Genomic DNA, 281857 nt, shown 5'->3' with positions numbered 1-281857 from the left:
ATGTAGTACTACTACTATTTTATATTCTCTCCGTCTCACATTACTTGAGTCATTTATTTTTTGGACTCGTTTTGAAAAAATGATAGAGAGTAAAGAAGTGAGAGAATAATGTAGATGAGAGTCTTCTCGTTCGTATTCTCTCTCTTACTTTACTCTCTCTCGACTTTTAACTATATAATTCGTTCGTATTCTCTCTCTTACTTTACTCTCTCTCCACTATTTACTATTATAATTTTTTAAAAAACGAATGCAAAAAAAGAAGTGTCTCAAGTAATATGGGACAAAGGGAATATCACTTCGACCAAGTTTCAATTATATTTACAGTTCATTTTCCCATTTGCAACTTGTCAATTATATGAAATTAAGTTGCAAAAATATGTTACATGATTTTAAGTAATCAATGCTCAAACCTCCAAATGTGCTTTTGCCACTAAATTATCTTTGTTGGAAAAAGAGCAAAGATATTTGTTGGTTTTTCCCAAACAGCGTCCGAGGACTGTTTTCAATGTTTTAATTTGGTAAAGGTTAGGTTAAATTGTTCTAGACATATATACTCGTGTTAGGAATTAAGTTAAACGAAATAATAATAATCACATTGTCATTATACATATGTCTAGAAGAATTAAGTTAAACGATATAAAAATAATCACATTGTCCAGATACATATGTACTTGTGTCTAGACCTCTGATGATATATATTTTTTTGTACAAAGTACTAAAATATTCAAACTATATTGTCCTAAGAATTTTTTTTATAGTTAACTTCTATTATTCTAATATCCAATCAATTTATACAGAATACATAAATTCAACTGAACACAAACTTTGGGACAAATCCATAAAACTTGATAACTCACTCCAAGGAAACAGGAGATTGACTACTTGAAAATTATTGTGGAATATTTCAAATAGGATACACAAATCTTAAACTTTCCAATGAAATAATCTCACAGAATCTTACTTTTCCCATGAAATAATATCACTTTGAACTTTAGAATATGTAGATGTCCTTTCTTTATTTAACAAATACTAATCTAGAAAGAATATCTCTTATGGATACGCAATCTTCAAATCAATCTATAGCTCCATCTTCTTTGGGATGCATTATTGACTTGTGATTAATTAGAGGTACTTAATTAATATATTTACAATTAGAGGTACTTAATTAAAATTATGTTTTGAAAATAACTTAAAATTTATTTAAATCTGTAATTTTCACATGATTTTTGGAATAATGTACTAGTAAAAATTTAGTGATTTGACAACTTATATTACTGGTGGTCACTCATCCACTTGCTAATTAAAATTGAGAAATTATATATGTGAAGGTATGCAATCTTGACCTGACTAACATAGTTAAGATAATTAAAATGTGTTGAACATTTTTGAATTTGAAATAACTGGCATGTTTTTGTAATTGATGCACTATATACATGTGGGACAGTTGTGGAAAATTTTCTAGTCATTGGATTGGAGAACTTGTCTTTTTATTTGTTGACTTAATTGGAATAAGTTAATTCAGGTCGATTTTAATGTATAGAATTATTTAGATTTATCATGGGATGATGTATTCATTCCTGATGGCTCAACCAGTCATCCTGGGTATTTATTTGAATCACCAATTCTGTAATACAATTAAATAAATTCAGTGGATTTAAAATCATGTCTTTAGTTTAGATTACTCTGCATTAGATTAATTTCGGATTTACTCACATATAAAAAAATGGAGGAATAAATGATGAATTTTGATTCGGACATAAGTTTTAAAAAGAATATAAACTTAGAATCAAGTCAATCGGATAAGCTTGTCAATAAATTCAAATTTTACAGTATCAAGTAGTCTAAAAGGTAGAAAAAATCAGTTCAATGTACGTGAACATAATTGAAACAATTGATTTACTTTTTTTCATCGGTTTTGTTTCGTTAGGAAATTTGAAAGAGTATATATCTTTTATGTTTGTTAAAATAATAAAATATTAGTAAATAGTAGTATTTTTTTTCTATCAAACTCTCAAATAATCAAAATATTTCTTCAAAACTATTTTGTTTATTGATAATCATGATTTTCACATCTATACAAAACATTCATGATTAATAAATTATACCCCTTTTAAAAATAATTGAAATTTTGCTCAAATTGTTTGTGCTCACAAAATTTACCTCTAAAACAAAAAAAATATTAAAAGTTTAAAACTTTGCTCAAATAAATTTCAAAAAATTCATTTTTAAACTATTTTATTCCTTATATAGTTGTTATATTCATACCTATACAACATATATTCACAATCTATGTAGTTATAATTATTTGTCGTACACCATATTGAAAATCTTGGATTCGTCTCATCCTCCTTCATACTGTAAATTAACATGTTGAAATTTAATAAAGAGAGTTAAATGACACATCATGTTATCTTCATCACATGTTTTTTCAATTTATAAAGAGATAAATGGCACATCATATCATATTCATCACATATTTTTTCAACTAACCATCCTCTTCTTAAGACAACTAAAAAAAATCAAACATATCTATATACAAAATTGGAAATTGAAGCCTTCAATTTCAAATTCAATGTTTGGTATCACAAAAATATTTAGATTTGTAATTAAATTACAAATTCACAATTTGAATTTCATATTCAAAGTAGATAATTGGAATCTCAAATTGTTATAAAATTAAATACATTCACCGCATATCCATAACTCACATACAATAAACACACACATACACACCGCTCACACTACACATACCACACTGCAGATACACACACACACACGAATATACACATTGGGCGTATACTGTGACGCCCCGAAATTTCGTTCCTTTCTTTCCAGATAAATCAGATTTATTAGCCTAATTAATTTTTCGTTTAGAGGACATGTGATCGTAGGATTTCCGTTGTAAGCCCGACTTTTGAAATTATAAGTGCTCGATCTTGGAGAATAAGGAATTATTCATGCAAAGGAAAAGAGAATAATTATTTAAGAAGAGGATTTACATATCAGATCAATGAAAAAGGACCACACAATATTATTGATAGGTGTGAGATTTTGCTTACACATTAGTTCATATTGAAATACAAAAGCGGAAGCTACAACTTAGAGCATCCACAACCGTGCTCTTGCCAACAAGCACGGTTGTGGGCCCGGCCCACTTTTTCTGTCTGCTCTTAGGCAAGAGCACAATACCCACAGTCGTGCTCTTCCGCAAGGACGAGCACATGGGTCCCACCATTCTATTATTCAATTTAAATAAAAACATTTTCACAAAATTAAAATACATTAAACATACCCGGAATAATATTACAAAATACATTAAAAATTAAAAATTACATAATTAAAATCCTAAAAAATAAAAATTACATAATTAAAATCCTAAAAATTAAAAATTACATAATTAAACTCATAAAAATAAAAATTACATAATTAAATTCGTAAAATTAAAAAAAACTCACTACTCGTTGCCGAATTTCGCCCACATGTGTTTGATTAGGTCTTCTTGTAGCTCAACGCGGGTTCGGGTATCGCGCATTGTGTGCCTTGTTTCGATCCTCTCACCCACCGTATGCACACCTCGGCGTGGGGGAGACCTCACGGTTGAGCTTTCGGCTTCATCCTCGTCGTAGAAGCTAGCCGCCCTCGGTCCTTCGTCGGTTATAATCATGTTGTGTAAGACAATACACGTGTACATGATGTCAGCGATATTATTCATGTACCACAGCCGAGCCGGGGCCTTCACAATATTGAATCGGGCTTGAAGGACCCAAAGGCTCTTTCGACGTCTTTCCGCGCGGACTCTTGACGCTGTGCAAAAAGAACCCGTCTCGGGTCTTGCGGGTTGCTGAGTGTCTTCACGAAAGTCGACCACCTTGGGTAGATACCATCGGCGAGATAGTAACCCATGTGGTATGTATTTCCATTGACGGTGAAGTTGATCGCCGGTGCTACACCATTCAACACATCATTGAAGAGAGGTGAAGAATATAGCACGTTCAAGTCGTCATTGGATCCGGCAACGCCGAAATATGAATGTCAAATCCATAGGTGGTAGTCGGCGACCGTTTCAAGGATAAGTGTTGGGCCGCCGCCTTTGTGGCTGCTTAAGTGTTGCCCCCTCCAAGCAGTCGGGCAATTCTTCCACCTCCAATACATGCAGTCAATGCTGCCAAGCATTCCGGGAAAGCCATGGACTGATTCGTGAAGACGAAGCAACCGTTGGCAATTATCGGTGGAGGGTGCCTGAAGAAATTCATCGTCGAAAGCTGTACGAACGCCCTCGCAAAAATTTTTAAGACAAAGGATTCCAGTAGACTCACCGACATGCAAATACTCGTCGAAGAGGTCGGCCATTTGCCCAGTAGCGAGTTGTCGGATGGCACACGTACACTTCTGCAACGCCGAGATACTTTGCCGACCGGCTGCATCTGGACCTGTTTGGAAGAATTCAACACGGGCGGACAATGTGCTGACAATACGCATAAACAAGCGCTTTGACATGTGAAAACGGTGCCTGAAGTAATCTTCCGGAAACAGCAGCGGGTCGGCAAAATAGTCGGCAACGAGCCTTTCGTGGGCTCCCTCCCGGTCACGATGGATGTAGCGGCGAGTTGATCTAGTTGGTTGAGGAGGAGGGGCGGGGGTATTCGCTGCGACATATGCTTCATAAGCGGCACGATGTTGTTCGTAGTATTCTTGTTCTTCGCGCTCCGCTTCCGCAATAAGATGGGTGAAATCCATTTGAGGTTTTGAGTGAGAGATGAAGGTGTAGATAAGTTGTATGAAAAATATGAATGAGAGATGAATGAGAGATGATTTGATGTGAAAAATGGATGATGAATGTGTGTATTTATAGATGATTTTGGGGGAAAAAATTTAAAAAAAATCAAAAAAATACAGAAAAATGGGAAAAACGGCCATTTTTTTGGGATTGAAAAAATATTTTTTTTATTTTTTGGTATTATTTTTTATTTTTAAAAAAGATAAAAAAATTTATTTTCCAACGGATAAGCCGTTGGCCAATCAGACGCTGCCACGTCGCCTGCTCGCTGGTACGGACGTGCTTGATGCATCGAGCAGCGCCGTGCCAGCGTCTCCGTGCCGTTGGCACGGACGGACGGACGCGGCGGTGCTCACCATTGCAGATGCTCTTAGCATTCAAAGATGTCGAACTAAAGTAGTTGGACACTAGCCAAATAGAGTAACTAAATCTAAGTGTGGGGAATAAAAATCCTCATCTTCCCTCATCCCCATCCTTCTCGATTTTCGGCCTCCACAAGCTCCAAAAGATGACAACCCATGTACCTACAAGTGAAACACCAAAATTGGATTAGAATGTTCTCACATAAAAATTTAGGGAATGGAAGCTTGACAAAAATAGCAATGAGAGAAATCAACATGTCATCATCCTGCCAAGTCCAAAGAATGGACAAAAGACCAAGATATTCCAATTTTCCCAACAAAGGAGTACATGCAAATAGTGATTAGAACATGAGCTCATAGTAAGCCCCAAAAGGGAAGAATCCTGCAGGAACTTTGCATACACACAGCTATGAGATCAGCCACATCAAGGCAAAAAGGGCAGCCATAGAAACAGCCATAAGTTACACCAAAAGGGACATAGATAGTCTACTTACAAAGATCAAAATGGAGCAAGCTGGCAGCCCCAAAATAGGAGGCTTTGTTTCCAAGTTTCAGTCACAAACACCCAAGAAATGTGGCTATATAAACCACCCAAAACCACTCCTCTTTCACACCTCTCAAGCACCCCAAAGTTCGAGTAATACCAAAGAGTATCAGGGAAGAGGCAGTGGCAGGAAGCAAGAGGTGGTAGCCAAGAAACCAAAGATTCACCAAGTGAGGTAATCCTCACAACACCATACCCTTTGCATCATATAGAACAACCACATGAACGATTCCAGAACTTAGAATTTTAGAAGCATGATCACTTAGAATAGCAACAATCGACAGTAAGTTCGAACACCTTCAAATGCTGCCCCAGAAACACAATCAGCTTGCATACACAACAAATAAAGAGAACAACATAGCCAAACCCCAACAATGCATAGATACTGCCATAACTCAATAACAATGAAACAACGGGGGGAAAGGGGGGAGAGGACTTAGCTTTAGGCCGAGAGGGAGTCAACGAGGCGAGCCGGGACGCAGAGGCGACGATGGAGACAACGGACGACGACCGCCTCGTGGTGTATCGACGGCATTTCTGCCCGGATCCACGCTGCTGGAGTCGCCGGCGACGCAGAAGGCGGTGCTGAGAGCTCGTCGAGCGAGAGATGGAAACCGACGAAGGAGAAAGGCGACGCCTTCTTGATGCGAAGCATTTTTCCATTTTTTTCTCATTCGTTCTACATACTTTTATACAAGTTATGACTCATTAAATTGTGGTTTTCATTGTAGTTCAAGTAATAGAGGCTGATATACACAGACATCTTATCAAATAGGCGGAGAGATAAAACTGCCACTTTGCAGTTTAAAGAGCAGTTTTTTAGAGCATTACGCGGGGGAACAAATATGAGGATGAAATTGGATAATTGAGAGAGCCACACACGTGGCAGTTTACAAAGTAGTAGATGGAAGTTTAATTTGAGTATTTAATGCCCAAATATTGAGCATTCTATGGAGACGCTTTTAGACGGGAAATTAGAGAGAAAAGAAGGAAGAAGAAGAGAAGAGGAATGGAGATCCAATCTTCATCATCTTGGAGACGGACTATCACCGGCGATCGGAGATTGCCATTAATCTTACGGTTTTTCTTCTTTAGCATGTGTGGCTAGTTTGTCTTCATTGCTCCTAACACTAGTGGGATGAATTGATTGTAGAGATTGTATATTTAATCATTCATTTTGGGTTTTATCTATGGTTCGGATTTTATATATGCTATGTTTTGATGCATCTAATGTTGTATATTTTTCGCCTCTTTCTAATGTCTCTTTAACTTGGAAATTGGATGATAACATAGATGAAAAACTTATGAATTTTACCTTGTTAAGAGAAAAATGCATAAGTGAATATTGATGTAAAAAAAGTCTTCAAAGTTGAATTAATACTTACTACACTTCCGTGGGAGTTTAGTTTGATGAGAAGATGTTATGTGTTAACTGTTCAGCTAACCATAATTTTTATCTACTTTGAGAAGTTAGTCTAGTATTTATTGCGCTTCCGCGGAAATAATAGTCTAATGAGTAAGTACTTGGCTATCTGTTCAACTAGCACTAGTACTATAATTCTTTAAGTATGTTCAGTACTTTTAGAGTGTAAAATTGATCTTCGTTCTCAATAGCTTATGAACTTGAATATAGAATCAATACAATAGTGATTCATCCGAATGTTGTTAGGAGCAATTGTTCTTTATCTCTTGAGTATCTCTATTTTCGTACTTTAGTTTTTAAATTGTTTATGAATCTTGTCAAACCTTGTTAAATAATCATACGTCTCCATGTGGTTCGACACTCTTTTACTACAACTACATCTGTACTCTTGCAGAAAGGATGTAATTTTAGAGCTATTTGATTTACTTGTGTGTTATTAGTTCATTGATATAAAAGCTCGAAAAATACACATCAAGTTTTTTCATTGGGAGGCAACCCAATGAGTTTTTAGTTTATAATTTTCCCTTAATAAATCGAGGGTTTTTTTACTTAATTCTTTCCTTCGATGTATTTTAATGAATTGAGTATTTTTTTTATGTTTTTTAATTTTTTTTTCGTGTAGGAGCAACATGGAGATATGACTCACATTGGAGCTTATAGGGAAGCACACCTGCAAAGGAATGTACACCCACCCTCCCACCCGAATGCACTATGGACATCATGCCAAGTTTGGGTGAGTTTTCTATCCCTTTACTTTTTATGTTCTTCTTTGCATGCACTGAGGACAATGAAGCATTCAAGTTTGGGGGGGGGTTGTTTGAGTTTGAATGATTTTTATGCATGATGCATGTTTCTTGGGTGTATTGTATGCTAAAGGTGTTTTGAATCAATGTAATTGACGGGTGCATGCTTTATCTTCGGCTTTCTGGTTGAGAAATCTTGCTTGATTTTTCTTGATCTTTGAAGCTTAGGATGGATGGAATTGGTGCATGAATTTATTTGAAAGAGTATTTTGTGATTACAACCGATTTCTTGAGTTGAGGAGAGTATGAAAGTCACATGTCTTGTGAAAATTATCTTGGATCGATTTGCTTTATCGAGTTGTGTTCTTGCATTCATTTGTGTTAATGATATGAGAAGATAAGGCACTAGGATGAACTCCATGGCCAAATGATCACATGCCTAGTCCACCAAATGATCCCATAGAAGTCACTTTGAGCTTAAATCCCTTTTGTTTGTGTAAACACTCAACCAATCACTTAGCTACTTAAATAAGCCTCATTTTAGCCTCATCAATAAATATTGCTACTATTTGGGTGTTAAATACAAGTTTGAGCTTTGTTGTTTGAGTTTTGAGTGTTGGGTGGTGTCTTGTAAAAGTGTAGACATTTTGAGACTTGATTTAATCTATAGGTGTTGAGAATGAAGTTCTTAGGGAAAAAAAAGACGACCTCCAAATTTGCAAAAGTAGAAGTCTTTTAAAAAAAAGAGAAAAATAGAAAAACAGAAAATGAAAATGAAAAAAAATAAAGTTTGATGAAATAAAGATAGAACTTCTATTTTTAAGATGTAATCTTGTCTAGAATGATCTCAAGTTGGGGGAGTGAAAGTTTGGTTGTAATTTGTAAGTCTTATTGTTTGATTCTTTGGAAGGAAGTTGTAGGAGGAAAGAATTTGGCACTCAAATGTGTAGCTTTTGAGCTCACTATCCATATTTATCCTACCTCATCCCTAGCCCCATTACAACCTTTAATTAAGACCTTGGATCTTATTGTTGATACATTGTGGATGTTTTGTAAATAGCTTGGTAGAGTTAAAGAAGTTTGATTTGAAATCCGCGAGTCTATGAGATTAGTAATGCTTGACGAGTCAATGACGACGGTTTGAGTTGTATGATCTTATGCTTGGACTTACTTTGACGTGCACCTTGACTTGAAGTTTTAGGTTGATGAGTGATTGTTCTTGAGAGTGGGAAATCTTGATTGGAAATGTTGGGGGTTTAGATTTTGTCATTCACGTCCCTTCTTGATTCTTTGTGATGAAAACTTTTGAAATAATTTTGTGAGTTAAACTTTGTTGAATAATTGTGCTTAAAGTTCATCTTGCTCGAGGGCGAGCAAGAACTCAAGTTTGGGGGTATTTGATGCGAAGCATTTTTCCATTTTTTCCCCTTCGTTCTACATACTTTTATACAAGTTGTGACTCATTAAATTGTGGTTTTCATTGTAGTTCAAGTAATAAGGGCTCATATACACAGACATCTTATCAAATATGTGGAGAGATAAAACTGCCTCTTTGCAGTTTAAAGAGCAGTTTTTGACAGCATTACGCGGGAGAACAAATATGAGGATGAAATTGGACAATTGAGAGAGCCACACACGTGGCAGTTTACAAAGTAGTAGAGGGAAGTTTAATTTGAGTATTTAATGCCCAAATATTGAACATTCTGTGGAGACGTTTTTAGACGGGAAATTAGAGAGAAAAGAAGGAAGAAGAAGAGAAGAGGAAGGGAGATCCAATCTTCATCATCTTGGAGACGGACTATCACCGGCGATCGGAGATTGCCATTAATCTTATGGTTTTTCTTCTTTAGCATGTGTGGTTAGTTTGTCTTCATTGCTCCTAACACTAGTATGATGAATTGATTGTAGAGATTGTATATTTAATCATCCGTTTTGGTTTTTGTCTATGGTTCGGATTTTATATATGCTATGTTTTGATGCATCTAATATAGTATATTTTTCACCTCTTTCTAATGTCTCTTTAACTTGGAAATTGGATGATAACATAGATGAAAAACTTATGCATTTTACCTTGTTCAGAGAAAAATGCATAAGTGAATATTGATGTAAAAAAGTCTTCAAAGTTGAATTAATACTTAGTACACTTCCGTGGGAGTTTAGTTTGATGATAAGATGTTATGTGTTAAGTGTTCAATTAACCATAATTTTTGTCGGCTTTGAGAAGTTAGTCTAGTATTTACTGCGCTTCCGCGGAAATAATAGTCTAATGAGTAAGTACTTGGCTATGTGTTCAACTAGCACTAGTACTATAATTCTTTAAGTATGTTCAGTACTTTTAGAGTGTAAAATTGATCTTCGTTCTCAATAGCTTATGAACTTGAATATAGAATCAATACAATAGTGATTCATCTGATTGTTGTTAGGAGCAATTGTTCTTTATCTCTTGAGTATCTCTATTTTCGTACTTTAGTTTTTAAATTGTTTATGAATCTTGTCAAACCTTGTTAAATAATCATACGCCTCCATGTGGTTCGACACTTTTTTACTACAACTACATTTGTACTCTTGCAGAAAGGTTGTAATTTCAGAGCTATTTGATTTTCTTGTGTGTTATTAGTTCATTAATATAAAAGCTTAAAAAATACACATCACTTCTCCCTAACCGGGACTTCACCAAATAGAGGAATAGGCGAAGAGAGAGAGACGCCGGCGATGATTCCGCCGGAAGGAAAGGAGACGAGGCACAGCTCCTCAGTTCCTAATTTAGGGATTTTAAAATTGGAGAAATTGGGAAACGATGTGTGAAAATTGAGAGAGGAGGCGGAACAGGCGAGCTCCAGCGACACGGAGCGGTGTCGATTTCACCGGAGGAGGCGTGAGAGTGAGGGAGAGATGCGCTGTTTTCCTTCCTCAATTAGGGATTTAGAGAGAAATAGGTATGTGAAGGGGAAAATCGGATTTATAGGGTACTTTACGTTTAAAATAACGTAAATGTACTCATTTTGTTATCTCTTCCATATATGGGAAAAACGCCACCCACATTGGCTTTTTTTATTAGTGAAGACGCCACCCGCATTGGCGTTTTACAATTTAGATCTGTATGTCGTCGTATTGTATTGAAATACATTATTGGTTAAAAGACGCCAAGCTGGTTGGCGTCTTTTGGTTAAATTTAATTGAAATTTAGATTTAATTGAATTCTGGTGAAATTGATATACCCAAATAAGAGGCGAATAATTTTTTTTATTGTTTTCAGTTTTTGATAACTTTCTTTTAACCATTCACAAATTTGTCTTCATTGAATTCACTTGACGAAAAGAACTTGGATTCAAATGAATTCTGACGAAATTTATCTTCATTGTTGTTGACGAAAAGAACTTGGATTCAAATGATTTCTGGTGAAATTTATATAAGCCAATTTGTTTTTTTCTCTCTTTTTTTAATCAATTGTCGACGACGCTTGGTCTAAAAATTTTATTTGCAGCAATATCAATGGCAATAGGCGAGAGTGGGAATAAGAAATTTGTTGTGGGTTTTACATCTATGCGATTTTGGGATCTCTGCAATTTTGAGATTTCTTTCAATTTTAGGAGAACTAAGAAATTGGAAGTATGTGGAATTTCAATTTAGAGAAAAAATTCATGGAGTGGGTAGATCTACAGAAGGAAAAAGAGAGAGAATTTGTTTTCAAGTTAGAGACGCCAGTCACATAGGCGTTTTACAGTTTGATATTTCGTCCATTTTTTCCACGACGGAGTGCACCGTCTGGACTGACTCGCCAGTCTGGTTGGCGTTTCTACAAAACACGCCAACTAGGTTGACGTTTTTAGGTAAAAGACGCCAGTCACGTCGGCGTCTTTAGGTATAAAGACGCCTATATCTGTGACGTTTTTAGGCATAACACACGCCACTCGTTGTAGCGTTTTTTTGATAACACGCCAACCCCGTTGGCGTTTTTTTCATTACCTATACTTACATAAAATACGCGAAAATACGGTTCTAAATTGTAAAACGCCAATGCGGGTGGCGTCTTCACTAATAAAAAATGCCAATGTGGGTGGAGTTTTTCCCATATATGAAAGAGATAACAAAATGAGTACATTTACGTTATTTTAAACATAAAATACCCAATAAACCCAATTTTCTCAATGTGAAGTGGGGAAGATATCTCGGTGGAGATGAGTATAATTGAAAATTTGGGCCAAGGAAGTTATTTTAGTTTGGGCCATTTCATGGTTGGGCTAAGTTCCATTTAATTAAATAAGTGTAGTGGGTTGCCTTATTTTTTTATTGCTGGGCCAAGTGAATTAAAAGGAAATTGGGCTAAGTTCCATTTAATTTATCAAGGGAAGTAGGCTGCCTCATTTAATAGTTGGGCCAAGTTAATTATGGGGCTGCACACGATTAAGTCTTGAGACTACCAATTAATGTAAGATGGGCCGAGAATGATTGTTTGATCGAGATGGGCCAGATGAACCGAGACGTGGGCAGCGAAATTTAATTAGGCCGAGATTTCATTGTTGGAGGAATTAATTTAAGAAATTAAGCTTGGATGCTTGATCATAAATTAATTAATTCCCGAATAGTTTACTAAGTTTCCGAAGATGGAAGAATGATGAAGTTGAGAACGCGAAGGGTCGACCGGTGTCGAACGCGAAGGGCCGACCGGCGTCGCCCCGCGACGCCATGGGCGGCCTTAAGAAAAATACAAAGAAAAGATTTAGAAAGGGATTTTCCTAGAATCCATATTTTATTAAATAAGTGCCCGAGTTTTGTTTTCGAGAAAATAGAATTACTCCGAACTTAGTAAAGTGAATAAATAAATTCTGCAAAGTAGTGAAGCCGAGGTAAGATTAAGAAAATCCTATCAGCCGAGACTAATATATAGGTGCTATCCAATATGATGCATGCATTCCTTCTAAGGAGAAATAGTTCAAGTACTCATTAGCGTGCTGCTCTATTTATTTTTAAAGGGAATTTTTCCTGAGGGCAGAGCGAGGCCAACACGAGTAATTAAATGGAGGAATAAGCATATTAGGTGGACTTTCTTTTAATATCCATCACATTAGTGTGGATATAAATCAAATACTTGTGAAATTATGAAATATCATCTTTTCTCAAAATGGAACTATGATTGTTTTCAAGTTGTTGTCATGCCATAAGTGTTTGTTTTGATGAATGGAATGATGGGTGACCATGGGAGGTGACCACCTCCCCGGCACTTGAATGGAATGGAATGGAATGATGTGTAACCGTGGGAGGTGACCACCTTCCCAACACTTGAATGGAATGGAATGAAATGATGGGTGACCGTGGGAGGTGACCACCTCCCCGGCACTTGAATGGAATGGAATGGAATGATGGGTGACGATGGGAGGTGACCACCTCTCCGACACTGGAATGTTTAGATATGGAATGATGAATGGTGAAAGAACTTAGTCTGCAGTTGAACTTTTAGCTCACAAAAGAATTTAGTAAGTTCGGGCCTTTTAAGAAAAACCATCGTGTGTTACGGGTGATGGCTTGACAACTATATAATGTATGTTTTGCTTTTCGCCACGTGTCCACTGAGTACTCTTGTACTCAACCCTGCATGTATTTATAAATGTGCAGGTTGAACGTCAAGAGGATGGAGTGATGATCGAAGTCGATGTTATTAAATAATCAAGTTGATCTTCCAACGATTAGTGTCTTCATACACGAAGTCGTTTAGTAAGGACTTATTCCGCTGTGTTTTTGTGAAGTGAGAATTGTAGAATCTCACCATCAAACTCTGATTTATTGATGAGATGTTTATCCTATTTCCAAGACCATGTAATTGAATACTTGGCTTCTATTTTTTTATATCAATCGACTTGACCTTTGTGAAATTTCTCAAGCTCTACCCTTTTCTTTCCCCGCTTCTTCAAATCCTTCTTATTAGTCGCGGTTTACCCGCTTTCGCTATCCTTAGCAAAATGCGGTCGTGACATATACATAGAGACTACAACATAATATAATATTCAAATAAGTATTTTTAACAAAAATAGAAGTTATGTTACAATATTTAAATAACACTACCTTTTATTGTGTCTCATACTTGATCTCTACTAGTATTCATATTCCAAAAACTCAAAATTACTAAAAAAAAGGTTGGGAGAATAAAATATTTAAATAAGCTTTAAGCTAGTAAAGCAATGAAATTGTTGTGTCTCATACTTGATCTCTTGATCTCTACTAGTATTCATATCCCAAAAACTCAAAATTACTAAAAAAAAGGTTGGGAGGATAAAATATTTAAATAAGCTTTAAGCTAGTAAAGCAATGAAATTGAGTTTGTGAAGAAGATAGTAAAATATATTTGTGCATACCTTCAATCTCATTACTTATTTTTTCAAGTGAGTAAGTTTTCATTTTTTGTTAACCTATTATCAGTTAATGTCGAATTAAGAGTTCAAATTCTATTGTCTAATGCAATTTAGATGATTTAAACAAAAGGTTGGGAGCTGAATAAACATAACAAAATAAGAAAAATGCCATATGATGAAGTCATAGGCTTATAATTAAAAACATAAAAAGAGTAAAAGGCCCAAATATTGAAGTCCACAAATCTAAAAACAAATGCACTGGAGTGCATTGTTTTCCTATCTAACTTCTCAAAAATGATGAGTTAGATGAAATATGGCTTATGTGAAATTTAATTTCAGGGAGGGGGGAGGCAGCGCATCGTAGGAGGTAATTGTGTGTTATCGATTTCGTGTCATTATCGTGTTGCATCAATATAAATTAGATCCCGCCGCTAATAAATTATTATTATGTGCAGTCATGTTCGAATTTGAATATAGCAGGTCATGTTCATGTTCCAATTGAAGATTTTATTAGCAAGTCATATCCATATTTGACATTAACGAGTTGGGTTGTTATTAGGTCGTCCTAATAATAATCCAATCCACTTGATTAGCCAGCTATTATTGTCGGGTTGTTAATTTCATTTTTAAAGTAAAACATATGCTCAATGACAGTTTTCATTTTTTTTACATTGAACTCCCTCCGTCCCAAGGAAGATGTCACACTTGGGGATTGACACGAGATTTTAGGAGGTGTTGTTTTGTGTGTTAAGTGGAAAGAGAAAATAATATATTTATATTAATGTGAGAGAGAACTTTTTTCAAAAAAGGAAATGTGACATCTTTTGTGGGACAAACTAAAAAGGAAAGTGTGACATCTATTATGGGACGGGGGAGTACTATATGTAGCATGTCGAGTTTGTGCTCCGATTGAAATTTTTCTTAACAAGTCAAGTTCAAGTTTGATATTAATGGATTGAGTTGTTATTAGGTAGAAATCATAATAATCAATCCACGTGATTAGTCAGCCCTAATTGGTTGTTAACTTCTGTTTTATACATGCTTGGTGAGCATTCACGATTTTTATTTTTTACATTGTACTACTATAAATGCAGTAGGTCGATTTTGTGTTCATATTGAATATTCTTCTAGCAAATCATGTTCATGTTTGGAATTCATTTGCTATTAGATCACCTGACAATAATCCATTCCACCTAATTAGCAACCCTAATTGCCAGGCTGCTAACTTAAATTGTATAATAAAATACAGTATATACTATGTGACATTTAGCATTCACAATTTTCGTTTTTTTTTCATTGTATTTTCACTGCACACAAGCCCACAAATTTGACTCTTTACAATATTACTCTAGGAACTTATTTTATCACACCCACTACAAAAAAGTGCCAGTCAAGAGATATAAATATTTTTATAAATATATTAAATTATCAATAAATAGTGAAATAGGCGTGCCCTTTGGCCTTTATCACGAGAAATGTGAGAAATAATGAAGGGTTAGAAAAAGAAAAATGCTTTAAAAATAACAATAATTAGGAGCCATACTCTTTCTCCTCCCTCACACCATTCATTTTGACCTAATACAACAACAAATTTATTGTAAATGTGATGGAGTGTGATAGCTCAAGACACTAACCAAGGCAGCTCTAATATGGAGCAGAAAATTCAATAAATGAAGAAGAGTTCGGCTGCAGGCAACACCTCGTTTCAGCAGCCGTTGGATGATAAGTAGTTAGAGACTTCTTTCTATTTTTATTCTACTCCACTAATGGAATTCCATTTTAATGAAGGAGATTAGATGTATTCTAAATGGGGGAGTGACGCATAAGAGTTATGCGTCGTTATTAATGAAACGCATAACCCTTATGCGTCTTTCGCTAATGACACAAAAGGTTTATGCGTCGTTTAAATACGCATAATGCTTATGTGTCTTACCCTAATGACGCATAACCCTTATGTGTCTTTCAGTCAGCTTTTAACATACATCGGGCAGAAGCAGCGCACAAAATACAATTTCATTTCCTTTCTCGGGTTTCCGGCGATTTCCAGCGTTATCTCCATAAGATCCGGTAATTTGTTCATCAATTTAGCTACATTCATCATCATTCATGTTTATTTTGCTTTCATTTGTTAGTTTTATCCAATTTATAAAATTAGGGCTTGTAGGAAAAATGTCCATAATTGTTGTTGTTTTAAATGTTTTTGATGCAGAAATCATGCAAGTATTTGTGAGATTGTATTGGGGTGGTAGAGTAGTTTAACTACCACATATGGGTATTGGTTATGAACCACCCCGTGCGATGAGCTCCATCATATTAAATTCATGTGTTTCCTATTCTGAATTGGTAGCAATGATCTGTGATGCGATGAGAATAGATATGAACCAACACACAATTGAATTATTATAGAGACAATGTATAGTCTTTGCTTCCGGTATGAGTTATACATGTTCTGTGATTTGCAATGATGAAAGTGTGATGTTTATGTTCAACAATGCTCAAAATTCAAGTGGGTGTATTGAATTATTTGTTGAGTATTCACATGTGAGGAGTTCATAAATCCCACCAGTCGTTGATTATGGTATTGGATCATCTGCGAGAGTTGAACAAATGAGCTTTGACTGTGGTATTGGATCATCTGCGAGGGTGGAGCATATGAGCTTTGATCGTAGTATGAATGAGCAGAGAGATGTTGTAGATGTTGCTGATGTTGGTGTTGGATTGAATGATGATCTTGATGCTCTGTTGATTCGACATCATGTGCGACAATGTGCCGATTTCAAGGTCTTCTCAATAATAGCTGATGTTCACGACAGATTTGGTGTGTTAATCAGTTATAAGAAGGCATGGTATGCAAATAGAAAGGCTATAGAGTTTGTACATGGTGGATGGGAGGAATCATTTAGGCAGTTGCCAAGCTACATGTTTGAACTCCAGTTACAGATTCTGGGCACAATTGTTGAGTGGAAGCACAACGAGGTGTTGAGTTAGAGGCGTACAATGGTGTTCAATTATGTTTTCTGGGCATTTGGGCTTGCAATACATGCGTTCCAGAAGGCTGCACCGGTGTTAACAGTGGACGGGACTCACCTCCGAGGAAGATTTAAAGGTAAATTGCTTGTTGCTTGTGGTTTTGATGCTAACAAGACATGCTTGCCTATTGCATATGCTGTGGTGGATGAAGAAACCAACGACAGTTGGTCGTGGTTTTGGGATCATGTCAGAACTCATGTGGTGAAATACGAGAGGGAGGTGTGCATTATATCAGATAGGCATAAAGGAATCTTGAATGCAATGGAGTCTGAAATCATGTCAAGGGCCCCGCAGATACACCACAAATTTTGTTTGCTCCATGTGAGGGCAAATGTGTTGAAGAAGCACAAGGGCCCCAATGTGAAGGCCATTATATGGAAGTTGGGGGTTAGTACTCAGGAACGTAAATTTGGCAAAAGACGTCGGGCACTATTTGATGTCAACAGTGGTGCGGTTCGAATGCTCAATAGGTTTACAAAAGAATGTTGGTCACTGTGCTATGATGGTGGACTTATGTGGGGGGTGGCCACAACAAACATGTCGGAGTGCTACAACAACGTGTTGAGGGGTGTGAGAGAGTTGCCTATTAGAGCGTTGGTTGATTTGACATTTTGGAGGATCGTACAATGGTGGGTGCAGAAGAAGACAACAATAGAACACACTGAAGGTGAGTTAACCCATGGGCGAGGGACAGACTTGCTAAGAATGACTCAAAGAGACGAAAACATTACATTACTGTCATTGACCGAGATACAGGGAAGTACCATGTCCGAACTCGAGGAAGAATAGAGAAAGGAGTGTCAAAGGGCAACAATGTTCAAATAGTCAAGTATTTGGATTCGAGTTGCAGTTGTGGTAAGTGGCAGATGTGGAGAATTCCGTGTTCGCATGTTTGTGCGGTTGCTAGAGACAGAGGTCATGTTATGATTGACCTCATAGATGATCGCTACTACCTAGATACATGGAAATCACAGTACTATGGTCAAGTTTCATTTGATGCACCAAGACACGAAGATTATTTGGTTGAACCTTCATGGAAATTGTGCATCACCCCTCAGCAGTTGATTCCTAGAACGCGTGGTCGAGTTAGAAGAAGGAGGATACTTAATCAAATGGATGTCCGCAAGGTAGATGAACCGAGAGCTCCCCGTCGTTGCAGAAATTGCGGTATAGAGGGGCATGACCGAAGAAATTGTTCAGCCGGTGCTGTTCAGTAAATACGTGGTATATATTTGCTATATTCCTGAATACTCCATCACATCAGTATGGTCCGCCGTACGAAGGGCCTCAGCAGCCATTTCTCGAATCTGCCGTAACCGAGAGTTTGTGTCATGTTCAGAGGTCAAATGACATATCCCCTGAAGGGTCTCAACCTAGATAACACAAATACAAAATCATTACAATCAATATATACAAACTTCAAACTAATACATTGTTATATACAAAAAACATAACATACCATTTTCTTCATAGACGAGGCTGACTCGTTCATCCCAACAGTTGACTGTGTCACAGGTTGAACTAGGTACGACACTGTGATCCTATTGTACCACGTCATATAGCCCGGATTAATGCGACCATCCATGGTCGACGTGGCATGGTCAAAAGTTGATTGGAACCTGTCGTGTCTCAAGTCCCATTCATCAATGAAGAACTTATGTACCTTTGCCCAATCAGCGCCCTTCCTTCCACGACGGTGACTTTTACTCAAATGTCCGGCTTTATGTAGCATCCTATCACAATACTGAGGAATACGCTGGTAGCGGTTAAATTGTCGGCAAACGCGTCTAGCCTCGTGTGCCTCGACAAATGACCAGCACACCAAATAAGTGTCGCACAAGAAGGATGCAGTCGAATCAATGCAGTAATCAGGCAGGATGCAATCTGCATACGGTGTCCATAGAAACTACAAAAACATAATATAAATAAATCACAATTAATTTCATACTATAGTAAATTCATTAACTAAGACAACAAAAATAAATTTCACTTGTCCGGGACGAATCAGTGATAATTGGTCACGATAATGAGCTACTGAATGTCTGGGAGCATTTCCAATTTCAGTAACTTCGTGCCACCTAAACATAATATTAATGTCAAAAGTTACCAAAATAATACATAATTAAGTGAGTTAATGTAAAAATAAAAATTACTTGGCTCCACACGGGGTATACGGCGTGTGCATAGGCGATATCAAGAAGGCTGGCCTCAATGTAGGCATTCTTTCCCACGCCCACAGCTGCAAAAGAACCATAGGTCCACCCACATCTCTTTTCTGTCTGCCTACAGAAGCCTCGCACAGATAATGATACAAAAATGCTAAAGCAGCACTACCCAACTGATATTAGCGACTTCTTCTGGATCGTCAAAGGCATTTAACCACATAAAGGGGACCTTGCACCCTGTGGTGTCCGGTATAATAAGCCCCCCTAACAAGATCAGAGCATGTATACGTGCTCTTTGGATGTATGCATACTCATGCAACCCATCACCCAAAGGTATCGTCGCTTGGTGGATCAGAGATGTCATCAACAAACCACCCTGCTTCGTTTCTGTTTCTGCGCCAGGTATCCATCCCAATAAATCTCGACACTTGCTGGGTCAATCTTCATATCCAATAGGGTAGTCACGGCCAGTGAAAACACGACCGTCTGCTCTTAAACCCCACAGGCTTTGCACATCCTGTAAGGTTACGGTAACTTCTCCAACTGGTAGGTGGAAACAATGTGTCTCAGGCCTCCAGCGCTCGATCAAGGCAGTTATAAGCTCATTGTCCGTCCTCATCGGCCTCCCACATTCAACCACGCCTGTGAACCCCCATACATCAAGCCAATACATCACATTTTCATGTATTGGCACTGCCCAAACCTTACTCTCCGTCCTACGAACTCTCAACACATTTGTTGTGTCATTTGCCAGCAATGAGGCTGAAATGTGTTCGTTTTGATGAAATAGTAATGATGGATCCTCAGGTCCATAACATAACTGTTGTTTGGAACTTGCAGATGCCATCTACTTCAAAACATTCACCCAAGATTCAATTTTTATCATAAAAACTCAACAATCTAACTAAATTGCAACTTCAATTGACAACGACAAGCTATATTCCAATTTGGAGACATAATCAAGATTCAAATTAGGCAACAAAAGGGGCGCAATTACAAAAACTTAATCAACTGCTTCTACCCATTTAATTATTTGCATATGAAATACACAAATTACCGAAAATCGACCAACAAATCCATCAATTTCATCATAAACCCTAATTTTGCTAAATTATATGCATATGAAATACACAAATTACGGAAAATAGACCAAAAATTCCATCAATTTCATCATAACCCATAATTTCATCATAAAAATCCATCAATTTCATCATAAACCCTAATTTTGCTAAATTACGGAAAACATGCACAAATTAAGCAATAAATGATGTATTTAGCCAAATTGAAGAACAATTACCGGAATATGGTTGCAAAATGGTGGAGATTCGCTGGAAATTGCTGGGATTCGTCGGAAATTGCTACGGTTTCATCGCTTGGTTCGCTTCGCTGCGTCTGCTCTGTTTGTTTCTGAGATGCTTCTGCCTTCTGCCTGTTTTTAAAACGCGACGGAAGACGCATAAGCGTTATGCGTCGCTAGCAAAAGACGCATAAGCGTTATGCGTCGCTATTGAAAGACGCATAAGTGTTTTGAGTCGCTATTGAAAGACGCACAATGCTTATGCGTCACTAAATAAAGACGCATAATGGTTATGCGTCCCTCTATTAACGACGCATAACGGTTATGCGTCACTCCCTGAGTCGGAATTCGTCTAAAGAGCTTCATTAAAATGGAATTCCATTAACATGCATTACCAAAAATAGAATTTTTCCGTAGTTAGATGGATCTTTTCTTGGCCGTTAGATTAGTGTAGACTTTAGTCTTTTGTTTAAAATAGCGGCTGATTAGTTTTTGGGACTTCAATTGTATTTTTACACTTTCTTTCTCAGCTTGAGTTCCAGTAGTGAATAAAGAGATTCGACTTCCATCTCATTCCATTCTTCGATTAATTGTTCTTCTTCTTTCAATCCTCAATTGCTAACAGTAACGCTTTGCAATAATAAAATAATATTGTTGAATTTATTTATGACTACCTTTTATTTTGTAGCATGGAAATATTTTTATCTTTAAATGTACCCCCACACCGTTGGGATTTTGTGGATATGAATAATTTTTTGACAAATTATTATTAACTTGACCGGAAAACTTGTTAAAAGTATCCCTAAAATTGACTAATTCCCTTTTAATGTTATATTTTTAAATAACCGATCACTTTTATTTAGGAATTTTTTTTCACTTATATACATACCTGTTTTATTTAGAAATTTTCTCATTATTTGATGATTTTAATTTAACATTGTATTTATTTTTAGGACGACAACAACAGAGCCAAATTCGACAATCACGTTAAGTTAAAACGGGTCGGCCAAAACCAAGCCGGTCAAATCCTGATACGGGTCGGGTCGGGTCGTTTCTCTCATCATTTTTTTAATTAAAAAATGGGATTTCTGTTGTTGAACATATTTATTTATGTTTATAAAAACAGAGCGTCATCCGCTGTTTATCGAAATCGAAACCCTCGCCTTGCTCACGGAATCAATTAGTTTTAGGAATTGTAGCGGAATTTATTGCTCGTGAATGATTCTCGGTGTTTATGCATTTAAATTTATCCGTATGTTTGAGTTTCAAAAGCAGAATCCCTAGATCTGTTGACGCCGCTGCACCTTCTTCGTCCTCCATTGGCGCCGTTGCATTCATTCACTCCAATTCTGTTCGGCTCCATCCCCATCAATCGCTGCCAACGCAAAGCAACACAAAATATAAGGTACTGATTTGCAATTTGCACAAATTTGAAATGTGAAACGCGCTCTACTGCAATGCAAACGCGTATTTGCGTTTAGACTTCGGTTGGATTGATCTTGTGGCTGCATTTCGCATTTGCAGTATCTATTTGGGATAGTCTCAGTTGCATGCAAGAGGAGACGAAGCTACCTCTGATGGCAGTTGGTGATCGCCAATTACTTTCAAGAGCTAGGAGGGTATCAAGCTGAGTGGAATTTGGTAAAAGTTTTTGAGAATGGCTCAGCAGTCGTCACGGCTTCATCGGCTGCTCACTTTGGTAGACAGTATCCTTATTTGACCTTTTCATTTGGGGATTGTAAAAATTCGTAATTCAATTGGCCGTATATCTTTGGTTGACTGTTCTTAGCTCACACTTTTGCCTCCATTAAGAATCTGGATACTCACCATTTTTTTTGGATTTTTAAATTTTCGTTGTTAAAGTATGACAAGGATCTATTTTCATTCATCAATAAACTAAAACACACCTTTTTTACCCGCTCTGTACGTGCTTCCATGTAGTTCCTTTTGTTCTTGTTAATTGGGGGTATTTTGAATGACGAATTCTCCTTAACAAATGCTAAGCGGGTTCAACCCAGGCTACAAGGTTTTCTGCAGCAAGGCAGATAGGGGAAATTGCCAAATCACATCCTCAGGACCTGAATGCTCTTTTGAGTAAGGTAGGGTCTTGTGACTTCATTTCTATGTTTTGCATTCTTGAGCTATGACGATATAGCAGATTTATTTGCATATCTCACAGAGACAGCATAATACATTAACCAGTGAGACTTTGTTGTATTCGGTAATTACATGTATTAATAATATTTAACTATTGTAGTTTTATTATGACATTTGAAGCTGGAAATTTATTTTCTCTATTTTTCTTAAGGTGTACATAAAGAAACAGTTATGGTCATTAATAGTAATTTCGATTAATTTATAACATAGGTTACAACATTATAAAAAGCTTTGAATAAAAAAAGAACCGGGAAGCGTCTTTAGTGTGAATATTGAAATGGCCTGTAGTCATTTTACTTGGGAAGAGCTTGTGATATTGAAGACTAAACTATGTCCAATTCATATTGATTTGTTATATTGAGTTGATAACTTGATACGAAGTGAGGGACTGAGGACTGTGGATTTTGGTATTTAGAAGCTACTACAAAGTTTAGGTCTACTTGGAGGTTCATATAAGCAGATGGGCGATGAGACTAAAGATAACAGAACATGTGGTGTATACCTTGTTGGTGCCTCAGTTACCAGTTTTTTAGTTGATGATTGCATCATATGTCGTGCAAGCATGTAATTTCCTAATGTGGTTGTAAATAGTATTTAGAGAGTGTTTAATACAACTCTTAAGACTCAAAATTATTGTATCATCTTTATGTTCATTTTGGAAAAATGATGCCTTCATTTTTTTGGTTTACTAGTTTCTTATTTATTCTTGTATTTCTGCTACCATGCAAATTTATTGCATGCTAACTATGGACATAACACTAGTCGAGTCAGTTAGAGGATGCAATAATGAGTCATTCACTGTTGTGGTTCTAGGGATCTTGGCTTGTGGTTTAAACCATTTTTCAATTATGCTAAAATATTTTCCTTGAATTATTGAGATGCTGGACCATGTAGTCTTGGTAAAAAATAAAAATCTCTTCTGCTGAGATGTATATGCATATTTATTTATTTATTTTTAATGTTTTCATTTGGTTCTTTCTGACTAGTCATAAGGGGTTTGTTAGGTAGAGCTTTTTATACTCCTGCTGGACAAAATTTTACGGTGAGATCCTTGTTCCTATGTCAGGTGCTTGAATCTTGTCGAATTCTTTTCTGAAACAGTTTGATGTTAGTGGCACTTACTAAGGAGTGAAAAGTCATACTCCCTCCATCCACCAAAAATGGTCCCATTGGTGGATGACACGAGTTTTAATGCATTATTAGTAAAGTATAAGAGAGAAAGAGATAAAGTGAGTAAAGTAGGATAGAAGAAGAGAAAATGTGGATAAAGTAGGAGACAAAAAATAAAAAGTACTCCCTCCCTCCCTCCCATAAAAATATGTGCACTTTCCATTTTCGTCTGTCCCATAAAAATATGTGCATTCCATTTTTGGAACGTTATATCAATTTAATAATGTAGGGTCCACTATCCAATAACACTACTTTAACTACCATTCTCCTCCTCTCTCTTACTTTACCAATTTTGTTTTAATTCACGGGCCATACCCATTGCCTATATTTTTATGGGACGGAGGGAGTAAGTAATAAGCTAAGAGTAACTTTCCATTTTTAGTATAGGACTAATTTTGGTGGACAGACAGAAATGGAAAGATGAGACTATTTGTTGTGGATGGAGGGAGTAGTTAATATTGGCAAGAGTTCTGCTGCATCAAATCTCTGGTCCAACAATTACTTTAATTTTGAATTTTTCTCTGATTTGATTTTATTTGATTTATATTATGTCTCTAGATGGATATATTGGCTTCTTGTTGTTTACCTGCGAGTACTGGTAATATTGTTTTTAACTTCTCAATTCAATGTGAGTGTGACCTGATCAATGAAAGTTACAGGTGTCACAATATCTACGTAGTAAAAAGTGGGATACCAGGGTTGCAGCTGCACATGCCATAGGGGCTATTGCAGAGAATGTGAAACATACATCTGTGACTGAACTTTCCAGCTCTGTTGATGCAAAAATGTTGGAAGCTGGGTTATCTGCCACCTTTGATGATGTGGTGGCTTTGCCCAACTGGCATTCTAGAGCTGGAGCTGGCACTTCTTTTGGAAGGTTTTTCTCTCTTTATGCTATTTATATTTTTTTCCTTACCTGTTGTTTCTAACTGCTTGCTTAGGATTTCTATGCTGGATGGATATATTACAGGTGGTGTCATCTCGCGATCGAGCCCAGATAATTGTTGCTTATTCTTTTCCTTGAAGTGACTGAAATCTTGCATTTTGCAGTTTTGATCTTAACAAAGTGTTGGAGTTTGGGGCTTTGGTGGCGTCTGGGGGCCAGGTACATTTCCTTGGGAGGTCGAAAGACAATAAATATGTCTTTGTCTTTATGTAGATGTTTAAGGGTGACATATTTTTTGGATAATGCCATATATAATGCCTGATTTCCGTTTCTGTCATGAATCAATTACAGTGCTTCTTCACCTTATGAAGATATCCTCTATGATACCTTTGTTACAAATGTCTTGTTGTATTTTTATGTGCTTCAGTGTTGTAATGATACTTTCCTTGCATGTTCTTTCATATGTTTATTTGAAGTGATTTAGCTAGTCTTCTAAATTGGATTTTTTTGGCTGATGGTCCCTACTTTGACAATTAGCTTTCATGGACGTTAATGCCTCATGCTAATTACAGGAATATGATATTGCAAGTGACAATTGCAAGAACCCAAAGGAACGACTGGCTCGGCAAAAACAAAATCTTAAGCGTCGGTTGGGTTAGTGCTACTACTTTGACTGTCATAATCTATGGAATGGATTTATCATAATAAAGTGCTCCAAGTGGAGCAGAAAGTCTTATTGTTGTTACATCCATACTGCACAAATATCTGCTAATCTGTTTCAACCGAAATCTATTACCCTGCTGTTTTGGTGAATTAGTGCGCTCATAACTCATATCACATGAAGTTTTAGAGTAGGGGTACCATTTTTAAATTTTATTTTAATTATGGGAGATTCTTTTGCCAGAAAAGCAACAGATTATAATCGTAGATTTTACCATCATTGTCTTTATCAGTCTACATATCTTATGCTGACGTAAAATATTGATCTGATTTTCTATACTGTGCATCTGTGACACTGGTTTATTGACTTGTTCTTGCAAAAATTCTCCTACTGTTGGCAAAACCTGGTTGTTCTTTTTACTCCCTCCGTCCCCGATTAATTGTCACTCTTTGACCGGGCACGGGTTTTAAGAAATGTAAAGAAAAGTTGGTTGAAAAAGTTAGTGGAATGTGGGACCCACTTTTTTATATTGGTTTTATAATAAAATGTGAGTGAAGTGAGTTAGTGGAATGTGGGACCTACTTACCATTTATGGTTAAAATGAAGTGTGACAATTATTGAGGGACAGACCGAAATGGAAAAGAGTGACAATTAATCGGGGACGGAGGGAGTATTTTTTTCCAGACACTAATGATTCAGTGCAAGAAGCATTGCAACAATTAAGTCCAATACTAACACTTTTTTACTCTGCAAGATTAGGGTATTTGTTCTTTGTTCTCCTATATCTGATAACTGAACTTGTATCTTGGACTATGTGATGTAAAATATTTCTCAGTCTCCCTTGATTTACTTGTTACCCGGGGTCCACTGCTCATGTATTAAGAAGATATTTCACTTTCTGTTGGCATGCTATGTGCATTCTGAACTGTATCAAATTGAGTTTCTTGAAGTACCACATATTTGTAACAAAATTTAATTTCCTAAAACAGCAGACTTCTCATATGCAGGTTTAGACGTCTGTGAGGAGTTCATGGATGTTAATGATGTCATAAGAGACGAGGACCTTATTGAGCAAAAAGTTGCGTACCCTGGGAATGGTACTGCGTTTCAGTATTTCTCCTCACAACACTCACATAACATCCAAAAATTTGTGACAACCATGGTGCCCACATCCAGATCCAGAAGGCCCAGTGCAAGGGAATTAAATCTCTTGAAACGGAAAGCCAAAATTAATTCAAAAGACCAGTCAAAAGGATGGTCGAAAGACGGGGATACAGAGGTGACACCTTCACATGATATGGTATCACCAAAGAGCATTCCTGTTGACACGTCAAGCTCATATAAGGTGATAAGGAAATTTCTATTGTTTTTTTCTTCCCCATTCTGTTGCATATGAAGAGGCTTTTTAGCAGTGCTTACAAGCTCTGTGGAACAACTTAAGGTGTTTAAGAGGACCTCAGCTTAGCTTAGCTCAAATTATAATCTTTTGTATCAATGTATCCTAATTATGATGATTTTTTGCAAAGTTTTCCCGCACAGAGGGGTATGGTTGGAAATTGTTTACTGATATAACTTATTAAAGTTTCCACGTAAGATATTTAAACCACATTTAGATGAATTCAGGATACATATCACAAGTTCCCAAATCCCAAGGACAGTAGGGTTCTTCTAGCAGTCTGAATTAGAACTAGGTTGATCCTCTAGCCAGAACATACATGGCCGGAAATTGCAACTTTTCCTTGTTTCAGCCTTTCAGGGGTTAAGCCTTTGTTTGCAAATCATTGAAGTTGTTGAACTAAGAAGTTAGATTTTTCCATGTCCCTTTTAATCAAGTAATGGTAAACAAAATTGTCAGACTAATACTTGGTAATAAGAATGATGCACTTCTATACTGTGCTGAGTGATCAAGAATTTATTAAGTGCTAAATTGATGACTTATTGATTAGGTCATATATTTCTACAACTATTTTTATGAACTTGGTGCAAAATTTGCGGTTTAGATTGCCATTTTGGTATGTTTTTAGGTGTTAGAAATTCTCATGATTAAAAGCACATTTGTACTGAACACCAGAAATTATGTGTCAATGATCTTCAAGTTTCTCAACGATTATGAACTTAGTACCATCCAAACATTTCTTCATTGTACAGTTGTACTGTGTGTTCTTCTGAATTTCGTTCTACCAAGTCGTTTCCTTTATATCTGGTCATTCCAATAGTTTCATTGTCCAGATAGTTTCTGAAATTAGTTTTAATGCAGCAACTTACAGATGTAATCTCTGATGAGGAGAGTTTTGAAATAGATGGAGATGGGGGTTGGCCTTTCCAAACTTTTGTCGAACAACTCCTTGTGGATATGTTTGATCCCGGTAAGTGTTATTTGTTGTGCCATGTTTGATCTTTGCACGAAATATATGTTATATGTTCAGGAAATTAAGCTGTCTGGTTGTGTTTCAGTTTGGGAGGTTCGCCATGGTAGTATTATGGCTCTTAGGGAGATATTAACCTATCAAGGAGCGAGTGCGGGGATCCTTATGCCTGAAGTGAGCTGCCATAGTTTGCCTGTTTCTGATTTGAAAGTTGAAAATGATGACACTACAATAAAACGGGAGAGGGAAATTGATTTAAATTTACAAGTGCCTCTTGATGAATTGGAACCAATTTTGAAGAAACCAAAAATTGAAGATGCAGCATTCCCTATTAGTGAATCCAGTACTGCAGATCTAGAGGTCTGTATGAAAGTTGATGAAGAAGGTCTGATTGTAATGCCAGGTTCAACTGGAGAAGTTGATATTAATTTTATGAAGGTGGAATCTCAATCTATTATTAATGATGCTACTGAGGTGAAGGAATCTACCGAAGACAATGAATCATCGGAGAAGATGAATATATTGAAGAATCTTACTCAAAACTCTGGACTCTTGAACTTTGTTAAAGATGCCAGGAATTCATGGCTGAGAAATCGTGAATTTCTGCAAGATTGTGCAATTCGTTTCTTGTGTGTGTTGTCATTGGACAGGTATGATTTAGATTATAGTTCAGTGGTCATAATTTTGTATTTATATATAATACTAAAAACTGAAGCTACATAAGGAACTAGAAACTTTGTGGCTCCAAGACCCAAGTATAATAACTACTACTACTTATTAATTTTGTGTAGATTTTCATTAACTATTTGTATATCTTGTTTTACTCTTTCACAACCTTGTTCCTAAGGTTTATGGAATAGCTTAGATGCAAATTTAATCGATTGGAACTTTTGTGAGATCTGATCTGGTGGATTTGACAATTTACAGGTTTGGTGATTATGTCTCTGATCAAGTTGTCGCGCCAGTTAGGGAAACTTGTGCTCAGGCTTTAGGTGCTGCGCTCAAATACATGCCTCCAACATTAGTTAGAGAAACACTGAACGTTTTATTGCAAATGCAGGTTAGTATTTGAATATAAAATTATCAGTTTCTATGTTAACGTTTTTTTCAGGGAAGCTCTTTCGTCACCAGCATCCTTTTAATGATTCCTTCTATTCTTTCAGCGTAGACCAGAGTGGGAGATTCGTCATGGGGGTCTTTTGGGCATTAAATATTTAGTTGCAGTTCGACAGGTACTTCAATGTGTGGTGTAACCTTAAACTAGTGTTAATGGTAGGGTGATAGATTGCTCTCAGCTATTTGCTTAATTCACATAGATATTGTGCAACAATATGTTTTGTACATTAAGTAATCCAATCTCGAGCAGCCTCGATATTGTTGATAGAGAATGGCAATAGGACTTCTTGCATCTAAAAGAATTGATTATAGCTGTTGTGGTTATTAAATTATAATTTTTGGTGTGCTGTGAAGAATTTTCACTTCATCTATCCTGTTTATATGTTACTTGGTGATGTCTAAATTTAATTATCTCTTAAATGCCTTTGTGGCACTTTTACTTTTTGTTGCTGCTTTTAACAATTATGCTTAATCTGTTTTTCTCTTGTATGATTTTGTGCATTTATACTTTGCAATTTTGTTGCACAACCTTCATTGACATTGCGGTTATTCTGTTATGATACCAGGAGTTGCTACATGATTTACTGGGGTCTGTTCTTCCTGCTTGTAGAACTGGGCTTGAAGATCCTGACGATGATGTGAGAGCTGTTGCAGCAGATGCTCTAATACCAACTTCTGCTGCTCTTGCTTCGATCAAGGGCCCAGTATTGCATTGTATTATTATGCTGCTATGGGACATATTGCTTGACCTGGATGATTTGAGTCCTTCGACTAGCAGGTGTTTTGTTTGGTGTCAATGTGTTGTATATACTATATTGCAATGTTCATTTGTGCTTCTTCACAACATGTTTTCTTAATTAGGCTTTTAGATGAATTATTTTACCCACATACTTCATTTTATGTTGGAATTCTGAATCAGTTGGAAATCATGTCTTGTAGGTGGTCCGGTCTTCTTTCTCTGGGTTTTTGTCAATTTTAATATACTAATACTGATTGCAAACTAAAATGCACATACTGAGGTTGATAACCTGTACTACAGACCCTCTTCACTTCTCAAGTATTAGGCATATCTAGCTCTACGTAATCTTCTTCACCCACTTTTGAATTTTTAGCTATCTTCTTTCTTGCATACATGCTTTCTCCCGTCTTACTTGCTACTACATCGCATATTCCTTTAATACTTGTACACTTTTGATGTAAATGTTGTCTCTCCTGAGTCCCGGCCTATTGTTGATCTTATCTCCTTTCCTTCCATTATTCTCTCCTTTTATGTCTAATTCATAGAGCGGTCAGTTCATTGCTATATTTTTGCGGTTGTTGCTGTAATCATACGTTTGTTAATAGGATTAATCAATTCATTGCTATAATGTGCACGCACATCTCCTATTCTTTGGAAAAATCCCAGGCAAAGTTAGCGTTGAAAGATTTTTTTGTTTGTTAAGATTATAGCTGTGTTCTTAGTTTCTAAGCAATAACTGAGTGAAAGAAAGCTTATTAAGAGCACAGTCTTGCTATTAACTAGTGTGGAAAAAAGAAAGCTTTTAGGTAATTACACTGGCAAACTTATCAAGAATAAAGTGTTGTTGCTGGTTTCAAAATGATAATTATCTGCACTTGTTCTTCACCTGTAGGACTTTTAATTGTATGTTACCATAATTATTTTCTCCTCGAATTTTGGCATTTGTGTGTATGTGTGTGAGTGATCAATAATTATTTTCTCCTCGAATTTTGACATTTTCTGATCTCTATTTGCAGTGTAATGAATCTATTAGCAGAAATTTATTCTCAGGCGGAGATGATTCCAAAAACTTTTGGTACGTTGGGCTCTAAAGAGAAACCAGAGCTTGACCTTAATGAAATTGATCTGACAGATGATCTAGAAGAAGGAATGGGTTCTCTAGAGAACCCTTATATGCTATCAACTCTGGCTCCACGGTTATGGCCCTTTATGAGGCACAGCATCACTTCTGTTCGCTTATCAGCCATCCGTACCCTGGTACTAAAGCCTTGTATGATTTAATTTAATTTAATTGTGTGACCTCCTTATAAAATTACATGTTTGCAGGAACGCTTGCTTGAAGCTGGCTATAGGAGGAGCATTACTGATGAGTCTAGCTCAATTTGGCCTTCTTTCATAGTTGGTGATACCCTTAGGATTGTTTTCCAGAACCTGCTTCTTGAATCAAATGAGGAGATTCTACTGTGCTCTGAGAGGGTCTGGAATCTCTTAACTAAAGTAAGATCTATCTGTTTAGTTTTCACTTTATGTTGATGCTCAGCTCTTTTGTCTTTTTAGCTAGTTGTTTAAATAATTTTTTTGCCTGCTCACCCTCTGTATAGTGTCCTGTTAGCTCACCCATCTCAGTATTATGCTTAAAATATGTGAAGTTTGTTTGAAGTTTTCTTTTCTTCTCGCTTCCTACTATTTTTGGCACTAAAATGCCTTTCTGATTAAACAGTGTGCGGTGGAAGACTTAGAAAATGCTGTCAAATTGTATTTCTCTTCATGGATTGAGCTTGCTACCACTCCATATGGCTCTCTGTTGGATGCAACAAAAATGTTCTGGCCTGTAGCTCTGCCTCGTAAAAGCCATGTCAAAGCTGCAGCTAAAATTAGAGCAGCAATGTTGGAGAGTGAAAATCAGAAAAATAAGGCCTTAGAATCCACAGAAAGCATGTCTTTAGAGAGAAATGGGTTTACTTCTGCTGATTCAACTAAAATAGTTGTTGGTGCAGGTTTGGATATTTCGGTGACTTGTACACGAGTGCTTACAGCAGCAGCTCTTGGTTTAATGGCTTCTAAGTTAAATGGTCTGTCTTTGCAGCACATATTTGAACCACTTTGGCAGGGGTTGAGTTCATTGTCAGGAGTTCAGAGGCAGGTAAATTTCGGACAATGGAAAATCTATGGAGTCTTTCTATGTGTTTCTGTAATTTTGAGTCTATGGACTTTTATTGCATGAATATGGGTTAGACAACATTTTGATGGCTTCTTTTGTTTGTTGATCTGGTCAGGTGGTTTCTATGGTCCTTATATCTTGGTTCAAAGAATTAAACGACATTTCCAAGGCTGATGAGGTTATTGCTGGGATTTCAAGTAAATTTAGGACGTGTTTGCTGGATTTATTAACTTGCAGTAACCCAGCATATCCTACAAAAGATTCTCTCCTACCTTATGCTGAACTCTCTAGAACATATAGTAAGATGCACAATGAGGCAAGTCTATTGTATACTGCTGCAGAAGCATCTGGCTTGTACAGTGATATCTTGTCATCTATAGAAGTGGACATTGAGAGTTTAACTGCAGATGATGCTTTGAGTTTTGCATCAAAACTTGCATTTACGGGTAATGGTATTTCTGAAGTCGAATCTGATGGACGGAATCTATTTGAGGAGTTGGAGTCTCTAAAGCAGAAACTATTGACTACTTCTGGATATCTCAAATGTGTCCAGGTAGCTTTTAGTTGCAAATAGAACAACACAGTACAAGTTATTTTGTAACTTAGATCTACTCTTATTTTTTTTCTGTGAGCACACACTACTCCTGAAATCATTGTTAGTTATATCTGCTCTCCCTGGATGGTTTTCTGATATTTTCTGACATTGATTGCTATTTTGTTGTGGTTTCAGAATAATTTGCATCTCACTGTCTCAGCTTTACTAGCAGCTGCAGTTGTTTGGATGTCAGAGCTTCCAGGGAAACTCAATCCAATCATTCTGCCTATAATGTCTTCCATCAAAAGAGAACAGGTATTTTGTACTTATTGTTTAGAAACATCACTATTCACTCTTAACACTGTTTTTATGTTGTCTGAAGGAGGAGATACTTCAAAATAAGGCCGCTGAATCATTAGCAGAGCTTATTTATCACTGCATCGGACGCAAACCCAGTCCAAATGACAAGCTAATTAAGAATTTATGTACTTTTGCATGCATGGATCCTTGTGAAACTCCCCAGGCAGTAGCTCTTAGTTCTGTTGGGTCAATTGAAGACCATGATCTATTAGCCTCTGGGAGTAGTAGTGGTAAGCATAGATCAAAAGTTAATATGCTCCCTGCTGGGGAAGACCGGTCGAAAGTAGAAGGTTTCATTAGCAGACGGGGGTCTGAACTTGCATTGAAATATTTATGCATAAAGTTTGGTGATTCTTTGTTTGACAAACTTCCTAAGATCTGGCATTGCCTTGTTGAGGTCCTCAAACCTTGTAATCATGAATGCCTGACACCAGAAGATGAGAAGCTGATTGATCAGTCTATTAATTCTGTCAACGATCCTCAGATTCTGATTAACAATATCCAAGTAAGCATTATGTTTTTTATTCAATGATACATGTAAAGGAAATCAATACTTTTGCAATAAATCTACAGTAAATGGAAACTCCTTTCTCCTTGAGTTTTACTTCTAAGATATATGCAAAATAAACTCATCATAGGAAGTAGGTCCTGCTAGGCTTTGTGAGTATAACCTGAAAATACACTATGATAATTATGATAGTAAATGTAACTGGAAATAAACCTAATGTATGTATATGTACATGCTATATTAAGAGTCAGCTATTTTTATGCATTATAATGATAAATGACTGCATAATTGAATAACTACTACTGATATCAGGTAAAATATCTCACACTCTTTTCTTATTTTTGTTTTTCTTTGGTTGTGGCAGGTGGTTCGTTCTATTGCTCCTTCCCTGGAGGCAACACTCAGGCAGAAAATGCTAACTCTCTTACCATGTATTTTCAGATGTGTTAGACATACTCATATTGCTATAAGATTAGCTGCTTCAAGATGTATCACATCAATGGCTAAGTCGATGACTTTGGATGTCATGGGGCCATTTATTGAGAATGTTGTTCCCATGTTAGGCGATATGTCATCTGTGCATGCCAGACAAGGGGCTGGCATGCTTGTTAGTTTGCTAGTACATGGGTTGGGTTTGGAACTGGTCCCATATGCTCCTTTATTGGTTGTCCCTCTTTTGCGGTGCATGAGTGACTGTGATCACTCGGTTAGACAGACTGTAACACATAGTTTTGCTACCCTGGTGCCACTTCTTCCACTAGCACGTGGTGTGTCTCCACCTGTTGGCTTGCCTGACCGTAAGTCTAAAAATAAGGAGGATGCACAATTTCTGGAGCAGCTAGTTGACAATTCTCACATTGAAGACTACAAACTCCCATTTGAGCTAAAAGTGACCCTTCGGAGGTAACTACTCTTTTCTGTCTATAATCTTTCAGCATTTTGATTTTTGCTGTAGATTGGATTAAACAAGTGTAACACATGATTTATTGTCAATGCAGTAGGAAGAACTGTCTTCTTTTTCCATAGGTACTCTTTAGCAGGCTTGGTTTTTGATTCATAAATTTTGAAATAAGATCATTCTGTCCCAGCATTATGTTGGTCTTTTTGGTAAGGAAGGAAAAGGACTATATTTAAAAACTTGAAGGAATCCCTCATTAGATCGGGGAGAAGATGCCTTTTTGGGTCAGGTCAGCAGTGGATTTTTAAAAATCACACAGAAAATTAACTGTATTTGATGCTATTAGAAAATAAAGTATGCCATTTAGTTTCTCCTTTTGTTTATTTGGGACTCTTTCAACTTTTCAAGAGGATTTTTATCTGTATGATAACAAGATAATTTTCCCTAGGATTAGTCTTATTTTGTTACTTTTCCTGTTTTTACCTTCTATGTTTATTATATGCCTGAGCATTTGGTTTGCAATTATTAATGTATTAGTATTAATTCCTGTCTTATTCTCATCTCTCATTTCTGATTTACATTTCCCCCTGCCATCTGAACTATTCTTTGACTGGTATATGTTGTTTACTCGTATTTTTGCCTTTTCTTTTTACTTTCAGGTATCAACAAGAAGGTATTAACTGGCTAGCATTTTTAAGACGGTTCAATCTTCATGGAATCTTATGTGATGATATGGGCCTCGGTAAGACCCTTCAGTCATCAGCAATTGTGGTATCTGATATAGTAGAGCATGTTGCTGCAAATAAGGGTGAGGATTTGCCACCATCATTAATTATATGTCCTTCAACCCTTGTCGGACACTGGGTCTACGAGATTGAGAAGTTCATTGATCCGTCTCTTTTGACAACACTTCAATACATTGGTTCTGCTCAAGAGCGATCTTCGCTGCGACCACAATTTGGCAAGCATAATGCAATTGTAACATCATATGATGTTGTCCGGAAAGATATTGATCATCTCAAGCAGTTCCTATGGAATTATTGTGTCCTAGATGAAGGACACATTATAAAGAATTCAAAGTCTAAAGTCACAGTTGCTGTGAAACAGATTATGGCTAAGCATCGCCTCATATTGAGTGGAACACCTATCCAGGTTTGTCATCTGATTTATGTTCCTTTTGCAAGCATAAGTTTGTGCTGGTTATTGACTAAAAACTCTGTTTCCATTTCAGAACAATGTGTTGGATCTTTGGTCTCTTTTTGACTTCCTTATGCCAGGTTTTCTTGGAACGGAAAGACAAGTATGCCATATATCTCTCACTTTTGGACACTGTTTTTTATTTGTTTATCCTTGGCATTATGGTCAGTGGATCATATTATGTCATAGCCTCACATGCTTATGGACTAACACTCTCTTAGTGTTGTGCAGTACATACTTACAATTTGAATTAAATTTAAATATGCTATGCATATTTTGCAATTTAAGACTCAAGAAGGATATGATTGGCTGTTCATACTTTCCAGGGCATTAGTTTCTATATGGCAGAGCATGATACTGTGTGTATATATGTGTGTTCTTGGAAAGTAGCATGTGAAATTACTTGTAGTTCCAAGTGAAAATAGGTCTTTTTTTGAGGATAGCTGATATCATGAGGATTGCCCGTGGAAACTGGATGTATTGTGATGCAATTATCCATTCAAAAACGGACCACGTATGCAGTAAATTCATGTTGCAATATCAGTGGAACCATGATCAACCACTACTTGTCTATACTAATATAATGTGATGGAGCATCTATTAGTCAGTAGTCTAAGCATGGTGCTTCAACAGTTTCAGGCCACTTATGGGAAGCCTCTGTTAGCAGCCAGGGACCCCAAATGTTCAGCAAAAGATGCAGAAGGAGGGATACTGGCTATGGAAGCATTGCACAAGCAGGTGTTTGTTTTAATTGTGAACCTTTTATCCACTGAAACAATCTATCAGCTTTCAGATGAAGTTTTTCTATTATGAATTTGTAATCCATCATGTTTGGTTGGGTGCTTCTCTATTATAGGTCATGCCTTTCCTTTTGCGCCGTACAAAAGCAGAAGTCTTATCTGATCTGCCAGAGAAGATTATTCAGGACAGATATTGCGACTTGAGCCCTGTACAACTGAAACTGTATGAGCAGTTTTCTGGTTCCCATGTCAGAAAAGAAATCTCAAATATAGTAACAGAAAATGAAGATGCAGCACCGGCTCCCAAGGCATCTTCACATGTTTTCCAGGTATTTAGTGTTCTTGTGACAAATCTATTTGTATTTATCATGCCCTAATAACCTCTCTGTTTTCTGTTTCAGGCACTTCAGTATTTGCTGAAACTTTGTAGTCATCCGTTACTGGTTGTTGGTGAAAGAATCCCAGAATCACTGCTACCTGTTCTATCTGAACTTGTTCCTGCAAACTCTGATATCGCTTCAGAGCTTCATAATCTATACCATTCGCCTAAACTTGTTGCTCTCCAGGAGATAATGGAAGAGTGTGGAATAGGAGTTGATGCATCCAATTCCGAGGGTGCAATTTCTGTTGGTCAGCACAGGGTTCTGATATTTGCACAACATAAAGTAATGAATTCCGTATCTCTTGTCAATGAAAACTGCTCATGAGTGTTGGGTTTCTTATTTTTTAATCGTGACTCTTTATGCAGGCTCTTTTGGACATTATTGAAAAAGACTTGTTTCAAACGCATATGAAAAAGTGAGTAGCACCTGTTCTTGTTGTCTTTATTCATATAGATATCTTCGTTGCGCGATATTTCTGATAATGATTGCTTATGTCTCCATCCAAGCAGTGTTACATATTTGCGTTTGGATGGATCTGTCGAACCTGAGAAACGCTTTGAAATTGTCAAAGCTTTCAACTCTGACCCTACAATTGATGCTCTGCTGCTCACAACACATGGTAGGATCTCTTTCACTTGCTAAAGCTAAGAAAGTAAAGTGTTTGTAATTGTGACTTTAACCTTATATTATTGCTTTCAGTTGGTGGCCTTGGTTTGAACTTGACATCGGCTGATACCCTTGTTTTCATGGAGCATGACTGGAATCCCATGAGAGATCACCAGGTAGGGATAGAGTCAGTCAGCACTATCTACTATTAGTATTCTCTGGCAGGTTTTTTGAAAGGGTAGAATTTATGGGTTTTTTTGGAATGTTAATTATCTGCTTTTTATCCTATCCACTGATTGCAATGTTCTAATGCTCATGTGACAAAGTTTGTGAATTTTGAATTATCAAGTATAGAACATTGAGTATTGGCTTCAGCTTATTGCCAGTTGCCATGAACAATCCATTATTTCTATTTGAAACCTAGTGAACTGTCTAAGTGATTGGATCCCTTCCATACCAATCGGGCCAAACGTTAGATAAACCCGACTTGATTTTAAACATGATTGATATCTTTGACCAAGAACAGGACAACAGCTCTAATTGGAGAGACAGATTTAGCATAAGATAATCCATAATTTTTACACATTGTATGACTTGCATAAGTTACAATTTTGAGTAGGCCTTTTTATTTAATCTGAAATAGTGATGATATGACCCCTTAACACCTATTTTTCTATGGGTGTTCATGAAGGAATACTAAATTTATTGATACCATCTCCATACCCTGTGAAATTAGTAAATGCACTTGCTATAAGGTCGATCATTGCATGAATCATGCTTTTACAAATAAGAAAAATACAAAACCTTCATCGGATTTCTGCAATACTTGCAGGCAATGGACAGAGCTCACAGGTTAGGCCAGCGGAAAGTTGTGAATGTCCACCGTCTTATCATGCGAGGCACCTTAGAGGAGAAGGTGATGAGTCTCCAAAAGTTCAAAGTGTCAGTAGCTAATACTGTGATAAATGCAGACAACGCTAGCATGAACACAATGAACACAGATCAGTTACTTGATCTATTCACTTCCGCTGAAGGCCAAAAGGTAATACTGCTCTCAGCATTCTGCAGAAGTGACATTGCTTCACATAATTTCCGTCTCATGAACAACCTGTTTGTTATACAGGGAGCACGAGCCTCTAAATCATCAAAGGCAGGTGCCGATGAAGCAAAACTTCCCGGCAGGGGCAAGGGACTAAAGTCAATTCTTGGCGGGCTAGAAGAACTGTGGGACCAATCACAATACACTGAAGAATACAATCTGAACAATTTTTTGGCAAAGCTAAATGGCTGAGTGGAACACAGGGAGTGGAGGAGTATCGTCGTCCTGACTCACGCGGCAGCAGAATAAGATGTGCAGGATGTACAAAGTGTGAATTCTATAAGCACACAGCAGCAGCTTCAGTTTTGACATTTAGGTTATAGATGCATCATCTCTTTTCTTTTTTTTTTGAAGTCAATTATTTGTAGTTTATTTTAGTCCTTGCTGTGGGGAAAAGCCATGAAGTAGAGTTTAGGTTGGGCTTTGTTGCCACCATAAGCCAATGCAGATATAGCTCAGGGGCCCTACGCTACCACATTCTGTAAATACATTCAGATTATATTATCCTAATTTACACCTCTTTTCCCAAATTATCTCGTCTCATAGTAACACTTTGAACGTGTTCATTAGTCCAGAAATGCAAGGAAATGAGGTCAAATCTTCCCATTAATTAGCCGGAGAGAGAATAGAAGAGATAATTGAAGAGATGGTAAGATATGAGAGAGAATAAAATAAGATAAATGTCTTAATTACAAGATGACCATCAAAAAAGGAATACGATTCAATCATGGTGGGACATGTGGAATATTTAATCACATGCACGGATCTATCACGAGAAGTTCCTTGGATTCTCTCACTCGTCTGAAACACAATGGAGACTTACTATTTTTTATCTGCATATCCTACTATCAAACATCCCAGGCTATGAATAGTCAATTTAATCACCTATTTACTACTATTTGAAAAAAATATCGAACTTATATACTCGCAGTTTGAGGGTTTCTGATAAAATGCTCACCTGAAAAAATATCGAACTTATAGTCAATTTAATCACAGATTTTGTAGAGTAAAATGCTCACCTGTTAAAGTCAGTGTACAATTGATAATTATTGTCGCTTTTCTTTGTTTTAGGTCCTACTAGGAAACTATTGATGCCACACATGTGTCTTGGATGATGTTGAATTGAATATCCTCCTTGAGCTTTCCATCCTGCTTCGTTCCCAGAAATGATTAATTCTCATAAGATAAGTAACTTTTTACTTTTACTCATGTTCAATATCTTGATGCTATTTTGTTGTATCTCAATACAATTACAGTGTTATTTTTTTTTTATCACAGATGGGACTCACACATACCTCAAATCCTATTACTAATGCAATAGTATATTGTTCTAGGTTGCATATTCAAGATTAGGCTGGCAATCTATATTCTGAAATTTTGTATTCAGCACAAACCCAAAGCATACAACTTTTTGGGCCTCAATGGAATATCATTGAATGAGGTGAGAACTTTAAACTGTACAACGTGTTACAACGGTGAATGTAGTTCGTTGTTTTCTAACACCAAGTATCACGAGATACAGGGTATTGCAGGCCATGGTAGACCAGATGGTACCGTGCTTGCAAGATTATAAGGAATGGATTCGTCGATAATGCAAACACTCTGAGTGAATCGATCTTGCAAGGTAAGCTTTTGCTTTACCTGCATCATGGTTCTATAGATTTAAGCTTTTCCTGCTAGTTCAGTAGGAATACAATAGAGATAAGAAGGAGAGTATAGCTAGCAACCACGGCGTCGCTTCTTACGCCAACCATGTCTCTCTACTGGCTTTCCTCCGCCATGCAAACGTTGCTTCCATCGATTTCTCCCTTTTCACGTGAAATCTTGAAAGGGAAGAATGTGATGGGGAAACTTTTGAAGAATATGAAAAACTATTGTTTTTTTGTTGAAAACTAGTAGTAGTATCATGTTATGCAACGACTTTGGGTTACAATTTTATTTAAATAGATATTCTACTATTTGGGTAGAAAGTGGTCACATAAAAACAACTGGTATTTGAAGCTTTGCTGAAACTCCTCTATAAAATTCCTTTTTCTTTATTTTTGGGAGGAATGTTTTTATTGTATTTTTAGTCTAACCTTATAACTTTCAGTGCAATAAATTCATCGAAATCGTTGGAATTGTCGAAAGGTGTTTCACGGGCGATACATCTCTGCATATCTCAATTCATATCCTTGGCACATCTCCATTCCTCTTTTCGATCACAACTTAATTTTTTTTTTGCAATTTATTCGAATAAAAATTAGTACTTTGATTAAAAATTTAAAATTAGGTGATGACCTGGTTAGTAGTCTATCAATATATAAAGTGTCAGCTTTTTGGACGGCCTCCTGACACAGTTTTGACGAGAAAATGTCACCTCTTTTCTTTTTTTTTTTTTAAAAAATAATTTTTGTAGGCTTTAAAAATTCATTTTTTGAGTGCAGGCCTATTTTCTCTTTGCACGCAATAGATGCAGTCTATTATTAGAATCTGATTGGTGTGTGCACATGTGACTATGTGGTGCAGCCTTACAGGTATGTATATGTTGTGGTATTTTATTGCTATCTAGTAGGCCATCCACAATAGGAATAGCCCAACAATAGCCTAGTCACAAACTCTTCCTGCCACATCATCAATACTAAAAATCCTCCTGCCACATCATAAATAGTTCAGCCATAGCCTAGTCACATCATAAATAGCCCAGCCACATCAATAGCCACATCACTAATAACAATTATATAAAAATGAAATAATTAACAATCACACAATATACAGAATTTAATTTACGAGATATATACGGAAAACATTAATAATACTATTAAAATTTTAAAGAGTACAATAATTTAAAAAAAGTACAATAATTAACAAAAAAGTACAATAATTCACTCCTCTGCTCCGTCGTTGTCGGCACCATCGACTCCGCCTCCGTCGCCACCATCGCCTCCGCCTCCTTCGCCGCCGCCTCTACTCCCGGCGGCTTCCCTCCATGCCGCCTCCAAATCCTCCTGCATGCTCAGGAGCAATGTTTGAAGCAAACTCTTCTCCACGGGATCCACCGCCGCCCGCCATTCGGCATCGTCTTGACCATCTGAGCGCGCGTTTGTTGACGCGCGAAGAATTTGAGATCCGATGTGGATTGGCCAAGGGGGATGCCGACTGGACCTCCTGAGAACCCCCGGCGACCCCCCTCGCCTCCCGTTGAGCCCGCTTGTGCCCAACCGGGCGAGTTCGGCGAGCGAACGAACGAGGGGTCGGGACCTCCTGGGCCGTCTCGGGGAGGTCATGGGAACCACCGCTGTTGCCGCTGAAATCATCGGTATAGTTCAGTCGTTGCTTCTTCGGCCAGCCAGCGTCGACACCTACTCAGAACTTCTCAGAGTCGTTCAGCACAAGATAGCAGTTCCAGTAGGTGAAGTCCTTATACACCCCCTTCAGGGGGAAGGCTTTCTCCGCTATCCTCCTGCAGTCTTCCTCCGTTTGACCACTGCTCATCATGCGGAGGGCGTTGGTGTACAAGCCCGAAAATCGGGAGACCGCAGCCCTGATTCGGTCCCACCCCTTCCGGCAATCCTCCCCGGTGCATCGCCTCCCCTCCGGGCAAAACCTCTGGTAGGCTGCTGTTATCTTGCCCCACAAGTTGACAATCCTCAGGTTGTTCGAAACGAGAGGATCGTCGCAAACACTCACCCGCGCCTTGGACAGCGCAACGTTCTCCGCGTCCGTCCACCTCCGTACCGAGCTGTCGTCCTCACCCGGCTGCGAGGACTCGCCGACCCTCTTCCCCTTGCTTTTCTTCTTTGGGGCGCCAAGACCCCGTCCTGCGCCCCCCATTTGAACGGGAGCATCCGAAACACCGAGAAGATCTAACCCTAAGTCATCGAAGGAGAAAGTGTCAAATTAGGGCAACGGCTGCGCCTCCGTTGGGGTCGATGTGTGCGACGAACCAGTCGAAAAATCAAAACTGGGGCAATAGACGTCCCCCGGCGTCCCCTGTGTCTCCGGGGATCCCCCCGTCGTCCACTGCGTCGCCGGTACCCCCGGCTTCCCCTGTGTCGCCTGGGATCCCCCCGTCGTCCACTGCGTCGCCGGTACCCCCCCTCCGGCGTGCCTAGCATCGCCTGTACCCCCGGGCATCATCTGCATCCTGGGTGCCCACCCCGGCATCGCCGGAAACCCCCCGGCTGCCACGGGTACATGTTGTAGTATGCTGGCATCTTACTCTATCCACTTCCCACGGGGACCGGGGGAGTTTGAGCTTGAGACCCGCTACTCCCTGAAGTAGGCTCGTTGTTGAGATCCATTTACCGTTGTTGATCTTGTACAAAAATTTAGATAGAGAGAGTACTCGTTAAAACAAGTGGTGCGAATGAAAATGACGTGCAAGGCGCGTATATATAGTGTTTCGAAAAAAAATCGCGCTAGGGGGTGCGCTAGGCGATCCGGAGGCTGCCATAGCGCCGAGCGGATCGCCCAGCGCACCGCCTAGCGCCACGGAACCGCCGAGCGCTAGGCGGTTTTATTTCCGGAAATGGCTGGGCAGTTGCAATAGATCGCCTAGCGCACCGCCTAGCGCCGGCGCTCGGCTAAGCGGCGCGCTAGGCGCTATTGTGGATGAACTTACAAAATGTATTTTTGAAATGAGAGAGAAAGTTGTCAGTGATCCATTTATCACTTTCCAATGAGATGTTGTCCCTGATAATAAATACAAAAGAAATGTTAGGAATCATAAAAATATATCGTTTGGAGTAATATAATTTCGAAATAATATGTGAAATAGTAAATTTCTGTATGCAAAAAGTGCAGACTTATTGAATACAATTATATGAATATTCCCCCACTTTTTTCTTGGAACAAAAAGGAAAACCCAATTAAATTCAAAATTTTCCCTGCAAACAATTTAGTTATTAGTATATGACCGTTAAAATACAAAATAGAAATATATCTAATCTGAAAAATAGTATAATAATATTCAAGATCTTTAATTTAATTCCGAAATACTAATAATTTAACTCTAGGTGAATATACATTTAAGCATGGTCTGAGAAAATCAGAATTTGGTGATTTAATTTTATCATGTATAATAATCTATATGCATCTGTTAAGGTGATATATAACAACTACATCTCTAAGCTGATTTAGATTCATATCTAAAGAAAGAATTTGATACCTTTACTGTTTTGTGTTGAAGTAGAGTAGAGTTTAGGCACCCACGCCTGCCATGTCATCTGTGCTATCTCTGTGGATTGTGGCGTTCCAGTTCTCTAGGACTTTCTCTCTCTCCTTATTCTGCAGAGTGAGAGGCGGCTCCTTTATACTCCCTCCGTCCCGCACTACTCGCACTTATTTCATTTTTGGGCGTCCCAAGTTACTTGCACTCTTTCCATTTTTAGTAAAAAATTTCACCTACAGCCGTCATTTGTTACTTTCCTATACACTCATTCCTTAATCTCCGAGCCGAAAAGGAAATGAGCGAGTAGCCCGGGACGGAGGGAGTATTATGGTTTGTTTTGTGTCACAACTGAATGAGTCACTATTATACACAAGAGTAAGTTAGTATGGAGTAATATAATAGAAGAAATGAGCTTTATATGAATATTATTAACTGATCCAATATTTATATTTATTATATGGCAGGTTCTTTGATGATTGTGCTTTTCTTGGGAACCTACACTTTTTTTAACCAGCATGCACTCCATGTGTGTCCTATAAATACCCAGTTAGAGCACCCGCAACGCTGTGCCGTTGCGGTTCCTATGCCGTTCCGGCGGAACGGTTCCGCGGCGGCACGCGTTGCGGGGTGCGTTCCGTCGCCGTTCCGTGCTGTCGCCATTCCTATGCCGTGCCGCGTTCCGTTCCGGAGAAACGCGGAACGGAACGTTCCGCCACGCGCCGAGGCGACGTGGCGGCCTCCCATTCGACGCGTGAAGCCCACTCGCTGCCCCGCGAGGGGGCTTCGTCCGGTGACGCAATAATTCATTTTTTTTTTAATTCGAATTTAATAAATAAAAAAAAATTGCAACGGTAATGAGACCGTTTTTTTTATATCCGTTTTTTATTTTTTTTATTTTTTATTTTATTTATTTACTCTATAAATACTCCTATTTCATACTCATTTCAATCACAAACACGCATCTATTCCTCTCTATTTCCACCCCAATTTTCATCTCAAATCAACTATATTTTCCTTCTCCCAAATTTAATCAAACTAATGGATCCTTATGAACAAATGCGTCAAATATTGGAACAATCACTTGAAGAAGATCGACGACAGGAGGCGGAAGAAGCCGCGCCGCCCCAACGACGCTCCCGTACGTACATCCATCGTAACCGGGAGGAAGCCGCCGCAAGGTTAGTACGCGACTACTTCTGCGATAACCCGGTTTGGGGAGATACGTACTTCCGTCGCCGTTTCCGCATGGGGAAACCGTTATTTCTCCGCATCGCGAATACTTTGGCAGCCCGGGAAGAGTTCTTCCAGGAAGGGTTCGACGCGGTCGGCCGTCCCAGCCACACGACGCTGCAGAAATGTACTGCAGCAATCCGTCAGCTTGCGACTGGACAAACGGCCGACATGTTCGACGAATACCTCCACATCGGAGACAGCACTGGGCGAATTTCTCCGAAGGCCAAGCACGACCGATTGTCAGTTCCTGCTCAACCTTCACGAAACAGTGCACGGATTCCCCGGGATGCTCGGCAGCGTCGATTGCATGCACTGGCAATGGAAGAATTGCCCGGTGGCGTGGAAGGGGTCCTACACGAGCGGCCACAAAGGCACCCACCCAACCGTTATACTTGAGGCCGTTGCTGACTACCGCCTTTGGATCTGGCACGCGTACTTCGGGGTCCCCGGGTCGAACAACGACGTAAACGTGCTCCACCAGTCCGACCTCTTGACCGAAGTTTTGGATGGTAAAGCGTCGGCCATCAACTTCGTCGCCAACAACCGGCTTTATAAAATGGGGTACTATCTCGCCGATGGCATCTACCCGAAGTGGCCTACCTTCGTGAAGACGTGCAGTGGGTCTGCGAACCCAAAGCAGACTCTTTTTGCGCAGAAGCAGGAGGCTGCTCGCAAGGATGTGGAGAGGGCGTTCGGGGTTCTCCAAGCGCGCTTCAACATCATCAAAGCCCCGGCTCGTACGTGGTTCATGGAAAACATGGTCGACATCATGTATACGTGCATAATCTTGCACAACATGATTGTCCAAGACGAAGGACCCGAGGCGGGAAATTGGTTCGACGACGAATCCCCCGGAAGCTCAACCGCAAGTAGTCCGCCTCGAAGTGGAGCGCATCCGTCTATACAAGAACGGTTATCTACTCGTGCAAGGACACGCGACTCTAGTGCCCACACCCAACTCCAACATGATCTAATTGAGCACATTTGGGCAAATTTTGGCGGATGAAATTATTATAATTGTGTACTTTTATTTTTTTAGGATTTTAATTGTGTGCTTTTTATTTTTTTACGTTTAAGTTGTAATTTTTTTTAATGTTGTGTGTTTTTTAATAAAGTGTGTTTGTTTTTTAAAGTGTGTTTATTTAAATTGAATTGGGTTGGAAATAAAAAAAAATGAAATTGAATGAATAGTAATTTAAGGAACGGTTAAGGAACGGTTAAGGAACGGAGGGTTGCAGGTTCCGTTCCTTAGTTAAGGAATGGAGTAAAAAAGTACAGTGGGGCACTCAAATAGTGGTTTAAGGAACGGTATAGGAACGGTATAGGAACAGCGTTGTGGATGGCCTTATAACACTTGATAATCACTTATCAAGCTCTCTCTACCTGAATCACTCAACAAGCTCTCTCCACCTAAATCACTCAAACATTATCAGCCAAAAAGATTACTTCGATTTCTTTGAACATTCTTCCCTCCATTCTTCTTCATTTACAGTTCTTCATGCATTTCTTTGTTTTTCTGTCTTTTACTATTTTTAAATGTTCATTAGCTCCTATAGTCCTATATAAAGTCATTTACCACCATTAAATGATATTTGCAGGAGGATGATCTATTTTTAAATGTTCATTAGCCTTTGAATGATATTTGCAGGAAGATGATTTGTATCTCTTATCAAGCTCACTCAACCTAAATCACTCTAACATTATCAGCTAAAAAGATTACTTCGGTTTCTTTGTACATTCTTCCCTCCATTCTTCTTCATTCACTGTTCTTCTTGCATTTCGTTGTTTTTCTGTCTTTTACTATATTTATATGTTCATTAGCTCTAATGTAAAGTCATTTACCTTCTTTAAATGATATTTGCAGGAGGATCATCTGTATCTCATATGTTTATACTAACATGTTTATATAGAATTCATTTTTTAATGTTCCTATTTCTGATAAAGTTCATACCTTTAACCTGCCATAGCATCCATCCAAGCCCCTTGGCCTAGCGGTAAAGGGTGCTGGATACCGCGTCCATTCTGGAGGTCTCGAGTTCGAACCCTAGGTGGCGTAATTTGTCTTTCCTCCTTGTTATAGGAGTTGATTTGTAATTTCCTCCTTCATATATATGATATAAATATATGAAGTTAATTTTTTTTTAAAAAAAAAAAAAAAAAAAAAACCTGCCATAGCATCCACTGCTATCTTATTTTTCTTCCTGTCATGGCCCCTTCATGATGTCTGTTCTCTTAGATCATCTCCTGTAAATTACATTTTTTTCATTTACTACTCTTTGTGCATTTCAGAAAAAAGTTTGTACCATTTAATCTGTAATATTATTTACCTCATCCAATATTAAGATTTAATATTGGTTTCTGTCTTTGATGCTTTTTGTTATTGTTGGAGATCATTTCCTGCAAAAACCATGGATATTATGTTATATCTTGATAGAGAAAGTTCGTCATGTGCTGTTGGTTATTATTGTAGTTCCAATGATTTTTAAATAGTATTGAGTTCAGTTTAATTAGATTATTGATTACCTCATGAATATTTGTCTTAACTTTGCTTTCATTATCTGCCACCGCTATTTTTGAGATTAGTCGCTGCACAAAGTAATTAGATTAAGTTTCTGTCTCAGATTTTCTTCAAGAACTCCTGTTTTAAAATGCATAAACTTCATAACGATTAGACACAACAAAGGAAGAACCATAGAGAAAATGTTTACCTCAAATCCAAGAGAGCTTTACTCCCCATCTATGACCATATACTGCAGAGTTCTTCTCCATTGTCGACAGTAGTCACTGTAAATCATAATTAAAGTACATTTAGCAACCAACCAAAGCTAAATCACACAATTAAATACAATCATGTAAAACACAAACTCACACCTTTGAAGAAGCAAATATTGAATATGGATTCCATTGTTGACACTTAATATATCACCTAATTTCTAACCTTTTTTTATTGATGTGCAGTTAGTTAGCATCTTCGAGACCCTTGGGAGAACAGGTTTTATAATAGTTATAAGCCCAGCTAAAATACCTAAACTCAGTATAAGTCCTCTTATGAACTTTTATTGAAAAGTCATCACAGTATAAACTGAAAGGTCATCTTGGTTAATGTAATTTTCAAAAGTGTAAAATTTGAAGTTTTCCCATAATGAAGTGGTCCCAGTGGTTTCTTAAATTTACTACTATTCTTTATACATTATCTTCTTTCATTTTCTGGATTCACATATTCCTCCTGAAACAATGATTAGTTAGAAATCTTTACTAATTAAGAGTTATGCATCTCAACTGTTAAAAATTTGAAATTTAGGTAAAGAATATGCCTTGCAACGGTCTTACTATTGTCCTCATCATCTGTAGTTGTTTTCTTCAAAACATTAGTTGTACCTGTTTTTTCCTGGCATTTGATAATCACCATCAAACTAAAACCTTAAATATATATACACTGTGCAATGATTTTTACAGATTAAACTTGACAAGGTATTTGACTTATTTTATTATATCCTTAACATGAATGCTTTGTTCCTCCTTTTCAATTTATTGCCCTCTCCAATTCAGCACAACCAAAAGATTTTTCTTTGTTGACCAATTTTTAGCATCTTCAAAAGCCAGTTGAATATAAGCAAATTAGTATGATGTATAAGCATTTAGAATAATAAAAGTAGAGAACCAGATAAGCCTATGAGAAATTTTACAAGCTTTTTCACTCCAAATTTATCTTGAATAAGTTATCTATCTTTCTGAGTTAATTTTACAGCCAAAGCCTTCACCTTGGAATGATAAGGCAACATGCAACATGCAAAAATATTTGGAGCAAATTTATAAACGCAAACTAATCAAAGCAAAAGAAAACAATCGAACCAAAGAGTTCAAAAATATAGCTTGCATCTCTAGGGCTGAACTTAAATGAAAAAAACACTATCAAATAAATTCATTCACCAATCTGCAGAAATCACTACCCATCAACGAAATCTGAACGCAAAAAATCCGTGTGGGATTGACGGGCCAAGATATAGATTGACACATAGATGGAGCATCCATTACCCGATTCTTGCTGGCCAGTGGCGGCAAAGAGTTTTTAACTGTATCTTCTTGCTGTTGGAGATGGTGAAGGAGGCAGACGGTGTAAGAGTGTCCACTATAAGGCGGACACGCCCAATAGTCCCGCCCCAGTTTTTGTCCATAGCCTCAGTTTTGTTGTCCATAGCCCCAAAATTTGGGTTTTTTCTATTTTTGTTCTAAAATAGAACTTAGCTTCCTCGTTTGTTCTAGAGTTTTTTTTTTGTTCCGGATTTGGGAGAGACGCATGACCCTCATGCGTATCTTTTTAATGAGACGCATGACGATTATGCGTCTTTTATAGAGACGCATGAGGGTCATGCGTCTCTATTTTTTTCGTTTTTTTAACGACGCATGAGGGTCATGCGTCTTAGGTATAGACGCATCTCCCTCATGCGTCTATTGTTTTTTTAAAATATAATAGACGACGCATGAGCGTCATGCGTCTTAAAAAGAGACGCATGAGCCTCATGCGTCTCTATTTCGAATTAAATCAGTTCCGCGAGAGGCAGACAGGCAGAATACACGCGAGAGAGAATTCTGATAGGCGACTTCCGGCGATTCCTTGGCGATTTCTTGGCGAATCCGGCGATTTCCTCTCGTTTTCCGGTAAGTTTCATTCAATCCTTCAACATTCCTTCCTTATTTGTTGTTAATTTGCATAGTTTGTTTAGATTTCCCCTAATTTTTGTAAATTAGGGTTTATAACAAATTGCTCAATTTTGTCCGATTTTTTGGTGTTTAGTTAATTGTAATGGATTTTAGTGGCTAAATTCATTCTATTGTATAGTTATTCATATATTAGAGATGCTTGGTGTTATGATTTTGGTTGTTATTGAAGAATAAAGTATAGGTTGAATTGCATATTTTAATTTAACCTTCTAATTTAGTAGCTATATGTAAATTTGGCCTTATAAAGCATGAATGGTGTTGAATTGGTTTATGATATGTTGTTATTTTGAAGATGAATTTGAATGGATATGTAATTTGTGTTGTAAATGTTAGTTTGTAATTGTTGTTTCGTGAATATGTACTTAGATTTGCAGAAACATCACATTTCACATAAACTCATGAAAGAGGGCACAACCCAAGTATTTAAAGTCCGAAGGACAGAAAGCAAGACTTGGGACGTCGAAATTCACGAGAATGTTAGATATTGGCTTGACGTCTTTGGTTTCAAAGGCGTGATCGATTGTGGGAAGCCCATGAAGGTGGACAACGAGCTGATCACGGCGTTGATTGAGCGTTGGAGACCGGAGACGCACACTTTCCATCTACCGATCGGTGAGGCGACGATCACCTTGGAAGATGTGCAAGCCATTTGGGGCTTGAGGGCGGATGGTCGCGTTTTCACAGGGCGTGACTATCATGACAACTTTCCAGACTGGACCAGCAAGTGCCGCGATCTGTTGGGATGGATACCAGATACTTCCACAGAGACAAAGCAAGGCGGTTTGCTGATGACCACACTGATCAACCAGACAAGGATGCCTCTGGGTGATGACCTACCTATGTACGTATACATCCAAAGGGCACATATCCATGCCTTAATTTTATTAGGAGGTCTCATTCTACCGGACACCACGGGGTGTAAGGTGCCATTTATGTGGTTGAATGGGCTTGGGGATCCAGAAGAGGTGAAGAATATTAGTTGGGGAAGTGCGGCATTGGCCTACCTTTATCATTATCTGTGCGAGGCTTCCATGGATAAGAGAAAAGAGTTGGGCGGGCCTATGATGCTTCTGCAGCTATGGGCGTGGGAAAGAATGCCCACATTGAGGCATGCGTTCATTGGACCAGTTGTGCACAAGCCATATACACCATGTGGCGCCAGGTATATATCTAAATATTTATTTATTAATTTATATTGGGTTATTTGCTTACATCAATTTTATGTACAGGTGGAAAGGAACAACGCAGATAGGAAATGCTCCTAGACACTCGGTTGAGCATTATCGTGACCAAATATCTATTCTTATCTTAACACATATCATTGCAACTAATTCAGATAATGAGACACATGAATCCAATACGATGGAAGCTCTCGCACGAGGAGGATCATAACAAATACCCACTTGAGAAAGTTGATATATTCTACCACTCCAATATAAACTCACGTATACTTGCATGATTTCTGCAAAAATATATATACAAACCAACAACAATTAAAGACAATTTTTTTCATTAAACCCTAATATAGTAAGTATACAATAGATTTATCAAAAACCCTAATAATATGCAAATAAACAACAAATACGGGAGCAATGTTGAAAGATTGAAGGAAACTTACCGAAATATGAAGGGAATCGCCAAGAAATCGCCAAGGAAATCGCACGTTTTGTCTTCCTCTCTTTCTCTCGCGTATTCTGCCTATTCTGCCGTGGGTACTGATTTAAGCAAGTTAGAGACGCATGAGGCTCATGCGTCTCTTTTTAAGACGCATGACGCTCATGCGTCGTCTATTATATTTTAAAAAAACAATAGACGCATGAGGGAGATGCGTCTATACCTAAGACGCATGACCCTCATGCGTCGTTAAAAAAAACGAAAAAAAATAGAGACGCATGACCCTCATGCGTCTCTATAAAAGACGCATAATCGTCATGCGTCTCATTAAAAAGAGACGCATGAGGGTCATGCGTCTCTCCCAAATCCGGAACAAAAAAAAAACGCTAGAACAAACGAGGAACCTAAGTTCTATTTTAGAATAAAAATAGAAAAAACCTCCCAAAATTTTGTGTCCGCCACTGTAGTGGACACCTCCAATAGCCCCCAAATTTTATAATCAACTTTCATTTTATAATGTTTCAAGTAATTATGAACAAATTTATCGGGCTATACGTAATTAGAAGAACACGACTATACGAAGTATAATTAGAATTAAAATTAAAAGTAAAATTAAAATTAAAAGTAAAATTAAAATTAAAATTAAAATTAAAATTAAAATTAAAATTAAAATTAAAATTAAAATTAAAATTAAAATTAAAATTAAAATTAAAATTAAAATTAAAATTAAAATTAAAATTAAAATTAAAATTAAAATTAAAATTACACACTACATTTAATCTAGATCAAATCACTAACATGTTTACACTGCGCCACCACCTCCCCTACGTGCCTACACTGCGCCACCACCTCCCCTACGTGCCCACACTTCTTCAATCAAATCGGCCTGCAGTGTGTTATATGATGTGGTCCTGCGCATATCAGCGAAGCGTTGGATCAAATATTCATTGCTCCGTGGTACGCCCACCTAGTGTTGCACCTGTTGAATCAGAGCATTCCAGCTGTCTCTCCACAAATTGTTCATTTTCGACCCCAAATTGTAGTGAGAGAAATTTTTATAGATGTAGAGTTGGAATGGTGTGAAAATAATGAATGGAGTGGGGTGTATTTATAGGTGAATTGAAATGTAAAAAAAAAAATTAAAATCGGCTATAGCCCGTCCGCCCCCATTTCGCCGCGTCCTCGCCCCGGAGTCGGATGAAGCCCGTCCGCCCCCATTTCGGTGTCCGCCCCGCGGGCGGACAACTTCTCCACTATAGCCCGCCCGCCCTCCGCCCCAACCTGCGGCTATAGCCGCGGGCTCCCCATAGTGGATACCCTAAGGAGGAGCTAGGCGGTGGGTTCGATGAATGTTTTTAATTAGCCGATTCGAAATTTTAAAAGCTGAAGGGGGGAATCAACCTTCGCAGCAGGAGACAGCGGAGTCACGGTTCCGGGGGGCGATGTAATTTTTACATATTTTGGGTAGGGTTTGTAGAAATCGAATAGGTGTGTCTGTTGTAGTCGTGGTTTGGAATTGAGGTTATGTTATCCAGGTGGTAGTGTTGTCGCCGTTTTGGAGTGGGTGGAGTCGTCGCTAGTCGTTATTGTTTCGGTATGGAATGGAGCAGATCGAGAGCTAGGGTTTGACCAAATCAAAACGGTTTGCCTCGCCGACTCTTCCACCGTGTCGCCGCCTTACGCACCGTGTCCCAGATTGCATCATCGGCGACTGAGAGTGGGGAGGAGTCGTCGCGTCGTCGTTTCGAACATTTGGTGAAGGCAGAGAGATTAGGGTTTTGTCGGTGGGCGGCGCACCAAGTGAAAGAATTTGGTATTTATATTGTCTATTATGTGTAATTATTTCTAATGTAATTTAATTATCAGATTTATTTTAGATAAATAGTCTAGGTTATAAGTTATTCAGATTTCGTTAGATTGTTATACTATCAATTTCTATTAGTGCATTTATTTGTTTTGGATCGTTTTAATGGAGCAAAGAAATTTGGCAGGCCTGTATTAATATGTGTATAGAATGGGCCACATTTTCATTTTATTTGCAACCCATTATTGTTATATCTGAAAAATCAAATTCTTTGGTGTTGTAATTTTGTCTATAATTGCTTTGTAAATTTCTTAATTATTCCCTATATTTGATTTGTTTTTATAATTTAAATATAATCAATCTAATCATTTATAATTTACTTCTATTTTATTAATATTAAGTTTTATTTTGTGTAGTTTGTTTTTTGAAAAAAAGAAGAGAGAAACATTGATAATTTCCAATCTTAGATTGCAAAGCAAAAGGAACAAACAAATTAAGAAAAAAATAAAATTAAATATGCAATTAACGCACAATAGTATTCCTCGAGGACGAGATAGCTCGATTTCTGGCAGAATCAGACAGCCTTGACGACGGTGGAGGGAGCGGCGGCGGCTTCAGAGTAATCGGGATTGAGAGGGGCGTGAACGGCGGCGGCGGTGTCGATATCGTCGTCTGGATCATAATCGGGGTTGAGGTTGCGATCTATGGCTTCACGACCTTTCTCGAGACAGGGCTTGCACGCGATCTCGATCGTACACCATCCCAGCGCCACCGCCGCTATGGCTATCAACGCCGTTGTCACTGCCCCCATCTCTCTCTCTCTCTACTGATTGGGCGAAGAAGACTTTCTCACTCTTTGCAGATGTGAAAAAATAGTTTTAATTTGTGTTGTTGATGTGGGTGGATATGTTGATCCCCTACTTATAAATGGAGACGTTGTTGAGTAGCGTAGTTCTCTAATTTGGATTTGTCGAATTTGATTTAAGATGAAGTATTTTTGCACTTTTTCTTTTTTATTTTAATATTTAACTTATTTAATTTTATAGCATTTTCCTTTGGTTGTGTTCTATTCCACGACGATTAATAAAATTCTTTTTATATACAATTTTTTTTTATTGTTGTTTATAATGTTTTGAATACTCTTTATAATTAGTTTGTTTTTTATTTTTTATTTTTCATTCTATATTCTTTATTTTAATATATTTTGCTATGGAATATTTTAATCTGTTTTTATTTTAATCTACTTCATTGTTAACTAAATAAACTACTACTTCCCCGTACCCATTTTATGTCTCAGTTTTACATTTTTAGTCTGTTCCTAATTAATTTCTTTCACTTTGTTTTTACTACTTTTAGTGATTGACATATATTCAACTAATTCATTTCGTTCGCATTATAGTATAAAACTAATATTAAAAAATTAGAATTTATACACCACTAATTTTTATAACCCATTTTCTTTTACATTATTCAAAACCTATATCAGGTCAAAATAAAACACTTATTAGGAAACAAAGATAGTATAATAGACTTTTATTTTTTACTGAGAAAATATCCTTATTGAAAAGGAGTAAGCTGTTGACTTTTAAGCTTTGAGCCTATTCATTCATTTAGAATTAAAAGTAGTTTGGCCGCCCCTCATTTGCATTGTTACAAATTCGAAAATCCATTAATTATTTAACTATATACCTTGAACTATCTTATTATATTTATTATATAAAAGTTATTTTCTTCTTCATTTTATCATACTACTAAATAAATAAATTGAATGTATGCATGAATCACATTCTATTTCATCATTGCATTTTATTTGTCATTTTAAATTTACCTTCTTCTTTCAGTGTTTATTATTTTTTAAAATGTATAGTTATCTTATTTTAGAAGGTAAATGAGAAATATATTTTTTCAATTTATCTTTCCTTTTTGAAGGGGGTGATGTCATGATGTTATATTTAGTTCTCAATTCTATCTTCTTATTATTCGTTTTTGAAAAATGTTTGGGCCGTACATCGCACGAGGATAGCTACTAAAGGTGGTATACATAACTATAATTGATTTGGTTTTGATTTCTCTCATGATCGTAATTGTTGCAATATGGGGAAAAAATATTTAAAAAGTTTGAAAAATTATATTAAAACTGTATAAAATTGTTTGCCGAATATGAAATGTTTCATTTAGAGTAGGTAGAGAGAAATACATTTCTCTTTTTGTTAGTATTATTTATAATGTTTTCAATTATTTATAATGTTATGATACTTATTTTAATTAACTCATATTCTTAATTATAAACATCATTATATTTTATTTTTTTATTTTTTATTTTAATCTACTTACCATTTAAAAAGTCCCTATCTTTAAGGGACGGAGGGAGTATATGATAAATGCTTGTGATATATAAAAGTTATGACAACGTAAGTTTGATATTAATTTAATATGTGATATATGAAAGTTATGACAATATAAGTTTAATACTATTAATTTATAATTTAAAAAATAAATATATTGAGATGAACAAATGATAATATGGTGTCGTGTAGGATAATAATTAAAAATAAATATCATATATACAGAAGAAATACGTTAGATGAAATGCCATATTATTTAATTGCGTTATAAATACTTTACTAAGTATATTATGATTCAATGAAATACGTTATTTAAAATAATTTATTTTGGTGACAAGATTTTGATATTCTCAATGTGGCATGTAAAATTGTTGACCAATTTATTTATTCAAAGTATATGATATTTAGTCGCATCCTTTATGTGTATATCTTATTATAATTAATCCATACTCTTTAATCCTTATAGTCGCACATCTCCTCTTTGTCATTTGTTTTATTTTATTTTATTCCACTCATATCATAATTTAAAACTGTATAAAATCATTTTGCTGAATATAAAATGTTTCATTTAGAGTAGGTTGAGAGAATTACATTTTCTTTTTTCATATTGTTTATAGTGTTTTTAATTATTTATAATTTTAAGAATACTTATTTTAATTAACATATATATAAACATATTATATACTCTTTATCTCTTTTTTTATATTTTAATTTTTATTATTTAAAATTCGTATGTCCCGTGCATAGCACGGGTGATAAAGGAAGTGACTCTAGACAAATTTTACATATTGTTACTAAAGGGAGTCGACAGAATGTTGTGAATATCACCATTAACTCTTCATATCTTTGGAGTAATTGTACAGTATTGAGGTTGCCTAGAAACATGAGACTGTTGAGTTTCAAATCTTCTGTTTTTTTTTTTCTTTTTTTTAAAAAATTAACTTCATATATTTATATCATATATATGAATGAGGAAATTACAAATCAACTCCTATAACAAGGAGGAAAGACAAATTACGCCACCCAGGGTTCGAACTCGAGACCTCCAGAATAGACGCGGTATCCAGCAACCTTTACCGCTAGGCCAAGGGGCTTGGATAGTTTCAAATCTTCTGTTGAAGCTTCTAAGTTGAAGGAATTTTCTTCTTGGGTTGCTTCTATAGGTGATGGAGTTGTTGGTGGTCTGAATGATGGTGAAGTCGTAATTGATCTTCCCTCTGACATTATACTGTCTAATGCTGGAGATCCTCTTAAAACCTTTGTTGAGAATATATATCCTTCTTATATGGGTCCTGAAGAGTTTAGAAATTGTTTGCATGATCGTGCCATACTTGCTCCCACGCTTGATGTTGACGATGAGGTTAACCAGTTCATGATTTTGATGGATCAATCTCAGGGTCGAGTATATTTGAGCTCTGATAGCATTTCAAATTCAGATTCCACATCGAATGGTTCTTCTGAGATACATTCAGCTGAATTTTTGAATAATTTGAATTGTTCAGGTACACCTAATCATGAACTGATGTTGAAAGTTTGAACTCATGTGATGTTGTTAAGAAACATACATCATTCCAAGGGTTTGTGTAATGGCACCAAATTGATAATTACTCGGTTAGGTGATTATGTTTTGGAGGCCCGTGTCTTAGGGGGCATAATATTGGTCATAAGATTTTGATACCGTCTGATCCAAGGCTACCATTCAGATTCCAACGACGCCAATTACCATTGGCTATGTCATATGCAATTACCATTTCTGTCCCATGTAGGATTATTTTTGAAAAAATTGGTCTTTAGTCATGTACAACTTTATGTTGCTATATCTAGAGTCATAAGTTGTGAACGTTTGAAGATTTTAGTTTGTGGGGATTAGAATGATAGTAGAAGTGATTCTAATCTTAATATTATTTAAAGTCTTTCAAAATATATGAATTACTGGTGTAATGTTTGTAATGATTTTGTTGAGATGTTTGAATTCAATGTTTTGTTTATAATAAACTATTTATTTACTTTGGTATTTAGTATTTCTCAATCTTTTGTTTGTATATCCTAATTTCTATTTCTTTTCCCCATGTCCTTTTTCTAAAACTTTTATTTGTATATCCTAATTTCTATTTCTTTTCCCCATGGCCTTTTGTCACAGTGAATTGATAGAGGTAGAAGGAGAAAGCATATTTATAATCTTATGAATACAAAATTTAAATAGTTTTTATTCTTGATTTGCAATAATTTTTAATTTTTTCTATATATTTTTTATTTTGATTTAATTTGTTTTAAATATATTTTCTTATTTTTAAAAATCATTTGGTGCGTGAGTTGAGAAAATCAGCTCCCAATCAAAAAAAAAAAAAAAAAAAAAAATCTAAATAATCGATATGTAGGTGATAACCTGGGCGGGAGCAGAGAAAATCTGATCCCAAAAACAAGGCAAGGCCAGCAACATTATAATGTAGGTACGCTTACTGACCATTCACACAGCGCCACAGCATTAAGCTGATGTGTGACTGGCTAATTGGCTACCATATATACAATCGACCAAATCAAAACTCATAACAAATCAACAACAACAACAAAGGTACTGGATTTTGATTGCTTTTACAAAGCTCAAACTCAAATGATTCATAGCTATACAGCATCGAATCAAAACTCATAACAAATCAACAACATATTTGTCATCAACAAAAAAAGATGCAGATTTTGATTGACTTTTGAAAACATAAACTGAAATGTTGTAGTTATGCGGATCGAGATGAACGAATCAAATTGGTGGACAATTGACGAAGAAAGTTTTGAATTCTACAACTAGACTAGCTTGCGGTAACCTACCTTGTTCTAATTGCGGATCCACTGCTAGCTTTATCCGCCATTTCTATCTCAAGAGGAGAGGAGAGGAGAGGAGAGGATAATGAAGGTAATTTATGGGCCGCGGCTAGGGTTTTTGTAATGCACAACACAGCCGCCACATGCCAAATTGTAGTTATATGTGAATCAATAATTAAAAATTAGTTTAATTAAATATATATAGGGGTGCATTATAATAATAACCCCAATTTCCGTAATAACCCTATAACTAAATCTGGACCACACATTTTTAAAATCACGTGGTCTAGATTCAAATTTAGATTTACTTCATAAAAAAAGCGCGGGGGTAAATATGTCATTTCGCTCATGATAAAATTTACGTATTCAAAGTTCGCTCATTTAATTTCTGAATTTCGCTCATTTTATCATTTTATCAGTCAGTCAAAAGTATCATTTCATCAACTCAAAGTATCATTCTATTCGGCAAAACTATCATTCTATGCAATAAACCTAACGTATATCATTTTATCATTTTATCAGTCAGTCAAAAGTATCATTTTATCAACTCAGAGTATCATTCTATCCGCCAAAACTAACATTTTATGCAATAAACCTATCATTTTATCATTTTATCAGCCAGTCAAAAGTATCATTTTATCAGCTCAGAGTATCATTCTATCGGGCAAAACTATCATTTTATGCAATAAACCTAATATAATCGGCACAATACATAATATACAAACCTACAAAGCAGTAAACATATCATTTTATCAACTTAGAGTATCATTTTTATAAGGTTACTGTCATTTTATCCGCTTAGATTATCATTTTATCAGGTAAAAGTATCATTTTATTAAACAAAAATGTCATTTTATACACCAAAAATACCTATCATTCTATCGGCTGAAAGTATCATTCTACCCGACAAAACTATCATTCTATCGGCTGAAAGTATCATTCTATCCGGCAAAACTATCATTTTATGCAGTAAACCTAACATTTATAAGCTAAAAGTATCATTTTATCAACTCAGAGTATCATTTTATCCGGAAAAACTATCATTTTTATAAGGTTTCTGTAATTTTATCCGCTTAGATTATCATTTTATTAGGTAAAAGTATCATTTTATTAAACAAAAATGTCATTTTATACACCAAAAATACCTATCATTCTATCGGCTGAAAGTATCATTCTACCTGGCAAAACTATCATTCTATTGGCTGAAAGTATCATTCTATCCGGTAAAACTATCATTTTATGCAGTAAACCTAACATTTATAAGCTAAAAGTATCATTTTATCAACTCAGAGTATCATTCTATCCCGCAAAACTATCATTCTATGCAATAAACCTATCATTTTATCAGTCAGTCAAAAGTATCATTTTATCAACTCAGAGTATCATTCTATCCGGCAAAACTATCATTCTATGCAATAAACCTATCATTTTATCATTTTATGTGATATTTGGCGAAATTCAGAAATTAAATGAGGGAAATGACAGTTTTACCCCGCGCTTTTTTTTATGAAGTAAATCTAAGTTTGAATCTCAAAACTATCATTCTATGCAATAAACCTATCATTTTATCATTTTACGTGATATTTGGCAAAATTCAGAAATTAAATGAGAGAAATGACAGTTTTACCCCCGCGCTTTTTTTTATGAAGTAAATCTAAGTTTGAATCTCAACCGCATGATTAGAAATATGTGTGGTCCAGATTTAGTTATAGGGTTATTACGATATTTAGGGGTTATCATATGATCACGAGTCTAAATAGGCATGTGTAAACAACATTAAAATTTAGTACTAACCATTTAAAGTTTAAACCGTTATGATAATATATTCGTTGAACAGAGGAAATGAATTGTACTATTACTAAATTACTATTGGATCCAATACTAATAAACAACCGTGGTGCAGTGCACGAATAAAATTTCATGATTTAATTTAATATTACTTCAACAATCATAGATAATTAATGAAAACAAATAGAGTATGTATACTTTTTTGATATAGTAATAGATAAATATTACAGTACTCCATATTATAATAACCTTAATGTGAAATTTTGAAAATTTGAATTGCATATATACCGCTTGTCAAAAGAGGTTTAGCTTATAAAGATAAAGAAAAGTTATCAAATTCACAGATTACCATTTATAATAACTTTGAAATGAGGCTAATGTGAACCAACAGAGTCGATACTTACAAAACAGAGTGAGAAAGACTAAAGACTGTATATTATCCATTAGCAAGAAAATGAAAAGAAAAGACAATATGATTTGTAGCTATCAGGCACTGCCCTTGATTGGCTCAGCTTCAAAACTTCCAGCAGCCTTGTCATCTGATTCATCGAAGTAGTCGGCACGAGCATTGTCAGCCAGCATCAACGCAACCAACCAGAAGAGGCACGCGTCAAGAGATAGAAAAGCACCTCCACCGAGAAGTCCAGTCTTGGCCGTAGGGCACGCGGTTTCCAAATTGTGATGAACATTGTTTGTGTGGTGAAGCTGCTCTGTGATTGTAGGCCATAACAGCATCACGATAGCCAACGCAGCTGTCGACCTTTAACAAAAGTAACATAGAGAAATTAGACCAAAACTACACAACGGAATAGATGGGGGTTGTTGCATACATCAGCAGCTGTCGACCTTTAACAATAATAACCGGACTGGGACGTGCATGAACTAAACATAAATATATATACTAAAGCCGGACGTGGAGGAAAAATGAAGATAATGAAACAAATCACTGTCATAATTCAAAATTTAATTTCATTGTCACCAAGAAACTAGGAGGAAACTTAGACTACTTAAATGATGTGATACTGACCAATGAGTAAAACTAGACGAAGCTAAGAGGGACAGAACAGAGGTAGAAAGAGGTACGAGCAAAAAACAAAAGCAATGGAGCTGGCATCTGTGCAAAAGGATAGGCATATATACTTACAGTGCAACACCAAAGAAGGCAAGGAAGCCTTTGTTTTGGAATAAGGCTGCCTTCGGAACGTGCTTCCCTTTGTAGGGGTAGAAAAGAGAATACCAACCAGCAACCATGCAAACAACAAGGAACGCAAAGGATGCATATCCCAACGCCACAGATGGATCAGATGGGTATTTGCAGATCACAACACCCTTCCCGGTTATTGGAGTTCCATGTGGAGGCTGCAGATTCAAAGAAGATCAAATAAGACACATACGAAGTCGGTTTACAGCTGATCTAGACTTGATATCACCTTGTTTTATTTAGACCTGCGTTTACTCGACACATTCTCATGGAAAGACAACCATCAACATAAAACATTCTCAACATAATGGCAAAATTTATTGAGTTAATTAATCGTATACTACTCTCAATGATCGCATCACAAACACCATAACTACATACTACAATGAAGACGAGTTCTTCGACATAAAGAAACATCCATTCACTACACTTTTACCATATAATAATACTTCAAGATCCCAGTAAATCATTCAAGACTAATAATCTGGTGAGCAGAAACACCATGTGAATTTTGATTAACTAAGAACATAAGTAAAGTTCTTTTTCAATTTTATTTGATTGTTAAAGAAGTCACCTTTTTGTTTTCAGCAACAACCCCAAGTATGAAGGAGAGTGCTCCAAGGAATGCTACTAACAGTGCCATGTGCTTCATCGTTACCGCCATTGTTTTCAGCTTGCCTGTGACATATCACAAAATCGAAATTTCAAAGGCACAAACAGGAGATTAAGAAGAAGCGTGAATGATTTGGGGAAATAAATAAATTATAAATTAAAAAAACCCTAAATCACTCAAAATTGAAATCGAAATTCTATCGTTATTCCAATTTGCACTCAAAGAAGAAATATTGAGATCAAAAGGCGAAGTTACAATTTTGCCTGAATCAAGCCAAACCTTTAAAAAAAAAAGAGAAGACTCTCGGAATAAAGATTAAAGATACAAACAAAAGCATTCAATAAAATCGATTAGAACAGAAATCGTAAAAGCTTTGCATACCTGTAAACCAGGAAAATAACGTATGTAGAAAAAGAGGGTATGTCTCTTTCTCTTCTCTCTCAATTTCTAAGCTGGTGGTGGTGGAGTGTAGTGAGATAAGGAGGAGAAATCGGCATTGATAGAATTTGACAGCTCACTCTCATCATATAGAGAGAGAGTTGACTTTTTGTGAGTATCTAAGGGTGTCCACTATAAGGCGGACACGCCCAATAGCCCCGCCCCAGTTTTTTGTCCATAGCCCCAGTTTTGTGTCCATAGCCCCAAAATTCTATTTCCGCCACTATGGTGGACACCTCCAATAGCCCCAAATTTAAAAATCAATTTTCATTTTAAAATATTTTTATCAATTATTTGTATATTTTAAGTCAATTAGAATTAAAATTATCAGGCTGAAAATTACTAAAAAACACATAATTTAATTTACAAAATTAAAACCAAAGACCAAACTTGTTTATTAACTTTTTAAATAGTACTAAATGGGTTAGACCAAATCATTTTAATTGGAGTAACTTAATCAAATTAATCAAAACCCATTTAAAAAAGCCCAATGCAATTCATATAAGCCCAATGCAATTGACCAAATTAATCATAAATTGGAGTCATCTTCTTCCTCGGAGTATCTTCTTCCTCGCGGCTTCAGATCTGATCTGATCTTAAAAAAAAAAATTCGCCGACCCCCGCCGCGCCGGACACCGCTGCGCTATGGGCGCCGCGCCTATAGGCGCGCCTATCCCACCCTCCGCCGCGTCCTCGCCCCGCACGCGGCGAAGCCGCTTCCGCCCCCCTCCCCCGTCCTCCCTCGCGGCGGCCACCCCACCCACTATGACCGCCGCGCCTCCGGCCTCGCCCCTCCCTCCTTCACGCCGTCCGCCGCGGCGTGTCTATAGTGGACACCCTAATAAGATTCCAAATCGGTGGGGATTCATTTAGATATAAATTCAATGCGATTAAATGTAAATTGAATGATTATTAAATGAATCGTTTGTATATAATTCTGCAAAAGTGCATTCAAATTGAGAACAAACAAATAATTTTGTACTGTATCATATATTGAAGACTGATTAAAGAATGAATTAAACGCGAGATAAAATAATCAGCCAACTAAATGATAAGGATGCGAGCCAAATTATCCATGTAAATAAATATTTAATTAAATTGAATCATTTTTATCAAACATATCTTATCAAAAACATATTATAAATAATATGGTGATTTTTTTAAAATTGTATTGAATAGGGAACACAATTCCACTTCCATTTTTGTTTTTATTAGGCCAAGCAAGAAAAAAAGTGTGAATTACAAGAGGATAAGCGACATCTCTCTTTGTTTGAACAAGTTTCATCAGAAGAGAATCAATATCTTGTAAATTTTGAAAGTCACTATCATTTTTCACATCTTCGATGTATATATCAAGTTAGTACTCAATAGCCATCAATTCACGGTTTGAAAAGTCGGAAGGATAAAAGTGGCAAGTTTAAGTACCTTTTCCTTGTCAAAAGAAGAGAAGTTATTTTTAGGATTGAAGCAAGCCATGCACCTAGTCAACTCCATATTGACCTCATCAAATCGGTTATCAAGTTCTTGAAGTAATAAATTAATTACCTTTATAAACACATCAACCCGAAAATGATGGAGATAGGAAACATCTTGAACAAAACACTTTGATCTTCCTTGAGGGATATATTGAGCTTCCATATCTGGAACAACAATGTCAAGATTGTTGCAAATTGAGATTACCTTATTCAGTTGAATCTCCCATCCTACATCCCTCATTTTCTGTAACTGGTCCTTGGTTAAAGCAACGAGCCTCATATCATTAATAATATCTTGATCCCTTCTTTGTAAAGCAAGACACAAATCATTAGTGTACCCGAATATAATGGTCATTAGTTGTGCCATAAAAATAAAACCAAATGACTCTACTCAGTACAAAACGCCTTGAGCTTTTGCCTTATCATCTGAAGAACCATTCTTCCCAATTATCACTAGAACGTTAACAATTGCAGAAAACAAGTCCATGACATTCAAAAGAGTCTTGTAATGAGAACTCCAACGAGTATCTCCAGGCCTTTTCAAACCAAGTTCTTGATTCAACCCCGTCCATGTTTTAAGTTCGTCAACCTCTAAGGCTTTAGCGATTTTTTGTGCTTGAATTTCACGAATCATTTCCCTTCTCTTACAAGAAACTCCAATTACGTTCAACAAAATTGCAATATTATCAAAAAGCCAAATACACTCATCGTTCCTTTTGGAAATGACTACAAGAGTTAGTTGAAGCTGGTGCACAAAGCAGTGGATGTAGTAAGCGCTTGGAGTATCTTCCATAATCAAATCTTAAGTCCATGTATCTCACCCTTCATGTTACTAGCCCCATCATATCCTTGTCCTCGAATCTTAGATGGACTCAGTGAATGTTCAGCAAGCAAAGCTAAAATTGCACTTCTAAGAGACAAAGCTGTTGTATCAGCGACATGCACAAGACCAATGAATCGTTCAACTACCTTTCCACTTTTTTTTCAACATAGCCCAAGCAAAGGGCTAATTGTTCCTTTTGCGACACATCGATTGATTCATCGGCTAATATAGCAAAGCAGTCCTCCCCAAGATCATCCACAATTCGCTTAGTTGTTTCTTTAGCACAACAATTGATAATATCATTTTGAATAATTGGAGATATCAATCGACAATTTCCAGGTGCATTTTCCATAGTCACTTTTGAAATAGTTTCATTATGTGTCCTCAACCATTTCAAGAGTTCACGAAAATTCCCCTATTAAGGGATTCTTCACTTTCTCTATGGCCACGAAATGCCAAGCCTTGTCGCAATAGATAGCGTAAACAAGAAATTGAAGCCCTCAAGAGAATATCATACTCTCTGTTAATCACATCACTGACATTATCTAAAGAAACAAGAATTGATTTTTTTTGCCATCCCTTAGGTTCATATATTTCTCATATGCACGATTATGAGCACTTATGACCCCACCAATATGTTTAGTAAATCTATCTAGCTTATTCCATGACTTAAATCATTTATTCACAAACGCGTCTCCCCCTGCATTAAGTCCAACTTCATTCTTGAACAAGTAGCAAATAAAACAAAATGCAGCATCTTCTGCCACGCTATATTCAAGCCAATCCCATTTATCATACCATGCTATATAGGCTCTTCTAACTGCATCTCGCTTATGTGGAGGATACTCCATTATGTCTTTTCTTTTTCTAGGATCTTGAGGAACGTATTCAACATCATAAATCATTTTTTTCTCGCGTGATGACACACTAGCATTTGAAGGAGACACATTATCAATTAAAGCAGGAGTGCTTGAAGCTGGAGTGTTTGAAGCATGAGGATTTGCAGCTCGAGAGCTAGAAGCCGGAGAGCTTACACTATCTCGAGATTTTCTCTTTTTGGAGATAAATTGTCGAAGATCGGTTGTTTTCTCATTATTTTTAATTTTCTGCAAATATATTCAAAATCATTATAAACTAAAATTATAAATAATTGAAGCACAAATATTAACATTACAAAACAATACAATTGAGCTTTAAATTGAAACTGTACTATAGTAAATTCTAATATTCTACTCTCTAAAATAATAAAGAATTGAGAATTTACATTCTTAAATAGTGAATCACGGTTGTTTACACTCCCTAGACAATAAATATAAAGCATTAATCTCAATTCTTGAATAATTTGAAATTATTGAACTACTCTATATAAATATAATAATTGTATTTGCGTCAATTTTTCTTGGAAACTGAAATTCATATCGAAACAACCAAACAAACTTAATACGAGCCTTAGCAATGGCGCCCTTCCCGACGGAATTCCGACCGGCGTGCCGGAAGTCCGCGCGGGGCGTCCACCATTGTGCAAGGGAGGCACGGATACGAACATCCGCTGCGGAGACCGGAGTTCTGCGGCGTTCCATGGATATCCGTCGCGACGTCCGTGCGGACGTCCGCCATTGCGTTGACTCCCACAGACGTCCGCGCGGACGTCCCGATTAGTGCATTAATTTCTTTTTTAATAATTCTATAAATATGTATCGTTGAACTTCATTTTATTTTCCCCGTATTTGTGTCGAAAGTTTAATTCCGTAAATTATTTAATTTGTGAAATTTTATTGTTGGAAGTCCGTCGGGGTGTCATTGGGGATGTCCGACACTGTGCAGTGGGATGTCCGTATGACGTGGCATCCGTAGTGGATGTCCGGGATGTCCGCGGGGATGTCCGCCGGGAATCCGCACCCCTGCTAATGCTCTAAATTCACCCTCTTTAATACCCATTAATTTACTAACCTTTTCAGTTTTCAAAGTAGATAAGTTTGTGCTTTGTGGTATCTCTCCGTCTTTGGATAACCGAGGAGGCGAGAGAGCAAATTCTCAACTGGCGACTCGGCGATTGAAGCAGACCGGAGACGACGGATGCTGCACTGCACGCAGTCAAAGCGGCGACTCGGAGGAGAAAGCTCTTGTCAAGGAACTCGATTTGAATCTGGAGGTTTTAATTTGGGCAAAATTTATAGGGCTTGATTTTTTAATTTCAATTCTTTTACCTTATGTATTTATTTCCTTCTACAAATTTAATTTGAATCCAAATATCTTTCGAATTTGATCTCTTTTTTTACCTTTGTCTCATGTTTATTTCCTTCTTTCTTTCTCTGAAATATTAATAGTATATTAATAATATTTTCCCAAATATTTAGGGGTACAATATCAATATATAATTAACAAAAATAAAGGATATGTATGATAGTATTAAAATAAATAAATTTGGGGGTACAACTCCTACTACTCTTACTCCATACGCCACTGCCTACGCCACTGCCGGTAGTACAAAATACTCTCTTCGTCCCGCAATAAGAGTCATATTTAGTTATGACACGGGTTTTGAGAAATGTAAAGAAAAATGAGTTGAATAAATTAGTGGAATATGAGTCTCACTTATATATACTCTCTCTGTCTCAAGTGATTGATTTCTTTTTTGGCCGTTGTTTTGCGAAGATGGTAATAAATAGTTAAAACGAAGAGAAAGAAAAGTAAAAGATAGAATAATGTATATTTTCTGTCAACTTTAACATCTATTATCATTTTCCTTAATCACTTATCAAAAAACAGTCAACCACTTGAGATGAGACATATGGAATCACTTGAGATGAGACACATGGAGTATTAATTATATAATAAAATGTGAGTGAAATAAGTTGGTGTAATGTGTAGTCTACTTATCATTTATAGTAAAAGTGAAATATAACTCTTATTGTGGGACGACCAAAATAGCAAAATAAGACTCTTATTGTCGTACGGGTGTAGTAATATTTAGTTTTTGTAGCAAATAGTTTTTATATCAGACTTTATAAAGTTAATTATTATTATTCTTCTTTTAAAATCACACATTTTTGCCCAATTTGATTACTGTATTTCACATGAATATATAGTTGCAAAAAGCATGAACTTATCCCTTGCAGTTAACTTTTCATATCTTTTGTGAAAAATCTGATTTTGTGAAAAATTCACTATAAATTCTAAGTTGATAATTTTTGTGACAAATTTTAAAGTCCGTGAAAAATACAAATCAAAATTTGTGATTTCAGATATCAGTATCGCAATAAAAAAACTATTTGACGAGGCATGCAAGAATTTTATAAGATCATTTGATACTGTTGATAATTCATAATCTTAAGAATAATATACAAAACAAAAATAAAAAAAAGGAGGGGATCGAGCGAAATAGAAGTATAGAAATAGAACATTCTCGGGTTCTACTCGAACCGTCAAATGCAAAAAAAAAACCCCTCTTATTTACAGTTGTAGTACATTGCGCTTTAACGAATGTACTTCAGCACCCCTCCCCAGCCTCTATAAGTACGCTCCAAAACACACAACACACACAGTCATTTCTCCTCCAACTCTCCATCAAGCTGTGTTCGAATTGAAAAATTCAATTTTACAAAGTTTCCGGTAATTGAACCCGCGAATCGTGTTGCCGTTGTTTCATTTGGGTGCCAATTGTTGCAATGGAAGCGCCTACGGAAGCTGAGCCTCAAATTCAGCCGGCGTCGGCCGAGGAGCGGCAGGAGGAAGATGAGAACGACATTTTGATGGCCAAGGCACAGTCGTTGATAGATAAGATCACTGCGAGCCCTGGAAACCCTAGCCCCAACGTGCTCCATGCCCTCGCCACCATTCTGGAGGCGCAAGAATCAAGGTAGGTTTCGCTGTTATGCCACGATCAGCGTGCTGAAATCAATTTTGCTTATCTCGTGTTCCATTCTGGTGGTTTCTTTGTCACGCGATGCCAGTGTCTCATTTTTGTTGGTGGTAGAAATTAAGTATGGGATAGTGAATTTGAATTGGTTCCGAGAATAAGTGCGTTATTTTGAATAGTTTGATTTGCTGAAGGACACTGAGCTGAAGGATTGTGAAATTCTAAGTAATTAGTGTTGCTTGTGATATTTGTTGTAATGCATGTGAATGAGGTAGGCCAGTTGGTAGTAGAACATTAGTGGTGGTGAAAAGTACTTTGTGTAAAGAAGTTGAGATACTAAGTTCCTCTATATATCCATGATCGACCTTGTGTGTGATTTTGATTCTTGGCTGGAAACATGAATTATTGTACTCCCTCCCTCCACCAATATAACTTCTCATTTTGTCATTTTCATCCGTCCACCAATAAACTTCTCATTTGTTTTTTACTACTTTTGGTAATGGACCCCACATTCCACTAACTTTATCTCGCTCACATTTTATTATAAAATAAAACTAGCATATGAAAGTAGGACCCACATTTTCAACCAGCTTTCTACTACAACCAGTGCCGGTTTAAAACTCCCCTTGTATTGGTGGACGGAGGGAATAGGATTTTATGACAAGAATCCCTCTTCCTCTTTTGCTGGACTACCCATAGCTATGCCTCTCTTCTTGTTAATGTTATTGTCTTCTGCTACTTATTTCATTATTTGATGTCCACGCGTTGACTGTACAGACATGTTTATAGGTTAATATACAAGGACCTAGAATTTTTTTGTACTGACTACTGTATTTAAGCCTAAAATGTACGGAACAATATCAAAGTGGGTGAACCTTGATTGCCATAATTATGTTATGGGGCCACAAAGATAAAGTACTATAGTCAGGTTCTGTCTTACTTTTGGGCCTAAGATGTTGGGGTATGTATACCTGTTACCTAGTCAGGATAGTTCTTTTGTATGGAGTCCAAGTATCATCAAGAACTTGTTCCCATTGCATTGAGTTGATGAGAGAGCAGGGTATCCACTGGAAAGTTCGGCACTGCATTTTTGTTATGCAATACGAGATGATAATATCCATAATATCTTCATTCTTGTTGAAACTTTTTGATGTGATGCCAGAGCTTTTTATTTATCTATATATATTATATATACATATATGGGTACTGACTCTAGTTTAATTTTGGATGCATAGCTACATGGAGGGTGCAGATCAGCCTCCGACAAGTATTGGCAGGTCTTCTCATAATATTGGGCGACTTGGAAACCTTATTCGGGTATTTGACTATTCATCGCTCTCTTATGCTTTTGGGTTTGGGCCTTTTGGCAACCATTTGTGCTAGCTTGTGTGATGTGTCTCTGTCTAATACGTACGATAGGGAGGAATATGGTCTAAATGAGAGTTCTTGGCTAAGCCACACCACTCTGTAGCATGTGACTTAGTATTTTGGAATATGGTTCTGTGTGGCTGAGTGTCATTTAAGCGACTGCTTTAACTAGTTTTGAGGAGTTTTGCTTAATTTATCTTACTTTCTACAGGAGAATGAAGATTTTTTTGAGTTGATAACTTCAAAATTTCTTAAAGCCGGCGCACATTCAGTATCAGTACAGGCAGCTACTACCAGGATTCTTTTCAGTTGTTCGCTAACTTGGATGGTATGGTAGAAGTTATTGATTTATGAGAAACTAAATGTCTTGATCTATTTATTTGTTGTGGGATATAGAGATTTCTTCCTATTATCCATAAACTTTGTTAATGTTCTTGATGGGTTCTAGAGGGATTACTTTGTTTTGTTTATAAACATTGTTTGCTGTTTCTGATGGGCAATATAGGCTTACTTTCTTCAATTCATGAACTTTGTTTAGTTTTCTTGATGTAAGTAACCTTGAATGCAGTATCCACATGTATTTGAAGATGATGTCCTAGCTAACTTAAGACGGTGGGTGATGGAGGATATTCCCCGCTCATCTGGTGATGACCGTCATTGGAAGCATGTCACAGTGAAAAGAAAATCGTTAGACTCTGAAATGTTACGAACATACTCTACTGCTCTTCTTGCTATATGCTTAACTAGGTTGGTTCTGAAACTATCATATCATTTTTTCGCCAAATCTTTTTGTGGTTTCTATAATTCCCGTAACTTTTTCCTCCATTGGCATTTCAGTGGTGGTCCACTTGTGGAAGATGTCTTAACATCTGGAATATCAGCTAAGCTTATGCGCTATTTAAGAGTTCGGGTTTTAAGTGATACAAGCCCAAATCAGAAAGATGGCAATCTATCGGTTGACAACAAAAACGCACCAACCATAACCTTCCCTAAAATGAAAGAGGAAGGCAGGAGTAGGTTGCGGCCAGCGGCGGAGGTTTCTCACTTGGATGTTGACACTTCGAGAATGAATATCGATAAGGATCAAGATAAAGATGCTGCCCTATTGGATGAATGTGGGATTGATGAGGACCCCCCTGATAATATGGTTCTAGAGGTTGATGGTTATGAAGCAGAAGCAGATGGTGAAGAAAGATGCAATATCAGAGATTTTTGCGAGTCAAAAACAAAACCTTGTGGAAGATCTCATAAAGAGGAAGAGGCTGAAGAAAATATGAGAGACGACTCTTCCAGACGAAAATCAAATCGTGGATTTTCCAGAACACGAGGAAAGGTTAGGTCCAGCGAAGGAGTATCTGAAACTGAGCAAGCTATGACGTCCCCAAGTTCTGGCAGTAGGTCAGGGCAGGCACGGAGTGTGAGAGACAGAAGTGGAGCTAGAAATCAGGATCTGAGGAGATTTTCAGATGCTAAAAAGAGTCTAGGAAGGAATGATGTTGATACTTTTATCCCCCAGAGAGACGAAAATGATGATTGCTTCCAGAACTGCAAAGTTGGCAACAAAGACATTACTGATTTTGTTAAAAAAGCTGTGAGAGCCGCTGAAGCTGAAGCGAGAGCAGCCAATGCGCATTCTATACCCATAAGGGCGGCTGGTGATGCTGCTGCTGAAGTGGTTAAAACTGCTGCATTGGAGGTACTATTTTCTTCTCTCTTTCTTTTTTTCTTTCCAAATGTATATATGCATGAACAATTCACACATATCTGTTTATATCGACCCAGGAATACAAGAAAACAAATGATGAAGAAGCTGCTGTGCTTGCTGCTTCGAGAGCTGCCTCTACTGTCATAGATGCTGCAAATGCAATTCCTGCTCCAAGGTAGGCAGTATGTTTCACAGAATAGCTTGACATTGATGAAATAGCTCAAGAGGTTTCATGTTTTGCGCCATCACTTACTCTATAAATTTTTACTTGACCTTTTTTCCCTTGTAGAAATTCAAGCAATGTCGATAGCGATTCAGGCAATTCAAAGGCTACTGATGCAGAATTTTGTGAAGATATTGGCGAAGTCTCAATCCCGGACAACCACTCCCTTGCGACGTTGAGGGAGAAGTTTTCTATCCAGTGTCTTGTAGTGCTGGGGGAGTATGTTGAAGTTCTCGGTCCTGTGATCCATGAGAAGGGGGTTGATGTCTCTCTTGCACTAATGCAGCGAAGTCTTAAGCACAAAGAGGCATCAACCGGTATGATTCTTTTGCCTGATATTTTGAAATTGATCTGTGCCTTGGCTGCTCATCGGAAGTTTGCTGCATTATTTGTGGACCGTGGTGGCATGCAACGACTGCTTGGTGTTCCAAGAATTGCATTGACATATCTTGATTTATCATCGTGCTTAATTACAATTGGTTCAATCCAGGTAATTTGCTGTGTCCTCTTTAGTCACTGTAGTTTCTTATATCTGCATTTTGATATGACATTGTAGGTCTATGTATATCCTCTCTCAAGCTCTGTATGCTCATGCATTAGTATTTGGCTATTACTAGAATTGACATGCCACCTTTCACTGACAAATATCTTTTGCAGGGGATAATGGAGCGTGTTTGTGCCCTTCCTTCAAATGTAATCCATCAGATTGTGGAGTTGGCTCTACAACTTCTTGACTGTCCACAGGATCATGCAGCCCGAAAGAATGCTGCATTGTTCTTTGCTGCTGCTTTTGTCTTCAGAGCCATTATTGATGAATTTGATTCACAGGATGGTTTGCAGAAAGTACTCTCTCTTTTGAATGATGCTGCCTCAGTAAGATCTGGGGTTTCTGCTGGGCAATCAAGTAACTCAGGATCTCTTCGAAATGACCGGTCCACCGCAGATGTACTGACATCTTCAGAAAAACAAACAGCTTATCACACCTGTGGAGCACTGCGACAATATTTCAGAGCACATCTTCTTTTGCTTGTGGATTCAATAAGACCTATGAAAAATATTCGAAGTGTGCCTAGAAACATTTCTAGGGCAGCATACAAGCCACTGGACATAAGCAATGAGGCAATGGATGTTGTTTTCCGTCAAATACAGAAGGATCGGAAACTGGGACCTGCACTTGTGAAGGAACGTTGGCCTGTAGTTGATAAATTTTTGGCATCAAATGGTCATACCACTATGTTAGAGTTGTGTCAGGTGTGGTTTAGTATTTTTGTACTTGCTCTGTATTATTGAATCTTAGTTCTGTGTTAACTCACATGTTGCACTTGTAGGCCCCACCAGTGGAGCGCTATTTGCATGATTTGCTTCAGTATGCCCTCGGTGTGCTGCACATTGTAACCTTGGTACCTTATAGCCGCAAACCTATTGTAACTGCCACTTTAAGCAATGATCGAGTGGGCATAGCTGTCATCTTGGATGCTGTAAACGGTGCTGGTTTTGTTGAACCTGAGGTAAAAATTGCGCCCTGTTTGCTTATCCTTTTGGGCGATTCTTTGTCTATTTCACAGCTCATTAATTATATATCATTTGAAAATCTCAGATTGTTGAGCCGGCGTTGAATCTGTTGATAAATCTTGTTTGCCCTCCTCCATCAATCAGCAACAAACCAAGCTCTAACATACAAGGCCAACAAGCTTATTCTAGCCAAACTGGGAATGGTTCTGCTGTGGAGTCCAGGGACAGAAATGCAGAAAGGAATATTATGGAACAAGCAGTCAGTGTTCCTGTCCAGAATGAAACAAGGGAACAAAGTGGAGAACCTGCTTCTGTTGATAGAGGTGTCTCAGTAGCTCCATCATCATCATCTACTAATAACACATCGTCACAAGCATCTTCATCTACAGTGGCATCTGGCCTAGTCGGAGATCGAAGGATATCTTTAGGTGCTAGAGCAGGTTGTGCTGGGCTTGCTGCGCAACTGGAACAAGGTTATCGGCAAGCAAGAGAAGCTGTTCGTGCAAACAATGGTATCAAGGTTCTTCTTCAGCTTCTCCAACCGAGGATGCTGACATCCCCTGCTGCTCTTGATTGTCTTCGTGCTCTGACATGCCGAGTTCTTCTTGGTTTGGCCAGAGATGACACAATTGCTCATATATTAACAAAGCTTCAGGTTGGTATTGCTTGATATCTGATATATTGTTTTACATTGACTCGCAATCAAGTAAATAAATTGCTCCCTCTGTAATAGATGAAGGTTTACCAAAAAATTGTCGTCATTTTGGTTTCTACTCAGGTAGGAAAAAAGCTCTCAGAGCTTATTCGAGATTCTGGGAGCCAATCTGCTGGAGGCGAGCAAAACAGGTGGCAGGCAGAGCTCGCTCAAGTGACTTTTGAGCTGATTGGAGTAAGCATTAATTTGTTCACATAATTCTGAAATATGAGACAGGGTGGCTGGGCCATTGCTAATCACTGCAGTTTTGACACATTTCTTATATATGCATAATTTCAATTTGGTCAAATGAATGTACGTCAGCTAACATTGTTGAGAGTAGTTTAGCTGAATAGAGGTAATAAAGGACATGATGTAGCCTTTGGAATATCACACAAGAATATTGCACACACCATCTACAATTCTACATAGCATTGAGCATTAAGCCAGGCAACAAGGCTCTCTTGGGTAACTAATGATATACTGTGCAATACATCAGAAAGTACAATTTTTTGAGGTCAAAAATCAAGAGTAGGAAGTCACATACTTGTTTATTTCTATTCATGATGTTGTTTTGCTATTTGAAGGTCGTAACTAATTCTGGGCGTGCGAGTACTTTAGCAGCCAGTGATGCAGCTACCCCAACCTTGAGGCGTATTGAAAGAGCTGCCATAGCTGCTGCTACTCCTATTTCTTATCATTCTAGGTATTTAAGGATTCTTGTTCTGGATTATAAATGCATATAATTTTCAAATGTCTGTTTTCATCTCATGCCGCCCCTTCAAATTCAGGGAACTTTTGCTGCTGATGCACGAGCACCTTCAAGCATCTGGTTTAGCAGAAAGTGCAGCTACACTTCTTAAAGAGGCTAAGTTGACACCCTTGCCATCGTTAGCGGCCCCTTCATCTTTAGCACATCAAGCCACTGGACAGGAAGCTTCTACAGTACAAATTCATTGGCCATCAGCTCGTGCTGCTTGTGGATTCTTGTCAGATAAATCAAAATTTTCTCTTCATCAGGAAGATTCCAGTTTCAGATCTGATTCATCTTACTTGTCTTCAAAAAAGAAAATATTGCCATTGCCAGCTGCTCATAGTCACTCAAAAGTTCCACTTAAACCAGAGGATAGTCCAGTACCTTCAAGCAGAGAAGTAAACTTCAACTCCGAAAAAGCTTCTTTAGCTGCAGATGGTGTGGGAACTCCATTACTGTCTGTTCCGAAATTTGGTGGTGATACGGATACTCAGGTTAGAACCCCAATAGTGTTGCCAATGAAGCGAAAATTGACAGACTTGAAAGAAAGTGGATCAGGCCCATCAGTAAAAAGACTTAACACTGGTGAGCATTCACTTAGATCTCCTTGTTTCACCTCACCTAATTCTTCTCGCAGAAGTGGTCTGTATTCAGATGCAACTCTGTTCTGCACACCAATCTCTACTCCGAGGGAGTATCAGAGTCGGGATATTGATGAAAATCAGTTGGTTGGTCTGGCTTCTTCCTCCCAACTGCTCAATGATCCACAACCTACTGGCTCTGAACGGCTTACCTTGGATTCTCTTGTTGTCCAGTACTTAAAGCACCAACATCGTCAATGTCCTGCACCAATCACAACTTTACCTCCTCTTTCACTCTTGCAACCTCATGTTTGTCCAGAACCAAAAAGAAGTCTCGACGCTCCATCGAATGTCACTTCTCGTCTTAGCAACCGTGAGTTTAGAAGTAGGCAAGGAGGAATTCATGGGCTTCGAAAGGATCGCCAGTTTGTGTATAGTAGATTCAGACCATGGCGAAGTTGCCGTGATGACACTAGTTCACTTTTAACATGCATTGCCTTCTTAGGAGATTCTTCTCGGATTGCTTCTGGTGGGCATTCTGGGGATCTGAAAGTATTTGACTCCAACAGCAACATTGTATTAGACAGTTGTTCAAGCCATCAGTCTCCTCTTACACTCATGCAGTCTCATTGCTCTGGCGAAAACCAGCTTTTACTTTCTTCTAGTGCAATGGATGTTCGCTTGTGGGATGCGTCTATGGTTTCTGCTGGTCCCAAACACTCATTTGATGGAATCAAAGCTGCCACATTTAGTAATTCAGGTGAAATGTTTGCAGCATTAAGATCAGATTCTCCACGCCGGGAGATTCTTTTGTATGATACTCACACCTGTCAGTTGGACTTGACGTTGTCGGATACATCTACTAATGTTTCTGGTCGCGGGCATGCATATTCACTGGTTCATTTCAGCCCATCTGACTCTATGCTGCTTTGGAATGGTGTCTTGTGGGATCGAAGGGTCTCGGATCCAATTCATCGCTTTGATCAATTTACAGATTATGGCGGAGGCAGCTTTCATCCTGCTGGGAATGAGGTATGATGATAGTTCACATTGATGTTGCATAAAGTACTACTGATCTTTTATATGCATATTTAAGATCTTTTCAATTTGAATTAATGTTTTCTCATTTCAACCTTCTTGCCACTTCTTAAAATCTGTTAACAGGTGATTATAAACTCCGAGGTGTGGGATCTCCGAAAATTTAGGTTACTTCGGAGCGTGCCATCGCTGGATCAGACAACGATAACGTTCAATGCTAGTGGCGATGTTATCTACTGCATTCTGAGGAGAAATCTCGAGGATATCACGTCAGCTTTCAACTCTCGCCGTGTGAAGCACCCTCTCTTCTCTGCCTTCCGCACTGTGGACGCCGTCAATTATTCCGACATCGCCACCATCCCTGTCGACCGCTGTGTGCTCGACTTCGCTACCGAGCCAACAGATTCTTTCGTCGGGTTGATCACAATGGACGATCAGGATGAGATGTACTCCTCCGCGAGGGTGTATGAGATCGGAAGGCGCAAGCCGACAGATGACGACTCTGATCCCGACGACGCAGAGACTGAGGAGGAGGATGAAGACGACGATGGCGACGACGATGACGGTTTGGAGGGGGTTCTGGATGAGGATGGTGATAGTGATGCTGATGATATGAGCAACGACGACAGTGTCAGTGACTTCGATGACGATGAGGAAGATGATGGGGATTTCCTGATAGCGGGTCTCGACTACGACACTCCTGAAATGCTGGGGATCGTATCTGAGGGAGATGAAGACGACGATAGCGACGTTCTTGAATCGTTTAGTAGCGGGGAGGAGGATGATTTATAGAATGATGAACAAAACAGATTTGGGAAAAAAGTGTGGCTGGCTCAACTGTGGAGAATAAGGTGGTGTTTGGTAGGGGTGTGTGACAGCCCTTGTATGAGTTGAGTTCCATGGTTAGAAGGTACGATGAGATTGTAATTAATTCCCTTTTCAAGATAATAGGAAATGAAATATGGCATTATGTGGGAACAGTATAATCCAATTTTGTCAGTGATTCTTTCAAGAGTCATTATGTTTTTGGGCATTCTCTATTCATGGTATGTTTATTGAAGAAGTAAAAACTGTGTTCGCTGATTGATCCGAGCCTTGGTCTTATTTTCTCAATTAGAATTGTTATTGATTTTGGGCAGAGGATTACAGATTCATTTCGATTTCATGTTGAATTTGTCATAAATATTCTAATTGGTCAATGGTGTTCTTGTTCACTAGTTTTTGACATTGTTAGCCGGTAGAAATAATTAATACTCCTTCCGTCCCAGCTCAAATAATTAATATTTCGTCCCAGCTCAAGCGATTGATTTCTTTTTGGCCGTTGTTTTACGAAGGTGATAATAAATAGTTAAAATGGAGAGAAAGTAAAGTAAGGGTAGAATAATATAGAAGAGAGTCGTATATATAGTATTCTATTAATTATTTTACTCTCTCTCTTCTTTAACTATTTATTATCAGTCAATCACTTGAGATGAGACAGAGAGAATAGTACTATAAGGCAACGTCTTGATATTATAAGTAATAAAGTATTGTAGTATGAATTTTTTAAATCGGTAATTCCATTATTTATTTTTTTGGAACAAAATGATATTAGCATCTCGCAAAAAGGGTGATTTAGAGCATCTCCAGTGGTCGGCGAGCGAGCGGCTCGCCGAACTATTGCAGCCGGCGAGCGCCAAATTGGCGAGAATTTCGGCGAGGGAACGCCGATTACCGGGCGCTCGCCGATTCACTCGCCGATCGGCTCGCCGCTATTGCAGCCTCCCGATCGGCGATGAACCGGCGAGCCAATTTTTTTTTAATTTTCGAAACACTATATATACGCGATTTGCACGACATTTTCATTCGCACCACTTGTTTTAACGAGTACTCTCTCTATCTTAATTTATGTACAAGATCAACAACGCGAAATGGATCTCAACAACGAGCCAACTTCAGGGTCGAGCAGGTCTCAAACTCCCGCGGTCCCCGTGGGAGGTGGATGGAATCAGATGCCCGGGTACTACAACAACATGTACCCTTGGCAGCAGATGATGCCCGGTATGACATCTGGTGGTGGTATGCCGGGATGGCAGGGGATGCCGGGGGGGTCAGGGGGGACCGGGGATGCATCCCGGGATGCCGGGGTGGGCACCCGGGGATGCAAGGGACGCCGGGGATGGCAGGGATGCAGGGGACGCAGGGTACACCGTGGGGGCAGGGGACGCCGGGGGGCTCTGACGTCTATCGCCCCAGCTTTGATTTTGTTACTGCTGCTTCGCACACATCGACCCCAGCGGATACGCAGTTCCAGGGGATTGAGTCCTTCTCCTTAGAGGAGTTGGGTATAGATCTCGGGGCACCGGACACTCCCGTGGGGCGGGCTTTACAAGGACTTCACCTACTGGAACTGCTACGAGGTGCTAATGGACTCCGAGAAGTTTCGGGCAGGTGTCGACGCGGGCTGGCCGAAGAAGCAGCGCCTGAACTATTCAGGTGATTACGCCGGAGGTAGCAGCGGTGGTTCCCACGACCTCCCCGAAGATGCTCAGGAGACCCCGTCCCCTCCCTCGTTTACTCGCCGCACTAGCCCGGTTGGTCAAAGACGGGCGCAACCCCCTGGCCAGAGGTCCCAGGAGGTCCAGTCGGCATCCTCCCTTGTTGGCAGCTCGACAGCCGACCTCGTCTTCTTGGCGCATCAACAAGCGCGGGCTCAGATGATCAAGGTCATAGATCAATGGAAGAATGTAACTGACCCCGAGGAGAAGAGTTTTTTTCACGCCGTGCTCGTGAGTATGCGACAGGATTTGAATCCCGGCGCGGCACAGGTGGGGGCTCTGACGCGGGCTCAAATGCCGCAGATTTGGGGGTCCCGGATAGCGGCGACGACGGCGAGGAGTGAGGCGGCGCCGGAAGGGGTGGGCCCGTGCGTGGATTAGGATTTTTTTAAGTAATGTAATTTTTTTTTACTTTATTTTAATTAATGTATTTTTAAAAATTTAATATTATTAGAGAATTTTCTAGTATATGTGTCGTAAATTTAATTCCGTATTTTGTATGGTTGTTTAATTATTTGTTTTTAGTGCTGATGATGTGGCAAGGCTATGGCTGGGCTATTGCTTGACCAGTTGTTTGTCCAGCAGATTTGGCAGGAGGAATTTAGTGCTGCTGATGTGGCATGGCTGGGCTATGGCTGAGCTATTACTTGTCCGCCGACCACTGGAGATGCTCTTAGTCATATGAGTTTTATCTAATCCATAATTTCGGATCCTAGAAACCTTATTTACTACACTATCTTGGATTCTTGATTTTGGGGAACGTTTCTTACCATGAGTTATGCAGTACTCCCTCCATCACAACTAAGTTGAGTTATATTCCTCTTTAGGATATTCTAATTAAGTTGGGTTATTTTTTTTTCTTGACAAAAAATAAAACATCAAATCACTATTACTTAATTCCAATCACCTAAACTTGGCTCATACACGGACAAGACAAGATGTCCCATTTACTTTCGCGATGACTCGAACTCCCAATCTAATGGAGGAAGCAGAAATGTCTTAACAATGAAATTGTGTCTCATGGTCAAGACACCCCATTTTCACTTATTACTTCTATTTTTCTTATAACTTATGGGGCAAATTTTCTAAAAATCACCAAACTTGGTCAATCACGCAATTCTGAAAAATAGCTGATTACACCATGACATGTTTCTCATTTGTCCCGTAATTTTGAGGGGGTGTATTATATGGAAGATGGAAAATATTATGTGAAAAAATGCCCAACTACATAAACAATGATACATATAGTTGGACATATTTTTTAATTTTGCACAACTTCAATAAATTCAATCATGTAGCACACCAAAATTTTCCCCATAGAACAATTGAAAAATATATTAAAATTATGATATAATCAGCATTTTAAAAAGTTGTAGAATTGATTAGAAATTGAACAAATTTGATGTTTTTTTACCGCAATTATTTGCCTGAACTATAAATAAGCATATTAAATGCTAATTAATCAACATTGATGAACATCGAATACTTTAAATATATAACAGATTTTCATTATTTAACACTTATCGGAATAAATACACCATATGTAATTCCATTATTTTAGTCAACACTGACTCACTCAAGAGTCACGAGAAAAACTAAGCCTAGTGAAGCACAGGTCACTCCTAAAGCATCTCCAAGTGGACAATGTATATAGAAAATGTATATCATGTATTTACTTTCTTAAAAAGTGAAATATACTCTTCTAAAAAATAACACATTCCAAAGGAAAAAGGTATGCAGAAAGGTAAATTATTTTTTAAAAATAAAATAATAGTGCAAAATGCATTAAAAAATATAATGTGTAATACCTTCTCAAATACCTTTTTCCCTTAGAGAAGGGTTTTTCATGAAAAGAAGACAAATATGGTAGTTATAAGATTTTACATCTCCATTGATGGGGAGGTAAAGATACCTCTTCAAAATGGGAAAAGGTATAATACCTTCTCAAATCCCTCTCCCCTTGAAGAATGATTTTTCATGAAAAAAAGGCAAATATGGTAGTTATACTAGTTTAACTCTCCATTTAACTTCCCCTTGGAGATGCTCTAACAAATCCTAGATGCCAACAGCTATAAACTACCCTTGAATGCAAAATCCAATTATATGACCTTAGCTTGTAGGGCTGAACACAGTTAATAAGGTTCTCATCGGTGTCGGAAGGTAGAGACGGTGCGGCGACCATCAATAGTAATAGATGGAGACGGAGAACAGAATGAACTCTAACCCCAAAGGATTGAAACGGAGTTGCCGTGAGAATGACAACAGCTCCAAACCAGGTCGAACACATAATTTACTTTTGAAAGGGTTACATAATCTATATTTCGTATTCGAAATGTTAAAAAGAAATACCCTTGATATGTTTTGATTATAAGAGCTTTTATACAATAATTTACACATTACTATTATATTATCATTTTTTGGTAGAGACTTAAGAGCATCAGCAATGGCGGAATTCCGACCGGCGTGCCGGAATTTCGCGTCGGACGCCCGCCATTGTGCATGGTATGCACGGATACGGAATTCCGCCGAGGACACCGCAGTTCCGCGGCGTTACGCGGAATTCCGTCGCGACAGACGTGCGGACGTCCGCCATTGCGTTGACTCCCACAGACGTCCGCGCGGAATTCCCGTTTATTGCATTAAATTTTTTTAATTGTGGGAAGTCCTTCGGGATGTCCGCCACTGTGCAGTGGGAAGTCCTTATGACGTGGCAGTGTAGTGGGAAGTCCGTATGACATGGCATGAGGTGTTTTTGGGAATTCCACGGGGAATTCCGCGCCACTGTTGATGCTCTAAGCCTCTTGTCGGACTCATTTGTGTGTGTCGCTGGCTCCAAAGACCGAATATATATTATGGAGTTTTTGGCATTCCTACGCCAACAATGTAATAAGTCAACACTACCTGAATCTATCATTGTTTATATATTTAGGAAAACACGCGCGCACATTTACTAGTGTAGAAGAACAAATTACGAATATGACCCTCAAATGTAGATGGACAAGTTTCTTAAGAAAGATTAATTCATCAAACCTACTTCTGACCTAACATCCTTAACAGGAAACACAATCTTTGATCATGAAATTACAAACAAAGAATGAATACACAGTCCCCATTTTACTTCAATCTTCACACCCACACGCTGATGGGGTACGTACTAAACAAGCCCAATAGCAGTGACGGCCCATCAGCCCAAAGCCCAAGGAAGAGTATCAGTTCGGCATTACCAAAGAGTTCGGCCCCAGCCTACAGCTCGGTAAAAGCCAACCAATCAGTTCGGCATTACCAAAGAGTTCGGCCCCAGCCTACAGCTCGGTAAAAGCCAACCAATCAGTTCGGCATTACCAAAGAGTTCGGCCCCAGCCTACATCTCGGTAAAAGCCGACCAATCAAGCTCTACTCTCAGATCGGCAAAAGCTGCTCGGCAATAGTTCAGAAGTTCGGTCTCAGTATTCGACCGAATTGGGAGATAGTGGACTCATGCAGAACCTCCACGACCTCCACTACACGATCTATTTAGTGGTGTCAACTCATGCAGGATCTCATGCAGGATAGCGGACCAAACAAAGAGATAGTGGACCCATGCAGGATCTCATGACCTCCACGACATCCACTACCTAGTTAGTGGTGATGCAAGCCACGACCTAGTTAGTGGTGATGCAAGCCACGATCTTAGTTCAATGTATAAATAGAACTTAGATCAGATAGAGGGGGGGGCTCTAGACATCAAATATCATATAGCAAGTCTGTATTTGTAAGCTGGAAAACCAGATCAAGCAATACAATCTTGCCCTCCTTTCTTCCCGTGGACGTAGATTTACCTCAGTAAATCGAACCACGTAATTCCTTGTGTCGTAATCTATATTCATTACCTGCATTTACTACCATCAAAAATTCGCCCAACCATCACTGGCGCCGTCTGTGGGAACATAAGAACCAAATTTGTGATAAAGCGAGTTTTTGATCCTCTTCCACCAAAAAAAATGCATACCAGATCACGTAACACCCATAATACCGTTCGTGGTAACCATGAGGAAGCTAGTCCAGCCCGCAGGTCTGGAAAACGGCCTCGGGAGAAATCTACTTCCAGTTCTCACGGAGAAGGAACAAACCGCTCAAAGACTCATCGCACCGAGTCTTCCCAGCAGCCCGATTTGAACGAGGCTGTCAAGTTGTTTTTGGCCGAGAAGCAGGAAGAGTTCTTAATTTTCCTGCAAAAGGGCCAAAAGCCGGAGACGAAAACGGTGGATTCTCCCTCCTCATCCAGACATGAAAGTCACTACCGCAGTAGTGCCGTGTCTTCCAGGAAGAAGAATCCTCAACCCCGACATGTTCCTGTTCCTCCTCGGTACCGGAATCACAGGAGAACTCCATCTCCTCCATACCGAAGAGATGTCGGGTTCGCCATGTACGGAGCATTGAAGACTCCGTTCTCGGACGATATCACCCGAACTCCCTTACCACAGAACTACCGAACTCCGTCAATGACTTATGACGGGTTAGTGAATCCTCATGACTTCCTGGGACGCTATCAGTATAACATGGTGAACCAGGGTCTCAATGAGGTCCATATGTGCAAGCTGTTTCCCGAGCTGCTTATCGGGAACGCAAGAAGGTGGTTCGATAGCCTCCCCCAAGGCAGCATTAGATCTTACCGAGACCTAATGGATGCTTTCCACAGGAGGTTCTTTCAGAAAGCAGAAGCCCGAATCACTTCGGCTCAGCTGCTTTCTACACGTCAAGGTCGCGACGAAAAGATCAGCGACTTTATGACGAGGTTCCACAAGGAATGCCTACAAGTAGATGATCTCAATGATCTACTTGTCATTTCGGCATTCCAAAATGGAATCCTGCCCGGAGCTCTCTACAGAAAGCTCGTGGAATGCAGTCCGCAAACAGCTCAAGAGATGTGGGACATTGCGGACCAGTTCTCCCGTGCCGATGAGGCAGACCGTCGCAAACGGTCTTTAGACAGCTCATCCCGAGGAGACGGGAGGAAGCCCGATCATAGCGATCAGGGACATCCTCGCCGAACTCCTTTTGGCGATCAGGGACATCCTCGCCGAACTCCTTTTGAAAGGATTCAAAGGACTCCGGTGCAAGACCGATTGGGGCCACGTCTCAATCCTGAGAAGCCGCCCGCCCGCCGTGATTCCGGTTGAGATCGGCGTACCCAGTCCCCGAACTCTAAATTTCTCCTCAGAAATGAATGATGACGGACTGAGAGCCGAACTAGATCTGGCCGAAGAAAGAAGAGATTTGGCCTGCATAAAAGCAGCCAAGTACAAGGAGCAAGTAGCCCGGTATTATAACCAAAAGGTGAAAAAGCTGCAATTTCAAGTGGGAGATCTCGTCTTGAGAAACAACGAAGTAAGCCGAGCAGAAAAGCTGGGCAAACTCGAACCCACATGGGAAGGTCCATATCGGGTGTCAGAAGTCCTCGGCAAAGGGTCTTATAAATTGACTCACATGTCAGGAGAACAAGTACCCCGAACATGGTACATTTCCAACCTCAAGAAGTTCCATTTGTAAGAGACAGTCCGGTCAGTCAGTCTTGTGTCTAGTTCGGTCCTAGGGGTATGTGCTTTCTTTGTTTTTTACTTGTTTTTCATGTTTGTCTATGTGCGTTTTGTTCGTCTATGTGCGTTTTGTTTGTCTATATGCGTTTTGTCTGTCTATGTGCGTGTCGTCTCTTACAAATGTTACTGAGGTATCTTGTTCTTCGAAGGCTGATCCCCTTTTTAGAACATATATAAGCCAACGATTGTGAGTCCAAGCTTCTAAGGAGGATACAAGACCACAATTCAGCTTAAGAAACAAGCAGTTCGTCTGAAACGAACTGCAACAAAGGGAAAGTCCGATCCACGCGATAAAACTCGCCGAATTAGGACAAGGGAAAGTCCGATCCACGCGATAAAACTCGCCGAATTAGGACAAGGGAAAGTCCGATCCCCAAATTAGGACAAGGGAAAGTCCGATCCGAGCGATAAAACTCGCCAAATTAGGACACAAGCTTAGTCCGGTCAAAGAAATTTACTTCATAAGACCAAAGACGAGTCCGGTCAAAGAAGTTTACTTCATAAGACCAAAGACGAGTCCGGTCAAAGAAGTTTACTTCATAAGACCAAAGACGAGTCCGGTCAAAGAAGTTTACTTCATAAGACCAAAGACGAGTCCGGTCAAAGAAGTTTATTTCATAAGACCGAGGACCAAGTCCGGTCAAAGAAGTTTACTTCATAAGACCAAAGACGAGTCCGGTCAAAGAAGCTCACTTCATAAGACCGAGGACAAGTCCGGTCAAAGAAGTTTACTTCATAAGACCGAGGACGAGCACGATGAAATTTTTTCGCTGAGCTGTAAATACGCAGTGATAGAAGCGAAATGAAAATTTCATTTATAAAATCTTGTTCGGCATATAATTCTGCTGCCCTACAAGAAGGCGTTACGCCATTACAAAGGACTATTCTACTGTCCCTGGTTGCTAAAGTTGAGCCATCTATTCACAAAATCCTCGTGAAGCCGAGTTCGGTCATTCCGGGCAGCTGAAGAATAAGCCGGTCGACGAGATGCTCTAATCGACCTACCGCCTCTTCCCTGAGCCCGGGAAGCTCTGGCACCTCGGCGGCGAAGAGTCTCTTCACGAAGCATTTGTTGATCTTGCTCACTCATAATCACAGCTCCTCTACGAACTTCAGTCCGTCCTCGTCTTGATGTTTCCGGTTGCTCCTGAGTCCGTTCTCGTCTTGACGTTTCCGGTTGCTCCTGAGTTCGTTGCTGACTTGGAGTAGGGTCTTGAGCAAGTGAATCAGGGGTTTGAGCTGGAGTGCGACCATCTGTTGGCGGGAAATACCTAAGGAATCTCTCGATTGAGGGACGCCGGGAAAGAATGATGTCGTACCGAGAAGCCCAGCTCCGCAATGATTTCACGACTTGTTGGCAAGCCGAGCTCTCCAGCGCATTGTTCCTCCGGAGTACATGATATTCCTCCCACAGTTCGTCAACTTGTTCCTGAACTTCAGAGATGGTCATTCCCCCGCGCCTGCAGATGAAATCCTCGTATGCAGTCCTCTCAGCGACGGCAGTGTTCAGTTCGGCCTCCAGATCTTTCTTTTCGGACTCTAAGTCCTTATTGTCGGCCTCCAGCTTCACTAAACAAGCCAAGAGTTCGTCATTCTTCATCTGGTCAGCTATGGCTTTTTTCTCAGCTTCGTCTAAAGCGGAAGAGTACAGCCGCTTCCAGTGAAGTACCTCCAGCTCCTTAAGAGTTAAGAATACAAAGCAGCCTATATCAGTTCGGCATTTCAGTTTACTGAGCAGGTAGTAAACCACAACAGGAGTAAAAGAGAGTACGAAAAGCTATACGAAGACACAAGTGCAGAAAGAAGAATTTTTTCATTCATAAGAAAATTTTTTTTTTTACACAAGGAGGGCTTCAAGGCCATTTTACAAGAAGGAAGAAACTAAACTAAGAGAAGGGAGACGAAATCATACTCCGCCAGCTTCGTCTCCGGCTCCTCGGTGAGGTTCAGCTTCCTTCTCCTTGTCTGCCTCAGCTTCAGCCTCGGCCTCCCTGCTCCCCCCAGCCTGCTCGGTGCCCCCATCACCGATCAGCAGCACCTCTTGCTCGGCCTGCCTGTCTCCGGTCTGCTGATCAAGCTGCTCGGTCTCACCCTCTCCGTGGAAAATTGGAGCGGGTGAAACTAGCCCTAAGGAGGCAAAGATAGCCTCCATATTCTCGTCCCGGTCAGCTCGGCAACTACGAACTCGGTCAGCAGAAAGCAGGACCGAGGACGAAGCAAGCTCCTCAAGGAGCGGCAGACTCTGGAGACGAGCTGCTATCTCTCGGCCGTACAACGGCAGGACGACTTCGGGCCCCTGCTCGGCATTATCGGTCATCAGTTTCAGCAGATCACCGACAAAGGCCGAAAATTGATTGCTCAGAAAGAGTTTCTCCGCGAAAGCACGGAGAACCTCCCCTTGGGCAACCACGGCGGCAGCATCCCTCCGTTTCGTCTGCTCTCGCTGGATGACGAGCTGGTTTTTGGCAAACTGGGCTTCATCCTGGGCCGAGATCCTAGCAGCTCTGGCCTTCTCAAAGTCTGCCTTAGCCTGTTCGGCCTGGTGACGAGCAGCCGCCAACTTCCTCTGCATCTCAGCATAATCGTTGGACGCTTTGGAGAGTTCAACGGCGACGAGCTTGGAGAGCATATCGTTCCTCTGAAAATGGAAAAAGGAAAAAGTCAACCGAGGGGCCACAAAAAATACAGGAAAAAAGCAAGGCCAGAAAATCAAGAAGAGAATTCACCTCGGCGAAGTCCGTGGGCCATAAAAAGGGCTCACAGATATGTTCCGAAGGAGGCGCCAAGACCACGTCTTTCTCCGGCGCTCTTGGGGGCTTCTGGGTCTTCCCCTTCCTACTTGCCGAAGTCGACTCCGGCTTCTTTGGATCCGAAGAGGTCTTTTGCCTCTTCAGATTCTTCTCGGCATCAGACGCCGAGCTGCTGGTTTTCGGCCTCTCCGGTTCCTTAGATTCGGAGGATTTGCGACCGAACTTGTTTAGCAAGTTCACTGCCAAAAAGCAAGAAAGCAAGGTTAGTTTTCGCCACAAAAGCAGTAAGGCACAAAAAAGAATTCCTCACCCTCGGTCTCTTCGTCCGAAGACGAGGAGTCAAACACGAAGTCGCCCTTGACGAGCTCAGACTCCAGGTACTGCTTCCTAATCATAGGAATCTTATTGAGCTCGCCCTCGAGCTCGTCCAACGGTTCTAACCGAGGATGAGGAATCACGGACTTCGGCCCTCTCCAGGGAAAGCCCGGAGCCGCTGTCCTATTATAAAAAAAGAAACGATGTTGCCACTTTGGCCACTTGGTTTTGCAGAAGGCCCTAAAAGGCTGTAAAGGGATCAAGTAAAACCAAGATCCTTTCCGCTTAAACTGGAAGAAATTAAGGATTGCCCTCAGAGACAGATCCTTGTCTAGCCTACGCAGTTCGGCAGCAAAGGCCGATAAGTGCCTCCAAGAGTTCGGAGTCACCTGACCTAAAGGGAGTTGAAAAAAATCTAGCAGCTCTACAAAGGCAGGGGGAAGAGGGAAACGAAGCCCGCATTCCAAGCCGGCTTCGTAAACGGTGGCGTAACCCTCCGGCGGCGAGTCAGCCCTATGAAGGTCGTCGGGAATCGCAACCTTCCCCCCAGGAAAAAAATATTTTTCGTGTAAGGATATCACAGTATCCTTACTCAAGATGCTGTGAAAATACTCTACGGTTTTCTCCCCGGATTCTTTCCGGCTAGAAGACCCCTTACCCCCTTTCCTACCGCTACCTGACTCAGAAGAAGAAGAAGAAGAAGACATGGTTCTTACTCTTTGAAAGTCTGAAGAAATTCTGAAGAAATTCTTGAAAGTGGAAGGAAATTTTTACGCAAAAGAGAGAGAATGCAGAAGAAGCAATAGCAAAAGTGTTCAAATGATGAAGAAAGGACGTATTTATCAGATTCGGAGAAGATTTCAAAATCATCGCACCGTTTCGAATCCCACCTTTTCAGGATTCAACGGCCGGATTTTACTGTCGCATTTAATGCAGTCACGCGCAAGGCACGTCCCCTGACGTCAGCCTCCCCCGTACCTTTATCCAGAATGCCGAAGTGACTCGCTTCGCCGAAGTGATTCACTTCGCTTTTCGGGGGGGGTAGTGATGGGGTACGTACTAAACAAGCCCAATAGCAGTGACGGCCCATCAGCCCAAAGCCCAAGGAAGAGTATCAGTTCGGCATTACCAAAGAGTTCGGCCCCAGCCTACAGCTCGGTAAAAGCCAACCAATCAGTTCGGCATTACCAAAGAGTTCGGCCCCAGCCTACAGCTCGGTAAAAGCCAACCAATCAGTTCGGCATTACCAAAGAGTTCGGCCCCAGCCTACAGCTCGGTAAAAGCCGACCAATCAAGCTCTACTCTCAGATCGGCAAAAGCTGCTCGGCAATAGTTCAGAAGTTCGGTCTCAGTATTCGACCGAACTGGGAGATAGTGGACTCATGCAGAACCTCCACGACCTCCACTACACGATCTATTTAGTGGTGTCAACTCATGCAGGATCTCATGCAGGATAGCGGACCAAACAAAGAGATAGTGGACCCATGCAGGATCTCATGACCTCCACGACATCCACTACCTAGTTAGTGGTGATGCAAGCCACGACCTAGTTAGTGGTGATGCAAGCCACGATCTTAGTTCAATGTATAAATAGAACTTAGATCAGATAGAGGGGGGGCTCTAGACATCAAATATCATATAGCAAGTCTGTATTTGTAAGCTGGAAAACCAGATCAAGCAATACAATCTTGCCCTCCTTTCTTCCCGTGGACGTAGATTTACCTCAGTAAATCGAACCACGTAATTCCTTGTGTCGTAATCTATATTCATTACCTGCATTTACTACCATCAAAAATTCGCCCAACCATCACACGCATATAACATACATGTCACGTCCATTTTATAAAACTCCAAACACGATTCTCTTTCTTCTCTATTTTCCTTTTTTTCTTTCCCCCTAACTTTATCCAAAAAGAAAAGAAGCGTTTTATTATGGTATAACTAGAATTTTCTTCGAAACAAATACATTATACATTCACCACCATCATCTTTATTTGTGACAAAATTTAATTAACAGTGTTCTTGATTAAGGCCTCCCAACTAAAACACTACACACTCAATAACAAAATTTAATTAATAGTGACTTAGTATTTGTTAAATAACTATAAATTGCATAACAGCCAAGGATTTTGCAATTGTGTTGTTGAAGCTAGCATGATAGTAATATTTATAAAATAAAAAATTTCACGTTCTATAATTTATGGCCAACTCCACACGTTTAACTCTTTTGGACAACTGGATCATTTCTAACATGATTTGAGGGGATGCTTTTTCTTATGGGATTGAACTTATCTTGATAACAACACAATAGTTAGTTTCATGAGATTTGATTAGGGTTTGTTAATTTCGCGTATAACTTTTCAAGAACCGTCTTCTGCGTTCACACACGCGGGAGCCGGTTTCTGATTAATCAGTATAACAACTAACAACGATGCTTCGGCCTTCGGCTTTGATTATTTGATTAGACAATGGTGAAGTGCAGCTCAAGTTTGCTATGCTACTGATTTTGATTGCATGCACCAAACATTATCTTTAATCCAACTTTATTTAGTTATTTAGCTCAATTTTTGGATCATGTAACTAACAAAATTTCTAGAAATGTTACAGATGTGCAACCAGGATTATTTTTTGCTAAACAATTATAATAGTTCAAAATTGGTAATTGAAATGAATACTACATGTTATTTCTCATGTAACAATTAATATGACACATAGATCTCATTTGTTGAATTTTTTGGGGATCAGTCTAAAGTGAAAAGCATTGTTTAATGCAGTTTGTTGTTAATTATTCTTTCTCTCATGCATCTTAATCAAAGAAAATAAAATTTATATGGAAATTGAGAGACATAAAGGAGCAATCAGTGTGATTAGAAATATTAAAATTTCGAAGTGTTGGACAAGTTAGAAGAGAAGATGGAGATAGATAGCTGCTGCATTTTGACTGATCTTCAAAGGCTCTTCTTCATTGATGATTTTTTATATGATAAATTATCTTTGCAAGTTTATAACGGCTCCACTATTTCTAACAAAATACTGCTAAAATACAAAAGAGACGATCTTGGAATTTATATATTTAAATTCAACTGACAATATCAATTATATAATTCAACTGACAATATCAAAACACACGAAAAATAGACAGCAAAAATTTAGGCTTTTAGCATGAATCCCATGATTAAAAACAATATTTATGTTTATCCTTTGTGATTTAATTCTTTTTTATTTTGCTTTACGAAAAAATTCAAGTGGGGCAATAAATTGAATAAAGTACCCAATCACATAAACGGATTTAATTCACAGCATGTTTGATTGCATAAAGTTTTCATTTGGGCACCGCTACACGATGCACCTTAATTAAATTCTAGTAATTTAAAATTAATAAAAAATACTAAGAGATTAATCCTACTTGAAACTAGATCTTTGCTGATAATCTAAATAACCTCTAATTATTTATTAAAAAAATAATTAATTGATAATTATAATTTTAAAATTAATAAAAATAAGATTAATTAGTAATTACAATAATTTAATTTTCCATTAAAAGTACAAATGAAAAAATAGAGTTGACGGATTAGGTCAAAGATATGCTGTGGTGTAGGACTATATAAATCATAAATAACGTGTTACTGTTAATATAATCTAGTAGAATCTTGAAACATGGCAAATACAATAGTACTAGCCTTTTCTTCAAATAAAGAAATAAAATACTCGTCAATCCTTAACAATAAATTATTAAAAGACAGTATGTGTAGTGAGATTAGGCATTATAAGTTTCCATTTGCAAGCCCCGACTATTTATTTTGTGCTCGAAAATTGCTTAGATGATGCTCGGAAATTTCCGAGAACTTTTAGTGCTCGAAATTGTTTACTCGGTAAACAATGTTTTTTTAGTGAAGCATCTTCGCATATCATAGTATTTCTAATCATTTGGAGTATAAATCTAGGGCAAGTTTATGTTTCGGAATCTTATTTGTGAGATATAGTATATACTAACGAACTTAATTACTTAATTAACATATTGTTGGGGTTGGCAGCGGAAGCGTGCGTTCTAACGGATCACATAAAATTATGATCTATTTAGCAGATTATTTAGACAAATTCTATTCGAATAGTTTTCACATGTATCATGCTCATAACTTGAATTTAAACATGCTTTAGCACAAATAATCCCTAAAACATGCTTGCTGCGTAGTTAGCCAATTTACCTTGTTGATTCACTGAAAAATCGAAGATGGCTCGCATCTTCTCCACGTGAAGATCTTGAGTACTAAACCACGGATCTTTTGACTGGTTCCCGGACTGTAATCTGATATCAGTGTGGGCTGATCTCACCATAATACTATGACTCAAATAAAGAAGACGGAAACTGCTCACGGAGGAGAGCAAAAATCGTCCCTCTTCAAGACAGAGAGGGGGACGAAAATTGTGATGGAAAATAATGTGTATTTTCTGTCTCCTTTATTCTCATATTTATAATAAGTCACATATTGGGCCCAGTCAATGATCTATGGAAGAATTTGGATATGGCCTCCCCCAATTAGCTTCTTACTAATTAAATTGAACTCATAATTTAATATAAGCTTATATTGGAATATTACGAGTAGCCACTACAGAAGTAATATTGCACTGCCCATCCAAATCTGAAATTACAAGTATTTCGGGTTTCCATTTGTTTGTCATTTATTTTCCGTGCTTAAGATAGAAACATCCATTAATTAATTAATGCCTGCTATGGACTTAATTAATTAACATATTATTAACTCCAAGAGTGGACTTAGCAAGAAACGCTTATTCATTATTCATAGAGTAATCAAACTCTAACTAGCTAGGTTCCGAATAATGAAACCTTGTTTCGAGCTCCTCTTGTGTATGTTATCAAACGAGACTCACCTCGCGCACGATTCAATATAATAGCAATTCTAGCACCGCTAGATATTAATCACCACTACCCAATATACTAGGATTCTTGGGTTGTGAAAAACTCGTACCTTTTGGTAAGTCAAAGTAGTGCATAATCAATACCGTATGCTCAATTCTAACGTGCATTGATTAAGAAATTAATTATCAAGACCTCGTCTTTCAGTAGATAGCATGAAGACTCGTCTTGCCGTTAGATCCAATTCAGTCCTATACCACACAAATGTCATCTTATTTCAGTAAGACTTAGAAATATGCGGACTGACATTGCAACCTTTCACGATAGATAGTCTAGGCCTATCTATGTTGTGAAATTCTTCTTTTTCTTTGTTTAGAACTGACCGTGTTACCTTAAAGTCGACGACGCCCATAACCGGTCTACTAAAACAAAGACTTAGACTTTGTTATGTTGCTTATACATTTAAATATGCAATAAACATCCATTAAATGTAAAACATAACAACATTATAACAAAAATAATCTGTTTCATTCCTTTGGAAATATCATATAAAGTTTTACAATATTCAATCACTCGAAAGGTGATTTCTAGTATACAAACTCTAACACATACATGTGTGATGTTTTAACACACATGTGACATGTATATAATGCATTCTCCGAAACACGCATTACTCTCAAATAGGGGTGTCAAAATGGATATCGGGTAATTGGATATCCGATATCCGATTTTTGGGTTTCGAGATCGGGTTCGGGTATAGGATTTTTTAATTATCGGGTATCAGATAGCCCGATACCCGATCGGGTATACCCAAATTACCCGAATTACCCAATTTTTTTTTAAAATTTTAAATTTAATAAATTATGTATTTATTCTATTATTTAAAAATTAAATAATTAAATATAGTACCAAAATCTTTCACTCTTAAGTCACATTTAGGGTTAATATATGAAATGTGATGTTTATTATTGGTGAATGATGGATGCTATAACTTATGAATTTTTTATTTCTAAAAATTTGTAGTAGGCTTTTTCTCTTAATCGAACTATTACAAGTTTGTATCAAATTCGAACTATTACAAGTTTGTAGTTAATTTTGGTAAAAAAAATAAAATCAAAATTAAAATAAAAATCCAAAATCGGGACTGGATATCCGATTTTTCGGGACTGGATACCCTAGTCGGGTATCTGGGTACCCGAAATCATTTTCGGATCGGGTATCGAGTACTAGATTTTGGGAAATTCGGGATCGGGTACCCGAAATTTTCGGATCGGGTATCCGCGAGTACCCGATTTGACAGGCCTGCTAGTTTCAAAAATGAATGTTGTCGATTTGGATTAGTTTAATTGAAAAAATTACTAAGCATAGAAAGAAAGGGAAAAAAAACTTGGCATGATATCGTGTCGAATGTAATGTGTCCAAACCCTAATTAGTAATAACGCATAATTAATTATTAATTCCCCTCGAACCAACCATTAGCACTAATCTGGAGACTAAATCGTGCCGATAATTAATATGAGGTGAAATTAACCCCGTAATTATGGGGTGATTAATCATTTCTAATAGTTCTAAACATCTTAATTCAGAAGTGTGTGTGATGAGTCATTATATTTTTGTCACAGTTTCGCCATAAGTTAATTTCAATTTTTTATATATTCGTTACCCTAAGCCTAAGTTCAAGGTTTCGAGGAACTCCATGGAAATTTTTTATTAAAATTACACATTTTCGTAGTATTTGTATTTTTTTACTATAGTTAAGTTCAAATTAAGTATACAGTTTATATTTCTCTGGTTCTGCAAGAAACATACATAATGAGATTATTAGGAAGACAATCTTGTAAATTAACTCAATTACACTTTTTATATACAAACTCAATACAATCTTGTAAAATAAAGTCTTACATACTCACATTCTTGCAATCTTGCCCCTAATTTGTACAAAATGCGATTAGAATCTTAACTGTCCCAACTTTTCAATGTTAGGATTGTCAACTGCAATATTAATTTAATATTGTCCGCTTTGGATCAAGTCCGCACGGATTTGTTTTTGGGTCACTCTCAAAAGGCCTCAAACTAATTGGGGTTGGACAGGAATTATATACACCTTCCAACTTCTCTCACTTATCCGATGTGAGATGGGTTTGTACCCAACATTCAATATCGATCCCAACCAATATATATATAGTTTTATTGGGTTTTAGCGTCATGTTGTTTAATTAACTTTCTAATATGGAAACATAATCACAGTCACAACCAAATAGTAGTTTTTAAGTGTGATCAATGACCATATTCGAAATATTGGAGAGCTCATTCTCATTCATAAGTATTTATACAACTTCATAAACTTCAGATCAATGAGCTAGTTCGAAGATAATCTAATTCTTTTTATACTTAAATAACTACATTTGATTTCTTATATTGAACCTATCATAATTAAATATTAATTTATAAAAGTGCTCGCCCTAAATTATATATCCATTTTTGGATTTATTGGTTTTGAATTTTGATAATTGTACGATCTTTAACTTGGCTTGAGTTCATATGTACAAACCCAGTTTTCTAGGAAAAACTATATATACTCAAAGCATACATCATTAGTTAGAATTCTATATAGATTATACTATATGCTCAAGATACATGAAAAACAAGCTAGATTTATAATTGCAAATTAACAATTTCATCTCCCTGCAAAATTATGTAAATTTCAATCAAGGTATACATTAAGACACACGACAGCCAATATTATGGTATCATTAAGTTACTTGGACAATATTATACTCCCTCCGTGACTCCGTCCCACAGAAATATGCCGAATTTCCTTTTTCGTCTGTACAAATAGTCTATATCCATTTATAGCAACTTTTTCTCCTTTTTTTTTACTTTATCATTTATGGGCCTCAATATCCACTACATTATTTCAACAAATTTTTCCTCTTTCTTTCTTACTTTACCAATTATGCATTAAAATATTTCTATAGGACGGAGGGAGTAGCTAAGTACAATATGGAACAAGTAAAGATTGAATTGTGGTAAAGAAAAAACTGATTAATACATATGAGCATATAGTACTTACTAATATATTCAAATAGTAGTATTTTTTATTTTTCTTTTCTCTTAATTTGAAGCTAAGATTAGTCTTATTGGGTTCAGTGTTGTGACTATCCATTTAAAATTATGTTGTGATTTTTAATATCATTAACCAAATGTTAGTACTACATATTTAGTCATCAACTTCAATATTTCAAACTGAAATATATATATTTCACAATAACTATCATGCCCCTAACAAATTTTATGATAAAAAAATAGCCCTTTTCGGTCGCTGATAAAAAGTGACTGTATCAAGCAAAATCGACTACTATAGTTTTTCCGTAAACCTTCTAGAAGTTTAATTAAGGCATTATCACAGCTAGCAAATGTCATGACTCTTGTTAGACTAATTCTTAGATGGGTAGGTACGTATACCTTACCGAAACCACCATACCGTGTACCTTACTGTAAATTCGGTATGCGAAAAAATCATACATTTACCTTACCAAAATTTCGGTATACCGAACTTCGGTATAGCTTATTTTCGGTATGGGGAATTTTCATATCGATACCGTACCTCATTTTCGGTATGCCGTACCAAAATTCGGTATACCATACTTTTGCGGTATACCCGACTTTCAACATCAATAAAAATAGAATATTTGTGTTTTTATAATATTATTTATATTTTATTATTTAAAAATATATTAAATATATTTTTTTCATATCTATATTTATATTTCACCATACATTTTATAATTTAAAAATATATAAAATATAGTATTTTATATATAATTATATTTATATTTCATGGTATATACCTTAATTTACGGTATATACTGAATTTCGGTATGTCGCGGTATATGAAAATTCATACCGTTACCTTACCGAAAAATTTCGATAAGGTATCATACCTTACCGAAAATTACGGTATACCAAAAATTCGATATTTTCGGTATTTTTTCAGTACGATAAGGATGATATTTTGGTATTTCGGTATTTTTCACCAGCCCTACTTATAGATCGAAGTGATGAAATGTTATTATTTTGATTATGAATTAGATTATAACAAAAATTAATTACAGACTTTTCAAAATGAGGTCTCAAAGTCGTGTAGCATAAGGCCCATAGTAGGTGAGAGGTGAGAGCTTGGAAATAAATCACACCATTTTTTTCGTTCTTCATATATTTATATATATTCCAACCTTTCTTGCTCATCTCAATCATCTCACAACTAACTCATCTCTTGCAAGAATCCAACACCTATACTTCAATTTCCTCGATTACTTGAATGCAAACATTTTGATATCATTTTTACTACATTCGAGTAAGTGGGTTTTCTTGTACAATTAATTAACAAACTCTTGGCCAGGAAATCATATATATTTAGATCATCATTTTTTCATCATTTTTTTCCTTTTCACTCTCATGTAGCATCAGAGCAAGATCTATGGAGATTTATACTTAATTAATTAAGGTTTTTTTCCTTTGCATTTATCATTAGATTTTCAGATTTCTTGCACAAAATATAACTAGGTTTGTTTTTGGGTTGTTCATTTCAGAAGTTTCTTAAGAATTTGAGCATACTATAGTTGGAAAAGAGCAAAGCTAGACAAGAAATGGAGGGGTCAGGAAGTCCAGTGAAGGAGGATAAGTTACCACCCGGCTTCCGATTTCACCCAACCGACGAAGAACTCATCACTTACTATTTAATAAACAAGATCTCCGACGCTACCTTCACCGGAAGAGCCATCGGAGACGTCGATCTCAACAAGTGTGAGCCCTGGGATCTTCCAGGTATTTTAAAGTCTTCACTTTCTATTTCTAGGGTTTCGAGGATTATTAGGGTTTTCTAGCTAGAAAAACGTGTCTTTGATTCAATATCATTTTCCAATTTCTAATTTTGAAGAAATTAGGGTTTTCTAGCTAGGAAAAACATGTTTCTTGATTCAATGTCATGCCTTTTTATTTTATTTTTTATCTTCAATTTCTAAACATGTTTTGAGGAAAATTAGGGTTTTCTAGCTAGGAAAACTTTGCATAAATTATGTTTTTTTTGTTACAATAAACCCTAATAAAATAGGGTAATTTTGTGATGGACTAAATACATAGGGAAGGCGAAGATGGGAGAGAAAGAGTGGTATTTCTTCAGCCTCCGTGACCGGAAGTATCCGACGGGGGTGAGGACAAACCGGGCCACAAACACGGGATACTGGAAGACGACCGGGAAAGATAAGGAGATATATAACAGCAACACGTCGGAGTTGGTGGGAATGAAGAAGACTTTGGTGTTTTATAAAGGGAGAGCTCCGAGGGGAGAGAAGACCAATTGGGTCATGCATGAATATCGAATTCATTCCAAATCTTCTTATAGAACTAACAAGGTAACTATCTTCTTCTTATTTTTTTCAAATATCATCTCTTTTATATAGGGTTTCTTGATGTGCATGATTTGTGGCTGTTTATAAATTTTGAGGGAGTGTTGTATTGGAGAATTTATGTAGATATTGTTTTCTAAGATTTTAATTTTATTTAACACCATCTTTTAATTGAAAGTTTGAAACACAAAAATCATTCTTTGTCTCATGTATATTCTTTCTAACTACACTAATGATTTTTAGTGGCATCCATGGAACTTTTTAAATGACACATCTCACTAATTCCACGATTGATATGCTAAATATATAGAGCTATAAGTTGATTTATATAAATATTTGCATTAATATTTTTTTCATTCTACAAAGATAAGATTTGTGTCGTTCCTTAGCAATAAATTTCCTTTTTGAATAATCACTCTCGGTTTCAACCAAATCACTAATTTGTTCAATAAAACTACTCTATTACTACTATGGTTTAATACAATAATTTCCCTTAATAAGAAGCTAGAATTAGACATCGCATTTTTCATCTATAAAAAAGTATTATCCCATCAAATTAACAAGTTGGGATATATCATATATGCAATCAATTCTAACGTGACCACATTGATTTTATAGTAATTGGTAGTCATTTGTTTAACCCTTCTACATATTGGTAAATTTCGCAGATTAAATTGGGTGAATAATTAAGGAGACTATGTAGAAATATTGGTTAATAGACGCAACTGAATTTCTTGTGTCGATACAACAAGTTATTATAGTGTTAATGCAAAAAAAATTGTTCTCAACCAACCAATCCTCTCTGCCCTCAGAACAATGTTTGGTCTTATTCCATACGTTTGATCAACATAAATTCTCCAAGAAACATTGCACTTCTTTATGTAGATATAGACAATATTCTTGGAAGAGTAAGATCGATTATTCCTCACTCAATAAGACCACACACGATCTTAAAAGTCATTAATCATTCAGTTTAATTTCTTCCAACATTATTTCTATGCAATTGGGTGATGTGAACATTTCTTTAGTTTAACAATTTAAACTTTTACATAGCTGAGAATTTCGATGTTAACTTTCCCAACCAATTTATTTTATAACCTTATTTTTTAGGTTTTTTTGGAAATTTTAAATTTTAACTCTCCGAAAAGATTTTTTTTTATTTGCATCTGTGCATGATTTTGTCTTAATAAACGGTAAGCTTAATTTTACTCAAGTTTAATTTGAGAAGTAGTTTTTTCCCCAAAATCTTTTACGTTACATCTGTTTAACTTTCTTAGCCATACCACCAACACTAACTCAAATAATTCAAAAACCACCTTTCCCTCACAATAGAATTAAATCACCCAGTTTAACTTTTATACCAATCCCTACTATCAAAACCAGCCCATAGCATCAAATCCTTCTAGTTCTGGTACTATGAATTAATTAGTTCTTGAAAATTATAATGATTAATTAATTAAAACCACCTAAAATAAGTGTTTATATAAATTGTTTTTTCTATATCAGTTTGGTTGGTAGATAACTTATCGATCTTGGAGTTATACGACTAAAAATAATTTTAAAATGTGTGTTCTTATCATGTTTTGTTTATTTATCTTTCCTGTATGCAGCAAGATGAGTGGGTAGTGTGCCGTGTCTTCCAAAAGAGCGCCTGTGGTAAAAATTACCCATCAACCCAATCCAGAGCCGTCAACCCTTTCTCCTACAACCTCGACCTTCCCATGCAGTCACAAATCAATATTCAGCCAGACAATTTCCACTTTCCCGCCAGAAACTACGCCGACATCCACGATCAGATCAACCGAGCCATCGCTGCCGGTGCCGCCTCCGCCAGCATGATCAACTTCCCCGTCCCGTCGCAGGTCAACTACGGCACCGCCGCAGGAGCCTTCACCATATCCGGCCTCAACTTGAACCTCGGCGCCGGAATGAGGGCCGCGCCGCCGCCTCCTCAGCTAGGGATGACCCAGCAAGACGTGTCCGCCGCCGTCATGGGCGGCGAACAGGCGGCGGTCTATGGAGGGGACATGAACAACAACAGGTTTGAGGGCATGGAGCAGTGTGGTGACTTGGATAACTACTGGCCTTCTTATTGATGAGGATTCAATATTTGGTGAGGATTTGAAGGCAAGTAATTGTATAATAATAAGGTAGTAATTCTATAGTTGGAGGGTTTGTAGTTTTATCTAGTTGGAAGTTTGTTATTTTGTTAAATTTGCTTGGAAAGTGTATTAGGAAGAACCAGTTTGAAATTATTATCTTGATGAATTTGAACACCTATCATTTGAACTAATTTTGCTTCAGTTTTATCCTATTGATGAAAAGATGTGAATAGAATATCCTATCCGATATGAAAAGTAAAAACACCTAAAACAAAATCCAATAAATTCCTTTAAATGAGGATATATCTCAGCTTTAGTTAATGAACATATTAAACAGCGTTGAGACACTTTTTCCATCCATAAAAAGACTCTGAGCAAAAAAGGAGCTGAAGACATAAATACCAAACGCCATGTTACACAAACCCAACTACAAATTTTGAAACTATAGTAAAATATCCTGAGATCTAGATATATCCTCACCCAGATTTTCTATTCTGCACATGAGACTGAAAATTTGCACAACCTTCCAGATCAAGAGTGCACTTAATGAACAAATGGAACTCCGAACGCTCCCACACCATCGAGGGACCAGACACGGTAATCTGCCCACAGTAGCAGATAAAAATGAATATTGTGGAACTTCCATCTAAACTCTGGGAGCAGACTATCTCCAAGACAAGACAAGGCAGGGAGTGTGACATAAGTAACACGCACATGAAAATATGGGCGTATGTTATTTCTTTAAGTTGACACTAAATCGTCATATGGTAACTAAGTATCACTCCAATTCCCATTACATCCACACCATCACGAAACATATAATGTATGCCTAAGCATGTGTCAATCATATGGATAATATTGGGTATATAGATTGTATATGAGACAAGCATAAAACACCCAGTGAGGTTTTAGGGCACACCTTGTGTAATCAAACAGTGGAGTACATTAGCAGGTTTCACTTGTCTGAATGTACACGTTTTTTGCGACGAACATTGTGTGTAACGCCATGTCGGGTGGGCTTCTTCACCTTTTTACTGCGGTATGTTTATATTGATGGATAGATGATATCAGAGCTAGAAACAATTTAAAATCTCAAAGCAGTACTTAAAACTATTTACTGTAAGCAATATGAATATAAAGACTACACTGACCCAGAAAAAGCTGACAGGATTTTGAACAGCAAAATGATAGGCAAAGCTAGCAATGCAGAAGCCTACAACATAAAAGATAAGTTATCAAGTAAAGAATGCATTAGTCATTGATAAAACTGAGACATAAGAAACAGCTGTCAATAGAACAAAGCAACTTACAGAAAACCAAATCAGCTCTTTCGTAGCAAGAGGTTTTGTAAGATCGTGACTCTTTAGTTTATCATGAACTATGTCTTGAACCTACCATAGAGGTCAGAGTATTATGAGATTAAAAATATAGTATACTGTATTGGAATTTAGGAGCAAATAATTACGAGGAAAGCATTCATATATCATTCTCATTCAACTGCATATAAATTATGAGATAGCATAGAGCTACATATCTAGTAAACCACTGTGTACTTCTACAATTTACATTTGCATGGCAGTGTTTAGTATGAAGTCCATTTAATTCTCATTTCTCATACTAAATTATAGTAAGGCTTTATGTTTCTTTAGTGACAAACAAATTTTATTAAAAAATAATTTAAATAATGACCGTAATAGAAATAACTAAAATATTGCTATGGTCAGATCAATACCAGATTGTAGATGCTAGATATAATCCTACCTGACCATGATATTCAGTTGCTGACTCAAGGAACTTTCGATAAGCTTCAACTGCTTCTTGTGTGTATGGCGTCAAAATAATCTGTAATTTGTCAACGTGAGGTTTTGCAGCAGCAGCTACATGGTTGATATATGGTCTGCTTACTTTACTCAATTCCTTTACATAAAACATTCATTTCAGCTAAAAAAAGACAGAACAGGTAGAAAAGCAAGGTTGATCAATATGTAATTCACCTGGAAATAAGGATTTGCAAGTTCCTGAACTTTAACAATGTGTGGAGTCACAGCTTCCTTTGACACTTCATATATCTCCACAGTTTTTGCTGTTAATGTTTGGACATGAGGTTCAACATTTGTGGCTATAACCACCCACTGTTCCTTGATGGCTGGAACGAATTTCTTCACAAACATAGAAAGAAGATTACTCAAACCACAAGTGGGAACAATGTTCACAGATTCAGACATAACAAAGTAAATTTGCCACACTATTCCTCTCTCACTTGTAATTTAATCTTTACAGTTTACATCAGATCAGAGGCATACCAAAGCAATGTTATCAATCTAGTATGGAGGCTTATGACGGTTTGCCTAAAAACCGCCACAGGGATATGGCGTACTAGTATGGCGGATATGACGGTCAATAATTAAATAAATAAAATAATACTTATATATTTATATATAATTCAAAAATTAAAAAAAATATTAAAAATATTACATCTAAAACACTTTAAACAATTAATAAAGCATAAAATACAATTCTAACCTCCATGTTTCTTGCATAATGCCCCATTCCTAAATGCAGTACACACGCAATGTTGTCAAATATCGGATATGGTGGTGCTATGGCGTTTCCACCACCGAACGCCATGCCATAGCGCCATGGCGCCGCCATATCCGCTATTTGATAACATTGTACCAAAGACAAACTAAAACACATAATCCTACTCCAAGTATAAAAAAAGAAACTTAGATTAACAAGAAGTGTTTATCGAAGACTGAAATTCAGCAAACCATAATAAAAAGCAACACTGGCCATATAGCAAGTATATAGACCAAATTTTTGCTTCCAGTATCAAAAAATTTCAGTAAACTAAGTACTAAAAATAAATAGGATGCAGCTTGTTCCATAAATGACTTACAGTTTTGACTGTTTCAACATGTGGTGCAGCCCATTCTTCAGCTTGGGCCTTCTTTTCAATAGCCTGATCCAATAAAAGTTAAAGATCTAAATCAAATTAACAGTACAATGGGAGACCATGTGGAACTGGGAATGCAAATAACATGAACCACAAACACTTACCTTCTTTATCAGTAAATCAAGAGCAGGCTTTCCGTGCACTTTCCAGTTCTCCTCTAAAATTGCCTGGCGATACGGACACCATGATTCAATTATATGGAAGGCTGAATCATGAGAATTTTCACGGATAAAAAGATATATAAATACCTGATAATTATTAAGATGAACTGCAAGCCAAGGGGGAAGCCAAGCACCATGAGCCTGATAAAATACAAAAAGAAACAATTCATTAAGATATCATTCACCTGTACACAGACAGTTCTCTAAACAAATCTCCTCAAAACCAAACAATATGCACACAGAGATCAAGAAACTGATTATGAAGTTTCCAAGCATGAACTATAAACGAATTGATATGTTATTATTAATAACTGATTGTAGATGAATTGCTAAAAGAACAGTCGTCCACAAACTAAAATGTAACTGTACCTGCATCAAGTCTTTGGTTCTGGAAGTTGCTTCAAATTTCGCCTTCATCAGTTCTTCCTGCACAGAGATTGATATAGAAGGAATTATCAATCATTCCAACAAAAAAGATGGAACCAGGAAGCAGTTGAGTCATTGATAGCGTACCTCAGCGATCTCAAGAGCTCGTTGAGTTTTACGTATCTTCGCTTTCTGGTCATCAATGATCTTCTGGAGCTGTGCATAACAAGGAAAAGAAGCATTCAGATGATGAGTAATGTGGATAAATCTAAGAACTATCAGCAGATAAGCATCTAAAAGTTTGTGTTGCAAACAGTGTGCCATCATTCAAACTTCAAAGTCCGTGGTGTATGTGAGACAGTATTGTTAGGAGCATGGGGCGCACCAAGGCGATTAGGTAAAAATCCGGGGCGTGGGTTGACAGGGCACAAGCCCCACGAACTGGGGTGCAATAACAGTTGAATAAGAATTTGAATCGAATCAGGAAGAATTTGAATCCACGAAGAAGGAAGAATTTATGTCGAAGAAAAACTGAAGTGAATATACTTGGAAATTTTACAGCATAATTAGGACCTTATAACCAACATGGAAATTTGCAGAGATGGGGGACTTACACTTGCGAGTTTCGCGTTCAACTCAGGTACCTTTTTCTCCGCTTCAGTCACCCGGGCTTCCAACAGATCTTTCTCTCTTACTTTCAGATGAAGATCTTTTCTGAGTTTCTCCACCTGCTTTTCCAGATCTTCAGCTCTTGCATGTGCCTTACCCACTTCTTCTGCAGCATCCAGTTTGCCCTTTTTCTAAAAAATAAAAAAAATTGGGATTTCAAATTGATCTAAAGGTTAGTAAAATGCAAGGTATTATAATTGTTCTTTTGTAGATCCCAGCCACTCACATGTAAAGAGGCAATTTCATTTTTCAGTGATACAACAGTATCTGATTTTTCCGTGATTGTCTTTTCCTTAGCTGCAACTACCTGATCCTTTTCTTTTAGTACTCGAATTTTCTCCTCAATCTGGGATTCTTCATATATCAAAGAGAAAGAAGTAAGAAAATGGGCAAAACCATTAAACCAACGAAAATAAGTCAGTTAGTGGGCACCACAATTAATCTTGAAAATAATACTCCCTCCATCCCACCCTATGTGGAGCATTTCATTTTCGGCATGAGATTTTATGTAGTGTTGTTTTGTGAGTAAAGTGGAGAGAGGAAAAAGTAAAAGTGAGAAAAAGTAGAGAGAGTGATGCTTCTATTTTAAGAAATGTGTAATTTAGGGTAGGACATTCCAAAAAGGAAATGTGTCCCTTAGAGTGGGACGGAGGGAGTAATAATTTTCACTAAAGAACCTCAAAACCGACGGAGAGAGTAATAACTTTCACTAAAGAACCTCAAAACCGATAACATATGTAACAAGTTGGAATCAAACAATGCAGAAATAAGATAAGAATTTGATTGTCCGTGGTTCATCAAATTGGAAAATGCACAGTGCCCACAGCACATATAATTTGGACAATTGTCACAGTGCCGCCAGGCATAATCATAAAGAGGACAGATATTCACTTCCTCAACAGGTCATTTAGCAAATGTGATGCTGTTGAGTCAACTGAAGGTAGACTAGACTTGCAACTCAAGATCCTGGTAGCCCATAACTAAATTTTCATCAGTCAAACCTACACAAAGCTTTATCATTTTACTGGTAACTAATGCTCTCTCGATGCATCTTTACATCATATGCACTCGTGTGCTGACAAGAAACAGCAAGCTAGGTTTCTTTTTCACAATGCATTCATACAAACACTGACCACCACGGATATGCGGAAATTTCACGTCCAAAGGCAGCAACGTTGTGTTTTCCAACAAAGTGCAACCAATCAACGGATATAAAACTCAGTGCCACAAAATATGAATCTTTAACATAACCATTTCTATGCCCTACACAAGAACAATACAACTCCACATCCGGTGTCTAAAGGTAACATGCATTTGGGCACATAATAGCCACAGGTTCTACTTAACCACTCACATCCTTACATTCAGGTCGTCTCTTTAATCAACAATTAGACATTCACCAACAATGTCCTCCAAATCAATTAAACCTTTTCAATTCAAACAATCACCGCTTCACAGGAAGCTCACCAAGACACCAACAACGTCTTAAACACAAACCGACACTAATCGACCACGCTAAACAAATAAAACTGCCAAAATTAACAATTAACACCGTTCTTCAATCGTTAACATCCAAATTGATTCAATCAACTAACCGAGACTGTAGATCTTGGACTTAAGTTGCTCAAGGACGGCAGAATCTGCACCGTTCGATTCGGCTACTTTGACTTCTTCGACGACATGTGAGACTGAAGCATCAGCTTCAGCTCTGACGTGAGCGAGTACTAGTGAAAGAAATAGAGTTAGGAGGAACAGTCTAAACGCCTTCATTTCGCCGCTGACGGTGGCTCCGGCGATCGGATTTTGTGCAGGTATCCGAGGTTTGAGATTTTCTGGGTTTAGAAAATTTACGAGTGCGTGTTTTGTGTTTATTTGAGAAACAAACCCACGTTGCAGAAAGGGAGATTTAGGTTAGTAATAAATATAATCAAATGATTCAAATCCTACAATGAAATGTCGTTAGCTCGGGGCAGCGAAATGACGGTAGTGCCCTTTTCTTTACACCCGGACTTTGGCTATTGGATTTATATTGTTATCATATCATAAACATGTGAGTATTAAATCTTTCTATCTTACTCTTGCCAAATCACGTCTCATTTCTTGTAAAGGTGAAAATAAAAGGTCAAGAAAAGTCTAGGCTGGAATGAGTCCAATTGTGCTAAATTTAACAAATGTTATAAATGAAATCAAAATTTATATTGAATTTCTCAGCTTACATTTCAATCAAGGCGAGAATAAAATTATATATGACCCCATAAAATGTTTATCAAAGTAAAGATACTTATGCCTAACGTAGAAGATTATAGGAGTATTTGAATTTTGGAAGAATATTAAATGGACATGATTGGTTAAAGGATGGCAGTTTGGTCATTTTAGATATGGGTAGGAGTGGTGGATGAGTGCCTGAGGTTTGGGAGGCATGGAAATACTATATTCATCTTATAATTAAATAATTTTGTGTGCAACTATAATTAAATTGCAATTTATCTATGTGTCAATGTACAAGTGACATCTTAATGGCACCACAACTCTAGCACGACGTGTACATCCTCTTCTAGCCTAATTTACCATTTAGGATGGAAATACAGCTTTCAATTTGTCACAGTATCAGAAAAATAATGTGTTTATGTTGATTAATGGTAGAGTGCTTGATTTGTGAGATTAAAAGACCATAATACGGTCTTCGAATTTCTATTCAAACTAATAAAAAAAAGACAAAAGTAATGAAATCATTTTACTATAAGCGACTACTAAATTTCTTTCGAGTAAAACAAAAATCCATTACAATATAGTCTCACGGATTTATTAACAAAGAGAGCCTCTAATCCTTGTGAGAATGGCAATTGGCAAACAACATGAATCGCCGCAAATGATTCATTTATTACCAAAATAGGACTAAAATATTGTTGGAGATAGGAATCACTGCCAAAACATTTGGGCCATGTTTGGTTGGCGGAAAAGTAAAGTTGACAAGTAAAATGATTTCTGGGAAAATGAATCCCGAGAATATGACGGGAATATGATTCCTAATAACTTTACTTTCCCGTATTTGGAAAAATATCAAGATTTTAAAGTTTATATTTGATTTAAACACTAAACTAAAAATATACATATCATTTTTTATTTATAAAAAATAATAATACATATTATTTAATAAATTATTAATTACAAATTATAATAATTATTTTATTTTATTTATTATTACAATGGATAGTTTAAATATGGATTATACATCATAATATATAATAATATAATAATAAATAAGATTATTATTATTATATTTACTAAATTTTTAATTGAATAAATTTTATAATTTAAAATTTTACTACAATTTTATCGTTAATTACTAATTTATAAATTAATAATTATTATATTATTATATAATTATAATTATATTTAATTATTTAATAAATTATTATTATTATGATAATAATAAAAATTAAATATAAATATTAATAATATAGTTATAATTATGATAATTTGAATTATAGTTATTTATTATCATAAATTAAGTATGGTTTATACTTTTAAATTATTTTTAAAACATTGTAATAAATGATGATGATGATGATGATGATGATGATGATGATGATGGTGATAATAAAACTGTACTATATTGCATTAAATATGTAAGAATCCTAAAACTGAGAAAAAGAATAACTAAGAAAAGTTAGGATTCAGAATCCTGGAAAATTGTACTAACTTTCCTTATTTCAAGATTTTGATTACTTTCCCAATTTGATTAAAAACGGAAACAAACATAGGAATTTAAAATTTAAGGAATCAGATTAGTTTCTCAAACAGAATCCTGACAACCAAACATGGTCTTGGTGTATTTAAAGTATCAAACTTTTTTTATACAGTAATTTTTATAAATATAAATTTATGTATACTTGTTGTATACCAAAAAATTGTTATATATCATACTTTTACATATATATTGTACTGACTCTAAATATTGCACAAACTCCAAACTATGATCTTGACTACTAAAAAATATCAACAAATGACAAAATAACATAAACAAAAAATATAAACACAACATCAACTATTGATACTATGTTGATATTTTTTATTGCTATTATTTTCATCTATTGACATATATTTTCTAACATCCAAAGCATAGTTTGAAGTTCGTACGATATTTAAAGTTTGCATTTAATTACATTTATATTGTATTATATATGCAAACTTCTAGTATAGCTCCTTGTATATAGATATCGATATAATAACACAAACAAAATATAGCCTCACTTTTTCACCACTATACAAGATGGTACACACAACCCACAAAAGACTACATATTCTATGACATTCCTTCATAAAATGTCTATAAATATAGCCTCACTTTTACACCATTTAGACAGGATGATACACAACACAACCCAAAAAAGACTAATATTCCCCCCTAAAATATCTCAAGTTAATTTTGAATGATGTTTGGCGAAAAATGATTGATAGCAGGAAAACCACCTTAAACTTAAAAACGATCAATAATAAAAATCAATTTTTAAAATTTATTTTCTAGAGGTAAACTTATCAATAAAGCATTTGAAACTTGAAAGTTAGTACAGAACGTCTTCCTTGACTGTTGAAAATTCCATTGAGAAAATGAGGGGGATTCGTTTTTATTTTAATTGCAAGTAGGAGTATCATTTTCAATTGGGGAATATCACCAAATAGTAGTTGTATGTAGGAAAAAAAAAATCCTTAATTACATATCAAACTTCCAATATAGTTTATCAACATAATATCTTCTGATTAAATTTTTAAGAACATGATAATTGATAAATCCATTAGGAAAAAAAGTATGAATGCGTAATTGGGTGTAGAAATTATTTCAACCTTTTGAACTTGTTTAGACCATTTTCATAGACTCATTCAATTTTTAATAGCCCAGCCCAAATTTTATTCAACTCATTAATATTCCACACGCTTGTCAAATGATTTATCTAGAAATCTCTTTTAATTATTTTGACTATTTAGCATTTGAATAAATGGATTGGAAATATATATGTATATATTCCATACGATTGGTGGGTTTAATGTTCCAATAATAATTCACAATTTCCACATGGTCATTTTCATGAAAAAAAAAAGAAGTTAAGAATTGACCCAAAATTAATCTTACTAATAGAAGTAGTATGGAATAATCTACCGTACCTGATGTTGATGGATGATAAAATGTTAAGATTTCAAGATTCATCTCTTTCTTCCTACTTAGGGCATCCGCAATGGCATTCGTCCAGCAATAGCCCAGCCACAAACTTCTCCTGCCATATCACCAGCATTAAAAATCCTCCTAGCACATTATCAGGACAAGCAAATAGCCCAGCAATAGCATAGCCACATCATCCATAATTATATAAAACAAATAATTGACAATCACACAAAATACGAAATTAAATTTACGACACAGATATTGGAAAATCCAATTATTGATCTTAAATTTTAAAAAAAAGTACATTTAAAAAAATTACATAATTAAAAAAAACTAACGCCGTGCAATCCTCCGCGCCCACAACTCTTCAATTAAATCCTTTTGGAGTCGAATATGAGCATCCGTTTGGCGCATGTCGGCATGTGCTTGGAGGAGGCTGATTTCATCGTGCGGGACCCCATTTCGTACGTTGGGGGCGGCTATGTCGTGGCTTGGACCGGCTTCATTATCGTCGTTGGCCCAACTAGTCAGTCGTACACCTTCATCTTCGATAATCATGTTGTGCATGATAATACATGCGTACATTATATCAGCAATGCAGTCGATATGCCACAAACGCGTTGGACCCCTAATTGCCGCCCATTGAGACTAGAGCACACTAAATGCGCGCTCCACGTCCTTGCGCGCCGACCTCCTGGCGTTCAGCAAGGTAGGCCTTCCTCTCATCCGATGCGCATCTGATCGTCTTCACAAAAACGGGCCACCTATGGTATATCCCATCCGCCAAGTAGTAGCCCATATCATGCTGGGTCCCGTTGGCGACAAAACTGATGGCCGGACCGACGCCCTGGCACTGCTCGTTGAAAAGGGGCGACGAGTTGAGGACGTTGAGGTCGTTGTTCGACCCGGCTATCTCAAAATACGCATGCCAAATCCATAGCCGGTAGTCAGCAACTGCCTCCAGGATCATCGTGGGATTCTTTCCCTTGTAGCAGGTCGTGTAGAACCCCTTCTAGGCAGCGGGACAGTTCTTCCACTCCCAATGCATACAATCTATGCTGCCTAACATACCCGGGAACCCATGCTTCTCCCCGTGCATGTGCATCAGATACTGGCAGTCTTCGCGAGTAGGGCTTCGAAGGTACTGATCACGGAAAATTTCAATCACGCCCTGACAGAAATACTTCATACATTCAATGGCAGTCGACTCACCGATGTGGAGGTACTCGTCCCACATGTCTCCCGCGCCTCCGTATGCCAACTGTCTGATTGCCGCAGTGCACTTTTGAATAGGTGTGTGGCCGGGTATGCCAGCCGCATCGTGCCTGAAGCGGAAATACAGATATCGCTGCTCCAAGGCGTTAACAATACGCATAAACAGGACTATGTTCATCCTAAAACGGCACCTGAAATGGTTATCGTTGAACCGCGGCTCCTGTGCGAAGTAGTCTGCGTATAGGCGCTGATGTGCAGCTACGTGATCACGTTCAATCACTGTTTGGCGGTGGACAACTGGTCGTGGTCGAGGTACCGCTGGCTGCAAGGCCCTCTGCATCAACCGATCAATCTCACGGTTCGTATAAGCCTCTAACGCTTCGTTCATTCGACGTTTGTACTCCTCAGCATCCCACCACTACCACCACTACTACCACCAACGTTGCTTATTTCTCGTTGTTGATCTTGTACAGAAATTAAGATAGAGAGAGTACTCGTTAAAACAAGTGGTGCGAATGAAAATGACGTGCAAATCGCGTATATATAGTGTTTCGAAAATTAAATTCGCTCGCCGGTCCTGAGCCTGCAATGGCGGCGAGCAGACCGGCGAGCGCATCGGCGAGCGCTCGCGAATCGGCCGGCGCTAGCCGATTTTTTCACCGAAATGGCGCTCGCCGGTTCCAATGGTTCGGCGAGCGGATCGACGAGCGCCGAAAATCAGCTAGCCGGTCCGCTCGCCGCCATTGGAGATGCTCTTATGTAAATATTTAAGATTTACAATAGTGCAACTTTTCATAAAGCAGCTGTTCACTCTTTCCCATCAAAATTAATTGAAAACAAATTTATTATTTTCCTCTTCAAACATAATAAAATATGTATATTTGAATTTTCAATTCCTTGGTGCCGGAGTATTTAATAAGTTGAAATATGTATAGTACCCAGTTTGAAACGAGGGTTTAGATTCCATCCAAAATTTGTGCCCATGTTTCAGACACACACATATATGATATACTATCAATGAGTTTAGTTAGGATTAAAGTTTGGTTATTTCTCATCATTTTAGATAAAATAAAAATTACATTATTGAGTGTAAGATAAATTAATTGGTTATAACAAAAAGGTAAAAAGTCAGGAAAATGTTTTCTTTATAACTATGAATAAATGCATAAAATTAGGGACCATCAAATCAGTAATAATTGTTGCGAGGACCGTTTTAAAACTTTGTAGTATAAATTGCAGGATGATTAAACAATCATTTCAAAGTTTTGGGTTCATTAATCTTTCAATTAGTTGATTAGCCGCCAGGCGAGTATATATCACTCCAAATTTTGCAAACAAAATATTTTATCAGAAAGATAAATGTACAAAAAAAAATTGTAGGTGCACATAATATTCTTAAAATTTTAAGTTTAGTTGATTTAATTAAAAATTAGTTTTGTTATTTACTGTATTATATATAACAATAAGAAAGAAGTGATGTAGAAATTTTATATTAAATCGTAAAACTATTTCGGGCTTGATTCGAATTAATTATATAATACTCCCTCCGTCTACCATTATGAGTCCCATTTTTTTGCGGCACGGGTTTTAAAATTTTTTAAGAAAAGTGGGTGGAAAAAAGTTAGTGGAATAGGGGTCTCACTTGTATATATTAGTTTTAAATGAAATGTGAGTGGAATGTGTTAGTGGAAGGTGGGACCCTATTACCATTTATGGTAAAAGTGAACCAGGACTCCTATTCGCGTACGGACTAAAATGGAAAAACGGGACTCCTATTCGCGGACGGAGGGAGTATTTACTAATAAATTTTTTTTTCTTAAATATACAAATATTTAAGTTAAAATTTTAATTTTTTTTCAAAGTATTACAAAATGATTAGTATTAAATTTATTTTAAATCAATTAATGATTATAAATCGATTTTAATAAAAAAATATTAAAAATAGTACAATTGGCCCAAATAATCATTTCATAATTTTGGGTTAATTAAATAATCTTTCAGTTAGTTGATTAGCCTCCAGGCGAGTATATATAACACTCCTAATTTTGCAAACAAAACATTTTATTAAGTGGTGGTATAATTTTATTAAGGAAAAATTGTCATATTAAAATTGGAAAATTGTCATAAAAATATGATTTGGTTAATCATGCAATTTAAAAAAGAGTAAAGGTCAAAACTGGTCATGAACGTATGTCCATTTTACGATTTTGGTCATAAACTTTATCTTTTGAATGTTTGCATCCTGAACATTTTAAATCGGATCACAATTGGTCATGGACTTACTGTTCCGTTAGTTTTTAACGATCAATGGGTTTAATTTCGATTTTGACCAAATTAGACTGTTAATTCTGATTTTTTACTTTCTAATTATTTTCTTAATTATTTTAATAAATATTCATTTAAAATGTGAAATAAATACTCCAACCAGCTAGGAAAGGCATTACCAGCGCAAAATATTCAAATTAGATATTTCAAAAATTGCAAAAAAACGAAGTAGTAAAGAGTAAACCTTTCGGCCCCAAAGTCACAGAAACAACATCAGCAAGATTATTGATCCCCGAAAGTAAAGCATCTCTGCATTTTTTGTCGAATTCAATTCTCTTCGGACCTGCTTTCACCACTAATATCGTCTTCCTCACGTTGTTTCTATGCCACAACCCATTTGGATTTGATTTTCTACGTAATCCCTAAACAAAAATTGAAAGCAGCTTGAGCTGATATTCTGCAGAAATTTAACATACCAAAACCAAACGAAAACGAAATACGTATGACATACGAAGAATGAAGCACCAAAATGCAAGAAAATCGGGGAAGAAAATGGCAACGACGTAGTTTCGAATTTGATACTGGTAAACAGCAGTAGGGTTTTGGAGAGGGTTTTCTAATTTCTATTTTTATTGATAAGGCAAAAATTCGTGAGTGATCATTTGTCAAATTTTAACGTCTATCTTTTCGTTGTTATATTTTGAAGAATTTAAAGAAAATAATTACGAAAATAATTAGGGAGTAAAAAATCATAATTAACAGTTTAATTTGGTCAAAATTGGGATTAAATTCGTTGACCGTTAAAAACTAACGGAACAGTTAGTTCAGGACCAATTGCGATCCGATTTGAAATGTTCAGGATGCAAAAATTCAAAAGATAAAGTTTAAGACCAAAATCGTAAAATGGACATATGTTCAGGACCAATTTTGGCCTTTACTCTTTTAAAAATATTAGTTACTATATTTATATCTGGACTCTGACAATTTTTTTAATTATATTAATTTATAAATGGAGAAAAATTATGTAGAACTATTAGATCAAGGTATCCATTGGCGGATGTAGTAATTATTTCCCATGCTGATTTATAGGCACCTCAAAGGATGAGACAGTTGGCCTAAAGATTTAAGGTACTTCGAAGCCAAATTATTTTAGTAATATCATTTTATATTCTATATTTTTCATACTAAAATCAATGACTTTTATGAGTGATATATATACGTTTACGAAAAAATCATGGATTTCAGTGTTTAAGTCGTGCATATTTTTTCCTAAATACAAATCCATGAGAGAATTGAAAAAAAATTGAAATTTGATATAATTGATTATTCTAAAAAATCGGAATTGATCAAAATTCATGATTTTTCAAATTGACATTAGTGGTATTCAACTTCACGGTTAGGGGTGGGTCAGTATGGTATACTGCAACGAGAATGTAATAGCATATACCACACTGAAAATTGCGGTATAAAAAAATATCATACTTATACTTACCGAATTTTTAGGTATACGAAATTTGATATGTCGAAATTCGGTATGATAAAATTTTGTTACTATTACTGTATTGTTACTGGCTTACTGCGGTATAACATACTGTATTTTGGTATATCGAAATACGATACGACATACTGTAATACCTTATTCATATCGGGGGGAAAAAATTATACCCCTCCGACCCTAAAAATATGAACTTTTGAAATGTCACGGATTTTAATGCAAAATTGGTAAAATAAGAGAGAGATGAAAAGAAAAATGTGTAAATATAAAATGAGTCTCACCTTATTAGTGAGAAAGAACATTCCTAAAATAAAAAGTTTTTTTTAGGAGACGGACTAAAAAAAGAGAGAAAAGAGTTTATATTTTTAGAGAACGGACGAAGTAAATAACAATATTAAATTATGTTTCTTTAATGAATGGAGTACTCCTATATTCTATAATTATAATATATAAAAATGCATGAATTGAGGGTAGTGATAAAATGCAAACCTCCAAACTTTTCAACACAGTATCAACACAATGTCAATACAATGTAAAATTTCAGGATTTTGATGTCAACAAGTGTCAACACAATGTCAACTGTTGACACTGTGTTGATATTTTTTGTTGCTATTATTTTGTTATCTATTGACATATTCTAATGGTCTAGATCATACTTTGAAGTTTGTACAGTATTTAGAGTTTGCATTTGATTACATTCCTATGAATTGATCTATATTGATACCACATGTTCGGTATAACACAGTATGTGAAAATATACTCCCTCTGTTTCATAAAAATATGTGTACTTTCCATTTTCGTCCGTCCCACAAAAATATGTGCATTCCATTTTTGGAAAGTTATACTCCCTCCGTTCCATAGTAGTGGAAGCATTTCTTTTCGGTATAGAGATTAAGAAAAATTGTATTAAGTGAGTTTAGTAAATGAAGAAAAAAAGTAGAAAAGTAAAAAGGTAGAGAGATGAAGAGAGAATAAAGTAAGGGAGAGTAAAGTAGGTGAGATAAATGTGTTGACTTTTACTTAAAAAGGAAATAACTCCACTACTATGGAACGTTCAAAATGACAAAATGACTTCACTAATATGGAACAAATGGAGTATCAATTTAATAATGTAGGTCCCACTATCGACTAACGCTACTTTAACTACCATTCACCTCCTCTTTTTTACTTTATCAATTTTGTCTTAATTCCCATGTCATATCCATTGTCCTTAGAGCATCCACATCCATACTAGTGTGCCCGGACCCACTTTTACTCCCTGCTCTTTGGCAAGAGCACAACACCCACATCCATGCTCTTGCGGAAGAGCATGCTCAAGGGTCCCACCTTTCTATTATTTAATTTAAATAAAAACATTTCCACAGTATAATAATGCATTAAAAATACCTGAAATACTAGTACAAGTTACTAAAAAATTAAAAATTACATAATTAAAATCCTAAAAATTAAAAATTACATAATTAAAGTCCTAAAAATTTAAAATTACATAATTAAATTCATAAAATTAAAAAAATCCACTACTCGTGGCCGAATTTCCCTCAAATGTGTTGGATTAGGTCTTCTTGTAGCTCAATGTGGGTTTTGGTATCGCACATTGTGTGCCTTGTTTCGATCATCTCGCGCACCGTTGTATGCACACCTCGGCGTGGGGGAGACTTTGCGGTTGAGCTTCCGGCCTCATCCTCGTCGTAAAAGTTAGCCGCCCTCAGTCCTTCGTCAGCTATAATCATGTTGTGCAAGATAATACACATGTACATGATGCCGATAATATTCTCTGTGTACCACAGCTGAGCCGGGGTCTTCACAATGTTGAATCGGGCTTGAAGGACCCCAAAAGCTCTTTCGACGTCTTTCCGAGCAGCCTCTTGACGCTACGAATAAAGAACTCGTTTCGGATCTTGCGGATTGTTGAGCGTCTTCACGAAAGTCAGCCACCTTGGGTAGATACCATCGGCAAGATAGTACCTCATGTGGTATAGATTTCCGTTGATGGTGAAGTCGATCACCGGTGCTACACCATTTAAAACATCATTGATGAGTGGTGAATAATAGAGCACGTTCAAGTCGTTGTTGGATCCGACAACACCGAAATATGCATACCAAATCCATAGGCGGTAGTCGGCGACCGCTTCAAGGATTAGCGTTGGGCCGCCGCCTAAGTGATGCCCCCTCCAAGCATTCGCACAATTCTTCCACTTCCAATGCATGCAGTCAATGCTGCCAAGCATACCGGAAAATCCGTGGACTATTTCGTGAAGATGAAGCAACCGTTGACAATCTTCGGTGGTGGGTACCCGAAGGAATTCCTCACCGAAAGCAGAACGAACGCCGGTGTGAAAATTTTTGAGGCATAGGATTCTAGTTGACTCACTAACATGCAGATATTCGTCGAAGAGGTCAGCCGTTTGCCTAGTAGCAAGTTGTCGGATGGCACAAGTACACTTCTGCAACGCCGAGAGACTTTGCCGACCTGTTGCGTCTCTAGGTGATTGGAAGTATTCAACACGGGCGGACAATGTGTTGGCGATACGCATAAACAACCGTTTTGACATGCGGAAACGGCGTCAGAAGTAATCTGCCGGAAACCGCGGCTCGTCGGAAAAATAGTCGGCAACGAGCCTTTCGTGGGCTCCCTCCTGGTCACGAGGGATGTAGTGGCGATTTGATCTCGTTGGTCGAGGAGGAGGGGCGACAGCGAGATAGGCTTCATAGGCGACACAATATTGTTGATAGTATTCTTGTTCTTTGCGCTCCGCTTCCGCAATGATATCGTTCATATCCATTTTTGAATTTAGAGAGTGTTTGGGTGAGAGAGGAAGATTTAGGTGATGAATTGAGAGATAATTTGATGTGAAAATGGATAATGAATGCGTGTATTTATAGATGATTTTCGGATTAATTTTTTTTTTAAAAAATAAAAAAATTTCAATAAAACGGTACAAAAATGGCCATATTTTTGGGAATCCGAAAATATATATTTTTTAATTTTTGGTATTATTTTTGATTTTTTTTAAAAAAAGAAAATATCCGACGGATATATCGTTGGCCAATGAACCCCCGCCACGTCACCCTACTCAGCGGCACGGTGATACTGTATGCATCGAGCAGGGCCGTGCCGCTGGCAAGTGCATAACGGGGCAAATAGGTGTGGACAAGGTAAAAGAGGAAGCAAATAGGAAAACGACGATTTGGAAAGCCGTTACGCCTTGGATGACATCAACAAATCATTCTAACATTTAGGGACCGGTACTCTACTACCGACCAAATACGTCGACCATAAGCAAAGTCCAAATTCCAGAATCTTCCCTTTTCTACTGCCGCGCTCAACCACCACCGATCATTTCGAGGAGAGTTGGATTTTTCTCGCCGCCTCGTTTCTCTTCATTTTTCAGGTGAATTCTTCGTAACCACTTTTTTTTAATTGCATATTCATTTATTGGACCGTGCTGCTTGTCAATTAGGTCGCGCGGATGTGATTTTTGTTGGAATTCCTACTTATTTTGATCAAATTCATGAGCGCATAGCTTATTTTTAGAGGTAGGGAGCACTGGAACGAATGAATTGATAATTTTTTGTGAAAGTATATGTTTGTAAGTGACATTAGGGGTTTGAGGAGTTGTAATTAGTTGTGTTGGTAGATTGTGATAGCTTCGGTTTTGAGCTCGGCTGTTGAGTTCGGTTTTTTGAGCTCGGTGATGGTGTTCGGTGTCAGAGCTCGGTGTTACGAGCTTAATCGAGTTCGGTGTTAGAGTTCGGTAGTTCGGCACCAAGTTCGGTAGCTCGGCAGCTCCGTGGTCTGGAGAGAACGATCAAAACATGAAGAAGAGTTCGGCTGTTATAACAACTCGTTTCAACAGCCGTTGGATGTACTTAGTTAGTCATGTTTAATCCTGACCGTTAGATGGAAAATAGCCGTTAGTTAGTTTTGACCTTTTAATAGTTTGTTATTCTGCTTTATTCAGTAATTTTTCATCTTCCGTTTCTGGTGAATAAAAATTCTCTTTCGATTTCCAAGTCTTGATTTTTCCTCTCCCAACATTCGATAATCTGTAGCTAGGATTAACAATTGGCGCCGTCTGTGGGAAAGAGGTGAAAGGAGGTTGGTTTGCGGACGATTCAAACGATCTCGATGGCGACAAGGCTTGAGGCTGAGAAATTCACAGGCAAGAATGATTACGGTCTGTGGAAGATGAAAATGAAAGCGATTCTGATCGATCGTGGTTTGGCGGCGGTTTTGGCTCCGGTAGATAAGGAGAATGCGCCAGTTCTTGATGAGAAAGCACAGGCGAAGTTCGATGAAATGATACAGCGAGCTCACAGTGCGGTTATTCTTTGTCTCAGTGATAAAGTTCTGAGGGAGGTTCAAGAAGCGACCACGGCGGTTGAGGTGCTAGCGAAGTTAGATGAGGTCTATTTGGCAAAATCCCTGGCCAATAGGCTCTATATGAAGAAGAGACTGTATTCGTACAATTTTGTAGCCGAAAAATCGATCGTCGAACAATTGGAAGATTTTAATAAGATCATTGATGATCTTGGGTCCGTGGATGTGAAGATCACGGATGAAGACAAGGCTATACTGGTCTTGAATGCGTTGCCAAGTTCGTATGATCAGCTAAGCGATGCAATAATCTACGGCAGAGATAAGCCAATCACATATGCCGAGGTTCATGCTGCGTTGATGGCGAAAGAGATGCTGCGATTGACAGGTGGGAAGGCATTGGAGACACAGGCTGAGAGTCTCAATGTCAAGAAATTCAAGAATAAGAGTTTCAAGAAAAACCAATATAATGAGTTTAAGCCTTCAAGCTCGGAGGGGAGAGAAACTCGGTCCTGCCACTGGTGCAAGAAACCAGGGCACCTCAAAAAGGACTGCTTCGTGTGGAAGAAAAAGCAAGCGGGTGAGGGAGGAAAAGCTGTCAACACAGCAGAATATTGCGAAGAGGATGAAGTTTCTGTTGCTTTGAATGTGATGGAGGAAAAGGGAAAGGAATCTTGGATAATGGATTCAGGGTGTAGCTTCCACATGAGCCCGAATCTGGACTGGTTCGAAGACATTAAAGAGTCAACAGGAACTGTCATTCTAGGCAACAACCAAGTGTGCTTGATAAAAGGCATAGGTACCATCAAGTTGAAGATGGAGAATGGGTGTATGGTGACCCTGAGTGATGTTAGGTATATTCCTGATGTTAAAAGGAATCTAATATCCTTAGGCTCTCTTGAAAGAAAGGGATGCAGATTTGTCTCTGAAGGTGGGCAGATGGTTGTTAGTAAGGCAGGAAGATCTATCTTGAAGGCAACTAGAAAAGGCAGTCTATATTACATGATGGCTGCTGTTCAGAGAAGAGACTCAGGGCATGCACACAATGTGGTTGGTGATTCTTTGAGTCTGTGGCATACCAGATTGGGGCACCCAGCAATTGGTAGTATAAAGGAACTGGTCAAGAAGGGTGTATTGCAATGCTCAGATCAGACTGATACAACTCAATGTGAGGAGTGTGTGTTAGGGAAAGCCAAGAAGTTGCCATATCCCAACAGCACACATTCTTCAACAATGCCTCTAGATTATGCCCATAGTGATCTTTGGGGGCCTGCACAGGAGAATTCAATTGGAGGTGGCAGATACTACATGAGCATCATAGATGATTTCAGTAGAAAGGTCTGGATTTACATATTGAAGCAGAAGTCAGAGGCTTTCAGCTGTTTCAAAACATGGTGCAGTGAGGTTGAGGCAGAGAAAAGGCTGAGTTTGAAATGCTTGAGGACAGATAACGGGTTGGAGTTTCTGTCCAAAGAGTTTGATGAGTTTTGCAAATCAAAAGGCATCAAAAGACACAAAACAGTTCCATTAAATCCGCAACAAAATGGAGTGGCCGAGAGGGTAAACCGCACTATCCTTGAGAGAGTTAGATGCATGATCTTGGCTGCTGGGATGAAGAAGCGGTTCTGGGCAGAGGCTGCATCCACAGCTGTTAAACTGATCAATAAATGTCCTTCTTCCAGCATTGGAGGGGACACACCAGATTTCAGATGGTATGGGAAGCATAGTGGCTATGATGGCTTGAGGACTTTCGGTTGTAAAGCTTTTGCTCATGTGAAGCAAGGTAAATTGGAAGCAAGGGCCCTAAAATGTGTTATGATTGGATACCAATCGGGTGTGAAGGGCTATCGGTTGTGGTGTGTGGAGCCAGGAAATGAAAGAGTTGTGATAAGTAGGGATGTAACTTTCTGGGAAGGTGAGCTGCCTTTTAAGAAAAATTCAGAGACTGCAGTAGATAGTTCTGGTTTTGAGGTGGAGATTGGGGGAGTTCAACAGGAGCAGCAGGATGAAGATGAAAGAGAATCTGAGTTTCCTGATGCCTCTGATCTTGGACAACCAACTCAGACGGCAGCAACACCAAATGAGCCAGGAAGCTATAAGCTGGTTAGAGACCGAGGTAAAAGGATCAGAAAGCCACCAGAGAGATACTCTGATGCTGAGTTCCTGTTTTATGCATTACTAGTAGCTGAGGAAATAGAGTTCTCAGAGCCAAGCACTTATGAAGAGGCTATGGACAGTAAAGATGCAGAAAAATGGATGCAAGCCATGATTGAGGAGATTGATTCACTGCTTAGAAATGGGACTTGGGTGCTGGTGGAAAGGCCCAATGGTAGAAGGGTAGTGAGTTGCAAATGGATTTTCAAACAGAAGCTGGAAGGAGCTGATGGTAAAAGTGTCAGATTTAAAGCAAGGTTGGTTGCTAGGGGTTTCACACAAGAACATGGTATTGACTATGATGAAGTGTTTTCACCTGTTGTGAAACACACTAGTATCAGAATCTTGTTGGCTATTGTTGCAAGAAGAGATTGGGAGCTTGAACAACTTGATGTCAAGACAGCCTTCTTGCATGGAGACTTGAAAGAAACCATCTATATGGCACAACCAAAAGGCTTTGAGAGGCCAGGTGATGAGGGAAAGGTGTGCTTGTTGAAAAGGAGCATATATGGTCTGAAACAAGCAAGTAGGCAGTGGCATAAGAAGTTTGATGATCACATGGTTAAGAGTGGTTTTCTGAAATCAAGCTATGATGAGTGTGTCTACATTAAGAGTGTAGGTGGAGCTGCTGTGGCATACTTACTCTTATATGTGGATGATATGCTCTTGGCTGGAGCAAGTTTGAAAGAAATTCAGAAAGTTAAGGCTGATCTCAGTAATGCTTTTGAGATGAAGGATTTAGGCTCTGCAAAACGAATTCTGGGTATGTCTATTTCCAGAGATAGAAAGAAGAGAGAGATTGTGTTGTCTCAAACTGATTATGTGCAGAGAATACTCAAGAGGTTCCAGATGAGTAACATCAAGGAAGTCTCAGTTCCTATGAGCCAACAATATAAATTGTCTGCAGACCAGAAGCCAAAATGTAAGGCTGAGGAAGATGAGATGAGACAGATCCCTTATGCTAGCATCATTGGTAGCATCATGTATGCTATGATTAGCACAAGGCCGGATGTGGCACAAGCTATTTCAGTAACAAGTAGATATATGTCCAACCATGGTAAGGAGCATTGGGCTGCACTGAAGTGGTTGATGAGATACTTGAAAGGAGCATCGGATGTTGGTATTCTGTTCAAGGGAGGAGAAGACCATGAAGGGGATGCTTTGGTTGGCTGGTGTGACTCTGATTTTGCTGGTAACTTAGACACCAGGAGATCTCAGTCTGGGTTCCTATTTACTTTGTATGGATCCGTCATCAGCTGGAAAAGCAGCTTGCAGGGAGTGGTTGCATTATCAACCACAGAGGCTGAGTTCATGGCTATGACATCTGCTGTGAAAGAAAGCAAGTGGCTAAAGGGGATTTTGGAGGATTTTGGTGTAAAGCAATGTAGTGTGAGCATTGGTTGTGACAACAACAGTGCATTGAGCTTGGCTAAGCATCAAGTATATCACGAGAGGAGTAAGCACATAGACGTGAGGTTGCACTTCATTAGGGAGGAGATTGAAAGAGGCAATGTGAAAGTCTTCAAAGTTCACACTTCAGAAAACCCGGCAGATATGTTGACTAAGCCATTACCTAAGGAAAAGTTTCTGCTATGTTTGAAACTGGTGGGACTGGAGAGGAGGAGTTCTGGTTGGTGACTCCGCTATCACAGGTGGAGTTTGTTGGTAGATTGTGATAGCTTCGGTTTTGAGCTCGGCTGTTGAGTTCGGTTTTTTGAGCTCGGTGATGGTGTTCGGTGTCAGAGCTCGGTGTTACGAGCTTAATCGAGTTCGGTGTTAGAGTTCGGTAGTTCGGCACCAAGTTCGGTAGCTCGGCAGCTCCGTGGTCTGGAGAGAACGATCAAAACATGAAGAAGAGTTCGGCTGTTATAACAACTCGTTTCAACAGCCGTTGGATGTACTTAGTTAGTCATGTTTAATCCTGACCGTTAGATGGAAAATAGCCGTTAGTTAGTTTTGACCTTTTAATAGTTTGTTATTCTGCTTTATTCAGTAATTTTTCATCTTCCGTTTCTGGTGAATAAAAATTCTCTTTCGATTTCCAAGTCTTGATTTTTCCTCTCCCAACATTCGATAATCTGTAGCTAGGATTAACAAGTTGGAAAGAAACATGATCTAGGTGTGAGCGTATATGATTATCGGTTTAGCACGAATGTTCTTATGCGTGGACGTGGTTCTAGTTGATTCATTATAGTACACACTAGTTCACCTACACTAATTTAGAGTAGCCGGAGAGACACCAGTTTTATCCAGGAGTAAGGTTAGATAAATATGCATGCAGCTCTTATTTGGAGTTGGCATGTTATGGAAGGAGAATCAGAACATCTATTACTCAGAACATGCTGGGAACTAATGAAAATTATGGAATATGTGTGAGGAGCAAAGTTCCTAATAAGTAAAACATCCCTTCTGGCAGACCTGCTTGAATTAATGAAAATTATGTGAAAGACACATAAAAAGCAGAATTTCCTCATAGCTGAAACACCCTTTCTGGTAATCCATGCTTCGCCTGAACAAAATCATTCAAACTATTTGGTCTATAATGTCCATTGGCATAAACAATGCTGGGAAGCTAAGTAACTTTTAGATATAATTAGTCTGATGCATTTCCAAGTGGTGGTTATGAACTGAGAACACTTTAGATGATGACCAGCATGGGATATTTGCTTACCTGGTGTTTGATTCTAGAATTGCTGGTTTTGCAGCAGTTACGCCTGGTAGTGTGAGGGAGAAAAATTATTGAGATTTGCTAAATTCATATTCATTAGATGATAAAGTCTATAAAAGGGACCTTATGCTCAAATGGTTGCATAGTCACAAAGGATGTGTTTTCTCGAAATATTCCTTTTACTAATGCTAAAGGAGAGATGTCCATGCAGTCTCTTTATTTTTCACTCCGACTGCGAAGTTTGTGAAAGTGTTAGCAGCCACATCTCTTTTGAATGTTAACAGTATAATCAAAGAAAGAGATATAAGACCATCTGAATTTATCAGTGTACTTTCATATAATGTTTCAGGGAAATTGTGGATTCGGATTCAGGAATATATATCTCTTTCAGAATTAAGTTGAGACAGCTTGAAAAAATTGGCCTAAATTTCCTTCTGACAATCATTTGCACCAAACCCGCTAGACTTGCTTAGTCCAATCTACTAGGCTTAACTGTTATATTTTATCCTCCGGAATATTTTTTCCTACATATTTAAGATTTTCTGGTGTTTTCATTTATATAGACATCTCAAATAATTTTCAGTAGAACATTTTCAAATGTTATATACATTAATAATGTGCCATTTTCATGTTTATCCTGACTTTCCCGAATCCCTTATGGCATATGATTTTCAAACCTGATCAGTTTTATGTAATATGTGCTTCAGTATCTGTTAGGTACACAGCTGGGAAAATATCTGCTTCCAAATGGGATGGGGAAGCATCTACAAGAGACGTGTGAAAGTTTTCACGCTAGCTGTTGTAATCTACCTGGATTATAAGGTTGTAGCGCTTCTAGGTTGCTGTCATTGTATAAGTGACTTGTGTGTCACAGTGACTGGAACATAATGTTTTCTTTGTTGGACTGCTAAATGACTATGATGCCCATTTCTTACATTTTTTTCCTATGTTTTTTTAATCTGCAGGCCCTGCAAGTGAGAGAGAAATGGACAAAGAGTTCAAAGAAGGATGAGCTTTGGGAGAAGGCTCATGAATGTAATGCCAAGCGTGTTCTTAAATTGATAGTTGAGCTGGAAGGCTTATGGGTGAAACTAGGACAGTACCTATCTACACGAGCTGACGTACTTCCCCCAGCCTATATAAACCATCTAAAGCAGCTTCAGGACTCTCTCCCCCCTCGCAAGCTAGAAGAGGTAATTACTAATTAATTTATTGTAATTCTGAGGAAATTTTAAAAAGCAAAATGAAGTCTCTTGACGCTGTCAGTGTAGCATCTTGGCAGTAACATCTGCAAAAATAGTAGTAGTATATTATCAAACATATAACTACTGCAATATAGGTTGATGTATTAATTTGCTCCGATATATTCATGGTGCTGGCTACATTGTTAATACATAACATGCTTCGTTTGAGCAGGTTTGCCTGATTATAAACCAGGAGCTGGGGAAATCGATGGACGATCTCTTTTTGAATTTTGATAATATACCACTCGCTACAGCATCTGTAAGACTCCAGCACTATAACTATTGAAGGGGGGAATGGAACTTCTGATTTTAAATATTTATGTTCAGACTGGAAGTGCTAATGTCATATAAATAAGCAAGATCATAACCTAATGTCTTAATTCATTTTCGGTATGATGCATTATATTAGTGTATGGATAAATTCCAATCAACATTTTTAGCCAAATATGTAAACTTTTTTATTTGCATATGATACTGTCACTTCTAGCTTTTATGCAGCTTAGAATTCCTCTGCAGTATAAGATCTTTAATGTTACATTTGTCAGCACCTGATTTTATTGAACTTAACAGCAGAGATTTTTACAGAAAACTATCTAGGCTCAGTTGAATTATTCTTATAATTTCTCCGCAAGGTACATCAAAAGATATATGATAAAAAAAAGTATGCTTCTGCGAGACATGATGATGATTCTGGCATAATTTTTATGTTCCTTCTATTTATCACAAATACGTCAATGGGTTTTTTTTATAATGCCCCTCTCCCTCTCTTGGGATGCAAACATATTTTTTGGATGACTCCACTGCTTTCCACTCTATCTTTCTGCAGATAGCTCAAGTTCACAGAGCAACTCTGCGTGATGGACAGGACGTAGTTGTTAAAGTTCAACATGAGGGTATAAAAGAAATCATATTGGAGGTTGTTTTTGGGTCTTGAGATAGTTTTATTTATGATGATGCACATGATATCTATGTCCTGAATTATTTGTTTTGATAGGATCTCAAAAATGCTAAGTCAATAGTTGATTGGATTGCCTGGGCAGAACCGCAATATAACTTCAATCCCATGATAGATGAATGGTGCAAAGAAGCACCCAAAGAACTTAACTTCAACATTGAGGCTGGTAAGCTAATCATAATTCATTGGATCTGTGTCTTATTTTCAAATCCTTTGACACTTTAAGTACTTCTCTTGGTTTTTGTAGATAACACTCGGGAAGTTTCTAGGAATCTTGGCTGCAAAAGTAATTTTGATGATAACTTCATAAACCGTGTGGAAGTCTTAATTCCAGATATTATTATGGTATAGCTTTTTCTAGATTCTTCCAACTGAAGTTTTTAGCCTTTTATGATCGTTTACCTATGGTCTAGTTATATGTCAAAAATTAATGATCTGGTGTTATTAGACTAATTTTTTCATCCAGTCAAATTGCTTTAGGACAAATACAACATATCTGGCTGAGTTGATTGATTACATCCCTCTAGTTCATCTCTCACGGGTTTTATAAGAGAGACCTGTTTCCTACTCCTACTTTCTTCTGTCCATTTTTTCTGTTTACTTCTCACTCTGACATTGCCTGCCTGAAATTGCATTTAATTACACCTTACATCTCTTCAATACTTAGAAAAGGCATACTCGTCAGGTATATCTAACACCTTTTTGGTTTGCTTTCCTGCATGAGAGAAGAACAACGTTCTGATTGCATATATACCAGAATAAAACAATACCTTAATGGCTAGCTTTGAAGGATACCTGAAATGGTATCCGTGCATAACAAGGATTTAATCTTTCCTAGACTATGTTCTCTGAACTTTGTATCCACATTACGTATTAATTTTACTTACAGTGATATCTACTTGTGGAAAGTTCATCAAAAAAAAAGAGAAGCTTTTTTTTTTTGCATTTTCCTGCATTACCAAGTTGCTTTTCTTAATTATATGGTAATTTCATAATTTTCTCAATTTATGTTATGCTGCAGTCAACTGAGAAAGTCCTAATCTTAGAGTATATGGATGGAATACGTCTAAACGACTCAGTTTCTCTGCAAGAAATGGGCGTTGACAAACAAAAACTGGTTGAGGAAATTAGTCGTGCATATGCACATCAAATATATATTGATGGATTCTTCAATGGTGACCCTCACCCTGGTACCATATATCTTGAATCTCAGTCTGGTTTTTGTTCTTTCAGTTTGTTAACGAACATATATCCTACTATTTTTTTATGCTGTATCATGTATCTTCTTCTGGTTTGATGCAGGAAACTTCCTTGTGAGCAAGGCTCCTCCACATCGACCGATATTGCTTGATTTTGGGCTTACAAAGAGGCTATCATCTCCTTTGAAACAAGCTTTAGCAAAAATGTTTCTAGCATCTGCTGAGGTTAGCAGCCTTTCCTCCATAGTTCTCATGTTAACCGATGTCCAAAATATATAATTGACAAGTTTTGATAGAACATCAAAACAACACCAGTAGTAGAAAATTAGCTTGATAGTTCATCATGGGAAGGACAGTTTGATGCTTTGAGCCCATAGGTTTAAACCTGTGATTCTTACATCTATATCACAAACTCTCAGTCAGTGAGGCTAACAAATCGACTCGTTCTCATGGCCCATGTAGAAAGGAATGGAATTACATAGGTCTCTGCCGGTGCTGCTAAGTTCAGGGTTTCAATTAAGTTCATAGTGTTTTTTTTGCCTTCCCTTTGCTCTGGGTACGAACACTAGTTGGGCTGTTGAGACCCGTGTTCGGTTTCCTCTAGAAAAGTAGAAGTTCACTTTTTTCTCTTTTATCCTAGAGTTAGTATCATATGTAAACTTATTGGGCCTGTCAGATCTTTACTGTCCAGGTCATTCGTTGCCATATTTACCTTCTTAACTACTCCCTCCGTCCCGTGCTACTCGCACGTTTCCTTTTCGGCTCGTCACAAAGTCCTTACACTATTTATAATTTAAGTTAGAATTAATGCATTTAATTAATATGTTAGTTTAAGTTAAGAGCTCTTTTATTAAGTGATGTCTCATTACACCTAAAATTCTTTTTTAATTACACAAAAAAATCAATCCCAAATTTACGGCCTAAAATGAAAAGTGCGAGTAGCATGGGACGGAGGGAGTATGATCCAGTGTTTTTTTCCAATTTTTTTGATTGAAATCCATGTATTATTGTTATTATTTTGTCAAGAAAACTTATGTGCTGCTTATTGCAGGGTGATCATGTGGCTCTTTTATCTTCCTTCACGGAAATGGGACTTAAGTTGCGGTTGGATGTACCCGAGCAAGTTATGGAAATAGCAAATGTCTTCTTCCGCACTTCAACCCCAGCAGCTGAAGCTGCAGTAAGAGACACATATTCATTTTCAATATAATTAATCGTTTTGTATGTACTGAGTTGTTTCCATTATTTGGTGAAGAAAACAATGAAAGCTTTAGCTCAGCAAAGAGATAAAAATATGAAGGTCCTTCAAGAGAAAATGAAGCTCAATGAGAAACAAGTCAAACGATTCAATCCTGTAAGTCCAAATAATGGTCTTCGTTGTGATGTTATTATACAATTAGTGGAAAACCTCCCCTCATGCAATACCAACAAAAGTATTTCTCAATGTATTCATATACATATTTTCTTCAGGTTGATGCTTTTCCAGGGGATATCATTATATTCAGCAGAGTGATTAATCTTCTAAGAGGTATCTGATAACTTTTTTTGTGTACACACTTCTTCTATTTGGTATACAAATCCATAATTAGTGAACTGACATGGATTTCAGGTCTTTCGTCATCAATGGGTCTTCGTGTTAATTACGTGGATATTATGAGACCATTTGCAGAATCTGTTTTACAAAGGTAAGCTGTGATTTCACGATTTTTTGTATCCTCAGGGATGTTCATCCTCTTGTGGAAACTTGTTTCAGCAATGTGAACAAAGGGCCAGCGGCTAATCCAAACTGGATGCACGACACTCCTATCCTTTCTAATGTTGAAAACAAGCTTCGGAAGCTCTTAATTGAGCTTGGCAATGCTGATAAAGTACTTGGAATACAGGTAGATATTACTGCAGAATAAGTATGAAATCCTGTCTATTTAAAGTTATTTTCCTAAAAAAAACTACAATGATCACTCTTTTCTTTGCAAAGAACATGCTAGATATCTATTCCTTCGACTTAACAGGTTTTGGTTGTTGATAAAATGACTAAAGCAAAATGAATCAAAAGTTCATATTGTTTATATTCACATATGCATATCATTTCCCAAATTATGTTAGAATCCCATGCCACCTGGAAATGTGAAATCATCGAGCTTATAGAATAGAATATATTGGCAGGATATGTGGTCATTTTTGGTACATACTCCCTCTTATTTTACTCTCTCCATTTTTATTATCATTTCTTCAAAACTAGTGCAAAAAAAAAGTGACTCCATTACAGTGGAACGGAGGGAGTATAAGTCTAGACCTTCATCCTTCTTTATGTAATTTACTTAGTCATTAAATTAATTCCTTCTGACATCTCATAGTGTGTTTGTCAAGTGATAGAGCTTGTGCCCTTATGTTATTACAAAGCCACTTGTTCTTGCTCTATATTAGTTCTTCTGGCCTATCTGAGAAGTTCTGCTGTTTTTTCACTGAACTTGCGTAGGTTTGTGCCTATAAAGATGGAGAAGTAATCATTGACACTGCTGCTGGGGTCCTCGGAAGATATGATCCTAGACCAGTTCAGCCTGACAGTTTATTCCCTGTTTTCTCTGTATCTAAAGGAATCACAGCAGGAATGGTTCACTGGCTTGTTGATAAACGGTATGCAAAAGTTGTTAATGCTCTGTTATATTCATGTAGGCATGAAGCGGCAGGTGTGATATGGTTTGCCACTGTTGACTAGCTCCTTATTGTTAGCCCCATTTAATATGTATCTATTCTCTATGTTAAAATAATTGTTGCATTGATATCCAACAAATTAATTGATTGGTCCTCACATGTGATTTGGTTGGAAATGAAGATTCAGTATTAACTGGTTAAAATTAATCTAGCAGGAAGCTGGACTTTTCGGACAAAGTTGAAAATATATGGCCCGAATTTGGATCAGATGGAAAAGACAAGATAAAGGTAACATTTTGGATGTATGCTACTTTTCATATGATGATGACGAATCTATATCTGTTTGAAAATGCCCTAATAATTAAAATAATCTGTAATAATTAAAATAATCTGTGGTGTTAGTGAAGTGCAGCCATCTTTATTATTCACCAAATGATGTGACCTAACTTGCAAATTCTTAACTCTAAGATTGTACTAGAGTATAGTTATCATGTAACTGTCTCCGCTTGTTTCCCATTTCAGTTCTATCTTTGGATGATGTATTCAAAATACTTTTTTATTTGTTCTATCAGGTTCATCACGTGCTTAATCACACAGCTGGTTTGCAAAATGCCATGAGCAGTGTAACACGCGAAAACCCTCTACTTCTGACTGATTGGGATGAATGTCTAAATTGCATCACAAAGATGGTGCCAGAGACTGAACCTGGAGGTCAGCAGTCATACCATTACTTGTCTTTTGGCTGGTTATGTGGCGGTATTATTGAGGTAAAAATATTAAATTGAAGATCTTATTCTTTCAGTAACAAAATGATACTGCGGATTTCAATCTTGTACTCCCCCCCTAACCTAATTACTTGTGCCACTTTGACCTAACACAAGTTTTAAGAAATGTAAATTATAGATGTGGAAAAAGTAAGTGGAATGTTGTCCTACTTTTATATATTAATTTTATACTCATAAACTGTGATTTAAATGAGTTAGTGGAATGTGAGCTTCATTACCAAAAATAATAAAGGTTAAGTGGAACAATTAATAAGAGACGTCCCAAAATGGAAAAAGTGGGACACACAATGGGGGACGGAGGGAGTATTCCCTCAGACCTCCCACCCCTTCTTCTCCCTATATTTAAAATTATCTTCTTATGTCTGGGTTTAGGGACAACATAATTCAACCTTGGAATGTGGTATGAATACTATAGCTTGTGGCGTGTGAGGCTCCCTTCCTTTTTATCTTCAACATAATTCACATGTCTTGATTGTCTATGATACATTAAGAACAAAGACTCGATAGAGGTTCAATTAAAACTTCTATTTTACCATACTGCTAGATTAATTTGACCAAAATTCAAAATTTGCAAAGATGAACTATTCGTACCGTCTGAGAAAATTTGTGAAATTTTTTGACAGAGAAATGCTATTGCTCTACATCTGTTTTCATGAAACAGATGGAGAGCACAGTATTCTGATTATGGTGACCTTACAAGACAAAAATGATTAAGCTGATACATGTTGCAACAAACTTTCTAGGTACTGGTTTAAGTTAGTCATGCCGGTATATGTAGTTCCTAAGAGGAAGCTTTAGTTCCTCAGCCCTCTCCTCTCTTTGGAATAGAACCTGAATCCTGAAACGGAGAAAGTTTCACCTACTGTTTTTCATGTCTCGAGGAGAAACTCATCAGTTCTCTGCTAATTGAACCAACATTTACGTTGTGAGGCTTATTAATATAATTTTTATGATACAGCATGCATCGAAGAAGAAGTTTCAGGAGATCCTTGAAGAAGCATTTATTCAACCTCTTAACATAAATGGCGAGCTATACATTGGAATTCCTCCAGGTATGTTTAGACTTTTCATGTATAATGTCTCCTGTTCACAGCACCTTGTACTCGTTCTTATTCCTAGTTGGCTAGTTCAACTTGGCGGTAAATATTAAACCCATCAAGTGCAGTTCGTCCAACCTTTTGGGAAACTATATGAGATCGAGAAGAGAGGAGTAAGATTTACCAAAGTTTGTGTTGTAAAATTTCTTATATATGGTCTAAAAGTGGAAATCGAATACTTTTAACTGTTAGATCAAGTCCGAAAGGTCTCTGAGTCCATTACAGTTTAGTTGGTTGGATAAGAAAAATGATCTAATCTTTCTCCGTAGTCTTCCTTTTTCGACTGTATATATCTGACAATGCAATTTATTTCTACTAGGTGTGGAATCTCGACTTGCCACTCTCACATCTGATGCGGAGGACATCAAGAGACTCTCCGAGATGGCCAAAAGCCGGCCAGATATCCCAGCCAGCTTCCAGTCCCATATGCAAGACCCATCCGAGATCGCATCTGCTCTTCCTGCTTTATTTAACACTCTTTTTGCACGGCGTGCCATCATACCTTCTGCTAATGCACATTGCTCAGCTCGTGCTCTTGCACGCTACTATGCAGCTCTTGTGGATCAAGGCGCGATTCCACCACCACATGCTTCTCCTGCCGAACCCAAACTGGGGAGCCACCCGCACATCCCCAAATTCACATCTCCAAAATCCACCAAAAAACAAAAAGGTTCCAAGCACTCACGAAACAATTCCAAAGATGGTAGCTTTGCGAAAAAGGCTAGCGGAGCCAACTACACTAAGGTTCCCAGTGAAGATGTTAGCAGCAGCAGCAGCAGCAGCATCTCTGTGGCTAGAGGTGAACATGGCAACGACCAAACAACTGCTAAAATTTTTACCAACAGCAGAATCCACGATGCATTCGTGGGAGCTGGGGATTACGAGGAGTTGACACTTCCAGGTGGGCAGTTTGGTCTCGGTTTTAAAAGATCTTACTCAGAGGATGGTAAGCTGATTGGCTTCGGGCATTCTGGACTTGGTGGATCAACAGGCTACTGCGACATTGAAAACCGATTTTCTATTGGCGTAACGTTGAACAAGTTAAACATGGGAGGCGTGACTGCTAAAATCATGCAGTTAGTCTGCTCAGAACTCAATATACCACTGCCAGCAGATTTTTACAGATTTTCGGAGAGGATAGCTGATGATGACTCAAATATAGCACCTTTGATTAATTGATACATATGTTTTTGCTTAATAAGGGATGAATACTGTCTAAATTGTAGTTGCATACTTACATATTTAAGCTACCCAAAGTAATATTGACATATACTATATTTTTTTGACCCTACTTATATATTACTGCTAATTTTTGGCATCTCTTATATATTGGCATTGTGGCTTGTGGGTGGACTTTTTCTCATCCTCCATTTACATCATGATATGATATCAGTGACACTTAACAGGGACAAAAGGCTTTGCCACCCAAATTATAATGTTTTTTTGGATACTATCACTTTATCATTTAATTAATAAAATAATTAGTACTCCGTAGATGTTCATATTGATGTAGATGTGTATCTTTTGGGCACGAAGATCAAGGAATAAACTCTTAGTGTGTCAAGTGTAGAGAAAATAAAGTACATAAATTAAGAGAGAATAAAACACAAGAATGAAGTAAAAAAGATTAAATGTGTTACATTTATCGTAAATGGAAATGGTTCAACTAGTAAGATGACTAAAAATGGAATACGACTCAACTATAGTGTTACAGATAGATTAGTGCAAAAGTCATGTGTTTCAAGTGAAACTCATAGTCAAAATTACACATAGAGCCTTGCTCGAATATCCTCGTGTTCTCTTCCCACGAACCACTTGTGCATCGTTACAGCTCCTTGATTCGCCTTCTTGCAGAAGCAAGACAGTATTCAGAGATCTGTGAACACATCCATCCACAACACCGGCAAGAGCAAGAGCAAGAGCTAACAAACAACCTATCTCTCATTCCTCCACTTGAAAAATGATATGTATATGCCAAGCATCATTATTTTATTGAATTCTGTTCCCTCTATAGCTCTTCCCTTTCTTCTCTTCCACACCACCTCTTCTTGCTCCTGAGGCCTTTGTGTTCCCAAATTTGAGTGCCACTATTGGCTTCATATACATCATCATCCCAGGATTATGCCTCTTCTCTTTAGGCAGTGGCTTCAGTTGAGGTAACCAGTACGCCACGAACTCGCCGTCTGGATCATAGCTCTGAGCCTGAACTCACAACATAGTCAGGTTGCTAACATAGTTCTTTTGTCCCATTCCCATGAAGAAAAGACTGAGAAAAGAGGAAGTTTAACATACTTGCTTCGGGATGCTGAAATACCGATCCTCTCGTGGATCATTCCCGACACCTAGAGAGAGAATTAAAGAACATCAGCTACTATTTGTCAATACAGAATGAATGATGGCACAAACGAATATCTCCAGCACTGGAACTGACCTGCTCCATAGGTCCAGTTACCGTAGTTGGAACACGGATCATAATCTAAGAGACAAGACTCGAACCATTCTGCTCCCATCCTCCAGTCAACGCCCATGTCTCGAACGAGAAATGAGCATACAATCTGTCAAAGATAGACATTCGCATCAAACAAACTGACAAACTATAACATGTATGTGTACTGATTTTTAAGTTCACCTGTCGCCCCCTATTCGACATGAAGCCAGTAGCCGATAGCTCTTTCATGTTTGCATCGATCAGAGGATACCTAGAAGTTGCACGATAACAAATCAGTCAACAGAAATGGACACCAATTTTCTTTTTCGTATGAATACATGAGAAACATAAATAAATTACGATCCTCCAAAGCCATACCCGGTCTGACCATTTCGCCAAGCATCAAACAATGCTTGGTCTTGGCTCCAATTCGTCTGCACTCTTCGTGGACCACCTGTAACGTAAAATATACCATCTTCAAGAAATCTTCGATGTTGTGGATGTAGCAACATTCTTAACAACAGAGGTGTATACGAAACCAGATTTTCTTAGAGCTGATCATATTCTGATGCATTTTAAACTCTTGAGGTCGAAACAAGTGCTTTCGTTGACAGTCCTGTACTACGATATTCCTTTTCCCTTACCAACATAAAAGAGAGAGTTTCCAGCCTTGATTGATAGGAATCTGAAGTAGTCTCTCCATATAAGTTCAAACAACACCCTGGTGATAAAACAAGTAGCTTTTCATGGACATCCTTCGACAGTTTCTACATGACATAATTGATTTCGATGTGTATAATCTCACACAAAAACACACATTGATAAGGAAGGCGAAAAGTGGAAAGTACCAATATGTGGAATCATTTGATACTCTCAGCTTTTCATATCTCTTCACCTAAGCAAATCAAATTCTCGTTGATATCAAAGTCTTAACCCATCGTTGCAGTTGATTAAGCGTAGTATAAATTTATCGAATATGGATGTCAGTCGCGTTATACCTCTTCATAAATAAAACGAGGTGAAAGGCTTCCAGAGGCAAGCCAGGGAGAAAACTTTGTCGAGTAGTCAGGTCCTAGCATCCCGTTTCGTGTCACTTTATATGTCTTCAAGAGATCCTAATAAAAGTACACAATCAAACTAATCACTTCACTCATTATGCTCAAATCCAGAATGACTTCAAATACTTGGTAAATCCGAAGAAAACACTCGCCTTCTTCCAGAAATACTCGTGCACTCTACTCAGTGCTGCACTTTCGCCCCCTGTGAACGCCATTCCTTTCGAAGCCTGAATCGAAAGAATCAAACAAAATGCAACATTGAGCCTCAAGAGAAACTAATATTTAATGTATATATAGAAAAGAAATTTACATGCCTTTTCTGGCTGAACCCCAAGCATGGAAGCATCGGGGATGCATCCCCAATCTTTAACATCGGGCGTGGGACCAAGTGATGCCGGAACCTTAATGCAACTCCTAATGGTAGACTTTGATTCAACCGACTGTATGTTTGATCATAAAACATCAAACACATCAGAGAGCCTCTTCTACTGACCAAAACAAGCACTGAAACTGAAACGTATGTTAAAGGAAATGCACCTTACGAAACTGAGTATACACGTCTGGCAAAGACGTGCAATTGAATGGAAGGTCATCGATGTGGTACATAGTACACCCCCAGATCAAATCCAGATTAGTAGACTTATGCTTAGCAGACACACCCTCGGCTAATGGTGGCACGACTTTTTTCAAATTCTTGGCAACCAATCTCTCGACATGTACTTCCTCACTGCACGTTTCTTTCTGAGCATAAACCTGTTATTCCAACCAGCAATGTTCCGTTTATAGATGAGATCTAGTAAGCCGACTAGCTATGCTAATATGAAAAGAAACGTAGAAAATAGAGTTATTTAACAGTGTGGACTCCATATGCTTTGGCAAGTGAAGGAAGAATCTGCTCTGGTTTCCCCTGTTGAATCATAAGGTTGAGGCCCCTTTTCATCAAATTTTGCTTCAAATCGGCTAAACACTCAATAAGAAACTGCGATCTGATAGCTGGCAGACAAGAAAGTCGAAAATAGTACATTAAAACTACGCATAATTCATGCCAAACACACCATTAATTTGCACATTTTAGTATAAAACATTTATGAATTCAAGAAACTCAAAACAGCAACGAAGGAAGCAAAACTGCTGGGGTGCAAACCACATCCCACGTCGGGAAATAAGTAAAAATTGAAAGCAATATATAAGGGCTACCCCAACTACATTAGTATGAAGCTATTTGGGAAGTGTCCCAAAAATTAAACCGTAAGGGCTTAACCTAAAGTGGACAATATCATACTAATGTGGATTCAGGTGTGCATAGTCGATCACTAACAAAAACTCAAAACATAATGCACGTAACCTAAAGTGGAAAATATGATACTAATGTGAGTTCGGATGTGCATAGTCGAACGCTCATAAAAACTCAAAACATAATGCACATACAAATCCTTAACATCACCAAATGCTTTCAAACAGAAGAAGCAAAAAACACGAAATGTGGCAAAGAATACCTCCAGTTTTGGGGAAACCAAAGTGATACGTGGCGCCAAACAACATCGGATCAACGCAGTAAACGGGCAAGAGAGCCTGGGACGAAGCCCAGGCCTTGTGCAAAACCTCGTTGTCCAAGATTCTCAAGTCGTTTCGGAACCAAACGATAGCGACTCCTTTTCCTTTTCTGGGCGGGGGCGGCATTGCGTCGGAAGTGTACCGCGTGAAGGTCTGGTGGGCGACCCGCTCCATCTCGTCCGACCCGAGACCCGGAACCGCGTGGATTGTCTGTGCAGCTCTAACTGCGTTGGAGCACATCCTGCTTGGAAAAGGTAGGGGGATTTTGGGATTGAATTTTGTAGGGGAAATGAGAGGGTTTAATTTGGAAATGGTGGTGAAATTTTGGATCATGGCTTCGAACTGAATTGGAGTTGACAAAGAGGAGGAAGTTGAGGCTGGTTGGTTGTTATTTGCAGTTCGGAGGTTGACACGTCAGCGCGATGACGTGGCGGATTACGGGCCGGATATGTCAATCAACTGTCATAAATATTTATATGACAATAATTTAGTACTCCTCCTTATTCCTTATGGTTCGAAATTAATAGTAGTAGTATACTCCTCCGTCCCTAAAAATTTATCGCTTACTGTATTTCCTTTTTTGTTCATCATTAAAAATTTGTCGCCTTTCACTTTTATCATTTTTAATAGTGAACCTTACATTCTACTAACTCATTCTCACCCACCCTTTATTATAAAACTAATACTATATAAAAATATGACCCACATGCCACTAATTTTTTCAACTCACTTTCTATTACATTTCTTAAAACTCGTTTCAGGTCTGATGCCAAATTATTAGGGAGGAGGGAGTAATATCTAGGAGAGAAAGAAATATATTTTAAATGGAATAAAGTGTGAAAAATGATGTAATTTTATCGACTTATGGACTGAGTTGTCGATTAAGATAGTCAGAGCATCCACAACCGTACTCTTGCCAGCGGCATGGTTGTGGGCCCGGCCCTATTTTTTCTGCCTGCTCTCTGGCAAGAGCACAACACTCACAGTTGTGCTCTTCCGCAAGGACGAACACAATTAATTTAAAATTCAATTAAACAAAAACATTTCAATAATACTAAAATTCATTAAAAAACCTAAATAATATTACAAATGACAAATAAAATAAAAACGACATAATTAAAATCCTAAAAATTAAAAATTACATAATTAAAATACTAAAAATTAAAAAAATCACTCAGCGTTGCCGAATTTCGCCTACATGTGTTTGATTAGGTCTTCTTGTAGTTGATTGTGGATTCGGGTATCGCGCATTGTGTGCCTTGTCTCGATTCTCTGGCCAACCGTCGTATGCTCGCCTCGGCGTGGGGGAGACCTCGCTGTTGAGCTTCCAGCTTCGTCCTCGTCGTAGAACATGATGTCGGCGATAATCATGTTGTGTAAGATAATACACGTGAACATGATGTCAGCGATATTATTCACGTACCATAGCCGAGCCGGGGACTTAACAATGTTGAATCGGGCTTGAAGGACCCCGAAAGCTCTTTCGACGTCTTTCCGTGCGGACTCTTGACGCTGCGCAAAAAGAACCCGTCTCGGGTCGTGCGGGTTGTTGAACGTCTTCACGAAAGTCGACCACCGTGGGTAGATACCATCGGCGAGATAGTAACCCATGTGGTATCTATTTCCGTTGATGGTGAAGTCGATCGCCGGTGCTACACCATTCATCACATCATTGAAGAGTGGTGAAGAATATAGCACATTCAAGTCGTTGTTGGATCCAGCAACGCCGAAATATGCATGCCAAATCCATAGGCGGTAGTCGGCGACCGCCTCAAGGATAAGCGTTGGGCCGCCGCCTTTGTGACCGCTCAAGTGTTGCCCCCTCCAAGCAGTCGGGCAATTCTTCCACCTCCAATGCATGCAGTCAATGCTGCCAAGCATTCCGGGAAAGCTATGGACTGCATTGTCGGATGGCACACGTACACTTCTGCAACGGCGTGATACTTTGCTGGCCGGCTGCATCTGGACCTGTTTGGAAGAATTCATCACGTGCGGACAATGTGTTGACAATTCGCATGAACAAGCGCTTTGATATGCGAAAACGGCGCCTGAAGTAATCTGCCGGAAACCGCGGCTGGTCGGCAAAGTAGTCGGCAACGAGCCTTTCGTGGGCTCCCTCCCGGTCACGATGGATGTAGCGGCGATTTGATCTGGTTCGTTGAGGAGGAGGAGTGAGGGTATTCGCCGCGACGTATGCTTAGTAAGCGGCACGATGTTGTTCGTAGTATTCTTGTTCTTCGCGCTCCTCTTCCGCCATAATATGGGTGAAATCCATTTGAGGTTTTGAGTGAGGGATGAATGTGTTGATAGTTTGTATGAGAATTATGAATGAGAGATGAATGAGAGATGATTTGATGTGATAAATGGATGATGAATGTGTGTATTTATAGATGATTTTGAGGGAAAAAAAATAAAAAAAAATAAAAAAAATTCAGAAAAAACGGGAAAAAAACGGTCATATTTTTGGGATTTGGAATTTTTTTTTATTTTTTATCATTTTATATAATTAAAAATCGGATTTTAAAATTAAAAAAAAATAATTCAAAGGCAACGACTATGCCGTTGCCCAATCGTAAGCCGCCACGTCGCCTGCTCGCTGGCACGGCGCGAGGCAGCGGCGGCGGTATGCGTCCTCGCTGCTGGCACGGACGGACGCGGGGCCGCCGTCCATCGTTGTGGATGCTCTCATAGGTTAATGTATTTATGTATTTATTTTAAGGGTAATAGTATCTAAAATCATAATCTTTAGTCAAAATTTGGTATTTTTCAAAAACTTAAAATTTAGTTGATAATATCATGATCTTACGTATCGTAGCAAATTTCCCCCAAGTTTGATTTTACCCTAAAATAAATTTGATGTGGTGTGTTGAATTATTTGGTTGGAAAAACCGTCAATATAGAAAGACATGTAATTGACGTTGCTTTGTGAATTATTTGAGTTTACCTTCTAAATTTCGCCAAAATTTTAAATTGTAGGAAATTCACTGCATTTCAAAAGTTTGTGACTTTTGCAACCAAATTTGAAGTTCGTGGAACATATCAAGTTAGGTCAAAATTTGTGATTTTAAGGACATATACCCCTTTATTTAATGAAATTTTGATTATATATATGCCTTATTTTTAGTAACCCAAATGAGAAACATGTTCAAGTTCATAAGAGCATCCGCAACGGTGGCGCCGTAACCCACGTCCGTCCGCGCCGCTGGCACGGACGTGTCTCGCCGCCGCTCTGCGCTCGCGCCGCTGGCACGGACGTGTCTCGCCGCCGCTGCGCTCGCGCCGCTGGCACGGCGCTGCTCGATGCATCGAGCAGCGCCGTGCCAGCGAGCAGGTGACGTGGCGGCACGCGATTGGGCAACGGCATAGCCGTTGCCTTTGAATATTTTTTTTATTATTTAAAATTCGTTATTTAATTATAAATAATGATAAAAATAAAAAAAAATTATTTTCCAAATCCCAAAAATATTGCCGTTTTTTTGCCCGTTTTTCTGAATTTTTTGGAATTTTTTTTATTTTTTCCCCCAAAATCATCTATAAATACACACATTCATCATCCATTTATTACATCAAATCATCTCTCATTCATCTCTCATTCATAATTCTCATACAAACTATCAACACATTCATCCCTCACTCAAAACCTCAAATGGATTTCACCCATCTCATGGCGGAAGCGGAGCGCGAAGAACAAGAATACTACGAACAACATCGTGCTGCTTACGAAGCATATGTCGCGGCGAATACCCCCGCTCCTCCTCCTCAACGAACTAGATCAACTCGCCGCTACATCCATGCGCGATACCCGAACCCACATTCAGCTACAAGAAGACCTAATCAAACACATGTGGGTGAAATTCGGCAACGAGTAATAGTTTTTTTAATTTTTAGTATTTTAATTATGTAATTTTAATTTTTAGAATTTTAATTATGTCGTTTTTATTTTATTTTATTTGTCATTTGTAATATTATTTAGGTTTTTTAATGAATTTTAGTATTATGGAAATGTTTTTGTTTAATTGAATTTTAAATTAATTGTGCTCGTCCTTGCGGAAGAGCACAGCTGTGGGTGTTGTGCTCTTGTCAGAGAGCAGGCAGAAAAAGTGGGGCCGAGCCCATAACCGTGCCGCTGGCAAGAGCACGGTTGTGGATGCTTTGACGACCATGACACCATGCTATACTATTATACAAAGTCACAAATGGTTACAAGATTACAGCAGGTAAATCCCACACTATAACTGATCCAAACAATTCAATAAATTAGACTTGGAATTACACATATGACGAATCAAGTGTTTAATGGTTTAATTTATAGGTCACATTTTGAGTTTATTCATGGCTTCTCTTGTCAATATATTTTGGAGGATACTATGTTATATCCTACTAAGATCGGAGGCGACGACGAATTCTCAGATGGCCAAATCTCCCTGCACCGGGAGAGGATCCCTCGAAAACGATAGGTAAGTAGCCCGTTGCACCTTCGTATCGTTTCTGTATCTGCACTTCGCAATCGGGGGGAAGTCATGTACATTTTGATCAATCAGACAGTCTTGCACAAGTTTTTAAGGTACCTGAATAATTTGCTCGTTGCTTCGTAAGCAGTTCCTCCCGACAATGCAAACAGTGCCTCCAGATCCTCCTCCGGTGATTTTTGCACCGTACAAAGTACCCTCACCCGCCCTAGAGTGTTTGCTGTGCTGCATTTCTTGCACTAGCTGCACCACCCGGTCTGTCCCATCTGAGCCGAGCCCACAGGCGCTGTAGCTATAGTGGCACTGTCAAGCAGATCAACACCACAATCAGCAGCAGTTTGAATCAAAGAGAACGTAGAGAATAAGAACTCGAACGAGAATATCCAGTCGAATTCAATATAAAGCTACCTGATATAATAATTCTCCAAGAGCAGTTAATTGATCATCTGAAGTTGCTGACGTTAGTAATGCTTTGAAGGCCTGTATTCATACCAAAACCAGCGTATTACTAAAGATCACAATGAATACGAGAGATTTCAACACCATGATTTGCATATGGAAGATCATAGGAAGACCATATCTCATGTACTTGTAATAAACTAGGATCACAGAAGATATACCCACAGAAACTTATATATTCAACACAATTTTAATTTTTTAGTTTTACCTTGACACGGAAATTTTCGTATATAGGATGCCTGGTAGCTGCTCTGAGTCCGTAATTTCTCTTTGTATCAATGACAGTGACTGGATCATTATGGTCAGCATATTTTCCCAAGAAAGCCTCACCGAGTATCGTTTCAGGAAGTTGATTGACATAGAGAGCTTCGTATCTGATATCGACAGACCAAAAATATGTCAAACTGGTGTACATATGACAAGAACAGTCTCACAATTCAACACAGAAAGAAAGGGAGAAAGAAATGCAGACAGAAATTTCTAGGCCTATTGTTTACCTATGCGGTGACAAGTTGCATAAGTAGTCCAAGGAAGCCTCGGTTTCAAGTAGTTCGATTCCATCTTCTTCCAGATCATCTGACGTCACACCATCAGCAGTAGACTGTGATAGCAATTCTGCTGCCACGGATTTAATAATTTTCCGACCCATGAAGGCTCCTATTCTGACAGATCCATAGTCAGCACCACCAACGCTGCCAAACGATACACCGGTTCAGTAACACATACACACTAACACACACAACCAAGTAACTTTAAGGTGTCAAACAGCATAATTCTCTGTCAAATCAATTACCTATGGCGGATTCCGGAATCAATTCCCCAAAATCGTATATGGCTAGGAATGTCCACGAGACCTAATACCTCAGCAGGCTGCAAGAAACAGTCAAGTGGCAACTCAATGTCTTTTCTTTAAAAACTACTATTACAAGAGAAGATACATCCTTCCCAGCGAATCTGGTCAAATACCTGACAAACCATTGCGAGAAGTTTGTTAGCTTCACCGCACGCAGAAGTCATCTGATCCATGACACCGCATGGAGCTCCAACTACATGATTTTCCACCTTCCCATGGCAAAAATTGGAAGTGTGAGGACCGAAAAAATATCAAAGTTACAATGTGTCTTAGTGAATATGCCTGTGATATTCACATATCAAAAGTTAAACCTTTTGGCAGAGCAAAGCAAGCTGTCTTGGCTCGATATTTAATCCTGACAAGCACATATTTCAACAGTGTTAGCATATACAGATTATAATGCAAATAGCAGCAGGATCATGGGCAGGAATTTGACTGCTAAGTGAGCAAAATCAACTATTTTCTTCTCTAGTTGATAATGTAGTCCTAGATAATAACCACTTCATGTTCTTGTGAAAATAAAATTTTTCCACAATAAAACTAGGTAAAGCTGAGACAGAAAATATAAGTAAAAAAGAGACTGCATATAGCTCATGATGAACCGTACGTGGATCCTAAGAGAAGCCAGTTTATAATAAGTTAAAAAACTGAGAATGGTGAGCACCATGAGAAGCGGCAATTGCAGACATTGTAGCGACCTCCACAGCTGCAGAAGAAGAGACACCTTTGCCTTCTGGCACAGCAGAGGATACCTAAAGGTTTGATACCCATTACAACAATTCAAAGTAGTATGACAGGTATCACCAAATGATAAGTATTTCAGATTGGTAGATTAAGGTAAGAATGAGAGCAAGCAATCAAGAGCCTTTGTAAAAGTAACACATACCAGAACACTAATACTATTCTCAAAGTGAACTCCCAGTTCTTTCATCAAAACCAGAATGGTCCCCGCAATATATGCTGCCCATCTAGGTCCAGAATATGGTGAGTTTATAGTATAAGAGATAATCTAGAAGCAGACAACATCATAGTGTGAAACCTTTGCGATGGATCCCGAGCAAAGAAACTTCTGGCATTTTCATATGACATGAGTTGGTCTCCATCCATAAAATCTGACAGATCCATGTCAAAGGTAGGTCCCCGATTGCTTAATTCAGATCCATATGATACCTGAAAAGGGGTAGGATATAACGATTAAGCAATAAACATGAGTACATATGGAGACTGGAAACCACCAGCAGTTTGATTATTGAGCTTATAGAACTTCAGAACAAAAGGTATTCGCATACAATTTGCAGAACAGGAGTTGGCCCTTGTCCCTTAGCATTCTGTCGAGCCAGGGCATGCTTCCACAATCTCTGTTTAGATGGATGTGACTTTTGCACTGCAACGTGGCAAGCTTCTCTTGTCGGCATCTGTAGACATTTTAGGACAAGCAGCTGATATCAAGGCAATGAGGCAGAAAGCCACTGGCGAAAATAGTAGATGCATTTAGCTTATAGCCTTATATTCCTTCTGTCTCATTTCAATAGGCCATCTGATAGAGATCATCCCTTACATGCAGATCTTGTTCCTATCTATCTATAGTTATTTAGTTGTTTATTGTTGTAAGAGTCTTTGTTATTAGTGGAGTCTTAGAGATCGGTTTATCTAAAAAGTTTGAGTAGAAGTGGGGTCTTTATGCAACTGTTATAAATAGCTCCTCATTGGAAAAGCTACGTATCTTGGAGGTTAGAGTTTAGACGGCAGGTTAGCCATAGGGAAGTAGGCCAGTGGTTGAAGTGCAGTAACGCACCTGAAGTACAAGGCTTCCCGAGTAATCAGCAATTCCACCCATAACATCCAATCTTCCAGGTGCTCTTGCCACAAATATGTCTTCCTGCTCAATTTTTTACAACCAAACATAAGAACATCGACAATCATATCAGTTCTATGCCAACCAGAAAAATATGTGGATTAAATCAGGAAGTACAAAGCATGAAGATGCTTGATGATTAAAAGATTCAGAAAACACCTCCCAGTTAAAGAGACCTGCAGCAGCTTTTCGTTCCCTCTTTTGGAGCTTCTCAGTAATTCCAGAAACAAGGATAACATCAAGTTCTGATAGGCTCTTCAAGAAAGTCATGGTATCAGAAAGGCCCATACAATCTCCGTGAAGAATCTCAAAATCTTCAGGGCGTCTAACAGAAATACAAGAAAATGGTAAATTTTGAAATCTGTATATCAGAAAGAACAATGAGGGGCATGAATGAGAAATGAGAAGGACTAACGATGGCGTGAAATAAGTATCTTCACTCATGAGAGTGGTAGGAGATCCAGTGCGGAGACCAAGTTCGTTTTCAGCATTCGCATACCAATCTGGGATACTGAGATCTCTGCCTGGAGCCCTTTGCAGTTGATACCCAAGAACAATAGCATCACGCAATCTCCGAGCCCCACTAAGCTAAACTCAAGCCAAAACGATAAAAAATCCACTTAGCAGTTCAATCACATAAAAAACATCTCTCAAATTAGAAAATAGGATCCGACATTTCAAATATGTTATGCATCAACAGCAAAACAATTTAGCTCACCTTGTCTGCTGCATAATTTTTACCATAGGCTGTATCTTGCAAAATTTTAGCTGCAGCCTGGAATTTAACATAAATCAGATTGTGTGTGAGAAATAACAATAAAGCAGCAAGACCCATTAATATTCTATTCATTGTTCTTGACTACATGACATTAATATGGAGTTGACAAAAACACGATTGTCAGACATGGACAGGAAAACTGCACACCTCTCCGCCGTTTATGCCACCCTCGTAGCTCGGTTTTAAGCTAAGTGCATGTTCGAGATATGGTCCCCAGTGTCCAGTTAATAGGTCCCTTCTAATCATCTCAACACCAGCTTGATAGAACTGAAAAAAGGACCGGATTTCGTCAAATCTGGTGAAGCTATAGACTAATTTCAGGAAAAGATACCAGGCCATTGTAACGAGCTATGAAATAAAATGTTTCAACCCCACAGCATAACCAAAATTTACCTCTAGCATATTTCTTAAAAATGGTTCTTCATTGAAGTAGTCCCGGCGCACAAAGACAAATGGAATCTTGTATGCAAGGGCCTCACTAACTGTTCCGTATCCAATTTTGCCTGAAATTTAAAAATAAATACAAGCTTCTATGCAACTTCACTTTGTTAACATATAAGATATGAACAGAAGTTATGTGACTCACCAAGCATGCAATCAGATGCTGCTATCAAGTCAGGAGCATCTTTTGCAAGTTTCACAAAATTTGGAGGAAGGTCAAGACTCTCAGATGCACCACATACCTGAACATATAATCAAATAATATTTCAATCTTGATTCTGGAATCCAATTTACATAAAAAAAATCCTTGAAATTTGAAAAAACAATAGTTAAAATGAGATACCAGGCAAAGCCAACCGCTTGGCAGGAACTTCTCCTGCAAAGTCCAACCTGAGGGCTGCAAATAGTCACAGCACAATATTGATCAAATGAATGCAACCCAAATATATGGACAAATAAAATGGTTGATTAAAGCACCTGTCCACCAAAGTTGAGAATGACAGTCTTCACATCCTCCCCAATCCCGAGTTCTTTCCTAATCTGGAATAGTTTAAAGAGTATGGATAAGTAAAATGGTGTATCTACTAACCACTAATCCAGTCACAAGTTTTGTTTACCTCCTCACGGGGCTTGTGCAACCTCCTTACTACCAAAGGTACATCAATAGCATCACGAAATGCAGGCACTGTAGTAAAATAAACAATATGAGATCAAGGAAATAAATTCAACTCTCGAGTTCTTACTCTATTGAAAGGGAAGCACACACAAAAATAAGAGATAAAAATAATGAGTTTTGTGTTGGTGTACTTGGACAATATCCCGGGAGACGGATAAGAAATTCACAATGCGAATAGTCCTCAGCAATCTGCGACACCCAAGCATGACTTTATGATTTAGCATTGAGATTCTCATTTAACAATGCAATCCTACAGCTTGAGAAACACTGTATTCACCCAAAAGAAACCACAAAATTGAGGAAATAATTTCCCCAACAAAACAAGAAAAACTAAAACAACTCAATCCCATAAAACATATGTCCTCCTAAGTTTCTCAATTGATTTCATTCCTTGCCAGATTAGCCAATGCTTCCAAATAATTAACATTATCTTTGAGATATAGTAATAGCTTTTGACACTTCATCAAAACTCATACAGTACTTCCCAACTCAGGACAAGGACATGACCAACCAGTGTGCTATCCAATATATTTAAAAAAACAGATCAGGCACATGAAGTTATATTCATAAATTTTTATTACTGCAGTTACCTGCCAAACTATGGTCCGGTGGTGATGACCAGCAGCCATTACGTATTCAGCATAGATGAAGTCCCAACTGCCAAAAAAAATCTCCATGGCCACAATTAATTTTAAAGAAGAGAACGAATATGGAGTAAAGGAAATCCAGCTCATTATGTTGTTACATATAACAAAATATAAGTACAGGAATTTGTAAATCGTGACAGAGGATTTGTTAGAATCTTTTGCATTTCATAGGTAATCTCTTAGTTCAGGGAAATAATGCGGCTTAGAAACTCACACCATAAGTGAGGGTCAACTGTATGTCCAGCCACAGTATCATGCAAGCAAGCAAGAGATAGAGACAGTACCTGAAATTAGTGACACAAACAGAGCGTATGCCAGCATCAGCTGCTGCTCTGCAAGCAACTGGAACGACATCTGACACCTACACTTAAACATATTTGAAAGAGAAATAGGTAACGAAACAGATCTGATCTGAAAAACAATGCCACCACATAATTCATGATTAAAATCCCTCTTGACATAAGAAATTCTCCCCCCTCAAATTTTGTGTGAAAACAGCATGCTATGAAATACTAGGAGGGATTTTATATTATACTTAAAGGAGGTAAGGTATGAACTTTACCACAAAGTCTGCCCTGATGGATTTCAGCCACTCTACTTCAGTCGCTAAAATAGTCTCACGAGGTACTACAGCTGTCTCGGAATACTATCAAAAATAGTACAACAACAAGAAGTTAACATGGATCAGGATAACTATAACATGAACTCTGCAAAGTAACAAGCAATACCTTCTCCAAAGATGCAAGGCGATCAACTGTCAATGCATCCGCTTGAACTGCTCCACAATCCAAGAGCACCTGCATAACAGACAGTAGACCATTTCATCAGCACTACAGAGCAATTCATCATGAACAATCCAGAAGAGCAAACAGACCTTCCGTAGGAAAAGGCGAGGAGACAGTATTTCAGTGGTGAAAACATAATCTGGTGCACCGGTAACCACATGAACATCGTGCCCAGCAAGAATAAGATGCCGAGCTACCTATACAAGATAAACTCAAATTCATAGATAGTACACACAAGAATGAGGTGAGTCCATCACAGTCCTTAGATTCCTACTCCAATTAGAATAGAAATTCTATAGGAGCACAATACAACTATGCAACTAATAGCAAGAAACTGGAAGTTGAAGATCAACTGATAAAAAAAAATGACTTTGTGAGGATGCAAGAAATGCATATACTCCATTAAGCACTAGAAAACCAAATACATTAAATTTATCCTCTTGTTTAGGGATTTTCATGATCGTTGAAAAATGCTCCGAGAAAAGAAGAAGCAAATAAAAGAAGAAGCAATTCCATCAAAACAGTTGATTGTAATGTAGTCTTCCTTAAGCATGCCAAAGTAGAACAAAAACGAAATTTGACAAAACACAAGCAAATTGCACAAACACAGAGAGAGAGAGAGAGTGAGATGGACCTCGACAACGCGGGTGGCATGGCCGAAACCATGGCCAGTGACATAATAGGCAAACACTAGAGGTCGTTTGGCAGAATCTTGTGCTCCCATCTCAATAATTACAAAGAACTTCCCCAATTCGCACCAAGAATATGGGAATTGAGGAGTTGAGGGTATAATTAAAGGGAGGAAAGGAAGGATTCGAAGTCAGCTTTGGGTATGAGTGAGTCCCATAATTTTATCCAAAATCTGTTGGTAACGATGACGCTGACTTACAACATGTCGAATGATGTTACATCGATGCTATCTATCTCCACCTTTTCAACAATTACTTACTATAAATAATGAAGATACAGTAGTGATGATGATGTACACGAATCACGTTGTTTAAATTCAATAAAACAAGAAAACGAATCTGCAGTTCCGAATAATTAGTATTTGGGATATGTTGTTGTTTAGTGGATACTATTAAAAATGAAGAAGAAATCATTGTAATATCGATTAATGGATTGGTTTGTCACTTGAGATCATTTGTATCATTTTCTACTTCATCTCCTCTGCTACATACACACAAATACGATAAGTGATCACTGGGTTCATCACTCATAATTGCATGTATATAATAGAAAATTGAGTATGAAATGACATAGGTGGTGATCCTGACGGGTTGTTTAATTTAGATATTTTCTTTAAGTTTAAGTAATTATTTTTTTTTCTTACTTACTTACTACTATTATTTACTTATTAATTTTATATTACCAATGGATCACTCTAAATGTCTTTACTTTAAGGTGGTGTTCGGTTTCAAAGATAAAATAATATCAAGATATAATCTAGGATTGAGTTGAGAGATTATTTTAGTCATAGAGGATTAGCTATAACTAATTATCTAATAATTATCCATCTAGGATTGAGTTGTGAGATTGAATCTCTTAACCAAACACACTACAAATTTAATTCCGGGATACAATCTTGCAAATCGAACACCCTTAAGGAGACATAGAGAATATTTATAATCTTCATGTCAAAATAAAATGTCTCCATTATTTTGGAATGGAAGAATGTACAAATAAAATTGCCACTAATATTTTACAGAAGAGCTCAAAACAGGGGTTTAAGCCGTGCGTAGGAGTGTCGGACATAGAGCTCAATTAATAATAAGATGTTAATCAAACATTGTTATTTTCAATTAAACTTTATTAAATTTAACAATCTGAGTAACACGTGTATGAATATCGATGATAAGAAATATAATATCGATAACTATATCAAATATACAAAAAAATATATGCCCATACCCTACTTCGATACTCGTGCCCTCTCGAAAGGTTAAACTAAACCAAATTTATGAAATATTGGTGTATTTCCAATCAATTACTTCATTATTGCTATAGAAATTTATCTTTCTTTATTTTTCCTTTTTGTGAAATTGTAATTAGTTGAGCATACACATGTTGTCCATTTTTTACTTATTCATGTATACTTTAATGGAGGAAAAGGGAAAATATATAAGATAAGATAACTAGTGCAATATTGGTGGAATATGCTAGAGAAATGGAATCCTGCAACGTATATGCCTTTAACACGACAATACAAGTTGACAATTTGATAACTCGATCTCGATATTGCTAAGATAATTAGATAAAGGATAGAATAATTCCTATTCCATATTATTCCTAGATTTCTGGCTCTACAATTCGTATTTGATTTGGTAGTACTATTAATTTTTTCTATCTTTTGAATCTGAATTCATACTACTAAAGGTATAAAAAATCCCATATCAATTCTATCAATTCTATACTCATAAAAATGGAGTTTCAAATCTCTAATCAATTTAGAAAAGGTAATTTAATAAAATTAGAAAAATTTTAAGGGCATTCGTGTCATTTAGGGCCCATTAGGTAGTGTAAATTACTGCTCTATCTTGGACACTTAGAAATTAGTATTTTTCTAAAAATATGTATTATAATCACATTCTGTCTTATCTATTTGTCGGCCTCTTAATAAATACTGTCTCATTTCAATTAAAAATGTCTTTTTTCCGTTAAAAATGATACGTTTTCCTTTTTTTTCCTATTAAAAATAAAACATTTCTTAAAATATAAACAAGATCATCTCTACTTTTTCTTCTTTCTTACTACTCTACTCTTTTTGTATGAACTAACAAAACAACACTACGTAAAATCTCTTGCCGAAAACCAAATATTTCATATTTATTGGGACGTAAGGAGTACTTCTCCTGTTCACAAATACAAGTATTAGTTTGATCGGGCACAAATTTTAAGAAATGTAATTGAAAATGAGCGAAAATGGTTAGTGGAAGATGAGTCATAATTTACATACGGAGTATTAGTTTTATAATGAAATGTGAGTGAGATAAAGTCAGTTAAATATAAGGTCAATTACGAAAAAATAGTAAAAAAAACAAATGAAACATTTATTTGTGGATAAACGAAAATGGTAAAAGCAATGATTATTGGTTGACGGAGGGAGTACATGGAGCAATTTTTACTTTTTTTCATCAATTCAGATGATTTGATTGTGATTTTGGTTGATTGTAAAATCTAAACAAATTTCGGAATTGAAAGTTACTATACAAAATCATAATTTCACTGATCTTTAAGAATTTATATGTAAATTACCCTAGAAAATTACTAAAGAATTTTTTGTGATAAATGATCATGCCAACGAGAAAGATTGGGCTTGGCTCCATCTCTTCGAGTTACAACCCATCTTGAGATTGGGACAAATTAAATCCACAACCAAATAATGCTTCGTCATGTCAATTGCTTACATTTGTTCAAATGTTCTTATTCTATCAAAGGATAAACATTTACTCCATATTTATATCCACAACCAAATCATGCTTAAATTAAAACAAACAAGTTTAACTATAGAAAATGAAAAATAATTTATACTCCTCTATCGCGAATAGAAGTCTCATTTTTATATACTAGTACTATTTCATTCTACTCATATATGTCAACTTTAAATCATAAAGCTATTTTATATACTAGTACTATATTTTTGCTGAAAAGTCATGCAAAAGACTAAGTCTTTTTCTTCCACTACTAAGTTTAACTCAATTTACCCATGCAACTTTTTAGCCATTTAGGTTTTCAACTCCTTCTTTTTCACTTTTATATATATATAGTCATATTAGATCATTGTCAGTCCCTCTCTCTAAATTCTTCAGAGCTAAGCAATTGAAAAAAATGGATAGCAAAAAAGCAGTGCTGAAGAGCAACTCAATATTTGGTGCAAGAAAAATGAAGAAAAGTGAATCAGTACTGGCTTTGGAGGAGCTGTTTGCATCTCATGAAGAGATTAACCATCAAAACAAACCTCACATTTTTGGAAGCTCCGATCAACATTCTTTCCTCCCCAGTCCCACACACAACGCGCATTTTCCTTTCAAAAATTCGGTTAGTTTATTCTTATTATTTATTTTAATTGTTTCTTTACACCATGCATATTTAATCAAGCATCACCAAGTTGCCAGATCTAGATTTCAGAACTTGATTATTGAAATATATTGTTGATCATAAATAAGTGGTGAGTAATGTTAAATTTGATGATTGGCATGAAAGCAATACAAATTAAAATAGACATATCGTATGCTAAATACACAAAATTACGAAGTTTGTTGATCAATTATGCAACTTTTAAGAATAGCCAATTATATCATGACTTTGAGTTTTAACGTTTCTTTAATTGTACAATTGATTTAGATTTGGGAGGAAATTATGATTGGAAAGACAAAATGTAATTTTTTTTTCTTTTTTCAAATTTATACTATCATTCACAAAATCCATTGATTTTAGTATTAAAACATATAGAATATAAGCGCTAAAGTATTTTTCCTTTTAAATCATAATTTCCCTCCATATCCAAATCAATCAGAAAAATATCAATATTATGATGTAATTAGATCTTTTTAAAAGCTACGGGATGAATCCAAATTTTACCAAACTTTAGTATTTTCGTGTCAATTTGCCCTAGAATAAGTAATAAAATGCCTTATTAAGGGAATATTAAAATGTTAATTTAATTTGGATTAAATTTAAACGAACTTATTGAAAAGCGGCAGCCTAAATATTACTCGCCAATTATTGAACAGTAAAATAAGTTAGGTAGCTTTACAGAAAGTTTGTGCTTTACAAGTTGGTTGTCATGTAGTTTGGCACTTGGAATGCAATAATTTTCAAAGCTCATTTCCACTACAAAAGGCCATGCACTTACCCTTTTCACTTTCTGGAAACAAACTTTTTTCACGTGTTAGGTTCGTCGATGTACAGTCGAACTCACATCACTATGATATTGTTTGCTTTAATCCCTCACAATTTTGTTCTAATTGGAATACTTTCCAAAAGTTATTTTATAGTAATTGGCTAATTTCTAAAGTTGCGAAATTGATCTGAATTTGATCAAACTTTATAATTTTTCTGACAATTTGCCCTACAATATATGTAACGTTATATCATATACGAATATATATGTTATATGATATATTTAAGGTATTTTCTTATAGATCTCTTTTTTTTATTAACTCAACATTTTTTTTGTTGATGATATGCATGGTTTGGTGTGTTATTGCAGGAGATTCCACATGAATATTCAAGCATTACCTCCTCCTTCACAGATAATTACCAATTCTCAGCTTCTCCAAATCTTAATCCTAATCCAACCACCGCCGTCGACTCGCCATTATCCATATGCGGTAAGTAAATTATGATTGGCTAGACACACCACATGACAATATGTCCAGACCACTGAATAGAAAATGTTATCGGATGATGAGATTGCAGTTGACAGTCAACGATCGGACGAAGAAGAATACATCGAACAATACACCAACAAACCCTCTGACGACACCAAACGCATCAAAAGGTACTGCCGTTGTGCATGTAAGAGAGATGATAGAAATATATGAACTGATGATTTGAGTTGAATTTGCAGGATGGTTTCAAACAGGGAGTCTGCTCGTCGTTCGAGACGACGAAAGCAGGCGCATTTGAGTGATCTTGAAGAGCAAGTTGAGCAGTTAAGTGGTGAGAATGCATCGCTCTTCCAACAGATGGGCGAGGCATCTAACCAGTTCAAAGATGCTGCTACTAATAATCGGCTCCTTAAATCCGACGTTGGAGCTCTCAGAGCTAAGGTACGTGTATACTATTTTTTTCTGCGTCCGCCCCTCGTATAATATATGAATGTGTTTTTGGTATGTTAGGTGAAACTAGCTGAGGATTTGTTGGCACGTGGCTCATTGACGTCGAGTTTGAGCCATCTTCTTCACAACTATCTCAACACACCAGAGGATGACTATATATGATCTCTATGTGTGTGTGCCAGTGTGTGTGCGCTTGTTAGTTTATATCTATATATATATATATAGTAAATCCTAAGTATGATATGTGTGTGTTTGTTGCATGTATTGTTAGATTGCTAATTTGTTGGTGACTTTTACAACAGATAAAGATGTGTTAATTTGTGTGAATTCATGATCGGTGATGTACCGAACTGAGCATGTTGTGTTAAAATCTTTTAAATATTGTTTCACATCAATTTGGTGATGATCTGATCTTGTCTCATTTATATAAGTGTGAATAACTCTCATGTCTTATCTCTTGTCTTGTCTAACTCACGTGTGGGCGAGGTGTATTTCGACCCTCATGTGCATGAGCATGTGTTAAAATCTCTTAAATCTTGTCCTACATATAAACCCTTTTAAGCTCACCCCATTTCTAATAGAAATTATGATTGCAATTCATATTTACTCCCTCCGTCCCACAATAAAAGTCTCACTTTGCTATTTTGGTCAGTCCCATAATAAGAGTCACACTTTGTCATTTTGGTCCGTCCAACAATAAGAGTCATGCTTCATTTTTATCATAAATGGTAAGTAGGTTTCACATTCCACTAACTCACTTCACTCACATTTTATTATAAAACCAATATAAAAAAATTGGTCTTATATTCCACTAACTTTTCCAACTCACTATTCTTTACATTTCTTAAAACCCGTGCCCACAATAAGAGTGACTCCTATTGTGGGAAGGAGGGAGTAGTTTATATTACTCCCTCCGTTCGCGAATAGGTTTCCTGTTTTTCCATTGTAGTATGTCCACGAATAGGAGCCCCGATTCATTTTTACTATAAATGGTAATATGGTCTCATATTCCATTAACTAATTTCACTCACATTTTATTTATATTTAATAAGTGGAACCAGGTTCCACTAACTTTTTTCCATTCACTTTTCTTAACATTCTTAAAATCCATGTTGCCAACAAATGAGACTCCTAATATCGACGGAAGGAGTAATACTCCATATAGTGCATCCATATGCATGTAGTTGCTTTTTTGATTTTGTAGCACTTATCATTAATCTGTTGCAATTAATTAAATTGTTTAGGAAGAAATGAAATTTTATGGAGAAGTCCAAGTCCAGGTTTGAGAGTTGGGCTGATTGTAAGTTGATCGGGCCCAGCCCTAATATTTTAGTTTGGATTGGTTTTGACTTTTGAATTTTAATACGCCCAAAATAGTGGGATTTTAGCAAAAACTGATTTCTCAACACCAAAACAGATGATTTTAGCAAAAAACTGATTTGCTTTATAATAAAATAACTTAAGCGTTTATTGTAGATCACTTTTTTATGTTACAGATAATAATATAAGTAATTTCTAATTAATTTTAATTTTCATATAATTAAGTAATTATTATGTTAAACAATAGAAAATTAAAATATTTAGAAATATATAGATCCTTCGACCACATATTGAAATTCACAAGTGCTTTTTTCACTCTCAAATAAGTGTTGTGATCAATCGTCAAATTATATTCTTCTCGGTACTAATAGTAATTAATATTGTAAATTGGAAAAGTATAGAACATAAAATATTATACTTTTATCATAAAATTCTAAAATAAAGACATTTTCTCAAAAGGGAAACACAAAAGTTAATCTCTAAGCGCAAAATTAATTTCTCTACCAACCATTTAAAATGATAAATGTAAGTAATTGTACGTATATAATCGAACTTTTTTTTAACATTTTACATTGAAAATACTTTCTGCATATTACACGAAGAGAAAATTTTTCATTGAAAATACTTTCTGCATATTACACGAAGAGAAAATGTAGTTGCCGTTGAATATTTGAACCCTTTTTCTTATCATTTTGAGTTGAAATAAGTAGTCAGTCACTCTGCGAGTTTTAATTTTCTTTTTCATTATCAAAACCTTTCTTTTTATTGGTGACCGACTCACGTCTTTAATTAATCACGCCACAGCCGCCGCAATGATAAAAAAAGCATTTTATGCATAATGGAAAACGATGCAAAATGCATTATTATTTTATCATAACCTTGCAAGTCAAACACTACCAACAAAAATTCCACAAATGCACTATATTATTAACAATTCGAGACAAATAATAAGTATAAGTAATTATTACTGATTACTTAATTCGTTTACTACACTTCAAATATCAGTGCACTTTCATGTTATATCAGTTCATATTGATTATAAATTAATATTATATATGATAAATGTTGGGGTACAAACCCATCCCACATCGGATGAGTAGGGGAAGTTGGAAGGTGTATATAATTCCTGTCCAACCCTAATTAGTTAGAGGCCTTTTGGGAGTGACCCAAAAACAAATCCGTGCGGGCTTGACCCAAAGCGGACAATATCAAACTAATGTTGCAGTCGACGATCCTAACAAGTGGTATCAGAGCCGAGGTGACTATGGGTTGTGCCTGGATGAGACTCGGTTAAGGGTCGGGCCCTGAAGGACTCAGAGTTAGAGTCGGGCCCAGGATGACCCAGGGGCCAGGGCTGGAACAACCCATGTTCGTGTCAACTGCGTTCCCGATGTGGTCTCGGTTTGAGGGGAGGTTTGTTGGGGTACAAACCCATCCCACATCGGATGAGTATGGGAAGTTGGAAGGTGTATATAATTCCTGTCCAACCCTAATTAGTTTAAGGCCTTTTGGGAGTGACCCAAAAATAAATCCGTACGGGCTTGACCCAAAGCGGACAATATCAAACTAATGTTGCAGTCGACGATCCTAACAATAAATACATGTCGCATGCATTTTGATTAAATTAATACTCCTATGTCGATTATATAATTACTTAGTGTAGAGGATCGCCTATGTATACAATTGAATGATTAATGTAATTAATTATATGATTTGTAGTAATTAAGTTGAATGTGTTCCACCTAATACCACCACTAATGTATTGTGGGATTTGAGTAAGTAAATCATTAACACAATTTTGTTGAACAAAAAACCATGGACCATATTTGTGGTGAACACACGTCGAATGAAACAAAATGATGTCTCTTTAGAGGCCAATAGGTTGTCTCTCTTTGACCAACCTTATTATACTTTTCCTTTAATTTCTAAAGAACCCACTTCCACAAAGTGATGACACATTCTTTAATTTACCCTATTTGTGATCATCTATGCTTTTTCAAAGTTGAACAATGTTTCATCGAAAATATTTCAATCTAAAATCAACTATCAAATCATTGATCTAATTATAATCGAATTGCTTCAAATTATTAAGAGCTTTTATCGAAAGTATCACAAACTATACAAAGTTATAAAACATTATTAAAGAAATCAACACGAGTTACGGAGTTTTGGACAAATTTTAAATTATAGTATCTCAAATTTTATTTTAATTTTTTGTTCTCTATTGCTAGGTTTATTAATTGAATGTGTTGTAACAAAAAAATATTACTACTAAAACATTACGAGCTCTTATTAACATTTATTACTAAAATATAAGATTTGAAATGATTATTTATCATATATATGGGATAATTAACTACTATAATTATTAGAGGGAACATTTTTTTTTTGTTCCACGAACTTGCCAAGGTATCAATTTTGATCCGTAACATTTGAAAATATCTTTTCAGGTCCATTAACTTCAATGTAATATCGTTTGTGCTACTTTTTTACTATTTCAAACATTTTTGGATGAAAATACCCTCAAGCACATGAAGAGCATTTCAGTCTATTTATTTTCTCTTCTTTACTAAATCATTTATTTGATCTCTATTAATTTTTTTTTTGCCTCTTTATTAAAAGAGATAAGGAAAAAATGGGAAAGAAAGAGAAAAATAGAAGGAAGAGAGGGGTAAAAACATATTAAGAAAGATAAATTAAAACGTATTTTCAGACAAAGTACATATGTATAGTAGTCATTTTTTGTTATAAAAATTTTGTATACTGTTTTTTAGTTATATACATTTGATATTATATATAGAAAGAATCCTCACTGGTTTATGAGCATGTCAATCCCATACATAGCTAAAAATTACTTTCCTTCGTCTTCGTCTGTGAATATCTGTCCCATATTTCCTTTAATGTCCGTTCACTATTTTATATCCCATGTATGATTTATTTTTTACTAGTACCCAATAATTAAATAGACCTCTTATATTTATTAGTAATTTATTCTACGTACATTTTATTATAAAATTAATATAATAAATAAGAAACAAACATTAATTAAAATTGGAGCAGCCGAATCAAAGTTGGACTGATATTCACGGAATGAGGAATATTATATTTTAGAGGAGAATATTCTTGTGCTTCATTTATAATTCTTCATATTGATTCCACGTCAGTTTCCAATATTAATTTCAAGAACACTATCAATCTATCACTATATGTTTTTGTGCAATTATAGTTATGGTGACTTTGAGGATTCTTATACTATTGATTAGTGGCTCAAGTGCATATCTTCGTCATGCTTTTAAATATTCCCATTACATTGTGTCTTCATACAGAAATCCGTTGCAACAGAAAAAATAGAGAGTATTTTAAGGTGGCGTTCGGTTACCATGACTAATATTATGAGACTATCCATCTAGGATTAAGTTGTGAGATTATTTTAGTTGGAGGAGGGAGGCTATGACTAATTATCATGAGACTATCCATCTAGGATTAAGTAATATTGTTATAGATAATAGGAGTATATAAAAATCAAAATCTTATGTCAAAATTCATTTGCAATTAAAGTGAATTACTAACTCATAACACAAGAAAAAACCACTAGATTAATATAATCAATCAATTAATCCATCCCAATCACTGGGCCACACCCACTTACATAGAAGTTCGGCAAGGCTCAAGCTCATACCAAACTAGGAGTATTAATTTTTTAGTAACACTGCCGAATTTTCAGTATTTTTTGTGAATTGTTGTGCAAAAGTCTAACAATAAAACATGATAAAATTATTGTATCCAAAATTTAAACCCGAAATTTATAATATAGTCCCTATCAAAACAAATTTACATTTCACACAAATTCACATTGATGACCATTATTCTGATGATCAGCACCACCACTCTTCCCCTTCTCCGCCGTGACGATGACGTCGAGATTATACAGCATCGACACCATTGTGACGGAGCACAGAAACACGAGCACCGGCCCAAATATCCACAGCATGAGCGGCAATGCAGCGTAGAAGAGGCGGTTGCCGATCGTGTTGAGCGTGAGGCCGCGCTCGAGCAGCTCGGCGATGTAGTCGGGAGTGATGACGCCTTCGTCGTCGTCGTGGAGGGGGCAGTTGATGAGGAAGTTGACCTGGTTGTTGAAGCGGATGGAGAGGGAGTGGCAGATGAAGGAGAAGAGGAAGATGAGGAGGAGCGTCACGTACTTGAGCGCCACCATGAACTCCCCGTGGGCCCCGTACACCGTGTCGTTCAGCGGCTTCTTGATGCTGTAGGTGCTGCTTATCACGGCCGCCAGCCCCGAGCAGAGGAGGATCGACGTCGTCGCCATTAATGTGGATCCCATGATCGTGTTCCGTATCGTCTGGACCGCTAGGATGTTTTTCTTCTCGTTGTCCTGAACACCACATCAAATATGATATTAGGTATTCAAACTATAAGAAAATATCATATTCAGTACTAGAGAGATAAGGAAAATATCAAATACAATACCTACATATGAAAGTCAATAAATGCCCTTCCTACCTTGAGGGACATTTTTGGAGCAAAATTGTGATGAATAGTGAAAATAAGAAGTTTATTTTTCACATATATTCACAAATACTGTTTAGGACTTTAAGGAAACAAGATTTTGCAAAATTTTCGTGTATACACGCAAGACGCACTAGAGTTTGTCCATTATTTATTGAGCCAAAATTTAATGAAAATGGAAATAAATAATTGTGCTAAAATAAAATATCATGATTTTGATGATACTGAAATTTTCAGATATTGAGTTTGCTTTTACAGTTTAATATATAATCTATTATAGTAATTTAATTAATGTGGTGGATGCTTAGCTATGCCATGCTTTTATTTACGTGGTGTAACTGAATACAACAAACATGAGACAGAGAGAGTTCTATTAAATCTTTAAGAATATATACAATCATCACAAAACTTGCACGCCAACAACACTATAAAGTGGGATGAGTTGTAAAAGTTGTGAACGTAACGATGAAACTGTTGGGATTTAGAAATGAATTAAACAAACTTAACTATGCTGAAAAATAATTGAGTAAAATCTCTAAATATTTCCAAAGCAGTGGATGGCTTCTTCACAAAATATGCACCAATTCGTTCATGTTTTCCAATGCATTTTTTTAGTTTTTTTTTTAAAAATTTATCATCACCTCTAAACTGATATTCTCCATCCCATTTCAAAAAATATTTGAAATAAACAAAATCTCACATTCTTGTGTGTGTGTTAACAATTCGACTATATATATACTACAAAAATTATAACTGAGGAACCTTCATGATGGCGGCGACCCAAAATCTGCGGCCACGAGCATTGGTACCGATGATGGTCGAGAGAGGTTGGGTTCGAACCTTATGCCAAAGCCATAGGTGATATCCCATGCATATCATAAACGCCAGCGGCACCAATATCACATCCAAATAACTCTTTCTCCATTCCATCTCTCTATCTCTCTAGTGTGTTTGTGTCTCTCTTTAATCTTGCATGATATATATATATATATATATATATAGGGTAGGGATGTTAAGTGAAGAAGTGCAGAATTGGGAAATGAGGCGAACCAGCACTCCACTTTAATATGTAAATAAACTAAAGACAGACTTATCATGTGAGAATTCTGTTATATTTTTCTTGTCTTTTTCTACTAACTTTACATGTATGCATATTTTTAATGTGTGATTGTATATTCACATTCCATATGCTTTTGTTGGCGCACAATCACACATCATTGATCATTCATATACCTTATGTAAGTTGATTAATATTAGTATATTTATTAATTATTCATAGAGAATGAGCAACTTCGTATGAGATGGACGAAAAAGACAAATTGAGCATATTTTTGTGAGACGGATAAAGAGACAAAAATATACTAGTATAATCACATATGTCACATGCTATCTGCAATTGTTCTATACATATCATTATGAGAAAACTAACTAAATTATTAAGCCTTTCATAAATTTTAAAAAACTTCATTATACACAAATAATGACAATTATTAAGTAATCTTCAAAACATTATATTCATAAGGTAGAATAATAATATCGTGAACCAATAATTTATGGTTCCTAAACTATAGAAAACTTCTTGAGAATCAAAGTAACGTCAATCTTGTCATTGTGGACAAATCTCATAGCTATTAAGAATACAGCATATAATTGCCCATGAGGAAAAACATTTGTCCATCAAAAGTATGAACTATTTCCTTTTTAGCCTAATTCTGAAAAGTATGAACTTCTAATTGTAGTAACTTTTTTTCTCTAATCAGGTGGGACTTATTCTCCACTCACAATACTTTGAAACCTTTTTCTTTCTATATGCATTAAAATGTAAAACAAAAATATCTAAATTATTTTTATAAGGGTAAATAGACATAAATAACATATTTAAAAAAATGATGAAGCTTAGTACTATTAATTTTGATACCAAAATTTGTTTAGTAGTATCATTTTTAATACAAAAACTTTAGATTTGTAGCTTTTCCAGAAACTAACATATCAAATGGAGATATAGTTCGCAATATAATTGAAGATTTTATAATAATCAAAATTAACATAAATAATTATGAATCCCCATAAAAAAGTGTAATCCTATACATTATTCTTAAATAACTTAACAAATAGAAGGTGTAAAAAGTTATGTACAATTCATTTTATCGAGATATGCATTTTTATTTTCTCAAAACTGTAACACCGAAAAAAATGATACTAACGTGCTCCAACTAAACATAGAGAAGGCGCCAAAGGTTATGTACATGATTTCACTTTAAAAATAACGTCAGACATCCTTGGACTAAGGGTTTATTTGTAATTGGTCCTTTTAGCCATTTTTTTATCCGAAAATGCCCTTTTGAGCATTTGGGTAATTTCATATTTTCACATTTTAACTGTTTCAATATGATATTATTTCAAAATTATCTTCTTCTTCTTCCCTTTGTCATCCTACACTTTGTTTTTTTTTTAATTTCAATATTAGATTTAATTTTATAAAATTAAATTTAAAATTTAGATTTTTAAATATCAATAAATTATTTTAATTAAAATTATTAATTTATGTATTCTTTCTCGTCTCATAGCTATATATATAGAAATAAAACTATGTAGCCAATTCACACAAAACTCTTTAATAATAAATACATAAATTAATAATTTTAATTAAAAATAATTTATTAGTATTTAAAAATTCAAATTTTTAAATTTAATTTTATAAATTAAATCTAATATTGGAATAAAAAAAACAAAGTGAAGGATGACAAAAGGAAGAGGAAGATAATTTTGAAATAATATCCGATTTAGTACATCATTAAAATAATATCATATTGAAACAGTTCAAATGTGAAAAGACAAAATTGCCCAAATGCTTAAAAGGGCATTTTTGGATAAAAATAGCAAAAATGATCAGTTTGAAATAAATCCTTAGTCCAGGGATATCTGACGATATTTTTGAAGTCCATGGACCATGGGCGAGATAAACCCATAGTCCAAGGACCATTTTTGCAGTTCACTCTAAAAATTAAGATAATCCCCATTCATAAACACTAAATCTAAACCAAAAGAATTCATATTCACCAAATAAATATATTTTGTCAATTGTTCTTACGTATTTATATATGTTATATATTAACCCAACAACACTTTATTAATAATTTAAAAAAATTAAATAATCTAATACAATAAACTTATTATTATATTTTCTATGTTAAATTACTAATTTCACATTCTCAATTAATCAACTAAAATAAGAAAAAAATATTATTATATGCATTTTAAGAAATAAACATAAGGGCTGAGACAAAACACAACATACAGTTACATTAATTATAAGTTTATAACATTAATATAGTCAATAGAATTACCTTTGACATCAATCTTAAGGATATAAGAAGAGTCGAAGAATAAAAATAAGTTATACATTCAAAAGTGAGAAGGGTAAAATTCTATAAGGCACCCGCAACGCGTTACACGGGTGGCTCGAATCCCGTCCCTCCGTGACGAGACGGGCGCGGGACGCATTGCAGCGTCCCGTCTCGTCCCCAGCCCGCCGAGACAACCTGCGAGCTGTCTCGCCACACGCGCGCGCGACGTGGCGCCCTCCGGCGCGATGCGTGACGCCCACTCGCTGGCCCGTGAGTGGGTTTCGTCACGCTGACGAAATAAATCATTTTTTTAAATAATTTATTTAATAAAAAAATTTTGAAAACGGTAATATTACCGTTTTTCGACCGTTTTCCCATTTTTTTTATTCTTTTACTCTATAAATACTCCTATTTCATCCTTATTTTACACACAAGCACACATCTATTCTTCTCAAATCATCCCTTTTTCCACTCCAATTTTCATCTCAAATCAACTCTTTTATTCTTCCCCCAAAGTTAATCGATCTAATGGATCCATATGAGCAAATGCGTCGAATAATGGAAGAATCACTTGAAGAAGATCGACGCCGGGAGGCGGAGGAAGCCGCACTGCCCCAAAGACGCTCCCGGACTTACATCCATCGTAACCGGGAGGAAGCTGCCGCAAGGTTAGTACGCGACTACTTCTGCGATAACCCAGTTTGGGGAGATACCTGCGGAAACCGCTATTTCTCCACATCGCAAATACATTGGAAGCCCGGGAAGAGTTCTTCCAAGAAAGGTTCGACGCCGTCGGCCGTCTCAGCCACACAACGCTGCAGAAATGTACTGCAGCAATCCGTCAGCTTGCGACTGGACAAACAGCGGATGTGTTCGACGAATACCTCCACATTGGAGAAAGCACCGGGAGAATGTGCTTGATCCAATTCTGCAAAGGCGTCCGGGCAGCCTTCATCGATGAATATCTCCGGAAGCCAAGCACGACAGATTGCCAGTTTCTGCTCCACCTTCACGAAGAAGTGCACGGATTCTCCGGGATGCTCGACAACTTCGATTACATGCACTGGCAATGGAAGAAGTACCCAGTGGCGTGGAGGGGGTAGTACACGAGCGGCCACAAAGGCACCCACCCTACCGTTATACTCGAGGCCGTTGCCGACTACCGACTATGGATCTAGCATCTGTACTTCGGGGTCCCCGGATCGAACAACGACGTAAACGTGTTCCACCAATCCGACCTCTTCGCCGAAGTTTTGGATGGTAAAGCGCCGGCCATCAACTTCATCGCTAACAACCGGCAGTATAAAATGGGGTACTATCTTGTCGACGGTATCTACCCGAAGTGGCCAACCTTCGTGAAGACGTGCAGCAGGCATGTGAACGCAAAGCAGACTCTTTTTGCGCAGAAGCAAGATGCTGCTAACAAGGATGTGGAGAGGGCGTTTGGGGTTCTCCAAGCGCGCTTCAACATTATCAAAGCTCCAGCTCGTACGTTGTTTTTGGAGAGTATGGTCGACATCATGTATACGTGCATAATCTTGCACAACATGATTGTCCAAGACGAAGGACCTGAGGCGGGAAACTGGTTCGACCCTGAAGCCCCCGGAAGCTCTACCGCAAGTAGTCCGCCTCGCAGTGGAGTGCATCCGTCTATACAAGAACGGTTGTCTATTCGAGCAAGGACAGGTGACTCTACCGCACACGCCCAACTCCAAGATGATCTAATTGAGCACATTTGGGCAAAATTTGGCAATCGGTAAACGCACACCATCGCCGTTCTTCTGATTCTTTGAGCTTTAAAGATTTTGAATTTAGTGAGAGTGAGCGGAAGAAATTAAATTATGTATTTTTCATTTTTAGGATTTTTAATTATGCTTTTTTTTATTTTTTAAAGAATTTTATGTTGTAAATTTATTTTATTTAATGAAATGTGTTTTTATTAATTGAATTTGTTGGAAATAAAAATAAAAAATGAAAATGAATGAATAGTAATTTAAGAGATGGTTAAGAGACGGATAAGAGATGGAGGGTTGCAGGTTCTGTCCCTTAGTTAAGAGATGGAGTAAAAAGTACAGTGTGAGCCAAAAAATGTAATTTAAGAGACGGTTAAGGGACTGATAAGAGACAGTGTTGCAGATGACCTAATAAAAATAAAGAGATCAACATATCTCCATTTGAAATAATAATAGTATTATATTGGCTTACAACTTCATCCTCTTATTATCTCTAATTTTTCCAAAGTCTGTTTTTTATTACTTAATTGTTAATAATTAATGATTCAATACATTTGATTATACTTGTGAGATTTATAATATTTTATTTCTTTCTATATGGATGTTCCAGGTCGATTGATATATTTATTTTATATGTATGTTACCCATACATTAGTGGAGTACTATTTATTTTTACATTTTACAATTACAATTACAATTACAATTACAATTACAATTACAATTTGCAATTTACTTAAAGCACAAACTAAAGTCCAAACTAATGCCCAATTGTGTACAGACATTAATATTTTTCCTCCTCAACCCTAAACGACATGAACCCGCCACTCCTCACACCCTGTCTCGACGGCGCTGCTTGTGAGGTGAAACGTTAGCTGCGTTGCAAATTGATTTTGCCAGCAAGTATTGAGATTTGAGAAGAGCTGAGATACAGTAGCAGAGTGAAAAAATGTGATAGGAATGTTTTTGCTGGGAAAGTGGCAATGTTGCAATTTCTTCATACTATTCAGCTTTTATACCGATTTCATACTTAGCCATTTCGCATATTCGTATTAAAATTATTAGTTTATAAACATTTGATTGAAACAGAGAGCGAGGTGCAGCCTTTTCAGTCGCTTGTCTGTCTAGGGCTCATAGCCAAAACCGACCGCACCTGAAGTTATCGGTATCTGTTCGGTGTATCAAGTATTTCGGTTTCGGTTCGGTCACATATTTTGGAGAATTTTGGTCAATCGGTTTGGTTTTAACCTAAACCGAGCGGTGCTCTGCCCTAATTGATACATTTGAGGAGGGTTGGAATATTTGAAATTTAGAATGGAGCCCCTAACAGTATTAGTGGATGAGCTCAAACGGCTCGCCACAACAGCGCACGACTTGGCTCACGGCCTCCTTAACTCTGGCCGCCGCCATAGCCCGGTATTCCCTCAATTTCAGATTTGTTCATCATCTTCGTATGTGTTGTTTTATTTTATGACGAGATGGTTATATGCATTTTTTGGTTTGGTGGTTTTTGATTCTGGAGTTAATTTGGTTCTTCCTGTTTTTAATTACTGCGGGATGCTGAAAATATGTGAATGGAAAACAACTCCTTACAATGCTCTGTTAGTGCCTTTGAATAGTTTAACTGCGTATGATTATGGATTGTCGGGATAGTAAATTCTTTATATTGGGAAATGTAGATGAGAAAATGAAGGGCTGACTATTTAGGAATAATTAAACTCTTCTGCCACAATATAGCTGAGCTTAGTGTGCATGTAATGAGAAAGCTAGCCAAGCTTTGGGTTGAGGTTTTCTCTTGCCCATAGTTCCGTCACAAGATATTTGATGTTGAGGAAAATAGTTTAATCTCTTTGGATCGGCTTAATGCTATTTCTTGGAGGAAGTATTAGGATAGAAAAAAACAATTTTTTCCTTTATTTTCTTGTATATACAGTTGACGTGAAGGCATTTTGATGGTAGAATGAAGGAATTTCGCCTTTCTGCTTAGTTAGTTTATGTAGCAGACTAGCAGCTCTGAGTTGTTAAAATGTTTGAATAACTGAGCAGCAGTTTAACCTTGACTATGATTCTTGAATCACTCGTTTCTTTGTGGGTTGATTGTTTGTTGATAGGATCAGCTATGAGATGGGGCCTTACAACTATTCAAATGGTGTGATTTACAGATTGATATCTTGAAGCGGTTACAACGAGAAGCCTTTTCAGATATCATGAAACTCAGGGATAGGCAAGACAAGGTAGAAAGGCTACTAACTTTCTACAAATCTTCCAAGGGAAGTCCATTCCAGGAATCCGGCACTCATGTGAGGGGGAATGTGAATGTACTAGGGGCATTCTTCGTTTTGGATGATGTTGACGAGCATAAATACGATGCCATTCAAAGATCTGCTTTTAGAAATGGTATTGATGCTAGGCTGAGATTTGAAACTGGTGTAAGGGAGAAAGATAAACTTGTAGCAGAATTTTCTGCCAATGGCAAAGGTCAATGTGATATGCTGGGCGGTTCACTTTCGCTTGCAAAAATTCTCTATGCTGCACATTTTAGTGATTGGTTCTCTGCCGTTGCAATACCAATGGGCGCGCAATGTGGAGATGTTGCATTCCCAACAAGTACTCATCAAGTAGACTGTCGTCTCCTTACCCTTCTGTTTTCTTGGCTTTCATATTTGTGCTGCTCTTTCTATCTTCTTAGGAAATATTGCTTTCTGCCTTTTCCTTTTACTCTCTAGCATGTTTAAATGTGATGGAGATGACAGCGTGTTTATAATTGAAATTCATTGATCTGCCCTTTAGCCATATAAGTAATAGCTTATCCTTTTTTACAGGAAAGAGGAGTAACTAGCTATTCTGATAGTGGACCTCCATTTCTGTATCAGCATAGTGGCAGCGCGATTGGTATAGCCATGACAAAAATGAACATTCTTGCGTCCATGGCGCAGTTTGTATCCAATTTTTCCATGCAGGATAATGCAGATGGATTGGGGTGTTCCTTGAGCACGTTTGGACAGATTGTCTGGGATGTCTCTAGAAACACGAAGCTCTCACTTTTGGGTGTGCACAGAGAGTCCAGGCCATCAGGTCAAAATATCAACCTTGGAGCATTGGCATTCCCCCTCAGCATATTTAGACATCACAGACTTTCAGATACCTCTGCACAGGAGGAAGATCTACCAAGACGTAACTCTAATGGCTCCATTGCTCTGATGTTTAACTCAGAAATTGAGGACAGTACAAGGATCGGCGGCTGGATAGAGACCAAAAACTCCTACCCCGGACACCTGCAGTGGGCTGTGACAATGTCTGATACTCCAGAAGAAGAGCTCGGATGGGGTTTGATCTTGGGCGGGACATTGCAAGGTCCAAAACGGTTGGAGCATTTTCAGATGGAGACATTCTTGAACATGAATTTTGGGAAAAGATTTACACTGCGACCGGGTCTTGTATATGTGAAGGATGGAGTAACCCAGTTCCCGGCCCTAACGATCCATTCCAGCTGGTCCCTATAACTGTTGCTCGCCTTTTTGTGACGTATATTTCTCTTGTTGCCGACAAAAACATGGATTCTACATGTGAGCCATTGAAGTTATGATAGTAGTAGTTGTGATATTGGGTCAACTGTGTTTATGGTTTCTTGTAAGTTGAAGCAAAACTAGTGAAGAGGTGAAGATATAGCCCAATTTTAGAAAAGCCAGAAAAGGTAATTACTTTTTATAATCTTTTTTTATCTAGAGATAAAATGGGGTCTTATTTAAAAATTGTAAGTAGTTGATTTAGAATCATATTATTGAAGAAATAAAAGTGGATATAGTTAAAATTCCCTCCCTAGATTTCTGTTAACAGAAGCAACAATAACCATGAAAACTCTTCCAACAAAGTCAAATTAATACATACCCGCTAAAGATGGAACTCCCCTTACACATCTCTATTGGCAAAAAAAAGGAAAGAGAGTGAGTGTGAGGAATAGAGAGAGACGGTGATGTTCATTTCAGACAGAGAAGCCGAGGATTCGGAACATATTGAAACATAACAAAAATGTGGCCTCCGACGTCGAATTCTGCAGATAAGATGGTTCCGGTGACGACGCGGCTCGTTGCTGTGGCCATCGACAAGGACAGAGGCAGCCAAATCGCCCTCAAATGGGCTACCGACAACCTCCTTGTCAAAGGCCAGACCGTTATTTTGGTCCACGTCCGATTCAAACAATCCGGATCCCCTTTGTCCTCCCCATGTATGCCTTCTCTCTTTCTCTCGAGTAAAAATTTAGTGGTCTGGACATATTGCCATATGATGTGTCCGGCTATTCAAAATTGTATAAAGAGAGACGAAAAGGAGGAAAAAGAATATTTATGCAATTGTAATTGGCTAGACGATATATCTAACTACTACTAAAATTTTATCCTTTTATGACTATCAAGGCAACAGTCACTAAATTGGTTTGGTTCAGGGCCTAACCAAGCCTCTGATGGCGGCGAAGAAATCGACGACGATCCACAGTTGAAAGAGCTCTTCCTTCCTCTCCGTGTCCTCTGCACGCGAAAAGATGTACGGTTCCACATTTCTAACGTACACACAAAAAAAAACAAAAACAATTGATCCGAGTTTCTTGTTTCTTTTCCAGATACTGCGCCACGAGGTTGTGTTGGACGAAGCAGACGTCACGAAAGCTCTCATCGAATTCACGAGGCAGAACGCAATCGACATGCTTGTTCTTGGCGCCACAAATAAAGGAAACATCTTCAGGTGCATTTATTTTCTCTCTTTGATACAAACACTAACTTCATTATGAATAATATCTTTACAAATCAACCAAACAGATTTAAGGCCAAAGATGTCCCTGGAACTGTACTAAAAAATGCACCAGATTTCTGCACGATTTACGTGATCCACAAGGGGAAGATCTCGTCCACGAGAGCCTCCTCTCGTCCGCCTCCTTCCAGCCAACTTCGGAACCAGATATTGCTTCAAGCCAGCATCAAACACAACAACGCGGTCGAGCAGAATTCTTTGCATTCAAACACCACTTCTAGAAGTCAGTCATTTATACATGTCTTCATCTATCTTGAATAACTCTCTTGATATTTTCTATGAACAAACCACAGGTTCCTTTTCAGCAAACTCACGCTACGGATCTGAGCCATCTCCGCGCTCAAACAGGCTAAGTGACGCCACCTTCAAGTATGATCGTCGCGTGTTCAAAAGCATAATGCATGTGATAAAGAAACCAACGTTGATTAAGTTTTTTTTTTATGAATGTTGCAAACAGGTCTCCATTCGCTTCGCGTAGAGGTCCGAACGGGAGCGCTTATGACATCTCTCCACCGGATACTGATATTTCGTTTGTCAGCTCAAGGAGAAGTGTGGATGTGTTCCCTACTTCCATTGACTTCCTTGATGGCCCAACGCCTCCTCGCCTCTCAGGAATCTCCGATGTGGATTATCAAGGCTTTGACTCTTGGAACCTCGGACGCAAATCAGTAGACGTTTTGTCGCCAATAGACTTCTCCTCTGCTTCACCTGAAAACGACAAAGGCTTCGCTCCACAGAATATGGTGAGGCTGTTATAAAGATTGTGTAACGCGTTACTTAGTCAAAACCGAGACTAAATTCTTTGCGTTGCAGGATGATGTTGAAGCGGAAATGAGACGGTTAAAGCAGGAGCTGAAGCAAACAATGGATATGTATAGCAGTGCATGCAAAGAGGCTCTCACAGCAAGAGAGAAGGTATTGCTTTCATACCGGCTTCCCTTTTTTTGACCGCGTGTGATAATATTTTCTTGTGTATTGTAGGCGAAAGAGCTGCAGCGCTGGAAAATGGACGAACAGAGGAGGTTAGAAGAGGCACGGATTGCTGAAGAAACAGCATTGGCTCTTGCAGAGAAGGAGAAGGCTAAGTCTAAGGCAGCACTCGAGCATGCTGAAGCCGCTCAAAGGATAGCGGAGTTGGAAGCTCAAAAGAGAATCACCGCAGAAATGAGGGCCTTGAAAGAGACCGAAGAAAAGGGTAGGTCTATTCAGGCAGACTGCAGGTATAGAAGGTACACGATCGAGGAGATTGAGGTTGCTACAGAGTATTTTGCACAGTCGAGAAAGATTGGAGAAGGAGGGTACGGCCCAGTTTACAAGTGTTATTTGGATCATACTCCGTGTGCAGTAAAAGTCCTTCGCCCCGATGCAACTCATGGAAGATCACAGTTTAACCAAGAGGTATATATAAGATAGTATATGGATCATTTCGTAATTATCTTAAAATGAGAACTTTGAGAACTATCAATTGCTAGTACATCAGTTGGAGCAACTGATAGTTTCGTAATATGGTTTGTGCAACGAACTTATAGTTCTCAATGTTCTCAATTAAAGATAATTCTCAACTGAACCACTCCCTATATTATTAAATATTTTGCCTCATGTTCTGCTTATTCGTGTTGGTGTATTGTTGGATTCGGTAGGTTGAGATTCTGAGCTGCATACGACACCCGAACATGGTCCTGCTTCTAGGCGCCTGTCCGGAGTATGGTTGCCTAGTGTATGAGTATATGTCGAATGGAAGCTTAGAAGACCGTCTATTTCAGCGTGGCAAGACTCCACCCATGTCTTGGCAGCATAGGTTCCGGATCGCTGCTGAGATTGGGACTGGCTTGCTTTTCCTCCACCAAACCAAACCCGAGCCCCTGGTGCACCGTGACCTGAAGCCTGCCAACATCCTACTTGACCGCAACTACGTCAGCAAGATCAGTGATGTCGGCCTGGCCAGGCTCGTCCCTCCATCCGTGGCTGACAATGTCACTCAATATCGAATGACATCCACAGCCGGGACCTTCTGCTACATTGATCCCGAGTATCAGCAAACGGGTATGCTTGGTGTGAAATCTGATATATACTCGCTAGGAATCATTTTTCTACAGATCCTCACGTCGAAGCCCCCCATGGGGTTGAGCCACCACGTTGGAAGAGCTGTCGACCAAGGGACCTTTGCTGAGATGCTAGACCCATCTGTACCCGATTGGCCTTATGAAGAGGCCTTGTCTCTTGCGAAGATATCACTCAGGTGTGCTGAACTTAGGCGGAAAGACCGCCCGGATCTTGGGAAAGAAGTGCTCCCCGAACTCAACAAACTTAGAGATCTTGCAGAAGATTAACTTCTATGCCATACAGCATGCACTCTCCCTGCCATAGTCAAGTTTCCATTTCCAAAGTAGGTGGATTTATGTCACATTTTTTTTCTTGATCATAAGCATTCATGCTAACAAATGAAAACTCTTGCAGGAGGATTTGAGTTACCAAGGATCTGCAACGTCAAGCATGGAGATTTGAAACAACGGTATAAAGATAATGTTTAACTGTTAATTAGAAGTTCAGCACTGCTCTTTTTTTATTCAGTGAATATAGTTTTGATATTATGTAAAGATTTTAGGTTTCACGAGGCATGCTCGTGAGGTTCTTGTTTCGTACGAACTTTTTTCAACATTTCCTTTTTCACACCTGAGTCTTTGTTTGTATGTATTTTGTAAAACAAAAATAAATGTTATAGAATGAGAGAACTCATTTTCATGGTGTGTTGTTGGTTTCCTTCATTTTATATAAAACTTTTGTTTGTACAACAAAGGTAAAAATGTGAACTAAATTGATCATCACTCATCACTCTTCCAATTCTTGAATTCTCTCCACTGCCTCCCTCATATCCCACCTCCTCTCCACATCCCATTCGCAGCAGCTCATCCCGATTTTCAGCAACTCGACTGCTGAGCCGCCCATGTCCCTATCGAGCACCTCAGCCGCCCATTCCTCCCCCACGACCGACCCAACCCAGGTAGCCAAATCTGAGCTAGGCCCCCTCCCCTGTTTCAGATAGCTAGCCGGGAACTGGCCAGTCAACACCTCGAGTATCAGAATCCCGAGGCTCCACACATCCGTCTTTCTTGTCACCCCCTCGCTCTGCGCGGACTCAGGCGACTTGTAGGCCGCCATGAGCTGCTCAGCATTGCCCTTGTCCATGACTGGTGCCAACGCGTAGTCTGCTACAAGGGGCTGGTAGTTACTGTCTAGTAGAACATTGGAAGACTTGAGATGGCCATGAGGTAAGCTCAATGTTGGGAGCTCTCTGTACAAATAGGCTAACCCTCTCGCCACGCCTTTGATGATCCTTAGACGCGTCGCCCAGTCCAGACCCGGTCGACCAGAGCCTCTATTTCCTGTTTTGGGTCATAGAAAATGTGTGTTAGAATGGCAAGTGTGAGTAGCAAGTTGTTCAATTGATAACTATCTTAAAATGAGAACTTTAGAGTTTTTCAGTTGGAAGCACAAAAATATCAGCTCCTGCCAATTGATATGGTTTGTGCTGCCAACTGATAAGTTCTCATTTTAAGATAGTATATACTTTGACTTTGATTTTGCTACTTATTTTTACCATGGAGGTGGCTTGCTAAGCTGCCGTTTTCGATGAACTTCGTGATGAGAAGCTTCTCGTCCTTCGTGTAATGGAAGGCGACGAGGGGCACGAGGTTAGGGTGGGAGAGCCGCCCTAGCCTGGCCATGTGGGAGGAGAAATCCTCCCTGCTTAGGTTGTTCATCTTCCGGAACCTTCTAACGACGTAGGAGTGGCGCCCGGGAAGGGCGGCCTTGTAGGAGGAGCCGAAGCTTCCGCTTCCCAAGACTTGAGCGGAGGCTCGGAGGAGGTCGTCGAGTTCGAACCGCTCGATGTTGTGGTTGACGAAGCATAGTCTTTGGTCTGCTTTTTTCTTCTTGTTGGGTGGTTTTGGGTCTTCCATGGGAAAGCCATCCATGGATTTCGAGTACTTGAGATGCTTTGGGCGGCGGCGGTGGACGATGGTGAGGGTTATGAAGGCCGAGAGTGCGGCTCCGGCGAGGGCCGCGGCGATGAAGGGCATTTTGGGGAAATGCTTTTTGATTCTGCATGGGGCCAAGGGTGTGCCGCATAGCTCCAGATTTCCTGATTATGTTTTCAAACATTTTATAATAAAACAAAACTAATATTGTAGATTTAAGTCCAATCATAGTAATATTTTGTGTGATTGCATAAGGTGGAAGATGGTAACTAATTAAGGGTGATGTGACGTCGCTTTAATTAGTTGGTGTTTGACCTGCTGGAAGTGTACAACATGGGCACCACCTACATAATGACTCAGTCCCATGATGTTTATAAATACAAAATTATTTTGAAATTCAATTATCAGGTCAAATATCCTTGAATAACTGTCACAATTTATATAACTACTCATTCTATAATTATCCTAAATTGTGGTGTAGTATGAAGATTTGCAGAAGTAATTTAAGACATTTATCAGAGCGTAAATTAATTTTTGTAGTAAAAGTAAAACATTTTGCTTGATTTCTCCGTTGGGTTGTACTATTGTGGAGTATTGCCAATATACATTGTATATTAATTGTAACATGTAAAAACAACATAATACCCATCACTAATTCCTTTTGATTTCGTGAAGCTCAATACGCTTGAACTTTTTGCATTTGTCTCATACAAATAAATTACGATAAAATTTGCTATGACTTTTATACCTTTTTTAATATATATTCACCACATACATGACTTTTGTACCCTCCTAAGTTAATTTTTAGTTTTTATATAGTAAAATTGTCGAATTTTTGCTATTTTATATCAATTCTTATGCAAAAGCCTCTATAATCTTAAAATAAATACTTTGAAATCATTATCTCAAAATATATAACGATAGCATCTACAATAATGACCACCATAATGTGTAATAATGCGAAACATGTTCAAAAGTCGATCAAAAGTTATACTAATTTAAATGACAAAATTTATGGATTTAAATCGTCTAGGATATTGCACGAAGGTACAATAGTTATAGTTTAATTATGTTGTTAAGAAACATGCAATCTCATCGACGAAAACTCACCATAAAAAGAGGTAGCATTCAAGCCGCTTAGCGCCGCCGGTATCGATCCCCGCAGCCTATTATTCGAGAAATTCGCCGTCAAATTAGCCTGGCGGAACTCCGGCAGCCTCCCTCCGAACATATTATCCTGCAACCGCAAATCGACAAGCCTCGGCAGCTCCACCAACGACGCCGGAATTCTCCCCGTGAAGTAATTCCCGGCCAAAACCACCTTCCTCACGCTCCTCATCCCCGCAAACGCATCCCCCCTAATCTCGCCGCGGAAGCCGTTGTCGGACAGGTACAGGCTCCTCAGCCTCGTCAGCCTCCCCAGATCGGGCATCGGCCCCGTGAAGTTGTTCCGCGCCACGCTGAAGGTGTAGAGCGGCAGCTCGGCTAGGGCTTCCGCGTCGATTGCGCCGCCGAGGCCCATGCCCTCGAGGCGCAGGCCGACGAGGGAGCCGTGGAGGCAGAGGCAGCCGCTCCACAGCGGCGTGTTGCGCGAGCAGAGGCGGGTGACTCCTCCGGCTGGATCGCGCCAGGCGTCGAGGGCGGCGGCGTTGGTGAGGGACTGTTTGAATTGGATTAGGGATTTGGCGAATTTTGCGTCGTCGGAGGAGGTGGGGGAGAATGCGGCGGAGAGGAGAAGGAGCGCTATGAAATAGCGGTGAGTGTGGGAGGAGGCCATGATTGATTAATGTGTGTGGTTGAAGATTTGAAGAGGAGATGAAGGTGTGGGGAGGGAGATGGAGGGCATGTCGTGAAGAAGATTTGGTGATTTGCTAACACTCTGTCAATGGGGATTTAAATTAGTTTTTCTTCTCTTTGCTTTTATTTAGTGGGGATCATTGACGTCTCTTCCAACAACTAATTAATTTTCTACGAATATAAGTTTTTGTAATTTACTTTCATCTCATTTCTTTAGCTGTACCATTTACATGCAAAATTAGTTTTAAATGCAGAATATAAAATCAAAACACTTTGATGATTATTATTAGGTAACATGGAATTCATTTTTAGTTTGATTTTAGGGCATCCACAATGGGCGCCTTATGGCACGCCACGTCATCAGTTTTATCCTCCTACCCCCACCTGCAATGGGACGCCTTAAGCCGTGTCTTATGCATTTTCTTTTATTTGAATATTTAAATAACTAAAAAAATTAGGAAAAAATTTCATTTCATATATAATAATTAATGCATTACAATACGAATTAAAAAAATACGCAAACTCAGTGACGGCGGTTACGGGCCCACACTTCTTCAATCATGTCGTTCATGAGTTGAGCATGGTCTTGTTGGTCGAATAGGCCTGTGGATCAGCTCCGCTGCCGCCGCCCCCTCGCGCTGCATTTCGACTAAGCATTCCGCCATGGCCTCTTCAAATGAGAGAGACGAGATGTTCGTATGAACAAGTGAATGAGAAACGGGGTTTAAATAGACAAAAAAAAATAAAAAACGCGTGTCATCGTCCACGACCATCGTCCGCCGATCCCACAATGGGGCGCCCGATGGCGCGGACGATAGGCCATCGTCCGCATCCATCGTCCGCCGAGCCCACAATGGCGCGGACGATAGGCCATCGTCCGCGCTTCTTCCGAGGCCAATGCATCGGACATGGGCGTAGGGCGCGGACGATGGCGGGCACCCACAATGGAGGCATCGTCCGTTCCCGAGGACGATGGCCGTCATCGGGCGTGCCATCGGGCGCCCCATTATGGGTGCCCTTAGTACATTTTAAAAAATTTGTATTATGGTTCATTCATTTTATCAAACATATTGCACTGAAAATGTTAATATAAACAAACTAATGAGCTCTATGTTACCTAAAATGACCATCGATGTTTTGTTTGTGCGTTTTATAATTAAAATTAGTTCTGCATTGATCAAACTCTATAAAAAAAGCGAAAAATATGCTAAAACTAACGTTATTGATAGTAGTAGTATTCTGCATGTGTACCATACTGTTTCTACACATACATAGATTTATAGATTGTCTCCTTTTCATACAAAAGAGACTTCATTATTGAATAATAACAAAATTTTGTTTTAATCAAAAGCATTCGTTGTGAAATATTTTCATGTTCTAAAAAATACTATAAAAGTGCAAAACATATTCCACCCACTTTTCTTCATAGTATTTTTTTAAAATCTGTGTCAAATTAGATTGAGACTATAAATGAGCGATGAAGAGAGTAGTATGTAGACATAATGGTTTACCAATAAAGAGGATACTTAATGCAGATATATGGACTTAGTACAGGCTGTAATGCCATTTAATAAAATCATTGCATTGGCATTTCTAATGACCTCAAATGCCAAAACCTCTCATTTTTTAAATTGGGCTTAGATTTCAAGATATGGAGTATTATCCAAACCATTCTGCACTCCAATAATAAAGCCCAATATGCTATACCTTCTACTCCTTTTATCATATAAAAATATGAGTATTTAAGATGGGACTTGCACAGTTGTAAAATAAAAGAGAGAATGAGAAGTATAATTAAAGTAATGTTAGAACATAGTGTTACCCATAACACTTCATTAAACATTAATAATAATGTCAGTCTCACTATCCATTTTCTAACCATTCTCATTCTTTTTTTACTTTATTAATTATGCATTAATTCTTATATCCTTTCAAATAAATATATTTTTATGGGATAGCAGAAATAATAATCCTAATTCCTAGGCTTGTGGGCGGCGGCTTTCAATTCTATTATAAACTTTATTTCAAAGTTGATTAATAGTTCAATCTTATTTTATTTATGTTAATATTTGATAGTAGTAGTTCTTTACCATGACAATCTATCTTTTATTCTCTCTATCCTTCAATAATTATCCACTTTATTCTCGTGCGGATTTTATGAAATAGTACTATAAAGGAAAGTGAGTTGAAAAAGTTAGTGAGATATAAGTCCCACTTTTATATAATACTATAGTTTTATTATAAAATATAAGTGAAATGAGTTGGTGGAATGTGAGGTTTACTTACCATTTATAGTAAAAAAAGTAAAAGTGAATAATTAATGAGGAGAGACGAAGTGGACACTTGGGACGAAGAAAGTAATAATTTAACATATTTTCAAAGTATCAAATTTAATTCGTATTAGCTGTAAAGTCTCAAAGCATAAGAATTAATAGTATATATTTCGAAAGTTTTTTGGTCCGATTAGACCGGTGGGTTAATTCAAAACTCAAAGGATTAGGGCTAGGGTCGAAAATTTCCAATCAAAAAAAATTCACAACCTAATAGCCCGCATCGAATAACCAGACAACCAGAGTAGGCTAGCCTGATTGAGATTGTGTGAGCAACTTAGAGCAGGTTAGCCCGATCGAGATTGTGTGAGCAACTTTTAGGAATTAATGTTACATTGTATGTATTCAATAAAACTATTGGCAAGCGCTGATTAATATATTCTTGTAACTTTTTTCCTAATTTCCTTGTCGGTTTTTTAGTCGTAAAAGTAGTTTTATAAACTGTGTTTAATTTTGTACTACTATGTTATTGCTGAATTTTAGTGACTAACATAATTTTTGTTTCCAGTTGTTGAATTAATTGTTTTCGAAGTTTCAAGGTATATATGTCTACTAGTACTATATTTTCAATGTTTTTATATTATGGATTAGATTTAGATATGTAGGAATGTGATCAAATGTGAACTCTATATATTGTACAAACTTCAAACTATGATTTGAACAGTTAGAAAATATCAACAGATGACAAAATAACAACAAAAAATATCAACACAATGTCAACGATTGACGTTGTGTTGATATTGTGTTAACATTGTGTTGACATCAAAATCTTGAAATTTTAGACTGTATTGACATTATGTTGACATTATATTGAAAAGTTTGGAACTAGTACAATATAGTATAAGTTTGCATTTTATCAATACCACCCCAATATATATGTAATTGTAAAAAGACCTCATTCATGATTTTCTTCAAAAGAGTACAATTTAATTAGAATACAAGCATTTGTTGTGTTCATAATAAAATAATACTATAAAAGTTATTGAGATTAAACACACAGGTGACCGTGGCACCCACGGGAAATGGAATAAGGGTTGCGAAAATAAATTATTTATGGAGAAATATTCAACGTCAAAACTTTAACAAGTTGCTAATGTGTATAATTAAATTACCAAAGTTTGTATAAAATGAGTCAAAGTTTGTTTTTTATTCTATATATATACATGGTCACATGGATTTACATCAAATTATAGTTGTCGAAAATGCACAATTAGATAGTGATTATGGTCTTTTTTTTCATCGTCGGAAAATATTACTACTATTGAACAATTTAAAACTAACATTTACCAAAATTATGTAAACAAAATATAAAAGTGAAAGAAAGCAAGCTACAACTCGTAGCTAACTACAATTGTGACAGTTGCGTGACGCAAAATTAAAACCCAACATATTGTGCATTAATATGCCTACTAAACATTATTGAATATATAAATTATTGCGTAACTCACTACAATTCGTAGCTCACTACTAAACATTTTTGCGTAACTCTATAAACATTATTGAATACTACTATATAAAGTAATGCACATCCTATATTTAAAAAGTAGTTACAAACAGTTTTATACGTGTTTGCTACTCCGTCTCATATCAAGTGACTGACTGCTTTTCGGCACGTGTTTGAGGATAATAATAGAGGAATAAATAGTTAAAATGAAGAGAAAATAAAGTAAGTAAGATAATAATATAAACACGACTCTCTTCTATATTATTTTCCCTTTTACTTTACTCTCCACATTAACTAGTATTTATTATTATCTTCGCAAAATAATAGTGAAAAAGAAATCAATCACTTGAGCTCGGAGGGAAGGAGTATCATTTATTAATTTTGAAATCTATACACACTACAAGTATAGCTACCATCTATACTTTGTTTCATGCATGCAAAGATATTTTGTGATTTTCGTGTAAATAACATATAATTAGCCATTTCACATGTATATTCGGAATATTCCCAATTTTGTACAAAATCCAAATTTATCACTCGTTGAGATTTCAGTATATATGAAATAAAAGCATAAATATATGAATTAGTTTTGCATATATTACAACTCCCATTTGTTATACAGTAAAAAGTAAAAACAGTTATTAATTAGCGTAAAGCGTCCAAGTTCAACGAATGTTGATAATCATATCAATTTAATTTAATTTAATTTATTTTATTTTAATATAATTTACCATTTGAAATTTACGCAGTATAAATGCCGGTCCCTTCTACACGTAGACAGCAACAATTTGACTCAAAAGCGTCCAGGTTCAATGAACCGACACAGTATTTCTGTTTCAAACTTTGATGCACTGACTTACCCCACTTGGATCTTCAACATAAATAAATGTAACATATCTTTAAGCAAGCTTTTAATGAAACTAAATACAATATTAAGTATTGATCAAAACAGGTACTATTAGTATCAAAATTGGAAGAAACGGCTAAAGAATTTTGGCAGAATATTTTTCGCACAGCAATGGTCATCAATCTTGAATATCAAACTAATAAATTTCATATTTCATTGACTGTACTTTAATTTCATATTTTAAAAATAGTACTACTATCTTTCAATCTTAACTACAAAGGTTAAAGAAATAAATTTGTGAATGAATACCAATATTGTAAAAATAAAAAATAACACCTAGAGCTTCTTTTTTTTCTGTCAATTAGTTTATTCTATATAACTTTTTTCCTGTTATGTAATCTCTATTCCTCTATTTGTTGGGATTCTGCTTCAAACAAGAGATAAAAGTCAGACGTAATACAACCCAAAGAAAGAATACAAAAGAACGAACTTAACCGAAATTAAAATTGAAAAAATCGAAACAGTAAGACCGTAAAAGTGTTTAGCCGAGTCGAGGAGACCTCTTTCCGCAAGACGAGATACGCCCCGGTAGTGCTTTCGGTTTGGCTTGTCGTCTCCAAAGATAAAACGGCTACATCTCTGGTGAAGCAGCACCGCAATCAACAGAGCTCCGGCGAACTGGATGAAGGAGAGGGCAGAGCTTTTGACAGAAAAATAATGCAGGAGAGGGAGAGAGCTTATGATGCTATATGCTTTGTGAATGTTGTGTAGAGATGCATGGAATGACTAGCCTATTTATAGGCCTAGTCCACTGCAGGGGTCAACTCAGCCTTGATGGCTGTCATCATGACTCATTATGGCGGGGCAGTAACCGTCGGCCGTTACGAGTTTGAAAACTGGAGTGGTCGACGTTGAATCTAGACGATGTACACTCCCTAGTTCAACAGTCACATGTGGACTTCGTGAAGCGACTTGATCAAGACACTGATCAAGTCATCGCTCAAGGCACAGCAGGCCGAGTTGATCAGGCTGCTGATCAAGGCGCAACATGTCAAGTGGATCAGGCTGCTGCCCAAAACTGAGGTGGTCAAAAACATTAAGTCTGGATCCAGGGACAAGCCCAAGAACCAAGCCCAAAGACCAATTGCCAAGATCCAAGGGCAAGGGCAAGGGCGCGGCTCGGCTCGGCGCGCGTGTGCGCACGTGTGAGCTCTTTCACCCATCTTAGTCCACGATAATTACTAAGTGTAATAAGTCACTTAATAAATACACATTTAAAGATGTGTCTCATCTCCTATGTAGGATAATTGACACTAGTTAATTACTCCCTACAATTTCAACTCATAGATTTATCAAAAGCTACAATGTGATCAACTTTAATCCACTATTTCTCACCCACCGGGAATCGGATTTGAGAAAGTGAATATATTACGGTCATCTACGCGGAACGTAGATCGACGCTATATCATTTAATTTTCCAAAATTAAATGTCGCGTCACATTTATTATTGGTCAAACTTCGTTGACCGGACATCTTAAGATCAAGATTCCTACACTATTTTTGTAAACTATGTCGGGTACTATTTAAATATAATAAATCATAATTAATATTTATTTTTCAAAACTAGGAGCTTTTTTAAATATATACCCTTTTACAGTGATACTAATATTTTAATTTAGGAAAAAATGTCTTATCATGTTAGTTATGTTTGGTCCCGTTGTGATTCGTTACGTTAATTCCATTCAAAAAGATTAATAATAATGGAAAAAGAATTAAGTGTAAAAATGAAAAACATCAATTTATAATAATGAAAGTAAAACGGATAGAATAATAAAGTGGGGGAAATGCGAGTTAAAATTGACACGTCCAATTTCACACATAAACACGCGGAATTTGATTACTATAAATAGCTCGAAATCTCCCCCCTTTTTAATCGTCTTCCTCCTAGAATCCAACAATCAACCTCTGCAATCTTAGAGAGAGACAGAGAGAGATTCCCACAACTTCTCTCTCTTCTCTGCTCTCCCAAGGTTTTACTCGCGCTTTTCCCCCAAATCTTTCGCCGCTGCTCTCAAATCCTGCCTCGTGCGTCCCTTTTCCTCGGCATTTTCGTAGCTTTTCGAATGGTGATCGTGGATTTGATTTAATGGCTGGTTTCTTCGCTGCGCAGGTTTTTCGATTCGTTAAGAGCTTAAACGTGATTCGAAGATGGTGTTCTGGGTATTCGGTTACGGTTCGTTGGTGTGGAACCCCGGATTCGAAGTCGATGAGAAAGTGATAGGGTTTATTAAGGACTACAAGCGTGTCTTCGATTTAGGTTCGCTGTTTTGATTGATTTCCCCTGATCTGATTTCTGTGATGTGCAATGCATTATTTTGGACTATTTATGAAATCGCTGCCAATTTCATGAAACCCCCCCTTCTGAGCTGACGAATTTTAACCTAATTAGCGAAATTTCTTTTTAGATCTGTGTTAATTAGTAAACTAATTTAATGCATCTCAGCCTGCATTGATCATAGAGGTACGCCCGAGCACCCTGCTAGAACTTGCACCTTGGATGAAAATGAAGGCGCGATCTGCGTAAGTCGAGATTTTTTTAAAAATTTCTTCCCTAAATTATTATTCTCCGGTTTTGTGCATCAATTGTGTTTTAATTCTCTCTACAGTGGGGAGCAGCATATTGCGTTCGTGGAGGGCCGGAGAAGGAGAAGGCGGCGATGGAGGTATTGCTTCATTTCATCGAATATATATGTTAATTATAGTGTGATGGTTGCTTACAGTAGTTAAATTGAAATGTTGTATCAGTATCTGGAGCGAAGAGAATGCGAGTATGACTCGAAGACTTTGGTTGATTTCTACAAAGTAAGCATTGTGTCATTGTGTGTTGTCAATTCAATCTGTGTTTTTAGAATGTTTGAGTCCAAAAAGATTGAATCTTTTAATTGATTAAATGCAGGAGGGTGATGATTCTGAACAGCCCTTTGTAACTGGTGTGATTGTGTGAGTATTTCTTTGGCATCTTATTGCAATCACAAATTCTTGGTTCATTTTTTTCTCAAATTTGTTTGTTGGCTTTGTGAAAATGCAGATTCACTTCCACACCGGACAAGATATCGAACAAGTACTACTTAGGGCCGGCCCCTTTGGAGGAGATGGCCAGGCAGATCGCGACAGCCTATGGCCCATGCGGTAACAACAGGGACTACCTTTTCTTGCTGGAGAAGGCCATGTTTAATATTGGTAAGAATCTGATAAATCTGATGTTGAATGAGATTTAGGTTTTGGTGGAGTTGTTGATTGAGTTTGAATATGGAGTTGTTGATTGAGTTTGAATATGGAACAGGGCATGAAGATGACTATGTTATCGAGCTGGCAAACGAGGTGAGGAAGGTGCTTCTAAGCCTTAGCGGTTTGTCGTCGCCACTGAAAATGAAGGCTTCGCCCGGAGCAATCGGATTGGATTCGACGCTGAAGATGAAGGTTTTGGGTGGAGCAATTGCCATGGATTCGTAGGAAGAAGATGAGCACAATTCTCTAACATAAACAGAGACAATAAATATGTTATTTTATTTTCTCCTAGTATGAGAGTTTCATCGGCCAATCTATCTTTTGGCTGCCTTACATTACTATTCTCCTTCCTTTTTACCTAATCGAAATACCACTTGTGCAATTCCATAAACCATATTGGTTTCTTTATTTAAAATTGACAATCTTATTTAAAATGTGGAAAAAATTGTCGAATAAATTATGAAAGACGTTCATTGTACGGTTTAGGAACGGTGGGGGAACAGCGTTGTGGATGGCCTTAAGCACCTTATTTATTGAATCGGCTATTACGTGGACCAATCTGGCTCAAGCTCTACATTGCGCAATTGTAGCATAACGACACAAGCTCTCCCCGGAACATCATAGCACGTCAAATCATCCACCAATCAATTATCAAGATTTAACGTAAGAAAATGATTTAATTTACCTCAAAGGACAATATATTCTCATACTTAAGTCGCATTCGGGCAGCCTCTAAGAATGTGATTTAAGTTCTCATGAGAAGTCTCACAAGCGATGCAAGCAACATCATTTGAACAATGTCTTCGACACCTCTCCTTTATAATTAGCCGTTTTTGTAAAACTAACCATACAAACCATCTTATCCACACTGTCCCAGGAGTGTTTGCATATAGACTCATAAACATTGGCCATTCATAACTTATTATTTTCTCATCTCCAAATACACAAATCATCCCCACCATCCTCACATGGAGGTTTAATACCAACGATTACGACAACCACTTCTGACGAAATGAAGTGCCGAAACTCGCCCCACTTCCACTCACCTTGGACGTCGAACATTTTACGAGCTAAGCAATCAAAATTCCCAACCGAGTTGTCAATTTACGACCAATAAGTGGTCCCAACCGCGGACACCAAATATGAAGCCAAAACTTCGTTTTCTTGCCCTCTCGCAAGTTGGGAACTTTAGATAACGTTGTACATAACCAATTCCAATCATCTTTTCCGCGAATTTGAGGATTCCTTTAAATCGTATACAAATATAATGTACACTATAAAGAATTGGGAAAATTAGTCTTTATCGTGAGATTCTCTATTGGACTATCCTATATTCCAAAATTTGACACCAAATCTCACTCCTCATTTTCTGCATTTATTGTGGCTCAAAATAAGTGACATTGTTCCATCGCGTGTGCATCATTCAAATATTAGTGCTCATCTTGTTCAAATATTAGTGCTCATCTTGTTCCAACTCGTGAATTAAATTTTTGCACATGCTAGATAAAACAAAACAACCACACTCATACAAGGCTGCTTTAGTAGAAATATGGAGTATAAATTAGTAATTCTATTTCATGCTCAAATATGATTTAACTGTTATATTTTGATAATTTATCAATCTAAAATTTTATTTTATAAAATTGAAATATAAACATAATAATTTAAAAAGTGTTCATACTAGACCATTTTTCAATTCGGTACATATAGCAAAGTACTTGCAAGTTTTATTGCACAAATATACGGATGCGAATTATTTTACAGTATTTTGAGTATTTATAGGTGTTGTTCGGTTGCCATGAATAATTATCCTATGATAAATCTATCTAGGATAGCATTGTAAGATTATTTTAGTTGGAGAGAGGGTGATTATGACTAATTATCACATGATTATTCATTTAAGATTAAGTTGTGAAATTCAATCTCATACCAAATACAATAATACATATTCTGAGATATAATCTAGATAACCGAACATCCCAATAAGGTATTAATGTGTAGTTTTGAGGTTCAGAAAATCATATTGCATATTTCAAAATAAACCAACTATATGAGCAATATTTTCCCCTTGGCAGTGATATTTCAAAATCATAGTATTACACTACTCTTATATTCTAATTATTTCATTTCTAAAAGCAAAACAAAATAATAAATTAATAGTAGTAAGTACTAAAGATTAGTATATTATATAATTAATTACTACTTAATTAGACATTATATAGAAATGATAAATAAAAATCAACCATCATCATTAGTAACTAATCCATCGCATCATTCAATTAATTGTTATGTTTCGAAATAATGGCCCATTTTAAACTGAGGCCCATCACAAACATAATAAAATTTAAATTGTAGCCCAATATCAGTTCTATCTTCTTCTTCCTCCTCTTTTTCTCTGGTTTCGGCGTTTACACTATAATAATCACCACCATTTCCTTCGAAGAATTTGCGTGTTTGTGTCTGTTCTGTGAAATTCTGCGTTTTGCCTCTTACATGATTCAGGTACGCCATCAATTTCTCGCTATCAGATTTTCATTTGCTATTACTCTCTGCGTATTTCGTGCATTTAGGATTTTGGCGTATTTGTATTTTTGAAAACCTGAAAATTTTCCACCTTTGTTGTTTTGTTTAGAATTCTGAATGCAAATGAACTTGAATATTAGGAAGTAGACTCTCATCACAAAGTGGATTTCACATAATAATTAGCAAACTGAAATATAGAAAAATCATTTGATGTTGTATATTAGCAGATAATGAATTGTTTGTATGTTGACAGATTGAAGAAAGTGTTGAATGAAAGAAATGGATAAATTGCTGTTCTGAGAAGAGAGGTGATGTGCTTCTATGCATCTCAAAGTCAATTATGAATGAGAGATAGCTAATAAAGTGAATGCTCAGTAATTTAATACTCTGGTTCAATAGCTAGTAATTCAGAGTAGAGACTGATGCTAGGTGACTCTTGCTGCTGATCTTAACTGAGACCTGGTTCACTTAGATTCTTTCGATTCTAAGTTATATAGTTCCATCTAATTGTCAGCTCTGGCAATGTCTGGTTAGATAAGTCTGAATGTTGAATTTGCAATCACGTCCTGAACTTTTGCTCCATCTTCTTCAGCGTTTTAATGGATATGCTAGTAAGTGCTCGAAACAAGTCGAACAAGTTCATTCCTTGTTAATTACCCATGGTTACCTTCTCATCAGAGATCTATGGGTTAATACTCTCCTATATAATACTCTCATCAGAACATATCTAAACCTTTCTAGACCCCACAGTAGCCTCAGCCTCTTCAGGGAGATGCTTCACAATCAGGCTGCTCCTAATAGCTACACTTTTCCTTCTGTTCTTAAGGCCGTTGCTTCTTCTCTCTCAAAGTCATATGGTACATCACGAATAGGTTACTCTTTACATGCACAATGTGTTGAAAGAGGCCTGCTAGGTGACCCTTTTGTCCGTACATCGTTTCTTTCTCTTTATTCACAATTTGGTGATATAAGGAGTGCACATAAGGTCTTTGATGAGATACCTCAACCATGCATTGTTTCAATTAATGCGATGCTTGATGCATTTGGAAAAAGTGGCAACATGGATTTGGCTATTTCGATGTTCTTTAGCATGCCAAAGAGAGATGTTTATTCATGGACAAGTATCATTAATGGCTAAGCACAAAGTGGGTGCTTTATGGAGGCAATTAAGTTTTTTACGGAAATGATGAGAGACGAGGATGTAATTCGTGGCTTTTTAAGGCCGAGTGAGGCCACTTTTGTAAGTGTCCTCTCTTCATGTGCGAATTCGGATGATGGGTCGGTGTTGTATCAAGGAAAGCAAATTCATGGATACATGGTTAGGAATGAGAAGGAGTTGAGTGTTTTTAGTGGAACAGCATTGATATCATTCTATGGGAAAATGGGTTGCCTAAGTTATGCTTTTCAAGTGTTCAATGGCATGTCCGTGAAAAAGGTATGTGCGTGGAATGCTATGCTATGTTCATTGGCTTCAAATGGCAGGGAAAGTCAGGCTCTAGAGATGTTTGAGAAGATGAAGAGCTCGGGGTTGTGTCCTAATGAAGTTACATTTGTATGCGTCCTGTCAGCTTGTGCTCGGGCTAAACTTGTGGACTTAGGCATGGAATTGTTTCAAGCAATATCTCGTGATTTCTCCCTTAAACCAACAATGGAACATTATGGATGTGTGGTCGATCTGTTGGGCAGAGCTGGCATTCTAAAAGAGGCATATGAGTTTGTGAGAAGCATGCCTTTTGAGGCTGATGCCTCTGTATTGGGTGCTCTTTTGGGTGCATGTAGGGTTCATGGGGATGTCGATTTGGGAAATGAAATTGGTCGTCGGTTGCTTGACTTGCAACCCGAACATTGTGGACGGTATGTTCTGCTGTCCAGCATTTATGCTGGGGCAGAGATATGGGACCATGCTGCTGCCTGGAGGAAAGCAATGGTCCATGCTGGAATTCAAAAGATTCCAGCAATTAGTATGGCTGATTAACGTGGTTGTGGTTTGGAATGCTTCTCTCTGCACAATTTTGTTTTAGGATGAACAGATAACATTGAGGTACTTACTTTTTGCTTAGGAATTTTTATTATCTAAACATGCTGTGTTGGTAATGTTTTAAATATTCATACGGACATCTATAGTCTATAGATATGTATGTACTGAGTCATGAAATTAAAGCTGCTAGAATAAACTCATTTTCCTTAAATCAGGTTGTCCTTCAAGTTAAAGTTACACATGGGATATTCACTTTTGGTGTTTTCTTGAGATTTAAACACTCAAAATCAATTTTCATGATTTGGAACAATGCTTTCGAACTTCTCAAGGTAAGGAGATAGTGAGAGAGATGTCAGCTAATGAAAATGTTGTTGCTGGCAAGCTGAGGCTAAAGGGCAAAGCTTTTGATGCGAGGAACGCAGCCATCATAAAGAAAAGGAAGAACAGAAACAGAAATATCCTATCATACCATGCTGTTGGGAATGTTCAATCGACAGGTTTACCACAATCTTCTTGACCTTCCATTCTTACATCTTTAAGCCGCCTTTTAGATGTTTATTTTGAATTAGATCGTTCAACTTGTTAGGTTTTGGTTTGGTTCTTTCTTTATATAATTTCTCTATATGTTAATCCTTGGAGCAACTCGTTTGTGGTGCAGATGAAAACAACGCGTTGGTATCAGATAAAACGTATTGTGATGGAAATTGAGAGGAGGAATGTGCCCGACTCCAGCAGAAAGACGCTACATGGAACATCTGCATAAAATCGAGCTGGAGAGACTTGCAAAGGCTGCTATGAAGTCTCACTGTGATCGTATTGGGGAATTTAATCAGTATTTGGCTAACCCGAGCGAGCACTATGACCTTCCCAAAGCGTGGCCTGGCTAACCACCATTCCTCTTGACTCGTGGAAAACCCGAGTTCGTTGTTTTTACTTTCCTCTGTTGTTTCTAGTGATTGCATCACCAACTTCTGCATTCTGTATTTGGAACTTCGATTTTTTTTACTTTAACGAAATAAGAAAGTGGAATTATAGTACTATATATGAAGTCTAGTAAGGAAAAAACAATATAGCATTTCATGTGATTTCATTATTCATGATAAAACAGCAAAACCTCAACAAATCCTATTATGATTAAATGGGGTTGCTGCTTCAAGCTTGATCAAGTACGATTATAACAAAAACTAGTTTAACTATCTAAAAAGTTGATTACTCGAACAACAACAACATGCATCTCTCTTCATCGCATATTGATTGGATCAGACAGTGTAATGCTGCTGGATCGTATCGATGTCCAGTCCCTTCAGCTTCACCACTGATTCGACGTGCCCCTTGAGCGTATGCAGCTCTCTCAGCCTACAGCACAAATCTCGTACAATCTTAGCAATACCGCTTCACTTATAATCTGTACTAAATTTTGTGGTTGAGGATGGAATTTTTAGTACCTTGCAACTTCTGCTCGTCGTTTGGCCTGCTCAGCAATCTCGGAGAGCTCCCTGTAGCTGTTCTTCTCGTTGAAGAGATTGCCGGTTTCTGGTGGCTGAAGGCCGTGCAAAGTCCTCTGCGCAGCTGCCCATTGAGCCTCTCTCTCTTCTTTCCCGTAGTTGGACTTGGTGGTGAATGCAGTCTACATCCGAATTAAGAGAATCGTGCATTAGCCCCACGAGACGTAAATGAACCAAGCTACACGTGAAGTACGTGGAAATCGTACCTTGTTCTCCAAAAGATTATCCCACGCCTTCCCACTAAGCACGTAGCGAATGCAGAACTTGAGGATGTCGAGGGGGAAGTAAGTGACGATGCTATAAAGCCAGATGACACCTGCCCAGCCCCAACCACACCCCTTGATCTTTGCAAAGGTCCAGTTCGCGTAGACAGCTATCAAGGTCGCAACCTATTATCGAAAATAATCAAATATGTTTATATCAAAGTCTATATCTCAACTATGATGATGATGATGAATGCAGCACTCTCAGATCAAGATCTTACCATTTGAGCTATTAGGAAAGCGCCAAGAAGGAACATCCCGGGGCGCTCAGCAAATGACCAGCTACGAGATCTTGTGACGAAAATGAGCGCTTGGCTCACAATGCTCACTTGCAGGTACAACACAGCCATTATTTCCTCAGGACTATCTCTTATAGACCTCACACCAAACTTGTCCTGCGTATACAGAGAGTCGATGAATGAGTAAAACGTGCCTAGAACTATAGAACTTGCAACATCAAAGAAAATCCCGTGCTCACAGATAGGAAGGAGGTGTCCTTCACGAGCCAGAAGAATAGTACAGTCCCTAATGCCAAGTACCCTCCTAAGACGACCCCGGTGGCGAATATCTCCTTGAGTTTCCAGCTGTCTGGGACCGGAGATGGCTTCACCCGGTCCTTTGAGATAGTCATGATGGTTCCTAGTAAATATATGCAACGCGTTAATACATGTATAATTTTTTAAATAAGGATTTGGATGCAGTTAACTAACCATCGTTTAGTATGGCGATGATCAGAACCATGAACGGGGCGAAGTCGAATTTCCATATCAACGCTATAAGCATGAATCCAAACTATATTGTTTTGCATACACAAAAAACAAGAGTTAGAAAAATGCTAGTGTGAGACATGGCATTTTGGGCGTTACTCGAATACTTACCACAATACGTATTGTAATTGAGACGGCGTATATCTGAAAACGATATTGGAAAAATAGTTAGTTCAGAGAGTTAACAAGAGGCTAAATATGCATAGAGTGATGAAATGAAATCATAACTCACAGTGTAATTCTTCATTCTTTGGAAAATCGCTCTGCTAGTAAGCACTGCACTTATGATGACGCTCAGCCCCGGCTCAGTCAAGACGATGTCTGATGCACCTCGAGCAGCATCCGTTGCATCAGCAACAGCAATGCCGATATCTGCCTTCTTCAGAGCTGGGGCGTCGTTCACACCATCCCCTGTCATACCACATATGTGCTTCCTCTCTTGCAATCTCTTCACGATTTCGTATTTGTGTTCTGCAGTTAAACATAACACCATTTTCATTTTATAGTAGTACTAATCAGCAAAAAACAGCATCGAAGGAAAATGTAAACTCACCGGGAAAAACTCCAGCAAAGCCATCAGCCTTCTCGATCAGCTCGTCCACAGGAAGTGCTGCAATAGATTCGTCTTTGTCCTGTCCAAGCAAGGAAGAAGACGGGTACATGTTTGTCCCCATTCCAAGCCGGCGTCCTGTTTCCTTGGCAATGGCGAGCTGATCACCTGAAAAACGAGGGAAGAGTGAGTAGCTCGAAGCATATGTACATAAACAAACATATGATTCATTTACCAGTGATCATCTTCACATTCACGCCAAGGTTCAAGGCTCTCTTGATTGTTTCTGCGCTATCGTGCCTAGGTGGATCGAACAAAGGCAAAAGGCCAACGAGCTGCCACGGCCCTCCAAGACTCTCCTTCGACTTCTCAGGAACTTCCTGCAGATGACGACAAAAAGGCAGCACGAACGTAAACTATTGTACATATCAGAAAAGGATAGTGCAACTTCGGAGATATGTTAAAAAACCTGTCTAGCAACTCCTAAGGAACGAAGCCCACGTTCAGCGAACTTATCTATAACAGCATGAACTTTCTTCCTCACATCTTCCTTGCTATGACAAAGTTCCAATATCTACAGAGAAGGGAGGATTTGTGAGAAAGAGTCACGACGAAAAGAAAATCACAAGGTGGGCATACCTGCTCGGGTGCACCTTTGCTCGCGCGATGCCAATTCTCATTGGAATCTATGTAAGTCAATGCAGTCCTCTTATCCACAGGGTTGAAAGGCAGAAAATGCACCTCTCTTATACCAGCTCTCGCCTGTCGAATCGAGACAGAAACGATGATATATCTAAGGCAAATTGAACTAAAATTAATATTTTGTTCAAGTACAACATATACCTCCTTTGGATCAGCAAGCATCCCTACAATTGCAGCATCTATGGCATCCTGGTTTTCAGTTCTCGAAGCCCGAGCTGCGAGCAGCATCACCTGCTCTTTGTCCAACCCCTTCACGAAAACTTCGATGAGGCTCTTGTCAACAGTCAGCTTGTTCAAAGTGAGTGTTCCTGTCTTGTCACTGCATAAAACATCCATCCCCGCCATTTCCTCTATGGCGGTCATTCGTTTCGTTATGGCACCTTGTTGAGAGAGGCGGTGGGACCCGATAGCCATAGTGACAGACAACACCGTTGGCATGGCAATGGGGATCCCTCCAATCAGGAGGACCAGCAGGTTGTCAATCCCGTCCCTGTACTTGCGGTGCTGGATCGGGTACATGACAATGACCTCGATGATTATCCCAACGAAGATGGAGCAGATGCAGAAGTTCCCGATGGCGGTCAGAACCTTCTGGAAGTGTCCAACTTGGTTGGTGCTGTCCACCAGATGAGCAGCCTTGCCAAAGAAGGTGTGGACGCCCGTTGCAATGACAACAGCCTCGATCTCCCCCTGCTTGCACGTTGACCCGGAGAATACCTCATCCGAGGGGCTCTTGGTCACGGGTAGGGACTCCCCTGTCAATGCAGATTGGTCGACTTTCAAAGGATCGCCCTCCAAGAGACGAGCATCAGCAGGGATAATATCTCCTAGCTTTATGCTTATTATATCGCCCGGGACAAGGATTGCTGCATCCTGCTCACTCCATCGACCGTCTCTCAACACCTAAATCATACATAAGTTATAAACCATTCTTACAATCGAAATCTTGAGATCATAAGCAGAGTATTTTAACCAAGTTACCTTGGTTTTTGGCGCGAGACCAGCCATGAGAGCTGCAGCAGCATTGCCAGCGTTGTTTTCTTCGATGAAACTGATGGTGGAGTTGATGAACAGCAATGCAACGATGCCAACGAAGTCCTGCCAGTCGGGAGGCCTTCCATCCCCGTTGGCGAGGACTATAGCCATCAGGGCAGCAGCCTCCATAACCCACGACAACGGGTTCCACATGAAGCCTAAAAACTTGAGGAGCTTGCTCTCCTACATACAAAATATCTAACAATCATCACTCATTTCTTTTCAAACATAACTTTCACACATGAAGAAACAAGGCAATGTGGTCTAACCTTTTTCTCTTCCAACTTGTTTGGACCAAATATTTTCAGCCTGTTCTCTCCTTCCTCCGAAGTTAGACCCTCTCGCGTACATTTTAGCTGCTCGAATACTTCGTCTACAGGAATCCTTTCCTGTAAATTGGCATTCGAAATGTTGTTAAATATACCATCTTAAGCCATCGCAGATAACACATAGAATGAACACTCGTGCATATGAGACGACTCACTATTATAAATCATATATAATCAAACATATAGAAAATTAGTACACATAATTCCTCTTCAATTCATCACTCTTTTTCTTGCACAAGGTGATTTTAACCTTTGATATTATTGAGTTTTGGTTAATTAATGCATAATATTTAGCGGATTATCATACTAAGTTTGATCATTAACCATCCAATTAAAGTTCAACAGAAGCTCACTTTAACTAACACACATAAGGAGTTAGTTAACAATTCATAAATATCTCATTTTAATATCACTCAAAAAAACTTTTATATGGTTGTTTTATTTATTTTCTTTTCGTCTTAAACCTCAACTGCCTTTAAAAAGACAAAAAACTGAGTGAAGGCAATATGCATGTGACTAACATAAATGATATAAAAACTACTGCACAGCTAACTTTATTCATGCATATAATCTAAACCAATAAAGCTTTCAAAAAAGAAGAAATTATCAACAAAGTAAAGAATCACATTAAAAAGTACTAATAAAAATCTGTAAAATTAGGTGTTAAGTGTTCAATATAAAACTTATACATATAACATACTGACAAAGTTAATATTTACCAAAATCAAAGTACTTAACAGTAATTTAGTTGCGATAATGAAAGAAACAACTATATCTCAGTGAAATGATTTACATTTCTAAAGGAATTAAAAATCTTTTTTCCTGTTCAGAGCAAAACAAAGAGAAATATTCCACGTGCACCAACTAGAATTTTGGTTTGATTCCCAACAATATAATTAAATGCTTGTAACAGCCTTACAGACAAGAGATCATGGAATCCAACATATTAAATAAAACACACAGAAAAGCAGTAAATTAGTTTACAAACATATTTATTGCTTGCTCCAGTTAATGAAACATGCAAAAAATAACATTAAAAAATTTAAAAATTTACAAAGTGCTAAAATTTCCTGGCAGATATGAAAGGAGGGTGAGGAGCTAGAAAAGACAAGAAAATGACAAGAAATGTCCAAGCAAAAACACAGAAATACACACACACCCCAATGTGTGCGCAGTTTTGCTAAGAAAACTCACTAACAAACATTCGCTTCTAAAATTCTCCTTTGTACTAAGATTTTAAGTAACATTTTAAGAAAATACTAAAATAAAAAACATGCTAAAAAATAAATATATAAGAGTGGCAAAAGCATGCATCTTCAATAAGTGTAACAACACACACATGCATGATACATATAAGTGTGTGTGTGTGTGTAGATAGATACAAACCAAATCAACAGCTTCATTCTTGATCTCTTCAAGACTGATGCCTTTGGTGGTGGCCATGTTGGAAGAGAAAAGGCAGCCTTGTAAACTCAGAAACTAATCAAATTCAAGAAGAAGAGAAAAGCTAGTGAAAGACCATCTTATTTATTTCTTTTTCTTGTTTGATGAGAGAGAGAGGGTGATTAATGATTTGGAAATAGAGCCACAGGAAAATTGAAGTGGGGTGGAATCAAATTAAAATGGATGTCTTGCACACTCATTTATGGAGCTAAATTTGGTTGTGTGTGTGTGAGAGAGAAAGAGAGGAGTTTGTGTGTATATGTGGTAGGTCTAGAAGGCCACGTGTGACCTAATGTATGCACTTTAGTGCCAGTGAATGTTTAAATTAAATTTCTACTCCCTCCGTCCTACACAATTTGAGACACTTTGACCGGGCACGAGTTTTAAGAAATGTAATGAAAAGTGAGTTGAAAAAGTTAGTGGAATGTGGGTCCCATTTTTATATATTAGTTTTATAATTAAATGTGAGTAGGAATGAGTTAGTGGAATGTAAGGTCTACTACCAAAAATGATAAAAGTGAAATGAATCAAATTATGTAGGACGATCCAAAATGGAAGACTTGGTCAAATTATGTGGGACGGAGGGAGTATTATCTATTCTGTTGCTATTTTGGATCTATATGTTAAGTCTTCACTAGCTTCCTTATTTTAGTTTAATTTATCTACTACTTCATTTCAATGGTAAGTTTTCGTTCTATTTTCTTTTTCTTGTAAAAAAGGGGAATTAATTTCATAGTACTGAAATAGACTAGTTTTTTTTTAATTTTGGGTCATCACCCAAAATTAGACAAGCACTAAATAAAGAAAATTTTGAACAAACAAACACCAATAATAATCTAGACCCCACAATCCAACAACACTACTTCCATTATCTTTTTTCTCACTCTCTCTTACATTTTCCTATTTTTCTTATTTTACTAATTCCACATTAAAACTCGTGTCATATACAAATTTGTCAATTTTTTAAGGATGGAGGTTGTATTAATTCATGTCATCTTCAACATTAAAACTAGGGTTCATCTGAAAATATTTGCCAAGTTTGAGTCGTCAACAAATTCTTTAATCTCTAGCTTAAACATGCATTGTTGATCTTTGGTACCTTACATGATATAACAAAAATTATTTATTGTAGTAATAATATATAAAATGTATTATCATGAAAAACATTCTTGTGTATGTAAACAATCGTTATAACAATAATATGAAAATTCCTACGAGAAATCCATCCTTGTGACCTCATTATCCACATAATTAATCAAAATACATGAACTATATTTATTTTCAATTCCTTAAATTGATATGACATTTATTTGATTTGATCCCTATTCATTATCGTCATCACTGCACAAAAGATTCCACGCGAGGATAAGGTTAGCATTGATAATTTTAGAAAGCAAGACGTATTTGGATAAGTATTTCTTGAAAATTTTGGCAAGGAGTACTTTTAAAGACTTTTTCTTGATAAAAAAAAAACCTCTAATAAACATAAATTCATATGTATAGAGAAAAAGAAAAGAAATAAAAATAGGGCTGCTGTATTGTTTATTTTTATTATTATTACTTTTTTTTGCTTCTTCATTAATGGTACCTATTTATTATGATCTCTACAATATTTCTTTGAGAAAATCATGCTTTTCTCGACTCTTCCCTGCCACCCACCCCACTATTTGATGGATTATAATTTACCAGTAAATAATAAAAGAATTTCAAATTTTATTTATGTAGTATAATATTATTGTTGTATTTGGGGACATAATCTTTTTCATGTGAGGAGGCATGGGCTTGAGCTTTTGGCATCCTAATGCACTTTTTTCATCAACTTTCACATGCACCTTACCTTCTTCATATATGCATATCGAAATCATGTGAAGTTATTGCCTTTTTACTTCTTCATTGGAATAAATAAATAAATAAACAGATAAACCCTTTTCGTTTCCAATCCTCTAACATTTGAGTCTTAAATTATCACAGTTTACACATATGGAAATTAATTATTAATAGTAGAAGACAAAGTACCAAATTTAAGTTTCCTGTGATAAGGTAAATTTTACAATTATGTCAATTGTATAGCTCATAAATTTATCTTTAACCCGTAAATGAAATCAGATTTAATACTATTTTACACCTCAATTAATCGAGAATATATATTTCAAACACACCCATACTCGAGGGTTACATGAAATCACTGAATATTTGGATTTTTGAAAGTAATCAAGAAAGATAATTAAGCAATTAAATCAGCTCCATTCCAATTGGAATATGAATAGTTTGACTGCAATTCCCTATAGATTCTAAATTGAATTGAACTGTGCTATAGTAATTTTCTTTAAAACAATATTGAGTTTTGAAAAGAATAAAATAAAGAGGCATTTGATTGAATAATTAAAGAAAGAAGGTCCAACTATTCCTAACGTTTAAGTAGAGAGGAAAGGACATATTAGTGACCTTTTGAGAAAATGGAACTTATGTGTACCAAATATGATCTTCATCCAATAAGAAATTGAAATACTTATTTGATTTTTTTGCCTGAATACAATATTAATAAAGTTCATCCAAGATCATTGATGATTTTGTTCAAGTGTATTAATGTATTCTAAAAGAATGTATTTTATTTAATTGGTTTTGATTAGTGGGTGTCTTCTTCCAAATTCACCTAAAACTCAAACTTTATAAAATGGAATTATACATGTACCACTATTCAAGGGACACATTTTTATTATTTCTTACAAGACGTGTTTGATTCAATTAGACGATATAAGGTACATATAATAATTGCAGAAAACCACAATAGTAGGCTTTAATTATTTTGCTCTTTGTGAAGGGCTAAAATAGTTATATAAGAAATTAAATGGAAGATAGAGAGAATCCTGACCAAAAAGCATCGGCCCATAACAACCGAACTTATTGGAGGCTGTCTAAGGGAATCGTGTTCTTCTAATCTTACTAAACTTTTATGTCAATCATCTCAATATTCCACCATACCCAATTTATAATAATAAAAAGCTTTAAAAGTTAAATATTGTATTCGTATCCTCTACACTTTAAAAATCGACTTAAAACTCATACTTTTAGATTGATGTCAATTTTCAAATGTCGGGTCACTCTTCAAATCCGGATCTACAAGACATATTTTATCCTATAGGCCTAATTATTCAACGTTGAATTCAAGAATTAAGTCGTCGAAACGGCATCATTTCACGTATAATATAGACTAAGCCATATACATTTCACTACTGGCCAAGTAGGATAATAATCCATCGAAATATTTCTATATGGGCAACGGGTTGGAAAACTTACACTTTAAAAAGTTTGTGATTTTTAAAACCCCTTTCAAAGAAATACCAAAATTGACCAAGTGAGTGTATTGTGGGTTTTAAGACAATTTCCCCTTGTATGTAAAAGTAGCAGGTATTGTTAGATTATGATCAAATTGAATTAGGTTGCATGAGGAATATATGCCACGGATCATATTCTTTTGTAGCTAATACGAATAAATGGGGCATTATTAGATGATATGTAATGCCACAACCACTCAACATACATTCCACTATACATTAGTCCTTTCTTTATTCACTAGCTTGACATGACCCATCTCTAATTCTCAAGCCATCAACATTTCTACCTAAGTAATATCCTCATCAATAATGCAGACTCGTGTATGCTTATTATTTTACATCCCATCTCAAATGTCACATTTAATTTGATTCCCTACCCCTCACAAGAATATAGAAACACAAAAACTTGTCTACTAGTCTGGGGTTATTAACTGGAAAATACTAAAAAAAAGTCTCAGCAAGTTCATGGCCTCAAGATCAACAAAATTCAGTATACGATGATAAGAGACGATAGACTTTCAAATGAGCAGATGTGAACAGCTAAGAACAATGTTGATAGAGCCATTTACAAGCGAGAATAGACAAGTCTACTACCAATTCGAGAAAAAAACATAGATGTTCAACATTCTCTAATTTTACTTCGACTCCCCAGCAGCACCAACAAATTCAAAAGTTTCTGAAGCCACCTTCATGAGCTCCAATTGTTTTGAACTCAGAGGTTTGCTATACCAGATAGTGAGAGGAAGGGCCATCAAGTCATAAATTAGAGAGGTTTTACCGATGCATTGGCTCAGGTTTCAGCCATTGCTTCAGGACCATTTGGGTCAGTTTGAGATTGACTGGGTTGGCCAACAGAGTTGAATAGAATATCCTTGATGACCTAACAAAGGGAAATAAATTAAGTATTGATCAATTCAACGCCTAACTTCTTTGCAATTGAATTATGATATTAGAGCAGATTGCAATTTACCTGTGACATTAAACCGTGAACCTGCTCCACAGTTATCTTTGCACTATCACGAGTAATCTTGTTAAGTTGAGATTCTTGCTGAAAAATAGCAAATCCACAATCAGCAATAAATGGAAGTAGATGAAAAGGAGTTTGGTTGCAGTAAAATATTTTTCTCTTTGTGCTTCCTATATTTGATCAAGTAAATGCGCATGCATTTATCAACACAATTAAAAAGTAAATACATGTATCTTCTGAAGAAATTAATCTTGGAAAGATTACAGAATTGGATCAGTGTTAATGATCAAGCAAGAGCTGCAATTTTTGAAAGTGCTAAAGAGCTCCATGGCAAATGGATCAGAAAGGAAATGGAAAAATGACTCAAAATAATTACATTAAGATATCACATGATAATGGTAAAAACTTGGCCCTTGATCAATGGATGCATCTTCTTTTTAGTTGACAGCTATAGAATAACTCATACTGCCATACCAGTTCGCAATTCTTAGTTATGAAATACACAAAGTAACACGTTTGCTTAAAAGAGTGAAAGTGTATCATGTGAAAACTAGGATTGGAAGTGTGTTTTAATAAGTGAAAAGAAAAATACTTAAAACATATATTCAGATACTGGGATTATGCCTTTTCAAAACTATATATTCAGATACTGGGAAACTGTTGGTGTGTTACAAAAGAAAAAGTAAAATGGATCTCGCATTCTTGTGTTTGAGAACTTCAAAAACTTCAAAGACACCAAATGACAAACAAATGAAAATCGATAACTTCATGGAGTTTGTGAAAGATAATAACTTCTGGTGCATATGCATAAGCTAATAGGCAAGAAAACACAAACTCAAAGTCTCAAACTGAGGCCAAGTAATTCTAGGAGAAAAAGGTAAAATGTTGGGTGGGAATTAGTGACAGACCTCTTTCTTCCTTTGAGGTGCTATTACCAAAGACCCAAAGCCTGAATGAGCAATTTGAGTTTCAGCTTGCTCAATTTTCTCAGCTGCAGAAATCACAGTCTTACCTTAGTACTATAGCACCAAAGAATAACATCTACTATCTGAACCGCATGCTGGCTAGAAACTCAGCTTCTTTATGCCATTAACATAATGGAGCCAAGAAATAATAACATTAGCATGGCAGCAGTAATTACCTAAATCTGATATCTGACCAGCAACAAAGTCTGCATTACCCAGCCAAGGTGAAGAAGAAAGGGTGTTCACCCAATACTTGTTCCACAACAGATCCAATAGATGAGAATCAAGCGATGACTTGAAATACGTGATGTCTAACGAGTAATACTGCACAATTAAGAAAATGAACAAAATTCAGAAAATTATACATACTACGGAGTATATACAAATAGTCATTTAAATACTTAAATATCATGGGGGTGATCACCTGCTTACAGTGCACACCAAAGTCTTCAATTTTGTTCAGAGGGATGGTCTGATACTCAGAGACTTGCTCATCTGCAGGTTTGTAACCTTCGGGGTATGTTCTAAAAGCACCAATCTCCACTTTCCCAGCAGAAACTGTCCTTGTTGGATCAATAACAACAGCTAGGAATGGCTCCTGGTATTGCTGGTTTAGCATTTGTGTGGAAACATCTATACCAGAAAGCCAGCAGCCATAACCAGGATGGGAGTGGTACCACCCAACTACATTCTCTAATCGACCCGCCTTCATCCATAAGTTCAAAGTTGATTACATTATCACATAATACAATAGAATCAAAGCACTGACGACAATTAGTTTGAGCAATAAATTTAAATGTCTACATATCCGTAAATGTGCTATGTATGCTTAGCTTTTGCGAAACAACCCTCCCCATTTAGAAAACAGCAAATGTCTACATATTTCACACTAAAAAACCTAATTTCTGTTATGATCACATCCAAAATCCTCCAAAACAAAATCAGATACAAGGTTCAGGAAAATACTGCTGCACTCGAAATGATTGAACAATTGAACTTTCAGATAGTCAGAAAAACAAAAACAGCCTATAAAAGAAACTTCTGCAACAATGCCATAAAAATCGTGCCGATTATCAACAAAACTACTGCAAATTGTACTCTCACGCATATATTCTATAACATCCTCTCCAACTTCTCAGATATAAAGTCATATTTTGCATCTTCTCCCGGTCACAAATACAGAATAGATTCAAACATAAGTGAGAGAAAAGTTTGAAATTACCCGTTGGTTGGTTTGCGAATAATCAACCATGTACTCATAGGCATCGGCCTGCGCATTAACCCTAGTTTCGGTGCCTTCAACGGGGAGGGCAAAGGCATCCATTACGATTATAGTGTCGCCGTCGGTTTTCCCCTGCATGAGTCCCATGACCTCGATGGTGCCGCCGGAGCGAGCGTGCACCACCATCTTGAGCAGCGCGAGGGCGGATACCTTGACGCGCTTGAAGTAGTTCGGGTCATTCGCCCAGGGCTTCTCCTGCTGGCACTTGGCCTGCGCAGCCTCGTCGTAGAAGAAAATGGCGTCGGAGGAATCGGAGGCGGCGGTGGTTGCGACAATGTTGTTCTCCAATTCCCACGTTTGGCGAGCAATGGTGGCGGATGGAAGGGGATCCATTGTTGTGAGTAGAGAGAGAAAATCGGAACAGAGCTAAAACCCTCCGACGGTGGAAGAGAGGGGTTTATTTTCGTGGGGAAAAAGACAAACGGAGATCAAAAACTAAAAATTCAATTAGTATAAAATGAAATCAGGGGATTTAGTTATTCCAAATAACCAGAAAATGAATTATCCTAATCAGGTTAGGGTAATTTACTTAAGGGGCAGTTACTTTATTTAAGGGAAAATTTTGGAAACAATATAAAACCCTACATAATTCTTTATTATCAAATTTGAAATATGAAGATTGATACGATAAGTAAATCAAATTTTTATGAATTAAAACAATGGAGCAATTTCTTTTTTTTTTCGATTACTTATATAGAGGAATTTAATTATGTCGAGCCAGAAAGATAGGTAGATATAATGCAGGTATTCCATTTCCTTCAAATCGAAATGGATTAGTCAATATCATCTTAGGAAAAATACCAAGATGATCAAATAAAATAGTCTCATTTATGGATAATATGAGTTTTAATACATATTTAATAAAATAGAAAAAAGAAAGAGAATAAGAGGCGAGAAATAAAATAGAAAAATTGACACTAATTATCATGGGTGAATTTTTCATGGACAAAATAGAAGAAAGAACGAGAATAATGTGGAGAATTAAAATAGAAAAATTGAGGCTAATTCTCACGGATGAACGAATATGCTAACATGAAATATGAGGATGTAATTATTACTAACAAAAATAAAAAAGAAGTAAGGTAAAAAGTGATCAACAGAATGTTTAGGTGAATAGAAGAGAAACTAGTAAGTGTTGACATATCACAGCATATACAATCCTTCTATTTGGCTAAATACTCTCAACAAAACAATCCTTCTCCGCCTCCCGACGTCGTATACTTACCTCTTACCCCGCTTCTTCTATAGTATTTACTTGCATTCCTTCCTTGTTGCTTCCTACCAAATGAATTAGTCTGACAACCACTCGTCGGAGTGCTGGCATCACTCATGCTTGGGACTTCCACGTGAGATTCGCTCAAAAACTGACAATTACCTTCGATAAGGTTGATATTCACATTTGGACTACATGGCATGTGGTTTTCCATTTGATCGTTGTGCTCAGTTACGCCTCTTGACAAACTGCAAAATGGAATCAAGGTTTGTTTGGAGCAGAAATCACATATGTGCTAACTTGGTTTGGGTACAAGAATGAGAGGAACGGAAGACTAATACATCAATTTACCTGACGTGTGATGATAACAAACCATGTGCACTCTCTCCTCCGACAAATCTCACCACCTTACTCAACTGCAGATCTGCAAAAGAAAGATTCAATGAAGGTGGGACATTTAATTTGCATACAAATCTCTTTCTATCATGTACAAAACCACTGACATGCAAATTGATGGTCATTACTGAAGGAGAACAGATTAGGACAGCACAATTACCAGAATTTGGCTCATCAGCATGGTTGGGACTCGGCAAGGGAATGAGCTTAGACGCAGAACATTCTGGAACCTTGGGAGACAATTAACGTAAATACAGATGTTTCAGAGTGCCATCAAAATGCCCCATGGCAAGGTGTATTGTTCCGCAAGCTCAACAGATGTATCAACAACTTACTACAACCTCCTTAAAGGGGAAAATGAGCAATATCCCAAGTACCTTGTTAACAGAAACAGAAGTATGTGGATTGGATGACAGTGCTTCACTAGCCTTACTGCATTGCCTTGACTTTAGATCTAAAAGAGCCAAAAAGTCATATAATTCAGTATGTTCATATATATATATACACGTATAGGCGTACTCCACTACCTAAAAATATTACCGACTAATATTTTCTCTTGTGTACGATGCATTAAGTTAAGTTCATGGCTACCTGTATTTATGTTATGGAACAACCAACCTGCTATACAGCTGATTCCTGCATCTACCAAGTCATCTTGATTATGTATCCTTAAAGACTGTGGCTCAGTCAATCCCTCTCCCACTGCAAATGCTTCAGCAGATCCTATTTTGATTTGTGCAGCTGCAAAGTGCGATGGATCAGGTTTAGTTGATGGACTGCAGACCGTATCTTCTTCTGCCCTTGAGCGCACTCTCTGTAGTTCTTCCTGAGTACTCCATGATCCAGAGGCAAAAAGCCTCCGGTTCTACACATCCCAGACAGACAACAACAGAAGGATGGTGAACAACAATGAGAGCAGAACACAACAAAAAATTCGGCTTGCAAAAAAACAAAAGAATGACAAGATGCAAAATAATCTTGAAACTTGAAAGATTGTAAAACTCAAAGAGGAAGCAAAGAAAAATAATCTTATCTGAGTACACAACAGGCAACAATTACTGACCAAATAAAAAACAAAAAACAAAACCATTGATGCAAAATGGTCAAACACAATTATTCTCCATTAATCTTATCAACAAGAAAGAAACAATAAGAGGAAGGAGAAGAATCACCAACATGTTCAGTCATTGTTGAATTAAGGTTGGAGGACCCCTGTGCCAATTCTGTCACTGAACCCAGCCCTGCTTTCTTCTCTTGAAACCATTTCTTAGCTTGCTGAACAGCTTTATCCAAAAGATCTGCATTTTATTTTCCATAAATATAAGAGTTGTATCAATGAATGCCAAAACCACATAGGAAGAGTTTTTATACTTTTTGAGAAAGCAATACCGTGATTGAGTTTGTTACCTGGAGAGCCAACAGTAGAACTTTTGTCCCCTGCTTCGATTGACGAGTCTATAACCCGTGAATTAAGAACCTCTATCAACATATCACGCTCTTCACTAATAAAATTGAAAATGAAAGGGTAAGCTTTTTATAAGATGGCAACAGATGTGAGAGAAAGATCAACATTATCAGTGTTTAAGTTATCCATCCACAGGTAACAATTTTCCCTTGAACGCAAACTGCAAACAGTAACAACAGTCAGAACCATAAACTGCATTCAATATTCTTGTATCTATTTGTCAAATTCAGACTCTATAACAGAATTGAGACCATTTACATGTACACGCATTAGCACAAAAACACGATAATAGCAAAAATTAAAGTTCTGAGGAGTGATGCACATTAGTATATGATTGGAGCTTTCCCTAAATTGGAAATTTCACCTTGTATCTTATTAAATTTACTGAAAACAGTCAACTGGCGAATTTCAAGCAATTTTACGTTTTCTTTTTTTCTGTTGGGAGCAAAATTGAGCAATTAAGCAACCACAATTTCAGATGATAATAATACCTTGAAAAGGTTTGCCTCATTATAAGCTGTTCAATCATCTTCTTGGTTTCACTCATCCACAATTTCAATTGAGGCTCTTGTCCGTGCTGCATCATCTCTGAAGAAATCCCAATTTTCTAATATAACATGAACAAACCATCAGAACATTTGAATTCCAACAACACATCCAGTAGAATCAATTACTGAGATATTCCTGTTTTCTATAAAAAGCAATAAGGCAAAATAGGTGAATGTTGCCATGTTCCCTTCCCACCATACATGCACAGTGCACTGAGTGTTAAATTACAGATTACATGTACAAGTGCTTCACAACTTTCACCTCATTTCATACTAGTAGACAACAATTTCCTGTCATTAGGGTAATAATCAATTCAGACTCAAAACATGGATTACTGATCAGATGCAAAAGTGTACATGAACTCTTTAAAATCACTCCTATAATTTTCTTTTTCTTGGGAAAGGATTTGTCCGGGACCTAGATCCTTCTACTTTTTGTGAGAATAAACTGATCAATTAATTCAGAAAGAAAAGACTCTCATCCTCTAACAAGAACTAGTGCGTCCTAGGCTGACTCGACATCAGTAAGGTCTGATAAATGTGCATAAAAATAAACAATATATTACCTCGATTAATGTAATTTCTTGATTACATGGGAGCTTAGGAAAATTATCATTGACTATATCATCTTCTGTCCACATAAAAAGAAAAATGAAGTAGGTGAATACTGAATAGCAAACAAAAGAAAAGAAATTTTACGTCGCTAAAATAATGAGCAGAAGAGAATAGTATTGTGACCGAATGGAACGAAAATGAGATGCATATATGTCAGTCAAAGTGAAGGCAGGTAAAACAATGTTCATGAATTGAATATGCATGAACTAATGAAGAATAGTAACATCTAATGATTAAAGACATGATCATGCATATCGACCGAATTGATGCCTTATAATAAATGGATGGACAGGGCTTTAGTTTCTGGACTCCTAGTATTTTGTTATTTAGGAGGACTCGGTAAAGCTCTGGTTAGTTGAGTTGACAGGTTTTTCTAATTGGGCATGAAGATCAGAAGGTTATCTTCATTATCAATTTTGGGTGCTTGGGCTGGCTTCAAGATGATTTTAGCAAATTGATGTGTAGGCTTTACCTGATTATTAAGTATTTCATTTTCTTCCAGTTTGTCCAGATCAATTTATTTCCAATTGTTTTTATAAATTTCTTTTTTGATTTGTCTCTTGAGACTATCACATTACATTAGAAAAACCTTTTTACAAAACTTTAAGTTCTAAAACGTAAGTCAATTATGGGAAAACTAAGACAGTATGGTCTACTGTACCAAGAAAGTATCTACTAGGATATCAACAATGATCTTACTTATTTGAAGAATCAGAGATCTACAACTCGGATTTTCTAACTTCTAGGAGGAAATAAAAATTTATTCTAACTTTGTTTTGCTCCAGGAAAATACCCTTTGTTTCAACATTTATCAACAAAACTATACATCAAGTTTCTTCGGAGCTCAGACATATAATTTTAGAACAGTATCCTTTAAGCCTGCTAATGCGCCATACACACATGATCTACAATCACCTGTCTATCTCTTGAAGTAGGCATATGTGATAATTTTACGATGGATTATTAAAACCTCTTAACCTCCTGTACCGATCATTCAAAATCATTTTGAACAATAACTGTCTTTCTTCTATAAATATGACTATCCTAGAGAAGCATAATTCGCTAAACGACACATTCATTTAACATGTTTATTATTTTATGGTTTCTTTCTGTAGCTTCTTCATTGTAGCCTAATGTTACCAAGTCTATTCATTCAAAGAGAAATATAAGAGAGAAAATAAAAGGAATAAATAGAAGAAGACATCAAAGAGGAGTCACATAACTGAAGTAGATTTATGATTTGATCTTCTTCTTCACATAAGTTCCACCATTTCCAGCACCAATCTCCTACCTAACATCTCATTTTTGCTATTTCGCTTTTGCAATTCTACGTGTGGATGTCATCTCCTTTAGTCTAAGAAACTACTATTTCGATCAAATCAAACAAGGTAAGTTCAAATTATGACAAGGAGTACAATATCATGCAATTTTTACTCGACATTCTACACCAACTGCCGCTTCTGCCAATCTAACATCTACGGCATGAACAATTCAACTTCGATCCAACCAGGATTATCTCAGAGAAGTTATGCGCAACGAAAGCATATATACATTACGTTACGCACATTGAGCAATAAAACTTACATAAATGCACAACTATACGAAACAACGGGGCCAATAGGAACATAAAAACAACAATGACGTGAAAATTGAACGCAGATGAAGGAGCACCTGAAGCGCAATCCTCATCTTCGGAAGAGGAAGAGCTGGACTCGGAGAAGATGGCGGAAATGATTTTCCCCGCGCCAGAAGCGATGGCGCGGGCGGAGGGAACAACTATACCGGAAAACCAGCTAGGGCTTTTCGGCAGCAGACTCGGCGGAGTACGATCGTAGGGAGTGGCGGCGATCCGCTGCTTCCGGCGGTTCCTCACAACCTTGCCGCCGGCGCCAGATCGAGTGTTTACCATTATTTAATGTTTTTATCAATCAATGCATATTTTAATCTCTGCATACTGTATTTATGTTTATATAATTACGGTAAATTAAACAATTTTAATTGATCTCAAAAAATAAAATAAATGAATAATGCTTTTTCAAATGACAAAAGTACCCTCAACCTAGCCTCGACATTCAACAGCGTTCCATCATCATCATCTCAAGTTTACTTTTCCATTTCCAGACACTGTATTTTCAGGAGCTTTTAATTGACCAGGTTTCTCTCTCCTCCCTCTCTCGCTCTACTACTTAATTGCGCATGTACAAGCACGCGATATTTATTAATTCTTTTTTTGTCGTGTGTTTAGTGAGATGGTTGACTATTGGGTAAAAGTGAATTTGGATGGTTTGATTCTTGCGCGGTTGCTTATCGTTTCGTTGTGAAATTGCTGAAATTATTTGGCCGATTGGTTTGGGGCTGCTTTGAACTACTTTGTGAGTGAGTGACATGATTCTGGTGTATTTTGCTTGTTTCCCCCTAATTCATTTTCTTGAGATGAATCACTGAGAAGCGAGCTCATTTTAATCTGTATATATGTGTATATATATAGTAGTACTATTTGATTGATGAGATTTTTATAGAATGCAATCCTTTCTGATATCAAGATGAAGGGGGATATTTTTATCTTGATCATGGAAATGCAAAGCTTGAAACAGTTGTAATACTGTAGATATTGGGGAAATTTGAGTAAACAATGATAACTTCTTTGAGCGTTTGTAAATGAATGTGTTTCGTGAGTGCTTGGTGGAGGCTGATGTACTCTCGGGTCTGGTTTTGTTTTATTACTACTATGTGCAATCACTGGAGTCTAAAATGTTTTGCCTACATCTGCTGATTTTCGACCCAGAAATCTATAGCTTCTTGCTGTGTTTTAACCTTCTTAGGAAGAGTTTTGGACTTGAAGCATCATGTTTACGGGAACTTAATTTTTCGCTTTCCAGAACTCATGGTGGAAGGCAAGAGTTCAGGGCAAAATATACTTATGATGGAGGAGATTCAGTTGTATACTAACTGGGATGATGTGATGTGTTCCATATGCTTGGACTTCCCTCACAATGCTGTTCTTCTCCAATGCGCATCATATGAAAAAGGATGTCGTTCCTTCGTATGTGACACGGATCATTTCCATTCCAATTGTCTGTACCGCTTCAAACAAGCAAACGGGGTGTCACCGGAAGGCAAGTCTCCAAGTACTGCTGAAAATATACTGTGTGTGGGTTCAGAAACTGACAGCAAACCAGCTTGCCCTTTGTGCAGAGGCGAAGTTACTGGATGGGTAGTTGTCAATAAGGCTCGTAAGTATCTGGATGAGAAGAAACGTTGCTGTGAAGAGGAAAAATGTCGATTTTCTGGTACTTATTCTGAGCTCCAAAAGCATGCACAGGTGGAACATCCTTATGGCTGCCCTTCAAAAATAGATCCTGCACGGCAGCTTGATTGGGACAATTTTCAGCAGTCTGCTGAAATCATAGATGTATTAAGTACTATCCATAATGAAGTTCCGCGTGGAGTGGTTCTTGGTGATTATGTTATCGAGTATGGAGATGATAACTCTGGAGATGATTATGATGACTTCCCCAGGAATGATGGAAAGTGGTGGACATCTTGTATTCTGTATCATGTTTTTGATAAGTTTAGGGCATCTAGAAACCGAAGAAGATCAAGAGTCAGTGATGCTAGAAGAGTAAACCGCCGTTTGAGTTTTGATACTTCAAACTCTGACGAGGGTTCTGTGTCCTCTGCGGAGTATGCGGATTACAGAGCTGATGAGACTGATGATGAATATGTGAGTGCAAGGGCATTATCCAGGCGAAGAGTTGCAGAACATAGGTGAGCATAACGTTATATATGTTCCTTTATAGTATACATTTGGTTTATGAGAGATAACATGCCATGTGCTTCTTGATAGATCAAATGTGGTATTGCCGTATCTATTAGTTTGTCTTTGATAGAACAATTGGTTGACACTAGACAAATATTTTACTTTCAAGTGTCCTTGTATTTACCTGGATATGAGACCTGTCTAAAAATAATGTTTAAGTCCTTAATAACTAACGTCTATTCGTGATCATTGGGGACAATGAACCAGTTCAAGGTGTATAATTGACCACTTGAGTATATCTCTATCTCGTGCAAGTTTTTTTTTCTCTTTTCTGCACATTCACCGGATCTTTTTCCTCACAGCTCTCGAAGACGTCGTTCCCGCTTCTTTCACAACTAGGGTAAGAATTCACCAGGAATACTCCTACATCATTCTCTTGCAATTTAACTTTTAATGAACCTGAATCTCTTTAGATAGATGTCATATTTTCAACTTCTTGAAGTTATTACATCTGATTTCATTTGCAGTGACGTACAACTACCCTTGTTCTGTAATTCATGTTAACTCCATTTATATATTATACATTCTTGGTAATCCCTTGTAGTAATTGTGCAACAGAATAGTGTTCATCATAGGTGTGGAACGGAAAAGCCTAAAAGCTTGCAGATCTCAGTCGGGCTGTAGGCGAATAGTAGATGCCAAAGTCGCATTGGCAGAGTTGATGATGTAAAACTCTAGGTTGACATGATCAACTTATCAGATTGATGTTCCTCTTAGGTCACTTGTTTCTTATACTTGGATTGCAGGAGTTTCTCGTTGTAGAACTTTAACGTGCTCCGTTTTCTAATAATTGTTTAATTCTACCCCTTGTTAATATTTCTTACCAGATTTCCATAGCTTCTTAGATGACTGTATGTCTGAATTCCACTACTGCTAGAATTTCTGGGTCAATTGTATCATCTCATCTCATCTCATCTCATCTCATCTCATCTCATCATCTCAATGCCTTGTTGATTTATGAGGTATATTTGTTGATCCATCTTGCTCTCGTGTCCTAATTTGAGAAAATTTATTCAATGACGTGATTATTGTTGATAAATTTGTAGGAAACTTTATCAACTTGGAAATGGAGCCAAATGTTGCAAAAGCGTGATATGAAATTTCATAAAATGACATAGAAGTCTGACTACTATAAGTTGAAATTGCTATGAAAAACTTAACATTTCACCAAGTCATTGACATGAATTGAGATTCAGTTCAAAGTTCAAAGAGAAAAAGAGAATAATCGAGGCGTATACCTCAGCAAACGAAACATACAAAATTTTGGTATCCAATACAGCTAAAAAAATTACTGCAAACAAAGAATCTAAATTGTTTGTAAACATTTCAACTTTTATCCAGTTCCTTTCATAAAGGCGAGCATGGGGGAAAATCTTGCCGTACGAAACAGTGCGTAACTATTGCAAGCATAGTTGTTGGACTAATAGGTGCAGTTCTTGGGGAGGTTGCGAATGACATTACTCTTCATACCCATTTTAGAGCGCATGGCCTCAACACCAGACGAGTTCATCGCCTTTAATACTTTCAGCCAGACTACATGCTCTCGTGACTGCACAGTTGCTAGGCCCATGGTCTTGTACCTGCAAGCATATTCATAGCATCAAGTTTTCCATATCGACATGAGGTCTGCACTCTTTTTCCTTTACAACCGAATATCCCTACACCCATGCCTCACCCACCAAAACCAATAAGCAGGTGGTGAGTGATGCCATGATTTTGATATCGAGTAGAAAGGGCACAATGGGCATACCTAGATGCTAATGCAGCAGTGATCTCACTGTGCAAGGCTGTGGGCCGATGTTTCTGGCGGTAGTATCTCAAATAGTCCCTCGATCCAAGCATTTTCTTTGTTGTTGCCCCATTATTCTGCCTTGTGATGACAAGCTCAGCGCCACCACTACCAAGTGTAACAGCATTCTCCATGTCACCGACGGCAACCAGTTGGTTTCCATCAGTGCCCTCATAACTTTAAGACCAGTAACAAGAAGTTATTAGGTCGTCAGAATGAATTACAACTAGTCATAAAATGCAAAAACTACTAGGTAGAAACATATACCTGGTGCTGTAATCATAAAAATCTTCAAGCTCTGCTTCCTCGTCTTCACTTCCATCACCATAATGCACTTTGCAGTGATTTTTTGCCTCCATATGCTTCCGAACAGCCTCCAAACTACTGAAAGGATGGCACCTTTCATTGCAGTACAAACACATGAAATCTCGTTTGACCTGAGGATGTAAATATAGGTCAACCAGAAGTCCGAACATAGAAAAATAGTAGACGACCCTACTAAATATACAATCATTACCCTGAGCCCCAGGTATGTAAGAAGACCTTTAGGATCCTTCAGATACTCAATATCTGGAATGAAGAACCCATGCTTCTTGTGCATGTGTACCATACAGCTCTCAATCGTAGAATGCTCCAAATCACACATAAAGCAACAAGATGGGTCCAAATCTTCAAACTCGTCCTCATCTTCATCCATATCATCATTAGAAGCATTCTCATTAACATGTAACTGTGTCAACGAGTCACTTGCTTCACCAAGTAAATCTTCATCAGGATCCACCTCTTCCCAGTCACTCTCCTCACTCTCTTCATCTTCCTCCATCACATGATGCAGAGGTTCCTTTGGAGTACGGCGTGTAAGAGGTTTGATGATTGTACTCCCTTCATCTTTTCCGCCTGTTGCTTCAGAAGCCCTTATCAAATGACTTTTAGACTTCAGGTGTTGTTCATGGGCTTTCAAACTTCTATACCCCTTTCCACAAAGGCCGCAACTGTAGAGCATCGGAGTCTCATTTAGCTTCTTTTTCTCATCAGCGAGCGCAGATTGTCTAGCTTGGAAGAGTGTTTCAGTCACTCCTGGTACACCAGCAACCTTCACAACAATAAAGAGCACCAAATTACATATACATACGTCAGGCATCATGGCACGACCAAATCAGGCAGAACAAAGGAGCCTAAGTAAATTCAGAACATCACCATTTCAATCGGGGCAGCTTCAGTATGGCAAAATACAACATGAAGTGTTTCTCAGGTTCAACAATATAGGTAATGAGCATGATTAGCTTCAAATAAAATGAAAAATCTCATTAGCCATATCTTTCTATTAGTAGAAAACTCCCTTTTTTAATTACACACAAACCTAACAGAGTCTCATAGCTACTTTCTCAATACGAATTCCACCCATACAAAATAATTATTAGCATACTACAATTAACTGCTACTCCTACAATTCCATCGGGATAGATTCAATAAAAAGGACCAAAAACAAGCTCAACAAATGACAGAAATTCCATTTCCAGAAGCACCAAAAAAGCAATAACATCGAATCGTATCATAATTCATACTTAATAAAGAACAATTCATTAATAGAAAACCTTGCGCTTGAGATTGTAGCGGTGCCACTCGGATTTGTAATGGGACTTTTGTTCGACATCGTCTTCGAATTCTTTGTTGCAAGCGTTACACGTTAATCCTGACATCTCTTCTCCTGCCTCTGTTTTTTTCCGATTGCAATAAAAAAATTGTGAAATTGAGAAAAAAATTCGACTGAAAATGTGAGGGTTTGCTTCTACAGCCGCTTTCGAATTTCTGTATTTATAGTGGACGAATTTCTGTACATGTCGTATGCGCTTGCGATATTTTTCTTCTCTTTTAATGTTTGAACTTATTTAGACAATCAGAAAAGTCGGTCAAAAAAGATAATTTTGCCGTCTTGGAATTTCTACAATTATTGATTTATTTGTAATTATTTTTAACATGAATTAATTTTAAAATTATAGGTAAAAACTAAGTAGCTAGAAGCTTAAACTATTAAAATCATCCAATTATCAGATGGAGTATGTATTAAAATTAAAATAGTGATGAGCTAATAAAACATTTCCCTTATAACTAAACATTGATTTTGGGCTCGTTCGCTTCTTCCTATTGAAAAATTGAATGTTGACTTAGTTATAACAGGTTGGTCCTACCAAACAGAAAATAGTTTTGGGCATTTGGTGATTCATATTTTGCTGACAACACACAAGTAAAGTTCATGGCGTTTTGACGAATATGTCCTTATTACTTCTCTGTAATTCCCTCTGATACCCCTCCCGTCGATTTAAGCGGTAAATTGTAGTGACATTTGTAACATATTTATCAATGCTACAGAGAGGAAATGTGTGATAAACGAGTTACACCGACATACCTTTCACAAAAAACAGTTGCCTACCCAAGATGTTGTCCTAGTTGGAGTATTGCCCCTCCACTTAGCAACCGGATCTAAAACCGCACACAAAACTCATTTAGATCCAACAAAATAGATTTAACGAATGTTGGAAGGGGTATACGTTAGACACAACGATACCGATCAACTTTTGAACGCGTTGACGGTTTGGAAGCGCCGGAAATTTGTGGATCTTCGCCACCGGGTCTTCAACAGCTTCCAAGGAGTGCAATGTAGTGAGAGAAAGTATCCCCAAATGCACAACTCAAAAATGCAGACGCATGTGGTAATAGGGGGAAACCCAAAATTTTGAGGGACACTTTGATAATCGCCACACCAATTCTTGTGGACTGTAGCGGACAAGTTTTCCAATATCAAGTGGGCAGCATGATTCATCTCTTCTGAAAGTCAAACGTAACAGTGCGGGCCAGAGTGGAAATCGAGGGCCATGCAGATTCATCTACGGAACACCAAACCAGCTTTTTTACCATGATTTTGACTCCATTTGTGGTCATTTAATGAACATCGAACGTTTCCTTAACATAAAATTTGGATCTAATAATCGCGGGCAAAATACTTGAAATGGGCTCGTTTGGGAATTCATGCCCCGAAATGGGCCATTTTTGTTGGTTTTTGAGTGTTACTCAATAAGCAATGAGTAATATCTTAAAACATATCCCATGTGCCCTCTCGAAGATTTTCTTTTTAGTTTATTTCATTCAAGATAACTCATTATTAAAAGTAAATTTTTTATTTCTACTTTATTCTCTTCACTTAATATAAAAAATAAAACAATATAAAATCTCATGCCGCCCAAAAATGTATCATCTTTCTTGGGACGGGGAAGTACACCTTAATACAGTCGGTCACGAACTCAGGGCCCCTTTTGCAAAATTTTCTAAAAAACTAGGATTTTGCTCGTCTTCTTCCAATTAATGTATATAGTGAATTTTATTGATAATTTCTAGTGTTTTTTATTTTTTAGGGTTGGAATATAGTGGATTATTTTAAACTATTCAAAATGTGTATGTATTGTAGGATTATGAATACAGATTGTTTGTGTGTTGTTTTATATAGGGATGAACGAATAGTACTCCCTCCTTCCCTAAAAATTAGACAATATTTAAAATGACATGAATTTTAATACACAATTAGTAAAATAGGTGGAATGAAAAAGTGATTGTGATATTACTAGTGAAGAAAGAGACTCACTACTTCATTACAGAGAAAAAAAATTGTTTAAATAGACATCGTCTATTTTTAGGGGACATCCTAAAATGGCAACTGTGATGTATTTTAAGAGAGAGGGGGTACAAATTAGTGGAATTGGATTGTTTATCAGCCACCCGCGGCAAATACCTATCTTGTCATGGATTCCCAAACAAGCCAATTTCAAGAATTTTGCCAATAATCGTTGTGTAAAAGTAAAAGTAGAATTTATTTTGGTGCCAAAAAAAAACGATAAATCGATAAGAGAGGAATTCAGAAATCCCAGTATCTTTTCACATTCAGTTCTCACAGTTGACACTGGAGCTTGAATACTTTCACCAAACTGAAGATTATGTACATGAAGGAAAACAGACCACCACATTAAGAGAAAAAAATCAAGAATTATACTTCATGTGGGAGAAAAATTTAACTACAATGAACACGTGGGGCGAATCCACCATCGGTTCTTTTGTCTGCGTATAAATGTGACTCTTTCACAACGACGAAGATGATTGTGATGGTGCTGCTGAAGCCTTGCAGATGGGGCACCAGTTCTTCACTTGCAGCCACTGGTTTATGCATGTTGCGTGAAAACCATGCTGGCATTCGACCAAGCTCCCAATCCCATCTCCGGGGACATACTCATCCTACCAAAGATGCATAACTTCATCATTCTCTTGAACCACAGGATTGAATTGAATCAAATTGAATCAAATCAAATCACCCATGATATAATACCAAATAATGCGGTTGTAATTAATCATATCAAAAGTAATAATAACCTGGCAAATACTGCATTTGATGTCATTGCCTGATTCTGTGGTTTCTATATTTGACGTGGTTGTCTCATATACGCTTCTCGTCATGCACTTTGACAATGCCTCTTCTGAGAGAGCAGTGCTCACTGTGCCCATCCTTTCTTCTAGAGCTAACAGTTCCTGTTAAAGAAGAACATTGATTTTATATGTAACAGAACCCAGTGCAGCAAAAGAAACAGGTTGCGCAAGGAAACAGAAAGGAAGGCCGACCTCATATGACATGTTATCAATATCCAGTCTCATGTCTCTGTGTTGGTCATAGAGGTTGAGGCCGCTGAGGAACAATCTGGTCTCCAGTGCAAGTATTTGCTGTAGATAACGAACGTTGATTACCGAGCATAATAATTTGATTTGTGTTGTAGGGGATATAAAGATAACAATACCTCATGTGTCAAGTCTTCATCTTGTTGGATTCTCTCAAGAGCCATTAATACCTGCACAGAAGCACCCGGCTCAATTTAGTCCATACAGGATTAGAATTGCGAACTAGCTTAGTGCATAGAAAAGCAAATACCTCAGCAATTCCATCCATGTTAAACTGGTGTAACACATCATGATTCATTAACTGCGTTAATCCAGATTCAGAGGCAAAAGATGTTCTTGAAGATAAATTGTCACGGTGAGGTCTTGAGCCACTCCGATCACCAACATCAAAAGGTGTCTCATAATCAATTTCAGAGAAACTCACAGGGGGTTCCATAACAGACAAACCATTTCTAGCATCCAGTTGACTGGAAAACCTCATTCTAGCATTTACATTCGTTGATCTCCGGTTCCAAGAAGAACTAGAGACACTGCTATCCTCTACAGAAGCAGAAGTACTATGTGCTAAATCAGAGATGGAAATGCCACTTGTTGTCGTGGAGGTATGCCTGTCTACGTTTGCAGAAGCCGCATTCTTTCTCCCCCTACAAGACGAACTGGTTTCTCCTTCCGAACTTCTCTTTTTGATAAAGTTCTTCCTTACAGATGCTGGTTCTGGTTGCGAACAACTAGGCGGTATAGCATCTGATATAGAATTGCATCTCAGATTCTGCAAACCATACCTGTTCCCGTTGATCCTATTAAATGGTCCTCGCACAGAGCTCCTAGAAGCTGACGGAACAGGGGAAGATGGTGAAGTACTTTGGTTATTTGATCCAGATTTGCAACGAAACGTTTTTTGAGGAGCAACACTAGTTGATGCACTAGAACTACCGGCTTCAGTCATATTAACCTCTTTAGACTTAGTCACTGATACTGACTTATATCCTCGTAGATTACTTTGTGTAGGCACTATCCTTTGAGCTTTGGACTCAGTAGATAGACTAGTCTCCAATGGATCAGATGTCACTTGAGAAGATCCTTTTCTCTTTGAATCGAGGCATGACCTCTTTGCATTGGTCATGGTGGAATTACTTCTTGGGGTTTTCCCAGTAACTCCAGTTCCACTTGAAGAGTGAAAAGAAGATTTAGAATATTTGCTTGTATCTGAGATTCCGACTCTAGCATTCTGACCAAATTTAACTCTTCCACTGCATCCAATCCGGTTGCAAAATTGAGCATCATCATCCCCTCGAGCGACTCCTTCTTTGAAAGCCGTTACACTGTAATTCTTTCTGGGAGTCAGACTCCCTCCTGCTCCTCTTTTACCAGAAGATCGATCCATGAATACTTCTATTTCTGTTAGAAAACAACATTTTCTCTCAGCCTCAAACCATTACTAAGACTCCTAATCTAGTAGACATGAAATGGCACCATAGAATCATGAGATGGATAAAAACAACCACATATGCCCTACCTCATTGATCACAAACAAGATAAGCATTATTGAGGGGGAAATTCTCAAGAAACAGAAGCACTCTGAATTGGCTTATCAATAGTAAGAACATTCAAGCAAAGCGAAAAATGGTTACAAAAATAATCCAATTTACCAATGTTCATCTACTGCAGGAGTACATTATATGATTCAATATAGATAGACTACATGAACATATACTGCAGAAAACCATCTGCAATCTAAATATTCACGACGATCGATAAATATTTGAACCAGATGCGTGAGACTAGAGCATCAAGCTTGAATATATGCGTGTGGAAGCAATTTCGGCAAGCAGCAATCATTCATCACAGTACTAAAATGAAAGGGATCAACAAAGCAATACCAAAATTCATCAGTATCTGATTAACAATCACAAAACAAACTAATATGCGTATGATTGCCATAAAACGACGTTTAGCTGAATTAGTGTATGCGCGGCTGAAAATGAAGAGTAAGAATAGACTCATAACACAGTCAAAGAGCCGTTTCCGTATTCCACGGATTATCATCTTATGTGATTGCTTCAACACTTCCAATTATTGATTGGTAAAGCAACATTCCACAGAAGAAGAAAAAACACAGGTTTCAAGCAGCGATTGCGACGCTATCTGTTGTAAACCAAAAACAATCTCCATATTCAAAGTGAGCGATGATAAAATCCACACAAAAATCAGAAACACGGCCATCCATAATCCAATCACGATTCAGAACAGGATCAAAACATGAACAAAAACGAAATCAAATAGAAAGCGAAACACGCATCATGAGGAAACAAACCTTACGACGATGAAGCCAATGATCCTGCGTCGGCGCTTCTGTGCCTGCCTTTCACAAGCTCCCGATTCTTACTCTCTGGTCTGGCAATCAAAAGCGAAAAGAGAAAGTTTCAACTACTACGCAATACGAGAATGGCCCTGGCCTTTAGAGAGAGAGAGAGAGTAATGCTCTATTTGTAGAATGAAAATGAAAATGAAAATGAAAATGAAAATGAAAATGAAAATGAAAATGATCTTATTTAATTTTATTGCAACTGAAAGGCCATCAGCAACGTGATCTCCGCCGTCCGATATTCGGTTCGACCGTCAAAGATTGCGGGCAGTAGACGGTGGGGCTCCACTCGGACGCTGTTGAGTCTGTCATCGGTATTTTTGCCATTTTTTCTTACCTTAGAGCATCTCCAGTAAGACTGGACGTCACATAGCCCTCACATAGCCTTCACACTGCCACATCATCAGCACTACAATTCTCCTACCACATCAGCTTGCCACATCAACTGGACATCAAATAGCCCTCACATAGCCTCCACACTACATATCCACATCACTAATAACAAAGTATATAATTTAATTTACAATCGTATCAACATACGGAATTTAATTTACGAGACAAATACATTTAAATTGAATAATACTATTAAAATTTCAAAAAGTACAATAATTTAAAAAAATTACATTTAAAAAAATTACATACATTTACATAAAAACTAACGCCTTGCAATCCTCCGCGCCCACAACTCTTCAACTAAATCCTTTTGGAGTCGAATATGAGCCTCCATCTGACGCATGTCGGCATGTGCTTGGAGGAGGGCTTCTTCATCGTGAGGTACCCCACCTCGTACATTGGCGGTGGCGACGCCGTGGCTTGGACCGGCCTCATTATCGTCGTTGGCCCAATCAGTCAGTTGTACACCTTCATCTTCGACAATCATGTTGTGCATGATAATACAAGCGTACATTATATCAGAAATGCAGTCGACATGCCACAAACGCGTTGGTCCCTTAACTGCAGCCCATCGCGCCTGAAGCACACCAAATGCGCGCTCCACGTCCTTTCGCGCCGACTCCTGCCGCGTCGCAAAGTAGGCCTTCTTCGCATCTGATGCGCACCGGATCGTCTTCACAAAGACGAGCCACCTAGGGTATATCCCATCCGCCAAGTAGTAGCCCATATCATGCTGGTTGCCGTTGGCGACAAAACTGATGGCCGGACCGACACCCTGGCACTGCTCGTTGAAAAGGGGCGACGAGTTGAGGACGTTTAGGTCGTTGTTCGAACCGGCTATCCCAAAATACGCATGCCAAATCCACAACCGGTAATCAGCTACGGCCTCGAGAATCATCGTGAGATTTTTTCCCTTGTAGCCGGTCGTGTAAAACCCCTTCCAGGCAGCGGGACAGTTCTTCCACTCCCAATGCATACAATCTATGCTGCCTAACATTCCCGGGAACCCATGCTGATCCCCGTGCATCCGCAACAGATTCCGGCAATCTTCGGGGGGTAGGCTTTCGGAGATACTGATCACCGAATACTTCATTCACGCCCTGACAGAAATACTTCATACATTCGACGGCAGTCGTCTCACCGATGTGGAGGTATTCGTCCCACATGTCTGCCGCGGTGCCGTAGGCCAACTGCCTGATTGCCGCAGTGCACTTTTGAATAGGAGTGTGGCCGGGTCTGTCAGCCGCATCGTGCCTGAAGCGGAAATACAGATATCGCTGCTCCAAAGCGTTAACAATACGCATAAACAAGTCCCGCCTCATCCTAAAACGACGTCTGAAATGGTTGGCGTTAAAACGCGGCTCCTCTGCGAAGTAATCTGTGAACAGGCGCTGATGTGCAGCTTCATGATCACGATCAACCACTTGTCGACGGTGGACAACTGGTCGTGGGCGAGGTGCCGCCGGCTGCATATAACTCTGCATCCATCGATCAACCTCACGGCTCGTATAGGCATCTAGCTCTTCGTTCATCATACGCTCGTACTCATCCGCATCCCCACCACTACCACCGGCATTACTCATTTCTTAAATTGATCTTGTACAGAAAGTCAAGGTGGAGAGAGTACTCGTTAAAACAAGTGGTGCGAATGAAAATGACGTTAAAAGCGCGTATATATAGTGTTTTCGAAAAAAATAAAAATAAAAATAAAAAATCTGACGCCGGTTTGACGCCGATCCGGGACCCACAATGGCGCCGTGAGGATCGGCGTCGGAACCGGCGTCAACGCGCGAATCGGCATGGCCACGCCGATTTTGACGCCGATTTCGCCGACGCCGGTTCCAATGGTTCGGCGTCAGAACCGGCACGGCGAAAAATCGGCGTCGCGATTTTGACGCCGTTACTGGAGATGCTCTTAAGGTGAAAATAGAAAGCCATTTTTTTGCCATTTGGTGAACATATTTTCTAATATAACATGACGTCGTTTAGTTGTTCTTAATGCAATATCATTTTGATTGGGGTATGATTGTGCAATGTATTTTAGTTAATAAATTACTCCATCTGTCCTCTAAAATTTATCACTTATTTCCATTTTCGTCCGTCTCTAAAAATTTATCATATTTCACTTTTATCATTTTTTGTAGTGGATCCTCATTCCACTAATTCATTATTACTCATATTTTATTATAAAACTAATATATAAAAGTAGGACTCACATGTTTGATGCTATTAACTTTTTTAACTCATTTTCTATTACATTTCTTAAAACCCGTGTCGGTCAAATAGTGACAATTTATGAGAAACGGAGGAAGTATATTTTAACATTTTATAGAAAAATAAATAAATTGAGAAAGTATATTTCTTATTTATCTTCTCAATAATTATACTTCCTTAAAATGTACTCCTAATAGTAAATTTTAAGAGAATAAAGTAAATTTAAAAGATAAACAAAAATAATTATTTTTTTATTTTTTATGTGAAGAAAGTATAAATCCTAAACCTTATAATACCTTATCAAATACTTTTTTTATTAAACAATAATTTTTTATAAAAAAAATAAATATGATAGCTATTTATCTTCACCTCTTTATTATTTTCTTTGAAGATGCTCTTAGTGAAGGAATTTTTATTAGTAGCAAAATCGGCTCAAATGAATAATTTGATATTTTAAATGCGAATATTTTTAAAGCAATATGCAAAGACATAATTTGTCAAAAGTTTGTGAATTTATATACAGATACAAACATCACACCAAATGTCGTGTGGTTTGATTGTGATTTGTGTCATGTAATGTAGTAAACAAACTCTACCAAGACCGATATTCTGATTGGTAGCAAAAATCAGATCAAACTTAAAATTCTCAAATTTACACAAGTTTTAAAGCCTATACATGCAAAACTATAATTTGGCAAAAGTTTAAAAATTATATTTTTATATAACATTTCAAATAGAGTTATTATCTATTTTTATTGAATTTTAGTTCATTGTGGGGTTACATATTTAATATTTTCCAAAATTAGAGATATTAGTTTTTCTAAAAATGAGAAATATAAAAATTCTTGTCATGTTAATTATATTAATTTATATCCAAAAGTAGGTAGTAGCTGGCCTAGCGGCAAATTGGTCATGCTGTAATAAAATTAATAATAGTTCCATTCAAAATTTTGTATTATTATTGATATACTCCTTTATTCAACAAAATGTATCCCCATGACCAAAATCAGAATCCAAACAATAAATATTTGTGTGTGTAACTCACCCACGCCATAACATATAAGCTACATATCCCTAAAAATCAGATCTCATTCCTAATGAAGCCTAACATAAGATACATGCAAATATCCCTAATTCTAATATTCGAAAACATTCGTTCATATTAAATGGTTAAAAGAATTGCACGGTATCTTACAAATAATTTATTACTATGAATGTTTTGAAAAGAATCCATTATATGTTGGTTAATTATTATGTTTCTTGAATACACTAACATATAATTATAAGGACAAATAGTAAAAAAAAATTTATAAACTAGGATCAAATTCTAATTTATCTCACACTTTTAAAATCAGCTAGAATTATGAAGTATTGAATTTGTTCTTGATTATCTCATGGTGAAAAATTCAACCTACGAAGTCTTTTTTTAATAGACAACATTTTTTAATCCATCCTCCATGATGTGTGCGTATAATTTTTCGGCTTCCAAATCACATAGTATTTCACTAAAAACTATTATGGGATAATTGAGAACAAATCCAAGATTCTTAAGTTTTCTAGATGATTTAAAATTGCATGACAAATTAACTTTATGATATTTTGGCAATTTATCCTTATAAAAAATGGATAAAGCAAGAAGAATAGTTGTAGTAGAATCCATTTATGGGATTTCTCCGATTTGGTAATTCATATTGTGGACTACACCAATTATGAAACCCCACCACTAACCACAACGTGCAACACTTGGACTACTTCTAACACATTTATTTTGTTCTATTTCAATAATGATACAAATACTTATTTTCTTGGCTCGTATTTTTAGCCATTTTGTATTGATGACATTTATTTTGTTCTACTTCTATAATGATACAATGTTTATTCTATTCAATTGTGTCCCAACCTCCTTTTCTGGTTCTTACTTTTAACCATTTTGTATTGATGAAATTTTATTTTATTTATTTATTTCTATAATGATAGAAATGTTTGTTTTATTTATTTGTGTCCCATCTTCCTTTTTTGGGTCGTATTTTTAGCCATTTTGTATCGATGGGGCTCGAGTAGGTGTTTGATTAATGTATGTATTATTGGGCATCATTACACACTTGGAATGATTAAGTCCCACTTTCTTGATTAATTTATTGAAATCTTACATCAAATGACAAATTCCCGTGGGAAAAAAGGGTCCCATGATATTCATTTTGTTCTGGTGGGATTCACTATAAAATTGTCTATCTTTCCTTAATTAAACAATTATTGAAATAATTAACTGCAGTACGAATAAAAATATGAAAAGAGAAATATGTAAAAGCTTAATTATTTTATTTGAGGTGTTTGCATAGGCATTTCATTATATTTTTCAAACATAAAAAGGCTGAAACAACAACACAATTAAGAACCAGCAACAACCGACCAATTGCAAAAAAATAAAGGAAGAACGACAGCACACAAAACAAACTAACACTCAAAACCAACCATTAGAACATCTCGAATGAGAGAGGTAAATGGAGAGGTAAACTAATATAATTATCATATTTACCTTTTTTTCATGAAAAATTATTCTTCAAAAGGAGAGATATTTGAGAAGGTATTATACATTTTTCTATTTTGAAAAAATATCTTTACCTCCCCATCAATGGAGAGGTAAAATCTTATAACTACCATATTTGCCCTTTTTTCATGAAAAACCCTTCTCCAAGGGGAAAGGTATTACACTTTATATTTTTTAATGCATTTTGTACTATTATTTTATTTTTAAAAAATAATTTACCTTTCTATATACCTTTTCCATTTGAAATGTGTTACTTTTTAGAAGGGTATATTTTACTTTTTGAGAAGGTAAATACATAATGTACGTTTTCTATATACCTTCTCCCCTCGGAGATGCTCTTAGGGGTGAATGAATCAACGTTACAAATTTCTATCATGATTTATGGAAATAAATTATTGATGTGCAGGGAAAATATGATCTAAATTAATATGCTACTCCCTCCGTCCCAAAAAAAAATATGCACTCTTTCTTTTTAGTCCGTCCCACAAGAATATGCATTTTCTAATTTTGGTAACTCTTTTATCTCCACTAACAATACTTTAATTACTTTTTCTCTCTACATCTCTCTTACATTATCAAATTTGCATTAAAACCGGTGCCGAACCCAAAGTGCATATTCTCTGGAGACAGAGGGAGTATTAAGTGATATTGTGTATTGAGTAATGAGTATTTAAACACAAATAAGTGATTCAACTATTTTAACTATTCAAGTGTATGTCAATCCAAGCAAGAAATCTTTTTGTTACACAGTTGACTTGAAAAAAATGATTAAGCAATCTCTCATTCAATTTAGCCATGAAGTTGTTAGGTTTTATTTGCATTAATGAATTAAAATCCATTATCCTAATATAGTGTGTATATATTTGTAAATAAACAAGGCTAGTATGAGATGATATAGTTTAGTTTCTTAGTGGATTCACACGTCCGGATCGATCTGTAATGTTAACATGAATGAAGGGGCGGCATCCTCCAACCAAAATTTCGATTTGGTTTGAGCTCATGGATAACTACTCAACCACACAAATCCAAGGATAAACTACAATAATACTCCCTCCGTCCCGGGCTACTCGCCCCTTTCCTTTTCGGCACGGAGATTAAGGAATGAGTGTATAGGAAAGTAAAAAATGACGGCTGTAGGTGAAAATTTTTACTAAAAATGGAAAGAGTGCAAGTAACTTGGGACGCCCAAAAAGGAAATAAGTGCGAGTAGTGCGAGACGGAGGGAGTACTATCATATCCTCCTACAAAAACTTGGAAATGTGATCAATTGTTTATGTTTCATGTTTAGTAAAGTCACGAGTCATCTTCTATTCCTTGTAAAGAGTATTGCTACATCAAAGGGTCTCGTACTTCCAAATTTATGAGACACAAAATATTTGAATTATCAAAGCTAGCTTCTCAACCAATTCCTTATCTTTAAACAAATAACTACCCTACCCTTTAATTTAGTATGATCATTTAAATTTAATTAGTACGTACTTCCAAATTTATGTTGGGTTGTGCACGATTTACGCATTCATTTGACAATAACCATTTCTGTATTTCCACTAACAAACCCAACCCATATTTCTCCTCTTCTTCTCTTCCTTTTCAACATTCAAATCACAAATCGCTCTTTCAATTCAATATTAAGGTGCGTATCAGTATTGTTTCGTTTAGCACTGCTCTCTATATTTTGTAATCGGAACTTGTTTATGCTTTTACTAAATTTGTATACATTTTATTTCATATATAAAAATCTCTAAAGAAGGTGCAAAAAACTAGATTTTAATTGGCATTAGCATAAAGATAATAGTTTGACTTAATGAAAAGAACTAGACAATTGTTAGATTGGTCTAACACACACCAAAAAAAATTGTGTGAGCTTTCTCTCTTTAAGAAAAAGTTATTGTTTTTGTACATAAAAATTATTTTGATAAATAAATTAAGTATTTTTTTTTTCTGGTTAATTTGGGAGTGCAGGTAATAACAAGTGGTGTGTGGAGATGTCAACAAGAAAAAAAGATGTTTCTGATGTGAGGGAGAAGAGAACTTCTCCTTCTACCTCTCATCTCAAATCAACTTCCAAAACCATCTCCACAAGCGAGAAAGCCACCCCCAACTACCTCAAGCCGACGCTCTCGTCATCCCTCTCATCCGGGGAAGCCCGGAGGAGGTCCTTCGACAAGGCCCCCTCCCCGGCCCGGACCACGAAAACACGTGGCGTATCCCCCTCTTCAACCCGGACAACGAAAACACGTGGTGTCTCCCCCTCCCCGACCCGGACGACGAAAACACGTGGTGTCTCCCCCTCCCCGACCCGGACCATGAAAACACGCGGCGTGTCACCCTCTCCGACCCGGACCACGAAAACACGTGGTGTCTCCCCCTCCCCGACTAGGACCATGAAAACACGTGGTGTCTCCTCCACCCCGAAGTCCAGGTCCTCCTCGATTTCCGGGAAGACCGGGGCCGGTAGGGCTGTGGCCTCAGCCAAGAGCGACGGGAGATTGAAAGGGACAAGGGAAGCTGGGAAACAGCATCTGTATGCTAGGGCTGTAGGCACTCTAAAGAAGAGCGCCTCCGTTGCAAGTAAAAGCAAGAAGGCTGAAACTGCAACTGCTTTAAGAAAAAAAGATTCATCAGATCATGAAGAATCACCCATTGTTGGAGATGAAGAAGATGCAGGGATGCCAGATCAAGAACTGGACAGCAGCAATGAACAAACTCAAGGAGAAATAGATGATACGGTCTCAGAGCAGAGCGATGCCAGCATTGGGGAGGCCGTAAGCCCCGCAATTTGTGAAGAAAGTGATGACAATGTGCCTAAGCATGAGTCTCCTACACTTTTAGGACAAGATGATGCTGATGCTGTGAATGATGCTGATGCTGGCAAGGCTGAATCTCCGGTGAGCTCAGAACAACGTGTTGAATGTCCGGCAGATTCAGAACAGGCCAGCGGAAACAGCAGCCAGCAGAAAGAAGTTGAAGTAGTTGCGGAAGACGGAGAAGCAGCACCAAGGCTGTCTCAAGAAAAGAAGGACACGGCACTCTCCAACAATGTGACTGAAGAGATGAAGCGCGAGCAGAGGCGAGACAAGTTCAGAGCACTCGCTGGAGCGTTTGAAACTGCCATAGCCCGGCAGGAGCATAAGTAGCCACAGCTTAAAAGTGAACCCAAGCAATGATAAGTTAAATATGGTTTGTTGATTGTGTAATGTTTCAGCTAGCACCAACTGATCTGTACAAAAAAAACTACTACTACTATAGTAAATTTTGGAGGAGTCCAAACACATCTTGTGTTTGAATGCATAATGTTCATATAATCATGGATGTTAAGATTTCTAAAATTTTCAACTAGCCTGCCTGATTACCTTTCAGATGGTTTTGGATAAGTGTTTTCTATTTTTTAATTTGACCATATTCTCCTTTTTCTAGATTATTCTAGAACCAGAATACCTCTTTTCCTCAAACGTCTCTATATTATCCTCTACAATATTCCAACTGCTCCACAAACGATCAAATTCCAACCTTTAGCTCAAAAAAATTCGATCAGGCTATCAAAATCATTTCATTTCAAAGGAACCAAAACCTAAATCAGTAGAGATGTGTTTGGTGTTCGTGTGCGATGAAGACGAGAGGGTGATTGGGCGGCAGGTGGCGGGCGGTGCGTGCCCCTACTGCAGCGGAATGGTGCAGGCGTTGGACGTGCAGAGTAACTGGAGATTCTGCTTCGTGCCGCTCTATTTCAAAACTAAGCGCAAACTCTACTGCTCCATCTGTTTAAGGCGTTTAGTCCCCCTATAACTCTTTCCCAGATTATCCATGATTTTTAACTTTTCTTTCTTCTTATGTTTCTTCCTTTTTTTTATATTTTTTTGTCAGTTATGAAGGTTTTGTTTTGGGGCTGAGTAGTTTTGCGGAAGTTAGTAGTGTGTATATTGTATGGAAATATGGATAGTGTAATAAATCGGCATATAATTATGAAACTGAATTAACCTGATTTTTTTTTCATATTTTTTGAGATAAACATGTGTTTCCTTTCTATGTGTGTATATTATTCATGATTGGGGGGATGTTAGTTGTCATTGTTCAAGTGATTAGCATGAATTAATACACACATCCAGAATAATTACAAGTTCCATATATTCATCTTAAATACAAAGAAAATGAAATTAGGATAATATTATTATCAAGTCACTGTTCAAGTGATTAGCATGAATTCAACACCTCTGTTTATTTCATCTGCACCATTAAGGAGGGGAGCTGGCTACAGTTCAATTTTGGAACAATAAAATAGGAAGAAGTTTACTACTTAAGTGAGTATTTTTGTTTATTCGAAACTATCTAGACATATTGTCACTGACAATAGAGCAACAAAAATTAAAGTGGTAACTCGATTTAAGCAAGAAACACATCCAAATTCATTAATAAAAAAAGCTCTAAAAAATAGATCTCATCACTTACAGAGCTTAAGGTTTTTGAAAAATGATGATACAGTGGATTTGGGGTAAGGCTTGGTGGCAAGGGAAGTGGCAATGTTCTCCGGTTGCTCTATCCACAGTTTATGAGCGATGCCACCAGCTTTTAGCTTCTCCGACAAATTTAATAACTGAGTTTCACCCTTTACTTCAAGAGTGACCTGCGTTTACAGTAAGAAGTTCGTCACAAGAATGGTAAGTGCAGTTCACAAAAGAGAATATCATTCCTATAGAAATTGACCACATGATTTGAATTGCTCCTCAGTCATGGATATCATCGGATAACATATAACATAATATGACATTCGATCTGACAATGACAATATCTGTCTTTTCTCGAAATGGTAATCATCCAACATTGGGGCAAGCAGTTGGCATAAAAGAGCGCATTTCACCAGATTTTGTTGTCAGTTAATTTACTGAGAAGGAATATGCCGCATATCAAAGTGCAATTAATAACGAGTAAACTGAATCCAGATTAATCCTGAACTCCTTCAAGCTCTCGGGCCTATGTCCGTCTACATATGTGAACCCGAGCACACACATTGCAGTCACTCTCACCAGTTCATTCAACCGAAACTCATACAGATTTTACCAGGTAACATCTAATACTTATCCCTGTCACAATATATAACTAGCTATGACAAAACCTGCCCCAACCTCCTCCTCCTCCCTCTAGAAGCTGAACATGTGCATCACTTACAGAATAGCAGCTTAACTCTATAGCTTGTGAAAATTTATCATCCCAATTCTTCTTAAAAGCAGAATTTCTTTGCCTCCACTATGATTTACTAGCTCCCCCTCAAAAAGAAACTTAGATTACTTTCAAATGCCAGTATAATCTCATGACTGATTTAACACAGATAACCAAATTAATCATGCCATTTTCTTGTCTCTGATTCTTTCAATAAATCCAATAAGCCAGATGCAGGTAGAAACTGCTAAGGTAAGAATGAATAGGTAAAAATCTTATCATTAATCGTTAATGATTGTTAATAATTCAGTGACAAACTACTCAATATCCAGTTATTCTCATCGAATCAAATGTTACTCCATTAAGCAAACTAGATAGCAGCAACAGTGAGTCAACACACACACAATGTCGTGAATATTCTGAAAAATAAAAGCGAATATCTTCTAATCTAGGTCGAAATTAATCAATGCGAAGCATCAATTGCCAGATTATAATAATCGTTATCAATAACAATTAGATTGAAATTAGTAACCTTGTGCATAGAATCGAGATTGGAAGGAGAACAGTAGGAGAGAGTGTCGGGATCGTCTCTGTAAGTCCAAACGGCGGCGACGGAGGCATGGCAGCCCTGCGTTACCACGCTCCCCAGCGGCCACGTGTCGATTAGGTCCCTCCGCAGCACAATGTATTGCACCACCGTGTCGTGAGCAGTGGTGGCCATTGCGTTCTCGGCGACCGACGACGACGACTTCATTCGAGCGGCGGCGCGTTAAAAGACGGTGGTGCTGATTGTAGCTATCCGAGTGTGAACATGCGGTTTTAAAAGAGGGAAATGGGGTATCACTATCAGCGTAGATGCCACCATGAATATAGTGTTGATAAACTGAAATTTTATCTTCACCCTCTTGCAATATTTTTTTATTTAAATAAATTAATATTCGATTTTTAATAACTCTTAAGGCCATCCGCAGTGGGGCGCCCTAAGGCGCGTCACGTCAGCATTTTTATCCTCCTCCTTCTCCACCTGCAGTGGGGCGCCCTAAGACGCGCCCTATGGCGCGCCACATCATCAATTTTGTAATATTTACAAAATACATACGAATTAAAAAAAAAAACTAAAATACATTTAAAATACGAATTTTAAAAACTTCATTCATTTAATAAAAATTAATACATTACAATGCGAAATAATAAAAAACGCAAACTCAGCGACGGCGGTTACGAGCCCACACTTCTTCAATCATGTCGCTCATGAGCTGCGCATGCTCCTGTTGGTTGCGCATTGAGGCCTGCCTAGATAAAACCTCATCGAAACCTAACGGTAACCCTCTATCGGGTGTCTCGGTTGATGTGCCGGCAGAGCTAGATGCACGGTCGTCGTCATTCCAATCGGTGATGCTTCCGCCTTCACTCTCGACTATCATGTTGTGCATGATTATGCACGCATATATGACATCGGCGATGACTTCATTGTACCAGAAACGAGCCGGCCCTTTCACAATTGCCCACCGTGATTGGAGCACCCCAAATGCCCGCTCTACATCCTTCCGCGCCGCCTCTTGCTTTTGCTCAAATAAAACCCTCTTCTCACCAATCGGGCAGCTGACCGTCTTTAGGAAAACTGGCCACCGTGGGTAGATGCCGTCGGCCAAGTAGTACCCCATATGGTATTGGCGTCTGTTGGCAGTGAACTCTATGGCCGGGCCGTTGCCGTTACATTGGTCGGTGAAGAGGGTGGACGAGTTGAGGACGTTGATGTCGTTGTTCGACCCGGCTACGCCGAAGTAAGCATGCCAGATCCAAAGCCGATAGTCAGCGACGGCTTCGAGGATCATCGTCGGGTGGCTGCCCTTGTATCCACTTGTGAATTGGCCTCTCCACGCCGTCGGACAGTTCTTCCACTGCCAGTGCATACAGTCGATGCTCCCGAGCATCCCAGGAAACCCGTGCGCCCTCTCGGGCATCTGCATCAGACCCTGGCAATCAGTGGCTGTCGGCTTGCGCAAATATGTGTCGCCATAGGCCTCTACTATCCCCCGACAAAAGTACTTCAGACACTCGCGGCCTGTAGTCTCCCCACAGTGGAGGTACTCGTCAAAAAGGTCCGCCGTGGTGCCGTATGCCAACTGACGAATAGCAGTCGTGCACTTTGCAATGGTGTAAGGCCGGGTTTCCCGATGCCGTCCTCCCGAAACGTGAAGTATTCTTCACGTGAAGACAATGTACGAACAATGCTGAGAAAAAGGTACCTCGACATTCGAAACCGGCGGCGGAACACAGTCGGGCCCCAACGTGGTTGATCGGCAAAATAGTCTTCAACCAGACGCCTGTGAGCTTCCTCATGGTTGCGTCGGACATACGTCCTATGTCGAATAGGACGATGGACTTGCTCAGCCGCCGCTGCAGCCGCCGCCTTCTCGCGCTGCATTTGCGAATAGCATGCCGCCATGACCTCTTCAACGGCTGCATGCTTCGTCAATCGAACGACCGGAATCAGACGAACTAGAACTATTGGTGTCTTCGCCGGGATTCATTTTCGTTGGATGTTGAGAGAGAGTCGATATGTTCGTATGCACAACTGAATGAGAAACGAGATTTATATAAAAAACGAAACCGCGTGCCATCGTCCGCGGCCTTCACAATGGGGCGGACGATGTCGCGGACGATGGCCATCGTCCGCGACGTCCGCAATGGAGCGGACGATGGCGCGGACGATGGCCATCGTCCGCGGTTTAAGTCGCGCCCGAAGCATAGGCCGCGACTATCGTCCGCGGCCTATGCCACACACCCACAGTGGGGGCGGACGATGAATGGCGCGGACGATGGCACGCCCGTCCGCGCGCCATCGGGCGTGCCATCGTCCGCCCATTGCGGATGGTCAAATTACATAAAAACGAAAAAATCGTCATAATTTTTATTGTTGACTAGTACAAGAAAAAAAATTACATGTCGGTTTAGGCTCTAATTTCGCAACCCATATAAATGACGGTTAAATGGATTGGCTCAAACGGGTTGCCTGATGAGTTACAGATTTTAATTAAAAAATATACTAAATTTTAGGGTTTTTGTTGTACTTGGCTCTAATTTCGCAACCCATATAAATGACGGTTAAATGGATTGGCTCAAACGGGTTGCCTGATGAGTTACAGATTTTAATTAAAAAATATACTAAATTTTAGGGTTTTTGTTGTACTTTTTGATTTGCAATCCACCACGAGAAATTCATAACCCAAATAGCCCAACAACCCAAACGAGTTGGGCCGAACCCAAATGGGTTATAGCCTGATTGACATCCCTAACATATCCATAAAGCCTTTCCTTAGGAATTAAGATGAATGAGACAACAATTCACTTCGGGATATCTAATTTCTTTTACCTATAATACAGTAAGTATACTCTCTCAAGTGTAACCAAAACAATTTACAATGAAGCGTAACTCAGTAACACGTTTTCCTCCATCCAATAGATCAGAAGTTCGCATCGGTAAGACGTTTTCCTCCATCTAATAGATCAGAAGTTCCCATCATCATGGAGATAAATGAATAACCATCTTTTAAGAAGAAAAAAAGTGTAACCAAAACACTAGAAAAATTACAACAATCAAATCGTGTTCATATGGTACCCGGCCATATTCGGATGCTTTATGCTTTGTACCAAATGCCTAAATATTTGGCCAACTATCAAGCTTTGATCCAGATACGTGGATGAACCGTCTAACATGAGACTAATGCCTCGTTCGTCTACGCTCATGATTATGCCAAACAAGTCATGGGCTCAGTGGTGTTTGTAAACCTAGATACTTCAAAAGTACAAGACATTGAACATGTTTATCCTCTATGCTCGTCGTTGCTGCACTGGAGCCCATCCAGTCTATGAATTTTCTGCTCATGAAGCAGTTTCTCAAGCTCTGTTCCTTCTCTCACCTTCATCCCCGCCACCAGATCCGTTCCTATAAGGATGATCAAACTGGGTAAGGCATTATTTAATTAATCACCAGAATTAGTTGTAGGAAAATAGAAGTACGGAAACTTTACAAGTGCTGGATATAGAGGACTCGTGGCTTCGAATTACAATCAACATCATGAAACTTGCTTAACTTATGCAGTCAAGATAGCAAATGAGCTTTGCACGTAGTAATGAATGGTTAAATGAGGTTTTGACATCGTAATGAATGGGTAGTACCATTCTGCAAAATAAGAAAAATACTTTTTAAGTAATGGAATAAACATATCAATTGAAAGATCATGCATCTCTCTATCTCTCTCTTTTTTGGTCACTACACTAACATAAAAGCTAATTACAACAAAACAGCAGGAATTAAAGATATGCAACAGCTTATACCTGTGCATTTAGTTTGTGTGACATAATCAATCTCTACTTCTTGTTGATAGCAGGCTCGGATCCCTCCATTGTCTATCCCGAACACAAGCCTGTCTTTTGTCAAATTCACCAACAACAATTTGATTTTCCATCTTCTAACCCTGCAAAACAAAGGGAGGGAAATATCAATCTCAAAAGATAGAAACACCCCATACATTCACAAAAACAATCACAAAAAGAAAATTATAAACCATCAAGACAATAACCATACCTCTTATAAATCATGGCAGATTTTATCATCACAGCAAAGAAACACTCCTAAATAAAAAGCAAACACTCCTAAATAAAAAGTAAACCTTCTACAATATACACTACTAGAAGAAAGCAGAAGAAATTCCTATACCATGAAGGGGAGGATGGACCTTTATTTATTCACATTTGACGCATGACAAGCGTTCGATCAATTTCATGCAGACAACCAGAGCGAGACATATCCTAATCAACGTGTCAGGTATACGTTCTGCATGATGAAAAGTTATAAATAAATGCCCGCTAGCCAGCTTTGGTATTATCGAGTGTAGATGACTACAAAAACATGTAAAGGTCAAGCTAGATCGATTACATACCATATAGATGAATACTAAGATTTGTAGCTACCTACATTATTCAATATAGAGGCCAGAGGACTACAAGATTATGTAACCCACTTAGTAAGCTGCAATTTCGTATATAAATAAGTAGAAAACCATGTAACTCCTCCAGCCAACTTCAATTCTATTGAGTATAGATGACTGACTTCAGAGAGTGTATGAGCAATTTATTACCAATCACTTCTTACAATTGGTAACTTCTTAACGAATCAGGAATTATAGGAGTGAAAACTTGAAAATTAATTAAGAAAAAGAAGCAACGACAAGCCAAGGCAATAACGAGGGGAAGTATACGTTTCCTATTTTTTTAGATTAGGCAATTAAACAATTGGATTCATAGATATGGAGTCAAATCTTCATCTAATTTAGAAAAGAAAATGACAAGTCCAAAGCAATAAAATGGGAATGTATGCATTTTCCTATTTCCAAGATTTAACAATAGAAGAAAAGAATCATCATTCATCAGATAAAACTGCTTAAAGCTTTCCTAACATCTGAACCAAGTACTAAAGCACCTTCTGACTTGTTCAAGAACAACCCATTCATGGTTTGATTTGGTTCCATCTTCGTCCATAAATGAGTACACAGTTTCAATGTACTATAAAATACTACAATGGTTAGGCCATTACAACCACCACAGTCTCAGTCCAAGATTTTCTCTTCATCCCTACCAACATTTCCTCCAAGTAAGTCAGTAGGGATGTTTTCTCTCATCAAGGTGCGAGCCTCAATATAATTGAAGCTAAAAAAATATCTCCTTCATTGTTATAATACCATAACTTGGGCATGTCCATAATTTCTAACTCCAACGATGGTATGAATAATCCCGGGAAATTGGCCCCTAATATCATTAACTTTGCACAAATTCTGGTTTTTCCCATGAACTTTCAAATTAGTACCATATATTATGAACTTTCAGATTTGTTTGGTATTTCTCACGGCGGATCAAGAGTAAAATCCGGCTAGCTTATATGGCATTTTGAATCCTATTTGGCATAATTCTTATAAGTGGCATGTCATGTTGGCATATCTATTTGGAATATTAAACACATTACTACTTTATTTAATAAAATAGAACTCTAAAAACAAAGAAAACAAAACAAATTTAATAAAAACACAGAGAATTCAACTAGAAACACACACCTGTGACGCTACGCTACAAAAATTAAAACACAAAACCTTGTGTCTCACTTTCACAAATCCTAGGAACACATTTTAGGGAATTTCTTCAAAAATTCTTGGATTATTGGGGAAATACCAAACCAATCTGAAAGTTCATGATTTATGGTACTAATTTGAAAGTTCATGGGAAAAACCAGAATTTGTGCAAAGTTCACGATATTATGGATCAATTTCCCAATAATCCCTTTACCATTGGAACAAGTCCATATATAGCAACAGCACATAGTTATGAACTTTCAATATGACATCAGTACTATATTTTAGCATTTGTAGCCAACAAGTCATGAAATAAAATCATAGTACTAAAAGGGAACAATTGAGCTAGAAATTACTAGCTTGATTACGCCGAAGCCCTAGGTGACGAAGCTCCCGCCGGTGACGTATCAATTAAGTTCGGTCGGCAGAAACACCGTCTCAGCCGCGGGCCGCCTACTATTCCGTGGCGTCGCCGGCGCAGAGGTCTGTGCTCCCAAACTGCCAAATTGGACCGGCAAATTTTTGAGGTGCAAATTAAACAATCAAAGGTGTTACCCATTTCCTCAACCTCGAAAGTTTGACATAATAAAAATAAAAATAAAAACAAAACAGAAATTAGAAGCTTTAAAAAATTATATTGCTGATTTTTAAAGGGAAAATTGAATCACTGATGCTAGTGTACATATTTAGGAATCCAACAACCTACTGTATTAATTAAGTCATTCCCTCATTCGTCCATGAAAAAAATCTTAGTAGTAAATGAAAAGAATTTCTATCTCATTAAAGATGAAAACTTATCAAACTAGTAATTTTTATAGATGGATAGAAATGGAAAAAGAAATCTATTTTTTGTGGGTAGAGATATTATATTAAACTAAACATACTTTTTTTTTGAAGGATTTAAACTAAACATACTTACAATGATCTATAGATCCCGAGTTCTACATTTGTGTATACTTTTTAATGAAAATTTGACACTCAGATTATTGGATACAATCAATCAATCTCAACTCTTGTTCTGATGCAAAAGAGAATACTACTCCTATAATACTTGGCCATAACTTGATCGGAGTTATTTTTGTTTTAGAACTGGTGTATAATTTTGTAGCTATCAAAATGGCAAATCATAGAGTATTTGAAAATCGACTTATTGAATAAATGAATAGCCGTTACTCTTGAAGTTGGAGCAATTCAACAGCCAATTACCATAAGCAAAGGTCAAATGTGATATCAAAATCAAGTCCATAACATAGGCAGTATGTGATTTTACAGATGATTCATAACATTTGGATCCAAATCTTAACCTATTACACGACTTCCCCTTGGTACAAGAAACCCCTCAAACTACAAAAGTGATAGAGAAACAGATGGCTAGAAAACTTGCACTGATTACCGCATCCAGCATCATGAGACAGGACTCACTAAGGTCCTATGCATTTCGATAACATATTTTTTTTAAGTTGCAATGAGGTCTATTTCCTACATTCCAACAGCTCGCCGGAACCATCTCCAGTTGAAGATTTAGAAACTCTTATATTTCTTGGACAGTGTGGAGATTCACAGTCCATCTTCATTTGGGTTATAATTTGTCTCTAACCAGTGGTTTCACCGCTATATCCTTCAGAGACAAAGGCAGGCATGGAAGATGTGTGGTTAAGAAGCTAGCCACAGCAGAAGCATCTTGTTGATGTCAAGCTTGCGCTCTTACAAACACATACTCCACTCCCCCACTTCATAAGACTCTTCCAGCCTTAATGACGAAAAGGTACCAAACAATTTCTCCATATCGTAATGGATGGATAGTACCATCCTACAAAACAAACAATTTGTATCTCAGTATTACAAACAAACATCGAAATTCTGAACTAAAATACTGTCATCATCAGATCCGGCAGGGATGGGAATGAATTCATTGTGCTTAGTGAAACATTTACAGACTAAAATGAAAGTTATAGCCAAAATATGCTCCATTTCTTATTTCTTATTTTATTTTTCTTGGGGGGGGGGGGGGGGGGGGATGAACAAATACCTGTATCTTTACAAAGGGGAAAAATACCACCACTTAGGTGCCTCTTATTCTTGTTCGTACTTGGTAGCATCCTCAATTCCTCATTTCCCCCAAGCGCTTTTTCCATCAGATTCACAAGGGATTTCCATTTTCGATCTCCAGCCCCTGCAAAACATGGATATTCAATCAACGTCAATATATACAAAAGGCCACATTGTTCAATAACTTGTTAATTCAAACCATTACCAAGAACCAAAAGTTTTTCAGTGGCTTATTTCCTCTTCAGATTCAGGTGTTTGTGTGTGTGCATTGGGGATAGTAATGTCCACAAAAATGGCCATAAACAGATCGCAGAAGGCTATAAGCATACTTTTAAAAAATCTGAGCATATAAATAAAAGAAACAACCGATTGACAAAATTGGAACATATCAGTGGAGAAAACCCCAAACCAAAATTCAATATAATATATCAACACAAAAGCAGACAGAATCACAAAAATCAGAGGTAAGTTAGGTTGAACCTGTGAACCCTCCTGAGTAATTCATCAGTGACAAAAGCGCTTGATAATAAAAAGAGCTCCAAAGTATTGACTATTGAGCACGAGATGGATGAGATGGAGGAGGATGGGGTGGTATTTATACACATCTCGAGATGCAAAGTAATGAGACGTGTCATGCGTAGGTTGTGCATGACTCAAAATTTGAACAGATGTCTCTTTAACTTTGTTAATATCGAAAGAAAACGGCAAAACGTAATTACTACTTCCACCCGAAAATAGTAAAATGGACATATGCATTCAATGCTATATCCTCATTTACGCTCCTATAGCGAAAGATTATTTATTTTCCAGATCATTAAATGGTGTATATTACAGAAACGATACACCAGTGCTTACATAAGAAAGTAGGCTTTTGAAATGAAAATGAATATGGGACTATATCCTGGAACAAGGAAGTGCATACAAAGACTTTGCTAACATCACCATATTAGTATAAACTGCTACATGACCTATGGTTGTGTTTCCTTTAAATATGACATGTAAGTGGAAAATGACTAATAACATAAATATCATCATGAAGAGTGACCAAATTTACATTAAGATATTACAACTTTAACTAAATCTAATAATTTTAAAATTGTAAGCCATATTTAATCATCTATATTAATTGCGTCAGTAAGGATCCTCAGAGTCACTTATGTTTTCAGAGAGTATAAAAAGTTGGGAAAATTAATCATCCTCATTGATCTTAGCATTAACATATGTTACTATTATTCACATCTTCAATACATAATACAAAGCATAGCACATGGAGTACAACTTAGTAATTAAAGAATAGCGCGATTAGCCAAATGTCACTAGAAGTGGTCTTGCTACATCACGTGGTACCCAGAGCATAAAAAATAGGCACTTTGAGCTCGTCATAACCATGAAACTTGCAGTCCATGAATAAAGAAAGGCTTAGACTCCCCATAGTTGTAGACGGAGATTGAAATATAAACTCGTCTTTCACTTACAAGTAAGAAGCAACATCAGGTGCATAGAACCTCGTCGTTGCTACTGAGTTAGAAGTGATAAAACTGCTTTCTCATGCTTCTTCATCAACATCTAAACTAATGTTTGGTCGGTTTTAGATCAAACGGCAGTGGGGATTCTTCCTTAGTTACCTAAATTGTATCAAAATTATTTATAGACTTCAGTTTGATTGATTAGAGCAATATCAATATGACTGGGAGCCATCCTTTGATCATAAACACAAATAGGCTAAAATTTTAAAATTGAAATAAGAGTAGTGAAAGCTAAACCAATCAATTGAACAGATGAACCCTAATCCACATTTAAATTGAAACTACAACGATCAAAGTACAGATAAAGAGAAATTGAATAGGAAATAACTAATTACTACCTCGTCACTGAGGGGCGGCGGCACGTAGCCATGCGCCACCACCGTGCGCACTCCGGGAGAAGCCGCATTCCACTAAATCCCCAACATATCGAAAGTGGTTCTTCAATCCAGCGAGCCCTAATCCCCAAAATTTCTCCAAAAGCTAGAATAATTGATAATTCAAATTTTTATTCGTGAAAATAAACAGAATATACTAGTGACTGATAAATAAAAAAAAAGGGTGGAAAATAATAACTTATCGATAATTTTAGCTTATGTAAAAAATACAATTAATAGAAAAGCTAATAACAAGATAATTTCATTAATTTGTATGATGATTTTCATTCTCAATTAAATGCTGAAAAATCGACTAGGAGATATTAGTATTACTCCTTAACCAATAATTTAGCTTAATAATGTCTTTATCTTTGGTATGGCTTTGATAAATTGGACAATGTGGCCTTTTTATGTATTGAGGTTGATTGAATATCCATGTTTTGCAGGGGCTGGAGATATAAATGAAAAACCATCTTTAAGAAAAAAAAAAGTGTAACCAAAACACTAGAAAATTACAACAATCAAATCGTGTTCATATCGGGATCCATGTTTTGTACCAAATGTCCAAATATTTGGCCAACTATCAGACTTTGATCCAGATACGTGAATGCACGACGAGACTAATGCCTCGTTCGTCTGCACTCGTGTCTGTGCACGCGGCATCGTTCATACCAAACAAGTCATCATCTCAGTAGTCTTTGTAAACCTAGATATTCAGATGCACGAATACTTGTTTTACATCGAACATGTTCATAGCAGGCTCGGATCCCTCCATTCCATTTTCTGTCCGGAGACAAGCCCGTCTTTTGTCAAATTCACCAGCAACATTTTGATTCTCCATCTTCTAACCCTGCAAAACAAAGGGAGTCTCAAGCTTATAAAGGAAACGCCAATCTCAAAAGATATACATTCACAAAAACATTGACAAAAAGAATATATTAACAAACAAGACAATAACCATACCTCATAAAACCATGAAATAACTACAAGATTATGTAACTCACTTAGTTAGCTGCAATTTTGTATATAGATAAGTAGAAAACCATGAAACTCCACCAGCCAACTTCAATTGCATTGAGTATAGATGAATGGAAAACTATGAAAAGTTGAAAATGGCTAGAAACAACTGACTTCATAGTGTTTCAGTTATTTATTACTACCAATTAGTTCTTAACTTCTTAACTAACAAGGAATTATAGGAGTGAAATCTTGAAAATTAATTAAAGAAAGAGGCAACGACAAGTCCAAGGTAATAAATAGGGGAGGTATGTGTTTCCTATTTTTAAGATTAGACAATTAAACAATTGGATTCAGTCCAATCTCATCTAATTATAAAAGAAAATGACAAGTCCAGAGCAATAAAATAGGAATGTGTGCAAGATTTTAATTATCAAATAAAAGTGCTTAAAGCTACCGTAACATCTGAACTAAGCACTAAAGAGCCAAGACTTGTTGATTCACATCCATAAATGAGTAGACAAATTGTTTCAATGTACTTATAAGAAGATACAATGCTTAGGACATTACATCCACCAAAAGTCTCAGTCCACAATTTATCTTCATCCCTACATGTTTTCTACCCTGCTAATTGTGCAACCATCTACCAACATTTCCTCCATGTATGGCACAGGGTAAATTAGAGTGTGAGGCGTAAGCCTCGGTCCAGTTGAAGCTAAAGAATTGTAAGCGTAATAGATGTGCAGCTGATAACTACTTAATACCTTATCCAATCATCATGCAAGTTAATAGAGGCCGTACCATGTTCATGTGTAATAGTACAACGATGCATGCCGAACCCAATTCGCTACTTACGAATACTTGGCTACCACTCCAGTCAGTGCCATTACCCTGCTTTCTGCATACAACATTGAAGAAAAAATCAAGATTTGAAATATCATTTCAGTTTCTTTGACTATTTTGAATTACCTTAATCTATTTATTGAGCACTGATGAGCTTTTGATAATGTGATCTGTGGTTTGAGAAAAATTATTGAGTGGCTAACATTTTCCTTATATTGAATGATATAAATATAACCTTTTCCTAATATGACGAATATAAGTGAATGTGACAAGGTCATCATATTGAACTATTGAATTATTGTTGCAAACATAACTGTGTTAACACATCAAAATCGTACTATTACTTTATATTAATATCTTAAAGTTAGCAATGTAGGAGTATTATATTACGATCACTTGGGCTTGAATGAAGTTGTACATAATTTCTATCTCCAATGGTTTGATCAAATCCATAGCAAGAGCACAAAGTTATGAACTTTTAATATATGGTAGCATTGCTCACAAGTCATCAAATATAAATCATGAAAGAAAAAACTTGGACTGATAACATGTGAAGCTAACAATGCCTAAGTCAACATGTCAAGAAAAGTTATACAACTATGTGAAATGAGCCACTCACCCTTATAAGAGGGATGATTATCCATAGTTATATAAATGAGCTAGAATGTGAGACAAGATTTAAGAGTTTTAACATTCTTTATTAATTCACCTAATTACCTATTTTTGAATAGTCGTAAATGTACTTAATTAGAGGAACTGGATTTAGCTAGGAAGTTGAAAACATGAGAAAGTGAAAAAGGAATGATTGAGCAAGAAATTACTAGCTTGATTGCGCCGAAGCCCAATGGGAAGAAGCTACAGCCGGCAACGTATAAATTGAGTCCGATCACGTTAGGACTGAGGCGGCGCCGGCGCGGAAGACTGCAATTCTATTTGACCGGCAAATTTAGGAGGTGCAAATTAAACAACCAAAGGTGGTAAAAAAAATAGAACTATTTCATCAATAAATTAAAATGTTTAGTTTACCCATTTCCTCAACCTCTACAGTTTGACAATAAAATAAATATAAATATAAACTAAAACAAAACAAAACAAAACAGAATGAACATATATATTGAAATTATAGGTTTGTTTGTTTCCATTGTAAGCTTAGAAATCTAAAATTGATCAACTTTTTGCAGTTCATTGAAAATTGAAATACTTTTTGAAGGGAAGATTGAATTACTAATGCTAGTTGGGTACATTTTAGGAATCCAACAACCTATTAAGTTATACTACTACTACTACATCTATTAATCTCGGAAAAAATGTAAAATTGATAAAATAAACAATGTAAAATTGATAAAGTAAGAAAAATATAGGAAAAAAAATTAATAAAATATTTGTAATAAGCTAAATAATAATAGTGGCCATCTTAAATTAAGAGACTAATTTTGGTTAATGAATTAAAATGAAAAAATAAGATTATTTTTTTGTAAATGGAGGTAGCTAGTATATTAAACTAAACACAATGATCTATAGATCCGGAGTTGTACATTTGTATGCTTTATACGTTTGTAATGAAAATTTACATTTAATTCTATTGCAGAAGATGATAGTATAAACAATTGGCCATAAGATGATCGGAGATTAAAACTTGTTTATAATTGATAGTAGCTATCAAAATGGCAAATCATATTATAAATAAGTGAATTTACTGAAAAAGGTCCATTAAAATCAAGGCCATAACATAGGGAGTATGTGATTTTACAGATGATTCATAACATTTGGATCCAAATGTAAACCTATTACACAACTTCCTCTTGGTACAACTACAAAAGTGATAGAGAAACAGATGGCTAGAAAACTTGCAGTGATTACTGCATCCAGCATCATGAGCAAGGACTCACTAAGGTCCTATGCATTTATTTCAATAACAAATTTTTTCTATTTCCAACGATCCCATCACCTATCGAAGATTTAGAATCTGTTGGACATAGTGGAGATTCACAGTTCATCTTCATTTGGGTTATAATTTGCTGCTGGTATTACTGCTAGACAAAGGCAAAAGATGTGTGGTTAAGAAGGTAGCCATGCACAGTAGAAGAAGCATCATGTTAATGTCCATAAGAATCTTCCAGCCTCAATGACGAAAAGTTACCAAACAATTTCTCCATGTCGTAATGGATGGATAGTACCATTCTACAAAACAAACAATTTGTATCTCAGTATACAAACAAACAAAAATTCTCAACTAAGATCAGTTTTGGTGGTGTTCACTAAAAAGAAAGTTATAGGAGCCAATCTCTGTTCCATTTCTTTTTCTTATTTTATTTTCTGAGGAATTTCCAGTTTCTATCTCCAGCCCCTGCAAAACACGGATATTCAATCAACGTCAGTGTATAAAAAGGCCACATTGTTCAATACCTTATGTTAATTCAAACCAAGAACCAAAAGTGTTTTTTATTTCCCCTTCAGATTCAGGTGTGTGCATTGGGGATAGTTGTAGACGGAGATTGAAATATAAACTCGTCGGAGAAGCAACATTAGAACCTTGTCTTCGTTGCTACCGACTTAGAAGTGATAATAAAACTGCTTTCTCATGCATCTTCATCACCATCTAAACTAATGTTTGCTCGTTTTCAATCAAACGGCAGTGGGGATTCAGATTGTATCAAAAGTATTTATAGACACTTCAGATTGATAGATTAATTCGATTTAGAGCAATATCAATATCACTCACACCCATCCTTTCACCATTAACACAAACAGGCTCAAATTTTAAAATTGAAACAAGAGTAGTGAAAGCTAAACCAATCAATTGAACAGATACAGCCCCTATTCCACAAATAAATCGAAACTACAACGATCAAAGCACAGAAAAAAAAATTGAATTGGAAATAACTAATTACTACCTCGTCACTAAGGGGAGGCGACATTGTAGTCCGGCGCCACCATCGTGCGCGCTCCTCTACTAGGTGGTGTTCGGTTTGCAAGATAAAATAATACCAAGATACAATCTAGGATTGTGTTGTGATATTATTTTAGTCATTGGGGTTAGCTATGACTAATTATCTCATGATTATGGATTGAATTGTGGGTTTGAATTTCATGAACCAAACACACAACAAATTTAATCTCGGATACAAAACACTATTACCACAACAGATTTAATATGGAAAAGAAATCAATGAAATTAAGAAAAATGATTAATATTAGCAAACTGCATCAAAGTAATAGAAGTATTGCAACTAGAAAATGATGATAAAGCTTGAAACAACCTAGGAATCATTCATAGCAAAGTTGAGATAGTAAGAATCAATCACTTTTTTCCACCATTATCTTCATCAGCATCTTCTTCAGTAGCCTGGTTGTCTTCGTCGATTCCTTCCTCTTCATCCGTATCAAGTTCCTCCGTATCAAATTTGTGGAGTAAAGCAGCTAATTTATCTCTTGCAGCTGCTACATCTCTTTCAACTTCTGCTATTTCTTCTAGAGCTTTTTGGACATTGCTGTGCTTCTTCGCAATCTCTAGGAGATATGCTTTTCTTGTTTTCCTGAATTAAATGAATGTTCGAATTTCTTGGATTTAGAGATTATAATTAAATCACATATCGGAATGAAATGAAATTGGATAAAATGGAAACCCTAAATGCAAAAGCTAATCACAAACACTATTTTAAGATTTTCGCATTCAACGCATAAACAAAATCAAAATTCCACAAGCATATTAACTGGAGAAAGGATCAATTTACGGAGTAAGAAAAGAAAAGAAATGAAATGAAATTGGAGAAAATATCAAATTGAAGAAATTAAAACCCTAGGTTTCACAAATGCAGACGATTCAAAGATTTTCACATAGAATCAATTCAACGTATATACAGAATCAAAATTCCACAAGCAAATTAACTGGAGAAAGGATCAATTTACGGAGTAATGAAGAACAAGAAGTTAATTTAAGTGATGGATGAACTGACGGCTTCGGATCGTCGTCGCGATCAATCACATGATCTTGCTTCCTCTTTTTGTCATCGCCGCCGCCCGCCGCCGCCGTAGACATGTTAATTAAGATCACACGCTTTGGCTGACAATTCTAAATATGAAATTGGGAATGAAAAAATCAAGGCAGTTTTTAGCTTCAAAAATATTTTCTATATACGTACACATTGTATACGTATTATGTATATATACGTTTATTTAGAAAAAGATAGGGAAATCTTTGTTTCAATCCAAAGACTTTTGACACGTTGAAATTAACTCAGTATTTATCGTAACAAACTATCGAATTCCAGTCCCAAAATAGTATTTTTCGTAACAAACTATCGAATTCCAATCCAAAATTTTATCTAAATTTTAAGAAGGGGTAGTGATAAATAAATTTTACTAAAATTGTTTGATTTTATTAGAAAAATTAAGAAAACTAAGAGGAAAAATAATTGAATGTAAATCCTATTAGTTTTATAATAATTGTGAATGAAATATGAGTTATTGAAATACGGGCTCACTTACCAAAAATTGTACTGATAAAATGAACCAATTAATGAAAACCAGATGAAAATTGGATAACTAATGGGGATCGGAGGGATTATAATTCAATCTTGTATTCTTTAATTTAAATTATAGGAGTAGATTAAATCAATTTTCTTGATTTTGAAAGATGTCTAAATACAAATTCATTATTATAAATATTACTCCGTACATAATTATATTTACTAGTGTAAAGTTTTTTCAAATAAATAGTAAATTGTAGGAGTAGTATATAATTGAACCGTAACCCTCTTAATTAATTAAAAGATTTATAATTTAACCAATAGGCTACTAATTTTATATGACATGTATTGAAAAGAACACTACTATATATACTTGTATACGTGAAAGGAGTGATCATGCTATTAATCGATGAGGAATGGAAGACATATGACATTGCAAATCAAATGCATGAACTCATCAATTTCTGGTCAATTATTCAACTTTAAAAAGTAACCAATTACTAGTATTTCATGATTTTGATATTTTGCATAATTATTCCATTAATTTAGATTTTGGGAATATTTTTTACACTTTGAACACAATTATACGAACCAAGGACAATTATATTTGCTCGAAGCAACAAACTCTCATACACAATTTTCACCAAATTATCCAAATCAATGAGATAACTGAAGAAAGTGTCAAAATGATATAATCGACTAGTATTTTTTGAAATGGTGATATTAATAAGAAAATTAACCTAATTTTATGTTATTTCCGGCAATATATCCTACATTTTATCAACATCTTAATTCATCATCAAAATTAAATGCATGACTCATGAAGTCTTCAAAATATTATTGCAGAAGCTAGTAAAATAGTTCTCCGTATAATTAAAAATTTTCGTTCGTGAAAAATAATTGAAATCATCTCAACACACTCAAACAAATATCATAAAAAGAATATACTTAAAAAAATCATAAATGAAAGTGAAACTATTAACCAGACTAGGACTACTACACATATCATCATTTAATCAATGAGAAAACAGCTTGACATCAAACATTCATAATCTGAATAAGATGCACTGAACAAGCTTTAATATTGAGATGAATAGCAAACTGCATCAAAAGCAGTAGAAGTAATGCAAACTAGAAAAAATGATCATCAAGTTTGAAACAATGAAGGAACACCAACACATGCCTGACGCATGATCAAAACAAAGTTCAGATAGTAAGAATCACCATATGTAAACCAGCAGAGAAGAGAAAAACTGAGTAGTGATCAATCACTTTTTTCCACCATTTTGCTCATCAGTCTTAGAGTCACGACCTGGGCTAGCTGATCAATCACTCTTGTCCGTCATTACTACATCCGTCTTGGAGTAATGAGCCGTATCATCAGATAAGTTGGCATCAGGCATAGATTGGTCAGACTGATCAGAACCAGAAGCTCCACCTTTGGATTTCTCAGCATTCTCTTCTTTTTCATCTGTAGCCTTCTTGTCTTCGTCGTTGACTGCTTCAGCCATAGGGTGGTCACACTGAGAACCAGAAGCTCCACCTTTGGATTTCTCAGCATTTTCTTCTTTTTCATCTGTAGCCTTCTTTTTTTCATCAGTATCCTTCTTGTCCACTTCTTCCTCTTTATTTTCTTCCTCAGCCATTTGGTCGATTAAAACATCTAATCTCTCTCTTTTTGCTACTAAAGCTGTGTGTGCTTCTGATATTTTTGTTTCAATGTCTTCAATATCATTTAAAACTTCTTGGATTTTGGGATGTTTTGTGATGCGCTTCTTACCAATCTTTCCGGTTCTGGTCTTACCAATACTTTTCGGATCAGGTTTTGATTTCCGACGGCGGTGTTGAGAAGCCCTGCAAAATAACTCAATCACTTTCTTGAAATTTTTTCTATAAAATTTTCTATTAACTCACATATAGAATTAGAGAAAATATCAAACAACAACGCATAAACAAAAAAATTAAAAGGGAAAAGGATTAATTGACGGAGTAATAAAAAGCAAGAAATGAATTGAAACTAACGTCACCCAACAAACCCTAACTCAGTCACTTTCTTCTATATTATATCTTTATCATAAATGAAATGAATGTTCTAATTTCTTGATACTGACAGTGATGAATCCTCCGAAGATTAACTCATGTATCCAAACATCACACAACAAATCACCACGAAAAAAACCCTAGGATATAGATAAACACGATTCTAAGATTTTCACACAGAATTAATTCAGCGAAATCAAAATTCGGCAAACAAATTGACAGGAGAGAGGATTAATTGACGGAGTAATTAGAAACAGGAAATCAAAAACAAGAATGAATTGAAGTGATTGATAAACTGACGGTTTCTCGATTGGAGCAGATTCATCATCAGCATCATCGCTACTCTCAATGAATGGATCTGGAGCATCTGCGGGCAGAGCAAGCTTCTTCCTCTTGTCATCGTCGCCGTCCATCCCTCCGCTGCCGCTCGCCGCCGCCGCCGCAGACATTGTGAAGATCAGACGCTTAAGCTGGCAATTAATTACTTCTCTTCTCTCTCTATTTCTTTCCCTCTCTAGCTAACAATTAGTATATCTATCGCATGCAGAAAGGAAGAAGGAGAGTCCTATTTCTTGCTATGAAAAATGCAGTTTGGAAGGAAGATTGCAGCTTCAAATTGCATTATATACTTACACATTGTGTATGTATACCTTCAATTAAAAAAAGAGAGGGAAATCGAGTAACTGTATTCAAGCCGGAGAGGTTTGACACGTGGAATTCAGCGATTTAAATATAGAATTTGATTTTTTTTATAATTGGAATTCAAGTTAATTGCAGTGTCATATTTTTCCATATTACTAATATTATTATCGATAGTTGCTATTCAAAATCAATAAACCATGCAACACACCTAATCAAAGTGAGCCAGGTGGCGCAAAAAGCCTCTACCTCATTCTAATTGTATTAAGTTACTATTTTAGATAGGTTATTTTCAATTTAAAAGGTTTAATTTATTACTATTATATAGGGATTCTTTATTTCTTATGCTCATAAATATACTATCATAGTACATGAGGATTTAATTTATCTATTTTTATATAAAAGGCAAATTTTCGCTAAAATTGATCAAATTATAGTTCGTCTCAATTTATCAAACTCTAGTTCATATTAAATTCCAGTCGGAAAGTAGACGGATTAAATAATTGTAAAAATAAAAAGATTGTGATTTATAGACCAGCTTTTGAAAGATGCAGAATGAATCAAAATTTGACCGTTTTCCATGATTTATTTAGCAATTAGTATTTGTACTGGAATAACATGATCTAGCAAGCCCTAAACCCACGAAATTTCCGCTATTTAACCATGCACATCAAATAAATACTATTGCTACGTACTACTTACTATATAATCCAAATTTCATTCGCGAAAATAACAGAAAAATCTCAATGCAATTCAAACAAAAACATAATTGGCATTTAGAAAATTTATGTTCAAAACATTACTATAACAAATAAAATGATATTTCGAAATTTTCTTCTTCAATGTCAAAAATTCTGAGGATCGAAAATCATAACATCGTAAATAATGACAACTAAATGCAGGAAACCAAAATTATTAGCAAATAAAAAAAGAAATTGATCATATCATAAAACTTGAGAAGTCATGAGATGGTGTTTAATCATATAGCTAAACAACCAAAGTTTGATGAATGAATATTGAGCAAAGTAAAGTGATATGTAAATTTTGGTAAAGAGTTTCCATCAAGCTGCTTCAGGATGAATGCCAAAGCATGAAAAAAAAAACAAGCAATGAATCCAGGTGGAGTGCTTGATTTGTTCCCATCTTCAACCCCAAAGCATGGAAATAAACAATCAATTAATGTAGCTCTACTGCTGGCCACCGGCTGATCAGTGCTCGATGCGACAGCCTCAATTGTTTGACTCATTACTTCTTCAGTGTTTGACTCGCTAATGGGTAATTCCCATCTCGACCCGCTACCCGACGATAACGGAAAACGGGGGCAGGATCGGGTAGTGTGTTTTAGAGTTTTGCGTGTAGCGGGTATACCCGTTAGTCCCGATAATACCCGTTATTATTAGTATTAGCCATATTCCTCCTTTTAATACCCCCTCCGTTCCATATTAATAGAGGTGTTTCAAATAGTTAAAGTGACGAAAGAAAAAGTAAATAGTTAAATTATAATAGCCATATACGCACTCACTTTGAAAAATTAAAAATAAATAGTTAGAACGGAGAAAAATAAAATAAGAAAGATAATAATGTAGAGAAGAATATTTATATTATTATGAGTGAAGAAAATGAAATGTCTCTATTAAGGCGGAATAGTTGGAGTACTTTATATAATCTAAGAAATCTTTTAAAACATTTTTTTATTCCAACAACATACAATGGAAAACTCAACGGAACTAGCTATAGAGTGTCCCTCACTTATTCTCAATCTATTCAACGTTTACCATGGATATTAATAAAGTAAATTAGGGAACGTTGACGGTTATTATGGTTTTCAAATTTTTTATTAGGACTTCGGGTCGAGTACGGGTACCGGCAATGTCGGGTACGGGATACCCGACACGGGTATCGGGCAATCCCGGCGCGGAGCGGGTATTGGGACAACAAATTTGGCTAAAATTGGGTACGGTTACCAGACTTGTCGGCCGTGGGTAACCCGTTTCGCCACCCCTACACACACCCGAAAATGAAGCAAGTATTATGAGGATTTTAAATGTGCATGTGTTGAAGCTAGATTCAGGCATAAACAAAATCAAAATTCCACAAACAAATTAAGTGGAGAAAGGATTAATTAAGGGAGTAATGAAAAACAAGAAGTTAATTAAAGTGATGGAGAAACTGACTGCTTCTTATCGGTTGGAGCAGATTCATCATCACTATCATCGCTATTATCACTGAATAGATCAGGAGCATCTTCGGGCATAGCTCGCTTCCTCTCCGCAGACATATCACACGCTTAAGCTGCCAATTAATTACTTCAATCTCTATTCTTTCACTCTCTCTATCTAACAATTTCTTACAGGAAGAAGGGGAGCATGACTTAAAAGGTTAAGCAAGTTATTTTTGGTTTTTATTTATTTTCTAATTAGTAGATGGAAAAATATTAATTGTTTTTCCTTTTACCAAATTAAGGTTCTCTTTTTATTTATTTTCTTTTAGTTATTTCCTTTAAGTTTATTTCCATATTTTTCTTTGCCTATATAAATTGAACTAATATGACAGACTTAGATTCTAAGTTCTCAATTTATTGAATTCTTATTTCTACCAGTTCAAATGTTCAATTATTCTTCTTTAGTTCGGAGTTGAGAAAGACTGCAGCTTCGAAAATATTTTGTGTTGCATATACCTGCATTAATTGAAAAAAGAGAGGGAGTATTTTGTGAGAGTAACTCTCTTCAATCTGGAGAAGTATGACGTGGAATTAAGTGACATAGCAATTTAAATATGGGCACATAACCAAAAAATACATCAACTTTTGACCATAAACTTTAAATATGGTGAAAAATATCAATTTTTAGTTCATAGTAGTAAATTTTCCACGATTAAATCATTTAGCGAATTAATGTTGTGTATTTCAAAGCTGTTTAGCATTATAATTTTGTCGTTTAAGATGACCTAAATAAATTATGATCTCACTAAAACGAAGTAATTGGCACTCTATTAGACGAGAAACCAATTGATCAACGAAACAAAGTAAACTAAGATCTATACAAACCCTTAGTTCAACGAACAAAACACATATATTTATCCATCAAAATACACACACACATACACACATAATTTAATGGGCGTAAACATGCAAACTCAAAATTGAAGAAATGAAAAATGAGAGATCCCTATTTGTTGACATGAAATTGGGGTGTAAAAGCTAAAATAATCATCCATATAATTAAAAAATTTGTTCGTAAAAAATAATTGAAATAATCCCAACACGCTCGAACAAAAATTAATAAGTGCAAAAGAACAACTTTTCATAAATTGTTTAATTTTTAGATATTCAATTACTTCTATCATTCCTATATTGAAACTATATATGGACCAAACAGGTATAGTTTAATCTTGAGAAGTGAACTAGTAGAACTACTTCATCGACATATCACAATCTAATCAGATAAGCTAGACATCAAACATTCAAAACATTAGTATTTACAATCAGTCTGAATTAAATGCCACCAAAACAAACTATTACCACCACAGATTTAATATGGAAAAGTAATTATTAAAATCAAATTCAGAAAGTTGATTAGATCATAAGACCTGCCATAACATTGAGAGAAGTTTGATCACAACAACAACAACATAGCAAACTGCATCAAACTGCTACTACAAAAATGATCATAAAATTTGGAACACCCAAGCAATGAAGCAGATAGTAAGAATGAGCATATGATCAATAATTTTGTCCACCATTTTCATCATCAGTGCTGGAGTCATGAACCATATCATCTTTCGCTTTGTCATCTCCAGTAATAGAATGGTCAGACTGAGCTTCTTCTTCTTCAGTAGCCTTCTTGTCGTCGTCAACTTCTTCCTCTTGATTTCCATCACCCTTAGGCTGGTCTAATAAATCAGCCACTCTTGCAACTTCTGCTGTTCCTATTCTTGCAGATGATACTCTTCTTACAGCAGCTTCTAGTCTTCTTAGAGCTTCTTCAGTTTGGCCACGCTCTTCCTCAATTCCGATTCTGCGCTTCTTCTTCGCAATCTCTTTGGTTCTTGTGTTCCCCAATTTTGTCAGGTTAGAAAATGATTTTGTTTTCCCAGAAAGCCCTAATTTCCTGCAGTAAATGACCAATATTTAGTTAACGAACCTAGGGTTTGATAAACAAGAAATTAAAGTGAAATTAAATTAAGCAATGGTGTTGAGGGATCGATAGCTAAACTCACGGTTTCTGATCATCACTATTTTCAGTATTAGAATCAGAAGCATCGCTACTCTGAGGAGCATCTTAGGGCGTAGCTCGCTTTCTCTTCTTGTCATCGTCCCCGTCCATCCCTCCGCCACCGGTTAAGATCGCACGCTTAATTTCTCTTCTTTTTCTCGCAGGCAAAAAGGAAGAATATGGGAGTTGGGAATGGATGAGTCGTGGCAGTTTTCTTGAGGGATTTTGAATTCTTGATGATTCAGTATTTTAGCGGGAGTAAACAAAACCAAATTTTAGAAATTAATATAAAACTTTACTTCTTTGACCCTAGATTTTGAACTGATCATTTTCTGGTCAATTATTCAACTTAGAAAAAATAACCTAGCAATTACTAGTATATCATAATTTTGATATTTTATTTAATTATTCCATTAACTTATACTCCCTCCGTCCCAAGTTACTTGAGTCGTATTCCTTTTTGGGTTGTCCCAAGTTACTTGAGTCATTTCTCTTTTTGGCTAAAAACAAAACATCTAATCACACCTATTTTATCATTTCTTTCAGTTTACTTTATCTCCTCTCTCTTACTATATTCTCTCTTCTACTTTATTTAACTCATTAAACACAACTTTCTTAAATCCCGTGCCGAAAAGAAACGCCTCAAGTAACGTGGGACGGAGGGAGTATTTTGGAATAATTACTCCTTGAAATTTTGTCACTTATTTCCATTTATCCGTTCCTAAAAATTTGTCACATTTCACTTCGTACCGTTTTTTGGTAGTGGACCCCACATTCCACTAAAGCATTCTCACTCAGATTCCACTAATTTTTTTAACTCATGTTTTATTACATTTCTTAAAACCCGTGTCTGGTCAAATGATAACAAATTATTAAGTAATACACTTTGAACACAATTATACGAACAAGGACAATTATATTTGCTGGAAGCAACAAACTCTCATACAAAACAAAAATGCATAGTCATATTCTCGCCCACACAACAAATCTCTAATTCTTGGTAACTAACTATGGCACTCTTACCCTTTTTTGAATTTTATTTAATTGCAAGATATGCATGATATCATAGGTGCATGCATGCATCACTTTAATCATATCGTTGCACAACATAGTATGATTTTAAAACCAAAGTACATTATCCTGATTTTATAAAATTCATAATTCTTTTTTTTGAGTGATTATGCATACAATTCATAGATTTTGGCTTCAAATCATAAACAATTTAATTCCACCGGATTATCCAAATCAATGAGATGATAGAAAAAAGTGTCAACCCGATACAATCAACTACTTTTTTAAGTGAGATTGATCAGAAAATAACCAAAAATTTTATGGTATTTCCGAAAATTTATCCTACATTTTATCAACATCTTAATTCATCATCAAAATTAAATGCATGAACTCAAGTCTCCAAAATATTCTTGCAAAAGCTAGTAAAATAATTCTCCTTAAATAATTGAAATCATCTCAACACACTCAAACAAATATCATATTAAAACGAAGTGAAACTATGAACCAAAATAGTAGAACTACTACATAGAAATATCATCATTTAATCAATTAGGAATGAGCTAGACATCAAACATTCATAATCTGAATAAGATGCACTAAACAGGCTTTAATATTGAGATGAATAGATCATAAAACCAGCCATAGTAGCAAACTGCATCAAAGCAGTAGAAGTAATGCAAACTAGAAAAATGATCACAAAGTTTGAAACAATGAAGGAATCACCAACACATGTCTGATGATCATAACAAAGCTCACCATATGTAAACCAGCAGAGAAGAGAAAAACTGAGTAGTGATCAATCACTTTTTTCCACCATTTTGTTCATCAGTCTCGGAGTCACGAACCATATCAATGTCACCGGATGAACCTGCTTCAGCCTGAGAACCAGAAGCTCCACCTTTGGATTTCTCTGCATCATCTTCTTCTTCATCCGTAGCGTTCTTGTCGTCGTTGTTGTCGACTTCTCCCTCCTCTGGATCTTCATCTGCCAAGTCAAGTGTTGTAGCTGCTAATCTTCCTATAGCGTTTTCTAGTTTTTTTTAGCTTCTCCGGCTTCGCGATGCATCTGTATTCTGCGCTTCTTGTACTTGGTCTTTTCCTTCTTCACAATCTCTTCGGTTCTCATGTTCCCCAATTTCGTCAGGTCACCAAATGATTTTGATTTCCCAGGGCAGTGTGGAGAAAGCCCTTTCCTGCAACAAACCCTAACTCAATCACTTTCTTTTCCATAAATCAAATGAATGATCTAATTTCTTGATACTGACAGTGATGAATCCGAAGATTAACTCATGTATCCAAACACGATTCTAAGATTTTTCACACAGAATTAATTCAGCGAAATCAAAATTCGGCAAACAAATTGACAGGAGAGAGGATTAATTGACGGAGTAATTAGAAACAAGAAATCAAAAACAAGAAACGAATTGAAGTGATCGATAAACTGACGGCTTTTCGATTGGAGCAGATTCATCATCAGTATCATCGCTGCTCTCACTTAATGGATCTGGAGCATCTACTGGCAGAGCTCGCTTCCTCTTCTTGTCATCGTCGCCGTCCACAGACATGCTTCCGACAGTGAAGATCGCACGCTTAAGCTGGCAATTAATTACTTCTCTTCTCTCTCTAGCTAACAATTAGTACTTCTCGATCGCAAGCAGAAAGGAAGAAGGAGAGTCCTATGAAATTGGGGAGAAATGCAGTTTGGAAGGAAGATTGCAGCTTCAAATTGCATTATATACATACGCATTGGGTATGTATAGCTTCAATTGAAAAAAGAGAGGGAAATCATTTGTGAGAGTAACTGTATTTTCAAGCCTGAGAGGTTTGACACGTGGAATTCAGCGATTTAAATATAGATTTAGATTTTTTTTTTCTTTAATAATGGAATTCAAGTTAACTGCAGTGTTATATTTTTTCATATTACTAATAGTCTAATATTATCGATGGTTACTATTCCAAAATAAATTAACCATGCAACATACCTCATCAAAGTGAGCCAGAATGCCAGATGGCGCAAAAAGCCTCTACTATCAGAATACATGGGATTTAATTTATCTATTTTTATATAAACAAATTCTAGTTCGTCTCACTTTTTTAAAAAGTAAATTATAGTATATCACGAAGTTTGCAATATAACATTTGATTTAAACACGCTATCAACTAGTGTTGGAAGAGATCACGAGTAAATAATCGAGAAGATTGGGGGAATCAAATCACAAGCAAATAATGAGGAAGATATGGAATTAATTGTAAATTATCAAGATTATGGTAATTAGAATTAGGCCAAAATCTTTCCTTATGTGTATAGCTGCTCTTCCTATAATACTCGATGTAATCTTTGTGACAATACAAGTTGAATAAATATTAGATTTTAACATGGTATCAGAGCAAGGCTCAGAAATAATTTCATCATAGCCTTGGTTTACCTCTCTCGACCTAAAGGCAGATTAAGCCATGGCCGACGAAACCAAACCCCCAGTTCAAGACGACCACAAGCTACGGGTCAGCAAGAATGTGACCGTGGCAGTAAAGCTCAACGGAACGAATTACTCCATATGGAGCCGACTCATGAAGATCCAAATCGGGAGTAGACTAGTACTCCGCCACATCAACGGCAGCCCGCCACCACCCAAACCAGGGGCGGCTGGCTACACGGAGTGGGAGGAGACCGACTTGATTGTCTTCTCGTGGATCTTAGACAACATCGAGACGGACATCGTCATCGACTTCGCTCACCATCAAACAGCCGAAGCCCTGTGGAAGAGCCTAGCCGTGACGTTCGAAAGCACGTCCGATTCGTTCTTGCTCTTCGATCTGGAAGAGAAAGCAGAGAATGTCAAGCAAGGAGAACAAAGTCTCGAAACCTATTGGCGTCACTTACATGGGACGTGGATCGACGTCGACCGGTGTCAAGAACAGCCGGTCACGTGTTGTGACAAGGGGATAGGGCAATTCCAAAAGTATGTCGAAACACGACGATTATTCAAATTCCTAACCGGCCTGAACCCGAGATACGACCAAATGAAACGAGAAGTGCTTAAAGACAAACCGTGGCCCTCAGCCGAGGTTGCGTACGGTTGGATTAAGAGGGAGACCGCCCGGCTCAGCATTATGCCGGCAACCACCACTGAATCCGCCGTCGCAACCAACGGTACCACATCATCGGGCAGAATCGGGCTCGGATTCGCGGTCCGGAGTCAACAGAGGAGTGGACAACCGCCGCATCGTCTCAATACATCAACCGCCCCGAATCGCCGGCTCTTCAAGCAAGACAAGTCCAAGCTATGGTGCTCACACTGTGGGAAGCACAAGCACACCAAGGAGACGTGCTTCCTACTCGTCGGATTCCCGGAATGGTGGGATGACAACCAAAAAGCCAAGGCCAAATTAGCGATCGGTGTTACAGAAAATGGAGGGGACATGTTTCCAGCGACCGGAGCGGGCAACCAGGAGGCCGCCGACGCTCACGGTCGGCCGGATAATCGGGGCGGCGCGATGGGAGAGGCAGCAAGCGCTGAATTCAGAAGGAGCGGCGGATCGTTCGGAGCAGGTAACGGGTTGGGGGTGTTAAACCCTAACCCCAATCTTGAATTTGCAAATGAGTCCCCCCAGATTAATAAACCCCACATTTTACCCCATTCTGATAATATTAGGAGATTGAACCCCATAAAAGCTGGAAATTCGAAATCTGCCCCCAAATCCTCAGAAATCTCGTTTATTACCCCAAATTATTTTGCACCCCTTCAAAATACCCATGTTGTGTGTATGGCAAAAAAATTACCGGGTAGTACTACAAGTGAGTGGATATTTGACTGTGGGGCTACAGATACAATGACGTATGATAGAAATGATTTTTCTGTTTTTAATGGGGCAACTAAAAGTCAAATTCAGACTCCTGATGGGGGATCAACGTCCGTAAGTGGGAGCGGAACTATTGAGATATCTCCAAACCTGAAACTCAATAATTGTCTTTATGTGCCTAAACTGTCTCACAAACTAATGTCTATTAGCCATGTGACCAAAGAGTTAAATTGTACCTTATTGATGCACCCGAACTTCTGCGTTTTACAGGATATCAGGACGAGGAGGATAATTGGGCGTGGCACTGAGCGTCAAGGGCTCTATTATGTGGATGAGATAGCTCACCAAGGTGGCGCCGCAATGCTTGCTCACGGATCTGCTGATAGAGAAGCTTGGTTGTGGCATCGGAGAATGGGTCATCCCTCAACGGGTTATTTTAAATTACTTTTTCCAAAATTTTCGCATATTAAAGACATTTCTTGTGAGTCGTGTGTTTTGGCTAAAAATCATAGACAATCTTACAAATCCAGTGATACTCGTGTTAAGGATATTTTTTCTATTGTTCACGTTGATGTGTGGGGCCCTGCGCCTATTGTTGGTGATCATGGTTTTAAATATTTCCTTCTGTTTGTCGATGATTGCACTAGAATGACCTGGGTGTATTTTTTGCGGAATAAATCTGAAGTTTTCGAAAAATTCGTCATCTTTTTTAAAATGATTCAGACACAATTTCGAAAAACCATCTCAGTCCTTCGGTCAGACAATGGGAGGGAATTTGTCAATAAAGACATGGAAGACTTTTTTTAAAAAAATGGGTTAGTTCACCAAACCACGTGCCCGTATACACCAGAACAGAATGGGATAGCTGAGAGGAAAAACATAATTCTTCTCGAAATTACTCGAGCGTTGTTTTTTTTACTCAAATGTCCTAAAGTTCCTTTGGCCCGAAGCCGTGGCTACGTCAGTTTATCTTGTAAATCGTCTTCCTACAAAAATACTTAACATGAAAACACCCCTTCAGACCCTTTCGAAAATGACGAAACTTCCTGAACCTCTTACTCTTCCACTTAAAATTTTTGGATGCTCTGTCTATGTGCATATACCGAAACACGAGAGAACAAAATTTTCTGCATGCGCTGTGAAATGTGTCTTTCTAGGATATGGGATTAATCAGAAGGGGTATAGGTGTTATGATCCATCCACTAGGAAGATAATCACCACTATGAACTGTAATTTTCTTGAATGTGAATATTTCTACCACACCCATCTTCGGGGTCAGGGGGAGAGTAGTAGAAATAGCCTAAGGGATATCAGTGGACCCCCAAGTTGGTTGGTGCCTCAACCAAGTAACTCAGAGGTGGAACTAACAGAGCAAGCTAGCAACACCGCCGAGCAGGTCACAACCACTATGGACCCTCCTCAGGCAACCACGCCTCAATCCGATTCTCCTCCAGTGATATCCGAGGTAAATCCTGAACTCAACTCTGAAAGTACAATTACACCTGACAATTCTGAGACAGATGAGATCACCGCTATTGATGGGGATACTGGTCGATACATTCTTCCTCAGCGCAGTACTCGGGGAGTCCCTCCAAAAAGATACAGTCCAGAAAGGATAGGTGCTAAGAGCAGATACTCAGTTGCAAATTTTGCGAAAGCCAACCTCACAGAAATGGCTAAGGCATTCACAACCGCCCTATATGAAGAAGAAGAGATTCCTCAAACTGCCGAGGAAGCTATGAAGGTCACTCATTGGAAGAAGGCAATGATGGTAGAAATGAAAGCACTAATGAAGAGCAATACATGGGAGGTGTGTGACAAGCCAGAAGGAGTGCGAGCCGTGGGATGTAGGTGGGTCTTCACCATAAAAAGGAGGCCAGATGGGTCAGTCGAGCGATATAAGGCAAGGCTGGTAGCAAAAGGGTACACTCAGACCTATGGAGTTGATTATGCCGAGACATTCTCCCCGGTTGCCAAGATAAACACAATCAGGGTACTCTTCTCAATTGCGACCACACGTTGTTTCTGAAGAAAAGGGAAGGAAAGATCACCTGCCTTATCATCTATGTGGACGACATGATTCTTACTGGAGATGACGAAGAAGAAATCAAGGAGCTGAGACAGAATTTGTTTTCAGAATTTGAGATGAAGGACCTAGGTTCGCTGAAGTATTTTCTGGGAATAGAAGTGCTAAGATCTCAACAAGGAATCTTCATCAATCAAAGAAAATATTTCCTGGACTTGTTAGCAGAAACTGGGATGCTGGACTGCAAGCCAGCAGACACACCTATGGTCCAGAACCACGGCTTGAGAATAGTAGAAGGAGCAGAACCCACTCATCGGTCGAGATACCAGCGCTTAGTCGGGAAACTAATCTACTTGTCTCATACTAGGCCTGATATTGCATATGCGGTCGGGGTGGTGAGCCAGTTTATGCATCAACCACAGGCGGCTCATTGGGAGGCAGCTCTGCGGATTGTCAGATACTTGAAGGGAACACCAGGACATGGAGTGTTGTTCAAGAAACATGGACATATGGACATACATGGATACACCGACGCTGATTGGGCAGGAAATCCGAATGATAGGAAATCAACTACGGGGTACTTTACCTTTGTTGGGGGGAATTTAGTCACCTGGCGAAGTAAGAAACAGAAGGTGGTAGCTTTGTCAAGAGCGGAGGTAGAATTTCGAGGAATCAAGAGCGGGTTGACTGAGATCCTATGGCTTAAGAGGCTAATGACTGAGTTAGAGTTGATCTCCCCTGGACTGTGCAAACTTTTTTGCGATAACAAGGCAGCTATTAGCATATCAGAGAACCCAGTACAACATGATCGGACAAAACATGTTGAAGTTGATCGCCACTTCATCAAAGACAATATTGAAGCAAAGGTGGTGGAACTACCATTTGTAAGATCAGAAGACCAGTTGGCTGACATTCTCACCAAAGCTGTGGACTCCAGAAGTTTCCATGAAGTATTGGGCAAGTTAAGTATGGACGATCCCCTTACTTAACTTGAGGGGGAGTGTTGGAAAGAGATCACGAGTAAATAATCGAGAAGATTGGGGGAATCAAATCACAAGCAAATAATGAGGAAGATATGGAATTAATTGTAAATTACCAAGATTATGGTAATTAGAATTAGGGCAAAATCTTTCCTTATGTGTATAGTTGCTCTTCCTATAATACTCGATGTAATCTTTGTGACAATACAAGTTGAATAAATATTAGATTTTAACAACTAGCATAAATTAACATGTAGTATCACCTTAAAGAAGGGGCCATACTATTTCCACATGTTTATAATCAGTAACACATCATAACATATTTAGCCGGAAAGCTGTGGCAGATCTAGGGGTCGCGCCGCCCCCTCTGTGTGACTAATGTTCCATTATCCGGACATAAATTTTCATGTCCGCCCACTCCGTTTACTTCCGACCGCTCCGAATATCGAAAAGAATAGTCATGTTTGCCCTAAACTAAACCCGTAATATATATTATGTCCCCTCTATTTCCGAGTCCTGGATCCGCAACTGTCGGAAAGTAGACGGATGAAATAATTGCGAAAATCACAAATTCGTGATTTATAGTCCAGTTTTATAAAAGCGTCAAACGAATCAACATTTGACTGTTTTCCATGATTTATTTAGTTTGCCCTTGTATAAATTAGCAATAATTGATCTTCCTTGAAATTACATGGTCTGGCAAGCCCTAACCCCCCGAAGTTTCCGCCATTAATTCATCCATGCACATATAGCAAAAATCCAAATTTCATTGGCGAAAATAACAGAAAAATCTCAATGCAATACAAACAAAAAACATAAATGACTTTTTAGAAAATTTATGTTCAAAGCATTACTGTAACAAATAAATGATTTTTCGAAATTTTCTTCTTCAATGTCGAAAAAATCACGCACACAAGAAATTTACAAAAAATTATTGGCTAGCTAGAATTTTGACGACCGAAAATCATAACATCGTAAATAATGACACCAAAATTATTAGCAAATAAAAAAAGAAATTGATCATGAGAAAGTGGATATCATAAACTTGAGAAGTCATGAGATGGTGTTTAATCATATAGCTAAACAACCTGATGGGGTACGTACTAAACAAGCCCAATAGCAGTGACGGCCCATCAGCCCAAAGCCCAAGGAAGAGTATCAGTTCGGCATTACCAAAGAGTTCGGCCCCAGCCTACAGCTCGGTAAAAGCCGACCAATCAAGCTCTACTCTCAGATTGGCAAAAGCTGCTCGGCAATAGTTCAGCAGTTCGGTCTCATTATTCGACCGAACTGGGAGATAGTGGTGTCAACTCATGCAGGATCTCATGCAGGATAGCGGACCAAACAAAGAGATAGTGGACCCATGCAGGATCTCATGACCTCCACGACATCCACGACCTAATTACTGATGATGTAAGCCACGACCTAATTAGTGGTGATGTAAGCCACGACCTAGTTAGTGGTGATGTAAGCCACGACCTAGTTAGTGGTGATGTAAGCCACGACCTAGTTAGTGGTGATGCAAGCCACGATCTTAGTTCAATGTATAAATAGAACTTAGATCAGATAGACTAGAGGAGGAGAAAGAAAGCTCTCTAGACATCAAATATCATATAGCAAGTCTGTATTTGTAAGCTGGTAAACCAGATCAAGCAATACAATCTTGCCCTCCTTTCTTCCCGTGGACGTAGATTTACCTCAGTAAATCGAACCACGTAATTCCTTGTGTCGTGATCTGTATTTATTACCTGCATTTACTACCATCAAAAATTCGCCCAACCATCACAACCGAAGTTTGATGAATGAATATTGAGCAAAGTAAAGTGACGTGTAAATTTTGGTTATGAGTTTCTATCAACCCTTGCTAAAGATCTTCTTCAGGATTAATGCCAAAGCATGAAAATAAACAAGCGATTAATCCAGTTCTTCTTCTGCTGGTGGCCACAGGCGGATCAGTGCTCGATGCGACAGCCCCGTTCCCATCTTCTGCAATCTTGGCTTAGGATTCATTACTTCTTCAGTGTTGGACTCATGATCATCCGATGTATAATTCTCCACTTGTTCAGCCTTGGACTCATAACTCTTCACTTGTTGAGCGTTGGACTCATGATCATCCGACCTTCTTCTTCTTCTTCTTCACCACCCTCGTGTCCTTCGAAACTGCCCATCAAGATCGCACTCTCTATTCCTTCACTCACTGCAACCAAATGATCATACACAATTGGATGAAGAGGAGAATATTGAGAGAGAGTGATGAACTGAGAGATGATAATCTTCTATTTTACTCAAAAAAATACAATAATTAGAATATATAAAGGACGCTCTCCACACGATCGAGACAAGAAATATTGCTTTCAATACCATGAGCGCTACGATTTTAATATTCGGTGTTGTAGATTAGTTGCGCATTCTAATTTTTCTCATTTGCTCCTAATATATGCACATATTATGATTCAATATCTTTATTGCTTAATACTATCTCTTTAACTTAGTTAATGAGTAAAAACGTCGATGAGATGTTAAAGATCAACATAGAATTCTTAGATGAGTTAATGCGCTTTGGAGTTGATGAGTATGAATATAAGCTTAATGGTTAATTCGCAAGACTAAATAACAATTCTAGAAACTTGTTTTGAGAGAAATAAATTCGGCATATAAATAGTGAGTATGTAGTAGTACTATTACATCTTAGAATTAGATGATCGTTTTCTTTACATCTTATAATTACAATTTCTAATCAATTCAAAAAAAACATAGTAATTGACTTATTTAGAAAATTAATCAATGTTCAAAACATTATATCGCAAGAATTAGATCTGACGATTGAAAATCATCAAATAATCATAACAAAATGCAAGAAACATTAGCAAATTAAAAGAAATTGATCATGAGAAAGTGAATATCATAAAACTTGAGAAATCATGAGTTTGATGTACCAATATTGAGCATAGCAAAGTAACATGTAAAGTTTGGGTATCAGTTTCCCTCAGCCTTCTTATCATCAGATACCTTCTTCTCCTGCTTTTCATTGCTGGACTGGTCATCATCCGACGACGTCGTCTCCGCCCCCTTATCTCCTTCTCCTCCGGTGGCAGTGGTGGATACTTGCTGGGGTGCCCTCATTCCATAGCTACTGCTGAAACCATTCCATTGGAATGGTTTCAGTCTGGCCATCCACGTTACCATATCATCTTCATCAGCGTTGGACAACGACGTCGTCTCCACCTCCTTAACATCTTTTACATTGCTATAGGTAAAGTGTCGTTTCAGTCTGTATGTATTTCTGGCCATCCACATCTCCATATCATCTTCTTCAGAGTCGGATGATTCATCATCATAATTCTTCTCCTCCTTATCCTTATCGGAAATCTTCTTCTCCTCCTTATCATCACCTTCTTCAGAATTCTTTTTCTCCTTATGATCATCATCATCTTCACCATAATTCTTCTGCTCCTGCTTATCATCGGCTTCAGCGTTGGAGCCATGATCGTCATCAGATCCAGACGTGACATCGCTGGATTCATCAGAAGTCGTTTTATGCTCATCTTCACCAGAATTCTTCTCCTCCTCCTTATCATCATCATCATCATCAGAATTCTTCTCCTCCTCCTCCTTATCATCATCATCTTCAGAATTCTTCTTCTCCTCCTTGTCATCATCATCATCAGAGTTCTTCTCCTCATTATCATCATCATCATCAGAATTCTTCTCCTCCTCCTTACCATCATTATCATCATCATCAGAATTCTTCTCCTCCTCCTTATCATCATCATCATCAGAAGTCGTCTTAAGATCTGTATCATCTTCTGCAATAGCATTGGACACTTCTTCACCACCACCATCTTCATCTTCATTGCCTGCAGGCTGAGAACCAGACGCTTCCTCCATAGATTTATCAACACACTCATCCCTGCCACATTAATTCACTCATCAATCAATCAATCAATCTCTTAAACAAAACATTAACATTGAAAAAAATCAGTAAAATGAAAATTGGGGGAAATGAAACCCTAATTTTGAATCAGGAGAAACAAACTCACTTCAGTTTGTTTGCAGCAGTATCTTCTTCAGATGAACAGTTCATTATATCAATAGACTCATAAGAATTCGTCTCCTCCTTAGCCTCATCATCAACATCAGATTCAGACTCGTCGCTGGAGTCATCATCAGATTCAGACGAACTGTCGCTCGATTCATCATCAGATTCAGACTTGTCGCCCGATTCATCATCAGAACTCGCATCCTTTTCATCATCAGCCTTGTTCATATCTTCAGGCTGAGAAGCAGACGCTTCTCCATCCATGGATTTGCGACGCTTCTTGGGGCTCTCAACGGAAGGGCCGCACCCTCCCCTGCGGCATTTACACAACAATGTGTTGATGAATTCTACAAAGAAAGTGGAAGGAAAAGAAGACAAGTGAAATCGGAAATAAACTCACTTCAATTTGGATGCGGCATTATCTTTGCTGGTTATATGAATAGGCGTGTTGTTGTCGTCGTCGTCTTCGATGTCTTTCTTCCTCTTCGAAGTGTCAACGTTGCTCTTCTTGCCGTCGGAACCCTCCATCCTCCGCCGCACGATCAAGATCTCACTCTCTCTCTCTCTTTTCCTTGACTACCAAAACCAGATTTCTCTCTCTAACTGCCCAACTTGTCGCATGCAGAAGGAAAGAATCACAGTCGGAATATAAACTGAGAGGTTAGCTACCAAATGAGAGACAGTTTATAACAGAATTGGGTCAAGAAAATTGAGAGAGAATCTAACGGTATGCAACGGATCAATTGAGAGATGATAACCGCATTTCTTTTTTTTAATTACAAATTACTAATTAGTTTGTATATCTAGTCTTCCATTGTTCTAATATTGGGTTGTTCTAATATTGGGTGTTAATGGATAATTATATGATGATCAGTGATAGACATTACTCGTCAAACTAAAATAATTTTATAATTTAATCCCGAAAGGATAATTATATGATAATGAGTCAGAGCATCCAAACGGAACCATAGAGTCTGTTTGGTTTGAAATATTATACCTCATAATTAAAATATATTATGTTTGGTACATGGGATTGAATATCACAGCTTATGGGTCGTTTAGTTTAAAATATTATACTCCATTATTACTCCTCCATCCACCAATACAAACAAGGCCAATTTTGACCTTGCACGAATTTTAAGATTTGTAGTTGAAAGTGAGTGGAAAATGTTAGTAGAAGGTTGATCCTACTTTTATATATTGGTTTTATAGTGAAATGAAGTTAGTGGAATGTTGGTCCATTACCAAAAGTAGTAAAAAAACAAATGAGACATATAATGATGGACGAACGAAAAAGCAAAAGTATTATGTTTGGTTCATGAGATTAAATCTCACAACTTAATCCTAGATGGATAATCATGTGATAGTGAGTCATAGTCACCCCCATTCCAATAAAAATAATCCCACAAGTTAGATAGATAATTATACTCCCTATGCCCCATAAAAATATGGATAATTGAAATGACACAGGAATTAATGCACAATTAGTAAAGTAAGAGATAGGAGAAGAAGGGTAGTTAAAGTAGAGTTAGTGGATAGCGAGACTCATATTATTATTAGTGTTTAATGAGTTGTAATAGTGGGTGATAATGGTATAAGTTGTAAATAAATTAATGTATATGGTAATGAGTTGGGACAACTTTCCATAAATGGAAATGCTCATATTTTTATGGCATAGAAGAAAATGGAAAGTGCACATATTTTTATTGAATGGAAGGAGTATGATAATGAGTCATAGTCACCCCCTCCAACTAAAATAATCTCATAACTTAATCCTAAATGTTAATAATCATATAATAATGAGTCATAGGCTCATAGCAACCGAACAACACAATAGTTGTTTAATTCCAGGAGTTTAGTTAAATCCAGGACGGTCTCATAAACTAGTAGTATTTCTTTTCATTTCATTTATTTTCTTAATTTAATTAAAGACGTTAATTTTGTACTAAGAGAACAATTGATAAAGAAAATTTAAAATTTTATGATTTAAATGACTACTAAATAGTACTTCCTCCGTCTATCTATTATTAGAAGTCTTAGTTCACTTTTACTATAAATAATAAGTAGACCCTACTTTCCACTAACTCATTCCACTCACATCCTATTATAAAATTAATATATAAAAATGAGTGTCACATTCCACCATTTTGTTCTCACTAAGAGACCCCTTCATATGGTCATCCCACACCGGGCACGACAGTCCGACCCCTCAGGACGCTCTCCTTTCTTTCAAACATGGCATTGTAGGTATTGTGGCCTAAAACCGCCACCCGAAAACTAGACTCGATAGTCGACCCAATCAATTTCTCCACTTCTTCACGAGCAAAGAGTAGTTCTTCTCCGGCCAATTCTTTTACAAAATCATCAGGATCATCATCCCCACCGCCCTTGTCCCCATCATCATCGTCGTCGTCATCACCACCACTACCACCACCACCACCACTACCGGAGAAAATGAAGAATAATCCCACAACTTAACCTTATATAAATAATTATATGATAATGAGTCATGACAACCGAACGATACTCTAATCTTAGATGGATAATTATACTCCTATGTCCCATAAATATGTGGACAGTTGAAATGACACGGGACTTAATGCATAATTAGTAAAGTAAGAGATATGAGAAGAAGGGTAGTTAAAGTAGTGTTAGTGGATAGCGGGACTCGCATTATTATTAGTGTTTAATGAGTTGTAATAATGGGTCATAGTGGTATAAGTTGTACATAAATTAACATTTATGGTAATGAGTTGAGGACAACTTTCCATAAATGGAAATGCTCATATTTTTATGGGATAGAAGAAAATGATAAGTGCACATATTTTTATTGAAAAGAGAGTATGATAATGAGCCATAACCACCCCTCCAACTAAAATAATCAATTAACTTAATCCTGAATAATCATATAATAATGAGTCATAGCAAATGAACAGCACAATGGTTGTTTAATTCCAGGAGTTTAGTTATATCCAGACGGTCCAAAAAACTAGTACTCCCTCTGTCCCATAGTAGATGTCACACTTTCCTTTTTAATTTGTCTCACAAAAGATGTCACATTTCTATTTTTAAAAAAAGTTCTCTCACATAAATATAAAAATTATAATTTTTCTTTCCATTTAACACACAAAACAAAATCTCCTAAAATCTCGTGTCGTCCCACAAGTGTGACATCTTTTGTGGGACGGAGAGAGTTGTATTTCTTTTCATTTCATTTATTTTCTTATTTTAATTAAAGACATCATTTTTGTAGTAAGAGAACAATTAATAAAGAAAAATTAAAATTTTATGATTTAAATGAATGCTAAATAGTACTCCCTCCGTCCGCCATTAGAAGTCCTGGTTTACCATTTTAGTCTATCCACCATTAGAAGTCTTAGTTCACTTTTACTGTAAATGATAGATAGACCATACTTTCCACTAACTTATTCCACTCATATCCTATTATAAAATTAATATATAAAAATGAATCTCACATTCCACTATCTTTTCTCACCCACTTTCATTAATATTTCTTAAAATTTGTGTTGAACTCAGATGAGACTCCTAATATGGGACAGATGGAATAATAGTTAAGCCATTCCTTTTCTAAATTTGTCAATCTCAATTTCTCTGTTTGCCATAACCTATCATAGTAGCTTCAATGAAACGTAACAACCATGTATCAGAAAGCCCATGAAATAGGCATTAAAATCTTACTCCACAAAAATTTACCAAAAATTTCACTCAAGAAAACTCTCCACTAAATTGGTTTTTAACTACTAGGCCAGATTACAGATAGAAGAGAAACTATAACTCTCCAATTGTCCTCGAAAATGCTATGAAATATCAACATCCAGGCTAACGGCTTCTGTTCAGATGCAAGAAGATTCCTCGACACTAATATACACAGCATGTTCACTCTCGGCCATCTCCAGCTGCGTGCTTCACATTGCAGGGCGGTTCGTGCTTGTGCTGGGTAAATCTTCACTCTTTCCATTTGTACTCGTACTCTCAGCAGTTCCTTTGCTTGTCAATTGGCCGTCAATTTTGGTTTCACCTGCTGCAGAATCAAAGTTATCACTTTTGCAATTGTAAAATCAACTGTAGGTCTAGGCATAAAAATTTACCTTCTAATGTAGGTAAAGCTACTTCATCATCTGTTGCTTGATTAACTGGTTCAAGAACGGAACCTGAAGCTTTATCTCCCCCTGTGTTTTCTTTAGTTGCATTACCAGAAGAAGAAAGTTGATTAGTTCCAGCTTCTTCTGAGTGATTGCCTGGTGCGGCTGATTGATTTTCAGGTCCTTGCTCTACTGGAGCACAACCAGAGACTCTGCCCAGTTCAACACCTTGATTGCTTTTACTAAGCTCTTTTTTCTCATTACCTGATGTAGAAACAACCGCGTCGTCTGCAGTTCCAGGAAGTTTGGCAGATGGAGTTGGTGGTGCAGGCGCAGCATTTTCCTTTACAGATGTTGCATTCGACACTGCAACAACACCAATGGGATTAGGAGCTGCTGAAGCTGCAAGGTTTGTAGATTGACTTTGTGCTGGCTTAGCATCTCCAGTTTCTGATATGTTTGGTTTAGGAGCAGAGTAAGTGGAGATCGATGCTTTTGCTAGACCATTACGAATGAAATGCACATTGCTAGGCAGTTGGTGGCCAGTGCTTGGAGTGGATGATTTCATCACAGAACTGCCTCCAGTTGTGATATGCACAACGTTTTGAGATCGTGCAGCCTCAATTAGTGAAGAAGCATCCGCAGGAGTAGCTATGCGAGCTCCAGCAGCAACTGCGGCAGCTTTGACCATTGAATCTCCGTCAGATATTTGGATCATGGAAGGCCGATTTGCAAGCATCTGGGGTTTTGAAGGCCCTACTCTTTGAAATGGTTGATCTGCCGATGACGAAGAGGCTTTTGGAGGTTGGGGTTGAGGCTGAGTTTTGATTCCTGCGATATTACAATAATAAAGATGTTATGATGTGTAACAATAAAGATGTACTACTCCCTTCATCTCATTATTTATGGCAAATTTCTTTTGGGCACGGGATTTAGAAGATTTAAAAAGTGGTGTAAAGTGGCATAAGAAATATATAGATTTTTTTAGGTTGGGAGGGTAATAAAGGTGTCTCAAAAAAGGAATAGTGTCATATTAGACGAAGTAAAAGTTAATTATTGTCAAAGGCGTATCTCAGTTATTTGGCTGTTATCAAATACACATATTTAACATATATAAATATTCCGGCCATCAGTCAACCTACAATTTACCAACAATAAGTTATCGCACTTACGCATATCTAGAGCTAGGTTCATGGCACGATGTGCAGCCGCGAGCTGAGCTTCAGAACGTTGAGTGCTGGTACCAGCCTTTGAATTGCCCTGTTTTTTCTTGAGATTGGACCACCTCTGCACAAGTCCATTTCATTCAATAGCTCAGGAACACAACTTTTGTACACAATTATAAGTGGCATGCAGTTGATAATATAAACATGGGGACCTAATCAATATAAAAAAACCCAAGTAAATAGTACTAGCACATAACATCTAACAACCGGACCTAATTGAAATGTACAAATACCAACCAAGTTCCATGGCATTGTAGCACAGATATGTCATAGGCATCTTATATGGGTTAGACCTTTCAAGAGAATATATTTAGTCTAGAGGAACTAGCTAGCAGTTCACTGAAATCCAGTCTCCACAAATTCAGCAGAAAAATATATTAATCTAATATGTATTGCAGATAAAAACCCCAAAAAGAATACACCAGTTAGTAATAGTGATAGAATAAATAAATTGACTAAAAGTAAAACAATAGTGGAGTACACACCCACATACAACACAAACCTAGTATCAGTCACCAGTATTAATATATCACATGTCAAAACTTTAGCAAAAATTAGGCACACTATAAAAAGGCCAACTCTTACTGCATATAGCATAAAAGGAAAACCATTTGACAATCACTTGTTGCTCTATAATCTGAATTGAGGTTATGATGCATAAAACATAAAAAGAAACAAGATGGAAAAACCTGAGATAGCTCTGATGCTCTTCTGTCATTCTTAAAATCCCATCTGGCAATATTGGCCCAATTTCGTTCCCCATGTTTTTGGACAGAAGCAGTGAGTTTTGAGTCCTCTTCCAAAGACCAACTCCTCCGTCTTCTTCGAGAAGGATAGTTCACTTCTGCTACCTCATTATTAGTAGGCCTTTTTTCACCACTTACTGCTGAAGACAGTGGTTGTTTTTGTACTGAAACAGAGATGGTAACATTCCTCCCCCTTGTTATATTGGGGGAATGTGAGCCATCTGAAGTAGCAGACACTGCCTTGGTGTTAGGTATATTAATAGTCAATGGAGCCTCAATAGTTGAGTTGTTCGGGAGCTGGGGATTATTTGGATAACCAGAAGCAATTAAAACCTGTCCCAAAAGAATTGACTACTTAGAACAAATATAATAATGATATGCTTGAGTTTGATGCCCATCAAATGTATGAAACAGCATATAATTGCTCAATAAACTACCATAAGACAAGATATTATATCCATTTTGTGCACTGGCATCAAAACCAGATCTTGGTGATATTGATTTCTAGATCCTCAAAATCTCGATCTAATACTGAATTGCAAATTATTTACGGATCCAGTTAGAAAAATAAGCATATATTTGATCCTTGATCCACTGAAAAACCAGTATCGCTTCAATTGAGTGTAACTGTGTACGTGGAAAATAATGAGATACATTGGCTGTTGACGATGATAGATCAACCAGCACAACATGAATCTTATGAGATGGCTCTTGTTCAAGGCCAGTGAGATTAAGTCATTGAGATTTTCATCTAATACAACAAGGACTACATTGAGGAAAAACAGCATCTAGTTATTAAGTGAAATAGCATAACTGCAGCAACTACCCAATTTCGAAATGGGGGTGTAACTAACACAGACTTGTCTATTATTTGAAAGATCCCAACTACCCGTAAAATAGAAAACTAGTGTGCAAGAATCCATCAATAATAACTATGCAACAGACACTCCCTAATTAGCATGTCAAAACAAATAAATCGTAACAAGCAAATTGTAATTATGTCTTAGTCTCAGTATCGAATTAAATGCATGGGTAATTATCGTGTTGAAACACATAAATCGTATCAAGCATATTGTAATTATATCTTAGTCAGTATCGAATTAATTGCGTGAGTAATTATCGAGTCGAAACACATATAAATTGGTTAGACTAGATCGTAGGTATGTCTTAACCCCAATAGCAAACAGTTCATAACGATCGTCTGCTGCATTTATTACTTGTTATGTTTTCTTCGAAAAATCAGGATAACATTCTATCGACATACTTTAACACATGCTGCAGCTTCCACCGAAGCTTCACGTCCGACAGGAGGGGAAGGTTCCACCTCGTGCTCTAAATCACTGTCATCATCATCATCATCCACATCCTACAATCACAAGATACAAAAGGTACAGTCAGAACTTCCATCTTTAGATGTGATACCACCGGAATTCCCCCCTTCTAACAAGTTTAAGGGATTGCATTCCTAATCAAAATTCCCTTCTATCATAAATTTTCATCCAGTAAAAAACAACCAATAAGACAAAAAAGTATGACATAAAATCAATATCAGCTACTGCTACCGGTGAAAGAGGCATGAAACGGCGGAAGATCACAATGCTATAGGCAGAAACAAATTGCACAAAATAATCCAAAAATGAGAAAAATTACAGACCATAGGCTCAGCATCGCTGTCGAGCTGATCAATTAGGGCTTCTCCGTAAGCTAAGTGGCGCCACAGCATATGGTACTCCCGCGCGCAGGAAATTCCGGTGGCGGAATTCTTCGCCATGTCAGCCCAATCAATCTTCGCTCCAGCGGCTTGTTCCATCTCTTGCATCAAAGCGAACACCGTTTCCAAGGAGTATCTAACCGGAAATACGCCAAATTAAATACCAACCGAGAACTACAGAAACAACAATTTACGAAACAAATGTTACCTCTGCAAAACGGCAGACATATCATCCTCGCTGATGGTGCTCTTCTTCCCCTTCTTCGATTTGTCAACCATTGATAACAGAATGTTAATGCTTTACTCAGTCTGAGCTGTATAAAATCTCGTAGAGAGAGGATAGCGGTTTTAGAGAGAGAGAGAGAGTGTGAAGGGGGAAGAAGCTTTGCTAATTTTGTGGAATCTATTTAATTTTTATATCAATTTGGTAATATTGTGGGAGATTTGTTTCATAAAATGAGTATTTTTAATTCTTATCTAGAAATATTTGCATATCTCGTCAGGGATTAAACTTTATACTATCGTTGCGTCAATTATTTATTTTCCTGCTATTTTAACAATTTTTAAAACTGTTTAAATAGAAAGTATCAATAATGATTTACAATTGTATATAAGGAGCATTAATTAGTATTGTATTTTTTCTTTTTTTAGAGGAAAAGATTTCCGAATAGGTGATTGTTTTTAACTTCATACAATTTTATAGATCCAAGTATATCATTCCTCAAGATCCATTTTCAAATTTGAAATAAAAATTATCTCCACAATTTTCAATTATATCTATATGTTGTTGTTGATATTTCTCTTTCCCCGAAAATATATTCATTCATATCTTAATCTACAAAACTACTAAAATTTGAAATGCTATATATAGGTAAATAATCTCCGAATATTTTGCAATATTCTGGAATTTTGAAGTTATAATAATAAAAATCTAATGTAAATAATTTAAAATGTTAAAAGTAAAGTAAAAATAGTCGAGTTGGAAGATAGTGTAATGTTATTTTCTTGTTGGGGCCATGGGGGTTATGATTTCATTAAATATGATAAGAGAAAATATATTTCTTGATAGATTTTTTTATCATGTCTTTTATTAAAAAAAGGTTGTTAGGCTTTTTAACTTATGTTAATTAATTAAATTTATTAACCAAATATCATAATAGCTTAACTATCTAATTGACCTAGTAAATAAAATGATTATATTTGAAATATGATTCCATCTAGACCTGTCAAATTGGGTACTCGATCTGAAATTTTCGGGTACCCGATCCCGAAATTTCAAAAATCCAATACCCGATACCTGACCAGAATTTGATTTCGGGTACCCAATCCCGAAAAATCGGGTATCCAGTCTCAATTGTGATTTTAATTTTTTTTAATTTTTTATTTTAGGAAATTAACTATAAACTTTTAGAATTTATTTAATATTATTTAATTCAAATTTAATACAAAGTTGAAGTACTAGTATTCAAGTAAAAATAACTACAAACTTTTAGAAATACAAAATTCTTGTAGTAGTTCGAATTTAAGAGAAGTTAACAAACTTTTAGGAATACAAAATTCTTGTAATAGTTTGAATTTAAAAGAAAATAACTACAAACTTTGAAAAATACAAAATTCTTAAGTTATACATATTGACATCTTTCATCTACAATAAGTCAATAACCATCAAAATTCATAAGCTCAAACATTCGTCCTTTATAAATATCACAATTCAATAATTCATAATAATCAAGATCTAACAATAATCTCATCAAAGATTCAAAATTAAAAATATCACAAGTCAATGTAATTAAAAAATTAAATTACATATCTTATACGCTAACTATTAAGTATTAATTAAACCGTAGTTAAGAGATTAAATTATATTTAATTATAATAAAAATATAATTTATTAATTTTAGAAAATAAATCAGATAATTCAGGTATACCCGTTAATCCAAAATTCTCACTACCCGGTCCCTGTCCGATACCCGAAAAATCGGATTTCGGGTATCCAATTATCCGACTTTTTCGAATTTGGATAGCGGGTATCCAATACATGATATCCATTTTGACATGCCTAATTCCAGCCTTTGAACATGGTTCCTAGTGTATTACATCCTACTTGAAAATATCAACAAAAATAGTGATAGCGATGCTTATTAATTAAGGCCTCTCGCATTCCACTAAGTTACTTCACTCATAGTTTGAATATATCATCAAAAATATGTATATGCAATAGATATATTGGCGAATTACGGAATGTGTGTATTTTTTGTACTTCCCGTGTATAAAAAATGTCCTAAGTTAGTGAATGTCACATATTTTATTAAAAAATTAGTAAAGTATGAGAGATAAAAAAATTGTCCTAAGTTAGTGAATGTCACATATTTTATTAAAAAATATGAGAGATGAAGGTAAAAATAATAATAAATTGAGAGTTAAAAATGAGAGTTAAAGAGATTAGCAAAGTAGGAGAGAGTGAGATAAAATGTGGATTAAGTATGAGAGATGGAGGTAAAAATGAATAATAAATTGAGAGTATTTTTGTTAAACGGGTGAAAATAAAAAATTTGAACATTTTTTATGCCAAGAGGCCTTAAACTACTGATAAGCATGTCCATCAGTAATAATTAATTAAATATGATCTGCTTAATATAATTTTATATTCGAATATAATCAATTATTAAGAATTAAATTGATCTAAGTTCAAATTATTTTCTTAATTGAATGGAAAGATGAATTAAAATATTATATTCTTAAACTAATCTAATATTAATTGAAATTTTTGATTGTTTTACCAAACATAACATTAATTAAAATTTGCGGGTATTCGATTCAATAAAATATAGATTGAATATTCGATTTTACAATGCTTTGTCAAATTTTTTGTATTTTCTTTTTGCATACAACTAATAGCTGAAGAAGAAATGCTTTAATAGTATTATCTCAAGGAAAAAAAAAACTTAAAAATGTTTTACATGTTTTGTTAGAAGGTTTTTAAAGGATAAGAATCCCTTCCAAAAGTTCAGTGTAATCTTGGGGCGTGTACAGTGCAAGTTTCAGTGATGTCAATTTTCTCTGATTATGTCTTAATAAAATTAAGGACAAGCTCTATTAATAGCAAATTTACAACAAATTTTCTTTAAAAGAACAATGGATTGATCTATCATCTACAATTATGTAGTGTATTGATTATTTTTAAAAATTATAAACTCTTTTAAACTCAAATTTGCGTACTCCTGCATTATTTTGTTTCAATCGACGTCATTGTTAAATTTGATAAGCGCTTAAAATGAGAAGGAAAACATTATGCTAATTAAAGAAGGTTTTCTTGAATAATTTACTTTGGGTTAAGTTTATTTCATTACATAATATTGCACAGTATTGATATGATCGATTTGTATCAAATAAGAAAAAGTTCAATAAAGAAATGTCCTTCTATCATTCCATATACTACAAAGTCACCAAAAATAAGTTTAGTTAGTAGCACAAAATTTGTCACATTCTTAATTCTTTACAAACGAAGAAACAAGTTCTCAAACTACCCAAAACTATCCAAAAATAATCACAGACAGCTGAAAAAACATATAATTACTTTAAAAATCAAACAGAGACACGTGTGAAAGAGCTAATCCAGCTGTTTTATATGGAGTATTAAAAGTGGATTAAGCCCAAATTACACCGATAAACTAACCGGTCCAAGCCCAAAACCAAAAGATATAAATCAAAGCCCTGAACCCGGCCCTTTGTTAAATAAATCAACCAAGCCCATTGTTTGTGAAATGCTCAAATGCATAAATTCATAATTTATATTATTATTATTATTATTATTATTATTATGGGGTGCTTAAAATGGTTAATAAGTTAACTGCTAACCAAAAAACGAACCGATTAAGGTTTCCATTATCATAGTTGTGCTCAGACACCCGAGTTGTATAAATAATCTTAATGCTATACACAGTGCATAAATTATGAAAATAAAATAGAGAATAAAATGCTAAACAAAAGAGGACTAATTTGTGAATGTGGCAAGCATCTCTGTTGACATTAAATGGTTAGTTGTGAAGTAGTTCATAGGTTTGATTCACACCACAAATCTACTTTCTGATTCAACTGCTCCTTATATTCTACTTTAATTACAAATTGCACGAAATTAAAGGCGTGAATAATATGAGAAACTTCTTCACTGATTGTGCAATCCAAAGTCAGCCCTCAACTACACAAAAAACACTCTTGGCCAATAAATAAAAGTAATAGAACTCATTAAATAAGACTTAGGGGCTGTTCGGTTGATAAGATTAAATCTCATGATTAAATATGTATCATGTTTGTTTCATAAGATTAAACCCTTCAACTTAATTCTAGATTGATAGTCTCATGATAATTAGTCATAGTCCCCCCTTTCAACTAAAATAATCCCACAACTTAATCCTAGATGGATAGTCTCATGATATTAGTCATGACAATCGAACGTCACCTTAATTTTATTTGTAGAATTAGTTAAATCATCTCTTGTTGTATCAAAACTGTTTCTTGATCACTGTATTATCCGTGCTTTGAAAGACTTCAGGTGCAGTGTTGCTTCATGTAATTTGACCTCGGAAGAAAACCATCTGGAAAACATTTTTCATCAAAAAAAAAAAAAAAAAACTTAATAATCAAATCATTTAATTTGGGAATTTCACACAAATAATACCGTTTGTGAAATCAAAATAATGGAAAATTAAGCTTCCACATGACTAATTTAATATGTATGACTATTTATCAATTGCTCAATTAAAATATTCCATTAAAGATTAAAGTTTGGTATAAAGTGTAGATATCATATTAGATTTTCTAATTGTCGAGGGACCGATAAAGGGTCTTATATTTTATGGATTATAAATATAAGCTAGGGTTATGGTCCTCAGACGTCAGTAATACTATTCGATATTTTTGTATTCTCTCAACATACTATTGCGAAGAATGTGTCCAGAAGATCCGTACCCGCTGCAAAACAATTTCCCCATTCAATTCAATATGGATCAAGGCATGCTTTCACCTTATAATTTATGCTCATTTTCCATTATTCGATTAGTCATCATAAAGAGTTTTTATGCAATTATTCATTTGATTATTCCAACAAAAATCCCTTCACATAAAACTGAAGGGCATATTATGAACTATACATTGAGAAATTATAATGTCTTTTTTCCATGGAATAAGTTAAGATTTCCCTTCAATCAATGTTTTAAAAACCAGACCGGTAAGTGAACCGGTGTAGCTATCGGTTCACGGTTTAACCGGTCCGACCGGTCGAACCGTTATACTGTAGCATACATATAAATATATATAATTAAATATATATTAACATTAATAGCTCAAAATGCCAATAAGTCTACATAGTTACACATAAATTCAAATATTTTTAGCAAAATACTTAGACATAACAACAAATATAAGATAATAAATTTAAATTATAATACTTAAATAATCATTTATAGCACTCTTATCATCAATTTGACATGCAATATAATATAATATAATATATGTAATTAAAAATATTATAGTGCTTTCCCTTAAACCATACACCAAAATTATCGTATTACTAGAAGTGGAAGTTAACATATGTATAATATTCTTTTAAAATAAAATAGAATTTGAAATCCTAAAAATCATAATTCTCTTCCCTCACAAGCCACACGGCCAACACCCCATATTTAGAGTGTCCATAATGGTGGCCTTCAAAGGCCACCAAATGTGGCCCGGCCATCATTCGTTGCTCTCTTGTGGCCTTCACAATGGTAAAAATCAAAATTATAACAAAAATAACAAGGGCCACCAAATATGGCCCTTTAAAAAAAATTTAATTTATTTTCTTTTTTAATATTATTTTTTAATTTAACTATATTAAATTTTTGTAGACTAATAATTTGCGATCTAACATAATTTAATAAAGTTACGAATTATAGATAAATTTTCGTCGTATTTTTTATAGGGGAAAATTCTACAACGAAAATTTTTAAAAAACACAACATAAAAAGATTAAAAAAAAAAAAAACGCCACCGCTAACTACTCGGTGGCGTCATCGGAATCCGGCACATCGGATGTCGGGGTCTCCGGTGTACCCATCAACTGTTCCCATGTGTATCTATCAGATTCAGACAGAGGAGACGGGGAGTATTGGAATTGGGAGTATTGGAATTGGGAGGATTGGAATTGCTGGGACGGGTTGTTGATCGCGTTCATATTCGGTCGGTAGTCCTCGAACCCCGATGGTTGGCGAACCAAGTTCCTCTGCTGGGATGGCTGGACCCGGAATTGGGGCGAGTGCGGACTCCACGTCTGATTGGGGAAGTTGCCGTATCCCGAGTCTCCATACCCTGGGGAATTACCATCTCCACCTTGCATTTTTTGTAGTGTTTGAGAGTGTAAAATGAAGGGATTGGAAGTGTAGAATGAAGTGAAAAAATGGAAATGGGAGTGTATATTTATAAAAAAATTTCGAAATTAAAAAAAAAAATTTATAATCCGCGGCCCAGCCGCAAAACGCGGCTCGATGCAATGGAGGGCCGCGGCTCACACGGCTCAGCCGCGTGAAGGCCGCGGCTCAGCCACGTCTCTCGCCCTAGGGCCCCGGCTCTCGGCCTCTGCAATGGGGGGCCGCGCACCGAGCCGAGGGCCGCGGCTCCCCCATTGTGGACACTCTTAAAATCCCCCAACCCTAATTTTTATCCAACACGCCGCCATATCAAAAAAATGCGTCCACCACAAAATTTTGAAGTCATCTTCCAGCAACTTCTCTCTTTCTCAATCTCTGTTCTACTTCTCAATCCTCTCTCAATCTATGTCCTATTTCTCAAACTTTGTTGATCATTTTTTTTATTTCTCTTCTCCACCTTATTGTACCTCAGATGTATGATAATTTTCAGTAGAGCGGAAGAGAAACCAGCCGAAGTTCATTGCTTAAAGTCTGGATTTACAAAAAAAATTAAAATACCAGCTCAACCAGCCAGTGGTTTCCAGCCCAACCGTCCGGTTTTCCGGTCTGAAACGGCTCAATAAGATGACGGTTTTAATGTGCAAACCGGACCGGACAACGCACCGGCTTGCGGGCGAACCGGACGGTCTGATTTTAAAACACTGTCTCCAGACTCCAATAGAGTATTTTACATTTCCTTAGTGCCTTAGTAAAGTCAAACCACCCACTTTGAGCGTAGACCTACTTATTACTGAACCTAATTAAACGTCAGTTATTAGTCCTATCAATATAGGTAATAAATAAAACTCGTACTATATTAAATTATAAGTCAAAGTCAACAGATGAATTAAAAGATTAAACAAATAAAATAGAAACTCAAGTAGTTTTATTGTGGAATTGGGTTTAGGTAGTTTAGGCGTATATGACCTTATACATAGATAATTATTTATAGACGTGTGTTTATTTTGATTTTAATTTTATATTTTTTTATATGATGCCGGTCAAAGAAAGCAAAGCATCGTGATGTGCAGCTGTTTCCAAATTCTGATACTTTTCTCAATTTGATTAATCTTTTGACTCTCTCGAGCACTAAGAATCCTAAGCAAGGATTTAGAAAAATAATTACACAAAAAAATCCAATAAAAATTAATCCATTTCAACCCAAATTAAACATTTTCAGCCCTTTTTTTTCAGATTGTGTAATCTACCACTATTCCTACCGAATTTACATGATAGCCTCCAACTATCTCGAAATTTCAAAAGAAGTCCCCATTTTCATGAATATCTTCTCACGACACAACTAACTGCGCAGGGGCGGAGATCTCCTGCATCGTGTGGCGATGCTCCCCCTCGTACGTCACCATCAGCATCGTTGGATCATCGGTCGCCCTCTCCACATGCTTCCTCGCCGGGCATCCCCTCAAAGTACTACATCTGTAGTAACCCCTGATAATCCAAGCACATATGCATAATCAACCAATCTGATCATAGATTGGTGCAAATCGGTTGAATTGGAAGGTGATTAGCGATGGTGGAAGGAATTACCTTGGGAATGTCGATCCTTTGATCGGCTTCTGCCCATACTTTCTCCACGAGTACTCATCCGCTGGAATGTCTGCAACTTTTGAGCTAACCGCCGGCACCCTAATTTCTCTTTTCACCTTCATTTTCCTGCAAAATTGGTGTGAAAATGCTTTTAGGCTACTGGAATCTAATCGAATTTCCTCAAAAAACTTCCAATTGAAAACTAAAAGCAGAGATGAAATCGATTAAAAAAACACGCACCTCTTTTTGCAGTGGCATCGGCTAGAACCGGATGTTTTGCCGGAAATGTTATCGGAGTGGTTATGCTCGCGGCATCTCTTCCCCGAGAGCGGCGGTTTGGAGGCGGAGATCGGCGGAACAGCAAACATCGACGGAGATCCGCCTTTTCCGTTGGAGACGCTGCCTTCGCCTGTAATAGACGACACAAAGGTCGACGACGAGTTTCCCGAGGTAGACACCGCCGCTGAGAGACTGAGTCCTTCCTTTCCGATCATTTCACCCTCGTCCTTCCCCAAACCGGCGCCAGGCTTCGTGAAATCGAGCGTCAACGGCTGAGACGCCGCCGGAGGGAGAGAGAACAGACTCAGAGGCTGAACCGGAGCCGGCGGAGGCTGAATAGGCGCGCGGCGGAACCTGGCGTGGCCGGTGCGGTTGAGGATGGTGATTACCTTGTTAAAGTTAGAAACGGCGAAATCGGTGATTTCTCGGCAGTCAAGCGGCTGCATCTGATGGTGCTGCTGGTGAGAAACCGCTCGAATCAGATGCTCCATGGACTTCAAACCGGCCGACGCCGCTTCCTGAATCGCCATTCGCTCGTTGAGGTTGTTGTATCCAAGCAAATCGACTGCCATTATTTCTGTATACGGAGTAGAATTTTAAGAAGAAAAATGTATGCTCACTGATGCTTTGTGGGTGAGTTTGGATGAGAATGTGGGAGATGTGAATTGTGATTGAGAATGTGGGAAATATATAAGAGGAGAACGTGACCGGGAGAACCGGTCACTCCGTTCGAGTCAAAGTTTCTGATTTCGATTTCGTGAGTGAGATAGGGGATAAAAGACAAATTACTGTGGGTTTGTGGGGTGTGATTGCAATTTCTTATGGTTTCTTAATTGATGGAATTTGGCAATTTGCGATGGATTAAATAGGAATTAGTCTTCATTGGAATCTTCAGCGTCCCGCGTCAGTTAAAAGTGTACACTGATAGTGAATGATGTCTTCGATCGGGTTGAAAAAATTGCACAATCATTTAAATTGTTGATCATATTTTGCATACTCTCTTTCCATAAAAATTAGTCTCATGGAGTATATAATTGTATGGAAAAATGGTGAAAAAAAGTGGATAAAGTATATATGAGATAAAATTTCTATTTTTAGAAATGAGACTATTTTCCGTTGACACTTCAATATATAAAATGAGATTATTTTTTGTAGACGGATGAAGTACTATAAATTATGTGGTCTATGTAACTACCATCCAACTATATCTACGTCCCATAGACATAGCTAATTATGAATGACATGAATTTTAATGTATAACGAGTAAAATACGAGAGAATGAGAAAAAATTAGTTAAAATAATGAGAACCATGAATGCGAAAGTAAAAAAGAAGAAGAAAACACTTCCATAAATGAATATGAAATATTTATATGTGACTAGGGAGGTCAATCGGGCCAGCCCAACGGGTTTTGGGTAAGCCCTACTCGGGTTGCGGACTTATCGGGTGCGGGTTTATCAGGCTGAAATTTTATCGGGTTCTAAAATTTCAACCATGACCCTAAACCTTCGGGTTTCGGGCTAGCCCAACGGGCTAATCAAGTTTTTAAACAAATAATTAAAATTAACACTTATTTAACTTTTAAGAATCTTATATCTATATTCCATAACAAATTATTATATAAAAAATAAAATATAAGTTAATCATATAAGTAAAGTAATATATTAAAAATCTAAAATATTCATGACATAATCTAAGATAACAAAAAGATAAACTGTTTAACCACAAGTTCTAAAAAAAAGTCCATGTTTCAAAATAAACCTAAATATTTGAATGACATTCTTCCAAGTCAAAAAAGTCCATGTTTCAAAATAAACCTAAATATTTGAAAGACATTCTTCCAAGTCTATAAGCTTTGATACTTCAGCTTGAGCATTATCTTCCTCCTCATCATCTTCAGAATCTCCATCTTCTATTAACAAAATTACTATGTTAACATAAAATATAGTTTGATTGTTTAGAATTTTATAACAAAAGTAAAATCTTACCATTAGAATATCCATGCAACCAAAATTATGTGTGCAAATTAAAGCTTGCACTTTTTCAGGAAGGAGTATATTTCAGTATTTATTTAAGACATGTGCACCAATGCTAAAGGAAGATTCGGATGCTCCGTTGTTATAGGAATACTAAGCACGTCACACGCCATCCTAGCAAGTACTCCAAAACGGGATGACTTCTCTTTCCAATACTTAAGCAAATCGATTTCAACATCTTCATCCATCGGGAGGTCTTCCAAATACACATCCAATGCTGACTTTGTATCAGAAGTTAGACCTTTGTAACTCTTATATCCCTATAGAAATAATATTAAAATGTAAGTAAAAAAGATAAATGAAATTACTTTAGATACAAATATAAATACAAACAAATATTTAAAGAAAATAAGATTACTTACAACAAGTACTCTTGATTTCATTCTCAATTCTTTCCTTACTCCTCCTTCCATGAATTTAGACTCTCCAACTTCAGAATTAGAACTTCCACTAGATTGAGGAATCTTAATCGAAGATGCATCAACACTTTTTTTCTGGTACTCATCGTACAGACTATACAATTTCATCTTCAACCTATTGACTTTGTCCTGACTTGAAAGAGAATCAAGTGTTGAGTAACAATACTCCACAAGTTTTAACTTCATTCTTGGATCAAACACGGCTCCCATGAGGGGAATGTCGCTATAATCTTCCCAATATTTCTCGAACTTTGATTTCATCAAAAGAGACATAGACCTTACCACTTCATCATGACTTCTAGAATTCATCTCCAACAATTGAGCAATATTCCATACTTCCATAAAATACAGGTTGGAAGTAGGATAGGATGAACCAGAAAATAAATTAGTTATTTCATAAAATGGCTCCAAGAATTCACTCATCACTTTTCCTCTTTCCCACTCTTCCTCTGTTGGGCAATGCTTATAAGCTAAATCATCACATTCAAGCATACAAAATACCCGGCGGTATTTAATTCCACCGACAAGCATCAAATACGTGAAATTCCAACATGTAGGCACATCCATGCACAATGAAGTAGTAGATTCAATATCAACTTTTCGTGCACATTCCTTAAACTTGATCATTCTCGTTTATGATGCTTTTACATATTTGATACTTGCTCTAATTTTATCTAAAGTATCACTAGCTACTTTCAACCCTTCTTGTACAATAAGATTCAGGATATGTGCACAACATCTCACATGAAAATATTCCCCATTGCACAATAATGAGTTTTGCAACTAAAGTCGTGTTTTCAACAATTTCACCATGGAATTATTAGCAGAAGCATTATCCAAAGTCAAAGAAAAGACTTTCTTATTTATGTTCCAATTCACCAGAATGTCAGAAATCTTTTGAGCCAATTCAGCTCCAGTATGTGGAGGAGGCATTGAACAAAATGCAAGTATTTTGCTATTCAGTTTACATGTTTCATCCACAAAATGTGCAGTCAAACAAATGTATCCGGAATTAGTACAAGCAGTCCAAATATCAAAAGTCAAGCACAACATTCCATGCCCACTATTCAATCTTATCTTCAATCTTTTCTTTTCAGATTCATACAAATTCATCACATCCAAGGCATGCGTATTTCTAGAGATAAACCTTATATTCGGGTTCAAATACTTCAAAAAAACTCGCATTTCGCTATATTCAACCCACCTCAATGGAAGATTATGTGCA

At 37.3% G+C, this 281857-nt stretch overlaps 30 protein-coding genes, 2 long non-coding RNA genes and 2 pseudogenes across 53 annotated transcripts; 13 read left to right on the top strand and 21 right to left on the bottom strand.

Annotated features, from left to right (window-relative positions):
• Positions 1 to 21812: 21812 nt before the first annotated feature.
• LOC121780215 (TATA-binding protein-associated factor BTAF1-like) lies at positions 21813 to 38800 on the top strand. Of its 4 annotated transcripts, XM_042177746.1 has the most exons (29): positions 21813 to 22093; positions 22213 to 22394; positions 22693 to 22787; positions 24675 to 24892; positions 25066 to 25120; positions 25474 to 25555; positions 26570 to 26907; positions 27820 to 27928; positions 28017 to 28578; positions 28856 to 28988; positions 29092 to 29160; positions 29611 to 29822; positions 30800 to 31040; positions 31110 to 31280; positions 31504 to 31926; positions 32060 to 32497; positions 32675 to 32794; positions 32862 to 33344; positions 33712 to 34250; positions 34905 to 35397; positions 35477 to 35545; positions 36076 to 36180; positions 36299 to 36511; positions 36584 to 36847; positions 36931 to 36980; positions 37075 to 37184; positions 37265 to 37347; positions 38004 to 38213; positions 38295 to 38800. In XM_042177746.1, the coding sequence occupies exons 2-29, from the start codon at positions 22346 to 22348 to the stop codon at positions 38460 to 38462; spliced, it is 6102 nt and encodes a 2033-aa protein (XP_042033680.1). In that variant the 5' UTR covers positions 21813 to 22093; positions 22213 to 22345; the 3' UTR covers positions 38463 to 38800. The 4 variants fall into 4 exon arrangements, with proteins under 4 accessions (XP_042033680.1, XP_042033681.1, XP_042033682.1 ...); XM_042177747.1 differs by lacking the exons at positions 21813 to 22093; positions 22213 to 22394; positions 22693 to 22787 and having other exon boundaries at positions 24751 to 24892; positions 24986 to 25120; XM_042177748.1 differs by lacking the exons at positions 21813 to 22093; positions 22213 to 22394; positions 22693 to 22787; ... (1 more) ...; positions 25066 to 25120; positions 25474 to 25555 and having other exon boundaries at positions 26570 to 26659; positions 26739 to 26907.
• Positions 38801 to 39577: 777 nt separating this feature from the next.
• Positions 39578 to 40745, top strand: LOC121779577. The gene is made up of 3 exons (XR_006045851.1): positions 39578 to 39711; positions 39793 to 39894; positions 40697 to 40745. It is a non-coding gene; the product is annotated as an uncharacterized LOC121779577 (long non-coding RNA).
• An 8421-nt stretch (positions 40746 to 49166) lies between these two features.
• LOC121779177 (serine/threonine-protein phosphatase 7 long form homolog) lies at positions 49167 to 50642 on the top strand. The gene is made up of 3 exons (XM_042176505.1): positions 49167 to 49314; positions 49744 to 50507; positions 50607 to 50642. The coding sequence occupies exons 1-3, from the start codon at positions 49167 to 49169 to the stop codon at positions 50640 to 50642; spliced, it is 948 nt and encodes a 315-aa protein (XP_042032439.1).
• A 4012-nt stretch (positions 50643 to 54654) lies between these two features.
• On the top strand, positions 54655 to 56677 carry LOC121779176. The gene is made up of 2 exons (XM_042176504.1): positions 54655 to 54679; positions 56304 to 56677. Exons 1-2 carry the CDS (start codon positions 54655 to 54657, stop codon positions 56675 to 56677), a joined length of 399 nt encoding a protein of 132 aa, XP_042032438.1.
• Positions 56678 to 60074: 3397 nt separating this feature from the next.
• LOC121778155 lies at positions 60075 to 62101 on the bottom strand. Its single transcript, XM_042175454.1, has 4 exons — positions 61941 to 62101; positions 61521 to 61624; positions 60890 to 61104; positions 60075 to 60505 (listed from the first exon to the last, which is right to left on the bottom strand). Exons 2-4 carry the CDS (start codon positions 61608 to 61610, stop codon positions 60232 to 60234), a joined length of 579 nt encoding a protein of 192 aa, XP_042031388.1. The 5' UTR covers positions 61611 to 61624; positions 61941 to 62101; the 3' UTR covers positions 60075 to 60231.
• Positions 62102 to 63863: 1762 nt separating this feature from the next.
• Positions 63864 to 64647, bottom strand: LOC121779175. The gene is made up of 3 exons (XM_042176503.1): positions 64442 to 64647; positions 64294 to 64382; positions 63864 to 64198 (listed from the first exon to the last, which is right to left on the bottom strand). The coding sequence occupies exons 1-3, from the start codon at positions 64645 to 64647 to the stop codon at positions 63864 to 63866; spliced, it is 630 nt and encodes a 209-aa protein (XP_042032437.1).
• A 3144-nt stretch (positions 64648 to 67791) lies between these two features.
• Positions 67792 to 77114, top strand: LOC121778859 (DDB1- and CUL4-associated factor homolog 1-like). Its single transcript, XM_042176256.1, has 14 exons — positions 67792 to 68154; positions 69390 to 69471; positions 69734 to 69850; positions 70091 to 70269; positions 70360 to 71218; positions 71305 to 71402; positions 71517 to 71940; positions 72108 to 72701; positions 72779 to 72958; positions 73048 to 73617; positions 73741 to 73851; positions 74244 to 74362; positions 74448 to 76023; positions 76156 to 77114. The coding sequence occupies exons 1-14, from the start codon at positions 67964 to 67966 to the stop codon at positions 76819 to 76821; spliced, it is 5766 nt and encodes a 1921-aa protein (XP_042032190.1). The 5' UTR covers positions 67792 to 67963; the 3' UTR covers positions 76822 to 77114.
• A 19204-nt stretch (positions 77115 to 96318) lies between these two features.
• LOC121778730 (protein CUP-SHAPED COTYLEDON 3-like) lies at positions 96319 to 99784 on the top strand. 2 transcript variants are annotated; one of them, XM_042176137.1, is made up of 5 exons: positions 96339 to 96440; positions 96548 to 96590; positions 96676 to 96910; positions 97226 to 97497; positions 99102 to 99784. In XM_042176137.1, the coding sequence occupies exons 3-5, from the start codon at positions 96733 to 96735 to the stop codon at positions 99585 to 99587; spliced, it is 936 nt and encodes a 311-aa protein (XP_042032071.1). In that variant the 5' UTR covers positions 96339 to 96440; positions 96548 to 96590; positions 96676 to 96732; the 3' UTR covers positions 99588 to 99784. The 2 variants fall into 2 exon arrangements, with proteins under 2 accessions (XP_042032070.1, XP_042032071.1); XM_042176136.1 differs by lacking the exon at positions 96548 to 96590 and having other exon boundaries at positions 96319 to 96440.
• Positions 99785 to 99859: 75 nt separating this feature from the next.
• Positions 99860 to 105649, bottom strand: LOC121779980. Of its 2 annotated transcripts, none has more exons than XM_042177482.1 (14): positions 105341 to 105649; positions 103972 to 104099; positions 103691 to 103876; positions 103224 to 103292; positions 103080 to 103136; positions 102798 to 102851; positions 102654 to 102716; positions 102493 to 102555; positions 101588 to 101752; positions 101355 to 101510; positions 100904 to 100984; positions 100745 to 100806; positions 100513 to 100627; positions 99860 to 100195 (listed from the first exon to the last, which is right to left on the bottom strand). In XM_042177482.1, the coding sequence occupies exons 1-13, from the start codon at positions 105513 to 105515 to the stop codon at positions 100549 to 100551; spliced, it is 1338 nt and encodes a 445-aa protein (XP_042033416.1). In that variant the 5' UTR covers positions 105516 to 105649; the 3' UTR covers positions 99860 to 100195; positions 100513 to 100548. The 2 variants fall into 2 exon arrangements, with proteins under 2 accessions (XP_042033416.1, XP_042033417.1); XM_042177483.1 differs by having other exon boundaries at positions 101355 to 101435.
• A 26917-nt stretch (positions 105650 to 132566) lies between these two features.
• On the bottom strand, positions 132567 to 136340 carry LOC121779739 (cryptochrome DASH, chloroplastic/mitochondrial-like). Its single transcript, XM_042177134.1, has 13 exons — positions 135936 to 136340; positions 135293 to 135432; positions 134977 to 135192; positions 134754 to 134879; positions 134592 to 134666; positions 134380 to 134496; positions 134230 to 134276; positions 134026 to 134102; positions 133760 to 133835; positions 133583 to 133652; positions 133385 to 133508; positions 133246 to 133295; positions 132567 to 133155 (listed from the first exon to the last, which is right to left on the bottom strand). Exons 1-13 carry the CDS (start codon positions 136324 to 136326, stop codon positions 132943 to 132945), a joined length of 1722 nt encoding a protein of 573 aa, XP_042033068.1. The 5' UTR covers positions 136327 to 136340; the 3' UTR covers positions 132567 to 132942.
• A 3861-nt stretch (positions 136341 to 140201) lies between these two features.
• On the bottom strand, positions 140202 to 148013 carry LOC121780190 (L-arabinokinase-like). Its single transcript, XM_042177709.1, has 29 exons — positions 147591 to 148013; positions 147046 to 147153; positions 146900 to 146968; positions 146734 to 146817; positions 146456 to 146532; positions 146115 to 146181; positions 145656 to 145713; positions 145466 to 145533; positions 145326 to 145388; positions 145192 to 145245; positions 144994 to 145090; positions 144801 to 144910; positions 144555 to 144674; positions 144348 to 144404; positions 144045 to 144217; positions 143789 to 143954; positions 143570 to 143653; positions 143064 to 143189; positions 142814 to 142944; positions 142661 to 142742; positions 142439 to 142526; positions 142086 to 142129; positions 141888 to 141983; positions 141715 to 141791; positions 141419 to 141613; positions 141130 to 141295; positions 140871 to 140942; positions 140562 to 140765; positions 140202 to 140487 (listed from the first exon to the last, which is right to left on the bottom strand). Exons 1-29 carry the CDS (start codon positions 147678 to 147680, stop codon positions 140374 to 140376), a joined length of 2940 nt encoding a protein of 979 aa, XP_042033643.1. The 5' UTR covers positions 147681 to 148013; the 3' UTR covers positions 140202 to 140373.
• A 2726-nt stretch (positions 148014 to 150739) lies between these two features.
• LOC121778307 (basic leucine zipper 9-like) lies at positions 150740 to 153145 on the top strand. The gene is made up of 5 exons (XM_042175636.1): positions 150740 to 150994; positions 152169 to 152289; positions 152378 to 152459; positions 152529 to 152730; positions 152800 to 153145. Exons 1-5 carry the CDS (start codon positions 150785 to 150787, stop codon positions 152899 to 152901), a joined length of 717 nt encoding a protein of 238 aa, XP_042031570.1. The 5' UTR covers positions 150740 to 150784; the 3' UTR covers positions 152902 to 153145.
• Positions 153146 to 157812: 4667 nt separating this feature from the next.
• LOC121778258 lies at positions 157813 to 159644 on the bottom strand. Its single transcript, XM_042175577.1, has 2 exons — positions 159349 to 159644; positions 157813 to 158452 (listed from the first exon to the last, which is right to left on the bottom strand). The coding sequence occupies exons 1-2, from the start codon at positions 159514 to 159516 to the stop codon at positions 157898 to 157900; spliced, it is 723 nt and encodes a 240-aa protein (XP_042031511.1). The 5' UTR covers positions 159517 to 159644; the 3' UTR covers positions 157813 to 157897.
• Positions 159645 to 164447: 4803 nt separating this feature from the next.
• LOC121778445 lies at positions 164448 to 167474 on the top strand. 2 transcript variants are annotated; one of them, XM_042175796.1, is made up of 3 exons: positions 164448 to 165079; positions 165826 to 166281; positions 166486 to 167474. In XM_042175796.1, the coding sequence occupies exons 1-3, from the start codon at positions 164978 to 164980 to the stop codon at positions 167164 to 167166; spliced, it is 1239 nt and encodes a 412-aa protein (XP_042031730.1). In that variant the 5' UTR covers positions 164448 to 164977; the 3' UTR covers positions 167167 to 167474. The 2 variants fall into 2 exon arrangements, with proteins under 2 accessions (XP_042031730.1, XP_042031731.1); XM_042175797.1 differs by having other exon boundaries at positions 165775 to 166281.
• Positions 167475 to 167692: 218 nt separating this feature from the next.
• On the top strand, positions 167693 to 171129 carry LOC121778164 (U-box domain-containing protein 35-like). The gene is made up of 10 exons (XM_042175465.1): positions 167693 to 167888; positions 168105 to 168202; positions 168279 to 168400; positions 168475 to 168689; positions 168760 to 168835; positions 168924 to 169209; positions 169280 to 169381; positions 169448 to 169864; positions 170107 to 170852; positions 170924 to 171129. Exons 1-9 carry the CDS (start codon positions 167693 to 167695, stop codon positions 170794 to 170796), a joined length of 2202 nt encoding a protein of 733 aa, XP_042031399.1. The 3' UTR covers positions 170797 to 170852; positions 170924 to 171129.
• Positions 171130 to 171295: 166 nt separating this feature from the next.
• On the bottom strand, positions 171296 to 174310 carry LOC121778165 (probable LRR receptor-like serine/threonine-protein kinase At4g31250). Its single transcript, XM_042175466.1, has 3 exons — positions 173554 to 174310; positions 172065 to 172607; positions 171296 to 171849 (listed from the first exon to the last, which is right to left on the bottom strand). Exons 1-3 carry the CDS (start codon positions 174218 to 174220, stop codon positions 171296 to 171298), a joined length of 1764 nt encoding a protein of 587 aa, XP_042031400.1. The 5' UTR covers positions 174221 to 174310.
• Positions 174311 to 180785: 6475 nt separating this feature from the next.
• LOC121780432 (gamma-glutamylcyclotransferase 2-1-like) lies at positions 180786 to 182540 on the top strand. The gene is made up of 8 exons (XM_042178061.1): positions 180786 to 180946; positions 181032 to 181178; positions 181365 to 181441; positions 181528 to 181584; positions 181667 to 181723; positions 181818 to 181861; positions 181950 to 182101; positions 182205 to 182540. Exons 2-8 carry the CDS (start codon positions 181070 to 181072, stop codon positions 182372 to 182374), a joined length of 666 nt encoding a protein of 221 aa, XP_042033995.1. The 5' UTR covers positions 180786 to 180946; positions 181032 to 181069; the 3' UTR covers positions 182375 to 182540.
• A 1997-nt stretch (positions 182541 to 184537) lies between these two features.
• On the top strand, positions 184538 to 187692 carry LOC121779692 (annotated as a pseudogene).
• A 9-nt stretch (positions 187693 to 187701) lies between these two features.
• On the bottom strand, positions 187702 to 193422 carry LOC121779691 (plasma membrane ATPase 4-like). The gene is made up of 16 exons (XM_042177063.1): positions 193188 to 193422; positions 191742 to 191861; positions 191419 to 191655; positions 190579 to 191340; positions 190375 to 190497; positions 190205 to 190309; positions 189971 to 190115; positions 189739 to 189903; positions 189418 to 189656; positions 189297 to 189329; positions 189129 to 189210; positions 188897 to 189057; positions 188640 to 188813; positions 188362 to 188544; positions 188096 to 188277; positions 187702 to 188006 (listed from the first exon to the last, which is right to left on the bottom strand). The coding sequence occupies exons 1-16, from the start codon at positions 193242 to 193244 to the stop codon at positions 187910 to 187912; spliced, it is 2865 nt and encodes a 954-aa protein (XP_042032997.1). The 5' UTR covers positions 193245 to 193422; the 3' UTR covers positions 187702 to 187909.
• A 3619-nt stretch (positions 193423 to 197041) lies between these two features.
• On the bottom strand, positions 197042 to 200251 carry LOC121779693 (COP9 signalosome complex subunit 5a-like). The gene is made up of 6 exons (XM_042177064.1): positions 199734 to 200251; positions 198936 to 199217; positions 198688 to 198835; positions 198455 to 198537; positions 197550 to 197627; positions 197042 to 197459 (listed from the first exon to the last, which is right to left on the bottom strand). Exons 1-6 carry the CDS (start codon positions 200124 to 200126, stop codon positions 197370 to 197372), a joined length of 1074 nt encoding a protein of 357 aa, XP_042032998.1. The 5' UTR covers positions 200127 to 200251; the 3' UTR covers positions 197042 to 197369.
• Positions 200252 to 200816: 565 nt separating this feature from the next.
• Positions 200817 to 205978, bottom strand: LOC121779714 (protein KAKU4-like). 3 transcript variants are annotated; one of them, XM_042177095.1, is made up of 10 exons: positions 205702 to 205978; positions 203982 to 204043; positions 203359 to 203474; positions 202810 to 202904; positions 202579 to 202700; positions 202021 to 202267; positions 201780 to 201856; positions 201563 to 201632; positions 201358 to 201430; positions 200817 to 201254 (listed from the first exon to the last, which is right to left on the bottom strand). In XM_042177095.1, exons 1-10 carry the CDS (start codon positions 205937 to 205939, stop codon positions 200975 to 200977), a joined length of 1380 nt encoding a protein of 459 aa, XP_042033029.1. In that variant the 5' UTR covers positions 205940 to 205978; the 3' UTR covers positions 200817 to 200974. The 3 variants fall into 3 exon arrangements, with proteins under 3 accessions (XP_042033029.1, XP_042033028.1, XP_042033030.1); XM_042177094.1 differs by having other exon boundaries at positions 203982 to 204046; positions 205702 to 205977; XM_042177096.1 differs by lacking the exon at positions 203982 to 204043 and having other exon boundaries at positions 205702 to 205861.
• Positions 205979 to 206084: 106 nt separating this feature from the next.
• On the top strand, positions 206085 to 208664 carry LOC121779715. 8 transcript variants are annotated; one of them, XM_042177101.1, is made up of 4 exons: positions 206113 to 206184; positions 206276 to 206402; positions 206910 to 207798; positions 208409 to 208664. In XM_042177101.1, exons 3-4 carry the CDS (start codon positions 206915 to 206917, stop codon positions 208518 to 208520), a joined length of 996 nt encoding a protein of 331 aa, XP_042033035.1. In that variant the 5' UTR covers positions 206113 to 206184; positions 206276 to 206402; positions 206910 to 206914; the 3' UTR covers positions 208521 to 208664. The 8 variants fall into 8 exon arrangements, with proteins under 8 accessions (XP_042033033.1, XP_042033035.1, XP_042033036.1 ...); XM_042177102.1 differs by having other exon boundaries at positions 206276 to 206406; XM_042177104.1 differs by adding an exon at positions 208153 to 208190 and having other exon boundaries at positions 206114 to 206184; positions 206276 to 207798; positions 208395 to 208664.
• Positions 208665 to 208982: 318 nt separating this feature from the next.
• LOC121779713 (cytoplasmic 60S subunit biogenesis factor REI1 homolog 2-like) lies at positions 208983 to 211478 on the bottom strand. The gene is made up of 5 exons (XM_042177093.1): positions 211235 to 211478; positions 210157 to 210732; positions 209907 to 210076; positions 209601 to 209816; positions 208983 to 209430 (listed from the first exon to the last, which is right to left on the bottom strand). The coding sequence occupies exons 1-5, from the start codon at positions 211337 to 211339 to the stop codon at positions 209271 to 209273; spliced, it is 1227 nt and encodes a 408-aa protein (XP_042033027.1). The 5' UTR covers positions 211340 to 211478; the 3' UTR covers positions 208983 to 209270.
• Positions 211479 to 213545: 2067 nt separating this feature from the next.
• LOC121779711 (probable E3 ubiquitin-protein ligase HIP1) lies at positions 213546 to 216851 on the bottom strand. The gene is made up of 6 exons (XM_042177092.1): positions 216670 to 216851; positions 214606 to 215753; positions 214475 to 214525; positions 214302 to 214400; positions 214056 to 214211; positions 213546 to 213920 (listed from the first exon to the last, which is right to left on the bottom strand). Exons 2-6 carry the CDS (start codon positions 215737 to 215739, stop codon positions 213768 to 213770), a joined length of 1593 nt encoding a protein of 530 aa, XP_042033026.1. The 5' UTR covers positions 215740 to 215753; positions 216670 to 216851; the 3' UTR covers positions 213546 to 213767.
• Positions 216852 to 224259: 7408 nt separating this feature from the next.
• LOC121779174 (pecanex-like protein 1) lies at positions 224260 to 225012 on the top strand. Its single transcript, XM_042176501.1, has one exon. It carries the CDS (start codon positions 224260 to 224262, stop codon positions 225010 to 225012), a length of 753 nt encoding a protein of 250 aa, XP_042032435.1.
• A 1217-nt stretch (positions 225013 to 226229) lies between these two features.
• On the bottom strand, positions 226230 to 227896 carry LOC121778740 (annotated as a pseudogene).
• Positions 227897 to 230385: 2489 nt separating this feature from the next.
• Positions 230386 to 233892, bottom strand: LOC121778302. Of its 6 annotated transcripts, none has more exons than XR_006045652.1 (5): positions 233514 to 233871; positions 231772 to 231869; positions 231371 to 231510; positions 231064 to 231215; positions 230386 to 230978 (listed from the first exon to the last, which is right to left on the bottom strand). XR_006045652.1 is itself a non-coding variant. In XM_042175631.1 (5 exons), exons 2-5 carry the CDS (start codon positions 231753 to 231755, stop codon positions 230857 to 230859), a joined length of 312 nt encoding a protein of 103 aa, XP_042031565.1. In that variant the 5' UTR covers positions 231756 to 231869; positions 233514 to 233892; the 3' UTR covers positions 230386 to 230856. The 6 variants fall into 6 exon arrangements, 1 of the variants encoding a protein (XP_042031565.1); XR_006045651.1 differs by having other exon boundaries at positions 231753 to 231869; positions 233514 to 233867; XM_042175631.1 differs by lacking the exon at positions 231064 to 231215 and adding an exon at positions 231621 to 231667 and having other exon boundaries at positions 231753 to 231869; positions 233514 to 233892.
• A 473-nt stretch (positions 233893 to 234365) lies between these two features.
• LOC121778381 lies at positions 234366 to 237398 on the bottom strand. Its single transcript, XR_006045666.1, has 3 exons — positions 237071 to 237398; positions 235187 to 235330; positions 234366 to 234967 (listed from the first exon to the last, which is right to left on the bottom strand). It is a non-coding gene; the product is annotated as an uncharacterized LOC121778381 (long non-coding RNA).
• A 4678-nt stretch (positions 237399 to 242076) lies between these two features.
• Positions 242077 to 243040, bottom strand: LOC121779512. Its single transcript, XM_042176848.1, has 2 exons — positions 242863 to 243040; positions 242077 to 242442 (listed from the first exon to the last, which is right to left on the bottom strand). Exons 1-2 carry the CDS (start codon positions 242943 to 242945, stop codon positions 242208 to 242210), a joined length of 318 nt encoding a protein of 105 aa, XP_042032782.1. The 5' UTR covers positions 242946 to 243040; the 3' UTR covers positions 242077 to 242207.
• Positions 243041 to 244360: 1320 nt separating this feature from the next.
• LOC121778762 (nucleolar protein dao-5-like) lies at positions 244361 to 246011 on the bottom strand. Its single transcript, XM_042176169.1, has 2 exons — positions 245716 to 246011; positions 244361 to 245229 (listed from the first exon to the last, which is right to left on the bottom strand). The coding sequence occupies exons 1-2, from the start codon at positions 245862 to 245864 to the stop codon at positions 244701 to 244703; spliced, it is 678 nt and encodes a 225-aa protein (XP_042032103.1). The 5' UTR covers positions 245865 to 246011; the 3' UTR covers positions 244361 to 244700.
• A 15051-nt stretch (positions 246012 to 261062) lies between these two features.
• On the bottom strand, positions 261063 to 262653 carry LOC121779173 (dentin sialophosphoprotein-like). The gene is made up of 4 exons (XM_042176500.1): positions 262526 to 262653; positions 262127 to 262438; positions 261910 to 261996; positions 261063 to 261600 (listed from the first exon to the last, which is right to left on the bottom strand). The coding sequence occupies exons 1-4, from the start codon at positions 262651 to 262653 to the stop codon at positions 261063 to 261065; spliced, it is 1065 nt and encodes a 354-aa protein (XP_042032434.1).
• Positions 262654 to 265787: 3134 nt separating this feature from the next.
• Positions 265788 to 270303, bottom strand: LOC121779957. 2 transcript variants are annotated; one of them, XM_042177443.1, is made up of 7 exons: positions 270120 to 270303; positions 269855 to 270047; positions 269465 to 269566; positions 268144 to 268533; positions 267401 to 267515; positions 266235 to 267059; positions 265788 to 266167 (listed from the first exon to the last, which is right to left on the bottom strand). In XM_042177443.1, exons 1-7 carry the CDS (start codon positions 270188 to 270190, stop codon positions 266052 to 266054), a joined length of 1812 nt encoding a protein of 603 aa, XP_042033377.1. In that variant the 5' UTR covers positions 270191 to 270303; the 3' UTR covers positions 265788 to 266051. The 2 variants fall into 2 exon arrangements, with proteins under 2 accessions (XP_042033377.1, XP_042033378.1); XM_042177444.1 differs by having other exon boundaries at positions 265788 to 266164.
• A 7186-nt stretch (positions 270304 to 277489) lies between these two features.
• On the bottom strand, positions 277490 to 278862 carry LOC121780443 (WRKY transcription factor WRKY51-like). The gene is made up of 3 exons (XM_042178075.1): positions 278140 to 278862; positions 277900 to 278025; positions 277490 to 277800 (listed from the first exon to the last, which is right to left on the bottom strand). Exons 1-3 carry the CDS (start codon positions 278748 to 278750, stop codon positions 277644 to 277646), a joined length of 894 nt encoding a protein of 297 aa, XP_042034009.1. The 5' UTR covers positions 278751 to 278862; the 3' UTR covers positions 277490 to 277643.
• A 1386-nt stretch (positions 278863 to 280248) lies between these two features.
• Positions 280249 to 281259, bottom strand: LOC121779172 (zinc finger BED domain-containing protein RICESLEEPER 2-like). The gene is made up of 2 exons (XM_042176499.1): positions 280576 to 281259; positions 280249 to 280473 (listed from the first exon to the last, which is right to left on the bottom strand). Exons 1-2 carry the CDS (start codon positions 281257 to 281259, stop codon positions 280249 to 280251), a joined length of 909 nt encoding a protein of 302 aa, XP_042032433.1.
• Positions 281260 to 281857: the final 598 nt, after the last annotated feature.

The sequence above is a fragment of the Salvia splendens genome, chromosome 19, assembly GCF_004379255.2.
Source record: "Salvia splendens isolate huo1 chromosome 19, SspV2, whole genome shotgun sequence".
NCBI lineage: Eukaryota > Viridiplantae > Streptophyta > Magnoliopsida > Lamiales > Lamiaceae > Salvia > Salvia splendens.
Note: the sequence above shows the minus strand (reverse complement) of the source record. Positions and strands in the feature narration are given on the sequence as shown.

What these genes read in the sequence shown, in the direction of transcription:
- LOC121780215 (XM_042177746.1), top strand. Translation starts at nt 22,346, where the DNA reads ATGGCTCAGCAGTCGTCACGGCTTCATCGGCTGCTCACTTTGGTAGAC. An exon ending in TGGTGGCGTCTGGGGGCCAG is followed by an intron (nt 25,121 to 25,473) that starts GTACATTTCCTT and finishes TGCTAATTACAG; the next exon opens with GAATATGATATTGCAAGTGA. An exon ending in GATATCTCAAATGTGTCCAG is followed by an intron (nt 32,498 to 32,674) that starts GTAGCTTTTAGT and finishes TTGTGGTTTCAG; the next exon opens with AATAATTTGCATCTCACTGT.
- LOC121779177 (XM_042176505.1), top strand. Translation starts at nt 49,167, where the DNA reads ATGAGCCTCATGCGTCTCTATTTCGAATTAAATCAGTTCCGCGAGAGG. An exon ending in CGATTTCCTCTCGTTTTCCG is followed by an intron (nt 49,315 to 49,743) that starts GTAAGTTTCATT and finishes ATATGTACTTAG; the next exon opens with ATTTGCAGAAACATCACATT. An exon ending in ATGCGTTCATTGGACCAGTT is followed by an intron (nt 50,508 to 50,606) that starts GTGCACAAGCCA and finishes TTTTATGTACAG; the next exon opens with GTGGAAAGGAACAACGCAGA.
- LOC121779176 (XM_042176504.1), top strand. Translation starts at nt 54,655, where the DNA reads ATGTATAGTTATCTTATTTTAGAAG. An exon ending in TAGTTATCTTATTTTAGAAG is followed by an intron (nt 54,680 to 56,303) that starts GTAAATGAGAAA and finishes TTGCTTCTATAG; the next exon opens with GTGATGGAGTTGTTGGTGGT.
- LOC121778155 (XM_042175454.1), bottom strand. Translation starts at nt 61,610, where the DNA reads ATGGCGGTAACGATGAAGCACATGGCACTGTTAGTAGCATTCCTTGGA. An exon ending in TTGTTGCTGAAAACAAAAAG is followed by an intron (nt 61,105 to 61,520) that starts GTGACTTCTTTA and finishes TTGAATCTGCAG; the next exon opens with CCTCCACATGGAACTCCAAT. An exon ending in GCCTTCTTTGGTGTTGCACT is followed by an intron (nt 60,506 to 60,889) that starts GTAAGTATATAT and finishes CTTTTGTTAAAG; the next exon opens with GTCGACAGCTGCGTTGGCTA.
- LOC121779175 (XM_042176503.1), bottom strand. Translation starts at nt 64,647, where the DNA reads ATGGAAAATGCACCTGGAAATTGTCGATTGATATCTCCAATTATTCAA. An exon ending in GTTGAAAAAAAAGTGGAAAG is followed by an intron (nt 64,383 to 64,441) that starts GTAGTTGAACGA and finishes TTTGTCTCTTAG; the next exon opens with AAGTGCAATTTTAGCTTTGC. An exon ending in TGGGGCTAGTAACATGAAGG is followed by an intron (nt 64,199 to 64,293) that starts GTGAGATACATG and finishes TAACTCTTGTAG; the next exon opens with TCATTTCCAAAAGGAACGAT.
- LOC121778859 (XM_042176256.1), top strand. Translation starts at nt 67,964, where the DNA reads ATGGAAGCGCCTACGGAAGCTGAGCCTCAAATTCAGCCGGCGTCGGCC. An exon ending in TTAAAACTGCTGCATTGGAG is followed by an intron (nt 71,219 to 71,304) that starts GTACTATTTTCT and finishes ATATCGACCCAG; the next exon opens with GAATACAAGAAAACAAATGA. An exon ending in TTACAATTGGTTCAATCCAG is followed by an intron (nt 71,941 to 72,107) that starts GTAATTTGCTGT and finishes TATCTTTTGCAG; the next exon opens with GGGATAATGGAGCGTGTTTG.
- LOC121778730 (XM_042176136.1), top strand. Translation starts at nt 96,733, where the DNA reads ATGGAGGGGTCAGGAAGTCCAGTGAAGGAGGATAAGTTACCACCCGGC. An exon ending in TGAGCCCTGGGATCTTCCAG is followed by an intron (nt 96,911 to 97,225) that starts GTATTTTAAAGT and finishes CTAAATACATAG; the next exon opens with GGAAGGCGAAGATGGGAGAG. An exon ending in CTTCTTATAGAACTAACAAG is followed by an intron (nt 97,498 to 99,101) that starts GTAACTATCTTC and finishes TCCTGTATGCAG; the next exon opens with CAAGATGAGTGGGTAGTGTG.
- LOC121779980 (XM_042177482.1), bottom strand. Translation starts at nt 105,515, where the DNA reads ATGAAGGCGTTTAGACTGTTCCTCCTAACTCTATTTCTTTCACTAGTA. An exon ending in ATGAAATTGCCTCTTTACAT is followed by an intron (nt 103,877 to 103,971) that starts GTGAGTGGCTGG and finishes TTTATTTTTTAG; the next exon opens with AAAAAGGGCAAACTGGATGC. An exon ending in TTGATTTACTGATAAAGAAG is followed by an intron (nt 102,556 to 102,653) that starts GTAAGTGTTTGT and finishes TTATTGGATCAG; the next exon opens with GCTATTGAAAAGAAGGCCCA.
- LOC121779739 (XM_042177134.1), bottom strand. Translation starts at nt 136,326, where the DNA reads ATGATCCAAAATTTCACCACCATTTCCAAATTAAACCCTCTCATTTCC. An exon ending in TGTATACTCAGTTTCGTAAG is followed by an intron (nt 134,880 to 134,976) that starts GTGCATTTCCTT and finishes TCAAACATACAG; the next exon opens with TCGGTTGAATCAAAGTCTAC. An exon ending in ATTTCAGCATCCCGAAGCAA is followed by an intron (nt 133,156 to 133,245) that starts GTATGTTAAACT and finishes TTGTGAGTTCAG; the next exon opens with GCTCAGAGCTATGATCCAGA.
- LOC121780190 (XM_042177709.1), bottom strand. Translation starts at nt 147,680, where the DNA reads ATGGGAGCACAAGATTCTGCCAAACGACCTCTAGTGTTTGCCTATTAT. An exon ending in TCTCCCGGGATATTGTCCAA is followed by an intron (nt 145,534 to 145,655) that starts GTACACCAACAC and finishes ATTTTACTACAG; the next exon opens with TGCCTGCATTTCGTGATGCT. An exon ending in TTTTAAGAAATATGCTAGAG is followed by an intron (nt 144,675 to 144,800) that starts GTAAATTTTGGT and finishes TCCTTTTTTCAG; the next exon opens with TTCTATCAAGCTGGTGTTGA.
- LOC121778307 (XM_042175636.1), top strand. Translation starts at nt 150,785, where the DNA reads ATGGATAGCAAAAAAGCAGTGCTGAAGAGCAACTCAATATTTGGTGCA. An exon ending in GACACCAAACGCATCAAAAG is followed by an intron (nt 152,460 to 152,528) that starts GTACTGCCGTTG and finishes TTGAATTTGCAG; the next exon opens with GATGGTTTCAAACAGGGAGT. An exon ending in TTGGAGCTCTCAGAGCTAAG is followed by an intron (nt 152,731 to 152,799) that starts GTACGTGTATAC and finishes TTGGTATGTTAG; the next exon opens with GTGAAACTAGCTGAGGATTT.
- LOC121778258 (XM_042175577.1), bottom strand. Translation starts at nt 159,516, where the DNA reads ATGGAATGGAGAAAGAGTTATTTGGATGTGATATTGGTGCCGCTGGCG. An exon ending in GGGTCGCCGCCATCATGAAG is followed by an intron (nt 158,453 to 159,348) that starts GTTCCTCAGTTA and finishes TGTGGTGTTCAG; the next exon opens with GACAACGAGAAGAAAAACAT.
- LOC121778445 (XM_042175796.1), top strand. Translation starts at nt 164,978, where the DNA reads ATGGAGCCCCTAACAGTATTAGTGGATGAGCTCAAACGGCTCGCCACA. An exon ending in CTGGCCGCCGCCATAGCCCG is followed by an intron (nt 165,080 to 165,825) that starts GTATTCCCTCAA and finishes TGTGATTTACAG; the next exon opens with ATTGATATCTTGAAGCGGTT. An exon ending in TCCCAACAAGTACTCATCAA is followed by an intron (nt 166,282 to 166,485) that starts GTAGACTGTCGT and finishes CCTTTTTTACAG; the next exon opens with GAAAGAGGAGTAACTAGCTA.
- LOC121778164 (XM_042175465.1), top strand. Translation starts at nt 167,693, where the DNA reads ATGTGGCCTCCGACGTCGAATTCTGCAGATAAGATGGTTCCGGTGACG. An exon ending in TCCTCTGCACGCGAAAAGAT is followed by an intron (nt 168,203 to 168,278) that starts GTACGGTTCCAC and finishes TTTCTTTTCCAG; the next exon opens with ATACTGCGCCACGAGGTTGT. An exon ending in CTAAGTGACGCCACCTTCAA is followed by an intron (nt 168,836 to 168,923) that starts GTATGATCGTCG and finishes TGTTGCAAACAG; the next exon opens with GTCTCCATTCGCTTCGCGTA.
- LOC121778165 (XM_042175466.1), bottom strand. Translation starts at nt 174,220, where the DNA reads ATGGCCTCCTCCCACACTCACCGCTATTTCATAGCGCTCCTTCTCCTC. An exon ending in GAATGCTACCTCTTTTTATG is followed by an intron (nt 172,608 to 173,553) that starts GTGAGTTTTCGT and finishes AAACATAATCAG; the next exon opens with GAAATCTGGAGCTATGCGGC. An exon ending in CTTAGCAAGCCACCTCCATG is followed by an intron (nt 171,850 to 172,064) that starts GTAAAAATAAGT and finishes GACCCAAAACAG; the next exon opens with GAAATAGAGGCTCTGGTCGA.
- LOC121780432 (XM_042178061.1), top strand. Translation starts at nt 181,070, where the DNA reads ATGGTGTTCTGGGTATTCGGTTACGGTTCGTTGGTGTGGAACCCCGGA. An exon ending in CAAGCGTGTCTTCGATTTAG is followed by an intron (nt 181,179 to 181,364) that starts GTTCGCTGTTTT and finishes AATGCATCTCAG; the next exon opens with CCTGCATTGATCATAGAGGT. An exon ending in GAAGGCCATGTTTAATATTG is followed by an intron (nt 182,102 to 182,204) that starts GTAAGAATCTGA and finishes AATATGGAACAG; the next exon opens with GGCATGAAGATGACTATGTT.
- LOC121779691 (XM_042177063.1), bottom strand. Translation starts at nt 193,244, where the DNA reads ATGGCCACCACCAAAGGCATCAGTCTTGAAGAGATCAAGAATGAAGCT. An exon ending in CCTTAGGAGTTGCTAGACAG is followed by an intron (nt 190,116 to 190,204) that starts GTTTTTTAACAT and finishes CGTCATCTGCAG; the next exon opens with GAAGTTCCTGAGAAGTCGAA. An exon ending in CGACGAGCAGAAGTTGCAAG is followed by an intron (nt 188,007 to 188,095) that starts GTACTAAAAATT and finishes TTTGTGCTGTAG; the next exon opens with GCTGAGAGAGCTGCATACGC.
- LOC121779693 (XM_042177064.1), bottom strand. Translation starts at nt 200,126, where the DNA reads ATGGATCCCCTTCCATCCGCCACCATTGCTCGCCAAACGTGGGAATTG. An exon ending in CACCTCAAAGGAAGAAAGAG is followed by an intron (nt 197,628 to 198,454) that starts GTCTGTCACTAA and finishes GCTATTTTTCAG; the next exon opens with CAAGAATCTCAACTTAACAA. An exon ending in TTCACGGTTTAATGTCACAG is followed by an intron (nt 197,460 to 197,549) that starts GTAAATTGCAAT and finishes TCCCTTTGTTAG; the next exon opens with GTCATCAAGGATATTCTATT.
- LOC121779714 (XM_042177094.1), bottom strand. Translation starts at nt 205,939, where the DNA reads ATGGTAAACACTCGATCTGGCGCCGGCGGCAAGGTTGTGAGGAACCGC. An exon ending in AGGAATCAGCTGTATAGCAG is followed by an intron (nt 201,857 to 202,020) that starts GTTGGTTGTTCC and finishes TGGCTCTTTTAG; the next exon opens with ATCTAAAGTCAAGGCAATGC. An exon ending in TGCTGATGAGCCAAATTCTG is followed by an intron (nt 201,431 to 201,562) that starts GTAATTGTGCTG and finishes TTTCTTTTGCAG; the next exon opens with ATCTGCAGTTGAGTAAGGTG.
- LOC121779715 (XM_042177099.1), top strand. Translation starts at nt 206,915, where the DNA reads ATGGTGGAAGGCAAGAGTTCAGGGCAAAATATACTTATGATGGAGGAG. An exon ending in CGAAGAGTTGCAGAACATAG is followed by an intron (nt 207,799 to 208,408) that starts GTGAGCATAACG and finishes ATTGTGCAACAG; the next exon opens with AATAGTGTTCATCATAGGTG.
- LOC121779713 (XM_042177093.1), bottom strand. Translation starts at nt 211,339, where the DNA reads ATGTCAGGATTAACGTGTAACGCTTGCAACAAAGAATTCGAAGACGAT. An exon ending in GCTACAATCTCAAGCGCAAG is followed by an intron (nt 210,733 to 211,234) that starts GTTTTCTATTAA and finishes ATTGTTGTGAAG; the next exon opens with GTTGCTGGTGTACCAGGAGT. An exon ending in ACTGCTGCATTAGCATCTAG is followed by an intron (nt 209,431 to 209,600) that starts GTATGCCCATTG and finishes ATATGCTTGCAG; the next exon opens with GTACAAGACCATGGGCCTAG.
- LOC121779711 (XM_042177092.1), bottom strand. Translation starts at nt 215,739, where the DNA reads ATGGATCGATCTTCTGGTAAAAGAGGAGCAGGAGGGAGTCTGACTCCC. An exon ending in TTGATAACATGTCATATGAG is followed by an intron (nt 214,212 to 214,301) that starts GTCGGCCTTCCT and finishes CTTCTTTAACAG; the next exon opens with GAACTGTTAGCTCTAGAAGA. An exon ending in TCAAATGCAGTATTTGCCAG is followed by an intron (nt 213,921 to 214,055) that starts GTTATTATTACT and finishes CATCTTTGGTAG; the next exon opens with GATGAGTATGTCCCCGGAGA.
- LOC121779174 (XM_042176501.1), top strand. Translation starts at nt 224,260, where the DNA reads ATGAAAACACGTGGTGTCTCCTCCACCCCGAAGTCCAGGTCCTCCTCG.
- LOC121778302 (XM_042175631.1), bottom strand. An exon ending in TCTGCCATGATTTATAAGAG is followed by an intron (nt 231,511 to 231,620) that starts GTATGGTTATTG and finishes TTTGTTTTGCAG; the next exon opens with GGTTAGAAGATGGAAAATCA. An exon ending in CACACAAACTAAATGCACAG is followed by an intron (nt 230,979 to 231,370) that starts GTATAAGCTGTT and finishes TCATCCTTATAG; the next exon opens with GAACGGATCTGGTGGCGGGG.
- LOC121779512 (XM_042176848.1), bottom strand. Translation starts at nt 242,945, where the DNA reads ATGTCTACGGCGGCGGCGGGCGGCGGCGATGACAAAAAGAGGAAGCAA. An exon ending in CGCGACGACGATCCGAAGCC is followed by an intron (nt 242,443 to 242,862) that starts GTCAGTTCATCC and finishes CATTTAATTCAG; the next exon opens with GAAAACAAGAAAAGCATATC.
- LOC121778762 (XM_042176169.1), bottom strand. Translation starts at nt 245,864, where the DNA reads ATGTCTGCGGCGGCGGCGGCGAGCGGCAGCGGAGGGATGGACGGCGAC. An exon ending in TCTGCTCCAATCGAGAAACC is followed by an intron (nt 245,230 to 245,715) that starts GTCAGTTTATCA and finishes GTTATTTTGCAG; the next exon opens with GGCTTCTCAACACCGCCGTC.
- LOC121779173 (XM_042176500.1), bottom strand. Translation starts at nt 262,653, where the DNA reads ATGGAGGGTTCCGACGGCAAGAAGAGCAACGTTGACACTTCGAAGAGG. An exon ending in ACTGCTGCAAACAAACTGAA is followed by an intron (nt 261,997 to 262,126) that starts GTGAGTTTGTTT and finishes TTAATGTGGCAG; the next exon opens with GGATGAGTGTGTTGATAAAT. An exon ending in GATGGTGGTGGTGAAGAAGT is followed by an intron (nt 261,601 to 261,909) that starts GTCCAATGCTAT and finishes TGATGAATCCAG; the next exon opens with CGATGTCACGTCTGGATCTG.
- LOC121779957 (XM_042177443.1), bottom strand. Translation starts at nt 270,190, where the DNA reads ATGGTTGACAAATCGAAGAAGGGGAAGAAGAGCACCATCAGCGAGGAT. An exon ending in ATGTCTGCCGTTTTGCAGAG is followed by an intron (nt 270,048 to 270,119) that starts GTAACATTTGTT and finishes ATTTCCGGTTAG; the next exon opens with ATACTCCTTGGAAACGGTGT. An exon ending in AGCTTTACCTACATTAGAAG is followed by an intron (nt 266,168 to 266,234) that starts GTAAATTTTTAT and finishes TTGATTCTGCAG; the next exon opens with CAGGTGAAACCAAAATTGAC.
- LOC121780443 (XM_042178075.1), bottom strand. Translation starts at nt 278,750, where the DNA reads ATGGCAGTCGATTTGCTTGGATACAACAACCTCAACGAGCGAATGGCG. An exon ending in CGATGCCACTGCAAAAAGAG is followed by an intron (nt 278,026 to 278,139) that starts GTGCGTGTTTTT and finishes CCAATTTTGCAG; the next exon opens with GAAAATGAAGGTGAAAAGAG. An exon ending in AAAGGATCGACATTCCCAAG is followed by an intron (nt 277,801 to 277,899) that starts GTAATTCCTTCC and finishes TTGGATTATCAG; the next exon opens with GGGTTACTACAGATGTAGTA.
- LOC121779172 (XM_042176499.1), bottom strand. Translation starts at nt 281,259, where the DNA reads ATGATCAAGTTTAAGGAATGTGCACGAAAAGTTGATATTGAATCTACT. An exon ending in TGAAATCAAGAGTACTTGTT is followed by an intron (nt 280,474 to 280,575) that starts GTAAGTAATCTT and finishes TTATTTCTATAG; the next exon opens with GGATATAAGAGTTACAAAGG.